Below are 288,358 nucleotides of genomic sequence, written 5' to 3'. Positions count from 1 at the left end.
GCTTTTATAGGCCTCACTTCATATTGCAGACAGTGGATCCCTCAGTATGCATTTCTAGCAAAACCACTCATTCAATTAACAACACAGGAGGCAGCCACATCGACTGTCCTCCCTTGGACTCAGGAACACACACTAGCTTTTGAAAGCTTAAAGAAAGCTCTATGCCAAGCACCTGTTTTAGCAACACCATGTTACAGAAAACATTTTACACTCTTTGTTACAGAACGAGAAGGTACTGCCTTGTCAGTACTCACACAGGAACAAGCAGGATCACACAAACCGTGTGCTTATTTTTCTAGTACATTAGATCCCGTAGCTCAGGCTCTGCCTGCGTGCCTGAAATCAGTGGCAGCGACAGCTTTAGCAATCAGACAAAGCGATGCCATAGTGTTAGGACATCCGTTGACAGTCCAAGTACCTCATGCAGTAGAGGTTCTTGTGAATCGAACGCAAACACAACACTTGACCATAGCAAGACTTACAGGTTACGAATTAACATTGTTTCAGCCACATATAGAAATCAGACGTTGTAACACATTGAATCCTGCCACACTTTTACCTGTAAATGGAACAGACCCACTAGCTCATGATTGTATTGAAGTTATTACAATAACGACGAAACCCAGACAAGACTTGACAGATGTCCCATTGTCAGACCCAGACCTGACGTTGTATGTAGATGGTTCATGTATGAGAACAGGTACAGGAGAGTTAGTGGCCGCTTATGCAGTCACAACAGACACTGAAATTATTGAAACCAAGTGTATAAATACCTTGTCCGCTCAAGCAGCAGAGCTCGTCGCACTGACACAGGCCTGTATTCAAGCCACAAATAAAAGAGTCAACATATACACTGATTCACGTGATGCATTCGGAGTTGTACATGACTTCGGCGTGCTGTGGCGAGAGAGAGGTTATTTAACTTCTCACGGTGCCCACATTCAGCACGGACCCCTCATTCATGCCTTATTAGATGCAATACATCTACCCACTGCAATATCAATTATGAAATGCAAAGCTCATACGAAAATTACTGATATCATTTCTCAAGGCAATGATCTAGCTGACAGAACAGCTAAACAGACGGCTCAAACTCAAACATCCGACATGACAAAGACAATAGTCCAGACACCAATACATTGCATGATGGTTAAGGATCCCGCTCTTGATGTAATTGACATACAGACACATGCTACTCCAGACGAAATAAGGAAATGGACTGAATTAGGAGGGATCCAAACGGATCAAGGATGGATGACGAAGGAAAAATCTGTGTGGTTCCTTCCTGATTCAATGGTCCAAGTCATTATTAACACTGTCCATAGTCCAGCGCATCTAGGAGAGAAAGCTATGCTAGACAGCATTCAACATATTTGGTTCAACAAGCATTTACGAGCAGCAGTGAAACAAAAAGTTCGTACCTGTATGATCTGTTGTCAGTTTAACCCAGGTAAAAGCATCCCCGTAGAGCAGGGTGGATTTCAGCCTCCTGATCACCCTTTTGAAGCCCTTCAGATGGATTATATCCAGATGGAACGATGTCGAGGATTCAAATATGTTCTCGTAGTTGTCTGTGCTCTTTCCCGTTGGACCGAAGCGTACCCAGTATCAGATTACACTGCTCCGACCACTGCCAAGCAGCTAGTTCGAGAATTCTTCCCACGGTACGGTTTACCACGTGTTGTCTATTCAGATAACGGCCAGCCGTTCTCATCCGAACTAATGAAACACGTTTCACTTCTGCTAGGATATCAGTGGAAGTTTCATTGTGTCCGACACCCCGAGGCAGCAGGTCTCGTGGAACGACATAATCAAACTTTGAAAATCAGATTGTCCAAAATATGCAGGGAGAAAGGTGTCGACTGGGTAGTAGCATTACCAGTTGCACTCTTTTACATGAGAATGGTAGCACACTCTCGAACAGGGCTATCCCCGTATGAGGTGATCTTTGGCAGACCACCAAATATGTGGGGGACGCCTATACCACGTAAAATAACTGATATTGACTGTAATATGCTGACAGATTATTTGGCTTCCTTGATGTCTGCACTACAATCTTGTCGTTCACAGGTAGCTGCAGCTTTTCCTGACAACACTGAGGTGAAACCCCATGACGTAATTCCGGGGGATCTCGTTTTAGTGAGGAACTTTGATCGAAAGACTCAGCTGGATCCTAGGTGGAGGTCGCCGCAATTGGTCTTGCTCACCACAAGGACAGCCGTGAAGATCGAAGGCAGGAAAGGCTGGGTACATTCAAGTCATATCAAGAAATTTTATGGACTACCATCGGATATAAAAACTACACCTCGCGTGTCTTCACCCATTGACTCAAAACTTCCTTTTGTTGAAACCAGTAGTCACGAACAATATAAACTAAAACTCAGATCTAACCGGTCGGGAAATTTGATTGTTTAAGTCCTCTCCAAGGTGAAGCGGTTGAATTTGTCCCTGACATGTATCCCTTAGATCTGAATAGAGAAAACACCCGAAAAATGTTGAAACGACATGCATACTGTAAATCACTGCGTAGTCATTGCACAGTGACGTTATTAATTTTGTTTTTCTTAAGTCTTTTAATAATTACTGCAAGTATATTGTTACACATATATTATCCTATTTCTAGACATGTTTATAATGTTACTGCTGAACATTCTTTTAGTGAATTACCTCCGCATGAGTTGTCTTATAGATTTGCGCTGCGCAACAACACTTTTATTAGTATGTTACATCATTCCCATCAGGTTAGCAATGCTACAAATTGTTGGATATGTGGCCGACTCCCTCCCTATCAGAACTATAAAGGAATTCTACCTCTTTTTCCATACCCGTTCACACACAACGGCTCCTGTGGAGCATGGTTTAGCTTAATTAATTCCTTAGATTCAAATTCTGCAGTTTATCAAGACAACTGGGTATGGGGAAATCTGAACTTAGTTTTACTTAAAGTCTGCCACCCCAACAAGGAGGGACTTCCCAAAAGAACAGGAACTGATCTAGAAAATGAAGTATATGGATTAGGTAACTTTACGCTTAATCTTATGATCCTAAATATCGAATCCGAAGCTACTCCAATTTTGCCCGCCATGTCAGTATTTCCAGTAAAAGGTGAATTATGTGTAAGAAAGAATGGTTCCATAAATATGGGCCATAGTAGATGCACCACTGTAATAGAATTCAGTGATCAAGGCAAGTCGACATTTAGAGCTTCCCGCCATTCCTATTTTATATGTGGTCAGACGGCATATGTACGTTTGCCTCTAGATTGGGATGGTACCTGCTACATTGGATTCCTTTTGCCACCTGTTTTTCTAGCTCCTCCTGATTATCACAGAAATACTCATTTAGTACACAATAGAGAAAGGAGAGATCTCCCAATAGTCGATTACACTGAAACAGCATGGGAAAAATACACAGATTTCAATAAAGGTCTCTTTCCCTATATAGGTACCGTTACTAATAGTAAGCTGATACGTAGATTAACTAGAACCCTTGAAGCAGTAGTGAACGAAACTATTTCCGCCTTAGGCAATTTAACAGAAGAGCAGTCTGCTATGCGGATTGTTGTGCTTCAAAATCGTCTTGTCCTTGACGTCATCCTGGCCGATAGGGGGGAGCTTGTAGGGTCATCGGATCAAGCTGTTGCATTTTCATACCAGAAAATTCGCCATCTGTATATAAAGCTATAACCCGCCTTCATAAGATTGTGAGCCAGATACACCAGAATCCAGGCACCTGGACTTGGTCCGGTTGGTTTTGGAGCGTGTTATCAGCCTGGGGATGGAGAGTTCTATCCTTCCTAGGTATTGGCCTTCTCATACTATTCAGTTGCTGCTTATGCCTGCAATGTGGACCAGCGATTTGTGGTCTGTGTGCCACATCGTGTATTCCACATCAAGATTTTCGTTCAAAATCCCGGAAGAAGAAAGAAGAACAAATGATGCTATATGAACAGATCAATGGATTAATGAAGATTGATATCTCTTGACGGGCAAGTAGGGGACAAGGAGGGAATGTGGAAATATGGATTTTTCTGGTCAGTTATGTCCCCTATCTTGGACCCCAACGGTTCTATGTGCATGTTACAAGTACATGTATGTTCCCTCCAGTTCCAGTTATGAAGACGCAAATACATGTGCGTCCACCGTTAACATGTCCTCTTTTAGATCCGCCATGAATGGGCCGGATATTCCATTCCTAATTACGAAAGGCCACCGCCTTTATATGGTTCACTTATGCCATTTTACAGTCCAGGCAAGTAGGCCCTGATTCTGTCATCAAGCTTTTCTTGCTTTCTATCTCTGAAGCTCCAGTCCGAGCCTGCATCTGTGACCATGAACTTTGTCTCATCCTCTGCGCGGCTCACGATGCCTGACATCAGCTTGCTGCCTGCCAAGAACTGTATTTCACCTTCGAAATTATCTGCTCCGCTCCCTGCCCAATGCATTCCTGTCTAGTAGTTTAAGTAAACATTCTGCCAGCTACCGAGCAAAAGCCCGGCTTCTCTGTCTTTATGCAAGTAATTCATAGCCCTGTTACTGTGGAAGATTCCTGCCCTCGCATCTAGTGTAGACACTTAGACGCTTGTACACGCACTAACAGTCAGTATAGTCAGTATAGAATAAGATTCTACTCCAAGAAGGCCTCTCTTTTGGATAACATAGTTCTTTAAACATAGGATGTTAGATATGATTTGGGATTAGGTTGACTTGACCCTCCAGACATCTGTCGCCACATGTAGAGCTAAATGTCAAGTCCCCTTCACCCCCTAGCTGCACGTCAATCACACGTCATGCTGCTGCGCGCGCATCTCTGCCAAGTATTTCTGCTGACATTGCGAAATTCTTTCATGGAACCACCCCATTATGACATCATACCTGATGACGTTCCTTTGTTACGCCCAATCACGCCCATTTTCAGCTACGCATGTAAAATGTTATCTTTGCTATCAATTGTTACGCCTCTCGCATTTGCTTCACTGTAATGCCTATTGTATAAAAGTGATTAATTATCAATAATGTATGTACTTCACTTCCTGAACCTCCGTGGTGATGGAACCTGGAGGCCACGATTCCGAATCGTACATTGGAATAAAGCCCATTCCGAACCTCTAATACCACGGATTCTGCCTCTTATTTATTGAGCTATTTTTATTATGTTCTGTATCAAATTAAGTCCCGGTAATTAAATTATTTACCACACCGGAAGCGATCCGTCTCCACCATTCAAAGGAGACCTGGCCCAGGAAGTGCTCTCTCGGAGCGGAGCAGGAGGAGTAAGCCGAAGGACGACAGGAGCGGAGCAGAGACACGAGGAGCGGAACGACAGCGAACCGGACCAGGTCGGGAACGAGAGCGAGACCGAACCAGAGGATCCGCAGGAGTTCTGGAGCGAAGACTGGTGGCGTCCCCCGGAGGAGGCTGTGGAGCGGCCGCAACTCTGGAGAGTTGCGGCGAGGCCGGTGAGTGACGAAACTCCAGGGGAAAGACCGACAGGGAACAGGGCGGAGGGAGGAAACTGAGCAGAGGGAGGGTGGAATCGGGTAGGGGCGGAACCCAGGGCACTATCAGTTTATTCTTCCGTGCACCGTTTTGTCCTATACATCCTCACTGGTTATCCTGAGCACAGAGTGCGTGTCCGGCAACCCTAAACCTCGGGGAAACCCTCCTCAACCCGTGTAAATATCTTGACACACCTTTCACCCCCCCCTCCTTGTGTTTTAGTTCATCACGGTTATTCGTTAGACAGCCAGGAGGTTCTCAAACCCCTTACTTTCCGATCCTATCCTCCACGATATAACTGAGGAACGCTGTTCCAGGTAGCGGGGACAACCCGACTAAGAAACACGGGTGAGGTGACGGGTAGAATAATACCTATTCCTAATTGAATGACCCTGACACTGACGGCCCACTGTTTCTTCGTTACATGAGCCTTCGGGAAGAACCAACCACGGCCGAAGAAGCAAGGCAGACGCCCTTGAGGTCCAGCTCAGAGGAAGAAGACGACGACCAGTGTCATCCCAGTACCTCGTCGCGGATAGGACCCGATACCTTCCCAACGGCCACAGCAAAGAGTGACCTACCTGACAATAAAACATTCGCATTTGGAAAATATATTCAGCCTCCGCGTCTGTATATCCGACCCGCCCTCCCACAACGACCTCCTACAGGAGGGGGTGGAACATAACCTACCTTGTTGGTTGTTATTTCTGAAATTCCTTTGGCCTCGACCTCTGAAGCCACGACCTCTCTGTGGGTAAAATTGGGGCTTGTAGTCCTGTGTATTGGAGTTGAAGGAACCTCTGGAGCCTTGGTTGGGATATGAACGGCCAGAAGAGCGACCCCTTCCTCTGCTGGCCCGTCCAAAAACCCGAGGTGAAAACACTTTTTTAATCGATTGCTGAGCTTTATCTAAAGAGGCGAAAGTAGAAACAAACCTACTGAGGTCCTTTATCAAGGAATCACCAAAACGGAGACCATTTGCTTTAATGCCAGGGTCCTGAGAAGCTAAATTGGCCAATTTGGGATCAAGTTTAATTAGCAGACATTTGCGCCGTTCGTGGGTGATCGCAGCATTACCCAAGAGACAAAAGGCTCGTTGGACCCAAAGTGAGATGACATCTGCAGACAACTCTGAACCTTCAAGGCGAGCAGATTCAGCCAAATCAAAAATGCGAGCCAAAGGACCCACCGTGTCAAGTAATTTATCCTGGCAGGTAGACCAGACCTTGTCCACACCTTTGCCGAATTTGGAAAAGAAGTTGAGTAAGGGTTGATCAATAACCACGACGATGGCGATTTTCTCAGTCATAGTGGGTTTTGGACATTCAGATTTCAACCTGGCCCTAGTAGTGGCGTCCAAAGGAAGATGTAGCCTGGCGGAGATATAGTCGCCCACATGTGAGGCAGGAAACCACTCAGTGGAATTCGGGTGACGAATGAAAGCAGGGTCAAACATGGGAACCCCTTCGGAATCTAAAACGGGCTAAAAACTGAAATAATCTATTTTGGATTTCTTAGCAGGAGGGGAGGGGGGGTCATAAACGTCAAATAAATCATCTGCACCATCCATATCGTCATCAGTGTCCAAAATGGTGGAAATAACCAACTTCTTGGGAACCTCTGAATGCTTCACTTTTTGATTAGCGCTTACCCTCAGAGCTCAATAACCTCTCCTTAGCAGGAGGCCTGGGAGGCACCAAGTCCTCAATCACATGCGAGGGAACCTCGCTGGTCAGGCGTGACGCAGTATTGGCAACAGGCGCAGAAGCAGAGGAAACCACCTTTTTCTTTCTGCTATCCCCCGCAGAATGGGCCAGTGCTTTGGACAATAAGCTTAACATGGAATTCTCCATGCCTTTTGAAAAACGCCTCATGGACGTTTCCACCGCAGACTCCACAGAAGAGTTGATAAATTTGTTCAGGTCATTCTTGAAAGACTCGCCTTCCCCCTGTAGCTGGTCTGAGCCAGGCGAACTATCTAATTCCATGCTGCACAAGTACCAGCTAAACCCAAGTGAGGGAAGAGTTAACCGAAACAAGGGGCAGAACCACCACAATGACACTCCCCCGCAGGGCGTGACTAGCAAGCAGGAAGGAGAACTCCGGTGAAGCCGAGCAAGCTATCTGAAGCTTCAAAGCCGGCCCCAGAGCGTGAAAGAAAGGCGCGCTTGTTACAGGCACAGCGGGAATAACCCCCGCGGGAGACCAGACAAAAGCCTACACGGCAGGAACCACGCTGAGGCAACACGCTCCAAAGGACAACAGCGGCATGAAAAAACCAAAGCGCATACAGCGGGGACCACGCTGAGAGGGAACGCGCTCGAGAGGAGAGCAGCGGGAGGCACTGCGCAGCGGTAAATACCAAAGAGACCGTGCGCGGGGGTAGGAAGGAAAGCTGCAGCCGCGAAGGCATTACAGGGAAAGCAGAAAGCTCCGCATATGTGTGCCAATGTATAAATTAAAAGCCAATATTAAATAAACAAGAAAAACAATCAATTATGCAAATAACAACAGAGCAACGAAGATAGGCTACTTATCTGACTGCGAGAAGCAAGAAAAGAGGAAGCACCGCAGTCAGTAGTGACGTTATCTAAGCTGATATGCTCTGATTGGTTATGAGATTTCGTTTTTTATTGTGTTCCCATTGGCCAGTTGTTTTCTGGGCCCCTGGGAACTGTAGTTTTTCACGTATCTTGACTGCTGTTAAAATTAAAGCAAGATAAGAAAGCATGATAGGAGCCTCCGGTCTTGCTATAAAATTGTCTTTTTGAAATTACGTTCTTGTGCTGAGGTTATGTGTTGTGTGAATTAGTGGTGTTTATACTTAGATGTTGAGCAATTGAAGTTGTTATCGAACTTGAAGTAGTCCAAGGAAAAACAAGTAAAAAGTGAGTTGATAGTTGAAATTGTGATGATATTAGTCTGCTAAGGTTTGTGGTGCAGATGTGTGAGGTACCATAGACTGCACAATTGAGATAGGGACTATAACAATTTGTTGTAATTGTAGTAATATTGATTGGTGTTAGTGGAATCTATTGCACAAAGGGAGAGGTATATGAGTCAAGGGTGATCTCCTTATGTTTGAGATTTTGTGTGCGTGTGTGTGCCCGCATGTGTGTGTGTCTAGATTCGGAAGGTGTTAAAACCTTATTTCTGATTGTTTCTTGTGTAAGTGGTTTTCTTTGAATTCTTAAGTGGAGCAGACAAATGTTATTTGTTTAGTGTGCTTGCTTAGAGTTGTGGAAGGAGGAATCAACAGTGCAGCGAATACAAACCATAGGTAATTTATTAAGCATTCAGAATGGGTCTCCATCCAACGAGCACCATGGAGTTACTCAAGGAAAGGAGCACACTTGAACAATGGCTACATGGGTTTTTATAGGGAAGATCACAAACAAGGAACGCCCAGAGGTAAATAGAACTTTGGAAAGAACACACAAATGAGCTAAGGCAAGAATCTGACAGCTTCGGTGTCTTGTGCAATTTCTACGTTTTAAGGCTGAATAACAAAATGTGCTATTCTGAGTAGACTTTACTTAAGGATTAACTATTGCCTGAAAACCTTCGAGCAAGCTGACTCTGCATGTTTACGCAGCCTACAATGTCTCAACTTTAGCTTTGTGACCTAATGTTTATGCAGGTAGCGTCAGGGACAGCATCAGGCTGAAAACAGATCAAAGGTGAGTATGAATGAAGCACAGCTAAATTAAGAAAATGAGAGATTCAGAATTTAAAGTTTCACAGTCTTTACTTTTCAGCTGTGCTGAATCCATAAGGAAGGTACATATATCAATTTTCATTATTTCATCAATTTCAAGTTGTACCATCATCTCTCTACTTAATTCATGAACATTAATTGGGGAAGGCTTGATACTGTTACAGGTAGCTATATAAGCTGTACATGTCATAGGGGCATGCTGAATGCAGCTACAGCAAGTGAGAAAGATGGCTCCTATAATCACTATTCCCTTTAATTATGTCCAGCCCCAAGCAGAAACAATACCTCAAAACCATTCTGACCAAATCCATGTTCCTTTTTCCTGGTGTAATTCTGCAGTTATTTGATGAAGCTTTTGTGTGGCACAATTAACATTAAGGGCGTTTTATGTATTTGACAGTGTGAATCCTTAAGAGAGGACAAGGTGAAGTGATAATGGTCAGATGCGGTAGAAGTAGGGGGCACTGGGCTATGAACAGGGTAATATGTTTTAAGCCTCAAAAATAGACCCAAAGAAAAATCCCAATACTAACAATAGAAAACATACAAATATCCCTATTTTTCCTCTTTCTAATCCAAAACTGTCGGCTTTTAGCGGGGGCATTCGGGGCAAGTACTTCTATTATAATAGGTCAAAAACACCTTCCTAAAGGGCCTTAATGACCAACAACTCTACCTATTTCAACGTATTCTATATACAAATACCTATTTCAGAAGAACACCTAACACTATTCCCTATACTGATCTTTTATATCCAACCTGTATGTTTCTTAACCTTCCTTCCTCTTACTGTAGTATTTGTTGTTTGATTGCCAAGGTAACAAAGAGTAGCGTAACGATCAGCCAGAAACAGAGCAATGTAGTCTCAATTCTCCCGAAATTTCCTCACTACACTATCAGAGAGCATTAAGTCCCAAGTGTCTTTTGCTTCAAAGCCTCACTGGCAAGCTTATGTACTGGTCCGGACGTTGGCGGTCTTGACCACCAGCATGGGTTACCATCTCTCCAGAGATAGTTTCTTCAATCAAAGTCTATAGTTCTTTTCGGCCCTTGGCCACACTTTGTATCAGGGCTGAACAATGTCAGGATGTTCAAACAGAATCTGTTCATCTGGATCAGGCATGATGGCAGCAAGTTATTATTCCAATGACACCACTTTACCATGTTTGAAAAGATCAGCATCTTCAAAAGGCACTTGCTGAGAGATCTGATCATATTCAGGTATTCCTCTTGTTATCCACTGATCATATGGCAAAGGGAGTGGCGCTTACTTTCTCCACATCACTGGCATGGAGCTGGTGTCTGTGCCCTGTGCGCTTAACAGCAGTCTGGGTGGTGAAGAAAACTTGCACTGGCCTCTGAAACTGTTGGGTAAAGACACCGTCTCTAGGCCTCAGCTTGTGACCTGGCCCTTTAAGACTGGGAGAGAGACTGGCCTTCACCTGTGAATGGATCAAATGCAGATCTTTAGTCAACACAGTAATCAACAAGAATGGTAAATTCAATGTCAGATTGTCCTTGATCTTGGTACACCCTATACATTTGCTGACCTCCCCATAACCACCTCAACTGGTTGCAAGACCTTCAAAGGGCAGATCTGGGGCTGCAAAATATCCTGTTGAAACGGGGTACCTTTTCCTGTGCTATAAGTATGGCAGATCATGCACTTCTTGACATAGAACTCTGCCACCCTGGGAATCAGATTATTGAACCATACATGATCTGACATGGCCACTATTCCTTTAGCACTGATATGGGCTGAACTGTGGGCCATGGTAACAATAACATTCACATAATAATTTGGAAGCATTCATCTTTGCTTTCCTGACAGATCTATCCAACATCCTGTTGCATCCTGGCACCTATATTTTTTACATTGTTCCTTCTGTTCCTCCGTAGCTTCTTCCTGTACTTCCCTAATGAAAACTAGAGTTTGATTAAACATAGTCACTTCTGGTGTCCATCTAACTGTCCCTACAATATACATTAAACTATACTCTAAATAGGCTGATCGTTTAGCTGTTTCATTGGCAAAAGTAATTCCCTGTATTACCTCATCTATAATTTTCTTGTGGACAAAATATTTAACAATAGCAGCTCTTTTTGGTAACATGAAGGTATCCAGTATCTTTACTTATTAATTCCCCATACTGTATCTTATCACCATGCAAAATAAAATAAAACCTCTTTTTTTTCTCTTCAAAGTCATCCGAATGAGGGGGCATCTCCAAAGGTATATATATTGATATTTACAGTCAAATCTTTACTTATTTCACAAGCTCTAGTCAAAGCTGTCAGCTTCACAGATTGAGTTGACATTTGTTGTATTTTACATAACTCAACCACAGATTTCAAGGGAGTAACTATATAAGCCGTTGTACTAGAGCCATCAGGTAGTTTGTAACATGCACCATCCACGGACAGTTCCCCTGGTGGATCAGATATAGGGGTATCTGTCAGGTCTACCCGTCCCTTAGTCTCCGTCTCAGTAATAAAATATGCAATCATGCTTCTCATCTTGTTGGGACTCCAAGAGGGGTAGTACAGTGGGTGGATTCAAAATGTTACAGCATTTCAGAGTGATATTTTGGAGCAAAAAGTATCAACTCATACCCTGTTAATATCGCACTGGTCAGGTGCTGGGTCTGAATAATTTTTTAGATATCCACTAAATGTGGTACTATAACTGTTCAAATTGTGATCTTAAATATACATTTCAGATTGCTTTATCGCAGTGGGGTCCAATGTGGAGGAGAAATATGCACATGACCTATTCCTTCTTACATGGGACCGTGCCAAGTTGCAACCATATTTTACATGCAAAAATTTGTAATAATCAAGTTTTACCTAAAGCAGGAGCATTACAGAAAGCATTTCTAAATTGCAAAAAGACAGCTTCACACTGATTAGTCCAAAGAAAACGGCATGCATACGTGCTTTAATGTTAAGGCAAGCAGGGGGTTTGCAATTTATGAAAAATTTGGTAATAAATGCATATATATTAGATTGAGTCAGTGGTTTCTGCAAGTTCTGCACCAATTATATCCTATGTTGGTGTATCGTCTCACCCACACTTTGACACGAGAGACCTAAATAGGTAATCTTCCGTTGATAATACTGTTATTGAAAAAGAGATACTTTATGTCCCAAGGATACTAAGTGATGCAATAATTTCACTGTAACTTGTTTCAAACCTTCTGCTGTATTGCTATGTCTCCGAGTAGCTTACCAGTGTATGGTCCAACGTGTATTTTAAAACATAAAACTCAGGCATTCAAAACAACATCTCTTTTATATTTTCACAACTCATAAACTGATGCCTACAGAGAAAATAGGTAACATTTTAAAAATGTGTTTAAAACTATTATTTCAGTTGGAGATGTTTGTTACTCATATTTATACCTTGGTGCAAGGGGTATTGTAGCTATGGTTTGCATGCACTACACATGCAGCTCTTCAGTTTAAATTGTCAAAGCCTTGCTTTTTTTTTTCATTACTGCTGAAAACCCTGCCTAATGCACCAATGTGATCACTGCTGATACTCTTGGATGGGGTGCTCATTTTACATTACTAGTAACTTTTGTCACAGAAAATGTTGGAGACCCTTGTACTAACATTCAGGTGTTGTGAAAATAGGGCTTTGAACGGGGATGTCAGAAAATCCCATAGGTGTATTAACTTTACCTGAGAAACAACAGGATATTGAGGGACTACCATCTTGTTACTTTTCTCTCAAATCAATCACAAATTGATAAACTTTTATCCTGCATTTCGTCTCCCCTTTTAAGGACAAGATGAATAGGACTATTACATACATTAGATGAAACTTCCTCAAAGCGAGTAAAGAAATCAGGGACGTCCTCTCCCTGTTTCTGTTTACAAGCAGGAAGGAGAGCCCAATCTATTTTCTAAGCTGGGACCCTCGTTTTTATATAAGTAAGTATGTTACCATGGCAGATCCAGAATGAGCTGACTAGGTTTCTGACCAAGTTTCCTATCTCTATCAGCTGCTATAATGGCAGTCCGATCTCCTCCCAAATCAACAGCATGATCCTGTTTCCAGGTAAGTCGCCACATATCTGGTGGCAGGATCATACCAAAAAAAAAATATCGATATCCGCCAAAGTCATGATACAGGAATCAATGGCTGCCTATACATGATCATAAAATCCCCTAGGATTTTTCCTTATGTCTGGTAAGGAGGCTTTTAAAGTAAGTACATCCATCCTTTTCCAGGGCGTATATATCCAATTGTATAAAAAATGGGCTCTAGCATTAGGACTATTTGGGTCATCATTACCCTCATTCCCTCTTCCAGGAATGAACTGTGGTGCAGCTTCCCTCATAGGTCTTTATTCAAGGAGAGGAAGAGAGTTCATTACATTATCCAATTATCATTGCAATAGCATTATTAATTCTATCTACAGGGAAAGCCCCTATCTGACACTGTCTATTAATTGCTCTAACATCATCCGGGCCATTTCGCCCTTTAGTCATCTCCCATTGAACCATAAGTTGACGAGAGAGCTTATTTATAAGACAAATAAGCTCACCTTCAGAAAAATCCTGAATCTGGTTTATTATGTCTTCTACTTCTATTTCTAAATCACTTAACCAATTTAATACCATCAATCTTATCGCATCCAGACGAAACTGAGGTACAGTAGAGTGAAGAACTGTTAGAACAGATGCAGAAAGTACAGAATCATTAGACATTTGAAGTGCAGTGGCCTGTGGTGAAGGTGCAGAGGCTTGGGATGGGGGTGCAGTGGCTTGGGTTGGGGGTGCAGTGGCCTGAGTTGGAAAGGGTAAAGAGTGCACCAGTACTGGTTGAAAAATAAGGGGCTGAACAACCGCAGGCAAAGGTTGTGGAACCGGGGGTACAAGGGGAACAACATTCAATGGTGCAGGGGGAAGAGGTGTTAAAGGTACATATGGGAGTGGGGGTCGTTCTATCAACAACCTATCAATATCTGAATACACATCTTCTTGGTGGACCTGAACTGCTACAGTTGGTCTAACTATATATTCCTTAGATATTAATAATCTATGCTCACAATCTAAACATTACTTTTTCTCCTGAACTTCCTTATCCTTCAATTCCTTATACTTCTGATGCTCTATTTTCCTTTCCTGTTTCCTTTGTACCTCCTCTGCCTTGAGCTGCCGCTCCCTCACTTCTTTTCTCCACATACGCAACCTGTCAAACATAGCTGGCCTAACTTTCTTTAAAAACAATTGATTCTCTAAATTCTCAAGTTTGTGAGGGTCCGTGGTTCCCTCTAATGGCCATTGTAACTGGGGATCCCCTTTTGTATATTTGTTCCAAAATGCATTCATACATGATGGAACAAATACCATATTTGATGTACATCTCAAAATTTGGCATTCCTTCTGGTGGCGCCGGCTAACTTGCTTCCAAAATGCTCTGCTTATCGCAGCAGCAACAACAAAACTTCCACAGAGTGCTAATCACAGGCATATTATATAAGATTTTAAAAAAAACTTATAAACAGAGAGAAATAAAAAATATTCACACATTACCTGTAAGAAAAATTGTTAGCAAAAACAAATAGCAAGTTCCAAAACAGAGTCTAAGTTTCAAAATACCAAACTGATCCTAGGTTTCAAAATTCCAAACAGATTCCGAATGGAGTACCAATTCTTAACGGATTACCAAACAAATACCAAGTCAAGACGAATATCAAGTCAAGCAAATACCAAACAAATCCTAACCAAATGAATAAATGAACCGGTTCAATACAGATTTACCTCATGCGTAGTCTTCGCCTCCCACCTGTCGATCCTCCCTGATCCAAAGAAAATCACCAACCGAAGGCCCCAGTCAAGGCTAGCAGCCACCAGGAAGATCAGAGTTGGAGAGCAGAAAAATCACCTTGGACCACGAGCAACACTAATCTCATCAGGTGGGGCGCTTCCTCAGCGAAGTTCGTCTTACCGACCTGATCTCCTGCCCTGGTGCGACTGCAAGCGCTTGATGGAGCCTCACGTTGGGCGCCAATTTGTGGAGCAGATTAATTAATAACCTGCTGGTGCAGGGATCACCACTTTGCCACAGGTTCTTATCAAGGAAGGAGGAATCAACAGTGGAGCGAAGTACAAACCATAGGTAATTTATTAAGCATTCAGAATGAATCTCCATCCAACGAGCACCATGGAGTTACTCAAGGAAAGGAGCACACTTGAACAATGGCTACATGGGTTTTTATAGGGAAGATCACAAACAAGGAACGCCCAGAGGTAAATAGAACTTTGGAAAGAACACACAAATGAGCTAAGGCAAGAATTTGACAGCTTCGGTGTCTTGTGCAATTTCTACATTTTAAGGCTGAACAACAAAATGTGCTATTCTGAATAGAATTTACTTAAGGAATAACTATTGCCTGAAAACCTTCGAGCAAGCTGACTACAATGTTTCAACTTTAGCTTTGTGACCTAATGTTTATGCAGGTAGCGTCAGGGACAGAATCAGGCTGAAAACAGATCAAAGGTGAGTATGAATGTAGCACAGCTAAATTAAGAAAATGAGAGATTCATATTTTAAGGTTTCACACAATGGTCACGTTCTGAAACTCCAAGGGATGCATGTACTTGTGCACCCTCAACTGTGGTTATGATCAAGTATGATGAGATGATTACCTTTATCAAAGGAAAATTTCTAGTGAGATACATTGATTGGTTAAAGATCAATAGAACCACAGAAGAAGCTAAATAATCAGTGCATGCTTATTATGGAGTGATTATTATAGCTCTTTAAAAAGCAAAGCGGACAACAAAATCCGGAAAAGGGAGATATGGGGAGATTTGTGTCACAGTTCGTTCTTGTACTGTGACCAGAGATTAGTATGCATATATGACATAATGTGATTTGTTGGCAAACAAAGCCTTTAGATGAGATCCTGAGGTATGCAAAGCACTGTAGTGATAAGCAGGAAATGAAGCAGAAGACACTTAAGGAGAAGTCTATGCTTGCACAAACAAAACTGGCTCAAAATGATTTCAACATCAATCGCGTGGTGGAAATGTTGGTGGAATGCAAGGTGTTGGTTTTCAAATTGGAGGTCAAATTGCGCAGGGTGGAATAGGTGTTTCACAAGGTAGAAGTAGAGGTGTTTTGGTTGATTCACATTCAGGAATAGACATTGCAACGTTGAAGAAATCAACTCCTGGTCATTATTGTAACGGTCTCGGGCATTGGAAGAGAGAGGGTAGACAGAATTCAAATCGAGTGAGTGGTGATGGGCAAACGCAAAATGTTCCAGTTCTGGTTTCAAAACAATGAATGCAGATGCCAATGCAATCACAAGTTCCTATGATGCAGGTCCCACAGGCTCCAATGGCCCAACAGAATATGGGTAATCCCAGATTCAGTAAGGATCAAGTATTGAGGGTAATTACAAATCTATTCCAAAAACAGAACCCATTTCAACAGTTCCTCATCTTGAAGAACGAAATTTTAGATTCTGACAATTCCAATAATGGTGTCGGGTGGAGAAAGATAGCGTACTTTGCACAGACTTAGAGGTAGACCAAAGTGGACCATTTGTAGAAGGAGAGGTTAATAGCCAGCATGTGTAATTTCTTATTGACACAGGAGCTACCCGTTCCACTGTTAGAATAGCAGAGGTCCCAGGCCTAACCCTCTCGGGAAAGAAGATCCAAGTTGTAGGTATCGCAAATAAACAAATAACTAATCCTGTTTCAAATAAAGTGCCTGTAAAAATAGGTTCTTTTGAGGAGGATCACCAGTTTGTAGTGTGCAATGAAATTGCGATTCTCCTATTAACATGACTAGAGAATCTGGATTTCATTAAAGACACGGGGGCTAACATTATGCATATCACTTTTAATGCGTCTCCAAGCAGCCGCATACATCATAAAGCAAGTGTTCCATATAGAACGTCAAGGATAAACAAAAGGCATAAGACCACAACATTAAGCCTCTTTTAAATGGCGTAAAACAGTATAAGTTCCACTAAAAAACTTGAATCTTTAAGGTGTGGAAACGAAGTAAACTTCCTTAAAGAGATGCAAACATCTTGATAAAACATCAGGGAAGGCAGGAAACCGAGGATGATGAAGGAGAAGTAGTCCGAGTCTTGAAGTTATGAGAGATTATCTGAAAAAAATAGAAAGTAAATACTGATAAAATAAATGATAAATTAGGTAGGCAAGCAAAGCGATTAAGACAAGCGTAAAGGTGAAAAAACATAAATCAGATTTCATGTCAATAAAGGTATATAACATTTCAATTCAGACAAAATAGATATGTTATACTGAAGATGTGAGATTAAATGGGAAAGAGGAGGGAGGGATAATGTTAGCCTCTGTGTTTTTAATGAAATTCAGATTCTCTAGTCATGTTAATAGGAGAATCGCAATTTCCTTACAAGACCGGAGGCTACCATTATGCATGTTGGTAGCTTTGTAAGACTACGTTGGACATATGAGGAATTGGTTTGCAATAATGCTGAGCAAATGTTCTAGCATTCGACCAGTCAGCAGCCTTAAGGATATCGTCCAAATTACCTCCGGACCAGAAAGATTTACTGGCCATTGCATCTCTGATAGAGTGAGCTTTGAATATATTTAGATCAATACCTGCTAGGTTCATAACAATTTTAACCCACCTAGAAATAGAACTAGAGGAGATGGCTCTGTGAGGTTTAATAAAGGAGATGAGTAATTGAGTAACACCTGAAGGGCGAAGAGAATTCATTCTACAATCGTATTCTTTCATACAATCAACCATGCAGATTTTAGGGCAAGAATCAAAACGAGGGTAAAAGATGGAATCGGACATAGTCTTTGTTCTTTTAAAGATATCAAAATTGACTCCGAACATGTTGTATGATCAATTAGATATTTCAAGAGCTTTAACATCAGAGACTCTACGACAGGAAATTAAGCAAAGTAAGGTAGCGAGTTTGATAGAAAGGCTTTTATTGTTCAGAAGGGTATTAATAGGCCAGATTGAAAAAAGATTAAGAATTAAGTTGACATCCCATAGAGATTGATATCTAGGTCTAGGGGATCTCCTGAGTCTGATGCTTTTGAGAACTCTGCAGATAATTGCATTTTTACCAATTGTCTTACCATTAACGAGGGAATGTCCTGCAGAGATGGCGGATCTATAACAATTAATAGATCTATAACTAAGACTTTGTTCGAATTGTTCTACGAGAAAATTAATTATGTCAACAATAGGTGCTTCAACGGGATCCAGATTCCTTTCCAAGTACCAACGAACCCATGATTTCAAAATGATGTTATACCGGTAGTGTGTGCTGGGAGCCCAAGACTCCCCGAGGAGAGTTGAAACTGTTGACGAAAGTCTTGAGAGATCATTGGATCTCCTGACACTCGCCAGGCAAGAAGGGCCAGCTTCCCTGTTCGAACCATGGGGTGAAGATGACCGTCTATGTCTGTAAGAAGATCCACTAGGGAAGGAATTAGAAATGGAAGGTCGAAAGTCATTTCCAAGGCAGTTGGAAACCAAGCCTGAGAAGGCCAAAAAGGAGTGATTAAGACGATCGAGCATCAATGTTGTCTGACTTTCTGAAGGACCCTCTGGATCATTGAAAAGGGGGGAAAGGCGTAACCGTTGGTGCCTTGCCAAGGTTGAAGGAAGGCATTCACTGCCAGAGCACCCGGGTCTGGCATCCAACTGTAGTAATTCTGGATTTGGAAAGTCAACCTGCTGGCAAAGAGGTCTATTCCCAGAGGACCCCATAAGTTGTTGAGAGAATTGAATACAGAGACGTTGAGTTTCCAATCGCTGTAGTCTAAGAGGAACCTTGAGTTCCAATCTGCGGATACATTTGTTTTTCCTGGGAGATATTCGGCTCTTAGAGATATTTTGTGTTCCAAACAGAACATCCAAAGTTTCTTGGCTAGATTGGAGAGGTCTGTAGATTTGGTTCCACCTAGACGATTTATATAGGCAACTGCGGAAATGTTGTCCATCTTTAGAATGATGGATCTGCCCTGAATGGATTGTTTGAAACTCATCAAGGCATAGAGGCCAGCCGTCAATTCCAACAAATGTATTTGGTGTGAGGATTCTTGCAGAGACCAGAGTCCGCCAGTGTTCTGGCCTTGGAAGCAAGCCCCCCAGCCATGAAGGCTGGCATCTGATTCTAAAACAAATTCTGGAGTTGATCCAAGAATTGCTTTGCCATTCCATGCCTCTAGGTTGTCTAACCACCAGTTCAGTTCTAGTCTTGCTTCTTGGTCTAGTGAGATGAGGTCGCCGTACCAGAGGCCCAATTGGAGGGCTCTGGCTTTTACTCTCTGAAGGGCACGATAATTTAAGGGGCCTGGAAAGATAGCTTGTATAGAAGAAGAAAGGAGACCTAGTAACCTGGCTAATTCCCTTAACGGAAACTTTTGAAGTTTTAGAATGTGTCTTATCTCTTTCTTGATTTTTGATATTTTCTTTGGTGGGAGCAGAAGGAGGCATTTTATGGTATCTACGGTAAAACCCAAGAATTCCAGTTTTCTGGAAGGAGAGAGAATTGACTTTTCTTTGTTTATGATGAATCCCAGGTTTTCTAATAGGTCCATTACAGTTTTCAGGTCTTGAAGGATTTGAGAGTGGTCTTGAGATAGGATGAGGATATCGTCTAGATATAGTATCATGCGAATACCTTTTTCTCTTAGGAATGAAGCGATTGATCTCATTACCTTGGTGAAACACCAAGGGGCTGAAGAGAGACCGAAAGGGAGTGCTTTGAATTGGAAGAGATGGTTTTTCCATAAGAATTGAAGGAAGGGTTGGTGAACTTTGGCCATAGGGATGGTAAAGTAAGCGTCCTTCAGATCTAATTTTACGAGCCAATCTCTCTCTAGGAGTAAGTCTCTGAGGAGGTGAATACCCTCCATTTTGAGATGTCTGTAAACAAGGTACTTGTTAAGGTGCCTTAGATTTATGACGGGTCTCCAACCTTTCTCTTTTTTTTTTACAAGAGGGTGCTTATAAATCTTAACGTCTCTAGAGGGACTTCTACTATAGCGCCCTTCTGAAGCATGGTGGAGATTTCCTCCTCTATTATCTTTTCCTGATCTAGGGTAAGATTCATCTCTCTTGGGAAAGAAGACTGGTAAGGAGTTTCGGTAAAGTCTATCATAAACCCTCTCACAGTATTTAAAACCCATGGGTCTTGGGTTATTAATTTCCAATTGTTGAAGAAAAGTTTGAGTCTGCCTCCTACTTTGGGGAAAGGGGAGGAGGAGGAGAGGTAGGGGTTGTACTCACTTTGAGTGTTGTTGTCGTTGAGAGCACCGCAGGATCTGAAGTTTCTGGAACAAAATCCTCTTCCTCTTTGTGGAAAGAATTGAGGTGTATTTGAGGGGAGGAATCTCCTTCCGCCATATCCTCTTCCTCTAGGGTAGGGCCTGCGGTTGAAGCGGCCGGAAGACAGGCCCCGTCTACCGGCCCTTCCGAAAAGGTTATTTGATTTAAAAACTCTTTTCATATTCTGGTGGGCTTTATCTAAAGCCATAAAGGTCGAGACATATTTTCCTAATGTTTTGATCATGTCTTCGCCAAAGAGCAAGCCCTTGAGGTTGATGGAAGGTTCTTTGTCGGCTAAGTCACTTAATTTTGGGCTAATTTTGGTGAGGACTACTCTTCTCCCCTCTGAGTTGAGGCTGGCATTAGCATTACCTAAAAGAACGAGAGCTCTCTGGCTAAGTCCTCTAATTATTTCAGTGTTTAGTGGGGTGCCATTAATGTGGCTATCTTCAGTAATGTCAATAATTCTTGCGAGGGGGGCCTAGGATATCTAGGACTCTATCTTGACATCCTTTAAGGGATCTCTCCATACCTTTTCTTGGGTCTCTTCCGAGCTTGAAGAGGTACTTGATGAGTTCTGGGTCAAGGTTTGGAGTTTGGCAGGTTTTATCTCCGATGGAAGGTCTGGAGCATTCGGCTCTTAATAGGTTCCTAGAATCCCTGTCTAGAGGGTTCCTTAGCCATTTGTTAATAAATTTGCTCACATGGTCCTGCGGGATCCATTCTGAGCTCCTTGGATGTTTAATATTAAGAGGAGAGAACATTTCTTGCCCTAAGGGGTCTAGAATGGTGTCTTTAAAAGAGTGAGAGAGATCTTCATCGAGGGAGTTAAACTCGAGATCGTCTTCGTCGAGATCTAAGATATATTCGTCAGGAGAATCAGAGGCATCGTCAATATCAAAACCATCATCATTTTCATTGAGGTCGTCATTCTGATATTTTGTGCCGCAGGGGACACCCAGATATTTTGTGCCACTGAGGACACCTTTATGCGTTGTGCCGCTAAGGACACCTTTCTTTGTTGTGCCGCTAGGGACACCCAAGGTATTTGAGGTGCGGTGACCTCCCATGTAGGTAGAGGTACTAGGACCTCCAGTGCTCTTGGGGATAAAATCTAAATTCTTACTTTTTTTAAGTCTCTTTCCCCTTGTATGAGAGAGATCTTCTTTGAGTTTATGTTGATCTAGAGTAATATCGTCCTCTTCACATTGGAGCGATCTTTTAGAAGTCATTACTCTAGAAAGAGTTTCCAACATACAGGATCTCATTTCCTCGTGGATGATGTTTTTAAATGCCTCATTATTTATGTTGGGGGTAGGTGCGCTAGCCTCTGCTTCATCTGAATCAAGGTCAGACATGTTAAACGATTAAAATTAAAGGAAATAAAATGTTCTCCCCCTTTTTTTTGTTTTATAATATAATATAAAGGTTTAAATAAAATGTTCTCCCTCCCTCCCTCTCTTTTTTTATATTATAAAGTAAAGGTTTGGTAATAGAATAATTATTTTCCAATGAATTAAGATGGATGGGCTTTAGGATGCAGTTTTTGCTAAAAAATCTATTTTCCTGGTCTTTAGGAAGCGTTTGTATAACTGTCAGCTGATCCTAGCCTCCGGAGATCAAAAATGCGCTCGAGCGCGATCACCGGAGGCTGTTGTTGCAGTGGTTGCCAGGAGACGGGTAATACGTAAATGCGAACACCTTGTAGGCCGTGGTTATGAGGAAAAGTATCGAGGAATGTTCCTTGGCAACACCGTGACGTTAGCGGTGCGTTGCCAAGGTTCATTTCTCATACCATCATCGCACCGAAGCGTCTTTTGGAGAAAATATCCAAAGGGGTGCATGGGAGCGATAAAACTATAACGATCGGACTGTCGATAACCCCGTTGCCTGAGGGGAAGAGCGGGCAAGAGAAAGCTTTTAAAAGTGAGCTTTAACTACTTATTTAACGAAACGAGATGAACAAGGGGCAAAAACGTAGTGGGAGAACGCGTACCTCCGTAAATTGGAAGCCGCGGTGACATGAAGGGGAAGGAGTGTGGGGGGGGGGGGTAAAGCGCCCAAAGAATGCAGGAAAATATTGATAATTATATCATTAGGTGAATAAGGAAAGTAATGGAAGCACATGAGCAATATTAGATCACTAAGGTAAATAATGAGAAGTCAAATAAAGTAATGAAAGCACATGAACAATATCAAACATGAGAAGTAAGGAAAGGAACTTATCTGCCTGGAGCCGCATTTAAAAGAAGCTTAATGTTGTGGTCTCATGCCTTTTGTTTATCCTTGACGTTCTATATGGAACACTTGCTTTATGATATATGCGGCTGCTTGGAGACGCATTAAAACTGATATGCATAATGGTAGCCTCCGGTCTTGTAATGAAATTCCTATAAATATGTTAGGAAGAGATCTTTTGTGCAAGTTAAATTGCACTATTTACTGTACACCGGATGGTGTTGAATTTCAAACGCACGATGAAGAAGTGAAATTTAAAATGGCCAGACAAGGAACAACTGTAGCATTGTATCCTGCGAGAAAGGTAAAGGATTTACCTCCCTGTTTGAGAGATACTGTAAAGATGGGAAATGTGATTTCTCAGGGAAAGACATTGGACTAATCAAAGGTGTAGAACCAATTTGAATAACAAAAAAACCAAATGTAGTTTTTCTGAGAATACAACCTTATAATCTAACACCAGATACAATGGCTGGAATAATGTAAGTGATTGAAAATATGTTAAAACAAGGGATCTTGAAAAAATTGTTGGAAGTCCTTGCAGTTTGTCTATCATAGGTCTACAAAAGCCCAATGGGAAATATAGGATTGTACAGGATCTCTGAAAAATGAACAACATGGTTGTCCCATATTGTCCCATGGTACCGAATTCAGCAACAATTCTATTTCAGATTCCCTGCACTGCAGAGTGGTTTACAGTTGTGGATCTCTGTCAGGCCTTCTTCTCTATTCTGTTGCATGCAGACTGTCAATTCCAATTCACATTTGTGTTTAGAGATGGAGTTTTGGCATGGTGCCGAGTTCCTCAACGGTATACAGAAAGTCCTTCAATCTTTAATCAGATCTTGAAAAATAATCTTGAGACTCTGCAGATGCCTTGCAATGTAGTTCTTGTACTGTACATTGATGACCTGCTTGTGGCATCAAGTAAACAAGAAGGCTGTAGACAGGACACAATTGCTCTTTTAAGCCATCTAGCTGAGAACGGACTCAATGTGTCACAGAGCAAATTGCAATACTGTAAAAAAGAAAGGACAACTAATTGAGAAGGGAATGGGAAAGGTATCACAGGAGAGAACAGAGACAATTCTGAAGAAGAGTCCACCCAAAACTCAGGGAGAGGTCAGAATGTTCCTGGGAATGGTTGTATACTGTAACAGTGGATACCCAACTTTTTCCTAGTGGCGAAGCCTTTACTGAGGCTGAGGCATAAAGATGTGCGCGATCTTCTTCCATGGGATAACGTTTGCTTGAAAGCTTTACTAGAGCAGAGATAAAGTCTCTGCCTTGCCCCGGTGCTAAGAATGCTTGATTATAGTAAGATGATCACATTGTTTTGCCATGAGAGGAAGGGCTGTGCTCTTACAGTGCTTACTCAGAAGATTTTCGAAGACCTGTGGCATATTTTTCAATGTTTTCAACAACGTTTGATCCTGTTGCCACTGCCCAGATGGTTCAAGGGATTGCGGCAGTTGGTGTTAGTAGTGAGAGATGTGAGATCATAGTGATGGGAACCCTCTTAGAGTCATGGCCCCTCAGTCTGTTGAAATCGTACTGACCGGTACAAAAACGCAATATTTAACAAACGGCTGACTTACAAAGTATGAAAAACAAAAAATTGCTGCAGAGAATGTTATTTTAAATAGTTTCAGGCACCCAATCCAGCTACATCATTACCACTGCCTGAGCATTAAATTGATGGGGATAAAATTGAACATGACTGCCAAGATGTTATGGATTTATGCACTAAGACAAGACCAGACATTAAAGATGAACCTCTCAATGATCACGACTATGTAATCTTTGTGGATGGCTCATGCTTAAGAGACAATGAATTAACTTTGAGAGCAGCTTATACAGTCTGCACAATTCAAGAAGGATTGGAAGCCTCCTGGCTTTGAGGTGTTACCTCAGCACAAGTGGCGGAATTAAATTCCCCTGCAAAAGCTTGTTGTCTTTCTGCTCAATTGAGAGTGGCTATATAGTTACAGATAATCTTTGCAGTTACCCTGCGAGATTGCAGTAGTTAAATTTGCAGCTCACAGAAGTGGCAATGATTATGTCACTGTTGGAAATCGATACACTGATATAGTTGCACTGTATTGTGCACTTGTAGCATGCACACTTAACAGAGAATATGGTAATGAGTATGAGGAGGACACTACCTTTTTGATGTTGTTGTCTGTAGCCCATTCTTGGAAAGAAATCAAAAGACTACAGGAAAGCATTTCAGAGGCAGAACAGCAAGGGTGGATAAGAGCAGGATGTGTTACAAATGCAAATGGCATTTGAGTTTCAGCAGATGGGATACCAGTGTTGCCAGACAGTCTGTTGTTCCCCATGACATGACATTTTCATCATCCTGCACACATTGGAATGGATGTAATGATTAGGCTGTCTAGACAGAATTGGTTCAATCTCAGATTGAGAGTTTTAGCTGAAGTGCCATGCCATAGGTGCATTACATGTCAGCTGATGACTGTAGGAAGGAGAACCCCCATACCACTTAACAATATTAGAAGATCAGGAGGACCCTTTTACATGATGCAGTTGGTTTCTATCGAAATACCTGTTTGCAATGGACTTAGATATGTCCTGGTATAGTGTCTCCTGATGGGTGGAAGCCTCCCCAATGCAGAGGAATGACAGCCTCACTGTAGCTGAGCAGAGATTCCATTGTAGTTATCGTCTTGAGGCTTCAGGGATAGTCGAGCAGTTAAACAGAACATTGAAGTCTTTATTAACCAAAGTCTGTGCTTCACTGAACTGGCCAGATGCTTTACTATTAGTTTTGATGAGTCTTCGAAGCCCTACTGACAGGGGAACAGTATTATCACCCATGAAATCGTCAAGGGTCACGCTATGAAATTGCCTGCTGTACCTGCAAATGCACTTGTAAGCATCTTAGATGACATGATACTCTATTACTGCAAAGGATTTGCTGATGTGGTGCATTCTGTTTATCATCAGGTTGGAGCTGTCACTGCCATTCCACATCAGGAGCAGTGTCACGACCTTAACCCATTTAAAGTAATATGTGTGGAAATCCTGCCTGGAGCCAAGATGGAAAGGCCCCTACTAGGTCATCTTGATCACAAACAATGCTTTTAAATGTACCAGGATACCAAATTGGGTGAAAGCCTCGCACACTCAGTAAGTAAGATGCCCGTATGAAAAAATAGTGCTCTTTGAGATAAATCTCTCACCGGTGCAAGGTCCAGAAATCTCGCCAAGTTGTGTGCAAAAACTCACTAAAAAGAAAGAAACAAGAGCTGAGAATAAAGGATCTGTTGAAGCATCACAAGAGCAATCAAATGCTCCAACAAAGGAACAAGTGTGAGAAGAGAAATACCCCTATGCTGATTGGAATGGCCAAATCGTAGGAGGCAATTGAGATCAAGTGTGTCAGTTGAACAAATGCCACAAACCATCTTTGAAGACACAGAATCTAATGGTATAAGGGAAATGGAAGCTCAACAGACACCAAGGAGATCCATGAGAGCAAGAGTACCTTGTTGAAGGTATTCTGCACCTGGATGGACTTACCAAGCAGAGAATGTGCCAAATGGGTCAGTTCAAAATCCTAATGAACTGAGATCAGAGACATTTGAACCTCAATGATATGCCACACTGAGAAACAGCATTGAATAAATAAGATTTCTGAAACAAATATTACAATCAAAGAACTTGAAAAACGCCATTTAGTGAATAAAAAAATGGAGTCAATTGAGACAAATGAAGGACTGTGTTTAAAACCGCAAAATGAAAGACTTAAATAAATTAAACTGACAATAACCAATTAGCAGGGGGAAAAAAAAGAATGAAGAAGAATTCCCTAGAGCCAGGGTTGCAGTAGAAGAGTAGGGATAACACATCAAGAAGAAGAAGATGATGTAGGGCTAGGGATGTGGCATGAAGATTTTTGTATATAAGCTGAATAAAATAACTGCAAGTGATCATTAAAGATAAGCACTGTTGCACAAGTAGAAGTTGACGCAGAATATTGAATTTGCCTGCTGCTATATTCTACTAAGGTCTGACTGTAGACAAACCTATGTATCCTTACCAAAGATAAGTGTAGCGTAGTAATTATTTTCACACTAATATTTATTATGTTAGCTATTATAATCCCTTTAGTTGGAATGAGGTTTACATCAGAAATAGAAACACTTAGGACTACACCTCCATCGCCTTCACACAGAATGGATGAGACTAAATGAAAGGCTTAATTTGTAGATTATTCAAAAGAAGAGTTTTAGACTGACGTTTATACTAGATTAATTCAGGAATACACTCAAGCTTTAAATACTAAAGACTTCTTTGTATGCGCACACTTACCTTCTTCAGCTGCAGAAGAAGTGACATATCATCAGATCCCATTGTCATATGGAATTATATGTAGTATTTTGCTTAGTTTATTTTATACAACAACGAAATGAAACGAGCTTGCTACAATACCAACAAGTTGTCATAAGTGTCTTTCACTCATGTGGTAGACAAACCAGTAGGTTTTTTAAAAGAACTCTCACTCACCAACCTGGTTGGTAGCATGCTTCATCATTGGGCTCTCAACATAAATGCCTCGTCCATCTAAGGTGTGCTACGACGCCTAATTACAGGGGAGCTGTATTTTGTGTGTGACGTAGTAAATTTGTGAATGCATATAAAACTCCCTCAAGGGAATCTGTTCCTTAGGGAATTTTTATCGTGGACTCCTTGAGTAGGGTTAAAAACAGTGCTTGGGATGTGCCGTGAGAAAATAATGGTCTCTCACATTCTAGTTTGGATCATGTTAGGTCAACATGTTTCAGCCATCAGTATGAGTCACAGTGGCTTCCTTCAGGACAAAGCTAACTACCCAGAATTTCCTAGTCAGTAAATCAGTAAATGAATGCACGCTAAGACATGCGTAAATTGTGACTAACGATTTTCCCCAATATTTTATTCTTTTTTTATTGAACTCAATTAGAGCAACAGAATCTTGCGAGAGTCCTGCAAAATATGATAGTAGCAGGGATTCACGGGGTGGTGCAGTAAGGGTGTTCGGTAATCCTTCAGAATCTCTGAAATCCACACAATGCACCTTTCATTTGTTCTAAAACTATTCTCAGCATTTTGTTTCAGGGAACACATGAAGCGTTCCACCTCTCATTGGCTTGGGGCCACCTAGGTGTAATTATTTGATGCTTCAGAACAAGTGATTGTAAATATTCCGGAAAGTCACTTCCTTGAAATGGGGGACCATTTACTTGACTTCAGTTTGAAAGACAGTCCAAAGGCCATCAGCACTTTCTTCATTTTGGGGTTAACCACGTCAAATGGTGCATAGCCAACAATTTTAACCATGGGATATCTTGTTGAAGAGTCCCGTAAAACAAACGAAAAGAAGTGTCCAAAACTCTTGAATGGTTTCTTGAATGGTTTTCTTTCAGGGTTCAGTGCAACCTCCAGTGCCCCCCTGAACAATACCTTGGACCCTAGCACATGTTTATTTACAAATTAAGCACTGTCTTGTCAGTGTTCTAGAAAACTCTTCCACCGCCCCTTTCTCACTGCTATGATTGTTAGTTGTGCTCATACATCACTATCAGTTGCAGTTTTGATGTCATTCAGACTCATGGCCTTCAGACAGAAGCCCAGCTGTCACCAGCTTTCAGTTCCTCCAAATTGTCCACTTGGTTTTAGCTTTGTGCCAGTGCCTTGATCAATAATCAACTGAATTCTTGATGCCAGACCTGTAATATAGTTTATTACTGTACCTTTGTAATTGTAGAGCCCACTCTTCTGAGTATGAGGTGACATTAAATGGCAACCTTTGTTGCATGGAAACAAATGCTTTGTGGTCAGGCACCACCCAGAGCCCATGCCTATGTACTTGTAGGTGAACACAGAGGCATTCCCACTTGATAGTAACTGCCTCCTTCTCAATATACATCTTGTTTCTCTATTGGTAAGTTTACGGCTTGCAAGATTGGGAATTGATTGTTCCTGCAAAAGTACAGCCCTAGCCCATAGGGGCTAGCATCTACCAGGTACATGTTTTTATTTGAGCTACAATATTTCATGACTGCATCTTGAGGCTTGGTGTCATTTGTGTTTTTGAAACGTGCATGATTTGTCAGCTTTTGATACATTATATAGAAGCTCTGCTATGGTTGGCAGGTTTGGAAATTAATTCCCGTAGGATATGGCTATTCCCAAAAATCTGCAGACCTCACTCACATTTTGCAGATGTCTTTTACTTTCTGTGGGTCTAGCTCAATCCACGGAATAGAATAGAATAGAATTACAGTTCATCTTGTAGAAACACTACTTCTTCTGGAGGGTGAGCACAGTCATATAAGTCAAACCAGTGCTTCTATGACAGTATTTTGGAATATTTTGAATCCAGACGAGCTGCCAAAGCTTTATATCTCCCTAGACCCCTCATGGAAAATGTTGTTATAATGTTATAAATCTACTAGGCTCCTCAATCTGTAGCTGGTACTATACTGATTTGAGATCTAGTTATGAGAACCCCTTGATGGGAGCGAGGAGTTGCACCATCTTGATTTATTGATTTGGAATATGCATATTAGACGGTGCCTAATTGCTTAAGGTTAATGATCCTTATTATCAGAGGGATGTATGACATAGATCCTGAGGCTTTTTCAATCATGCCTTGATCTTCACGCTTCTTCAACTCTGCCTTAACTTGGGGTTTTAAGTGGAATTACATTTTTCTCTGTTGTAGAATGATAGGATCAGTATGAAGCTTGTCTTATCTTGTTTTGAGATAGCCAAAACAAATGGTGAAATTTCAGCAGTATATCATCAGTTTTGCAGATGTTCATTCTTCCTGTAAATTGAATGGGTGCTAATTTTTCAGCCATACTCCAGCTGAAAAGCATCCCTGTGCCCACTTCTGTCAGACAGATTTGTCAGACATGCTTTTTATTTCATGGACTTTGCTTGTAATGTGCCGGCCAATAGGAGAGGGTCCAAGCCTCTCCCATTGGCCGGTCTAGATTTCTGGTTAGATCAAGTCTGGGATCTCGGTTTCAGCTGCAGAAACTGTCGCTTGTCCATGATCTTAACACATACTGTGTTGATGATAATAGTTACATGAAGTCCTTGGTGTGTCTCTTTGTATTTGGGTCGGGAACACCTTTGATTCACTGTTTAATCCACTAATGATATTAAAAAATACCTCTTCCTTATCGTATACATCCTGAGGAGCATGGACACCACGAGTTATCTTTGCCCATTCTTCTACTTCTGTGACTATTGAGTACACTTTTTGAGGCAGTAGGGATAGTAATATTTGTGGGTGACCAGGTTCAATTCCCCAGCACACATGTGCAAAATGGTTGTATCTGATACATGCTGGTTATTTTGTTCCTTTAGATGTGCAGTGAACTTTTGGGAGCATTACATTTCCTGCCTACAGTGTTGAAAATGCACCAAAGGGGCAGTTGGGCTGTGTTGAGGGGCTGAGATGCCTGTTAGTCTCACACTCAAGAGATCCCAGGGCAGACCTGGAGAACGGCGTCAGCAGCGCCATGAGTCCTGACCCTGCTGTCCTTGACACAGAGGACCTGGCATGGCTCAGGGAGCGGGTGTGGGGCTGCAGGCCCAGCGGCAGGAGGACAATGAACCTTGGGCAGACGGGGTCTGGAGAAGGTTGTCCAAAAGGCGGCTGGAGCATCGGCATTCTCCGGAGAGTGACCATGCTACGCTATGCTACCACAGGCCCGAGACCCTCTTTTATGGGTCTCCATTGAAGGAAGCTTCCTGGAATGTCTGCATTTCATTTACTGTTATGATGCCTCTCCCTCTAGCTCTGGGAACCCGATGCTCCAGGCCATGGTCAAATCCTGGTCCCGTGGTCAGCTACTGCTGTTGGTGGCCGCCCACCTCCATGAACAAGCACCCCTGTGGGGTAACACTGGCCTCGGCACCAGTGGTGAGATACTCAACTAAGGAGTATGGCAGGCAGCTGGGATCCTTATCTTCAATCAGGCTTTGGCAATCCCACTGCTGCTGACTCTACCCATGGCTTCACAGATTCTCCGACCTTATCTCGCTGCAAGAGCCGACTGTTCCATAAGGTACTGGAAACAGCTAAAAACGATGTCCTCCGGCACTGGGGATCCCCCCCACATGATAAATGGCATAAGCCTCATATGAACAAGTCATTTATAATCTACAAGACAATGCAGTGACTTTCCTTCGCACCTGGGCACTATTTCTCCAATGAGCTGGAGGCTGAATGCCCTACATTAGCTGTATGACTGGTGGTCCTGTCGGGTCATCAGGGTTTCTCAAGCTTTTCTTGGACCATAGAGGTCTTAATGGACCTTAGACCATAAAGGTCATCTTTGAGACCCTGTTTTTAGTAATGCATGCAATTTAAAACCCAATACTCCATGGCCAATGACTTGGACAGATCACTATAATTTCAGGGATTGGTTCATTGTTAGAGCCTTTGTCTACTTTCGTTGATTACTTTCGTTGATTTCTTTCTCAAACCAATGGTTAAAACAATGCCCACGTATCTACAAGATACGAAAGATGTTTTGAGGCTACTATCTGAAACACCGTTTAATCCAGAACTGGACTATATGTAGGCTGTCCGGAATTCGGTTTAAACCGAATCTGACTGACAGTACCATACCGACTGAAAATCAGCTGACCCGGTTTAAACCGAGTGTCACTGATTTTCAGAGTTGACGGGGGACAGGAGCTGTTGTGGACTGCCGTCTCTCTGACTGCGGCCGCACCCGAGTACTTCACAGGTCTTTAAAAAGACCATTTAGATAACGAGGCTTTGTTGTTCTTTCGCCCCTTCTCAGAGCCCTTGTGGGTGGGGCTGAGCGCAGAAAGGCTCTTCATTGCCAGGTTTATGCAGTGTGACCAGATTGAGTCCTGCCCCCAAGTAGCGGTGTGTATATATCCAGAGGCAATACAAATCCTTGACGCATTTTTTTTCCAAGTGTATTTTGGCATCTTTCCGCGCAGGTTAGAAATCGCCTAGAGTTGTTGTACCCCTCCCAGAAATTCTAAAAGGGCTGTATTTAAGCCGTCGCTCCAGGTGGAGTGCTCCTAAACTCATTTTTGGGGCCGAGACTTTTTTCATCCACAGGCTTTGATCCAGAGCGAGAGAGTGAAATGCAGAAAACTGAGAAATAAGCAATTAGAATAATGCGAGAAGAGTGACCAAGAGAGAAAGCAGTGTTGAAAAGCACCTATTACCGTGAGATCAATAGACAGGAAGTGTATGGAGGTGGCAGAAATACACATGACGTGTAAGCAAAACTAGGCAGGCTTGGTATTCAGCAACCCTGCCTTTCGGAAATAGCTCAAAAGAAACCATTCTGACTCGATGTAGTAACAATAGTTGTTATAATGTTAATTAACAAATGTAAGGAAGAATCCGGTCAGAAAGGAAGGAGGCATAACAGGGGCCAGCGAAGGGGGCTGCTGTAAATATAGACTACCCCTGCTACCGACACTGACTGAGGCGCCATGATGGAGGCTCAGCTGAGGCGCGCTGGGCCGGACACGCAGCACCTCAACATAGAGTGACTCACACTGAATCACCGGGTCACATGATTGTGTCAGTGGCAGTCATGGGTGAGATCCGTGGGGCAACAATGCAATGGGGAACTTAACTGAGGGACGAGAGGGTGCAGAGCCCCTTGTGGCAGGACGCAGAGAGAAAGTGTATGGGGTGGAGAGAGCAGGAGACTAGCACTTAGTTATCAAGACTCACAAAGGGGGCAGCTCAGGAGGGGAATGTGCGTGAGAAAGAGCTACTCATGTCCTAAATATTTATCACTTAGGCTGCTCCGTAAACATTCTGGATAATTATACTTAGACATGCCAACACTCCCGATTCAGGCGGGAGACTACCGATTTCATGGCTAGTCTCCCGCCTCCCGATTCCTGCAAGCAAAACCCGATTCCTCGGGTTTCAGCTGTCAGGGCTTGGTAATGTGTAACGTGCTAATTCTTCCAGCAATAGTCAGAATTGCGATGCAGGAGGTCTAGAAGATGTGAAAAACCAACAAAGCCTCATTAACAAGTGAATGGTCTGTGAAGTACTGCAAGGGGGGGGGGGGGGCGGCGGCTGTGTGTGTGCCCGAAGCTGTTTCAGCCCGGGCTGAGGGGGGGGGGGGTGTATGCACTGACCGCAACCTGCCAGGCCAGTGCAAATTCTTGCATCCCCCTCTTTCTCTGCCTGCCATTGCGCTCCATGCTTCTGAAAGTTGATAAAAAAAACACGTGAATTTGCTTTCAAATGTCCGATCCTGCAGCAGCCACTTCCAAAGTCCATACATGACAGAAACCCGATTGAAGGCCCCATTCTCCCGATTATTTATTTATTATTTTTTTTTAAATCTCCGACTTTGCTTTTCTGAAATGATGGCATGTATGCTTAAATACAACCAGGTCAGTTTAATTGTGTTCATTAGCTTGGAACTAACTTGATAAACTGTGAAAAACATTTTCTTTTTCACTTCGTAATTGTTACAGGTTAGCCACAACTTTCTAAAAACACGTTTCTGAATATATTCCCATATTTAGAGACCATTCGACTGCATCTACATATACTATTGACGCAGAATAGATGGCACCTCTCAAAATAACGTGAGCGTTTCGAATTGCTGTATCTGGTTGTAAAATGGCGAGTCCACATTTTCCTGCCTGGATCTAAAGTAAAAGTGTGTGGTGAATAAAAGACGCCAACAATTCATCTGGTGCACCACAGATTCTTTGGCAGCAAAAAAGCGCTATCTCCCAACCGAAAGGCCCATTTATTTCTGAAACCTTGTCAGGCTACTGCAAATTATGAAATCAACCAGGGTTGTAAACAAACAATTATGAAAGAGTAAATTCAGAGTAGAGGTGACTCAACGCAAAACATTAGAAAACATAGTGAGCGCTTTCGAATGCTGACTGGCGCCACGCATTCTGACGTTCAGTGGGGACTGTAAACAGTACTTAATATGTAAAGTATTATTACGTAAAAGCGCCCACAGTATTTATTAGGCGCTCACTGCTGGGGATACCGAATTCTTGATGATGCAGCATGACTCTTTCTTCCACCTCTCTACACTTCCCATCTCTTTATTTATACCCACGTAGGTTCCCTTTTAATCTCTTCTTTCACCATATCCTACTGTGGAGAAGTGTGGCTCAATGATTAGAGCGGCAGACCCTGATGCAGAGGTCTAGCCTGGGACCAGGGTTCAATTCCCCACCTCGGCGGGTCTTGGGCTCAAAAATTCCATGGACCTGATAATTCTCGCCTCGGTGCCATTCCAATCATGGAGTCCCACTCTGCAACTCTGGGCAATAGCTTGCTTAATCTCCACAACGGCCCCCACAACGCTAAGGATGCCTGGCCTCCACCTTGGGGGTGCCCAGGAGTGGACGCCTCACAGGCAAAGCCAGGATGGGTTCCACAGCGGTATTCGTACAAGCGCCTTGAGACCCTTGCGGGTGAGTAGTGCGCTATACAAGTATCAATTTACATGTCTTTGTATTCCCCATTTGCCCATTCTCTCTTTGGATGAAGATCCTATTATAATAAATACGTCCAGAACCGCCGATGCCCACCACCTCCAGCCACTGGCGCAAATCAAGCTAAGTGCTCAGGCCTTGCACTGGGGCACGAAGAATGTTAAGCGGGCACTGCGCCTCGTACAGTAGATATTTTGCAGTACTAATACAAACAGATATTAATGGATTGTATGTCCTACAACAAATAAAACCCGCTGCGTTTGTTCCAGTCAGTGCCCATGCCATGCACTGGATAGGGTATGGAAAACATCCCAAAGACCCGGCAAGCACGAGAAGGCGCGTCACCCCGGAGGCAAATTAATACTGGAAGTCTCAGAGTGAAGGCTGCAGCAGCGGGAGGAGGCTTCGATCTCGGAGTGAACCCGGTGCACACTCAAAGCAGGGCCAGTTTCAGCGAGCCCAGTGTATGCACTTACTCCAATGTTTGTATGAATGGAGTTAGAATAGTAAATTACAACCCCTCTCTTATAAATGCACTTTCCTAAATGTTTCTTAGAATAGAGTTGTATGCACTTTCCACAGTGGTTGTTAAACTGGAGTTAAAATAATGTATTTGATTCCGACACACCCAGTTTGCTATACTTTCTCCAATGTTATTTAGACTACAGTTATAACATCAAATCTTAACCCCACCCCATGTATGCGCTTTTCCCAATGCTTGTTAGCCAGGAGTTAAAATAGTACATTTGACTCCCCCCCCCCACCCCCCAATCTATGCACTATCCTCAATATTTGTTGGGCTCTGTCCTCACTGAAATGTACACATTTTTCCCAATGCCTGTTAGATCAGATTTAGAACAGTAAATCTGCCTTCCCCCACTCAAAATAATGCATATCTCTTCCTCAGTGTTTGTAGGGCTGTGGCTAGAGTAGTGTATTTGAGTTGTTTTTGTTTCTTTCTTTTTTTATTGTTTTCATTTGGAGTTTGGTCACTATTTTTTCTTCCACCTTTATTTTACATAAGATATTTTCAGAAAAATAAAAAGTCTGCATTTTATACTGTGTAATTTTATAAACTATATTAATTGCGTGTTTCTTTAATTATTTCCCACTTTGTAGCATTTCGTTTAGTTTAAAAATCTTTATTCGATCTGTTTACAAATAGATCATAAAAGCAAAGTTTCATCATATCAAACAAATATTGTAAAAAGCCATAAAACGGTTTAAAACCATAAATGAGTTTAAGTGCCCCTTACAATTTTCGAAGACAGCGCACCCATCAACTTTCTTTTTCTCATGCAAGCTCACAGAAATGATGCTACCGAGAAGCAGACATTCTTAAAATAGGGAGGATAAGCGTTTCTCTTTCACTCTGGTAGAATTTACAAAACAGTACCAGGTGTAAATCAGACTGGGGCAAAGAGTTGTCACAGGGACATAGACCCAGGTGAGCATGCTTGAACTTCCTCTCTGGAAACCCAAGCATCAAGGGAATGAAGTTCAAGCGGAAGCTCAACAAAGTAAATCTATGCTGGACTATAGTGATGTGTGAGAGGTAAGAATAATCTTCCCCAGATCTTGGCGGGACAAGGGCGTAAGCAGTGAGTGCTATTTGATGGCGATTCTTTTTCCTTCGAACAAGACTGGCCCTCTGCATATATAGCTTAATTATTTTCTGTTTAGGGACCTTTCTACAAGAGGCAGGATCTCTGAACAAATCTTCCTGCCCAATAGCAGTTAGTTCTACTTCTATGTATCTGAGCCATTCAATCCTGCTACGACCCTCCAGTTTCAGGCAGTCACCAATTATATGCTGGGTTAGGTTAACCGTCGACCTTCGCCAAATAGAGAGCCACTGCAGGATCGGCGCCAGTCTAATAGAGCCAGACAAATAGGGAAGCCCCTTCCATTCTCTGCAGTTGTTCAATGTGGGCCATCCCCCAGACTCCCACCCCGTAGGTTGCTGCCGCCTTTGTTTTAGCTTGGTAAATGTTTTTAATCGTGTCCACGGGGCTGGCTCCCAGCTTCTTAATAAAACCTTTTATAGCTTGTAGGCTTCTTTCCACACCCAGGGCTCTTGCTGCCACCTTTCTCTACTGTCTCATCACCAAGCCTAATTTTTTAAGCTCTTACCACTTACTTTTTCATCTCTTTCTCTCAGGGCCCCTGTACTTTCATTAGCTCAAAGTGTCCGCCTTTCTGCCAGTAAATTCAAATGATTCTTATTGACATTACCAGTTATACCAATGTTGCCAAACTCAACACATGACGCGTTTAAACTGACTTCACAGCGATACTGATACACAGTTTCGGTTTTGAGAGAAAAGTATAACTCTATGCCCCCACATATTGTGTCCATGATAAATTCAGCATGAATTATTTTTGTAGCTAGGTTAAATTTCATCCCTAATCACGACTTGTAAAAATGTATTTGGACCTCATATACACTGTATGTACACTGTCTATATCACATGCATCAATGAAGAAAGCAAGCAATAATAAAAGCAACGCGTTCCATAAACACCGGTAAAACACCGTTTCAGTTGTTTTTTATGGGGCGAAAATGAGTAACCACTGAAAAGCACTGTTTTTTTGAGGTTTTGAAATCACTGGAAAACACTGAAAAAACACCACCAGAATTCACCAAAAATAGAAACTGAAAACAGGAAAGCCTAACTATATGATATCATTTGGTATCGAATCATTATATACGTCCATCCCTCAGCAAGAAACTCTTGATGCTATTCGAGGGCTACTTGAATGTACGACTGATAACAGAGAAATGCTGACCCCCACATTGTTTATTCTAGAGTGTGCCCGTATAGCAATGACTGAGAACTTTTTTAAATTTGAAGAAGATATCTACCTTCAAATCTCGGGTACGTCAATGGGCAGCATTTTTGCTCCGTCGCTAGCGAACCTGTACGTACACCTGTTTGAGCAAGATCATGTTCTTGCCCATACGAACCCATTTAGAGACCAGATATTGCTATGGAAACGATACATAGATGATATCCTTGTTATCTTTAGAGGTACGATCTTGGATATCACAGCTTTTCATGAATGGCTCAACCAGCAGAACGCCTATCTCAGATTCACAGTAGAGTTCAGCAGGGAGAATCTGCCTTTTTTAGACATCGCCATATACCCCTGTGAAGGGTATTTGGAAAGTGACTTATACAAAAAGCCTATGGCCAGGAACTCACTTCTATCTTTTACTAGCCATCACCCGAAAGCTCTACGAGAAAATCTGCCAGTGGGCCAGTTTCTTCGTATACGGAGGAACTGTTCTGAACAACAAAGTTTCCAGAGACATGCAAAAAATCTATCAAGAGACTTGAGAGATCGAGGCTACCCCCAACAGCTGGTAAAGAAAGCCTGGAAAAGAGCCTCCAATAACAACCGAGAGGCTCTTTTGGAACCACCCACTCACAAACCCCCATTGGGTAGACTCACCTTTGTTCATACTTTCAGCACCTTAACCAACCAGGTGCAAAAGACTATACGCAAACATTGGCGTATTTTAAACATAGGATCAGAGTCCCTTCCTCCTCCACTTTTTTCTTTTAAAAGAGGTACCAGCATACGTGACAGCCTGGTACATACCAGACCTAAGAGCGTAACAACTACACCAACCAATACCTTGTGGAACCTACCACCAGTGCAAGGTCACTTCCCCTGTGGCTCTTGCTCAGTATGCCCGCAGACTCAACACACCAAGTATGTGGACATAGGGACAACGAGACCATGGGTTTTGAATAAACACACTTACTGCAACTCAGACAAGGTCATCTACATTATCACTTGTCCGTGTCACCTGCATTACGTAGGGATGACTACACGTAAAATAAAGCTGCGGATCAGTGAACATAAAAGCACCATTAGGTGCAAAAAGCAGTCCACTAGACTAACAAATCATTTTCTTGATTTCAAACACAAAGCTGAAGATCTGAAATGGCTAGTGCTTGAACAACCCTACATTCCTTCTCACATAAGTGATATCACGCGCTTTCTTTTCAAGAAGGAACAAAGATGGGTTTATAAACTAAAAAGTGACACACAGGGATTGAATGACGAGATACCCTGGGCAGCACTTTAAGTCTCTTGTAGTATAAACATTTTTTGGGACGTATCTTAATGTCAGCACCAAAGAGAAGGTATTTTGTACAGGTACACAAAAAATCAGTTAGTTCATTAATAAACAACTTAGAACTGACTAGGACTATCATTTTAATAAAAATCGAGGGGTCCTCTTTGTAATATCCGGGTTGTTCTAGAGCCAGGCTTATAAGGCAATGACAGACGGACTATAACTCCCAGGATGCCTTAGTATGGTATGGTCCTAATAATTGCTTTTTGTGTATATAGGTGTTTACAATAGCTTATAAGTACCTGGCGTTTATCGCGTGCCTCAAGTCGTTTATGAAAAGGGACTTACGTTTTGACCTGTGTGAAAAGCGTTTCCCAATTTATTAGCGACAACAACTACAAGTAACAACTACAACTCCCATGACGCTTTGATACCGGCGCGCTATGTTGATGCGTAAGGTTGGCGCCAAGAAACCGGCTTATTTAAACCATCAACATATACATACCGCCGCCTCCCCTTCCGGCTCGATTAGAAGACCGGGGTACCGACGGACAGGTCAGTCTACCAAGTAGCTCTAAAAACAGGTATTCTGGACCGGGCGCTCTCTATGTATGGACGCGGTGCTAATTCTACATTTGACGTCAACACCAGACGGTGTAAGAGTCAGTGAAGGTCTTGCTATCGTATATTTAACAACGAGCTCTTAATTGATAACAGCTAGTAGAGCCCTTGTGAATAAGTGAATATTGAACCATGGGGATACCCCTAGAAGAGTAAACCATTGCTCGATATCATTAATACTAGCTTTTGAACTTTCGCAATTGACGGTCTATTCCGTCGTTTTTTACTACGTGTGGCGATTATTAACAAAAGGGGCAGTCACTTGGGGCTGCATCATGACTATTTTCCTTTGTTTTGAGGTCGGACAAAAGGTGTGTTTTTGTTCATTAGGATGTAACCTACATACACGTGTGATTTGTTGTAACAAACTCTATACCCGTTTGTGTTTATTCAGAGCGGGGCCTCATTTTCCCAGAGCAGATGCCTGGTGAGGAGGAGAGTACGCCCGTACTGTGACGGGTAAGCTTATTGATGTTTTGGAGGAGTTATTTTTAATGTGCATTGCGAATTGCATTATCATGCTAAAAGTTGAGAAAATACCCTATAAACATAGTGATTATCAATGAAGCAGGTGATTGTACTATGACTGGCATCTACTGTCTTTTTATTTTTTACTTTTAGGAAATGGATGGACACTCCTGAAATAACCAGTAAAGAGTGTTGAATGGTTAAGTCCACAACCAAAGTAGGTTGTATATCTTCCATTTATTGTGTTTTTTTCACGTTGATGTTTTTTCACAATTGGGTTAATACACATTATTACATAGCAGTAGCAAATACTCCTAGGTCCTGACGAAAGCCGGATTTCCACATAATCCATAGGCTGAAACATGTAGACCTTTTTTCCAACTGGACGTGAGCAGTTATTTTTTCAAAGCAGCTCTTGCACTGGTGTTATATCATCACTCATCAGAACCATTAAAGCTTCATATCTGTTTCAGTAGATGATTTTAATATTCACATTTTTTCACTGCACTGCTTTCTCTCACCACCACTAACGATTACACCACATCTTTGTTTACTACGGTAGATACTATATCCTGAACCGTGAGTATGAGTCTAGTTGCCCGTTAAGCTGTTGCCTTGTTCAATCTTGATGGCACAACAAGGGCCACTGGATCCCAGATGATGTGGGTGGCTACCCAGGTGGCTGATGGGATTCATTTCCACTAGTAGTGGTACTCACGTGCTTCTTGATTTTTCTCCTGATTTTTCTCCAATTTTTCTCCAAGTTTGACCAAAGGTTTGTATTTTGTAGCTATAGTAAGCTGTATATACATACAATGACAGTAAACATTATTCTGGTGTACATTGTTTGCTCCATTAATATCCACATATGTTCTTGCAGTTATTGGACCCCTGTGGCTGTTGTTGCCGGATTTTATGGGTATTTTCACTATGATGGCCTCAGTGTTTCCACTTTCCTGATATTTAGCTCTTCCCTGACCACCATTTTTGTAAGTATGATGTACATTTTCACATCCATTTCATTCGACAATTTATGATCTCACCTTAGGGTGAGAATGTAATTGAGGCTTATTCTACATTCTCTAAGGATCAGTCTGTGCCGCATTAATGATCGGCATCCCTGTACTACCTGAGCACGGGCGCCCTGCACCCGTACATTTATGAGTATGTATGTAGTATTCATATAGTGCAAACCGAGCTAAAAGACAACGGAGTACTGTTGTCATAATCCACGAACCTTGTACTCAGGATCCCACAGGAGTGATGCCCTCTTTCGTACCTCACTGTACCTCACTGCATCAACCACCAGCCCTACACAGTAGGAATATATGTACCAATACTGAAAACTGAGAAAGAAGAAAGGGATACAAGAGAAAACAGATGCTGGATAGCACGCTCGGACTCATCTGCTGGGCACTGATGTCTGCAGGTCAAGATGGCTATCTGCAGGCCAGTGGGGGCTGCCACAAGCAAAAAGTATAGGGGGGCAGGAAGGGAGCGCAGGAGGGGTAGCGCTGGGATAGTTTAATAATAACTTTTAAAAAGGAAGACTTACCTGAAGCTGCCAGCTGCCTCCTGCATCGCGCCTCAGTGTTCTTCTTCTAGGTCGCATCACAGACTCCCTGTGCAGTCCCCGTGCTGCTCTCATGCTTTGAGAGCAGCGCAGGGATTGGCCTGAGCAGGCTGCTTGGACGCTCCGATCATGACAGGGAGTCTGTGCTGTTTCTCCAACCTGGCTGTTCATTACAACCGGGTTGGAAAAACCTAAGTGTGCGTGTATGTTTAGCCAGCCTGAGATGGTTGGCCAAAAACACATGCGCACTTAGAACTTAACCATCCGGTCCTTCTCCTCCCTCCCATGGCCCGGGCCCCGCCCCTCCCTATGTACCCTAGCTCAGGCAGCAGGTGACAAATAAAAAGATGATGGAGTATTGTTTATTTTTCACCTGCTGTCTCTGAGCCAGTGGGCGACGCCCCTCCGCCATTGTGGAGGAGCAGCCCCTGCTGCAGGCAAATGGATATCTTTAGTAATCTTTTGTTTAGAGCATGACTTCTGACCTAGTTGTAGAGTTGATATTCCTTAGGAGTCTATGTGTAACCCACTCTGTTTTCATGAAGCAAATGTGGTACTTACGAAAATGTAGCTTAACAAGATAGAGTTGAACGGTGCATATCCACATGGTTTGAATATGGACTGTCTAAGGATGATACAGTTATTTTCTATCTGTTCTGTGTGCACATCTGAAAAGTAATTAACAGTCATTGGTACTCTGTGGTTCCTAGCACCAGCAACATGTGTACTCATTGATAAACATCTCTTATGGTAAACAACCTTTACAACGCAACTTTTACAACGCACTACCATTACAACGGGATTTTTAGAACGCAAGTGGATTTACAACGCATGCTTTTACAACGCCTGCTTTTACAACGCAAGTACCTTTACAACGCAAGTACCTTTACAACGCAAGTATTTATTTTTCAATGTTATTTTATGTTATGTTATTTTCTTTAAAATAATTATATATATTATTAAATTATATTTCTGATTATATTTATTGAATAAAAAATGGTTAAAATTAGTCAAGTTGTTTTATTAATATTTAAAAATAATAAATGGTAAAAATACTCAAGTATTGACAAATAATACTTTAGAATTAATATTTTAAAAAATAGTAATAATAATGAGAGGTAAATTGAAAGTGTTATTATTGAAACAAATAGTTTTAAAAGTGAGCAAATATATAAAAAGGAATGTTTTAAAACTCAGGTATTAAATATTGTTAAATAGATTTTTTAAATAAATATATTGAAGAAACAAACAAATTTAGAAATTAATACTCTAGTATTTTTATATTACAATTAAATTTAAAAAATGGAGTGTAAAGGTAATAATTTAATACTTAGGTAAAAATAATATTAATTTACAAAAGAAATTATACTCTAGTTTAATTATATTACAATATAATTTCATACTTAGGTATTAAAATTAATATTAAAAAAATCATAAATAAAGAATACTTTAAAAAAAATGTATTTAAATGTATAAAAATATAAATGTAAAATATATATATATTTTTAAAATAATTATTAGTTGCAAAATAAATTTAAACTATTATTCATAAAAAAGGTCCCACGCTTTTGCATTGCTTTCTATGGGATATATTGTCCTTCATTTATTTCCATATATGAAGCTGTTTCTCCCGCGGAACTGAAAAGGAAGGTGTTAAAAAAGAAGAAAGGGGATCTTTTGCAAGGAAATGGAGTAAGCATCCAGGTAAGGATAAAATTACGTAATTTTACAAGTATTAAAATACAATTAAGATAAATAGATTAAATAAATACATTAATAAAAACATAGTACACATAGTTTCGTAAATTATTTTTTTTTATTGAAAAATATAGAAAAAATGCATTCTTTTTTAAAAATATTTTCACATATTTACATTTTTTTTAAAGTAATATATTATTTAATTAAATAACAAAAGTAATAATATAAAAAAATAGTCCGTTAACAATCTTTGCAGCTTCAGATGACATAAGCACGTAAACGTGAACGTAAGCGGCCATTTTGAAGAGCAATGATGGAGGAAGCAGCAGGAAGCTGATCTACGTCCAGGTAGGAAACAATTTAAACTTTATTTATACATGTTAAGTTAAAAAAGGATACATATATTGTAAAGAAAGGGTAAGGAGAGGTTGATGTTAAATAATGTAAAGTAAAACAGATAAAAAAAGCATGTAGCTGATCGTGTAATTAGAGTATGCCTATGTCGGGTCAGAAAAAGTTATCGTCAAAAGTTATTTGTGTTTACAATTGGTTTCCAAATAAAGATTAATTATTAAAAGATAAATGTTTTATACAACTTATTTGTTTAAGAAAAGCTGTATTGAAAAAAAAAACTAATGTTGGCGTTGTTTTTTTAAAGTACTATGGCACATATAGGTGCCGATCACGATCCGGTAAAAAATATCCCCGTGCGACTCGTATCCGGTCTTTTTACCGTACGAATCGTACAAGTGCCGTACGAACTGGCAATCACGATTCGCATGGTAAAAAGTCCATACGAACCGCATTGGGAATCATTCCCCACACGTCCTCGGGTCGGAAAATGTGTCCGACACGTCCTCGTACGATTTACCGTACAAACGTGAAAGGTGAAGTCCGACCGAGGAATCACGATCCATCCCGTGCGTCCGAGGTTACAACCGGATGGAAAAATCACTGTCCGCACCGAACTCCCATAGCAACCATGGAGACGTGCCCGCATACGCGCCGACCCCCCCCAGCCCCCGTAGGTACGCGCCGACCCCCCCAGCCCCCGTAGGTACGCGCCGACCCCCCCCCAGCCCCCGTAGGTACGCGCCGACCCCCCCCCAGCCCCCGTAGGTACGCGCCGAACCCCCCTGTATGTACACCCGTGTACGTGTCGAACCCCCCCGTGTACGTTCGAGTCGAACCCCCGTGTACGTTCGAGTCGTACCCCCCGTGTACGTTCGAGTCGAACCCCCCCGTGTACGTTCGAGTCGTACCCCCCGTGTACGTTCGAGTCGAACCCCCCGTGCTGGGGGTACGCACCGTACATACACGGGTGGGGGTACGACTCGAACGTACACGGGGGGGTTCGACTCGAACGTACACGGGGGTACGACTCGAACGTACACGGGGGGTACGACTCGAACATACACGGGGGGGTTCGACTCGAACGTACACGGGGAGGTTCGACTCGAACGTACACGGGGGGTTCGACTCGAACGTACACGGGGGGTACGACTCGAACGTACACGGGGGGGTTCGACTCGAACGTACACGGGGGGTACGACTCGAACGTACACGGGGGTTCGACTCGAACGTACACGGGGGTTCGACTCGAACGTACACGGGGGCGGGGGGGGGTCGGCGCGTACGTACGGGGGCTGGGGGGGGTCGGCGCGTACCTACGGGGGCTGGGGGGGGTACGGTGCGTACCGGGCCACCTACTCTGGTCGATTCGCGCCGTACTTCGCTTTTGCGGCACTTTTTGGGTGCCGTGAAAATATTGCCGTCCGGACTGCTGTCGGTTCGAATCGTAATTCCTGGGTCGTGAAACGCTGCCTGAAAGCGTCCCGACGTCACGTCGCAGCATTCCCGGATCACATTCGTATGTATATTTTCGTCGGTCGGTGTTTTTTACGATTCGTACGGAAATGGTGTTTCCGTGCGAATTGTAATTCCATGTTTGTAAAGTTTTACGACCGGGTACGAGTCGGACGGGGAAAACGCTCCGACCGACGGTTCGTACCCGGTTTTTACCGGATCGTAATCGGCACCATAGTGACAGTATGGTTTGGTAGGAGGTAGTAATTGTTGAATTTTGAATTGGTTGGTCAGAAGAAATACGATTTTATTTCTTGTGGAAAAAGGAAAATAGCACAGGTTGAAATTGGGAGAATAGGTTTTCGTAGGAGGTAGATTTGGATCTATTGTTAAATAATAGAAGTACATTTCTGCATTAATTCGGCACGAAAAAACATGGTAATTTAAAGAAGGCAACAAAAGGAAGGCTGACCCAACGTATATTTGTGAAAAATGTTTTGGAAAAATGTTATTGCCAATTGTAATTACTGTTTCATAAAATTTAGGGCAAAGCAGGAAAGTAAGGTGAAGAAGTTATTTAGAAGTTTAGAATGTTAGCAACATTTTCAAGGTAGTCTAGAGCCACACACAACGAAAACTGTTGCATAATACCCAAAAGTCTCTCAGACATTTCCTTTGTTTTTTGTGTAACTCATGGGTTTAGACTACCAGTTAATGTTTGTGAAAGTCTCATTTCTTGAAAACTTTGCTCCTTCTTCAAAGTTTCCAAAAAAGAGTAGAAATTAGGGTGTGGTTGGCCAATTGTGTGGTTGAAGGAGTTATGCCATCCCTCAATGGCATTATTTGTTTTTGCTTCTCCCTCTAAACAGCTTGTGTAACAGTTACACCACTCCACATGGAAACGTGGCTTCCTCCTGCGACCCGATCTGCTTAGGTGCCCAATCCATGTGTCTTCAAAATAATTCAGGATGGGTGCCAATTTTTCTTCATTTACATTGTAATAATCTGATTCTGTAATGGCAGTGTAGTATTCGTCTACACTTACGGGAGGAACAAAACAAAGAGCTGTTAATTTTTTTAACTCAAATTGAAGTTTGCTATCTGTTGAGTACTCTGCAACCAGGGATGTTTTCTGTAACTTACGCCAGAATGCCTGGGAAAAATGGAAAAAACAGCCCTGAATTTGTGTATCTGTGTACGTTTTACTGATCACATTGAGCATGCTCAATTCAAAATCGACAATTATTTTCCTAGGACTTTTGGATGTTTTATTTTTAATAACTGATAAAAGTTCAGTGTAGGTTGCAGTAGTCTTATCAGGAAGCAAACTATAGACTAAGGGGATCACATTATGGTTAATTTTAGTGTGTATAGTGTAAATTTGGGTGAAAGGATGGGGTGTACTTTTAAACGTTCCATCCATCATCCAAATTTCACTATTTTCTAATCTAACAAGGTTGCGGGGTGTACTAAAAATTTAAATACGTTTTTGAGGGTTTTTGTTGTCAAGGAGAAGGAAAGGTTCATCAGCAAAAGAAATAGTAAGTTCAGGTGGAATAATAATGTCAGAAAAGGTATGAGGTGTTGTGGTTTGTGTGTTACTTGCCTGCTATTGTCTTTGTATAATTCGCCTCAAATTAGGAATTATAGGCATATTACTAGCAACATGACTGGGGAGATGCTGTGCAACCTCTCTTAAAATGGATCCAGTAGAATCATTGGAGGTGCTTGCAAGTTCTTTCATTTCATTTAAGGTTTCCCTTACATCAATCTCCATTGCAGAGGCAGAGTGGTTATGATCTGTTGTCTTAATAATTATATTATCAAGGGTAACCGCTCTTCCACTGCAATGGGATGAGTAGTATTGCACACACCTCCAATGATTTCTTGGGAAACTTATCCTTTCTTTACAATATGGTGCCAATTACGATCCGGTAAAAAATGTCCCCGTACGACTCGTATCCGGTCTTTTTACCGTACGAATCGTACAAGTGCCGTACGAACTGGCAATCACGATTCGCATGGTAAAAAGTCCATACGAACCGCACTGGGAATCATTCCCCACACGTCCTCGGGTCGGAAAAAGTGTCCAACACGTCCTCGGACGATTTACCTTACAAACGTGAAAAGCCAAGTCCGACCGAGGAATCACGATCCATCCCGTGCGTCCGAGCTTACAACCGTATGGAAAAAACACCGTCCGCACCGAACTCCTATAGCAACCATGGAGACATGTGCCCGCATACGCGCCCAACACTCCCCCCAGCCCCCGTACGTCCGACACGTACCCCCCGTGTATGTATACCCCCACCCGTCTAGGTACACCCCAGTACGTTCGAGTCGTACCCCCACCCCTGTACGTGTCGTACCACCGTCTATGTACACCCCAGTACGTTCGAGTCCTACCCCCACCCCTGTACGTGTCGCACCACCGTGTACCTACACCCCAGTACGTTCCAGTCGTACCCCCACCCCAGTACGTGTCGTACCACCGTCTATGTACACCCCAGTACGTTCCAGTCGTACCCCCACCCCTGTACGTGTCATACCCCCGTGTACCTACACCCCAGTACGTTCCAGTCGTACCCCCACCCCAGTACGTGTCGTACCACCGTCTATGTACACCCCAGTACGTTTGAGTCCTACCCCCACCCCAGTACGTGTCGTACCACCGTCTATGTACACCCCAGTACGTTCCAGTCGTACCCCCACCCCTGTACGTGTCATACCCCCGTGTACCTACACCCCAGTACGTTCCAGTCGTACCCCCACCCCAGTACGTGTCGTACCACCGTCTATGTACACCCCAGTACGTTCGAGTCCTACCCCCACCCCAGTACGTGTCGTACCACCGTCTATGTACACCCCAGTACGTTCCAGTCGTACCCCCACCCCTGTATGTGTCATACCCCCGTGTACCTACACCCCAGTACGTTCCAGTCATACCCCCACCCCAGTACGTGTTGTACCACCATCTATGTACACCCCAGTACGTTCGAGTCCTACCCCCACCCCTGTACGTGTCATACCCCCGTGTAGCTACACCCCAGTACGTTCGAGTCCTACCCCCACCCCAGTACGTGTCGTACCACCGTCTATGTACACCCCAGTATGTTCCAGTCGTACCCCCACCCCTCTACGTGTCATACCCCCGTGTACCTACACCCCAGTACGTTCGAGTCCTACCCCCACCCCAGTACGTGTCGTACCACCGTCTATGTACACCCCAGTACGTTCCAGTCGTACCCCCACCCCTGTACGTGTCATACCCCCGTGTACCTACACCCCAGTACGTTCCAGTCGTACCCCCACCCCAGTACGTTTCGTACCACCGTCTATGTACACCCCAGTACGTTCCAGTCGTACCCCCACCCCTGTACGTGTCATACCCCCGTGTACCTACACCCCAGTACGTTCTAGTCGTACCCCCACCCCAGTACGTGTCGTACCACCGTCTATGTACACCCCAGTACGTTCCAGTCGTACCCCCACCCCTGTACGTGTCATACCCCCGTGTACCTACACCCCAGTACGTTCCAGTCGTACCCCCACCCCAGTACGTGTCGTACCACTGTCTATGTACACCCCAGTATGTTCCAATCGTACCCCCACCTCAGTACGTGTCGTACCACCATCTATGTACACCCCAGTACGTTTGAGTCCTACCCCCACCCCAGTACGTGTCGTACCACCGTCTATGTACACCCCAGTACGTTCCAGTCGTACCCCCACCCCTGTACGTGTCATACCCCCGTGTACCTACACCCCAGTAAGTTCCAGTCGTACCCCCACCCCAGTACGTGTCGTACCACCGTCTATGTACACCCCAGTACGTTCGAGTCCTACCCCCACCCCTGTACGTGTCGCACCACCGTGTACCCAGTACGTTCCAGTCGTACCCCCACCCCAGTACGTGTCGTACCACCGTCTATGTACACCCCAGTACGTTCCAGTCGTACCCCCACCCCAGTACGTGTCGTACCACCGTCTATGTACACCCCAGTACGTTCCAGTCGTACCCCCACCCCAGTACGTGTCGTACCACCGTCTATGTACACCCCAGTACGTTCCGGTCCTACCCCCAACACAACCTCCTAAGTACGGAGCGCACCCCAGGCCCCAACATCACAACCGCATGTACGAGTCGTACCAACCCACACACAAGGACAGCACCGTACAACCAAATGGCCCATCTACACACCGTACACACGCTCAAAACGCACGTACACAACCAGGACAAAACAAAACAACACAAGAAGACACTATTCGAATGGCACAAAGCCACTAAACATGGCCAACAAACACTACAAATACACCTTCACTGACCTGCAACTGCCAAAGACAAACAGAGGGCCAAAACACCACCACTACTTATAACACACCCACCCAAAATTCAAACACTGCCACACCCACCCATGGACCAATAAAAAGGGCCCACACACACAAACCATGAGCCTTTGCAACAGACTCACTGCTGCCAGACACCACAGAACCATACAACAAGCTACACCACACCTTACACTTGCACACCTTCACACAACCACCCTCACAAACACCCCCTCATCACATTCACACACACACACACACACACACACACACACAACCATCCACACACCCCCCCCAACATCCACACACCCCCCCCCCACCATCCCCACCCACACCCCTCACCATGCCCGCTAGCAAGAATCCAAAGTTCAGTAACCGAGAGTTGGAGGTCCTTGTTGATCAAATCCTCAGAGTCGAGCCACAGATCTTTGGAACATTGGTCAGAAACACCAGCCTAGCAGCAAAAACAGCCATGTGGCAGACCATCGTCGATGCTGTGAATGCTGTTGCGGACACCAGAAGGACCAGGCAGGAATGCCAGAACAGGTGGTACGATCTGCGGAGGAGGGTCAGAGCCAAGAGGCAGGAGGAACACGACCAGGCCAACGCCACCGGAGGAGGGCCCTCCCGCAGACCCGTACAGTACCATCCCTGGGAGGAGAGGGTGATGGCCATACTGCCGGTGGAGGCAGTCGAAGGATTAGAAGGACTCCGAGACCCGGGTGAGTACACAAACAACGCACCTCACATGGGGGGAACGCCATCCACAACCAAAATCACTAACAGGCACGCAACCACCACAAGCCATCGCATTACTCAACCACACTCCATGAGCACGCACATGCCACTGCTGCCACCATGCCCCATGCACCCAGCTGGACAATGTCAAGTCACAGAAGACAACAACACATGACACGGTAACCCGGATGGCGGGAGGCTGGGCCCCAAAAATCACATAGTGCGACTCCGAAGCAGACAACAATGCACTCTGCCCATATGGCCTAGGTCACAGCCAGACAAACAGTGTGTCCCAACACAGGAATGACTTGCCAGCAAATGGCGGACGCCTTGCATCAACACATGGGGGTGAAGGCACTGTTTTGCACATGACAGCAGCTAATGAACAGCCAACATTGTGAAAGAGTGGCAGCACACACCACCACAGCAGCAGCGCACAGACACACATCACACCCAATGGGTGCCTGGAGATCAGAAACAAACTCACATCAACAAGCCAAGGGCCACTCAAAGATCTGCTAACAGTGTGTGCCCAGGAAGCTGGGCTGAGGTGACAGAGGGTGACACACAGAGGGAGGGAGAGGGGGACAGAGAGGGAGGGAGACACAGGGAGACGGACAGAGGGAGGAGGCTGACACACAGAGGGAGGGAGAGGGTGACAGAGAGGGAGGGAGAGGGGGACAGAGAGGGAGGGAGAGGGGGACAGAGAGGGAGGGAGACACAGGGAGAGCAAATCAGCCGTGTGGTGTGTGGGAATGTCTGCTCGTCAGCAGGTAGACTGCGTGCATGTAGCCAAGGGTGGCACGTGCCAGAACCCCCCCTCTTCTCCATGGCAAAACACAGGGCCATGTCACAACCTGTGCACGAGCACAATGACAGCTACCTGCATCACATAAGTGTGTGGAACAACTCCATGTGCACATGTACAGTGCTACACGGAAGGCGCCAATGCATGGCTCGCAACACCTGCCCACTTCACTGCTGACTGCAGTCACACTTGACGCAGCAAGTAAGACTGTGCCACACATAGTTAAAGGGGCCAAAGTGGTGCCCAAGGGACACACCCATGCACAAGTACACTGTGAGTGGAATGCAAGACAGATCCTAATTCCAAGAGGAAATGTGCCAACTTTGGCAATGATGAAACATGGATGTTGCATGGACCAAAATTAACATTGTCTCTCTCACACACAGGTCAACGTCGTGGTGCACCCCCCAACACTGGGGGGGAACACTCACAGGACCCGGATCTGCAGGAGCCCGATCCCACCGGCAGCGACCACTCTCACCACTCTGTGGACGACCCCGACCCCGACCTGGCCCCTCTGGTGTCCAACCGCCTGCAGCACCTGCGTCAGGTACAACTGTGCCAACCACCACCCCCACTCCTGCCACATCCCAGGAGACACCCAGGATCCCTGCCCCAACACCACAATGCAGCCAGGCTGGCCAGGAGGGACACGGTGTCCCGGGCACCCAGGAGGAGGCAGGCGACAACGCCAATGCCACCCCTCAGGGGTCCCGGAGACCCGATGTGCCCACAAGGGCAGGCCAGGCGCAAGTGGGCAGGGGTGGTGGGAGTGGAGGACGGCGGAGGCACGAGCCTGACCAGTTGGCTGGGGATCCGGTATTTTCCCATGTCCGTAACATCCTGGACTCATACCGGCAGGACACCACGGGCATGGCCCAGGTTGTGTCCACCCTCAATGAGATCAAGGGGAGCCTCGATGAGATAAAGACCCAGCAGGCCCAGCAACATGCGGAGCTACATGCCTGTCTACTGGTACACCAACGGAGGATGGAGGACAGACAGGCTGAGCAAGTGACGGCATTCCAGGGGATTCACGCTACACTCCGTCGGATGGCCGACCCTCCCTGTGCCAGAAGGCGGAGAACATCACCACCCACAGGGAGGGATCAGGAGGAGGAGGAGGAGGAAACATCCGACGGAGCATCCCAGATGTCGTCACGGCCTGCTGCTGAGGTTCCCCGCAGGAGGCCGGGTCGTCCACGGAAAGGACCGTGAGGGTCGGCGCTACATCACCATCTCCCAGGACACCTGGCCTGGCACCTGGCCCACTGGAGCAACAGCATCACAGCATCAAGAGACATTCTCTGCCACATGGCCCTGCTGGTCACTGGCTGACCAATGTTGACAAAGACTGTGGCATGGACTCTGAGGACATCCAATGGCAAGGACACCAACTCCCCTACTGAACTTTGGATTCCAAATTCCCGGAAAGACACTCACTTTGTTGTCCCCCCCCCCCCCCAATAATAAATCACACTATGAAGAGTAGATGCCTGCTGGTAGCATTATTACCTAACATGTGTCTTGTAAAGTCAAAACATGCCTGAGTCATCTTTTGTCTTCAACCACCCACACCCTGGGGCCTGAGTCTGGCACAGGACACATGGGTCACAGTGTATTAGGCAAGACAGACATGGAGCACCATACACACCCGTGATGGGCCCAACCAGCTGAGGGGGTTACCGAACAACCGTGCTGACACACACATTGAGTACAGCAACAGTCATGCGCAGAGGTCAGGGATCCAGTCCAGTGTCCTGGGGGGCACCCAGGTATGTGTAGACAGGTGGCAGAAACATGTCCTGCAAGCTTGAGTCCGGTGGATGCAGAGAATGGGGGCCTGGCCAACGTTGGAGGCATGGGGATGGCACATGTCACAATACCCACACAGTCATGGACATCATGCCCAATACACAGTCTCAGCCCACACACACACACAGCTTGCATCTTGCCACTCGACACATTGACACATAGCCACAATCAGGGAATACCATGCCAGACAAGCAGGATGCACCGTGCCAACACACCAGCATTGACTGAGAAGAGGCACCTTGGAGGCATAGGGACACCTCTATTAGTCATGTATTCGGGATTGCAGAGGCAACTCGAAGTACACATGAACACATCATGTGGAGTAACATGTGGGTCCAACACTGGCACCCCCCTTCAGCAGCACACATGCGTGTTCGCCATGGAACTGGCACACAAGCGTCGGCTAACAGCTAAATACCCACAGCTGCACACGGAGAGCCTGCCATACACCATAGATCCGCGGATGTCGAAGTCCCACACCATGTCAAGCCAATGCCAACCGAATGTGTCCGAGGGCAGTGTCACACACATTGATGCCATCGTCACAATCCCCTATCCCATCACTGATGACTGTCAACCAGGCAGACCATCTATTCAGGTGTACACAGCTGCATGTCGTGTCCCATGGGGATGCGACATGGCTGCAGAGGAACCAAACACCGACAGGGGCAGTGTGCACACATCGTGAACAACTGCCACACCCAATACACCCCAGATGCATCCCTTACCCCATGGAGACTTCCAAACGTGTCCGTGCCTGTAACGCTGAGTCAGCCCACGATGTCATGTCCATGAGGAATAGCAGTGCCACAACAATGCAACCAGCAGACGGCATGCGCAGGTACCTGGGGAAGAGAGACACACAAGAAGTCAGCCACAAAAAGCACAGCCACTTGCATGTGCATTTACTCGACACATGTATGGATGACAACATGCTAGGTCACAATTATGACTGAGGAAGTACAACCATCACTGGCACCATCACTCCAGTGACACACCCACACACACCTCTGACTCACGTGCCATACATGCAGGTGGAGACACACATCACAACGCATGCCACACGGGGACCAATGCGTGCACACTCAGACACTGGTACTCACCACTATGCAAAGAAGTCGCGTATGAGCCGAGTCCGGATGTCTTCTTGCGGCTCCACATCCTCCACATCACTAGCCCCATTGCCAAGCCCTTCGTCCTCCACGGGTGGATGGTCCTCGTCATGTTGATTCAGGATGAGTGGCACTGCTCTTTCAACTGCCATGTTGTGCAGCATGCAGCAGACCATGAAGATCTTGCAGACCTTCGCCGGGGCATATGGGAGTGCGCCGCCGGTCTTGTGGAGGCACCTGAATCGGCTCTTCAGCATGCCAAACGTCCTCTCTATCACTCGCCTTGTCCGGCCATGGGCGGTGTTGTAGCGGATCTGGGCCGGCGTGATGGGGTTGCGGAGAGGTGTGAGCAGCCAAGGCATGTTGGGATAGCCAGCGTCCCCTACATGGAAAGCACATGGTCATCGTTAGAAGTGGTGAAGCGGTAGTGCTGGTAGGCTATACTGAATACAGGACAGACAGACTGTACCCACCAACAACACATGCTCGTTCGTTGCGCAGCTGCATCATCATATCAGGCATCCCGCTACGCCTCATGATGTAGGCATCGTGTGCTGATCCTGGAAAACGAGCACAGACATGTGAAATCACCATGTTGGACAGACACACCACAAGGGCATTGATGGAGTGGTAGTGCTTCCGATTGCGGTATGCCACCTCCCGTGCGTGTGGTGGTACCAAAGCTACATGTGTCCCATCTATGGACCCAATGACATGGGGCATCCCTCCCAGGGCATAGAATCCACGCTTGACCTCAGTCATCTGTTCAGGGGTTGGGAACTTGATGAAGTCATCCAGGTGAATCAACATGGCCTCTAAGAAATCATGCAGCACACCACTGAACGTGCTCTGGGACATGCCACCAACATGAGCTATGGTATTTTGAAAGGTACCCGTGGCAAGAAAATGTAGGGCAGCCATTACCTTCAGCTGGGGTGTCAGTGCCGTGGGATACCTGTGCTGCGGTTGTAGGTGTGGTGCCAGTCTCGCCGTCAACTCCAGAATCAACGGTTGGGTGAAGCGGTAGAGCCGGATGCTGTCATTCTCCTGCATGGCAGCCAAGTCTGGAATTCTTCGGGCAAGAGGCGGCGCTCTGCAGTAATTTGGAAGTGACAACGAAGAGTGAGTGCACTACGACAACAACTCATGTGTACTGAGCACATGTTAATCTGGCAATACACACATGCTACATAGGGAGTCAGGTATGTGCTACATGGCCAGGACACGTATGGATGCAAGGTGACACTCCTTCAAAGACCCAGCTACACACGGAGATTGAGAACCTCCCCATGCCACGCCATGGGAATAGCTGTGTCCCAGTGCAAGTGAACAGCCAGACGCAACACAGGAGTGACATACGCCCACACATCAGCAGCAGTAGGATGCCGATTGCAGAGATTGGTAGCGGAACACTGGAGCCACAGGTCACATGACATTACACTAGGCCCGCCCACACACCTTGCCATGAAGGTGCACATGTCATGACTCACCACACATACCTTGTGAGGATGCTGACATGTCCTTGTCACGCTACTCCGTGTCCCATGCATACATGTGCACCTCACATCCGATACCACATGTGGCATGGTGTGCGGAACAGTGTGCAATGACAATCTACACACAGACACATGTTGGTTGCTGCAACGGCTGCAGCTTTTGAGGGTGCTCCAACATCAACCTGATGGGAAGCCCCCACACATACATGACATAGTCACATTGTGCACCGTGGGTAGTGACAAGTCAGGTGTCATAACCCCTGTACCGGGCATCAGGGGACACTTCCGTGTGTTGGTGTCCGTGCCATGCCAGTGACGCTCACCCCAAGTGCGCAGTACGACATGCACACATGTCAAAGGAGTCAAGGGCATGCCTGGCACACATCGCACCATCACACAGTACAGCTGTACACATCTCATCATACATCTGGTGCCTTCTCGACTCAGGAGTAATGTTCCACATCACAGGCCTTTCACACCTGTGCCCCACACATGTAGTGATGCACAGACGATGCCTCGATGTCAATTAATGGACAAGTATGTCCATCCATGGACAAGTATGTCCGCCCTATCCCTACCTGTGTGCCGCCTGTCACCACTGTGATGTGTGAATACCGCTGTACTGCTGCAAAGAGGGCCTGTGTACGTTCCCATATCACTATGGGAGTGCTGCCGTATGTGTACCCATCGTGATGGCGAGCGTACAGGCATGTGTACAGCCCGTACCACTACGAGTACGCATACGCGAGGCCACCCATACTGATAGGGAGCGTACAGGCGTGTGTACGCTCCCTATCAGTATGGGTGGGCTCGCGTATGCGTACTCGTAGTGATAGGGAGCGTACAGGCGTGTGTACGGCCCGTACCACTACGAGTACGCATACGCGAGGCCACCCATACTGATAGGGAGCGTACAGGTGTGTGTACGCTCCCTATCAGTATGGGTGGCCTCGCGTATGCGTACTCGTAGTGATAGGGAGCGTACAGGCGTGTGTACGGCCCGTACCACTACGAGTACGCATACGCGAGGCCACCCATACTGATAGTGAACGTAGTCACGCGTGTACGGGCCGTTGCAATGCATTTGGGGTGCCCTAGGGCCCCGGAACGCACCGTACCTGTGTGTGGAGCTCAAAATTACATAGGGGACACATGAGGGACAAGTATTAAGGCCTACATGCATGCTGGTTGTCATGGAGACCAACTTCAAAATTCGAATTTCTTCTGGAAGGTGAACAGCAGAAGTCAGTTGGAATAAAAATACTTTGTTGCAATGTGTTTGTGGAGCTGACATCATGCAGGAGAATGAAACCGATAGAGTACACACAGACTGCTAGGTTTGAAGGGATTGGTGGAAACATAGGATGCAAATGTGAGTGACCAATCACTCTGTACTCCTGTGCATGAGACAGGGCAGAAAGGCACATATAAGCCAGCCTGGTCCCATGAGGGAGTACTTGCCTGCACATCTTTGAATTCATCGACCCAGCTGCTGCTACTGATTCCCTGGAACCATGTCAAGGGCTGTGGAGAGGTCACAGCCATTCACCCTGGAGGAGAACATGGCATTGCTGGATGTGATCCTCCCACAGTACCCCATGCTGTATGGGCGACCAGGGTATCAGGTGAGTGCATAGGCCACTGGCACAGACTGTCCCTATGTTGTGACTGTGACTTCTGGCATTGTGTCCTGGTGTGACACACATGCCATGTACTGTTGGGGGGGTCCCAGGGGGGGGGGGATGCCTGATGTCTCCCAGCAGTGCCCTGAGACAGGAGGGGTGGGTACAGTGTGCTCCCAGCAGTGCCCTGAGACAGGAGGGGTGTGTGCCTATCACTACCAGCAGTGCCCTGAGACAGGAGGGGTGGGTACAGAGTGCTCCCAGCAGTGCCCTGAGACAGGAGGGGTGTGTGCCTATCACTAACAGCAGTGCCCTGAGACAGGAGGGGTGGGTACAGAGTGCTCCCAGCAGTGCCCTGAGACAGGAGGGGTGTGTGCCTATCAATACCAGCAGTGCCCTGAGACAGGAGGGGTGGGTACAGAGTGCTCCCAGCAGTGCCCTGAGACAGGAGGGGTGTGTGCCTATCACTAACAGCAGTGCCCTGAGACAGGAGGGGTGGGTACAGAGTGCTCCCAGCAGTGCCCTGAGACAGGAGGGGTGGGTACAGTGTGCTCCCAGCAGTGCCCTGAGACAGGAGGGGTGTGTGCCTATCACTACCAGCAGTGCCCTGAGACAGGAGGGGTGGGTGTGATGCACAGTGTGAGCCTTGATCATTGATTGTGACATTGCCATCATTCCACCTGTGTACCCACTATGGCACGTACTGCTTTTTCCCTCACCAGAGGATCATGTCCCTATGACAAAGGTGCAATGCGTTGGCTGCATGACATGCCTTGTTGTTACCAGCTAATTTGTTATCAAATGTCTCTCTGTGACATGTGGCTGGTGTATTGATGTGGTGTCACTTGTTCTTCCTCACAGGTAGGCGCCACTGCCAAGGAGCAGATCTGGCTGACCGCCGTCAGTGCCGTGAGGGGTGTGGATGGTCGGAGGCGGAGCCTGTCCCAGGTGAGGAAACGCTGGCAGGATATCCGGTGCTGGACGCGGAGGATTGCACGGGTCCTGCTGGAGGACTCACCTGAGAGCCACAAGAACCGCGGCCGCTGCCGTCTGAGCCACCTCCACAGGCGTGTGCTGCCGGTGGTCTTTCCAGACTTGGATAGGCGCTTACAGGCGAAGCAGCAGCCGGAAGGGGGTAGGTACATGTGTGTTTGTTGTGTGTCACCGGCATTTGTAAGGGCACAGTAGCATGAATTCACTGCCAGGGTTTAAAGGTGCTGTGCAGATCCATTTTGCCCCAGTATAGCGCTGCGCCCCTGCCACCCTTCCCCTCCTTGCAATGTGTTCCCTGGTCTGTGTGTAGTCACTCCTTCACAAGGTAATGTAGGCTGGCGCTTTGTCCACGAGAACTATGCCTGTAGCATCATGTGTGGGGGTGGTGTGTAACAGGTTTTGGGACCTTGGCTGTGCCCTGTCAAGTTCACTGCATGTGGGTTCCATGTCAGTTGGCACTGATGCTGACTCCAGACATGGGAGTTGGTCTCTCATGTGTCATGCCTTACAGCGCGCATGTCCTATGTAGTGGCCTGTGACATGATGTGCATGAGTGTGCGATACTACTGTCCCCTGGGGCACCTTTTCATCGGTGTTGTATGTGTCATCATAAACGTGGACACTCTCAGTGTCTACAGCGTAGGTTGTGCTATGTGCCATTGTCCCCTGGCACCATGTATATAGACGTGCTATTTTGTACAGGTGTCCACTGTGCAGCCTGACCTGAATGTCCTTCTTCATACTCACAGTTGCTAGTGCCTGTGTGTCTTGTTATACTCATCTGAGGATGGGCACTAGTACCTCATTATTTGTACAGGCGCACCTTGGCTGTTTGGCGTCCAATCTTGCATTTTGCCTGCCCCTGTGTTTATCACCCAGACTATGAGATGTTGGTGCCACCTGTGTCTCAACTATTTGCCTCGTGTAGGGGGTGGTTGGGGCGGGCAAAGCCTATATGTCAAATCCAGATTTCTACTTGCTGGGTCTGGGCAGTGTGTGATGTTTGTCTGGACACACACGCAAGGTGCAGTGACCGAGTCATGTTGTGCATGTTTTCAGCATTACCTATGCAGCATGTGTCTCAAGTTCATGGATATGGTCCCTGGTCATCGGTATTTTCGCCAACGCTGTGTGGTGCAGATGCAGTGCTGGATTGTCCCCAGGGCCTGGGTGCTATGTCAGACTCCGTTTCCTGTCTTTAGCTATTGTCTCATGCTCTCCATGGTATTTCAGTGGCATGGTGGCTCAACCAACTGTGTGTTTCATGCCCTACATCGGTACCTTGTTTAGTAGATGTTAGGGATCTTCCTTTTCAGGCTATGCAATGTTACCTATGTAGATTGGACTCATGTGACAGATGTGTACAGGTGTCTGATTAATTTCTGTCTCTCCACCCTGCCCACAGCATCGTCGGGGGACACAGAGGGAGACATGGACACAGACCAGGCGGAGGGACCGAGCACCAGTGCCAGCCGTGACATCGGGGCTGGCACATCGAGTGGGACAGAGGCGGAGGATAGTGCGGCCGAGGACCTGTCGACTGGCACATCAGAATACGAAGCTGACAGGTCCGAGGAGGATGTCTCCGAGTGGGCGGAGGCTGCACCAGCAGCTGACAGCGGAACAACACCTCGCACCGCCCCCTCAGTTCCCATCAGCCGCCTCCCACTTGCTCGTGTCCCTTCCCAGCGTGCCCGGTCACCGCATGTCTCCTTCATGCCAGGCACCGCACCCCCTGCCCCTGTCTCCACTGCTGCCGCCAATGCTGAGTCTGTGGACATCCAGCGGCAACTGCAGGTTGGTCAGGCTGCGATCCTTAATGTCCTCCATGCCCACCGGCAAACCCTCAACAACATCGAGGCATACTTGGAGGGCATTCATTCATCGCAGGCTGACCAACGCAACTTGCTGAGGTCCATAGACTCCACACTGACTGCAGCAGTGGGTCTCCTGCAGCGCGACCTCCCCCCACCTACCTTTGCCCCATCCACACTTCCCACTCCCATGCCTGTCCCACGTACACCCAGACGTCGGCATGCACCCACATCAACAGACACAGGCACCACACCAGCAGGGAAGGTCCACCGCACTCCTCCTGACACGCACACACAGGGTGAGGTAGGCACACCCACTGGGTCGGGGGGCAAACGTGTGACACGCAGCCATAGTGGGAGTCCGCATTCCACCCAGTCCACTCCCTCCAAATCCCCTCCCCTCAGCTCTCCTGGCCACATCTCCCCCAAGGACTCCTTCATGGCCGCTCTGTCCCTGAGCCCCACAGTGACACCACCCCGCAAGCGGTCAAGGAAGTCCTCGGTCAGGGTGGTTGATTCTCCCCCCCTGTCTACACCCTCCCCCGGTGGCGCTGCGACCCATCCCTCTGACCCCCCCCTCCTTGGGGCCTGTGGATCCTTCGGGTGCAGGGGAATCCCTGGAGGACCTTGCAAAGGTGTGTAGTGCCATCCTGGCCTCCGCCTTTGGCCCTGCCCCACCCCCTGTGGTGGAGTCCTCCATCCCTGCACCCACAACGCCTCCCCTTTGCCCTGATGTCCCTGCGGTGCCTGTTGCTTCCCCCCCCCCCTGATGCCCTCACCCCTGTGGAAGACGATGGCATGTAACTGTGCAGGCAAGGTAGGGGACACGCATCCCACTGTGTCCCCCATCCAGCTGAGACTCATTGACTGCCCTATGGGCTTTGTGAATATTGAACTGCCTGCGATCCACGGACATTGTGCTCATGCTGAATAAAGCTTAATTTTCTTTTCATTATAACACTACTGCTATGCTGGTATTGGTGTTGGTGGGGCTGCTACATGGTTTTGGGTGGTGTTTATGTGTTGGGTGTGTGGGATATGTAGTAGTGTGCTGCTCATTGGGGGGACCCTGGGATCTGTGTGCCATCACAAGGTGTTAGCTAACTTTCTTTGTTCATGTAAGCAGTTACTGCATGGTGCAATTGTCCCAGGGTGTATTCCTTCCTCTGTGTACCCTGATATCTTCCCTGCAGGGTGTTCCCAATGTTTAGCGCAGAGCTGTGTCTACATGAGCTGTGTGTGTGACGGAGCCCTTCTACTTTGGCCATGCATGCAGGGCCATGTCTCCACCTGCAACATTCGTGGCATCCTTGGTGATCACTGTACTTGTGTGTGGAGTCTGTTGACATGAGTTCATGGGGACATGTTCCCTTGTAGGCAGTATGCATGTGGGTACTTCCAGCCTCACACACATGTGTTGCACACCTCCTGTCTCTGGGCACTGCTGGGAGTGATAGGCGCACACCCCTCCTGTCTCTGGGCACTGCTGGGAGGACTCTGCACACACCCCTGCTGCGTCTGGGCACTGCTGGGAGGACTCTGCACACACACCTCCTGTCTCAGGGCACTGCTGGGAGTGATAGGCACACACCCCTTCTGTCTCAGGGCACTGCTGGGAGGACTCCACACCCACCCCTCCTGTCTCAGGGCACTGCTGGGAGGACTCTGCACACACACCTCCTATTTCTGGATATGTACGCTTGGAACATACACGGTGGGGGTACGCTCCATGCATTCGAGGTGAGGGTACGGGTCGTACTTACACTGTTGGGGTGGGGGTACGGTACGTACATACGCGGTTGGGGTGGGGGTATGCTCCATGCATACGCGGGTGAGGGTACGGGTCGTACTTACACTGTTGGGGTGGGGGTACGCTCCATGCATACGAGGGTGAGGGTACGGGTCGTACTTACACTGTTGGGGTGGGGGTACGCTCCATGCATACGAGGGTGAGGGTACGGGTCGTACTTACACTGTTGGGGTGGGGGTACGGTACGTACATACGCGGTTGGGGTGGGGGTACGCTCCATGCATACGAGGGTGAGGGTACGGGTCGTACTTACACTGTTGGGGTGGGGGTACGCTCCATGCATACGAGGGTGAGGGTACGGGTCGTACTTACACTGTTGGGGTGGGGGTACGGTACGTACATACGCTGTTGGGGTGGGGGTACGCTCCATGCATACGTGGGTGAGGGTACGGGTCGTACTTACACTGTTGGGGTGGGGGTACGGTACGTACATATGCGGTTGGGGTGGGGGTACGCTCCATGCATACGAGGGTGAGGGTACGGGTCGTACTTACACTGTTGGGGTGGGGGTACGCTCCATGCATACGAGGGTGAGGGTACGGGTCGTACTTACACTGTTGGGGTGGGGGTACGGTACGTACATACGCGGTTGGGGTGGGGGTACGCTCCATGCATACGAGGGTGAGGGTACGGGTCGTACTTACACTGTTGGGGTGGGGGTACGCTCCATGCATACGAGGGTGAGGGTACGGGTCGTACTTACACTGTTGGGGTGGGGGTACGGTACGTACATACGCGGTTGGGGTGGGGGTACGCTCCATGCATATGAGAGTGAGGGTACGGGTCGTACTTACACTGTTGGGGTGGGGGTACACTCCATGCATACGAGGGTGAGGGTACGGGTCGTACTTACACTGTTGGGGTGGGGGTATGCTCCATGCATACGCGGGTGAGGGTACGGGTCGTACTTACACTGTTGGGGTGGGGGTACGCTCCATGCATACGAGGGTGAGGGTACGGGTCGTACTTACACTGTTGGGGTGGGGGTACGCTCCATGCATACGAGGGTGAGGGTACGGGTCGTACTTACACTGTTGGGGTGGGGGTACGGTACGTACATACGCGGTTGGGGTGGGGGTACGCTCCATGCATACGCGGGTGAGGGTACGGGTCGTACTTACACTGTTGGGGTGGGGGTACGCTCCATGCATACGAGGGTGAGGGTACGGGTCGTACTTACACTGTTGGGGTGGGGGTACGCTCCATGCATACGCGGGTGAGGGTACGGGTCGTACTTACACTGTTGGGGTGGGGGTACGCTCCATGCATACGAGGGTGAGGGTACGAGTCGTACTTACACTGGTGGGTGGGTGTACGTTCCATGCATAGGGGGGGTGGGGGTAGGGTCCGTACATCTCCGTCCCCACGCTATGTGATGCTTGTGCGGGCCGTACCCAGGCCTTTGCCACGTGGGTACGATCCGTCCCGCCATTGTTGGGGTGACGTGGGTGTGGGCGTGGTACGTCTCGTACCCACGCTCTTGAGGCGTGGGTACGGGACGTACCGGTCTGGTTGTGTTGCCGGTTCGCGTGGTGACGGACTTCCGTTGTGGCGGTCGCTGGCTTAGCTGGACACGCCCCCACCCCCTCGTAGTGACCAGGGCATGGGTGTCAGGTATGTCCTGGGCATGTGTGGTGTGTGACTTTGGTGGGGGTTTTGTGGCCTGCCCTGGTCCTGTCACCCCCACCCCCCCCACTTTCCCCCCTCCCTTAGTTGTTCTGACCTTCTGCGGCATCTGCGTCGGAACCTGTAGAGGAGGTGGACTGCTATGAGGGCCGGGATGACACGTAGGTTCGGGTCCATGTCTGTCCGTCGCGTACGGGTCCTCCTTGTTTGCGTCGTCCTGTGTGTCCGTCGCGTACTGGTCCTCCTTGATCGCGGAGTCCTGTCTGTCCGTCGCGTACTGGTGGTCCTTGTTCGCGTCGTCCTGATTTCCCTGCAGTTTTTGGCAGCCGGAAAATTATTACCGTGCGGGATGACGTCGGTGCGAATCGTGATTCCTGGTTCGTGAATGGCAGGCTGCGCTCGTCCCGACGTCAGGTCGGCCCTTTCCCGGATCGCATTGGTAGGTTTATTTTGTTCGGTCGGGCTTTTTTACGAATCGTACGGAAATGGTGTTCCGTGCGAATCGTAATTCCTTGTTTGTAAATTTTGACGACCGGGTACGCGTCGGACGGAGAATTTGCTCCGTCTGACGGTTCGTACCCGGTTTTTACCGGATCGTAATCGGCACCTTTATGTATCCAGCATGCTTCAGTAATCTGTTTCCTTTTCTGGATTTTATGTAGGAAGCTGTTTCCTGAGTAGACATTGGTGCCGATTACGATCCTGTAAAAACCGGGTACGAACCGTCGGACGGAGCATATTCTCCGTCCGATGCGTACCCGGTCGTAACAATATACAAACATGGAATTACGATTCGCACGGAAACTCAATATCCGTACGAATCGTCCAAAACCCCGACCGACGAAAATAAACATACAAATGCGATCCGGGAAAGCGCCGACCTGACGTCGGGACGCACGCAGCCTGCCATTCACGACCCAGGAATTACGATTCGCACTGACGTCATCCCGCACGGACAATATTTTCCGGCTGCCAAAAACTGCCGGGAAATCAGTACGACGCGAACAAGGAGTACCTGTACGCGACGGACAGACATGGACCCGAACCTACGGGTCATCCCGGCCCTCATAGCAGTCGACCTCCTCTACAGGTTACGACGCAGACGCCGCAGAAGGTCAGAACAACTAAGGGAGGGGGGAAAGGAGGGGGGGCAGGACCAGGGGCAGGCCACAAAACCCCCACCAAAGTCACACAGCACACATGCCCTGGACATACCTGACCCCCAGGCCCTGGTCACTACGAGGGGGTCCAGCAAAGCCAGCGTCCGCCACAACGGAAGTGCCTGACGAAGCGAACCGGCAACACAACAATACAGGTACGTCCCGTACCCACGCCTTAAGAGCGTGGGTACGAGTCGTACCACGCCCACACCTACGTCACTCCAACAATGGCGGGACGGCTGTACCCACGTGGCAAAGGCCTGGGTACGGCCCGCACAAGCATTCCATAGCGTGAGTACGGATATGTACGGACCGTACCCCCACCCGCGTATGCATGGAGTGTACCCCCCACCCCAACCGTGTATGTACGACCCGTACCCCCACCCCCCTATGCATGGAGCGTACCCCCACCCCAACCGTGTATGTACGTACCGTACCCCCACCCCAACAGTGTAAGTACGACCCGTACCCCCACCCGCGTATGCATGGAGCGTACCCCCACCCCAACCGTGTATGTACGACCCGTACCCCCACCCCAACAGTGTAAGTACGACCCGTACCCTCACCCGCGTATGTATGGAGCGTACCCCCATCCCAACCGTGTATGTACGACCCGTACCCTCACCCACGGACGTATGGAGCGTACCCCCACCCCAACAGTGTAAATACGACCCGTACCCTCACCCGCGTACGTATGGAGCGTACCCCCACCCCAACAGTGTAAGTACGACCCGTACCCTCACCTGCGTACGTATGGAGCGTACCCCCCACCCCAACAGTGTAAGTACGACCCGTACCCCCACCCGCGTATGCATGGAGCGTACCCCCACCCCAACCGTGTATGTACGACAAGTACCCCCACCTCGTATGCATGGAGCGTACCCCAACCCCAACAGTGTAAGTACGACCTGTACACCACCCGCGTACGTATGGAGCGTACTCCCACCCCAACAGTGTAAGTACGACCCGTACCCCACCCGCGTACGTATGGAGCGTACTCCCACCCCAACAGTGTAAGTACGACCCGTACCCCCATGGAGCGAACCCACACACGTGTATGTTCTAAGCGTACATATTGTTAAATAGGAGGGGTGTGTGCAGAGTCCTCCCAGCAGTGCCCAGACACAGGAGGGGTGTGTGCAGAGTCCTCCCAGCAGTGCCCAGACACAGGAGGGGTGTGTGCAGAGTCCTCCCAGCAGTGCCCAGAGACAGGAGGGGTGGGTGCAGAGTCCTCCCAGCAGTGCCCAGACACAGGAGGGGTGTGTGCCTATCACTCCAGCAGTGCCCAGAGACAGGAGGGGTGTGTGCAGAGTCCTCCCAGCAGTGCCCAGAGACAGGAGGGGTGTGTGCCTATCACTCCCAGCAGTGCCCAGACACAGGAGGGGTGGGTGCAGAGTCCTCCCAGCAGTGCCCAGACACAGGAGGGGTGTGTGCAGAGTCCTCCCAGCAGTGCCCAGACACAGGAGGGGTGTGTGCCTATCACTCCCAGCAGTGCCCAGAGACAGGAGGGGTGTGTGCCTATCACTCCCAGCAGTGCCCAGAGACAGGAGGGGTGGGTGCAGAGTCCTCCCAGCAGTGCCCAGAGACAGGAGGGGTGTGTGCCTATCACTCCCAGCAGTGCCCAAAGATAGGAGGGGTGGGTGCAGAGTCCTCCCAGCAGTGCCCAGAGACAGGAGGGGTGTGTGCAGAGTCCTCCCAGCAGTGCCCAGACACAGGAGGGGTGTGTGCAAAGTCCTCCCAGCAGTGCCCAGACACAGGAGGGGTGGGTGCCTAACACTCCCAGCAGTGCCCAGACACAGGAGGGGTGGGTGCCTAACACTCCCAGCAGTGCCCAGACACAGGAGGGGTGTGTGCAGAGTCCTCCCAGCAGTGCCCAGACACAGGAGGGGTGGGTGCAGAGTCCTCCCAGCAGTGCCCAGACACAGGAGGGGTGTGTGCCTATCACTCCCAGCAGTGCCCAGAGACAGGAGGGGTGTGTGCAGAGTCCTCCCAGCAGTGCCCAGAGACAGGAGGGGTGTGTGCCTATCACTCCCAGCAGTGCCCAGAGACAGGAGGGGTGGGTGCAGAGTCCTCCCACCACTGCCCAGACACAGGAGGGGTGGGTGCAGAGTCCTCCCAGCAGTGCCCAGACACAGGAGGGGTGTGTGCCTAACACTCACAGCAGTGCTCAGACACATGAGGGGTGGGTGCAGAGTCCTCCCAGCAGTGCCCAGACACAGGAGGGGTGTGTGCAGAGTCCTCCCAGCAGTGCCCAGACACAGGAGGGGTGTGTGCCTATCACTCCCAGCAGTGCCCAGAGACAGGAGGGGTGTGTGCCTATCACTCCCAGCAGTGCCCAGAGACAGGAGGGGTGGGTGCAGAGTCCTCCCAGCAGTGCCCAGAGACAGGAGGGGTGTGTGCCTATCACTCCCAGCAGTGCCCAGAGATAGGAGGGGTGGGTGCAGAGTCCTCCCAGCAGTGCCCAGAGACAGGAGGGGTGTGTGCAGAGTCCTCCCAGCAGTGCCCAGACACATTAGGGGTGTGTGCAGAGTCCTCCCAGCAGTGCCCAGACACAGGAGGGGTGGGTGCCTAACACTCACAGCAGTGCCCAGACACAGGAGGGGTGTGTGCAGAGTTCTCCCAGCAGTGCCCAGACACAGGAGGGGTGGGTGCCTAACACTCCCAGCAGTGCCCAGACACAGGAGGGGTGGTTGCCTAACACTCCCAGCAGTGCCCAACACTCCCAGCAGTGCCCAGACACAGGAGGGGTGGGTGCCTAACACTCCCAGCAGTGCCCAGACACAGGAGGGGTGGGTGCCTAACACTCCCAGCAGTGCCCAGACACAGGAGGGGTGTGTGCAGAGTCCTCCCAGCAGTGCCCAGACACAGGAGGGGTGGGTGCCTAACACTCCCAGCAGTGCCCAGAGACAGGAGGGGTGGGTGCAGAGTCCTCCCAGCAGTGCCCAGACACAGGAGGGGTGGGTGCAGAGTCCTCCCAGCAGTGCCCAGACACAGGAGGGGTGGGTGCCTAACACTCACAGCAGTGCCCATGGAACGCAAAGGGTGGAGTAGCCACAGAGACCATGCCCACAAATTTCAGTCAGGTGCACAAAGACCCTGCAGTACATGTACCACATGTGTGCGAGGCTGGGAGTATACGCATGCATAGCGCAGAAAAGAAAACATGTCCACATGAAGTCATGTCAATAGTCCACGTACACAAGTACAATGACTACCAAGGATGCCACGAATGATGCAGGTGGAGACATTGCTCAGCATGCATGTGCAAAGTTGAAGGAGTCCGTCACACACCCAGCTAATGTACACACAGCTCAGCGCTAAATATTGGGAACACCCTGCAGGGAAGATGTCAGGGTACACAGAGGAAGGAATACACCTTTGGACAATTTCACCATGCAGCAACTGCTTACATGAACAGAGAAACCTAGCTAACACCGTGTGATGGCACCCAGATCCCAGGGTCCCCCCTATGACCAGCACACTACAAAATTTCCCACACACCCAAAACCATGTAGCAGCCCCACCAACAGCAATACCAGCAAAGCAGTAGTGTTCCAAGGGGAAAAAAATAAATTGCTTTATTCAGCATGAACCAAAAAATCTTGTTTGTAGGAAGTTCAATATTTACAAAGCCCATAGGGCAGTCCAGAAGTCACAGCTGGATGGGGGACACAGTGGGATGCGTGTCCCCTAGCTTGCCTGCACAGTTAGATTCCGTCGTCTTCCACAGGGGTGAGGGCATCATGTGGGGGGAAGAACCAGGCACCGCAGGGACAGGAGGGCGAAGGGTAGGCGTCGTGGGTGCAGGGATGGAGGACTCCACCACAGGGGGTGGGGCAGGGCCAAAGGCGGAGGCCAGGATCTCGCTGCACACCTTAGCAAGGTCCTCCAGGGAATCCCCTGCACCCGAAGGAACCACAGGCCCCAAGGAGGGGGGGGGGGGTCAGAGGGATGGGTCGCAGCGCCACTGGGGGAGGGTGTAGACAGGGGGGGGGACTCAACCACCCTGACCGGGGACTCCCTTGACCGCTTGCGGGGTGGTGTCACTGTGGGGCTCAGGGACAGAGCGGCCATGAAGGAGTCTTTGTGTGATATGTGGCCAGGAGAGCTGAGGGGAGGGGATTTGGAGGGAGTGGATTTGGTGGAATGCGGACTCCCACTCTGGCTGCGTGTCTTACGTTTGCCCCCCGACCCAATGGGTGTGCCTACTTCACCCTGTGTGTGCGTGCCAGGAGGTGTGCGGGTGACCTTCCCTGCTGGTGTGGTGCCTGTGTCCGTCGTGGTGTGTGCATGCTGACGTCTGGGTGTACGTGGGACAGGCATGGGAGTGGGAGGTGTGGATGGGGCAGGGGTAGGGGGTTGGACGTAGCGCTGCAGGAGACCCACTGCTGCAGTCAGTGTCGAGTCTATCGACCTCAGCAAGCTGCGTTGGTCAGCCTGCGATGAGTGAATGCCCTCCAAGTATGCCTCCATGTTGTTGAGGACCTGGCTGTGGCCATGGAGGACATTAAGGATCGCAGCCTGACCAATCTGCAACTGCCGCTGGATGTCCACAGACTCGGCATTGGCGGCAGCAGTGGAGACAGGGGCAGGGGGTGCGGTGCCTGGCAGGAAGGAGACATGTGGTGACTGGGCACGTTGGGAAGGGACACGAGCAAGTGGGAGGTGGCTGATGGCAATGGAGGGGGCGGGGTGCGATGTTGTGCCGCTGTCAGCTGGTGGTGCAGCCTCCGCCCACTCGGAGAGATCATCCTCGGACCCGTCGGCTTCATATTTGGTGGTGCCAGTGGACAGGTCCTCGGCCTCACTCTCCTCCGCCTCTGTACCACTCAATGTGCCAGCCACGATGTCAACGCTGGCACTGGTGCTCGGTCCCTCCGCTCCGTCTGTGCTCATGTCTCCCTCCGTGTCCCCCGACGATGCTGTGGGCAAGGTGAAGAGACAGCAATTAATCACACACCTGTATACATATGTCACATGAGTCCAATCTACATAGGTTACAGTGCATAGCCTGAAAAGAAAGATCAGTAACATCTACAAAACAAGGTACAGATGTAGGGCATGCAACACACAGTTGGTTGTCCCACCATGCCAATGAAAATCCATGGAGAGCATGACACAATAGAAAATGACATGAAATGGAGTTTGACATAGGAGCCAGGCCCTGGGGACAATCCAGCACTGCATCTGCACCACACAGCGTTGCCGACAATAGGGATGAGGAGGGACCAAATCCATGAGCTTGAGGCACATGCTGCATAGGTAATACTGAAAACATGCCCAACATGACTGGCTCACTGCACCTTGAGTGTATGTCCAGCCAAACATCACACACTGGCCAGAACTAGCAAGGAGATTTCAGGTTTTGACATGTTGGCTTGCCCCGCACCAACCACCCCCTACATGAGACAATTTGTTGAGACACAGGTGGCACTTACATCTCTTAGTCTGGGTGAAATACACAGGGGATGCATAAATGCAAGATTGGACGCCAAATACCCGAGGTGCGCCTGTCCAAATAATCATATACAAATGGCCAGCATCAGATGATTGTAACAAGACACACAGGCACTGGCCACTGTGACTATGAACAAGGAAAATCAGGTCAGGCTGTACAGTGGACACTTGTACTACATTTCACGTCAATATACATGGTGCCAGGGGACAATGGCACAGAGCACAACCTATGCTGTAGACACTGAGAGTGTCCACGTTTTGTGATGACACACATGACACCTAGGAAAATATGACCCAGGGGACAGTAGTGGCAACACAGCTCCATGGTCCTGAATGGGAATGACTGCAACACACGCCACCATCCCTGCACTATGCGTATCGCACACTCATGCACATCATGTCACAGGCCACAACATAGGACATGCGCACTGTAAGGCATGACACTTGTGAGACTAACACCCATGTCTGGACTCTGCATCAGTGCCAACTGACTTGGAACCCACATGTACTGAACTGGACAGGGCACAGGCAAGGTCCCAAAACCTGTTACACACCACCCCCACACATGATGCTACAGGCATAGTTCACGTGGAGAAAGTGCCAGCCTAGATAACCTTGTGAAGGAGTGACTACACACAGACCAGGGAACACATTGCAAGGAGGGGAAGGGAGGCAGGAGAGCACAGCTATACAGTGGGTAACTGGATCTGCACAGCACCTTTAAACCCTGGCAGTGTATCCATGCAACTGTGCACTTACAAATGCTGGTGAAACACAACAAGCACACATGTACCTACCCCCTTCCTGCTGCTGCATCTCCTGTAAGCGCCTCTCCAAGTCTGGAAAGACCACCGGCAGCACACGCTTGTGGATGTGGCTCAGTCGGCGGCGCCCGCGGTTCTTATGGCTCTCAGGTGAGTCCCCCAGCAGGACCCGTGCGATCCTCCGCGTCCAGCACCGGATATCCTGCCAGCGTTTCCACACCTGGGACAGGCGCCGCTTCCGACCATCCGCACTCCTCACGGCGCTGACGGCGGTCAGCCATATCTGCTCCTTGGCAGAGGCGCCTACCTGTGAGGATGAACAAGTGACACTACATCAATACACCTGGCACATGTCACAGAGACACATATTAGAACACATTTGCTGTTTACAACAAGGCATAGTATGCATCCAACGCATTGCACCTTTGTCATAGGGACATCATCCTCTGGGGAAGGGCAAAAGCAGTACGTGCCATTGAAAGGACACAGGTGGAATGAGGGCAACTACACAATCAATGATCCAGGCTCACACTGTGCATCACAAGCTACACCAGGATAATGTGCAGCACCTCTAAGCAGTCACATGCCACAGGCCACTGACGCTACCGCAGCAGAGTACACAGACACACACAGGCACAGGACATTTACCTGCCATTGCCAAATGCAGCGACAAACCTCACTCTGCACATGTGCCACTAGACTGGGGGGGGCTCACAGGTGTGGGGCTGGCTCTGCACGTCAGACACACAGCACTGCTCCCTGCTCACATCACATGGCCAGGGTATATCCATCCCTCATGCAGCTGGGGTGCTACACTCCACATATGCACCCACCCACATGACAGGGGACTTACACACACACCGATGTCCACGGTACGAACACATCATGTGGACACTCTCAGCACAGGTACACAGAACTAACACACATCTGTGGGTACAGTCACCTGTCACACTGGGCTGACCACATAATCACATGAGGACTGTAGAGGCAACATTCCCAGGAGGATAAGACAGGCAGAATGTGGCATGCACCATGCAGTGATTGTCACAGTAAACACGATGCAAGTGAGGACGGCAGACATGCACCACTGCATGCTCTGGCTGGGAGACATCAGGCATTCCCCCCCCTGGGACCCCCCCTACAGTACATAGCATGTGTGAGACACCTGGACACAATGCCAGAAGTCACAGTCACAAAAAAGGGACACAGTCTGTGCTAGTGGACTCTGCACTCACCTGATACCCTGATCGCCCATACAGCATGGGGTACTGTCACATCCAGCAAAGCCATGTTCTCCTCCAGGGTGAAGGGCTGTGACCTCTCCACAGACCTTGACATGGTTCCAGGGAATCAGTAGCAGCAGCTGGGTCGTGGAATCCAGAGATGTGCAGGCAAGTGCTCCCTCGTGGGACCTGGCTGCCTTATATCTGCCTTGCTGGCCTGTTTCATGCACAGAAGTACAGAGTGATTGGTCACTCACATTTGCATCCTATGTTTCCTCCAATCCCTTCAAACCTAGCACAGTCAGTGGGTTCTTATTGTGTTTTTTTCTTCAGCATGATGTCAACCCCACAAACACATTGCAACAAAGTAGATTCATTCCAACTGACTTCTGCTGTGCACCTTCCAGAACAAATTCAAACTTTAAACTTGGTCTCCATGACAACCAGCATGCATGTAGGCCTTAATACTTGTCCCTCATGTGTCCCCTATGTAATTTTGAGCTTCACACACAGGTACGGTGCGTTCCGGGGCCCTAGGGCACCCCAAATGCATAGCAACGGCCCGTATAGGCGTGTGTACGGGCCGTACCACTATGAGTACGCATACGCAAGAACACCCATAGTGGTATGGACCGTACACGCGTACGTACGTTCACTATCACTATGGGTGTCCTCGCGTATGCGTACTCGTAGTGGTACGGCCCGTACACACGCCTGTACGTTCACTATCACTATGGGTGTCCTCGCGTATGCGTACTCGTAGTGGTACGGCCCGTACACACGCCTGTACGTTCACTATCACTATGGGTGTCCTCGCGTATGCGTACTCGTAGTGGTACGGCCCGTACACACGCCTGTACGCTCACTATCACTATGGGTGTCCTCGTGTATGCGTACTCGTAGTGGTACGGCCCGTGCACACGCCTGTACGCTCACTATCACTATGGGTGTCCTCGCGTATGCGTACTCGTAGTGGTACGGCCCGTACACACGCCTGTACGCTCACTATCACTATGAGTACGCATACGCGAGTACACCCATAGTGATAGTGAACGTACGCACGCATGTACGGTCCGTACCACTATGGGTGTCCTCGCGTATGCGTACTCGTAGTGGTACGGCCCGTACACACGCCTGTACGCTCACTATCACTATGAGTACGCATACGCGAGTACACCCATAGTGATAGTGAACGTACGCACGCATGTACGGTCCGTACCACTATGGTTGTGCTCGCGTATGCGTACTCATGGTGGTACGGACCGTACACACGCCTGTACGCTCACTATCACTATGGGTACGCATACGGCAGCACTCCCATAGTGATAGTGAACGTACGCACGCGTGTATGGTCCGTACCACTATGGGTGTGCTCGCGTATGCGTACTCATGGTGGTACGGACCGTACACATGCCTGTACGCTCACTATCACTATGGGTACGCATACGGCAGCACTCCCATAGTGATAGTGAACGTACGCACGCGTGTACGGTCTGTACCACTATGGGTGTGCTCGCGTATGCGTACTCATGGTGGTACGGACCGTACACATGCCTGTACGCTCACTATCACTATGAGTACGCATACGCGAGTACACCCATAGTGATAGTGAACGTACGCACGCGTGTACGGTCCGTACCACTATGGGTGTGCTCACGTATGCGTACTCATGGTGGTACGGACCGTACACACGCCTGTACGCTCACTATCACTATGGGTGTCCTCGCGTATGCGTACTCGTAGTGGTACGGCCCGTACACATGCCTGTACGCTCACTATCACTATGGGTGTCCTCGCGTATGCGTACTCGTAGTGGTAAGGCCCGTACACATGCCTGTACGTTCACTATCACTATGGGTGTCCTCGCGTATGCGTACTCGTAGTGGTACGGCCCGTACACACGCCTGTATGCTCACTATCACTATGAGTACGCATACGCGAGTACACCCATAGTGATAGTGAACGTACGCACGCGTGTACGGTCCGTACCACTATGGGTGTGCTCGCGTATGCGTACTCATGGTGGTACGGACCGTACACACGCCTGTACGCTCACTATCACTATGGGTACGCATACGGCAGCACTCCCATAGTGATAGTGAACGTACGCACGCATGTACGGTCTGTACCACTATGGGTGTGCTCGTGTATGCGTACTCATGGTGGTACGGACCGTACACACGCCTGTACGCTCACTATCACTATGGGTACGCATACGGCAGCACTCCCATAGTGATAGTGAACGTACGCACGCGTGTACGGTCCGAACCACTATGGGTGTGCTCGCGTATGCGTACTCATGGTGGTACGGACCGTACACACGCCTGTACGCTCACTATCACTATGGGTACGCATACGGCAGCACTCCCATAGTGATAGTGAACGTACGCACGCGTGTACGGTCCGTACCACTATGGGTGTGCTCGCGTATGCGTACTCATGGTGGTACGGACCGTACACACGCCTGTACGCTCACTATCACTATGAGTACGCATACGCGAGTACACCCATAGTGATAGTGAACGTACGCACGCATGTACGGTCCGTACCACTATGGGTGTGCTCGCGTATGCGTACTCATGGTGGTACGGACCGTACACACGCCTGTACGCTCACTATCACTATGGGTACGCATACGGCAGCACTCCCATAGTGATAGTGAACGTACGCACGTGTGTACGGTCCGTACCACTATGGGTGTGCTCGCGTATGCGTACCCATAGTGATAGTGAGCGTACACACGCCTGTACGCTCACCATCACTATGGGTACACATACGGCAGCACTCCCATAGTGATACGGGAACGTACACAGACCCTCTTAGCAAAAGTACGGTGGTTTTCACACATCACAGTGGTGACACGCAGCACACAGGAAGGAATAGGGCTGACATACTTGTCCATGGATGGACATCAAGGCATTGTCTGGCCAGTACTACATGTGTGGGGCACAGGTGTGAAAGGCTGTGATGTGGCACATTACTCCTGAGTCGAGAAGGCACCAGATGTATGATGAGATGTGTACACATGTAATGTGTGACGGTGCAATGTGTGCCAGGCATGCCCTTGACTCCTTTGACATGTGTGCATGTCGTACTGCACACTTGGGATGAGCGTCACTGGCATGGCACGGACACCAACACACGGAAGTGTCCCCTGAGGCCAGGTACAGGGGTTACCACACCTGACATGTCACTACCCACGGTGCACGATGTGACTATGTCATGTATGTGTGGGGGATTTGCATTAGCTTGATGTTGGAGCTCCCTCAAAAGCTGCAGCTGTTGCAGCAACCAACATGTGTCTGTGTGTAGATTGACATTGCACACTGTTCCGCACACCATGCCACATGTGGTATCGGATGTGAGGTGCGTATGTATGCATGGGACACGGAGTAGCGTAACAAGGACATGTCTGCATCCTCTCTATGAATGTGTGGTGAGTCATCACATGTACACCTTAATGGCAAGGTGTGTGGGCTGTCATAGTGTAATGTCATGTGACCTGTGGCTCTAGTGTTCCGCTACCAGTCTCTGAAATCGACATCCTACTTCTGCTGATGTGTGGATGTATGTCACTCCTGTCTTGCGTCTGGCTGTTCACTTACACTGGGACACAGCTAATCCCATGCCATGGCATGTGGAGGTTCACAATCTCCGTGTGTAGCTGGGTCTTGGTAGGAGTATCACCTGGCAGCCATACGTATCCAGGGCATGTGGCACATACCTGACTCCGTATGTAGCATATGTGTATAGACAGATTAATATGTGCTCAGTACAAATAAATTGTTGTTGTGGTGCACTCACTCTTCCCCGACCAATTCCGGACTTGGCTGCCATGCGGGAGAATGACTGTATCCGGTGCTACCGCTTCCCCCAACGGTTGATTCTGGAGTTGACGGCGAGACTGGCACCACACCTGCAACCGCTGCACAGGTATCCTACGGCACTGACACCCAAGCTGAAGGTAATGGCAGCCCTACATTTTCTATCCACGGGTACCTTTAAAAATACCATAGCTCATGTTGGTGGCATGTCCCAGAGCATGTTCTGCCGTGTGCTGCATGATTTCTTAGAGGCCATGTTGATTCACCTGAATGACTTCATCCATTTCCCAACCCCTGAAATGTTGACTGGGGTCAAGCGTGGATTCTATGCCCTGGGAGGGATGCCCCATGTCATTGGGTCCATAGATGGGACACATGTGGCTTTGGTACCACCACAGGCACAGGAGGTAGCGTACAGGAATCGCAAGCACTACCACTCCATCAATGCCCTTGTGGTGTGTCTGTCCAACATGGTGATTTCACATGTCTGTGCTCGTTTTCCAGGATCAGCACACGATGCCTACAACATGAGGCGTAGCAGGGTGCCTGAAATGATGACGCAGCTGCGCAACGAACGAGCATGTGTTGTTGGTGGGTACAGTCTGTCTGTCCTGTATTTTGCGTAGACTTCCAGCACGACCGCTTCTCCTGTCCTACTTATGTCCATGTGCTTTCCATGTAGGGGACGCTGGCTATCCCAACATGCCATGGCTGATCACACCTCTCCGCAACCCCATCACGCCGGCCCAGCTCCGCTACAACACCGCCCATGGCCGGACAAGGCGAGTGATAGAGAGGACGTTTGGCCTCCTGAAGAGCCGATTCCGATGCCTCCACAAGACCGGCGGCGCCCTCCCATATGTCCCGGCGAAGGTCTGCAAAATCTTCATGGTCTGCTGCATGCTGCACAAAATGGCAGTTGAGAAAGCTGTGCCACTCATCCTGGATCAAGATGACCAGGACCATCCACCCGTGGAGGACGAAGGGCTTGGCAATGGGGCTAGTGATGTGGAGGATGTGGAGCCGCAAGAGGACATCCGGACTCGGCTCATACGCGACTTCTTTGCTTAGTGGTGAGTACCAGTGTCTGAGTGTGCACGCATTGGTCCCCGTGTGGCATGTGTTGGGATGTGTGTCTCCATCTGCATGTATGGCACGTGAGTCAGAGGTGTGTGTGGATGTGTCACTGGAGTGATGGTGCCAGTGATGAGTGTATTTCCCCAGTCATAATTGTGACCTAGCATGTTGTCATCCATACATGTGTCGAGTACATGCACATGCAAGTGGCTGTGCTTTTTGTGGCTGACTTCTTGTGTGTCTCTCTTCCCCAGGTACTTGCGCATGCCGTCTGCTGCTTGCATTGTTGTGGCACTGCTATTCCTCATGGACACGTCATCGTGTGCTGACTCAGCGTTACACGCACGGACAAGTTTGGAAGTCTCCTTAGGGTAAGGGATGCATCAGGGGTGTATTGGGTGTGGCAGTAGTTCACGATGTATGCACACTGCCCCTGTCGATGTTTGTTTCCTCTGCAGACATGTTGCATCACCATGGTACACATGACATGCAGATGGGTACACCTGAATAGATGGTCAGACTTTTTGACAGTCATCAGTGATGGGATTGTGGAATGTGATGATGGCATCAATGTGTGTAACACTGCCCTCGGACACATACGGTTTTCATTGGCTTGACATGGTGTGGGACTTCCACATCAGCGGATCAACGGTGTATGGCAGGCTCTCCGTGAGCAGCAGGGGGTGTTTAGCTGTTAGCCGACACTTGTGTGCCAGTTCCATGGATATCACGCATTTCTGGTGCAGAAGGGGGGTGCCAGTGTTGGACCCACATGTTACTCCACATGACCCGTTCATGTGTACTCCGACTTGCCTCTGCAATCCCAAATACATGACTAATAAAGGTGTCCCTATGCCTCCAAGGTGCCTCTTCTCCGTCAATGCTGGTGTGTTGCCACGGTGCATCCGGCATGTCTGGCATGGTTTTCCGTGATAGTGGCTATGTGTCTATGTGTAGAGTAGCAAGATGCAAGCTGTTTGTGTGGGATTAGACCGTTTATTGTGCATGATGTCCATGACTGTGTGGGTATTGTGACATGTGCCATCCCCATGCATCCAACGTTGGCCAGGCCACCATTCTCTGCATCCACCTGACTCAAGCTTGCAGGACATGGTTCTGCCACCTGTGTACACATACCTGGGTGCCCCCCAGGACACTCGACATGATCCCTGACCTCTGCGCATGACTGTTGCTGTACTCAATATGTCTGTCTGCACGGTTGTGCGGCCACCCCCTCAGCTGGTTGGGCCCATCACGGGTGTGTATGGTGCTACATGTCTGTCTTGCCTAATACACTGTGACCCGTGTGTCCTGTGCCAGACTCAGGCCCCAGGGTGTGGATGGTTGAAGTCAAATGAGAACTCAGGCATGTTTAGACTTTACAAGACACATGTAAGGTAATAATGCAACCAGCAGGCATCTTCTCTTCATGGTGTGACTTTTTATTTTAGTGGGGGGGGGGTTGTTGATATGAGGGGCTTTCCGGGTGTGTGGAATCCAAAGTTCACTAGGGGAGTTGGTGTCCTTGCCATTAGAAATCCTCAGAGTCCATGCCACAGTCTTTGTCAACATTGGTCAGACAGTGACCAGCAAGGCCATGTGGCAGAGAATGTCTTTTGATGCTGTGCTGCTGTTGCTCCAGTGGGCCAGGTGCCAGGCCAGGTGTCCTGGGAGATGGTGCTGTAGCGCCGATCCTCACGGTCTTTTACGTGGACGACCCGCCCTCCTGCGGGGACCCTCAGAAGCAGGCCGTGACGATGTTTGGGATGCTCCATCGGATGTTTCCTCCTCCTCCTCCTGATCCCTCCCTGTGGGTGGTGATGTTCTACGCCTTCTGGCACAGGGAGAGTTGCCCATGTTGTCGGCCATCCGACGGAGTGTACTGTGAATTCCCGTGAACACCGTCACGAGCTCAGCCTGTCTGTCCTCCATCCTCCGTTGGTGTTGCAGTAGACAGGCATGTTGCTCCGCATGTTGCTGGGCCTGCTGGGTCTTGATCCCCTCGAGGATGGACACAACCTGGGCCATGCCCGTGGTGTCCTGCCGGTATGTGTCCAGGATGTTTCGGACATGGGAATATACCGGTTCCCCAGCCAACTGGTCAGGCTGGCGCCTCCGCCGTCCTCCACTCCCACCACCCCTGCCCACTTGCACCTGGCCTGCCCTTGTGGGCACATCGGGTCTCCGGGACCCCTGAGGGGTGGCATTGGCGTTGTCGCCTGCCTCCTCCTGGGTGCCCGGGACACCGTGTCCCTCCTGGCCAGCCTGGCTGCTTTGTGGTGGTGGGGCAGGGATCCTGGGTGTCTCCTGGGATGTGGCAGGAGTGGGGGTGGTGGTTGGCCCCGTTGTACCTGACGCAGGTGCTGCAGGTCGTTGTACACCAGAGGGGCCAGGTTGGTCGGGGTCGGGTTGGTCCACAGAGTGGTGAGAGTCGTCGCTGCCGGTGGCTCCTTCATCCCGCCGAGCCGGGTCCTGTGAGTCTTCCCCCCCAGTGTTGGGGGGTGATCCACGACGTTGACCTGTGTGTGAGAGAGACAATGTTAATTTTGTTCCATGCAACATCCATGTTTCATTAGTTTCAAAGTTGGAACATTTCCTCTGGGAAATTGGATATGTCTTGCATTCCACTCACAGTGCACTTGTGCATGGGTATGTCCCTTGTGCACAGCTTTGGCGACTTTACCTATGTGTGGCACAGTCTTACTTGCTGCATCAAGTGTGACTGCAGTCAGCAGTGGAGTGGGCAGGTGTGGCGAGCCGTGCATTGGCACCTTCCGTGTAGCACTGTACGTGGGCACATTGTTGGATCCGGCCTCGTGGCGTGGTCCTGTTCCCCCTCGCCAAGCCGCATGAGGTCCCCTGCACCTCGGGGCTCCTCCATTTTGGATTGTACGTAACTCTGCGCGCCAGCCTACGTGACCCCGCTCAACCCGGCCTCGGCCCCAGCAAGCCCCGACATCCAGGCACCACCAACTGGCCAGGGGTACCACGTGAACACTTCCCCACTCCCGGCGGAGGGCAGTATCGATGGGACCCCCAACCATCCTCCCACACCTAGGTGCGATCGCCCCACAGCTCTCCTGGGCCTGGCGCCTCTCTCGCTGGGCGTCTGGCCTCTCCCAGCCCGGCCTCTCCGCCCCCCCGGGCGCAAGGGTCCGGACATCAAAGGGCTCCAGACCTATATCTGGAGCGACCCTGCAACAGGACAGGAGTTGTATCCCAGAGTCGAGAGCCCTGCTGATTAAATCGCGGCCGACCCACGGAGAAGAACTCTTGCTTGAAACTCTACCACGAGCCCTGCTGACTGCGTCGCGGCGCCACCTTATTGAGGTCACGAAGCCTCACGGAACATCGGAGCCCTGCTGACGCTGTCGCGGCCCAACCTCGCTGAACCCTCCCTCGGAGCCCTGCTGACGTCGTCGCGGCTCGAGCTGAACCAAGGCACCGTAAGAGCCCTGCTGACCTGGTCGCGGCTCGACCTCCCCGGACTGAAAATCAGAGCCCTGCTGACGCCGTCGCGGCTCGACCCCTCCGAGATCCGGAGGCCCTCCAGCGTGGGGATAAGAACTGGGCCCCAGGTACCCTCGTACCCAGCTGCTGCTAAAGACTGTCCCGCTACCCCGTCCCTACCAAAGACTTTGAGACTCTTGTGGATCCCTCGATCCCCCCCTTGTAAATATTGATAATCGTAACTTCATAAGTACTGATAAAGAACTGCTCGTCTTGCTGAATCCCCGTGAGTCCTGTGTGGTGGTATTACTGTGCTAGTACGTTATAGGAGAAGGACCTCTCCCCAGAGGCTTCTCAGCAGCGCTCGGCTACTTCGTGCAGTGTGGGGGCTCCTCTGGGTGGTCTCTCCAACCCCCCGAGGCCCGCCTTCCAACATTTGGTGGCCAGCGACGGGATCCGAGCCAAACGCAGTTCGTACAAGCAAGTAACCCACTCTCTATCCATCCAGACGAACTGAGACCATGAGCAACCAGGAAACCACCGCGACCATGGAGTTCCAACCAGAACGGTTGGAAGAGTATACTCACAAAGAGTTAAAACAGTGCTGCAAAGACAAGGGCATTGCAACCACCGGCCTAGGTACCAAGGAAGAGATGCAGAAAGCCCTGAGAACCTGGATAGAGTCCGAGGCGGACCCCTCCCAGAACGAAGGGCCCCTGCCCCTAAATGCAGCCACACCACCCGCACCGACCCCGGCAAACGGAGGGAGAGACAGCCTGGGAACCGGCCTCTCCGTGGAGGAAATACAAGAGCGGGAGAAGGTCCGGACCCACGAACTAGAGCTTGCACGACTCCGGCTGGACGGCGAACTCCGGCTGGCCGAAAAGAAAATGGCCCTAGAACAGCTACGGCTGCAGGAAGAGATAGAAGAGCAAAAGCGGCATCGGAAATTGGAAGAAAAAAGGTTGACCCTTGAACACGAGCGGGGCCTCAAAGAACTCGAACTCAAGGCCCAGAAGGGGGAGACCGGCACCCCCAGTAATAGAGACGCTCCACCCCCCGCCGAAGCCAAGGTGCATATCCCCAAAGATGTCGTCAAAGAATACTATAAAAACGACGACATCCAGCAGTGGTTCAAGGCGTACGAGGTGGCCATGACCTCCCATCGGGTGCCCCGGAAGGATTGGGTTGCTGGCCTTTGGGGGCGGTTCCTTAGCGAGGGCCGAGACACCCTGCTCCAGCTACCAGAAGAGGTGGTGACCTCCTACGACCATATGAAGGAGGCCCTGCTCACCCGCTACGGACTAACCGCGGAAATGTACCGCCAGCGTTTCAGAGACTGCAAAAAAATCCCCGGTACCACGTGGGTAGAATATGTGGACTTCTTCAGCAGGGCCCTAGAAGGATGGATCAAGGGTAGCAAGGTCACCACCTATGGGCAGCTGGTCGACCTCATTATTTGGGAACACCTCTCCAACACTTGCTTCATGGAGCTAAGACAACACCTCCTCGACAGCAAACTGACCGAACCGCGGAAGCTCGCCGCCGAGGCCGACCGATGGGTCAACATCCGAGTCCCCCGGAACTTGATGGGGGAGTACCAGAGAAACACCACCGGACCTCCCCGCCAGCGCGGCGGAGGAGGAGGGTCGAACCGGAATCGGGACATCCCCGCCGGGCCACCCCGAAGTCCGCCTCGAGGGCCGCCTCAGCAACACCTCTCCCCGAGCCTGGCCCGAAGAGGGACGGCTCCAGCCCGGACCGGACCCCAGCCCTCGATAACCTGCTACGGCTGCCAACAAACCGGACACTATGCCAGCGACCCGGCCTGCCCCATGAACCGAAGAAGCGGGGCCGGCGGTGTAGGAGAGGAGGGTCTGCTTTCTATGTTCACCCCCACTTTTTGCTTTTGCTTTACTGGTTTTCGACTTAGATGTGGCTGTGGGCCTGCTAATCAGACCCACAGCCCTGCAGTTCTCTCTCTAAATTAATACTATGTACTTTAGGTGCATAACCCATTTGGATAGGATCACCTTATTGGCCCCTGTACAGTGTACCCTAGGTACCCAGGGCATAGGTGTACCCTAGGCCTACCAGGGGCTGCAGCATGTATTATGCCACCCCTGGCCTGGCCTTCCATTCTGACACAACTGGCTGATCACTCAGCTGGGGCAAGGTCGTGTAATCACCCCTTGCTTAGGTGTAGTATTCCTATACCTAACTTACATATAGACACATGTGTACCTATCAGTCACTCCTATGGCAGGCCTTAACAATCCTGGAGGCAGAGTGCTTGGTAACATGTGAGATGGTGCTCTAGCATGAGCTGAGCCTGTCTGCAGCTTTCGGAACCATAGCTGTTCTATGATATAGCCTACCATATACTCTTAAAGTGCCTTATAATCTTAGACGGTTATGGTAACTATGGTTTAGCTTTATCGAAACATGTCGTGTAAGGTGTCTAACACTGTGGAATAATACCCCCATGCCATTTCTGGACATGAGGATATTATTCCCCCCTTCTAGAGGGAAAGACATGTTAAAATCATACTTCACTGTTAGCCTCTGACCAAAGCCTCAGCATCACAAAATGGATGCTGCTGCCACGACACAAGTCTGACCTCCTGCAGCTGGGAGTGATCCCAGCCAGGGAGGCCTGGACAATAGGTTTCCTGCTTGGGGAGGTGCTAGCACCTCCCCAGACAGCCTTTAGTGTATTGGGGCAGGGTGGGCTGAAAGGAATGAGACATGCCTGGGGCACACAAGGTGTTCCTTGCATAGTCCAGTTCAAACCGGCGCTGGGGCACTCCAGCCCCAGCTCTGGCGCGAAACTGGACAAAGGGAAGTGGGTGTAACCACCCCCTCCCAGGTCCCACCCATAAGGCGTGACCTAGCAGGTATCCCAGCCCCCCAGATTAGTATAAGAGTGGGAGTTGGGCCTCAAGACTTTAGATTATCCTGAACCTGCAAACTTGAACAGAAACTCTGGACCTTCGACATTCGACGAAAGAAGAAGACTGAAGAATCTCCCTTGTAGCCAAGGAGTGGCTACCCTGTGCAAACAGGCACCATCAAGAGACTACCCTTTGCTTTGCCCACGTTCTACGAGGAACCGACTGCAGAGCCCGACCAGAGCCTTGACTTCCAGACTTCTCCGACCCTAATCCACATCCACAGCAAAGCTGAGATCCGTGGAGGCGACGAGCGACGTGGGACCGGCTACCTGGGAAAAGTGGCTAGTAACTTAAAGCGCAGCTTCTGAGGCACCCTCGAAGTTGTGCACCGGGGATTGAGAAGCCCCAACCCCAAGCACCATCTGCACCGAAGATCAGCCCCCCACACTCCACGAGTCCTGCGTGGGGCCCTTCTGCATTTTCCTGCTTGCTGCGTCTGTCCGGTTGCTTGCCCGCTGGCTAGTGGCCTTTGCGACGACGCACCCTGAAATCTTCTGCGCTGGTTTGGCTCCTCCAGACTGGCTCCCGCTTCTCTGCAAAGAAGAAGCACCCCAGACCTTCCTGGTCTGCACCAGAAGCAAGTCCTCCGTTCTTCGTGGGTTCCGCTTGCCAAGGCTTGGTGAGTCCTAGTCCAACTTCGATGCCGCCGACAGCAAGAGCCTTCGTGGGACAGCTCGCCTCCTGGTCCTGGTCGTCCTCGACGCTTCCTGGTCCTCCTGGCTGCAGCGACAAGCTTCACCTCCACCTGCAATCTTCACGACATCGCCTGGTTCCTTCCTGGTTCCACGTGGTCACTGGCTAGTGACCTTGACTCTGTCCCTTCTGCTTGCAGGTTTCCTCTCTTCTTGATCCCAGCCTTGGGATCCACCGGACACTCTTCAATGACTGCCTGTCAGCATCTTTCTTCAGGCATCCATAGGAGTCGACGACGAAAACCGACGCATCTTCACCCCTATGCACCCGCAGCCTGTGGGCTAGGTAACTTGGGTACTCCGGTGCTCATCAGGATAGTGACTATCCTAGTGTCTAGTTTTCAAGTCTCAACTTCCTAGCTACTCCGGAAGTGTCCTAAATCTACCGTTTTCTAAACTGTACTATTGCTATTGACTTTTACGCATTACGCGTGAGTGTTTCCACTCTGCACACGAATCCCGTGGGCCTCCCACTTCCTAACTAACGCTAGTGTAGTGTAGCCCCAGCGATTCCCTAGGCCTAGGCCTATTCTATTTCCGTGACAGTGGTTCTTATACCACTTACTTAGTATATGGTTTGCGTGGCCCCTAGGGCCTAACTGTATTACTTACCTGTGTGACTTAATGTATGCTAAAATAAGACTGTGTTGTACTTACATCTAATCTCATAAAGAGTGCTGAGGGTTTGACTAGAATAAATACACTTTATTTTATATATATATCTGTTGTGGTGTGCTTTCATTTGGTATTCAAGGGATTATATATGGTATCACAGCTGGCTTCACATGCCATTCAGAGTTTAGCCTAAGACTGCTCTTGTCCATGCTACCACTAGGATCGCTGGTCTATAAGGTTGACTTTACAACCAATCACCATAAGGGTATTTGGACTGATATAAGGTGTACACTAGAACTAGTGACATCAAACATCAGGCCAACTTCTCACATTGGTGAGCAGCGGTTGGGATCTGAGCTTGCTGTTGTAATACCATTGTAATCTTGAGATACTAAATTGAAAGATCACACAGATATTGTCTAGGTACATATAACATAGATTATAATACTTAAGTCCTACTGGACTTAGTAGTTGTAGGTTGAAGGGAGTAACACACCCTGACTACAACTACTAGAGAGGTTTAGTAGAAACAACTAGTGTAGGTAGGTGCACACACCACACCCTCACTAGATCATGTCTCTGAGAGGAGATCAAGTAGATGCTCTCTCAGGAGGATCAGGTCTGCAAAAGACCCCCTCTAGATATGATACCTTAACATTCCAGGAGATGAGACACTTGTGTACCTCCAGAGGAATAAAACAGGGTGCAAACCCTACCCTCCTTCGGTTAAGACAACTCCTAGAGGAGTATGATACTCTTAGGGCATCTCAGGCAGGTACCCTAGGTACAGAGGAGGGTCTACCCACCACAGAGGAGTCAGATGGGACTTCAGATGAAGAGGTAGACAGCCAGGGCCAAGTAGGAAGACTTAGCCAGGCTAACCTAAGCTTACATGGGAGTTTGCATGGGGTCCCCCCATACAGACCCCCAAGTAGGCTTACACAGAGAAGCAGGAGGGACAGATCCCCTTCAAGGGAATCCATCCACTCCCATGTCTCTAACATCTCTAATGCTTCCTCTCACAGGGGAATGACTTCCCCTGAGAGAAAGGAGCATGAAGCCAGAATGAGGGAAGCTAATCTGAGGATTCAGAGGGAAGAACTTGGCCTTGCCAAGGAGAAGCTTGCTCTGGCTAGAGAGCAAAAGTTAAGTGGGTCAGAACCCACTGGTGGCAGCAATATCCCTAAGGATAGAGACAGGCACTATGATAATAGAAACCTGAGCAAGATTGTCCCTCCCTACAAGTGTGGGGATGACATCCACAAATGGATAACTGCTTTGGAGAGAGCTTGCAAAGTACAGCAGGTACCCCAAAGTCAGTGGGCAGCTATCTTGTGGCTCTCCTTCTCTGAGAAAGGTAGAGACAAGCTCCTCACAGTTAGTGATGAGGATGCAGATAATTACACTGTCCTGAAGAGTGCTCTGATTGATGGGTTTGGCCTAACCACTGAACAATACAGGTTGTTGTTCAGGGATACCCAGAAGACACAGACTCAGGACTGGACTGACTTTGTAGATGGTGCCACTAAGGCTCTGGAAGGCTGGCTAATGGGAAGTAAGGTTAAGGACTATACAGGATTGTATAATTTGATCATGAGAGAGCAAATACTTAACAACTGTCAAAACCAGCTATTGCATCAACACCTGATTGATTCTGATCTGACTTCTCCCCAAGAATTGGGAAAAAAGGCAGATAGATGGGTCAGGACTAGAGTTAAGCAGAAAAACCAGAACCAGGGCGGTGATCAGAAAAAGGCAGACCAGAAGGGTAATGAGCAGAAACAAAAAGACCAGAAGTCTTCACCAGGCCCCCAAAAGGCTCAGGGGGAGGGTGGTCCCAAAAAGGATAAAAAGAAAGATGGCCAAAAGAAACCATGGTGCAACTATTGTAAGTCCAACTCACATTGGTTTAGTGAGTGCACCAAAAAGGATAAGCCCCCAGCCACCATTGCCCCTAAGGCAACTGTACCCCCTAGTTCAGCTGTAAGTGGTGGTTCCCAGCAAAAGGGTGTAGTAGGGTTAACCCTGGGAACTGAGGAGGATTCTGGCCTAGTCAGAGTACCTACTCAGGCTGTTCTGATCTGTGATGGGGACTTAGCTTTGTCCTCTACTGTAGGCCCCAGTAACCTGGGCAAGTACAGACAGACTCCTTTTATCAACCAAAGAATGGCTCAGGCCTACAGGGACACTGGAGCTAGTGTCACAATGGTGACACCTGCTTTTGTGGACCCTGGACAGATCATACTAGGTGAGAATTACCTAGTGACCAACGCTAGCAATGCCACTACCTCCCATAGTGTGGCTATTGTTAACTTCTCCTGGGGAGGGGTAACTGGCCTCAAGAAAGTTGTTGTTAGTTCAGACCTTCCTGTAGAGTGTTTACTGGGCAATGATCTTGAAACTTCAGTTTGGTCTGAAGTGGAGTATAGGACCCATGCAGAAATGCTGGGGATAGATGCACATGTCCTTGCGGTGACCAGGTCACAGGCCAAAAAGTGCACCACTGAACAAGTGCTGGATCCTGAAACTATGGACCAGTCACAACCCAAGAGAAAGAGCAGTAGGGTTAAGGCTGTGCCTTCCCCCCTGCCTCAGGTGGTGGATCAGCCCTCCCAGGAGGATGATTCTGAGAGCCCTGAAGGAACTGTCCTAGAAGAACTTGAACCTGATCAGGTTGAGTTTCTTGGGACAGGGGGACCTTCAAGGGCAGATCTGAGGCAGGCTCAATTAGACTGCCCCTCTCTTGAACCCCTCAGACAGCTGGCTGCTGCTGAGGCTGCAGGGAATGCTCAAGGTACCCATAGAGTGCATTGGGATGAAGGGCTACTGTATTAAGAGGCTAGAGACCCCAAGCCTGGTGCATCCAGGAGGTTGGTCATGCCACTGAAGTTCAGAGGCTTCCTTCTTACCTTGGCCCATGATATTCCCCTTGCAGGACATCTAGGCCAGAACAAGACTTGGGACAGGCTTGTCCCTCACTTTCACTGGCCCCATATGTCAGAAGATACTAAGGAGTTGTGTCGCTCCTGTGTCACCTGCCAAGCCAGTGGCAAATCAGGTGGCACCACAAAGGCCCCCCTCATACCACTACCTGTGGTGGGGGTCCCCTTTGAAAGAGTGGGCATAGATATTGTAGGACCAATGGACCCACAAACAGCATCTGGGCACAGATTCATACTGGTGATAGTGGACCATGCCACCAGGTACCCAGAAGCAATTCCCCTGAGGACCACAACAGCTCCTGTTGTGGCAAGGGCCCTGCTTGGAGTATTCTCCAGAGTGGGCTTTCCAAAGGAGGTCATTTCTGACAGAGGTGCCAACTTCATGTCAGGATACTTGACTGCAATGTGGAAGGAGTGTGGTGTTAACTACAAGTTCACCACATCCTATCACCCACAGTGCAATGGGCTTGTTGAGAGATTCAACAAGACCCTAAAGGGAATGATAAAAGGATTACCAGACAAGCTTAGGCGAAGATGGGACATCCTTTTACCCTGCCTTCTGTTTGTTTACAGAGAGGTCCCACAAAAGGGGGTTGGCTACAGCCCTTTTGAGCTTTTGTTTGGGCATCCTGTAAGGGGACCCCTGTGTTTGGTGAAGGAAGGATGGGAGAGACCTCTCAGACAACCCAAACTAGACATAGTGGATTATGTACTTGGTCTCCGCTCCAGGATGGCAGAGTATATGAAGAAGGCTTCTAAAAACCTTGAGGCAAGCCAAGAACTCCAAAAAGCTTGGCATGACCAAAAGGCTGTACTGACTGTTTACCAGCCAGGACAGAAAGTGTGGGTGTTGGAGCCAGTGGCCCCAGCAGCACTCCAAGACAAATGGTCTGGACCCCACACTATTGTTGAGAAAAAGGGAGAAGTCACCTACTTGGTGGACCTTGGGACTCCCAGAAGCCCCCACAGGGTGCTTCATGTCAACAGATTGAAGGCATATGTCGACAGGGCAGACATGGGGCTACTCATGGCTACATATGAGGGGCAGGAGGAAGAGAGTGACCCTCTCCCAGACCTGTTGACTCAGAACCCTGATGATGGCTCAGTTGATGGTGTGGTCTTTTCTGACAGCCTCACTGTCCATCAGCAACAGGACTGCAGACAGGTTCTGCAATCCTACAGACATATGTTCTCTCTGACCCCAAGTCAGACAAACTGGTGCACCCATGAGGTGGACACTGGTGACAGTCTGCCTGTGAAGAGTAAAATCTACAGGCAACCTGACCATGTCAGGGACTGCATAAAAGTTGAGGTACAAAAGATGTTGGAGCTGGGAGTCATTGAACCTTCAGAGAGCCCTTGGGCTAGTCCTGTAGTTCTTGTGCCAAAACCTCACACCCAAGATGGTAAGAGAGAGATGAGGTTTTGCGTGGATTACAGAGGTCTCAATGCTGTCACTAGGACAGATGCCCACCCAATACCTAGGGCAGATGAGCTCATTGACAGACTGGCAGCTGCTAAGTTTTTGAGCACATTTGACCTGACAGCAGGCTACTGGCAAATCAGACTAGCTGAGAGTGCAAAGGCCAAAACTGCTTTCTCGACCCCAGGAGGACATTATCAATTTGTGGTAATGCCCTTTGGTTTGAAGAATGCACCTGCCACTTTCCAAAGGTTGGTGAATCAAGTCCTTACTGGGTTGGATGATTATTGTGCAGCTTATCTTGATGATATTGCTGTCTTTAGCTCCACCTGGGAGGATCACCTGGTCCACCTGAGGAATGTTTTAGAGGCCCTGCAAAAGGCAGGCCTCGCTATCAAGGCCACTAAGTGCCAGATAGGGCAGAGCAAGGTTGTATACCTGGGCCACCTAGTTGGTGGGAGTCAGGTTCAACCACTGGAGAGCAAGATCCAGACCATAAAGGACTGGGCTCCTCCAACTACCCAGACTCAGGTCAGAGCTTTCTTGGGCCTGACTGGGTACTACAGAAAGTTTGTTAAGAACTATGGGTCCATAGTGACACCACTTAATGACTTGACCTCCAAGAAGATGCCAAAGAAAGTTCAGTGGACAGTAAGCTGTCAAAAAGCATTTGATGACCTGAAGCAGGCCATGTGCAGTGCACCTATTCTGAAAAGTCCAGACTACTCCAAAGAGTTCATTGTCCAGACAGATGCTTCTGAGTTAGGTGTGGGAGCTGTTCTTTCACAACTGAATGTAGATGGTCAAGACCAGCCCATTGCTTTTATAAGTAGAAGGCTGACCCCTAGAGAGAAACGTTGGTCAGCTATTGAGAGGGAGGCCTTTGCTGTGGTTTGGGCCCTGAAGAAGCTGAGGCCATACTTGTTTGGCACTCACTTCAAGATTCAGACAGACCATAAGCCCCTCTTGTGGCTAAATCAGATGAAGGGTGAAAATCCCAAACTTCTTAGGTGGTCCATTTCCCTACAGGGGATGGACTTCACAGTGGAACATAGACCTGGGACTGACCATGCCAATGCAGATGGACTCTCCAGATATTTCCACTTAGAACATGAAGACTCAACTGGTCAAGGTTAGTTTAATGTCCCTAAGTTTGGGGGGGGTTGTGTAGGAGAGTAGGGTCTGCTTTCTATGTTCACCCCCACTTTTTGCTTTTGCTTTACTGGTCTTCGACTTAGATGTGGCTGTGGGCCTGCTAATCAGACCCACAGCCCTGCTGTTCTCTCTCTAAATTAATACTATGTACTTTAGGTGCATAACCCATTTGGGTAGGATCACCTTATTGGCCCCTGTACAGTGTACCCTAGGTACCCAGGGCATAGGTGTACCCTAGGCCTACCAGGGGCTGCAGCATGTATTATGCCACCCCTGGCCTGGCCTTCCATTCTGACACAACTGGCTGATCACTCAGCTGGAGCAAGGTCGTGTAATCACCCCTTGCTTAGGTGTAGTATTCCTATACCTAACTTACATGTAGACACATGTGTACCTATCAGTCACTCCTATGGCAGGCCTTAACAATCCTGGAGGCAGAGTGCTTGGTAACATGTGAGATGGTGCTCTAGCATGAGCTGAGCCTGTCTGCAGCTTTCGGAACCAAGTCCTTATAGCTGTTCTATGATATAGCCTACCATATACTCTTAAAGTGCCTTATAATCTTAGACGGTTATGGTAACTATGGTTTGGCTTTATCGAAACATGTCGTGTAAGGTGTCTAACACTGTGGAATAATACCCCCATGCCATTTCTGGACATGAGGATATTATTCCCCCCTTCTAGAGGGAAAGACATGTTAAAATCATACTTCACTGTTAGCCTCTGACCAAAGCCTCAGCATCACAAAATGGATGCTGCTGCCACGACACAAGTCTGACCTCCTGCAGCTGGGAGTGATCCCAGCCAGGGAGGCCTGGACAATAGGTTTCCTGCTTGGGGAGGTGCTAGCACCTCCCCAGACAGCCTTTAGTGTATTGGGGCAGGGTGGGCTGCAAGGAATGAGACATGCCTGGGGCACACAAGGTGTTCCTTGCATAGTCCAGTTCAAACCGGCGCTGGGGCACTCCAGCCCCAGCTCTGGGCGCGAAACTGGACAAAGGGAAGTGGGTGTAACCACCCCCTCCCAGGTCCCACCCATAAGGCGTGACCTAGCAGGTATCCCAGCCCCCCAGATTAGTATAAGAGTGGGAGTTGGGCCTCAAGACTTTAGATTATCCTGAACCTGCAAACTTGAACAGAAACTCTGGACCTTCGACATTCGACGAAAGAAGAAGACTGAAGAATCTCCCTTGTAGCCAAGGAGTGGCTACCCTGTGCAAACAGGCACCATCAAGAGACTACCCTTTGCTTTGCCCACGTTCTACGAGGAACCGACTGCAGAGCCCGACCAGAGCCTTGACTTCCAGACTTCTCCGACCCTGATCCACATCCACAGCAAAGCTGAGATCCGTGGAGGCGACGAGCGACGAGCGACGTGGGACCGGCTACCTGGGAAAAGTGGCTAGTAACTTAAAGCGCAGCTTCTGAGGCACCCTCGAAGTTGTGCACCGGGGATTGAGAAGCCCCAACCCCAAGCACCATCTGCACCGAAGATCAGCCCCCCACACTCCACGAGTCCTGCGTGGGGCCCTTCTGCATTTTCCTGCTTGCCGCGTCTGTCCGGTTGCTTGCCCGCTGGCTAGTGGCCTTTGCGACGACGCACCCTGAAATCTTCTGCACTGGTTTGGCTCCTCCAGACTGGCTCCCGCTTCTATGCAAAGAAGAAGCACCCCAGACCTTCCTGGTCTGCACCAGAAGCAAGTCCTCCGTTCTTCGTGGGTTCCGCTTGCCAAGGCTTGGTGAGTCCTAGTCCAACTTCGACGCTGCCGACAGCAAGAGCCTTCGTGGGACAGCTCGCCTCCTGGTCCTGGTCGTCCTCGATGCTTCCTGGTCCTCCTGGCTGCAGCAACAAGCTTCACCTCCACCTGCAATCTTCACGACATCGCCTGGTTCCTTCCTGGTTCCACGTGGTCACTGGCTAGTGACCTTGACTCTGTCCCTTCTGCTTGCAGGTTTCCTCTCTTCTTGATCCCAGCCTTGGGATCCACAGGACACTCTTCACTGACTGCCTGTCAGCATCTTTCTTCAGGCATCCATAGGAGTCGACGACGAAAACCGACGCATCTTCACCCCTATGCACCCGCAGCCTGTGGGCTAGGTAACTTGGGTACTCCGGTGCTCATCAGGATAGTGACTATCCTAGTGTCTAGTTTTCAAGTCTCAACTTCCTAGCTACTCCGGAAGTGTCCTAAATCTACCGTTTTCTAAACTGTACTATTGCTATTGACTTTTACGCATTACGCGTGAGTGTTTCCACTCTGCACACGAATCCCGTGGGCCTCCCACTTCCTAACTAACGCTAGTGTAGTGTAGCCCCAGCGATTCCCTAGGCCTAGGCCTATTCTATTTCCGTGACAGTGGTTCTTATACCACTTACTTAGTATATGGTTTGCGTGGCCCCTAGGGCCTAACTGTATTACTTACCTGTGTGACTTAATGTATGCTTAAATAAGACTGTGTTGTACTTACCTCTAATCTCATAAAGAGTGCTGAGGGTTTGACTAGAATAAATACACTTTATTTTATATATATATCTGTTGTGGTGTCCTTTCATTTGGTATTCAAGGGATTATATATGGTATCACAGCTGGCTTCACATGCCATTCAGAGTTTAGCCTAAGACTGCTCTTGTCCATGCTACCACTAGGATAGCTGGTCTATAAGGTTGACTTTACAACCAATCACCATAAGGGTATTTGGACTGATATAAGGTGTACACTAGAACTAGTGACATCATACATCAGGCCAACTTCTCACAGGCGGGCCCCCGCCCCGAGAGCTGGCGGCTGCCGCCCTAGGGGCAGGGGAGGAAGAACCCCTCGACAGAGGAACCACTCAGTGGGAACCGGCAGCCATGTCCCTGGTCTGCCTGGGCAGCCGAGAAATGGTGCCCCGAGCACCCATCCCGAGCAACACCCAGAAGTACCAGCAGTGGGTCACTATCAATGGACAACGGGCCGAGGCCCTCCGTGACACCGGAGCCAGTGTCACCGCTGTCCGCTGCCACCTGGTGACCCCCGAACAGATCCTGCCCAATGTACTATGCCCCGTCCGGAGCGGCCGACAACAGCGAAAGCATGTGCCAGATGGACCAGGTCCCCTTCGAATGGGGAGGGGTGACGGGCCTACTAAAGGTGACTGTCCGCGAAGACGCCCCGGTGGACTGCCTCCTGGGGAACGACCTCGAGAGTTCTCCCTGGGCTCAGGTGGAGCGGCGAGAGCAGCTCCGGATGATGGGGCTACCCGAATGGGCCTGCGCCACTACCCGGTCCATGGCCACCCAGGCTCCACGCTCTCCCATAGCATCCGACCCCACCAGGCCCGAGGGGCCCGCGCCACCACCCGCCTCCAGCGAGGGAGAAGCGGACGCTGATACCGGATCCACCGAACGAAATCGCCTCTCTCGAAACGCTCCCAGCGCTTGCCCAATGGTGCCACGACGGGGGTCCCACCCGAGAGCAGTTCCATCAGGAACAGGAGACCTGCCCCACCCTCGAAGGGGTCCGACAGCAGGCGTCCTCGCAGGCCAACGGTGACCAGACCGGAACGCACTGGGTCTATTGGGCAGAGGGCCTACTGTACAGCGAACAGAAGATTGCGGAACTGGGGGCCAGTCGCGTGCTGGTGGTCCCACTCCGATTCCGGGAGTTCCTCCTTAACCTAGCGCATGATGTGCCCCTCGCCGGGCACCTGGGGCAAGACAAAACCTACAGCCGCCTGGTGACCCACTTCTACTGGCCCCGGATGCGGAGAGACGTGGACAACCACTGCCGGTCCTGCCCGACCTGCCAAGCCAGCGGGAAGGCGGGAGGGCGGGTCAAAGCCCCCCTCCAGCCCTTTCCAACGGTCAACACCCCGTTCGAACGGGTCGGGATAGACATTGTAGGGCCCCTGGAGCCCCGGACCGCCCTGGGTCACCGCTTCATCCTGGTCCTCGTGGACCACGCAACCAGGTACCCTGAGGCTATCCCGCTTCGGACTGTGACGGCCCCCGTGGTGGGCCGGGGCCTAATGGGGATCTTCTCAAGAGTGGGATTCCCCCAAGAAGTGGTGAGCGACCGGGGTACGAACTTCATCTCTAAATACATGCGGTCCCTGTGGCAGCAGTGCGGGGTCACGTACAAATTCACCACCCCATACCACCCTCAGGGGAACGGACTGGTCGAGCGGTTCAACAGGACCTTAAAGGGAATGATCCAGGGCCTGGAAGAGCCCCTAAGGCGGAGATGGGATGTCCTGCTGCCGTGCCTCCTGTTTGCCTATCGGGAGGTCCCGCAGAAGTCCCTGGGGTTCAGCCCTTTCGAACTGTTGTATGGGCATCCGGTCCGCGGACCCCTCAGCCTGGTCAAGGAGGGCTGGGAGACGAAGCCCCAAGACGCCCCTCCCGACGTCTACCGATACCTCCTGACCCTACGAAACCAGACCCGCAGGTTCCGAGCCCTGGCCGAAGCCAACCTCGAGGCCAGCCAGGAGGACATGAAGCGATGGTATGATCGGAACGCCTCTACCATTGAGTTTGAGCCAGGCCAGCAAGTCTGGGTCATGGCCCCGGTTGACCCCTGTGCCCTCCAGGACAAATGGACTGGGCCCTTCAAAGTGGTGGAGAAGAAGAGCCCCGTCACCTACCTAATCGACCTAGAGTCCCCCCGGAACCCCCTCCGGGTCCTACATGCTAACCGGCTCAAACCCCACTTTGCCCGGACCGAACTGATCCTGCTACTGGCAACCGACGATGGGGCGAAGACGACTCCGAGCCCCTACCCGACCTCCTGCGGATCAGCGACCGCGATGGGTCCATCGAAGGCGTCCAACTCGCCTCCTCCCTGACCCCGGAACAGCGCCACGACTGTCAGCAGCTGTTGCAGCCCTTTGCAGCCCTCTTCTCCCTCACTCCGGGGGTGACCCCATGGTGCGTCCACGACGTCGACACTGGGGACAGTCCCCCATGTGCGACACCGAGCCTACAGAGTACCCAACCGGGTGCGGGCCTGCATCCAGGGCGAGGTGGCAAAGATGCTGGCCCTCGAGGTCATCGAGCCCTCTGACAGCCCGTGGGCCAGTCCCGTTGTCCTGGTGCCGAAGGCCGCCGCCCCAGGCACTCCCCCGGAGCTACGATTTTGCATGGACTACCGGGGTCTGAATGCTGTTACCAAGACCGATGCCCATCCCCTTCCCCGGGCCGACGAGCTCATCGACCGTTTAGGAGCAGCCTGCTACCTGAGTACTTTTGACCTCACCGCCGGATACTGGCAGATCCAGCTCACCCCCGGCGCCCGAGAGAGATCCGCTTTCTCCACCCCTGATGGGCACTACCACTTTCGGGTGATGCCCTTCGGCATGAAGAACGCCCCGGCCACCTTCCAGAGACTGGTGAACAAGGTTCTGGCCGGGCTAGAGACCTTCAGCGCGGCTTATTTGGATGACATTGCCGTGTACAGCAACCACTGGGCTGAGCACCTGGGGCACCTCAAGGCAGTCCTGGCCGCCCTCCAAAGGGCCGGGCTCACGATCAAGGCCAGCAAGTGCCAGATAGGTCAAGGATCGGTGACCTATCTGGGCCATCAGGTGGGGAGCGGTCAGGTAGCTCCCCTCCAACCAAAAGTTGATGCCATCCAGGCCTGGGAACCCCCCGCCACCCAGACAGCTGTCCGGGCCTTCCTGGGCCTCACCGGGTACTACCGGCGATTCATCAAAGACTATGGGAGCATTGTTGGCCCCCTCACAGAGCTCACGTCCAAAAAGCAGCCCAAGAAGGTGCACTGGACACCCCGCTGCCAGTCGGTCCTTCGAGACTCTCAAGACGGCGATGTGCACTGCCCCCGTGCTACAGGCCCCTGACTACAGCAAGGAGTTCGTTGTGCAGACGGACGCCTCCGAATATGGAATTGGGGCCGTCCTGTCCCAGGCAGACGCGGAGGGACTCGACAGACCCGTGGCCTTCATCAGCCGACGGCTATTGCCCCGGGAACAGCGGTGGAGCACCATCGAGCGAGAGGCCTTCGCTGTCGTGTGGGCCCTCAAGAAGCTCCGGCCCTATCTCTTCGGCACCCACTTCCGGGTTCAAACCGACCACCGGCCCTTGCGGTGGTTAATGCAGATGAGAGGCGAGAACCCCAAGCTGCTGCGGTGGTCCATCTCGCTGCAAGGGATGGACTTTTCCGTCGAACACCGGCCCGGCAATGACCACGCCAACGCCGACGGCCTATCCCGCTTCTTCCGCCTCGACGAGGAGAATCCCCAAGGAGATGGGTGACTCTCCCTGCCGGCCTCGTGGCGTGGTCCTGTTCCCCCTCGCCAAGCCGCACGAGGTCCCCTGCACCTCGGGGCTCCTCCATTTTGGATTGTACGGAACTCTGCGTGCCAGCCTACGTGACCCCGCTCAACCCGGCCTCGGCCCCAGCAAGCCCCGACATCCAGGCACCACCAACTGGCCAGGGGGTACCACGTGAACACTTCCCCACTCCCGGCGGAGGGCAGTATCGATGGGACCCCCAACCATCCTCCCACACCTAGGTGCGATCGCCCCACAGCTCTCCTGGGCCTGGCGCCTCTCCCGCTGGGCGTCTGGCCTCTCCCAGCCCGGCCTCTCCGCCCCCCTGGGCGCAAGGGTCCGGACATCAAAGGGCTCCAGACCTATATCTGGAGCGACCCTGCAACAGGACAGGAGTTGTATCCCAGAGTCGAGAGCCCTGCTGATTGAATCGCGGCCGACCCACAGAGAAGAACTCTTGCTTGAAACTCTACCACGAGCCCTGCTGACTGCGTCGCAGCTCCACCTTATTGAGGTCACGAAGCCTCACGGAACATCGGAGCCCTGCTGACGCTGTCGCGGCCCAACCTCGCTGAACCCTCCCTCGGAGCCCTGCTGACGTCGTCGCGGCTCGAGCTGAACCAAGGCACCGTAAGAGCCCTGCTGACCTGGTTGCAGCTCGACCTCCCCGGACTGAACACCAGAGCCCTGCTGACGCCGTCGCGGCTCGACCCCTCCGAGATCCGGAGGCCCTCCAGCGTGGGGATAAGAACTGGGCCCCAGGTACCCTCGTACCCAGCTGCTGCTAAAGACTGTCCCGCTACCCCGTCCCTACCAAAGACTTTGAGACTCTTGTGGATCCCTCGATCCCCCCCTTGTAAATATTGATAATCGTAACTTCATAAGTACTGATAAAGAACTGCTCGTCTTGCTGAATCCCCGTGAGTCCTGTGTGGTGGTATTACTGTGCTAGTACGTTATAGGAGAAGGACCTCTCCCCAGAGGCTTCTCAGCAGCGCTCGGCTACTTCGTGCAGTGTGGGGGCTCCTCTGGGTGGTCTCTCCGACCCCCGAGGCCCGCTTTTCCAACACACTTGAAGTTGTTCCACACACTTATATGATGCAGGTAGCTGTCGTTGTGCTCGTGCACAGGTTGTGACATGGCCCTGTGTTTTGCCATGGAGGAGAGGGGGGGTGCTGGCACTGGCCACCGTTGTCTACATGCACGCAGTCCACCTGCTGACGAGCAGACATTCCCACACACCACAAGGCTGATTTGCTCTCCCTGTGTCTCCCTCCCTCTCTGTCCCCCTCTCCCTCCCTCTGTGTGTCGGCCTCCTCCCTCTGTCCGTCTCCCTGTGTCTCCCTCCCTCTCTGTCCCCCTCTCCCTCCCTCTGTGTGTCGGCCTCCTCCCTCTGTCCGTCTTCCTGTGTCTCCCTCCCTCTCTGTCCCCCTCTCCCTCCCTCTGTGTGTCGGCCTCCTCCCTCTGTCCGTCTTCCTGTGTCTCCCTCCCTCTCTGTCCCCCTCTCCCCCCCTCTGTGTGTCAGCCTCCTCCCTCTGTCTGCCTCCCTGTGTCTCCCTCCCTCTCTGTCCCCCTCTTCCTCCCTCTGTGTGTCACCCTCTGTCACCTCAGCCCAGCTTACTGTGCACACACTGTTAGCATATCTTTGAATGGCCCTTGGATTGTTGACGTGAGTTTGTTTCTGATCTCCAGGCACCCATTGGGTGTAGTGTCTGTGTCTGCACTGCTGCTGTGGTGGTGTGTGCTGCCACTCTTTCACAGTGTTGGCTGTTCATTAGCTGCTGTCATGTGCAAGAACGTGCCGTCACCCCCATGTGTTGATGCAAGGCGTCCGCCATTTGCTGGCAAGTCATTCCTGTGTTGGGACACACTGTTTGTCTGGCTGTGACCTAGGCCATATGGGCAGGGGGCATTGTTGTCTGCTTCTGAGTTGCACTATGTGATTTTTGGGGCCCACCCTCCCGCCATCCGGCTTACCGTGTCATGTGTTGGTGTCTTCTGTGGCCTGTGACTTGACATTGTCCAGCTGGGGGCATGGTTGCGCCAGTGGCATGTGCGTGTTCATGGAGTGTGGTTGAGTCATGCGATAGCTTGGGGTGGTTGCGTGCCTGTTTGTGAGTTTGGTTGTGGATGACGTTCCCCCCATGTGAGGTGAGTTGTTTGTCTACTCACCCGGGTCTCGGAGTCCTTCTAATCCGTCCACTGCCTCCACCGGCAGTATGGCCATCACCCTCTCCTCCCAGGGATGGTAGTGTACGGGTCTGCGGGACGGCCCTCCTCCAGTGACGTTGGCCTGGTTGTGTTCATCCGTCATCTTGGCTCGGACCCTCCTCCGCAGATCGTACCACCTGGCTTGGCATTCCTGCTTGTTCCTTCTGGTGTCCGCAACAGCATTCTCAGCATCGACGATGGTCTGCCACATGGCTGTTTTTGCTGAAGTGCTGGTCTGTCTGACCAATGTTCCAAAGAGGTGTGGCTCGACTCTGAGGATTTCATCGACAAGGACCTCCAACTCTCGGCTAGTGAACTTTGGATTCTTGTTAGTGGGCATGGTGAGGGGTGTGGGTGTGGATGGTGGGGGGAGTGTGTGAATGTGATGAGGGGGTGTTTGTGAAGGTGTGTGTGTGAAGGTGTGCAAGTGTAAGGTGTGGTAAAGCTTCTAGTATGGTGCTGTAGGTTGTCTGTGGGGTCTGGCAGCAGTGAGTCTGTTGCAAAGGCTCATGGTTTGTGTGTGTGGGCCCTTTTTATTGGTCCATTGGTGGGTGTGGCTGTGTTTGAACTTTGGGTGGGTGTGTTATAAGGAGTGGTTGTGTTTTGGGCCTCTGTTTGTTTTTGGCAGTTGCAGGTCAGTGAATGTGTTGTTTTAGTGGTTGTTGGACATGTTTTGTTGCTTTGTGCCATTCGGATGGTGTATTCTTGTGTCGTTTTGGTTTGTCCTGGTTGTGTACGTGCGTTTTTTGCGTGTGTACGGTGTGTACATGGGCCATTTTGTTGTACAGTGCTGTCCTTGTGTGTTGCTTGGTACGACTCGTACATGCGGTTGTGATGTTGGGGCCTGGGGTGCGCTCCGTACTTAGAATGTTGTGGTGGGGGTACGCTCCATGCATACGTGGGTGGGGGTACGACTCTAACGTACACGGGTGTAGATACACGGGGTTACGACACGAACGTAGAGGGGGGGTAGGACACGTACACGGCTGTACATACAGGGGGGGGTACGACACGTACACAGGTGTACATACACGGGGGGTTATGACACGTACATGGGTGTACATACACGGGGGGTACGACACGTACACGGGTGTACATACACGGGGGTACGACACGTACACGGGTGTACATACACGGGGGTACGACACGTACACGGGTGTACATACAGGGGGGATACGACACGTACACGGGTGTACATACACGGGGGTACGACACGTACAAGGGTGTACATACACGGGGGTACGACACGTACACGGGTGTACATACACGGGGGGTACGACACGTACACGGGTGTACATACACGGGGGGGACGACACGTACACGGGTGTACATACACGGGGGTACGACACGTACACGGGTGTACATACACGGGGGTACAACACGTACACGGGTGTACATACACGGGGGGGGTACGACACGTACACGGGTGTACATACACGGGGGGTACGACACGTACACGGGTGTACATACACGGGGGGTACGACACGTACACGGGTGTACATACACGGGGGGGTACGACACGTACACGGGTGTACATACACGGGGGGTACGACACGTACATGGGTGTACATACACGGAGGGGTACGACACGTACACGGGTGTACATACACGGGGGGTACGACACGTACACGGGTGTACATACACGGGGGGGACGACACGTACACGGGTGTACATACACGGGGGTACGACACGTACACGGGTGTACATACAGGGGGGTATGACACGTACACGGGTGTACATACACGGGGGGGTACGACACGTACACGGTGTACATACACGGGGGGTACGACACGTACACGGCTGTCCATACCCGGGGGGACGACACGAACGTACACGGGTGTAAATACGGGGGGGTATGACATGAACGTACACGGGGGGTACGACACGTACACGGGTGTACATACACGGGTGGGGGTGTACATACATGGGGGGTACGACTCGAACGTACGGGGGCTGGGGGGAGTGTTGGGCGCGTATGCGGGCACATGTCTCCATGGTTGCTATGGGAGTTCGGTGCGGACGGTGTTTTTTCCATACGGTTGTAACATCGGACGCACGGGATGGATCGTGATTCCGCGGTCGGACTTCACTTTTCACATTTGTACGGTAAATCGTCCGAGGACGTGTCGGACACATTTTCCGACCCGAGGACGTGTGGGGAATTATTCCGAATGCGATTCGTATGGTCTTTTTCCCATGCGAATCGTAATTGGCAGTTTGTACGGCACTTGTACGAATCGTACGGTAAAAAGACCGGATACGAGTCGTACGGGGAAACTTTTTACCGGATCGTGATCGGCACCATTATCTGTGAAGAAAATATGTTTGATTTTACTATGTGGAATAAAAAGAAAAATAACAAAGATCAATATCCTACATTATCCATTATGCTGCACTTTCTGGGAGTTAGAACAGTAAATTCTGCATTTACACTATCCTCCACTTTCCCTAATGTTCTACCTCCTTGGAGCTACAATAGTAAATTCAGCCACTACACTATCCAACACTTTCCCTATTGCTTTACCTTCCTGCAGTTAGAATAGTAATTGTTACCCCTACACCATCCCACACTTTCACTACTGCTACACCTTCCTGGAGTTACAATAGAAATTGTTACCCCTACAGTATCCCACACATTCAGTACTGCTGCACCTACCTGGAGTTAGAATAGTAATTGTTACCTCTACAGTATCCCACATTTTCACTACTGCTGCACCTTCCTGGAGTTAGAATAATAATTGATACCCCAACACTATCCCACACATTCTCTACTGCTGCACCTTCCTGGAGTTAGAATAGTAATTGTTACCCCTACAGTATCCCACACTTTCAATACTGCTGCATCTTTCTGGAGTAACAATAGTAATTGTTACCTCTACACCATCCCACACTTTCCCTACTGTTCCACCTTCCTGGAGTTAGAATAGAAATTTTTACCCCTACACCATCCCACACTTTCCCTACTGGTGCACCTTCCTGGAGTTAGAATATTAATTGTTACCCCTACACTATCCCACACATTTCCTACTGGTGCATTTTACTGGATGGTTTCCTACTTTGGAGTGTTAATTTAAATTACCTTTTGATTTAGGTGTTTTCTTCTTGGTTTGGTTTTCGTCTGGTTTCTCGATTTTTGCTGGTCTTTTTTGTTGTCTGGTCTTGTGGGATTCAACGTGTGCTTTGGTTTTCAGAAGATTTATGTGAGTATCTGAAAAAATCAGAAATGATAAAGTAATGGTAATGGTATTGTTTATTGCAATGTATGTAATACAATAAAAAATGTATACATTTTATGTGCATAAGTGACATTTAATTTTATTTTAACTTATTACTATACTACACTTTTGCTACTGCTGCACCAACTTGGAGTTAGAATAGTAATTGTTACCCCTACACCATCCCACACTTTCCCTACTGTTGCACCTTCCTGGAGTTAGAATAGTAATTTTTACCCCTACACCATCCCACACTTTCCCTACTGGTGCACCTTCCTGGAGTTAGAATAGTAATTGTTACCCCTACACTATCCCACACATTACCTACTGCTGCACTTTACTGGAGGTAGAATAGTCATTGGTTCCCTGTACACCATCCAACACTTTCCGTGCTGCTGCACATATATGGAGTTAGAATAGTAATTGATACCTGTATACCATCCTACACATTTTCTAGTGCTGCAGCAACCTGGAGTTAGAAGAGTTATTGTTATCTCGACAATATGCCACACTTTCTGTATTGTTGCAGCTTTCTTGAATATGTTTTTTAAAGTTTTGCCAATTGAATGCTTTTCTACTTTGGAGTTTTCATTTCAATTACCTTTTGATTTAGGTGTTTTATTCTTGGTCTGGTTTTAGTCTGGTTTCTCGAATTTTGCTGGTCTTTTTGGATTCAAAGTGTGCTTTGGTTTTGAGAAGATTTATGTGAGTATCTGAAAAAATGAGAAAGTAATGCAAATGCTATTTTTTATTGCAGTGTTTGTGATACAGTAAAAAATGTAATCATTTTATGTGCATAAGTGACATTTTACTTTATTGAAATTTTTTACTATACTACATTTGTGCTACTGCTGCACCAACTTGGAGTTAGAATAGTAATTGTTACCTCTACACCAGCCTACACTTTCCCTACTGCTGCATCTTCCTGGAGTTAGAATACCAATTGTTGCCCCTACAGTATCCCACACTTTCACTACTGCTGCACCTTCTGGAGTTAGAATAGTAATTGTTACCCCTACACTATGCCACACATTCCCTACTGCTGCACCTTACTGGAGGTAGAATAGTAATTGGTTCACTGTACACCATCCAACACTTTCTCTGCTGCTGCACATATATGGAGTTAGAATAGTAATTGATACCTGTATACCATCCTACACATTTTCAACTGCTGCAGCAACCTGGAGTTAGAAGAGTTATTGTTATCTCGACAAGATGCCACACTTTCTGTATTGTTGCAGCTTTCTTGAATATGTTTTTTTAAGTTTTGCCAATTGAATGCTTTCCTACTTTGGAGTGTTCATTTCAATTACCTTTTGATTTAGGTGTTTTCTTCTTGGTCTGGTTTTAGTCTGGTTTCTCGATTTTTGATGGTCTTTTTTGTTGTTTGGTCTTGTGGGATTCAACTTTGGATTTGGTGTTGAGAATATTTATGTGAGTATCTGGAAAAAAGAGAAAGTAATGGAAATGCTATTATTTATTGTAATGTTTGTGATACAGTAAAATATGTTAACATTTCTGTGGATAAGTGATAGTTTACTTTATTGTACATAAATACTATACTACAATTTTCCTACTGATGCACCAATTTGGAGTTAGAATAGTAGTTTCTAACCCTACACCATCACACACTTTCCCTACTGCTGCATCTTTCTGGAGTTAGAATACTAATTGTTACCCCTACAGTATCCCACAGATTTACTACTGCTGCATCTTCCAGGAGTTGGAAAAGTAATTGTTACCCCTACACCATCCCACACTTTCCCTACTGCTGCACCTTACTAGAGGTAGAATAGTAATTGGTTCACTCTACACCATCCAACACTTTCCCTGCTGCTGCACATATATGGAGTTAGAATAGTTATTGATACCTGTATACCAGCCTACACTTTTTCTACTGGTGCAGCAACCTGGAGTTAGAATAGTAATTGTTTCCCCTACACCATCCCACACTTTCCAAACTGCTGCATCTTCCTGGAGTTAGAATAGTAATTATTACCTCTACAGTATCCCACACATTCACTACTGCTCCACCTTCCTGGAGTTAGTATAGTAATTGTTAACCGTACACCATCCTACATTTTCCCTAATGTTGCACCTTTCTGGAGTTAAAATCGTAATTGATAGCTCTACAACATCCCACATTTTCTCTGCTGCTGCACGTTTATGACGTTATCTGAATTATTTTAACCTCTACACTTTCTTACACTTTCACATTCCTTTTTGCATTCATGAAGACAGCAAAAAAATACAGTTATTTAATGTTTAAAATATTTACCTTCTTTCTAAATCGACTTTTGAATATTCAAAGATGATATTTGTTTTTTTGATTTCGTTATTGAATTTCTGTGTGAAAAAAAGATTAAATATGTGTGGATTAGAAAAAGTTTTTTCGTGTTACTAATTTAGAATACTGTTTACAAAAATTTAGGAAAATACCTTCGATTTATTCTTGATGAGTATTGTGGCTCATTTTGCAAAACCCTATTTTTTGAAGTAGTCGTTTTCGTCACAGTTTATAGAAGTTATCTTTTAGAAAAAAATAAATCTTTTTGTGATGTTTGAAAAATAATATATATTATAATTTAATTCACAATCCTTTTCTAAAATAAACAATTTACTTTATAACGTAGTAATGTTAAAATAAACTATAGTAATAGGTTGGGGCTTATTTTTTATTTAAAAATGCAAACTCAAACTTATTAGGTGCAGCGTTTTAAATGTTTCAAGTAAACATTTCTGTCATTCGTTTTAGAAACTTACTTGTATTTCGGCAAATATTCCTTCTTAAATGGAGTCGGGTCTTATCTCGGTGAAGAGGTCAGAGGTTCAGCTTTTGGCGTCTGCGCACTCTGGGAGTTGATAATCAACTGATTTTAAAATGGTGTGTTGGTTGTATTTATACGTTTTAGTAAGTGTCATAATTAATTTGAAGAAATACAGCGTTGGTTATATTTTTTAATAATCTTTTATTTACTGTGGAAACGTATAATTAAAAATAGCATGTTAAGAGGTGTTGTTTTCAATTTTTTGATCCGTTTTGGCATCCATTTTGCAAGTAGTGTTGTGGTATTAATTTCATGGAAAGTGTTGTAGGACAATTTGGGAACTACAATGTTTAAAATGGCGACTATGTGTATGACATTCTTTTTTTTTACGAATACTTATTTAGTGAATTAGTAATATTTTGAAAGTATATTATATTTAATAAATGGTTGCGTGTCTAAGTTGTTCAAAATTGAAAATAAGTGAGTATTTTTGTAATACTCGAGTATTAATTTTAATACTCGAGTATTAATTTTAATAAATGCTTTGCATTTCATTACATTAACGTTCCGTTTTTCTCTATCTTTTAAAACACTTCCCCACCCAAAAACCCCTAATTTCCCTGCATCCCGTGCCAGGTTTTATTTTACAAAATAAAAAAAAATAAAAAAAACACTATATTTATGCGTTGTAAAGGTATGCGTTATATTTAAATTCGTTGTAATAGCACTTTACAACTAATAACACTATATCGCGTTGTAACAGTATTCGTTGTAACAACACGCGTTGTAAAGGTATTTGCGTTGTAAAAAATGCGTTGTAAAGGCATGCGTTGTAATAGTATGCGTTGTAACGTCATACATCCATCTCTTATACCTTGAAAAAAATCCTAAATATTACGAGTAATTAAAGTTCTTTGTGTGATAATTCTTCCCATTCCTTCACAAGAATAGAATCCCCACATGCATGTGAACACTTTTTCTCACATGTTGAATCAATAATCCAATTTTTAAAATAGTTCTACGTTCACTTTTCTTCCCAGTTATCTTGATTTCTGAATACTTCTCAGAAATACAAATGTATGTTCTCCAATGGTCTCTTGTGACACTACCAGGAGCGTTAGTTTGCCTGATGTGCATCATAGCCTAGTGTGTTCTCCACAGGTACGCCAAAGCTCAAACCCTCCTGCCAACCTTTCCTTCCTTGAAATAGTCTCAGCACAAGGGGGTTTGGATTATTACATCTCCACACCTCCAGAGTCCTAAAAGGTAAGCAATCATCCTGTCAGTTACACGGGGTCCAAGGAAAAGACACAGTCAACATGTAAGTGGAGGGAAGCTGATTGTTAAGAGTAAAAGTGGAAGTGTACTGGTTCATGTATTTTTTAAAGAGGTGTGTCTCAGGTCTTTACTAAATTGGGGAAAGGCTGAGGAGGTCCTGTGGATACAGGGATCTTGTTCCAGATCCAGGGTGAATAGCAGAAGGACTGTAGCCTGATTGTATCTTGCTTTGGGTGTGCAGAGAATGAATGGTTACCGAATGAGATTTAGCATTTATTGCATGTGTAACTAAGCTTACCAATTCCCAACAGAACCATTTTTTGCCTTTATCACAAATGCCCAGGTTCTGAGGGTTACTGGGTTACCCCATTATCTTTATTGGGTGTGCAGAGAGTCACCAGAAATGGTGATTATATAAGTCAGATGCCCCGGGGGGCGGTTGTGATGGCCTTTTAACTGATACAGCTGGTTTTCAAGATGGGGCGGGTTGGCAACAGCCAGTAGAGTTCCATCAGGTTGGGGTGATTTGATCACGTCTTCAGACCCGTGATGAGGCATGCTTGTGCATGTAGAATGCACTTAAGGGAGATGTCAGAACCCCTTTTACAGGGCCATGGGGCACGCAGGAGCTACTGGACCCAACTGTGGGAGTTATGGCCTTTTACGCCTGATGTCCCTGGGCCCGACATACTATGGGTCCTGAGTGACTGGGACAAGTACTACCACCTCAGCACCTGATTCTCATTGGTAGTGCTGGGCTACCAGTCCAAGGCTATTCAAAACATGACTAACAACCCCAATGAATGAATGCCCAGCCAAGTAATTGCTTTTATGAAAAAAGTAGTATTTATATATGAACACAAAGCGAAATACAGTACACACCAAATAATATACACAGACTTTGGAAGGCCAGCACTCCAGCATTGTCCAGATACGTCCTTGAGTCGCTCTCCCTTATATAAAGGTGATAGCTATGATACTTTCAAGGGAGGCAGTCACTCCAGTTAGGCCCTGCTAGAAAGTACAAGTCTTAGAAGTTTCACAATGGCTTCTTAAAAAGCCATATTGTCGCAGAGCAGTAGCACTTGTAGACTTGTAGAGCTCGGCAAGCTCTGGATCATGAACAGGGACCTCTGTATGACAGCCTCTTTGGGTCAAAACTCTGCACAGGGTGACAGCCTTCTTCCTTGTTACAGATCGGTATCGCGACAACAGCCCTTCTCTTCACGAGGCCCTTCCCTGGAATATGGAGGCCGCGAACAGCTCACTGCGGGTAATGGCTCCTTCGGGTCCTAATACTGCACGTGGGATGGGCCACTTCACTGCATCACTGAACTAGGACAAAGGCTGTCACGTTCACCACGGCTCCCAACTGGCAATGGGGGTTGTGACAGCACACATAAGGCGATGGCCCTTTTGGGTCGCAACATTACACAGGCAATGGCCTGCTTCATCACCGCAGCACTGTACCAGGGCGATGGCCTTAATCTTCCCCACAATCCCCTCCTGACAATGGGGAAGGGTGACCAGATGTCCCGGTTTTCCCCAGACAGTCTCGGTTTTTGGAGCAGTGTCCCGACACTTGGCTCCAAATTAAAGAAATGTCCTGTATTTTTTCACAGTGCTCGGGTTAAACAGAGAAATGTCCTGGTTTTTAAATAGTTTCTCCCTGCGCCTGCTTACTTTACACAGGTGCTGAGACGGGTCTCTATTGGGCTCTCCATTTTTGCCCCAGGGTGAACAAAAAAATCTTCCTGCTGCAACAGTACCACCCTTCATAGCCTTTGAAGAGACGTGTTATAGTTCTTTCGCAGTCTCATCATTCCAGAACTGAATAATTTTCAATGTTATGTACAACAAAGCCAAAGTTGTTGCTTATTTAGCTTATGCAGCTAACAGTAGACAGAGCTAATAGACCTGGCATGTTGTAGGTGTATTGTTACTTGTTGTATTATTTACCTGGATGCAATGATGGAAGCAGGAAATTTTACGGGCGGAACACATGCTAAGCACAGATTTTTTAGCTTATGTGTTTTAAGCCACGCCCCTTAATTACATTGGCCACGCCCTTTTGAGCGAACCTCCATTTTTTTCATCCCACTTTTAGCCTGGGTACTTCTGTGATGTCACCTGGTCTTTGTAGAGCACTGAATGAAACTTCAGCGCTCTCCCTTGTTTGGGAGAGCTGGGAGGGCACAGGGTGCATGAGTGGTTGAAGAGAATGTGGGGGGAAGCGTCCGGTGTCGTGCGCAAGTGGTGACATGGTCAAGTTACTGCAGCCTCCAAGCCTTCTCAGGTAGTATTTGTACTACATCTGAAGGCTCTGTGTGACGTGGAAGCAGTGAGACGTCTGTGGGTGCAGTTGTCTCTTGGGACATGGTTTGGTGAGATACACAGGGCCAGAGGCGAGCTCTGCTTGCTGTGACCTACAACATGTCCGTGCTGTTGCACCCTTCTCCGCACTATTCAGGCCACTCACCTTGGAGGAAGCTGGGCGATGGACGGTTCTACCAGATGACCAGAAAAGCTAGCTTACAATTGGACAGTAACTGTCCCCTGAAGAAAGGCACTCCCCAAAAAGTACTTAGGGAAATGTTTTTAAGCACTATGTCATGGGTTTTATCACAGCAAAGAATGGATGCATACACAACGCCTAGAGGTGTTTTTAAAGCTGCTCAACAGGAGACACTTATGTACGACAGCAGCGTGCACAGAGCAGACATCACCAGTAACAAACTGCATCTATTTTCGAGTTAGCTTTGTACTGAGAAATGCCACAGTCCCCTTTCCCCCCATCTAGAAGGCACAGACAGGCCTATAGTCACAGCCCAACCTGCACCTCAGAGGTACAGACAGGCCTTCTCTCAGCCATCCCCTCATCTTTGAGGCACAGACAGGCCTGCTCTCATCCCTCCCCCTCATCTCAGAGACACAGACAGACCTACCTCCTCAGCCCTTCCCACACCATAGTGCCATTTGTCTCCCTTTCTCTTCCTTCTTCCTCTTCCCCTTCACGGCTTCTGGCATGGGGCAAACTTTTTTGCCATTTTTGCAAGTAAGGAATTTTGAGGCCATTCTTGGCATTGGTAAAGTGAAAACTCCATTGCTGTCTGTGTCACATATCTGATTTTTCGCCTATAATCTTCATCTTTGTCTGTGGAGGCGGCTGTCATTGTAGTCCTTTTCTATGTCTATGACAGCTGTCAAATAGTTCTACTTTTATGTCGAAGGTTACTGCAAACGGCAGTCCTACTTCTATGTCTATGACCTGTCCCGGTTTTTTGTTTTGAGAATCTGATCACCCTAAATGGGGTAATATGTAAAAAAAGGAGGAACAGGGGGCTATTTAGGACAGGTCCAGCATACTTAGCCCAGGCATGAATCTAAACGTACAGAGGTATGCTGTTCCTATAAAGGCTGTCAAAGATTGTAGAAAAGTATGAGTCAGGAGGAGATTCCTCCTTTAGGAAAGAGACCCTCACACATCCGGCAGACTAGCTGTCATATATCGTCAGCAGGTGACCCCGTGAATACTGGATGCATACAACCCAGATTATCATATAAGAATCATGTTGGATAACCCTGAGTGACCTATCGCAGTAAACAGAATCCAGCTGTAACAGTGTGCTGACGTCTTTTAGAAACCGGATTCCACTTTGTCCGTCTAATTTGGCTTACTATCGCCCTGATTCAGCAAATGGAACGTGGTCCATCCAATAAACTCTTTGATCACTGCACTATTCAGTGTTTTTCCAGCGCCTTCTCGCTGACGCCAGAGGCCCGGTATACTAGGGCGTAATAATTCTACATTTCTAAGTAACCACTTATTAGGGTGCTGTAACAGTGGTAAGTATTAGTTGCTACCACTACCAATAAGTGTGTGAACTTTCTGGTCCTGAAGAATTGCGGCCAACTTGACCGATGCAAGAAACATGTTGACCACTATTCACTAGAGCGTAAATCAGACACCCTCACTGGAAGTTTACGCATGCTATTGTTTTTAATTAAGAGTGGGACCTTCCTTATTAAAATTTGCTATTTAGGATCTCCACTACTTATTTTTAATACACTTAGTCTCACACGCACATCACAATAGGGCCCTCACTTGCACTCACCAACCGGCAAAAAATGGAATAAAGATCTCCACTAAAAGGCGCCTCTGAGGTCGCCGATCGGGGATTGCAGCGCCGCCCCGATTCGGAGCAGACCTGATGATGATACCTGACATCTGGGCCACCTGCTGACGATATATGACAGCTAGTCTGCCGGATGTGTGAGGGTCTCTTTCCTAAAGGAGGAATCTCCTCCTGACTCATACTTTTCTACAATCTTTGACAGCCTTTATAGGAACAGCATACCTCTGTACGTTTAGATTCACCCTAAATGGGGGTCATTACAATAGCACTTGGGTGGATGGCCCGATTGGTGCAATGGTCCTCAACGCGTACCCAGAACCGCACACCTTTTTTCAGCAATCCACTCATCAGGATCACAACTGAATCTTACTCCTTCTCCTCGCTGGTCTTGGCATAACCCTTCTCAGATTAAATACCCTGCATTTTCTGTTAGCCTTCTCTGTTCAAGGCACCTGCTTTGAACAACTTTCTATCTGCCCTTGAGGCCTAGTGCAGCATCAAAGCACAAGTCACTTTTTGTTTTTCTGCAGTTTTTACACATATCCCCATAAGCGATCCTTAGTACCCTGTCTACGTGTTGCTAAGATTAGACATTACCATGCTGCTCTTCTCTGTTTTCAACAAATAGCACTGCCTGAAGTATGTTTTTGGGTTTTAAAATTTATTGGAGCCGCTTTAAGCATTCGGAAATGATATGGCTCATGACAGTTTTCCTATGAACTTTGATGATCTAATATTCCAGTGGATTGTTTGTCATGTTGTCAGTAATTATGTTCAAAACGATGAGTTGAAGTGCACTCCTTTTCATCTTTGTTTCATCAGTTAGATTATTTGATGCGTGCATCCCGGTAACGTGGTCTGCCCTACGGCCAAGTGGGTAAAGATCCGATTATTTGGGAACGTATTATCGCTCCCATGCCAGAAGCACAGCTCCATCATTGCATCGCAAAAATTATACCACAATGACTTCCATTAAATCATTTTATTCAAGTTATTCCAGTCTTTTAGTTTGATGTTCCTTCCGGGGTTGAGTGCAAGGAGGAAAGGGGAGTTGTAGCGCTGGGAGGTTCCTGGCGCTGGCCGTGGTCGGGTCGCAGACAGGTGCAGACGGGCTTGCATTTGGCCGACAGACAACGCACCAGGAAAGCCACCTGGTTCACCGACGACCCCCAAGAATACAGACGCACCTGCTGCCGTCTTGAGAAGAACTGGAGAAACAGCAAAACGCAAGAAGACCGCACCACCTACAAAAACACCACGGCGGAATACCACCAACTCATCAGATTCAACAAAATGACCTTCATCCAAAACAAGATCCTCGCCAACGCCGGCAACTCCAAGTAACTCTTCAATGTCATCCAGGAATTCACCAAGCCGACCCAGCGAAACCACGGACATCACCCCTTCCCAGGACCTCTGCGACAAGCTCGGATCCTACTTCCATCTGAAAATCAAGGCACTTTACGACAACTTCAATGACCAGACGCCCCACTTCGAAACCACGTCCTGCTCCAGCAATGCCATCCAGCCCCCCATCTCCTCCTGGACCCCAGTCACCACACAAGACACCACTTTGATCATGAAAGACATCCACTTAGGTGCCTCCATGGACTCCTGCCCCCCCCGCACATCTTCCACAGAACCGCCACTGCCATCGCTCCCCAACTACAACACACCATCAACACCACCTTCAAGACCGGCATCTTTCCCGATGATTGGAAGCGCGCAGAAGTCAGATCCCTGCTCAAGAAGCCCTCAGCAGACCCCACCGACCTCAAGAACTAACGATCCATCTCCCTCCTCCCCTTCACAGCCAAAGTCACCGAAAAGACCGTCAATGCACAATTAACCAAATTCATAGAAGAAAACTCCATCATCGACCCCTCCCAATCCGAATTCCGCAGCAACCACAGCACCTAAACCGCTCTACTTGACGCCACAGGCGACATGCGCACCCTCCTCGACAAAGGACACACCACAGCCCTGATCCTACTCGACCTCTCTGCAACGTTCAACACCGTCTCTTACCGCACACTCACCGCAAGACTACACGACGCCGGCATACAAGGAACGGCCCTCGACTGGATCCGCTCGTTCCTCACAGCAGACCCCAAAGAATCAGACTACCACCTTTCCTCTCCAAACCCACAGAATTCAACTGTGGAGTGCCCCAAGGATCATCGCTCAGTCCCACGCTCTTCAACATCTACATGGCCCCCCTCGCCGCCATCGCCAGACAGCACGGACTCTGCATAGTATCCTACGCCGACGACACCCATCTTATCCTCTCCCTCACCAAGGATCCAATCTCCACCAGACTCAACTTCCTGTAAGGAATGAAGGATGTCGCATCCTGGATGAGCAGAAACTGCCTGAAGCTCAACTCGGAGAAGACAGAAGTCCTCGTCATCGGACCCTTCCCCTCGACATGGGACAACACCTGGAAGTCCATATACGTGTTAATCTTGAGACAAATTTCTCTTCGAATACCGATCCATTTGACCATCTCGGGCTTTTTTAGGCATCTATCTTAACCACAGCGCATGATTGGCGGAATAAACTGCTTACCATATCCCCTGATGAGATTACGCTTATGCGCAGCCTCTATTCTGGAAACAGATTACCTTTTCCATTGGTTTACGCTGATATATGGCAGGCTCTTCGATCGTCCCTGGAGTATACTACATACACTGTGGAACTGTTGTAGTTTGAACTTGGTAAAAGTACACGACCCTTAGGTGTGTTTGTCCCACACTACATTTTTATCTTCGCCCTGATGAAGGTGTAGCCCCAGCTGGGGCTTGACACCGAAACGCACGTTGGCGCTTCTTAGATCACTGGGTAGCTGAAATGTTACTACCCACATCTTGTGGATGTCAACCATCAAACTGCTATTTAATCATCCTATGGCAGCCCTACGATCCTAATGTGTTTTTATTTATGTGAAACAAATCTATATTTTACATGTTTTTGTTATAATGATGATGTCAATGTGGAATATGTGTCAGTATGATTGCGGTTTGTGAATGAGATGTGGGGGACCGAGCTATTTCTCTTTTGTGAATCTTGAAAAGTTTTGTTTATCAATTCAAGTAAAAAAGTTTGATCACACTAAAGAAATTAATAAAGTTGAGTGTGATTCAAAGACATTGCTGTTTATTTGAAGTTTGTCCTGGTCTGCCCACGGTGTGTGGTTTCTTATCCCCGGACCCTTTACAGGGTCTTCTTGAATGATCTTGGCAGGTAGCTTTCCTTATTGGCAACACCTGGTGGCCTACAGCTAGGCCTGGGCTAAATTTCCGTTCCGCTCACGGAAATTGCGATAATTTTACATTTTCGCGTTCCGCGGAGAGCGCGAAAATGTCAAAATTTCCGCATTCCGCAGCTTAGCGATAATTTGTTTCTAGCTCGCGCTGTAAAATAATACATTCTCGCGCGTGCGCGATCGCCTTACCTGAATCCCCGCGTTCGCCGACAAGTTTTCCCGATCCGGTCGCGTTCTCCACAAGATGTTGGTTTGTTGGTAGCCATTTGCGCTGGCTCGCGACAGTTCGCGCCCTCAGTAATGTCATTGGTCGCGCGATCATGCACCGCGAGAAGAGTGAAAACAAGATGGCCGCGCCCGCGAGCAACCGCATGGGTAAGATGGCGAGCCGCGACCATGCAGAATATACCGCGAACGGGCGGGAAAAAAACTTCCGCACCTTCATGATATTTCCGCGTGTTTGCGGAGATTAGTAACATTTTCGCGATAATTTGCGAAAGTCACTTTCACAAATTCCGCCCACCCCTACCTACAGCCCTCGCCAGTCCTCCCACACCCACGAACCATGCCCGAAACCTCGGCATCGTACTCAACTTCTCCCTCTCCATGACACAACAGGTCAACACCTTCGCCTCCAGCTGTTTCAACACCCTCCGAATCCTCCGAAAGACTTTCAAGTGGATCCCCCCCTTCTGAATCAAGGAAGGCCGTCACCCACAAACTCATAACCAGTAGCCTGGACTATGGAAACTTCCTCTACTCTGGGATCAACAAGTCTCTGCTCCGCAAGCTCCAAACCATACTGAACACCGCAGCCAGATTCGTCATCGGCATTCCTCAACATGAATGCACCACCCAACACCTACGGAACCTCCAATGGCTCCCCGTTAAGAAGAGAGTCACTTTCAAGATACTCACCCACGCCTACAGATGCCTCCACAACACCAGACCCCAATACCTCAACAAGAGAATCTCCTTCCACGTACCTAAGAGAAACCTCTGATTTGCTGACCTCACCCTCGCCGAAACCCCCGCATCCGCAGAGCCAGAACAGGTGGATGAACCTTCTCCTACATTGCAGCCAAGACATGGAACAAGCAATGCTCAACGTCAGACGCGCCCCCTCCCTGAAAATCTTCAGGAAGATGCTCCAGACCTGGCTTTTCGACTGATAGGCAGCGACTCACCTCCCCTAGCGCCTTGAGACCCTCACGGGTGAGTTGCGTGCTTACAATTCCCCTGATTGATTGATTGAAACAACCAAAATGCCTTGTCCGTGTTGTAAATAACAGACTATCTTTGCTATTAGGCTGCCTACTACAGGTATGCAGTTCGATGTGACATAAAGAGAAAAAAGACTTGACAGTTCTTTGAAGCCTTTCGACCCCGCTCCCTCTATGCCCAACCCCGCTCCCACAGTGTCACCCAGATAAGGGTCACTCACCGTCCCTGCTGCAACTCTCCCGTGTTGCGGCGGCACTTGCACATCTCCTAGGGGGCTCACCAGTATTCACGTCACTCTTCGGACATTTCTTCTTCGTCTCCGGAGCCTTTCAATGGTTCCGGACTCCCACCCATTTCCCTTTGTGAATGTCTGTAAAACAATTTTTAGAGCAGGCATTGGTCCCACGGACTACTGCCTGCTCTTAAAAAATGAAAAGAAGACTTTTCATTTTTCGTTTTGTAAAGCATCTTGTTTTTCTTTAAGGAAAACGGGCTGCTTTGCAAAAAAAAAAAGATTGCTTTATTTAAAAGCAATCACGGACATGCTGGTCCTCTGATCTCAGCAGACCACCATCCCTGTGATTTTTGAAATTCCTAGGGGGACGCAAATTGCGACCTACCTCATTAATATTCATGAGGAAGGTGATTTGCAACCCCTAGGAATCGCAAAAGGTGTACTATACACCTTCATACATTGCATTTTGTGATTCCCTAATTTCAAATCCTTGTGATTCCCAATTACGGAATCGCAAAATGCTATCTTGATACATCTGGCCCTTAGTGCTTTAGGGATAGAGGTCGCGCTGCACTGTGGTAGGAGAGTAGAATCCGTACCCCTCTCGTGGCAATGGCGCTACTTTAGGCAGTGACGCTCACCTTGAGATGGCCCATATCGACGGGGGCAGCCCTGAGCCTGGGGCCACGTCCTCTGTATCTTGCGCACCGCCTTTGCAATGCTGAAAGCCTACGGGTTCCTCCAGGCCATCTGTGGTGAGTCGGGAAGGGCCGTCCTGTGCTGGGCCGGCATCACAATGCCTTGAGGGCCACGGCCATCCTTGTCGTTACAGGCCCACTCCGAGATTCAGCAGGCGGGGCGCAGTCGTACCACCCCAGCCTCGTACTGCTCAGTAAGATGACTTGAGCTGAAGGAGGAGAGGGAGTGGGATATCCCACTCGTCCCAAAGTCTGGGGGGTTTCGAAGCTGCCCCTGATAGTGCAGAGGGTGCAGTGGGTAATGGTGTCTGCCGTAGTGTGCCCTACTGCTCCACAGCATGGGTGAGCGCCGTCCACTGTAGTTCGTGGCTCACTATGGTAGTGTCGGCCCAGTTTGAATCCTGCCGAGAAGAGCCGCTGTATGCCTTCCTCAGGCATCTGGTCCTTCACAGCATATTCCGCTGTCCTCCTGCCGCTTTGGTCTAAGGGTCATGGCATGAATAAGGCTCTCTGAAATCCCCAGCAGCCGTCCGGGGCCCTCCGTGACACAGAGCTCCGTAATCAAGCGTCCATCTTCGTCTGTGGCCAGACCACACCTGTTAATCTTGAAATTGGGCATATGATGCTTTTTTAGTGATCTTGCTGATGAAGGGTAGATGAGTGATGGGTTTCTTTTGGAGTGGGGTGATCTATCCTGTCTTGCAAGCTTCAGGAAAGATACCTTGAGTAAGGTAGGTGTTAACAATGGTGAGTAAGGATGAGGTAGCTTTTCCGGAGAGGTCTTGGATGAAGGATGTGATCTTGCTGATGAAGGGTAGATGAGTGATGGGTTTCTTCTGGAGTGGGATGATCTATCCTGTCTTGCGAGCTTTGGGAAAAATACCTTAAGTAAGAGAGGTGTTAACGTTGGTGAGTAAGGATTAGAAAGCTCTTTCGGAGAGGTCCTTCATGAAGGATGATGCTAAGACATTGTCTTCAAAGGTGGTGGCTTTGAGGCAGTTTAAGATGTTAGTGAGGTCTTTGAGAGACAAGTATGAAGGATGACTACTGTGGGATGCAGCGGTAATGGGTGCTTGTCAGACGAGAAGTAGGTTTGGTGTTGTCAATGTGCTGTTGGATCTTCTTCATTCGAGAGTTGGGGATAGCAATGCACTTGTCCAAGGAGTATGGGAGAGGACAGACAGGCAGGGGTTCGATGAAGTGCTTTATTATTTTGCAGAGCGTTCCTCTCTTTTAGCATCTGGATTGATGGTGTTGGTATAGTGCTTGACTTTGGCATATGTATCTATGTGTTATATCGATGGACTTCAGTAGCATAAGGTTGTTGGGAGCTCTGTTTTTCTTCTATTTTCTTTCCTGTCTGCAGATAGAACATTTATTGTTGACAATGGCTTTGAAGTGGCAGTGTGATAAAGATTTTAGGTTTTACATTTTTGTTCTAGTTGGAGCATATATGTTCACATGGTTTTCCAGAACCAGAAATACTCTGTAATAATTTACAAGGGTCTTGACGTGAGATTTGGAAGTGACAGGGCGAGAGATGAGTTTGAGCTTTACATTGCCTTTGGAAAGGTCTATGAAGGATCTGAATGTTTGTTGTTCACTTTTGGATTGACCTGAATGTGTTACATGGATTCTGAGCAGAGTGGTTGTGATGGGGAGATGGTCAGTCCAGTCTAGAGAAATAGTAGTTTGTGATGTCTCCTCATGAATCACTAAAAATGCAGACGTTTCACCTATGTATGCCAGTTTCCCAGAGCAGCTAACTTACTGTTTGTAGGGAGAGGATTGGCTACAGAACTGCAGTCTTCCCTAGTAGGTGCTTCTTTACCCATGTTCCTGCCTTCTTGACTTGACCCGTCCCCTCAATGCAGGATCAATTGTAGTAGTCCATGTAGTCTTTTGGAGCCACTATGTGCTGCAACCACTTCGGTTGAATTGTCAACCCCCTTTTGCCATGGAGCTTAGTGCCTTGAGGTACCAAATGGAATTGTCACCAGGTGCTGAAACAATGTTAGTGTATTTCGATGTATTGATCAGGGTCGGTGACACCTTAACCAAATCATCTAGTCATCACTCCTCTGACATTAACTTTGGGCAGCGTTAGCGGTGGCACAGGTCCACCTTTCAGAAATTGATGGGCAGAATCACGCTGAACCTCCTACGCCGCACTCACATCATACCACAACTGAAGGAGTTCCACTGGCTCCCCATTCAAAAATAAGCACTATTTAGATTCCTCACTCACACTGTCCAATATTATGTAGTGCCCTTACATTGGACCTGCATACTTCAACAATGGCATCTTCTTACACAAACCTTTCAGACACATCCACTCATCCGGACTCCTACTTGCAAAAGTCCTAGGCGTAGGGAAAACCAGATCTGGCGGTCAAACCTACATCTCTCTTAAAGCTGGTACGCAGAAAAGCCTCCTCCTCACTTCTTGAATTTTGCGAGAAGCTGAAGACCTAGATTTTTGATTAGTCCCACTAGGCCCTAGGTGTGGCTAGACTCACACTTGTTTATCGTCAGGATACCCTCCCGGTTGATAGTGTGCTCTACAAATCAGCATAGCATAACATGTTGGTGCATCACCATGGTTGGCCCCACATTACAGCTATTGTCCGACTTTGAATGAAGACATGCCTGGATCTGATGTAAAGGCAGTGAGCAGCTCCTGCAGGCCAAAGCTCTCACGCACACACATATATCCCACTTTCTGAGATATAAGATATACAGGAGGCGAAAGGAAAGGAGTGAAAAAGAGAGGAGTACATAATTGAGGGAACAGGAGGGAAATGAAGGAGAGATGGTGTGAAAAGGAGTGGGGAAGAAAGAGGAGAAAAGGGGAAAGGAAGTAAAGGAGGGATGTGGGGAAGTTGAGTGGAGGAATGAATAGATAGCAAAGGAAAAAGGCTGAAACAAGTGTGGACGTAGAAAAGGGAAGTTTCGGTGAAAATGGCACTTTACAGAGAAGCAGATAGGTTGAAAGAATAGGGAATAGAAGGGAAAGGGTAGGAAGTGGATAAAGAGATGCGGCAGCAGAGGAAAGAAGGGGTTGCAGAAAGAAAAATGGTATGGTAGAAGGTGAAGTGAAAGTTGGGGAAAGACAATGTAGAGAAGGTAAATGAAGAAGGGGAGGAAAGAGAAAGCAGGAATGAAATGACTAGAAGACAAGGAAAATCAGAGGAGAGATGCAGAACAAAAGACAAAAAATGAGTGCGGGAGAGGAAGGGTAGAAACGGAATGAGCAGAAGAGGGCAGGTAACTAAGGGTAGGAAATGGAAGGAGTTAGGAATTCAGAAAGAAGGGCTACAGAGATGGGGATAATGTGATGGAGTTAATATGTGAGAAAAAAGGGAAGATAAATGGGACACCGGGCTTTAGTGGGCGTACAACTTAGCAATATGAGGAGGACAGCCAGTGAGAAAGCAATTAGTCTCAATGACCTCTGGTTGTCATGGGGCGGTACCAGAATCAGTAGTCAGGTCAGGAACAGAGTTCCGGCTTAGGGTAGTAGATGCAAGGCTACCCAGGCTGGTACGCCTGCAAAGGTGCATGGTCTGCTGCATTATTTAAAAACTTAGCATGCTTGGTGAGAAGTGCTGGAGCCATCTCCTTGTGCAAGACCTCTGCCTAGACCTGTAGTGGGGACTCGTTGTCTCACTCCTTGCAGGTTGTACTCTGCTGAGTGTTGCGTTGTGTTGTATTAAACCTTCTTCAAATGACAGATTGATGCTTACAGCCCACTTACAGTCTCCTGGTTCAAAACAGCAGATTCACTTTTGATTTTTTAGTATGATAGTGTTAGAATTGGCAACTTTTGGCATGTTTCCCCTGAGTTTTCTGGTTTTTGACCTCCCGGTTCTGACTCTGTTTGTGCTGGCTTAGTGTTTCTGCACACTTTTCTCACTGCTAATCAGTGGTAAAGTGCAAGTGCTCCTGTGGTAAAATGTGTTATGGATTGGTGTTTCCAGGATTGGCCTGTTTGAATTATGTGTCAGTCCCTAGTAAAGTGCACTGCGTGTGCCAGGGCCTGTGAATCAAATGCCGTTGGTGGGCTGCAGCATGGGATTGTGCCACCCACACGAACGGCCTGTAAAAGGTAACTCAGACCCGCCATTGCGGAGTCTGCGTGCAGTTTGTAACTGCCATGTCGACTTGGCCAGTGCACACACTTGTCAGTCCCTCACCTTCCCTTTTCTTACATATCAGCCACCCCTAGGTAGGCCCAAGGTACCCCTGTGGGACGGGTGCAGTGTATGTGAAACGTTTGACATACCCTGGTGTGTGTGGCATGTCCGGTTAGTGAACTACGGCCAATTTAATTTTTTGCTATTGCAAGCCTACCTGTTCCCCCTAGGACAGAATGGGGAGTTTGTTTATAAAATCTTATAAAATAACTGGCCCAGGGAATTAGGTAGGAAAATAGAGATTAGTATGCCTAAACTTAGAATCTAAAGATGCATCTTTTAGTGAAGGTGATTTTTACATTCTGTGTTTGAAAATACCACTTTCAGAATGTTGGTATTTTCTTGCTCAATCGTCCCGTGTGCCTCTGCTGGAATGTGGATTGCCTGTCTGTGTTTTGGAAGACAAAAGGCTGGGGAGCAGGAGTGGCTCCAGGTAGTCTAGGTAGGTCAGGAAAGGGCTGAATAGACCTGGGCTGCAATTGGGGAAGGGGGAGGAGATTTCCTTGCACCTCAAAGGGCCTGGTCTCCCTCTGACCATGCCGTCTCCTCCTCCTGCCAGGAAGTCACACCAGAGAAGGAAGAACTGGTTCTGGCTGGGCACAGACACTCTCTGCCTAAGAGATCAAAGGATTTGGGGATATAAATACTGGGGTCCAGACCCCTGAACTTTAGAACTCTTTTGGACCAAGAAGACTGCCAAGAAGAAGGGCTGGAGAAGCTGTGAGGAGGAACTACCACTTTGCTGTGTGCTTTGCTGTGTTGGCCTGCAGTGGCTGCTTCGGTCTTGGGCAGTGAAAGGACTGGACTGAACTTTCTGCAATCTTCTTTTGTGAGTTTCTCCAAGGGCTTGAGGTAGAGATTGCCCCCTGTTCAAGAAGTATCAGGAACAGCAAAGACTTCAAGCTCTTCTGCCCTCAGCACTGGGGACTTTGTGTTATTTGCTGCAACAGAGGAAAATGCAACCTGACGCCATCTACGACGCCACTGCGGACTCCGTGTCCTGAAGGCACCGCAGAGGGCACCACTGCAACGCTGCACTGCGACCATTATGTCTCACCGACCATGCCTGCTGACGCCGCCACCGAGCCGCTGCTCGCACCGCCACCTGTGGACACTGCACTCCACCCGCCTCGCTTCACGACGACACCTCGGTATCCCCGACGCCTCCACTCCATGCCGAAATCTACGCCGCTGCTTGCACCGTTGTTCGAGGGCACTGCACGTAAAGTTATACGACGCACCACCCTCATCCCGCACCGCAGCCTTGGCCTACCGACGCCGGCACCATCAACTCCAGTTCGTCAGCCAACAACAGCGCTTCAGCCACGACGACACCGCTGCTTGCACCGTGACCTGCCAGCACCGCTGTGGAAATTTGCTTTTTAATGAGCACACCGGTGCATGGTTCACCCTTCTCTTTGTCCACAGGTCCTTAGACATATAAAATAGAGATTGGCACTGGAATTCAAATAACAAGTTAATTAATCACTCCTGAGTGGGACTACGTCCACACATCACTCTCAAGTGCTGCCTGAGGTAGTACATAGAATACAGAGACCATGGTGCTTATATAAACCCTTGTTGCAGAGTAAGCATGTAGTTACAAATAGAAGATGCAAGCATGCACAGGAATAACTACCGACAAACATGGGCAGATGGAAGATCACTTAGTCAGAAAAGTGGGAGGGGGAGCAGAACTGCTTACAGCAGCCAAACAACAGTTGACAGTTACATTTTTAGCCAGGTGCATTCTAGCAGCTACAGGCCTTTAGCACATACATTGCTTTGGCTCAGTACAGCAGGAGTTAACTAAAATAGATGACACAAGCAGAATAGAAGAGCAAGCAGCAGTGAAGACAGAAGAATTACATAGCTAACAAAATGGATGCTACAAACAAGATGGCTTCAGCTTATGCTAACAGAAATTATTTTCGATTTCCACAGACGACCCTTTTAGCATTGGCTGAAGACATCTCTATGATTTTGAAGGAGCATAGAAGATATCATGTACATCTATTCTCATGAGTTCATTAATTTCCTGGTCCATTGCTAGGCGGGCATTTACATTCCTGACATTTTGTTTAGCTGGTATACATGAGGTACAGGTAGAAATACATAGGGAACAAAGCATTGGGCCGCATTGAATACATAGGCAACAAGTGAAAAGAATAGCAACAAATATACATAGGGCTGACAGTAGTTTCCAGCCCCTTACAGCAAACATATTCCATGGCCATCCAGTCAAAGTCTATGTCCCTGAATCCTGATGGATTTCAGTGGCTATTTTGTGCATTTTGGAGATTGCTTCAAAAACTGAAGGGGCGTGGTCAAGAATGTACACACAACAGCTGCTCCCAATGATGCGGCATGCTCCACCACGGTCGGCCAGGATGACGTCAAGAACCATCCTATTTTTGAGCGCCACATTTTTTTCCATTTGTAGTTCTTACATGATATTTCCAAGTGCCATGACTGTCTGATTGGTTACAGCCTCTACAACACGTGTCAAGCGCCTTATCTTTCTGCTGTTTAAGGCCGCACCAACAAAGAAGAATAGTCCCAAATTAAAGTCAATGTACTGCTGCAGTGCAGTATCAGTTTGATCCACCTCATTGTGATTTATTGTCCTCTTGAATCGGCCCCTAGAAATGTCATTATACAGTTTATAGTCTTTATGATGGGATGCAGGTGCCAAATACACAGGTGGAAGTAAAACGGACACAAAGCAGCTTCCAGACCACCCAATAGGCAGGTGGTGATAACCTTTACTTCCACAATTGAAATAGGTGTTATGTGAGGACAAAAAACTACTATTGTTTATTCCAGTAATGTTCAATGTTATAGTACAGTCACTTTTTCCCACAGGGATACTGCCAATACTGCTCACACAGAGATCCGCTCGAGCTCTTGTAACAGCAATAACTGAAGGCCCATTTCCCTTAGTTGTTCGAGTGCTAGGGAAAACATAGCACGCAGACTAATTTCCTCGACGATACTTCCTCCATTCCCCATACAGTTCTCTTAGCTTGTGGATCTCCTTCGTCATCAGGGTAACAAGCTTTATTTAACTGAGCGTTTAGTCTTCCTACATCAGCATAGGTAATATTAGCAACTTCAGAAGCCCACATCAATGCAAACCAGGCGCTACAGGAACCGTTATGTAAAAACGGCAAGGGAATAAAAGGCGTTCCTCCCTTTTTCTGATGAGCTGGCATCATTCCACATACCCAGCAGTTGGTAATGTTCGTAGCATTGTGGGTATGGTGCAACATCTGAATGAAAGTGTTATTGAGGTAGGACATTCTATGTTTCTGCTCATGATAAGGAGGAGTGAAGTAGTGGTGTTCAATGGGGACAGGAGTGGTAGCAGTCAGGAGATTTCGGACAGGAGCTACTTCCTCTACAATCCATGTTATTATTGCAACAATAACAACAGTCGAAGTGAGTCCAATGATGAACATACTCTTTCGATCACAGACTCTTGCAGCAGTTTGTTTCTTTTCCTTAGGCATGTTCATCTCGTGTCAGATGACAAAACAGATGGTGCCCTAAGGTCCTGGGCAGACGTTGGTTGCTTCACTGAGATTGAGACGAGTAGTCACTAAAAGGTTAACCCCCTTTGTAACTCAGGCTTTCACTACCCAGGACAGTGGCTCAAACAGTCTTTTTTAGCAACAAAGTGTCTTTCTTCCTGGGTTGCAGCTGATATCAAGATGTACCAGGGATCGTGTGGTCTGGTAAGACTTCCTCAGGTCCTTCAGGTGACACAGCTTGTCCTTTCTCGGTGACCAGAAGATCGCGATGATCTGCCAACTCAGCTGGGCTCACTAGATCTTGCAACACTTTTCGACAGTGTGTCGCGTGGACCCAGTTCTTCCGGTTCGCCACACGAACTGCAGTCCTGGTAGCCAGCAGCACCTGCTCAGGGCCACGATACCTCGGTGCTAGGGAGCTGGCTCTCTGGAAGGACAAAGTCACCACAGCGCAAGTAGTGGCCCTCACCTTGCGTCCTGTCTGGAAGAGTCTCCCAAACCTGTTGATAAATAGAAGACAAACTGTCAGTCAACTGAGACAAATAGTCATTCATCAATACATTAATTACATCATGTATAGGGCGTGGCTTAGGAATCCCCCAAATATTCATTGGCCTTCCAAAAACCACCTCATACGGTGTGAGGCCAGATCGTGTATATGGTATTGATCTAATAGATAGCAATGCTAAAGGTAGTGCATCATGCCATTTCAAAGATGTGGAAGCCTGTATTTTGGGCAACTTCAATTTGAGGGTAGACTTGTTACGTTCCACTAGTCCTGCTGATTGTGGGTGAAAAGCAGCATGAAACTTCTGCTTAGTTCCCAACCCTTTCATGAGGTAATCAACAACTTGCCCAATGAAATGGGGTCCGTTGGCACTCCACAAAACTCGACAAATGCCGAATCGGGGAAAGAACCCTTTTAGGAGCACCTTTGCTGTAGTAAGAGCTGTATTATCTTTCGTAGCGTATGCCTCCACCCATTTACTAAAGGCACGAACCACTACCAGAACATATTTCAGATTATTACAGCGTTCAAGCTGGATATAATCCATTTGCAGGACCTCAAAAGGTGCAATAGGTATTGCAAACCCTCCTGTTGGAGTTTGTGTTCCCTCTCCAGGATTTTACTGAAGACAGATCAGACAGGACTGGACTAGTTTCTTAGCCATACCGACAATCTCTGGATGATCCCAAACTTGCATAAGTTGCTTTGCTGTTGAGGATGCTCCAACATGTGCCGGCCCATGTGCCATGTGAATCAGAGGATGTAAATAGGCTGCGGGTAACTTTCATTTTGTAATTTCTTTATTCTTCCAACAGCCCTCATCATCCAATGCTCCCTCCTTAGACCATTGGTCTAATTCTTTAACAGAAGCAGATTGTTGCATGTCCAGGACCTCTTGCCTGGCATCATGCCAGCGTTCAGCCTGTGATTTGATTACATACATAAATGTGGTACTTCGCTGAATTGCGCTGCATTGCGGTCTCTCGAGCTGCACTTTCCCACAATTCCCCATCAACACTAGAAAGAGATCAACACAGCCCTTTGTTTGTTCTTCAGTAAGGGATATACAGTCATGTAACTCCTGAGACTGAGTAGCTGGAAGTGGCAATAATGTAGCAGGACTCAGAGTCAAACATCTTTTCAACGTGATATGAGGGGCCAAAAGTGTCAGTCCATATCCTGTCAAAAGGGCACTAGTCAGTTGCTGTGTTTTTGTTTGATTTAGCAAGGCATTGACTGAATGAGGTACTAACACAAACAATCTATGTGACAAGACTCTTTCCTCGCTCTGTAGTATGGACACAGCTGCTGCCACCACCGCTCGAAAACAACCAGGCAGCGTGCGGGCAACTGGATCAAGGACTGCTGAGTAATATGCACAAGGACAGTGTTTATCTCCGTGTGTCTGTGTTAAAACCAAGAGGGCACAACCTTTCTTCTTGTGTACATAGAGTGTGAAGGTCTTAGTGTAGTCTGGAGTTGCTAATACTGGTGCAGAACAAAGAGCTTGACGTAGCTGTTGGAAAGCATTCTGGCATTCAGTAGTCCATGGGAGAGGCATTGGATTGTCTTTAATCAAGAGGGCCAACAAGGGTTTAACAATGTACGAGAAACTAGGGATTCTCTGCCTACAGAAGGAAGTAAGGCCAATCAATGCACAGATGTTCTTCTGAATACGGGGCACAGGAGTGTCTAAAATGGTCTGAATGAGGTCTGGTGTGAGTGCTCGTCCCTCCTTAGACAGGAGGTGACCTAAATAGGTAACCTGCTGTCTACAAAATTGCAACTTCTTACAAGAGACTTTGTGAGAATGAGAGGAAAGGAATGACAATAAGGAAAGCGATCCTTCTTTACACTGGTCAGGGGTATCAGCAGCCAGCAAGATGTCATCGACATATTGAATAAGAGCCACCCCTTTCGGGACAGGAAAGGAATCAAGCTGCCTTTTCAATGCCTGACTATAAATGTTAGGATTCTCTGTATACCCCTGTGGAGCTCTACAGAATCTGAATGATCTATTATTCAAAGTGAAGCCGAACAAATAACGGCTGTCAGGATGAATAGGTATTGAAAAAAATGCATTTTTCAAATCAATTGCACTAAATGTAGTGGCAGTAGGAGGAACCATAGTAAGAAGTGTCGTGATGTCAGAGACTACCTGATATTGGGGCACTACGATTTTGTTAACCTCTCCTAAATCAATAATGAATCTGTAAATCTTAGTATCAGTGTCTCTTTTCAAAATAGGAAGAATAGGGCTATTACAAATGTTATAAGGGACTTCTTCCACAACCCCCACCTTGATCAAATCCTGAACAATGTGCGTCAATGCTTCTTTGCCTTCCTGAGATATTTTATATTGGGGCAGTCGAGGCAATGAAGCAGCTTCCTTCACTTGAATATGTACTGGTGGACTAACCATTTGTCCCACATCAGTATCTGATGTAGCCCATAAAGAACTAGGTAACAATGCCAGAGCGATATCCTCTTTAATGAGACAAGACCTCCCAACCATTGGATGGTTATCATTTAAAATAACACGCTCACTTTCTGGGGAACAACGTATTGTAGAACGAAAATGTTTGAGCATATCGATACCCACGATGTTATCTGGCGTGGTAGGGGAAAGCAAAAATGGGCATGCTGCAGTGAATTTGTCAAGACTAAATGCAAGTGGATGTGACAGTGGGCTAGATGTAAGTGTCCCATCGAATCCTATCAATGTTATCATTGCACCAGACAGGGGAGCCCTAGGAACCAATTTTTTAGACATAGCACTACGAGTAGCTCCTGTATCAAGCAGAAACCAATCAGTAGAGCCCAAGACATTAGCATCAACATACGGACCTTTCTGATCTACTGGGACCTCAACCGGTTCTTTACTCCATCCTAGGCATTCCTATGCATAATCAGAATCCCCAGGACCATCAGCCGAATAATCTGACATTTGATATTGATTCCGTCTGTCAAAAGTATTCGAATATTTTGGCCCGTGCTCAACTGCCTCAAACTGAGGACTATTTCCTATTCCTCCCTATTTCCTGAATTCCCTGGGCGTCCTCTCATATTTCCTCTACCCCGTTGATACTGCTGGCCTCGCAAAAGGGGGCACTCAGAACGCCAATGTCCAATCTCTTTACATGTAGCACACTGATCAGAAGACAAAGTTGCTCAAGGAAAAGGGGGTACACAAGGGCGATACATCGCACGTCCACCTCTTCCACCACCTCTAAATGGTGGACCACAGACTTGAGCCAACATAACTTTTGTTTTTAAATCCTTAACCTTCTTATCCTCCTTGCCTTTTGCTTCCAATTCCTGACGCTCATATTACTGGGCCATAGTCAAAAGGGAGACGGGGGGAGACGTGGTCCATGAACTCTCGCTGGCCTTTAGATGACTAGCTATTTCTAGCAACATGTTAGCGACAAATTTGTTGACAAACAGATGCTTACCTGTGTCATCTGTCAATGACTGCCCACTAAAGTCATGAAATGTCTCTTCAAATCATGTAAAGAAATCAGAGACTGACTCATCCGCTTTCTTGTTTACAAGACGCTAACGTTGTCCAATCTATTTTTTTAGGGGGTATGAGAGTTTTTAACTTAGTCACAATAGCTTTGGGAAGATCTAATATATCCTGTTGTGGTTTCTGCGCAGGCTCTCTAGCCACATCTATTTCTTCTAAATGCACCCAAGTATCACCATATGCTACATTATCATTAGGGCTCCCGGTTTTCCGTTTAAACGGATTTATACACATAAATACAGGCGGAAAACATTTTTTCCTTTGTCTGTATTTATAAATAGACACGGAAAAATACTGAAAAACCGGCGATGTGTCAATCCGTGTCTGAGGTTCACGGGGGCTGCAGGAAGAAATTTTAAACCAGTGTCAGATTCCTCTGCACACTATTCTTCCGTCTAAATCACCCTAAGCACTCCCCCTGCTGAGTGAGACTGATTTGTTTCCAGGGAGCCTCTACCGCCCTGACAGCAGGAGGCCAGGAGCGCTTATCAGCCTTTTTGAATGCACACTGTCGGCTGTTTAGGCTGGAATTAGCTGGCTCTTTCTCTACTCGGTGCCTGTGTGGATCGCTAGAAAGGAAAAGGAGGAAGCACCATGGGTTAGTGGGGAGGGGGCCCCAGGACACTCTAAAATCACAGCGTGGGCATTGGCCATCAAGTGTCTGGCATAGTGATGTCGTAGTAAAGTAAAGGACACTAAGGAAACTTGACACTAAGGAAACTTTCAACCTGGACAATTCGCAAAATCGAGTGCAGGGAGCACGGAGCGATACCAGGAGGGCAAAGGTCATTATCACCGAGTCAGGGCTGGCTTTAGGGCGGTGCGACCGGTGCCATCGCACCGGGTGCTGACTTCCTGGGGGCGCCGTGCTTGAAAGTTTACTATGCTTTTGAAGCACCTGCTGCAGCGTTTCTTTCCCTCGGCAATTACCAGGCCTCACATAAATGTCACAATAACTCCTGTGATTAATTATCGTCCTGCAGAGAGATCAGCAGTTTGCATAGTTGAGGTTTTGACTTAGGTGAAGTTAGTGCGGAGGGTTAATATGCCTACTGCAAAGAACGTGTACCAAGTAGATTACAGAGTGCGTATGATGTAAACAGATCAGCAGATTACTGCTTTCAAAAGAGGCATCCTTTTGTTACTTGCAATTTATAACTTAAAGTCCTAATATAGAATAGTAAACTATTAACTTTCATCTCAGAACTGCATACACACTGCAAAGCATACATTATTAGAACGTTGATTAATGTTGCAAAAAGGGTTAGTTTGGCTAGAAATCGATTCTTAGTATTAAAGAGAACTCCCAACTATGCTGTTTCTTTTTCGACTCTGCGTTTATGCTTCTCCACACCAAGCACTCTTAAACTATACTGCCTACCAGTATGGATGACAAGTGACTCCTACACTTTTAGTCCTTTGTCGTATGTAACATTTCCTATACACTGATTTACACACGTATGATTGATTGTCTCTGTGCAATGTGTGTGTGATGCAAAGTGCTCGGACACCCTACACTGGTATGAGTGGCGCTATATAACTAATTCAATGCATCTGAGAGAGTGTGGTTATGGAGACTTCGTCACTGTTAAAGGGTGCTAATGAGAGAATCTTTGGTGGAGGTGGTCATTGGGGGGCGCCAACAAACATTGTCGCACAGGGCGCCACCAGCACTAAAGCCGGCCCTGCCTCGAGTGACTGTGCCAACATTCATAACGCAGGGTGCTGTCCCGACCCACTCAAAAATTGTTTAAGCAGTAGGGTTTATCTGCAACACCTCTCTAGCATCACCACAAAAAAAGAAAGTCTGGCTTGGAGTCCTACACAGTGTCGTTCTTCTACTGGAGTTCTTAATAACTTCAAACTGTTGCCAATAAGGGACAGCTTAAAGGCATAGGCAAGTAGGGCTCCCTCATTTGGTTAAGCCCCTTAGACTGGGCCTTCACGGGCAGCACTTTTATTTATCTTGAAGTGAGCAACCAGGCCCAAATCTCGGCGTCTGCTCACCATCCTGTGATCCTGGGCAAATAACTTGATTTACCGGTGCCTGTAGAAATTAGAGTGATCTTGTGTAATCAGACTCGCGCTCATGTCAAGCGCTTCAATGCCTCTGGTGCATACTATACAAAACAGGCAAAAATGCACAACAATGTAAAACAAAAACGTTATTTTCATTGAGAAAAAAACCCTCCCCAAGCAAAACGCAACCATTCAAGATGAACATGATAAACATGAAGAAATGGGAGGAATTAAAGTACAATTTGAGTCTTGGTGTTTACTTACCCATCCCGTGATTCTGGGCAAATCACTTAAAGTGAAATGCCGGCTCATGTAACGGGTACAAGCAGCAAGAGGCCACTTGCACGTTGTTCCCTGGACTACTTTTGCTATGAAGTGAAGGGTGTTAACAGTTGATAAAGTTGTAGATCAGAAGTCCTAACCGGGGTTAAGCTGTACAGACCATATGGATAACTAGGACTTAGGGACTCCCTCAGTCTGTACTCTGAATAGTTTGTACTAATGTCCGGAGACCAGACGGCATAAAGGAAAAAAACAACCAGAAAGAGCCTCAATGTCGTCAAAGTCTCTTGAAATACACATGTTCTTGTCCTACAATGGCAAAGATTTCAAGTGGATGTATTATGTTTACTTAATTTGATATATATATATATATATATATATATATATATATATATATATATATCTATAAAAACCGAGTTCAAGTGTGTATTGTCTAATTAAATAAATGTGGAAAAATACTAGCTGTAGCGTCTTCTTTTGCTTGCAACACAAATAAATGTGGATAAATACAGAAAAATTGACCAAAATATAAATATGGATAAATACAGACGGAAATGTTAAAAAAATAAATACCATAAAACCGGGAGCCCTAATTATCATCTACCTTCCGAATTGATCTCCACATATCAGGGGGCAAAATAAGTCCAATAAATATATTCATATCTGGCAAAGTCACAGTGCAGGAGCTAATGGCTCCTTCCACTTCTTCATAAAAAGCGGCTGGGTTTTTACGTGGGTCGGGCAAAGCAGCCTTATGAGCCATAACGTCTGCTCTACTCCAAGGAGTATAAACCCAATTATAAACAAAATATCCTTTTGCATCATCTGAATCTTTATCGGCACTTGTTCCCGCACCCTTCGGAGGAACAAAGGCGCAGCTTCACGCATTGATTTCACAGTAACTATAGTATCATTAGGATCTTTATCTGTCCCTGTAACTTCTTCTTTTTGCACTGGGGTCTGAACTGTTTGTGCGGTTTTAACTTTACCAGCTGATTTTTGCTCCGCTTTTAAACATTGTGTATCATGTCGTAATTTAACCACTCGCCTAATTAAATCAGGTATATCTGAAAAAAAGAAAGTTCCATCACTTAATTGTTTATAATCAGAATTTTCTGAAATGTTTCTAAAATTAAGTATTACTTCCCAAGTGAACTTCTCTGCAAAATATAACTGCTCTAAATCCTCCCACTGCTGAACCATCGCTACAAGATCTGAGGCAGAAGTAATCCCACAGGCTTCTTTGCGAGCAGCGGATCTGATAGTGGCTTTTTCGTTAACAGTCAAAATAGAGCGAGTCTTCCGCCCATCTTGCTCATCTATGTCTTTACAGTCTGAAGAAAGATCTTCTTCTTCAGAAAGATCATCCTCAGGGGCAGAGGGAAATTTAGACGGGGCGGAGGTTGATCTAACAAGATGGAATCATCCTGAGGTTTATTACGTATGGGATAAATGGGGCACCTAACAGCGTACTGGCCAGTTACCTCTAATCGACGCTCCCTTTCCTCTTTTTCTTTTATTGCATTCATCTCCATATTTTTTAATTCTAACGCTTTTTGATTAACGTTTTACGCCGTTCTTTTGTTGCTATAGCTTCTTCTTTCCTCACTCTGTCTTGCACTTCTTTCTCCCACATTCGTACATAATCAAACATATCTTGTCGGCTCTTATGCTTAAACAAACACTGCTCTACATACTGAATCTTTTTTAAATCAAATGATCCATTCACTGGCCATCGTAGATCAGGATCCTTTTTCGTATATATTTATTCCACAGTGTACTATACATTATGGAAGAAATACCATATTTAATGTACATATGCCTTTTAGGTGTCCCCTCTGGGGGAGCTGGCTCACTTCTTTCTAAATCCATTTTGGTACCACCAAGACAGCAACACAACCTACAGAGTGTGCTTGGAACAGGCATGCTACCAAGTTTTTGTAAAGTATTACGTCTACAAAATATTCAAAAGTAGAGAAAAATCTCCACATTACCTGCCTTTATCTTTTGCAAAGGATAAATCAAACAAACAAAACCAGAATCTTGGCCAAGCAAATCAAGAGTGCCACTTCAGTGACCTTACCAAACAAAAATCTCCAACTTCCAACTGCCAAGCTCTTGGTTGACCTAATGGTCACTGCAAAAAAAAAAGAACGCCAAAGGATACCTCAGTCGGAACCGGCCAACACCTGGAGGATCAAATCGAGAAAACCGGAAAAATCACTTCGGCTGCAAAGACAAGGGTCTCCTCATGCAGGATGTCTCCTCAGCAAAATTCCGCTCTCCCGTCAAGACCACTCCTTTGGACGGCCGCATCTCCGATGAGGACCCACTTGTCGGGCGCCTACTGTGGAAATGTGCTTTGTAATGAGCACACAGGTGCAGGGTTCACCCTTATCTTTGTCCACGGGTCCTTAGACCAACAAAATAGAGATTGGCACTGAAGCTGGAATTTAAATAACAAGTTTATTAATCACTCATGAGTGAGACTACGTCCACACAGCACTCTCAAGTGCTGCTTGAGGTAGTACACAGAATACAGAGACCATGGTGCTATACACCCTTTGTTGCAGAGTAAGCATGTAGTTACAAATAGGAGGTGCAAGCATACACAGGAATAACTACCGACAAACATGGGCAGATGGAAGATCAATTAGTAAGCAAAGTGGGAGGGGGAACATAACTGCTTACAGCTGCCAAACAGCAGTTGACAGTTTTGGCTCAGTACAGAAGGAGTTAACTAAAATAGATGACACAAGCAGAATAGAAGAGCAAGCAGCAGTGAAGACGGAAGAATTACATAGCTAACATAATGGATGCCACAAACAAGATGGCTTCAGCTTATGCTAACAGAAATTATTTTCGATTTCCACACCGCGACGAGCACCGCCTTCACCTCGCACCGCGACCCTGGTCTCACCGACGATGCCATCTGATGCCGCCACCGAGCTGCTGCTCGCACCGCGACCTGAGAGCACTGCACGCCTCACCGCTGCACTTCGCACCGCAGCACCCGACACCTGCCGACACCAGCGCTCCTGACTTCAACAGAGGGGAGTTTGACCTGAAACGCGTGTTACTTGAAGGGCCCGACGACTCCTGCACCGACCTCCAGAACGGACGCCTGCGGACATCGTGATTTCGGAAGCTCAACGAGATGTCGCAGACGCCCTGCATTTCTAAAAGGTACTGTTTGCGGGTCTTCTCGACATCGTAGGTGGCCTGCGACGCCGCGGTCAGCCAGAACTGTTTGGATCTGTTTGCTTACGACGCCGTGATAGTCCCGGGCGGAGCTATCGACATCAAGGAACTATTTTTCAAGCATATTTTGATAATTGAAGATTTTTAAGTACTGTATTGTGGATTTTTATCGTTTCTGGTCTTGTCTTAAATATATACAAATATTGGATATTTTTCTAAACTGGTTTGGGTGTCCTTTTGTAGTGCTTACACTGTATTACTGTTGGTTATGTGCAAATGCTTTACACACTGCCTTTAAGATAAGCCTGACTGCTCGTGCCAAGCTACCAAGGGGGTGAGCAGTGGTTATTTTAGGAGTGTAACTCCCTTATCCTGACTAGAGTGGTGGTTTCTGCCCGTCTTTGGCACATGCCCTAGCTGACCAAAAATCCAATTTCTAACATTGGTGGTCAGCAGTGAGGATAGGAATTGCGTTTGCACTTGATTTACTACCATATCGCAGATCATTTTACGTACCACATACTGGTTCTTTTACTTTTTGGCCTATTTTTGATCTTGCCAGTTTGAACTTGCTACTTCATCATGCCTGAATCAAGAGCATCATCTGTTGCATCCCTGGAAATTGCCTTTGAGGAGGATAGGTTGGAATCCTACAATGTTAGGGAATTGAAATCAATTTGCAAAAACCTAAAAGTCCAAGTCAGAGGCCTCACTAGGAAGGAGGAGCTACAAAAGGCACTGAGGGCCTGGGTAGCAGCCAGACATGCCAATGAGCAGTTCGGTGATCTTAGTGGAGAGGCGGATGAGCATAATCCTAGGGTAGATGTGCTTTTGGGAGGGGGGGACCCTCCAGGCCAGGCAGCAGGGTCCTGTCCTCAGAGGAGCTGGAGGACAGGCGGGAAGCAAGGAAGTTCGTTTTGGAGAAACTCAGGATAGAAAGTGAAAGGGAAGAAAAAAGAATAGCCATGGAGGAAAGGAAGATGATCTTAGATCATGAGCGAAGTCTTAAGGAGCTGGAGCTATGGAATAGAGCCAGCTCCGATGGTGGCAGCAACTTGTCAAGACAGGCAGACAGAACTGTGCACATCCCTAAGAATGTAGGCAAGGAATTCAAGAAGAGGGATGACAGACAAAGGTGGTTTCAGGGTTACGAGGCAGCGATACACATGAATGGGGTCCCTGAAGAGAATTGGGTTGCAGGATTGTGGCCTCTGTTTCCAGAAGAGGCAAGGGATACTTTAGTAGCTTTGGGTAAGGGGTATAACCTCACCTCTGCTGACATGAAGGAGGCACTTCTCACTAGATATGGTCACACTCCTGAAAAATACAGGGATCAGTTCAGGTCCAGTAAAAAGTCTGAAGGCAACACTTGGTTGGAATGTGTAGATATGTTTTACAGGTTGCTGGATGGCTGGGTGAAGGGCAGTAATGTGACAGATTTTCAGGGGCTCAACAATTTGATTGCATGGGAGCACTTGTCTAGTCTATGTTTTGCAGATCTGCGCCAGCACCTAGTCGATTGTAAGCTGACTGACCCCAGGAAGCTTGCTATGGAGGCGGACCGCTGGGTGAGTACTCGCGTACACAAGAAAGCATTTGGGGGAGACTCAGCTAAAGGTGGGCAGGGTCCCCTGCAGAAAAGTGGGGGGGACAAGGGTAAAACACAAGAGTTCTCTAAAGGGCCCCAAACTAACACCCAGGGTAAAGGTTCCCATCCCCCCAGAGATAAGAAGCAAAGGGTCTCTTCAGGAAAGCCTGCTGAGACCGGCCCCCACACGTGTTTTTCATGTGACCAGGTGGGCCACATGGAGGGGGACCCCAAGTGCCCTAAGGAGGCACAGCCACCCACCGGTGGGCAGTCCAAGGTGTTGGCTAGTGTAGCGCTTGGGGAGGAAGAGTACCCACAGGAGGGTGGGGATCCAGCAGAAATTACCCATGTCTCACTAGGGAACAGTGAGATGGTCCCATCAATGGGAAAAGGGTAGAGGCTCTCAGAGATACTGGAGCCAGTGTGACCTCAGTCCGGTCTCACCTGGTCTCTGAGAAGCAGGTAGTCCCCGGGGCATTCCACCAAGTAATTGCCGTGGACAATTCAGAGCACCAGTGTCTGGTGGCGCAGGTTCCCTTTGAGTGGGGAGGGGGGGTCTCAGGTCCCTTGAGGGTGGTTGTGAGCCCTTCCATGCCTGTAGATGGTCTGCTAGGTAACGACCTGGAGCAGTCCTTATTGAAGGATGTTGAGCTCAGGTCTCACTTGGGGATGCTTGGGTTGCCAGAGTGGGCATGCGTGTCCACTCGGTCAATGGTGGCCAGAGAGGGTGATCAAGAGGACTTGGAGCCTGAAACAGTGGCCCAAGTGCCAACCAAGAGAAAGGGCAAGGGGCGCGGGAAACCGGCCCCTGATGTTCCCTAGGACCGGGAGAGGTGGACCTCGAGGGGGATGCCCCGGTGCCTACAGGGGAGCAGGTATCCGAACGGGGGACATCTCGGAGCTGACCCATTGGCAGCAAGAAGGGGGTCCCACCAGGGAGAAATTCTGCAAGGAGCAGAAAGAGTGACCTTCTCTGGAGGGTCTGCGGCGGCAGGCTTCAGACCAGGCAGCTGGTGATCAGTCCGGATCACATCGGATCTACTGGGAGAATGATCTCCTGTATAGTGAGCCTAAGGTCGCTGAGCCTGGGTCAGCCCATGTGCTGGTGGTACCCCAGCGTTTCAAGACCTTCCTACTGGGTCTGGCTCATGACGTGCCTTTGGCAGGACATTTGGGGCAGGACAAGACCTTTGACAGGCTTGTCACCCACTTCTTCTGGCCCCAAATGCAAAGGCAGTCAGATGGACATTGCAGGTCTTGCCAAACTTGCCAGGCAAGTGGTAAGAGCGGGAGGAAGGTCAAAGCTCCTCTCCAGCCTTTTCCAGTCATTGGAACACCATTTGAAAGGGTAGGGATGGACATTGTGGGGCCACTGGATCCCAAGACAGCAATGGACAACAGGTACATCCTGGTCTTGGTGGACCATGCCACCCGGTACCCAGAGGCAATCCCTCTCAGAACAACGATGGCGCCAGTGGTTGGCCAGGCATTAATGGGGATCTTTTCCCGAGTGGGGTTCCCCAGAGACTTGGTTTCAGACAGAGGAACCAATTTCATATCCAAGTATATGACATCCCTGTGGAAGGAGTGTGGTGTAACCTACAAGTTCACCACCCCTTACCACCCACAAGGTAACGGTCTGTAGGAGAGATTCAACCAGACCTTGAAGGGCATGATTAAGGGTCTAACTGAACCCATGAGGCTTAAATGGGACAACCTCTTACCATCCCTTATCTTTGCATACAGGGAGGTGCCACCAAAGTCTCTTGGGTCAGTCCCTTTGAGCTTCTGTATGGTCACCCTGTGAGAGGACCTCTGAGTTTGTGAAGGAAGGCTGAGAGGCACCGGTGACAGCCCTCCTGTGATGCACAAGATTTACAGGTTGACTGACAGGGTCAAGGCACGCATCAAAGAGGAGGTCTCTAAGATGTTGGTGTTAGGGATGATCGAGCCTTCCAGCAGTCCTTGACCAGCCCTGTGGTCTTGGTTCCAAAGGCCGCTGCACCCGGTGCCACTCCAGAACTGCGGTTTTGCGTGGACTACCGAGGGCTCAATGCCGTCACCAGGACTGACGCACACTCCATCCCCAGAGCTGATTAGCTCATTGATCGGTTGGGAGCTGCCAAGTTCCTCAGCACGTTCGATTTAAGGTCTGGGTACTGGCAGATTGCCCTAACCGAGGGGGCCAAGGAGAGGTCAGCATTCTCAACCGCTGAAGGACATTACCAGTTCCGGGTTAAGCCCTTTGGGATGAAGAATGCCCCTGCCACCTTTCAGAGGTTGGTCAACCAGGTGTTGGATAGACTGGAGGATTTCAGTGCCCCCTACCTGGATGACATTGCAGTGTTCGGTTCCAGCTGGGCAGAGTACTTGTAGCACCTCGGTGAACTGCTGAGAGCTCTGCAAAGGGCAGGCCTCATGATCAAGGCCAGCAAGTGCTAGACCGGGCAGGGTTCTGTGGTGTACTTGGGACACCAGGTAGGAAGCGGCCAGGTGGCGCCCCTACGACCCAAGATCGAAACCATCCTGGCTTGGGAGCCCCCCAAGACCCAGACAGAGGTGAGAGCCTTCTTAGGTCTCATTGGGTACTACAGGAGGTTTGTTAAGGGCTATGGCACAATTGTTGCCCTCTTGACAGAGCTGACTTCCAGGAAGCAGCCCAAGAAGGTGATCTGGACTGAGTCCTGCCAGAAGGCTTTTGATGCCCTGAAGGCCACCATGTGCACGGCACCCGTCCTCAAGGCACCCGACTTCTCCAAGGAATTCGTCGTGCAGACTGACGCTTCAGAGCAAGGTGTGGGAGCGGTGCTCTCACAACTGAACGAAGAGAGCCTAGACCAGCCTGTAGTCTTCTTTAGCAGGAGACTACTCCCCAGGGAACAGAGGTGGAGTGCCATCGAAAGGGAGGCTTTCACTGTTGTCTGGGCACTGAAGAAGCTGAGGCCCTACCTGTTGGGGACTCACTTCCGGGTTCAGACAGACCACAGGTCCCTCAGATGGTTAATGCAAATGAGGGGTGAGAATCCAAAACTGCTGAGGTGGTCCATCTCCCTACAGGGAATGGACTTTACGGTGGAACACCGTCCTGGCACAGAGCACGCCAATGCAGATGGTCTGTCCAGGTTCTTCCGCCTTAGGGAAGAGAACTCCCTGGAGGGTGGGTAGTTCTCCTTACTTTCAGCTGGAGAGGACATGTGTTAGACTTGGTATCTTTTGGCATGTTTCCCCTGAGTTTTTTGCTTTCTGACCTCCCGGTTCTGACTCTGTTTGTGCTGGCTTAGTGTTTCTGCGCACTTTTCTCACTGCTAATCAGTGGTAAAGTGCAAGTGCTCCTGTGGTAAAATGTGTTATGGATTGGTGTTTCCATGATTGGCCTGTTTGATTTATGTGTCAGTCCCTAGTAAAGTGCACTGCGTGTGCCAGGGCCTGTGAATCAAATGCCGTTAGTGGGCTGCAGCACGGGATTGCGCCATCCACACGAACAGCCCATAAAAGGTAACTCAGACCCGCCGTTGCCCTGGTGTGTGTGGCATGTCCTGAAAATGAACTACGGCCAATTTAATTTTTCACTATTGCAAGGCTAGCTGTTCCCCCTAGGACAGAATGGGGAGTTTGTTTATAACATCTTATAAACATAACTGGCCCGGGGAATTTGGTGGGAAAAAAAAGTTTAGTATGCCTGAACTCAGAATCTAAAGATGCATCTTTTAGTGAAGGTGATTTTTACATTCTGTGTTTGAAAATACCACTTTCAGAAAGTAGGTGTTTTCTTGCTCAGTCATCCCGTGTGCCTCTGCTGGAATGTGGATTCCCTGTCTGGGTTTTGGATGACAGAAGGCTGGGGAGCAGGAGTGGCTCCAGATAGTCTAGGTGGGTCAGGAAAGGGCTGAATAGTCCTGGGCTACAATTGGGGAAGGGGGAGGAGATTTCCTTGCACCTCAAAGAGCCTGGTTTGCCTCTGACCTTGCCGTCTCCACCTCCTGCCAGGATGTTACACCAGAGAAGGCAGAACTGGTTCTGGCTGGGCACAGACACTCTCTGCCTAGGAGATCAAAGGATTTTGGGATATAAATACTGAGGCCCAGACCCCTGAACTTTAGAACTCTTTTGGACCAAGAAGACTGCCAAGAAGAAGGGCTGGAGAAGCTGTGTGGAGGAACTACCACTTTGCTGTGTGCTTTGCTGTGTTGGCCTGCAGTGGCTGCTTCTGTCTTGGGCAGTGAAAGGGCTGGACTGAACTTTCTGCAATCTACTTTTGTGATTTTCTCCAAGGGCTTGAGGTAGAGCTTGCACCCCGTTCAAGAAGTCTCAAGAACAGCAAAGACTTCAAGCTCTTCTGCCCTCAGCACTGGGGACTGTGTGTTTTGTGCTGCAAGGAAAAAGCAGCCCGACGCCGCTGCTGACTCCGTGTCCTGAAGGCACCGCAGAGGGCACCGCCACAATGCCGCACGGCAACCCTGGTCTCACCGATGACGGCAGCTGATACCGCCACCGAGCCGCTGCTCGCACCACGACCTGTGGGCACCGCATTCCGCCCGCCTTGCTTCACGACTACACCTTGGTATCCCCGATAACGACGCTCCAAGCCAAAATCTACGACGCTGCTTGCACCGTGGTTCGAGGGCACCGCTTGTAAAGTTACACGACGCACCGCCCTCATCCCACATCGCAGCCTTGGCCTACCGGCGCCGGCACCATCGACTCCAGTTCATCAGCCGACGACAGCGCTTCAGCCACACTGACGCCGCTGCTTGCACAGTGACGAGCACCCCCTTCACCTCGCACCGCGACCCTGGTCTCACCGACGGTGCCATCTGACGCCGCCACCGAGCCGCTGATCGTACCGCAACCTGAGGGCACCGCACACCACACCGCTGCACTTCGCACCGCAGCACCTGACGCCTGCCGACGTCATCGCTCCTGACTTTAACAGAGGGGAGTTCGACCTGCAGCACGTGTGATTTGAAGGGCCCGACGACTCCTGCACTGACCTCCGGAACGGACGCCGTGCTTTTGGAAGCTCAACGAGAGGTCGCCGACGCCATGCATTTCTAAAAGGTACAGTTTGCGGGTCTTCCTGACATCGTAGCTGGCCCGCGACCCCGCGGTCAGCTAGAACTGTTTGGATTTGTTTGCTTACGATGCCGTGATAGTCCCGGGCGGAGCAATCGACATCAAGGAACTATTTTTCAAGCATATTTTGATAATTGAAGATTTTTAAGTACTGTATTGTGGATTTTTATTGTTTCTGGTTTTGTCTTAAATATATAAAAATACTGGATATTTTTCTAAACTGATGTGGGTGTCATTTTGTAGTGCTTACACTGTATTACTGTTGGTTCTGTGCAAATGCTTTACACATTGCCTTTAAGATAAGCCTGACTGCTTGTGCCAAGCTACCAAGGGGGTGAGCAGGGGTTATTTTAGGAGTGTAACTCTCTTATCCTGACTAGAGTGGTGGTTTATGCCCGACTTTGGCACATGCCCTAGCCAACCAAAAATCTAATTCCTAACATATAGTTGCTTTCATTGATGTTGTAGAATTCAGCATCATAGTTTCATTTTTTGTCCCTCACGCTCTGACTAGGTACTCTGGCAATCAATGCTGCCATGCTGAGAAGTGCTTGCAAAGTACTAAACGCTGTTTAAAAGTGCTAAAAAGTACTTCCAAATCCCTGCTGAAAAGTGTACTTTAGCACAATCAAGTACTTGAAAAGTATTGTAGCTCTATTGATAAAAGGTCCTTCTTAGAAGCATACTGCAGTGAAGCAAGGAAGTGCTGGGCAGCTCTGTTGAGAAGTGCTGAATATGGTAGCCTGCTGCAAAGCATTTATATGCGGCCCTGCTTTGAAATGCTAAAGTAGACAAAAGGTGATGGATGGAATACTTGAATCTCAGCCACTGATAATTATTTGGGGTCGCATCCCAGTCCATCATTATTTTGCACACGAGGTTACCTCAGTTTAGACCAAGCCATATGTAAATCGGTCTTTAGTCTGCTCGAATGGCAGCAGTCCAGCCCGAACTGCCATGCCAGGTCTTTCCTGAACAGAACACAAGTAAACTAGGATCGGTTTCACCCCTATTGGGGCCAGGTATAGCTTGACACAGAGTGCACAGGACGCATGGATGAATATTGATGGGTAGGGATGTGGCCCTGAGTGATTACAATTGGCTGAGATTTATTTAAGCATTCCATCCATCACTTTTTTGTATGCTACTACTTTGAAATGCTGGCCCTCCTAAGTGGTGGTAAAGTACTACCACTGATAGGAGCTTTCAAGTACCATAGCACTTCAGATAAGTGTTGGTTGGGTAATATAACACTGCTGAGAAGTAGTGGTAGAGCACTGCATCCCTTAAAGGAATTTCTGGGTAGCACTGCTGAGACGTACTGGTAGAGTCTGTTGAAGTGGAACCTCCTACCCCACTAATTAGAACTGTACCTCATAATCATATCTCATAATTTACCTCAGGAATTTCTACTTCAGGTTGATCTTGCATAAAAGGGCACCTCACCAAATATCAGTTATGCACAGTATCATGAATAAGTAATTAAGACCACTCAATAACTGAGTTATAGATCAGGGAAAACGTTTAAGGGTTTTATTACAGAAATCTAAAAATCAAGCGATACAGAATAAATGATGCCATGAAGGCTCAAATGCAGAGTTACTACAAGTAGTCAAAATCAGAAATTATTCTAAGTTTCAAGTAAGCAGCAAAATCAAGAAACGGTCGGACACCATCCCCAATGGACAAAAATAAAAATCTGGCTCACCCCCAGAATCAATGGGACCTCATACACAATTCTTGCTTAGAAAATTAGCTAAACGCACAGATTCAGCATGGAATGTCATGTATAATTTTTTTTAGCAAATCCAAGTAATTCATGTCAACAGCATTATATGTTAGCGCTATTCCATATTCTAAGAAAATATCTCTGTCACCTAGAGATGATACAATCAAAATATGCACCCTTAAACAAAAGTGATTCATAAATGAATATGATTTAACTGGGCTTTGGAAACACAGCTGCTGGGAGAGAAGATTTGCAGAGAAACCTTATTGGGGGGGCAACACAGGAGTGAAAACAGAGACAACAGCAGCATCCATTTCATCCCATATTAAGTTTTTTTAAGACATCTTTTTATTGATCATTTTTATTTACATTAGCATTGTCATTCGACAAAGATCCCGTAAACAACAAAAGAATCTTAAAAGCTGTAAATGCGGGGGCGTGGCCAGGTGAGCCATCATGGCGGACGCGATTTAGAATGCTCCGGCTCGCCGTGCCACAATATCCGTAAACATCCGCTACATTCCCCAGTGCAGTGGGACCGAGAGATCCCTGGATCACAGGTAATGAAACCTGAAAAAAATTCCATTGTCTGCAGGATGGAGGTGGCTGCCAGACAGGTGCTTCGGCTTTGCGGGTGACTGGACCGACCTCAAGAATACCGGAGCTCTGCTCTACGATTGGCCTGTACTCGGCGGGGGCCGAGGATCACGACCCTGTGGTGGGCCTGACTCCTATGGGCTGGTGGCGAGCCTAGTGCGGCGGCTGCTTGAGAGAGTGGAAGAGGAGCAGTGACCCGAACTAGCGGGCGGTATTGGGCCTTTGGATCGGCGAGGCCTAGGGGCTGTATGAGGGCCTCGTGGGCCTTGGACTCCTTGCTGACTATACCGCCCGTGGGACGGTGGTGCTTCCTGGCAGGGCCGCCTCCCATTTACTGCTGCTGGCCGGGGGCGGCTGGCCTCCCGGCGGTCATTGTCCAGAGGGAGCTAGAGGTAGGCCTGCGGTGCGGGACGGCCTTTAATGGTGTATGGGCTCCCCCTGCTGATCCACTGGGGGGCCCCCACTCCTCATTGCGGCCTACCTGGTACGGGAATACCTGTGATCCCCTACTGTGCAGGACTGGGCAGGGGAGACCGCTCCGGTGACCACATACCAGCGACAGCCCGGGGGGACTGCCGCGGCTGCAGATTTACCCTACAGAGGATGAAGCGGGGGCAAGTAGACAAAGAGCAGAGGCGCGAGTGGGACGCTGGCGGCTGGTTGTCTTGTTAGCTAGATCTTCTTATAGGGTCTGCTTGTGGACAGCCTTTGAGTGGCAGAAGCGGCTGTGCTAGGCTCGGTGCGGCTTGCTGCTCGGGGTGGGCCGGTTACATCAGTGTCCTGCTTTGCATTGAGGAACCCTCATCGGTGTGCGACTGCTGGGTGGAGACTGGGCTGTGACTGTGGTGCCTCTCCTCTGACAATATGACAAAGGGAGAAAATGCCGGCCCCATCCAAGAAACAGAGCACTCTCAACCAATACACCAGTGTCATTGCTGGGGCAACTGGTGTGGCGGATGGTGGGGATTCTATTCCAGATAATGCTGTGCTGCTGGCGGTGATCACGAAGTCCCATGACATGATGGAAGCAAAAATTGGTGCAGTGGGCACAGAGGTCTCATTTCTTCGACAGGACCTCCGGAAAGCAGTGGAACGTATCACAGAGGATGAGACCAGAGTGTCGGTCATAGACGACACAGTAACATCACTCTAACAAAAGGTCAATCGCCTCCGAGTGGTGACTCCAGAACTTGCCACGCGGTTGGAGGATGCAGAGGGCCGCTCTAGGTGAAATAACATAAGTTTCGTAGGATTTACAGAAGGCTGTGAGGGAGCCTCAATGGAGGGGTTCCTGACGCGATGGCTACGCTCACTCATGCCAGAGGGTCGCCCTCTTCTTGACTAGTCGTGGAGCGGGCCCATAGAGTGCTTAAGAAGAAGCCCCCTCCTGGGGAGCGACCCCGTCCTATCATTGCAAAGCTGCTGAATTATATGGACAGGGACGCTGTGCTACAATTTGCTCAGGCTCACAAAGATAAGCTAGTCCATGACTCACAGGCTATCATGATTTTCCCCAACTACGCAAGGCTCATCCAACAACAACGTCAGTCATCTGCAGCAGCCAAGCGCAGACTCTGGGAACTTAACATTCAATACATGCTGCTATACCCGGCCCGGAAGCGAGTGATTTATAAATTGAAATCCTTATTTTTCAATACCTCGGACGAGATCTTTAAGTGGAATGATGAGACCGAACAGCTTAAGCCACATACACCACCTCCACTGGAATCTGACTCTTCCCAGAGCCATAGGCAGATCCTCCCGAAGAAGTCCACGTCAAAACGGCGATACAACTCAAGATCTAACTGTTGCTCCCAGACACAAAGGGATGATTCATAAAGAAAATGACCTGCTGCCCCAGAGACAGATACATCGTCCCAGAATTGTTACCTTTACATGGGTTTCACCTAGTTCAATTACAGGGGCTATCCGGCACGGTCGGCCTCCACGAACTTCATCTTCACGCCCTAAAGAAAAATGTTCAAAGGTGTTGGGTGGTTGGACACCATTGGCGTGAGGTCCTTCTGGTCCCCTGTTGGGGCCTGGGAGGTACTCGCACCGCGACAGATAATTAATTTTCACTGAGGTCTTGAGGGGGGGTTAAGGGAGGTTTCTACTTAGATAGGATAGGTTTGTCACTGTTAAAGCACAGGCACAAGGACCCAACTGATCCCACACACTCGACCCACACAGGGCACCCTCCCTAATTACTAGATGACTATAAACTCATTCAGTGATCGCTCCGGGGGGAAACCGTATCATGACTTGGAATGTACGGGGGTAGTGGACAAAATTAAGCATGGGGCGGTTCTGAAACAAGCCAAGCGACTTGAAATTGATGTGTTCTTCCTCACAGATCCAGGCTTCACAGGCCACGGATTCTGCAAATTCTCCGAGTATTTGGGGAAACATCCGGTCTATGTACTAATCCGACCAAATCAGTGCTGTTTCCGGTATGTGGATACCAGGGGAAAGGGACTTGGGCGTCCCACCTGCAGCATGCTTTGCAACACTTCCAATATCTCGGCATATATATATTGCCAAATCAGGCACTATCCTGGACTCCTAATATAAACCCCTTTTTACCAAGACTTTGAGGTGAGTTGACGACCTAGGCCTCTCTACACCTATCTTTGCATGATTGGTCTGCAATTTTCAAAATGGTCTCACTACTGCGGATATTATATCGACTTCAGAATTATCCCTATGATCTTCCACAATCATGGTTCCAACAGGTCAATGCCACCCTTAACAGCGTCCTGTGGGGGGGGGGGGTGTGGCTGTAAGGGTCGCCCTTCGGACATGCACACAGTCCATCTACTGTGGCGGGATTGTGCGGCGGATATATTTGCCTACTACTCGGTCTCTCACCTACTCAATATAAACGAATGGTGGTACAACCCCAAAACAGGCCACACATTTGCGGTGGAGAGACGTGTGATAGATAACCAAACCATGCTAGACCTATTATAACGTCAGACTAGGTCACCTGCCCCCAGCAATGAAGGTGGTCATCCAATTATGGAGACGTACAGTCCGGCAGAAGGGCTGGTAGGGACGGCTGACACAGATGACCCCACTATGGCAGGGAACCTATATTCGGCAGGTGGTTGTGTTTTCTGGGTTCCGGCTTGGGATCTCATAGGACTATCCACGCTAGGCGGCATAATGAAAGGGACTGTGCTTAAATCATTTCAGCAGCTACAGGAGGAATATCACCTCCATTGCAGTCAGATTTATAAATACCCACAGCTTAGACATTCACTGACAACACACACCAAAGCGCTAACTGCCCTTCTGGAATTTAACTCGCTCGAAAGACGATTACTAATGGGAGATCTAGGCGCCCATAAGATCTGTCAAATTTACCAAACCCTAGTTACACATAATCGCACCACATTGGGGGAGTTACAAAAGACATGGGAGGGCGACATTACATCCCTTATGGATGATGACTGGACAGAGGCTCTGGCGAGCCCTCGAGGTGCCACCATTGTTTCATTCAGTTTAAATACGTACATCGTGCCTATTATACTAGGTACCGTCTCTGGTGCATTGGGGTGATATCATCTCCCACGTGCCTAAGGTGTGGTGGGGAGACCGGGACCTTCTTTCACACTGTATGAAGCTGTGGAGCCCTCCAACCGTTTTGGCGAAAGATAACCTCGTGCCTGGCAAAGGTGTTGTCCAGGCAACTTCTCTTTGAGCCCAAATTAATGCTCCTCCACAGTACAGATTGGATTGGAGGAAATAGGTATAAACAGCACCTCTTATTTCTAGGGCTCATGCTGGCCAAACGGGATAGTGCCCAACACTGGAAGAGTCCGCTCCGCCTTCGGTGGGAGGGCGGAAGGATGCTGTAGACAGATGTATGGGATTGGAGCTGGCAGTATATCAGGTGTGGGGCTGTCCACAGAAGCACAGTAAAATATGGAAACAGTGGGCAGAATACAGGGGTATAGACATGCCTTCCGTAGATTCCCAGAATCCCTCGTTGAACAGGAAATGCAGTCATATAGTCATGATCACACCTAGAACTTGTAGTTTTTATAATACCAATGCTACACTTCAACATTTTTGGTGGGACAGGAGGCGGTGGGGGGATACCTGGCCTCTGCCTAGGTTATTCACTGGTTCTTTTTGGGTCTCGCCTGAGACAGCGCTTTAGCGCTGCTCTCGCGAGAGCTTTTGTAAATGGGGGATCTGGAAGTGCAAACGAGTGCTTTCAGGCCTCCAAATACAGTGCATGTGCGCCAGGCGCGCGCACCATTTAGCAGCCTGAAAGCACTCGTTTGCTTTCACTTTCGCGGGCCGCACGGCCGCTTTGATGTGATCGCGATCCCCATTTGCCACCCCCTCCCTTATCCCACTTCCTGCTTGTATTTCCATTTCTATAGTTCATCGTTCTCTACTTAACTTCTCGCCGCCAGTTTCTTCCTGAGCACCTTTCCCGTCCCCTGTTCCCCGCATCACTTCTTTCTTTCATTCGCTCCTCTTTTCTCCTTTCCTTTCTTCTCCCCGCGGCTCTTCCTTCTTTCCTCTTCTCTCATTTCCTTTATTCTCCCGCTTCTCTTTTCCTTCTTTCTCCGCGCATCTCTTCCTTCTCTCCACTTATCTACAGCTCTCCCTCCCCTTTACATATCTTGGTCATGAAGCTAATATATCGTGTGGGGGAAGGGAGGGTGATGCAGAAGCTGGGCAACGGATACAAAACGTGCTTGCAGGGTCTAGTTTCTCGCCAGCCACCATTTTCCCAGCCTTCTCCGACTGAGTGCCAAGCATGAAAGGAAGCCGCCAACTTTAAGAGCAAGTGCAAATAATTGAGATACTTTTAAAAGTTGATAATGTGCTTGCATCATGGAGTGTTTAATGCTGAGTTAGAAAGCCGCTCAGCGTTTGAAGTGCCGGGTTGCTTTATTTCTGAATTGCAAGGTGGTTAACCTCCTGTTGTATCGTAATTGCATAATGTCCCATTGTTTGTTGAATCTCTGCGTGGCATTTTATTAATTGGTAACTCCAGTGCCTGGGACGCCAGTTGATTCCTCGCCTCATAATTTAATTTCAGTGCATCACGTGAAGTGCGGCACATTATCACATCTGTGGATGAAGACGGCAAAATGTTCGCCACGAGAGATGAGATGGCATCGTAAAAAATACAATTTCCTGTTCTCTTGCTGGTGGATAAAAATGCACATTTTGGATGGGAATATGGAGATGTTTTGTTTCCTTTATCGCTGCTGTCAAGAATTCAGTGAATCCACTTATACAGGCCTCTTGCACAATAATGGTGAAGGCAGGTAGTAAACAGTGGAAAAGTAAAAGTATGCTGTAATCTAACATAATGTGTGTGAATACCTGTGCACTCCGAACGGGTGCTAAATTTCCCCTGTAGCTAAAGGTGCGTTTGTCATCAAATAATACATGCAGAGATGTTTTCCTGGCTCCTCTCACTGTAATCCACCTGGTCGTGAATATGGATGTATCATATGTGATTGGATAGGGAAAGGCTCGGCACACCGCAACATTTTGTCTATCTTACTGCTTTATCAAAGGGCATAAAGTGCGAACGCGATCACTTTCACACAGTGCGTGTGCGCCGGGCGCGCGCACCATTAGGCAGCCTGCGTGTACATTTCGCGGGCGCTTTGATGTTCTCAGTGAGCCGCGCGGCCACTGCGAACATCAAAGCGCCCGCGAAATGTACACGCCATTTGCCACCCCCTCCCTTATCCCACTTCCTGCTTGTTTTCCACTGGAGCATTACGTTACACTTTGCTCTGAAGTCTTGGTGACTTTACTGGATGAAAACTACTGCCTATACATTTTCCCCTACAAAACAGAAAACGCTGCATCCACCATCCCCTGCTTTGCAGCAAATCCTCCTTGTTTTTTCCATGCCTAGAGACCCGATACAGGAGGGATACACCCGATTTTTTACGCCAAACGTGTCTATTTTGGTGTCTACATTGCTTCTGATTCGATACAAATCAATGAAAAAAATACATTCTCCCGATTATCGTTTTTTTAAGGCTCCCAGCTTTTCCTCTTCCAAAATGCTGGCACGTACGTGGTTTCATTCCTTGCTCGTTCAGTGTTTCCACCACTCAGTGACATGGCCGAACAGGAGGTGATTACATATACGTAAAACAAAGTGAAATGACTAAAGTCACACACATCCTTTGCTTACGTTAGGCCAGTGTGCGCTGTTTTGTTTTATGTTAATTAGATGCTTTTTATTTCTGTGCATGTGCAGTTTCAGTGAGAGGTTTTTTCCGTCGCTTTTTGATTTGTTCCATCCAAATAGAAAGCAGAACATGACAGAGCAAGAATTACATGGAATTGTATGTTTCTTTGGAAGGACTGAATTTTGTGATCCAACTGAGCGTGTTCTTGAACTTTGTATTCTGCTGTCACAGCGGGTGACTGGCAGACAGTTTTTCCAACGTTTCTAATTAAAAAAAACATTTGCAATGCAACAGGTCTCACATTTCTGCGAGTTTGAGCTATTGGCATTGTAAATGACAATGCCTTTCATTTATGTTTTGGTTTTTTGAAACATAAATAAAACGCATTATCATTTACAATGCCAATAGCTTAAACTCGCGTAAATGTGAGACCTATTGCATTGCAAATGCTTATTGTTATAAGTCTGCAATATTGATACTCCATGATGCTGTACTGTATCTTGTTGCTGATGTATGGGCCACTCCGGCCATGCTGTACCATTAATAAAACCCAAATAAAATGTGTTTAAAAAAAGAAAAGAAAAGCTGTAAATGCTCAGTTTTCACATAAGTGCAAGACCAATCAGCTGTGCCAGGTTTGGATCCCCTCCCCTCTCCTCCCGCCCTATAATGGTATATCACATTCTGCATCATTTTCCTGTTGTCATGGATATACCAGGGTTCTCGTGGATGTACCAGGGTTCTGAACAAACGTCATGCGATCTCCCTCTCTAATATGCATTTTTTTACCAAAATGTGGCACAATTAAATGATGCTATTAAACACACTTTTAAACCTTATATTAAACTCATTTTAACTGGAATCATGTAAATTCGGCATTTGCTACTTGGATCTGACATAAACGTAATTAATCCTTATTATTATTTGTCACACAAAAATATGAACTTTTAAAAAACTCTAACAAGTTGAACAGTCTGTTAAGAAGTACTGGTCAATGCTGCAGTCTGTATTGAAGTGCTTATAAAGTAAATATAATTCATGAGAACTGCCGGCATAGTGCAGTAAAGTAAATGTAAAGTACTGCAGCTGATCTGTGCAGCTGCTAATGTATCAATTGCTAGCTTACAAATGCTGGTAACATATTTCAGCTCTGCTGAGAACTGTGTCTGAAGTATAATAGCCTTGATAAAAGGTGCTAATAGGGTACTGCAGGCAGGCAGAGAGGTACTGCTTTGTGCAATAGATAAGGGCTGCATAATGCAATACCCTATTCAAATCTGCAACAGATTAATAGTGAGTCCAAAAGACTTGAGCTGAATTTTGGAAGATGGTTACCCTCTCTCAATCCACGAGCTGCTTACTGGCACTTGGTGCCATACTGAGCAATCTACTCGGTTGGTATATGGTATGTTTAATCAATGATGCAATAGAAGTGGTGTTGCCTGAGAGATACCTCTGCTATCTAATATGTCTGATTGTCAAATTTGTGCAACCTGAGACATATCGCTATCAAGCCTGAGCTTGTAATTAGTGACTCACATGAAGCAGTGTGTATTGTCTGTGCTTCTTGAGGGATTGTTGTTCTGTGAATGGCCTGAAAATGTATATTCTTTATCACCTTAGAGATGGCCATGCTTTCTTTGTCAGTCCAAAGTTTGTGAGTTCTTTGTTGTTATTTGTGAGGATAGCTATGATGCCTGCACCTATAAGTTCTTAGATAGCTGAGAGTTAAATTTGCTTTGTAAGGCCAGAGTCTGTGAGTTTTTTGTCATATTGTGGATAGCGCTGCTTTGTGGAGCTTGAGCCTGTGTGTTCTTTCTTAACCAGAGGTATAGTTTTGAATTAGGAGATTGAGCTTGTTACGTGAGAGATAGTTTACCTTGTAATGGCCCCTGAGGCATAGCTCTGATATGTGAGATTTGGACCTGCATGTATTTGTCACCTCGAGCACTGGACAGTTTTATGAGTCCTGAGCCTGTAAGTTCTTTGAACCCAGAGGGACATTTCTTCCAAGGATTGTACGAACAGCCTTCTAAACCTTTCATCTGCAGAAGCAGAAATGAGACTCTAACGGACAGCATGAAGAAACCTAGGGGCATATGTATCAAATACTGTTATTGCGATTCTCAAATAGGGATTTTTAGAGATTCGCTATTCGAGAATCGCAAAACGGGATGTAATAAAAAATTCGTAAATATTTTGCGATTCCTTGGCATTCCTTAATTGCGACTTGCAAATTGCGAATCGCAATTAAGGAATACCTTCCCATTCATTCCTATGGGCCTAGATGCCCATAGGAATGAATGGGAAGAAATTCGGAATTTGCGAGTACCCATTAGGTACTCGCAAATTGCGAATTCAATTTTAAGGAAGCAAGGGTGTCATAAGGACACCCTGTTGCACCCCTGAAATGAGCATGTGTGCACATGAAGTTGGTGGTAATTTGCAAATTCTTAAGGAGAAATCGCACAATTAAGATGCTTTCTACATCGCATTTAAGGAATTGCAATTTGAGATTCCTTAAATGCAATCACAAAATAGAGAATCGCAAATTTTGCGATTCTCTAATTTGCGATGCCCTTTTGGGATGATACATCCCAAAAGGCCTTTTCCCGTTTGCAAAAGGGCCGATTCTGAGAATCAGCCCGTTTGCGAATGGGAAAAGGGCTTGATACATATGCCCCCAAGTGACAGAAAAGGCCTTGGCACCAGTGTTTTCTGCTTTTTTTTTTAACTTTATTTTTCATTTTTACATCTTACAAATACAAAAGCAAATTGGCATTGACACAGCATATAGAGGCATACCCTTGATATTATTAATGGTACGTAGCACAGGTGGTAGCATCGGGGAAGAAAGGCACAATGGGGAACAATATTCATTTATAAGCGTATTACAGTGAAGAAGGAGCATGGGGCATGCCACTAACTTTCAGTGTGTAGATTATCAGGGTGGGTCCTCTCGCTCTTCAGTAAGGTTAGGCCCACCATCTACATCTGACCCACTTCCCCCGCTGTCAGTTGTAGCCTGAGAGGAGGGCTCCCCTCCGCCAACCCAGAAGTACACATTTCGCACCAAACCATTAGGGCAGCTTTTAGCTTCTCATCCCTTCAGGTGAGTTTCATATGGGCTTCTTCTGCTAGGGACCACTCTCGAACATCTTTAAGCCAGATAGGCACTTCCGGGCCCTTCTGCCCCATCCAAGTTATAGCTATCCTGCGCCTTGCGAGCACTAGCATTAATTGTAGGACCTTATATGGGAGTTTCTTTTTCTTGGGCTTCCGGACAGATGCAAGTAAACAACTCAAGGGTTCCAGGGATACCGGGGTTAGGTAGGTGCGATGCAAGAAATTAAAATGCGTCAGTTTGAATCTGGCATTACAGTGCGTGTGAGGAAGCCTATGTGTGCCCATTGTTTTTCCTCCAGCTGGACGGCGAGATCTTTCTCCCAGGCAGCCCGAGATGGTGGCACCAGGGGGGTAGAATCCCGTTTCATAGCTTTATAGAGGAGAGAAATTAATTTGCGACCTCTACCACACGTGAGTAGGATATCTAGAGTTTGTGTCGGTGGTGGAATGTCCGGGTACTGTGGCCAGGTGTTCTTCACCACATTCCCCAATAGTGCAGGAACTGGCCCTGTCCGAGGCCAAAATACTCATCCGCCTGTTCGTAAGTGATGAAAGTCTCGTTGGGAAAGAGGTCAGAAAGAACTTCGCATCCACCCTCCCTCCAAGGTTGAAAGGACATGTATCTTCCCATGTCTAGAAAGGGGGCTAATATCCAGATCGAAAGCTCACTGTGAAAGGGCGCTTTCCGTAAGCCTTTCTCGACAAATCGCTGCCATATACCAGCTGTATGTCGTACTATGTAGGGAAGAGATGTCTCCGACCCCCTGCCCTGCATCAGTGCCTCCTGCAGTGTCTGGGTATTCAACCTGCCGAAGAGAAGGCGTTTCTCCCAGTTGTCCGCGTCTGTCAGCCAACATGCCACAGGCTGTAATTGGGCCGCGTAGTAATATAAATCGAACCGTGGAACTTCCAGTCCGCCCTCCTCATAGCTGCGTATAATAGTGTTGAGAGCTACCCTACTGCGCCGACCCACCCAGAGGAGGGACGTGAGTAGCATATTCCGGGCTTTGAAGACTTGCGACGGTAATGGGCATAGTGAGTGCTGGAGGACGTAGAGTGTCCTAGGAAGCATCACCATCTTAGAGATGGCCAGCCTGCCCATCAATGGGAGGGGAAGAGTGTTCCAAAATGTCACCGACTGCCACAGAGATGTAATGATGCAGTCTACATTCCAGGCCAGCGCCTGTGCGTCCGTTGGGGCCACCTGTATCCCTAGGTAAGGAAACCTACCTGTTCCCAGCACAGCCCAGGTCGGGGAGCTCCCCCAGGGGTACCGAGGCCAGTCCCACTAACGGAAAGATCAGGGACTTACCACGGTTGAGTTGCAATCCAGAGACCTCTCCAAACCTGTCTAACTGGCGCAGCAATACCGGCAGTGCGTCCAGGGAAAAAAACAAATAAAACAGGGCATCGTCGGCATATAAAGAGATAACATGACTCGTGTCACCCACTCTAATTCCCCATCGTTCCATTTCAGCCCTGATCCGGACCGCGAAGGGCTCTATAGCCAGGGCTAAAAGCAAAGGTGAAAGGGGACACCCCTGACAAGGGCCCCTTCCCAATCGCCAGTCTTCTGATCGCGCGCCCCCAAGTTTTACCCTTGCGCCGTATACATAATGCGAATCCTGCGACAAAATTTGGGACCCAGCCCCACAGCGCATAGGACATCGAGAAGGTAACCCCAATCTACCGTGTCGAACGCCCTGGCGAGGTCAATGGATACCAAGACCAACTGATCCTCCCGATCGCGTACCTGATGCATGACGTGGTTGAGCCGGCGCAGATTCATAGCCGTGTTTCGTCCCGGTATGAACCCACATTGGTCCTCAGGACCAAGTGAGGTATGTACGGCGCCAATGGAGTAGCCAAGAGCTTGCATAAGATTTTAACATCTGTGTTAATCATAGTAATTGGTCGATATGATGAGCGCTCATGAACATCTCCTCCCGGTTTCGGAATCATACATATTTCCCCCTGTGTCATACTTGGTGGGAGAACTCCATGTTCAAATGCCTCGAGGTAGACCTGTAACAGGAGGCGGGGAAGTGTATCCGTAAATGATTGATAAAACTCAGGAGGGAACCCGTCACTACCTGGGGATTTGGCTCGTGGTAGGTGCTGCAGAGTGGATTGTACCTCCCCCAGTGTTAGGGGTTCGTCGAGCTCCTTCCATGGCGATTTAGGGATAGACGCTAGGGTCAGGTCATGAAGGTAAGGGAGATAGGCTACCTCGCTGATTGCGGGGTCCGCAGCATACACTGTCTACAGATGGGATTTTAGGACTCGCAGTAGCCCCACTTCTGAGTGGACCAGGCCTCCCGTGGGGCAGGGCTTGTTCCAGCTGGAGAATCCAGGCCAAAAGACAGCTCGATTTATCCCCTTCCCTATTAAGGCGCTGTCTGTAACGTGGGAGGGTGTATTTGTCGAGCCTGCCGCAAATGTCATGGATGCGTTCCCGGATGCCATGTTCCCTATCCCTCCCCTCTGCGTCAGGGGTCTCGCAAGTCTGTACTTTTAAGAGGCGTTGTTCCTCCTCCTGTAGCTCTCGTTGGAGCTGATTCCGAACCCCGCATGTGAGACTCATGCAGGCCCCTCTCACCACCGCTTTCAGGGCAGTTATGGCAGTTTCTAGGTGATGCTTCCCCACTGGATCCTCGATTACCTCTGCCGGCAGCCTTCAAGTCCGTGGGTGGCAAACCGGGCCCCCCAGTCAACCACACATGCTACAGGGGAGTGATCAGAGAGGAATTGCGCTTGATGAGTCACCTCGAAGGACATAGCCGTGTCTGGGTTTGTAATTAAGAACCTGTCTAAGCGACTGTGCGTGTTATGAGTGGGTGATAAAACAAGTATACACTTTCTGAGTTGGGTGTCTCTGGCGCCATATATCCTGTGCCCTTATGTTTCCCATAACCTCTCGGAGTTTCATCGTCATCCTCAGTTTCATGCCTGTGCGGGGTTGGAACCTTTCACGGTCGGGGTCCAGGTCACAATTAAAGTCCCCCATCAAGAGAAGTGGGACTTCCAATTCTGATACCAGAACCTGCGTTGTCTATGTTAGGGGCGTAGGTATTCATTATTGCAACATCTCTACCATCTAGCTTAGCTCTAAGGAGCAGATATCTCCTATGGATGTCAGCTTCTACGTATTGGAGGGCAAATGGGGTCCCCGGGGCCACCCATACAAGGACTCCCCTGGCATAGGTTGAGAGTGAAGAGTGGAAGACCGGACTACGCCATTTCTCCGCCAACCTCTGAGCCCCTTTGTCAGTAAGGTGCTTTTCTTGGAGGCATGCTATCGAGACCTGATGTCTGCGGAAAAAGGACAATACTCTGTATCTCTTGGTGCACGTGCCCAGCCCCCTCACATTCCAGCTTAAAAATGTAAACCCCATGGATGGTAAAATAACCAAACTTCATGGGTTCCCCACCCTGTGTAGCTACATAGACCCTGCGCCCCAGATGCTGTTCATACAATGCCTAAGAAAGAAAACCAAAAATAACCCCCTAAGAACACCCACCCCCTCCCACGAGCAATATACTGACAACTATACATGCAGAAATGCCCTTCCCATGCTGGTGCCAGGACGTGCACAGCTGCCCCATTAGCCCAACCGGGCGCAAAACTACCTTACAAAAAAAAATAAGGGAAAAAAAACCCTAGGTCTAACTCCCGACTCAGACCAGCCGCCTCATGGCATATGTCAATGTTCCGAACTGCCCACGTTTAACCATGTGGAACAATAGGGCCAGATTGTTTGGCAGCGCCCACGAGGTGCATACGACATCTACTCATATACACATTCCTGCTCGAGGTCCCCCCAAAAAAGAGAAGAAGGGAGGTCACCCAGAGATACTATCACAACAAGCATTTCTCCAAAGTCCCTGTGGGTCAATAATCACTAGGCCCTTAATATCTGGCCCCCTCTACCACAGCAATATGAGTAAAGAAAAAAGGATATCGTCTTCAGGACGGATTTGTAGTTGGTGTAGGCGGGTCCATGATAGTTCCTGGAACCACATGGGTGGTTGGCGGGAGAGTTTCTGGTACCAGTCCCACTTCAGGAGTATCTATCACAGTCCGTGAGGGAGAGTCGACAGAGTCCGAAGATTCCACACGTAGGGCACCGTCGTCCCCTACCGTGATCCGCTGTTCCTCCACCTGGTCGTCACCCGCAGATCGATTCCTGTGCCTGGTCTTGCGATTCCTCGGATGCCTGGACCCCCAAGTGTTCCGGGATCCCCTTTGTTCGCGCTGAGGGAGGGCCTCTCCCCTGATCTCGAGCCACTCCCGCACTTCCTCCGGAGAGTCAAAGAAATTAGCCTTTCCCTGGGATATCACCTTAAGCTTTGCGGGGTACAATAACATGTACTGCAGGTGGAGTTCACGTAGCTTCTGCTTGATGCCAAGAAAAGATTTCCTCTGTTCCTGGACCTGGCGGGTATAGCCCGGATAGATGGATACTTTGGCGTTGTCAAAGGTGAGGTCTTTCGCTTCTCTCGCAGCTTTCTGACTACAGTCTCTGTCCCAATAGTTTAGGATTTTGGCAATGAGGGCCCTAGGAGGAGCCCCCGGTGGCGGCGATGAGACCAGCACCCTGTGGGCTCTCTCTACCACAAAGACTTCGGACAGACCAGTGGGGTATAGCTTAGCGCGTATCCAGTCCTACAGGAATCGCTTCGCATTACCCTGTTCCGAGCATTCCAGGATACCCAGGACCCTGATGTCGCTTCGACGGGCCCTGCCTTTCGCTTCCTCCGCTCGACGTTCCAACGCTCCAGTAGTATGGGTGAGCTGAGAGACCTGTTGCTTCAGGGAGGCCACTTCCCCCTGCAGCTGAACGATGTCCCCCTCCGCCGTTAAGACCTTATCCGCCACTTTCCGCAAATCCACCCGCAATAGGTTCACGTCAATGGGGACTGTCTCTATTTGTTTTTCCAGGGCGGTGCGGGACCCCTGTATCATCTCTAGGAGCTCAGCTCTAGACGTCTCCTCGGAGGTGTCACCCTCTCCGTCCAGGCTCGACTGACGAGTGATGCGTTGCGTGGGGATACATTGTGTGTTATACCATGTGATGGTGTTGGAGTCGCGGGGTATCTTGTCATACCCATGATGCAGGCAACAGAGGATCACTCAGGAGTCCGCAAGCGCTTCAACCACCGAGCTCAGTCTCACTTCATGGGGCTACAGGCACCAGGTGCACGTCCCTCCTGCAGGTGTCACAGAAAGTGCGGGGGACCAGGCCGGGGTCCAGAGGCCCGCCGTCCCCACCCAGCGTATTAGGAGATCTCAGTCCGTCATGCACCAGAACAGGGCCGATTAGGTGGTCCAACAGCAATCCCAGGGCCGCTCACCTCAATATGGCCGCCGGTCCGGTGGCTGCAGGGTGATTATTCGGGCTCCTCACTCGCCAGGAAGGGCATCTGCAGTACTGGTGCAGTGCAGTGGGCTGGTCTAGCGGTGGAGCATGTGCATTGGACCAGGACCAAGATGCTGAACTTGACTAAGGAGTGGTATGTTCAGGGGACCTGTGTGGGGTCATCGACTCTGATGTTGAAATTGGTGAAAATAGGGTCTAGGAGGTCTCTGGCGACGTGGGTAGGCCTATTTACTTGTTGGGTGTGGCCCAGGATTCTAAGGTGTTCAATGAGTTCTCTTGAGTTGGAGTCAGCATGCTTATCCAGGTGAAAGTCCAGGTGTCCAAGTAGGATGAAATTGCTGGCCTTGACGACGAGTGGTCCAACGATATGTGTGATGGTGTCAGTAAAGTTGGTGTGCAGTCATGGTGGTGTGTAGCTGAGAGTGCTACTTAGGGTGAAGTTGTATGTAACATGGAGCTTCAACGACTGGTGTTCCATGTTGGAGAATGGCGTGTTGTAGATGTGGTGCAGCTGATGTGGTTCTTGTGGATGATGAAGCCTCTGGGCTTGTGAAGTCTGCTTTGCCTGGCAATCTTGTTGCTGGGGATATGGGTGTGACGATGTCTGGTGCTGATGCAGGGTTTCGCCAGATTTCTGTGAGAAAAACTAAATATGGGGGATTGTTGTGCAGCACGTTCAAGATCTCTTTGGTGTGTTTTTTGAGTAATCTGGTGTTGAGGAGCACGGGTGCAAGTATGGAGTTTTGTAGGTGGTTGCAGGACTGTATGCATGGGTGCAAGTATGGAGTGTTGTAGGTGGCAGGACTGTATGAGTGTGACGGTGGGGTATTGGGTGCTGTTGGTGCGACGAGTGTTGGGTGTGGAAAAGTGCATGAAAACATGCACTAAAGGCAAGAGAAAGGTGTTGTGTGATGCTGCGAGGCAGCAGTGTGTGAACTGGCAGTCGGGGTTGAGGGTCGTAGCATGGTAGCGACGGGAGGACCAGAGTTCCTGGCGCTAGGCACGGTCCAGGTGCAGAAGGGCTTGCCGTTTTGTATGACCTGTTTCTCCTATGTTTGGACATTTACCTTTGCAGAATTTTATAATATATGGGTTTAAGTTTTAGTTTCTAGTTATTATTTAGGCTGTACTGTCCAGATTGGTCCAGGCCTTTCCTCTGTGACCATTCTATTCCATTCTGCAATTTTTGCCCCTTCATTTGTGAGCAATTGTCGATGGTGATTTTCATCGATTACTACCTTGAGGCTGTCTCTTTAACATTCTTTGGTACTCTTTGAGACCTTTTATAGTATTTTTTCTTTTTTGAATTGTGTCTGGTTCTTTTGTCATTCGTTTTGTATTTACTCCTGTTTTACGTTTTTTTCTGAGCGCGACATGTTCTTCCTTATCTTATTTTTCTATTTCTTATGTGTTACTACGTCTTTAAATCAGGCGGATCGGGCCTTTAACACACCCCCGATTGACGGTTATTTAAATAGCCTGATTAGAGCGGGCTTTTTCTCGCAAGCGATCGCTTCTCCAGGACGCCGCTTTTGAGACGTCGGTTGATCTGTTCAGACGCTCGTTGACTATAGAAGGTATTGCTGTTCTCTCTGGTCTTTCTACTTTCGTTTAAAGTTATTTACTTGCCTTGAACGCATTTTATTTTTTGCGCTCTGTTTACTTTTCAACGATGTTATCGTCTCTTTGTTTGTCTGTTTTTTCAGCTAATCCCGAGCTTATTGCTGCTCCGTCTGGGATACTAATCATTTGGCGATTCTCCTTTCTCTAATTCTAATCATTTGGCGTTTCTGCTCTTTTTGGGTCGGGCATCGACATTAGGTGAGTTTAGTAACTTCTGCCTTATACAAGCTAGACTATGGAAATACGTTGGTCTAAACAGTTGCATTTAATAGGTTGATTCTTTCTCTCTTTCTCTCCTCCTTTATCTCTCCCTGCATTAGCTTTGAGCCTGCTGGAGGGGTGTATCCTCGTCTCTCCCTCCCCGCAAAGATCGAATCCTGGCGCTTTGACTTCGCTCTGTCCACTAACTTTGAAGATTTTGTGTATCCGTACTTATTTTAGGTACACTTTTTTTAGCGACATAATCGCAATATGATACATTGTGGCCTATATGCATATATTTTTTTCACTGTTTTTTCATTCATTATTTTTTGTTTGATTAGTATGGCATCCTTTGGTCGCGTTGAAGCTTCGTTTTAGAAACTATTACGCTGAACAATTTCTCTTCTATTGATACAGGTAATTTAGGGGTTGAGCCCAGAACTAGATTTGACTATTACTTTTTTGTCATATGGAGATTCACTCTTTTTCTTGTTTGTCTATATTTCCGTGCTTTTTCTTCATTTCTTTTTATTCTTTTGTTATCTCTTGACATTACTCCCTTTGGTCTCTGGTGCACACGATTAACCACCTGATTTTAATGTAATAACGTGTATCCGTCTCATTTATGTAGCTAAGTGACACTCTGTGGAAATAGTACATATGAATTTGTTTCGTTTGTTTGATATAGGTTTGCATTTATGCATATATGTTACTTCCTTCTTCTGTGTTCCAGGTCCCGATTTGATTTGTGCGGTTCTGTTTCGCCCTGAAGAAGGTGGTACTCCGTCATCTGGAGTTGTCTCACCGAAACGCGCGTCGGCGTTTTGCACAGGGCCCCACCCTCTCGTTTCTCTTTACCGGATTTAAGACCAAGAAAAACTGTTTTCCTCAGAAACCCTTGATTCCACCAAGGCCTATATACTCATTTGTGTTTTTGAGCATTTTTCCTGTTGTGAAGACCTTTTGAGGGTTGGGACCCCTTTAGTGCCATTTATTTTGCACTAGCATGAACAGTACATTTGTGTGAATTTGGATGAATGTGTGTTTTGGTTGTGAATGAATGTATGTGCGATTAATTTCTTTTTCTTCTTTTTCTTAGTGGGAACCTGTTTTCTCCAATCTCTGTTGCACTAAATTCTTCTAATGTGTAAAACGTGTATATATGAAACATCATAATTAGTGAAATAAAAATTTGTACTAATCATAAAGTGAAGTGGTTGTATATATATGTATGCATACATCTTCTATGTTCATTTCTTCTTGAGTGTCTCTAGCTTGCATTTTAAAAAAATTAATTGATACATTGTACTTTTTTCATATAAAGGGTAGAGTTTATTTCTCTTTGCACTGAACTGGTTTCCTCCCCTGAGTCTCTACCTTTATATTTTAAATTTAGGGGGCCCCCTTTGTTCATTGGCTCGCTTGCCGTTTTGTATAAACAGCGAGCCGCATCCTATTATATCAACTCATATGAAAATTAGAGGGGCCTGTGCCAACGAATTGCTCGGTAGATGTGGACTGTCTCGTACCATCTGCAAGAATGTTCAGGAGTATCATAGTGTTTTTTAGGCCATATCAGACCGCTACAATCCACAAAAGCTAGGTGCTTTTCGAAACGAACTCCTTGAAAAGACTTCCAAGGACTGTGAAAAACTTTCGAGGGATGATTTACTTAAACCGAAACATGTCACAAAAAACGTGAAACCAAACACAATCAGGTTTCTAACAGACTATCACAATGGACATCACTCTATCAGAAAGATTCTAAAAAGACACTGGCATCTCCTGACTTCTAACCCATCCCTAACCAATACGATGGAGGAATTTCCTCAAATGGGTTTTAGGAGAGCCAAGAATCTTAAACAAATTCTGTGTAAATCGGAATTTAAGGATAAAAGGACCAAAATGAAGACCAATTTCTTGACCAGACCGGGCGGCTTCTACATCTGCCATGATTGCAACGCTTGCAAATTGGGAGCAAACAAACAAATGGAATACAGACATGACCCGAACATCACCATCCGCATCACAGATTGGATCACCTGTACATCCACATATGTAATCTCACTAATAATCTTTGGTTAATTTTTACTTTAACTTATACTCAATTGTGACTAATCATCAGAATCATATTCCATCTGATTGCACTTCAATTCAAATAAGAACCTTGGGTGGAGTTTGAAGTTGGCCATGATAAGATGGTGATGGTATTGGAACAACCCGTGCACAGTCCGTTTTTAATGTTTGTTTTTCTATGGCGTGTTCTTACGTAGAGTGCGTCCCCCTACGCTGTATTCTGATTTCGTTTAAAAACTTGCCGCGTCTTACTGGCAATGTTTGCTAGTCAGTTATCATGCTGTCGGAGCTACCGCAATACGTAAGTATATAATCGCGTCGGCTATTATGCTATTCTTGTAAGAGTTTTATACATTTCTTGATTAGTACGCATATCGCTTTTGGTGAAGTTCAACAAAGTTCCCGTGAATTACGGACATTCTTGTATGTTTGTCATCAGGTTGGCGCTTTGTATCTTACCGTGTGTCTTAACTACAGGTGTACCTTAAACTGGAGGGTTAGGATGCTGTTGCAATTCTAGTGATCTAGCAACGAGGATTTGGATATAATGGTCACTATTGGGCTAGCTGTTACAAATAGCGTTTCGTTGGTCTCTTTTTCACAGATTGGGACTTTAACTACACGGAAAATCTGAAATTTATACTAAAAGAACCTATTAATCCTTGCGACAATATCGCTCTTGATGCTATGACTCCACGTGAATACGGATGTGACCTTTGAACTTATTCTGGTGAGAGACTCGCTATTTTCCTTGATGTCAGGCTTTTTTGTCTGCTTTTTAACTTAGTTAGCATAAGGAATTGATTAAAGATTATATGTGAGGCATGTGACAACTTAATGTCTTTACGCAGTCCTGTCCCTTTGCTTCATTTATGGATGCCTTTGATGACAACTTACCTTGATATTCCGCTGACTTATCTAATATGCACGTTTGTGTTTTATCAAGAAATATGGTATAAATATTAAATTTTTTCGTTTTACGAATACTTCTTTCTCCTGTATAGTAATGTGCCAGTTCACATTATAGTCAACAATTGTCCATTTCCTCTTTATTTGGTTTAGCGGACTTGGATACACATGCTTTTGATTTTTCTGCGCGAATTGGACTACTTTTTTCAGGCTATTCTGCTGCTGCTCTTGTAAGAACTAACACATCACGTTGATCTTTAGGGGAGATTACCAATATAAATTCTTTATTATGGATCAGTTATTGATATGGAGATTATCTAGGTTTGAATCTATAAACTATGGCTTTGGGTTTATACGTTCTACGATTTTTGGTGCTACATATATTGTTTGTGTTTTCATTCTCATTTTCTGGTCTCTCTGTATTTCTGCTTCTTTCTTCTCAATCTTTCAGCTGTTCTCCTTTTTCTTATTATATATTTTATATATTCTTTACCAAAAACATTTTTCTGAACTTTTCGTGTATCTTAACCTCTCAAAACTTTGGGTGGTTTACTCTAGTTTGCCCTGTTGTTCTTTGCTGACTATAACAAGCATTACTCGGATTGGAAGTTCCCTTTACTTTTAAGTCTCGAAATCATTTTACAAACTAAATAAATTACTGAAAGATTTATATATATTTTTTTTATTAATAAAACAAATATATGTGATGTTTGTGTTGTAATCATGTTATATATGTTTTTTGCAATCATGTTATATGTATTTTTGCATTTCCTGTTTTTGGCTTTGGTCTCTATGTATCTGTTATTATTGATAATACTAGTGTTGGTCAAATCTGTACCCATGGGTTTGTACTCTTGTTTTTGTATTTGTGATTGTCTATTTATTATCGTTTGTCGTATCACAATTTGTGTCCTTTTATGTTATTCTCACAGCCCTGAAGAAGTTCCTTGGCAAAGGGACGAAACGCGTTGGCTGTTTGCCGTCTATGTTTACTTATTTGGAATAAATTGGAAATATGAATGGACATCAAGTATGGTTTACATGACTCTTATGTTGAGTGCACCTTCCTTTTGTTGATATACATCCACATATGTAATCTATATAATAATTTGCCCCTGCAACAAAATCTACATAGGGAGCACAATCAGGGTACTCAAAAGCAGGATCATGGGGCACTATCGAAATATCAACAAGGATGAGGTGGGACCACCGTTAACAGAACACTTTCAAGAATTTCACCCATACAGAAAGACCTTCAAATTCTTTGGACTGGAGATTGTTAAATCTAGTTCCAGAGGAGGAAACCGGGAACTCACCATGAGACGCAGAGAGAGTGAATACATCATACGCCTGAGTGCCACAACCCTGGGACTCAACAAATATCAAGAAATGCATTATTGGTTGTACTAATCAAGTGACACACTAGATACTGATCTTGCCCCTTTTGAAACTTACTCATATGTCAACCATGATTTCATAATCTTTCCATTTTCTTCTTGCACCTCTTTTTTGTACATTTTAATCACAGTTGGTGACGGGTCTACCATGAACTTCACTACCCCTCTATGCCACCTTTTAATCTTACAGATTCCATGATGCTTACTATGACCCTCGCAACGGATCCAGGACCATGACACGTATGATTACTACCCCCTTATTCTAAATGGTTTCCCTTGCGTTTCCTTCAGACCAAGAGTACACATATCCTATGACCTACCTTTTCTGTAACACCACCCATTCACGCCGTATTTACACTTGTATCTTGAATCGAATCGTTTGGTTTCGGTTATTCCTACCACTCATTTTAGTCTTCCGCATTTACATGGATTAACCTAACCACCTTTTCCCTTATTCTTCCCATTTTTCTCTTTCTTTTTTACATTATATATATATAAAAAAAGATTTCCCCTTTCCTTTCTTTCCTTCTCTTTCTTCCAGCATCATGCCATTTTAAAATCCCTCGCTTTCTGCAACCATCAATAGTAACTTTTCAGTGGCATTCACTCTCTAAAGCATGCCCTCTTCCTTTTTTGCTTGTGCTGACTCTGATGTCAGGTCATAATTAACGGCGCCTGACGAAACTCATTTTGTTCCGTGACTGCAGAGACTAAATCAACTTCCTTTCCTGAGGTAAGAAAGATCCTTTTCCCCTTTAGAGAGCTTTTGTCCTAATCCCACACGCCTCTCCCAGCACCTTCTTGGCCTTCCTTTATTTAATGTCAGCATCCTGAAATCTCTCCGGTATGCTTTTAACCGGCAATAGCCAACTTGTATCTTCAATTTTGTTTATGCCTCCTAGGCCAAGTAAGCACGACCTCTGTCTGCCCTTTGCCTCATGACCTGTCAAGCCATTGCTCCTTTCACGAGTGCTCCCACGTCGTCCTCGTTCATATTCTTAATGCTATGAGCACTTGTTCCAATTTAATTTAACTTTATCTCCGTGGCCAGTTTTCCACCGTTAATCTTGCTCTGATAGGCACAATGCTCTATTTTTGTTCTCTCTTTGGATTTGTAATAAATTGCATCCTGGTTTCCCCCTATTCTCAGTAATTTCGTATCCTTAACCTCAACCACCCACAGTGTCCCTCTCTTTCCATTTTCTCAATTTTAGAAACATGAAGATTACTCCTGCTTATAACCAAGCTTCGGTAAGCAACCGTCCTATCTCACATATTTCCTACATTCTCTCTGCCTATTTCTTTTTCCAACTTCTTCTAACTTTCTCTAATTTTCTCATTTGCATGTTTTATGTTTCAAATGTTTAAACTAAAATTACTACATGAGACAATGTTTATATCTTTCTATGAAAATGCCTCCCAGCTGACGTACCTGCACATATATACATATGCATACAATGATTAATCCTCCTTGATAAATAGAATCTGTATATATATTCCTATTATGCGGACGCCTTTGCAACTGTACCCGTTTACCTTTGTTGGCTCTATGCACATGGTCTCATTGTGATTACCACATTTTTTTTTCTTTTTACTTAAAATGTCCATATCGCTTTGTAATTGTAAAAGCTTACTTCTGGTTGCCTGATACTCGTGATTATTACGCGGACGCCTTTGCCACTGTACCCGTTTACCTTTGTTGGCTCTATGCACATGGTCTCATTGTGATTACCACATTTTTTCCTTTTACTTAAAATGTCTATATCGCTTTATTATTGTAACAGTTTACTTCTGGTTGCTTTATACTCTTGAATATTACAGATTACCCTCTGTTACTATATATTCATCTAACACATCTATGTTAACTTCTCCCTCCCCATCCCCTCACTATCCCTTTTCATATTTTGTTTCTATCTCTCTCGTCCTTCACTTTTCCATTTCTCTCCCACCCTGCCCCGCCCCCTCCCGCCTTCACCCTACATACTTGGCTTCCATCACGTCACTCTGACTTTTAATGACTAATCGTCCACTGATAACTATCCTATGACCTCTTATTCTGTGACCTCCGCACTTTCTATATCTCCTATGATACTGTCATCACCCTTAATTGCCTTCCATTCTAACTTTCAACTGTTTAGCCTTGAAAAAGCCCACGCTCAATGGACCACTAGGGTGAAACACGTGTCGGCTATCTTTCAATAGTCTGTTTCTCATCTTCACAAAAAAAGTCTAATAAAAGCCAAGCACGAATAACATAAGAAGATGTTTGATGATTTATCCAGCCTCATTTTGACATATTAAGAGGGCACAATCCTCCATCCCTCTATATATCGCTTTTCGAAACGTATTCTACAAGAAAACGGATGCCTTGACCTACTAGTTATAAAGTGTTACACGTGATATCTAAATGTTACTCTAACAAAAGAACACTAAAAAACGATGAAATGTCATGCATGGCCAAACTAGTAACTTGTTGTCTACGGATGGGTATTTAAAGTTGGACTTTATGGAAAATAAAACAAACGCTGGGACCCAAAGCATGAAATGAAATAAAAAGTTAATCGCGCGGGTTGCGCCTCAAAAATAAAATCCTAGCGAGATCTGTGCTGGAAGTAAAGCCTGCGTAGCAGAAGGGGACCACAGCACCGTACAGCCACTTCGAGGGTGCTACATCTGCCCCTTCAACCTGTTCCAAAATGGCGACTCTAATGATTTCCTTTTGACTTATTCCGGGATAGACTGGGATTTACACCGGATGTAGAATTTCGGGGTATTTCCGGGTTGTGGGCGGGTCCGGAAGTGCAGTAGCGGGTGCAGGGCGGGGCTGTTACCGTTTCACTTCTCCGGATACAGAGCTTAGAACAGAAGCTGCAGTCATGGGAACCCGAGACGACGAGTATGACTACCTTTTCAAAGGCAAGTGGGGGTACTGGTGGGGACAACCAGGTCTACACGTATGGTTATATTCTCCTAAAGAAGGTGTGAATGATAGTGTAAATAGGGTGGGAGATTGCATAGAAGAAAGGTATTGGCTATTATTCTGACTAAGGGTAGGTCGGATGGGTCTGTTTGGCTGATGAGTATAATAACCTGTTCGAAGGGGTGGGGGTGAAAATGGCAGTCTGTCACTGGGCGCCCAAAGCAACTACTGTTACAGTCGCTTCAGATGGTGCAACGTCTTACTGTAATGACTGACGTTTTAGAGTCGCTGAAGTGAAAAGGCAGCTACCCGCGATTTGTGCACCTATTCAACCAGGTAGGAGGAAATTAGGTACTGTAATAACGAGTTCTTGCAATAATTTAGAGGTACTGGAGATGTCCCTCTTTTTCGGTACAAAGAAAATGTCTTTAGTGCCCATTTGGTGTGGTGGGCGATAGGCTCTTGGCCCAAGTATATATTCTTCGGGTCTGTTGGAAGTTTCTGCTATTAAAATTAGGTACTTTCTTGATAAAAAAAAAGCTTAATGTATCACCGTGTGATAGTTGAGGAAAAAGGATCTGGGACGTGGTGAGTGAAGCTTATTCACGACCTGCTCTGCCTATACAGCCCTCACCTGTCTCCTCCAAAGTAACAACCTTCAACTTTTCGTTAGGGAAGGTAAGCGCTATATAAAAGCAAATTAAACCTCCCATGTCCTGGTGACGTTTTAAATAGAGCCCCGTTGTGTGAACGAATCGGCCCTAAGCTTAAAAACTCTTCTGTGAAGACTTTACAGCTCATCGCGTCAATGTGCCTAGTCATTGTGTGATGAAGTGTGAAAGTTGACACGTTGCTTGTGTATAGTTCTAGATTGGTAGCTGTTACTTGGTATTTGTTTTGTATCCAGGAACTCTTAAGTGACAGCTCCCCACCTAAAATATGAACGCCCTCTTTAATTATTTTTAGCCGACCCCTGCTTTTGGGAAATATTAGTATACGTTTAGTTTACTACTTATGCGTTTCTAAGATTGCATGTTTTGACAATACACCATGAATTTTGGTGCCAGAATCACACAATATATTAAGTGGCTGTGGCCTTCAGTGTGACAATCGAGTGACCTTACTCATTGTATAAATTTCCTAATGTGAATATTTGAAAAATTGAATGGAATGTGCAAAAGGAATGCCACTGACTCCCTCTTATCCCTAAGCCGGTTTGGTGCAGCGGCAGGCTTTGCTTCCTCGTTTTATATGTTAGAGCCCTAACTGTCACTGAAGTTCAGACTGAAAAGGATAGTGTAGGGCTTATTAACTTTAGGAGGCGGGCCCGGGTGTTTCTCTCTGAGGCAGCAACACTTTACCTTTTGGTTGAAGGGGAGTGTCTCCAGCGTGTTTGGGTTGGATATTGGACTAAACTGCCACCCGCAACAGCGGAAGATGGTTCTGAGAAGGCTCATCAGACTCAGTCTAGGGCCGGGCGACCAGTGACAAATTGCAAATACTTTAAAATTGTACAATGCAGCGCGCCGCCTCCTCTCATTTCCTCGCGTGTCACTGGAAATTAACAAGGCTGTGGCGTAACACTTGTCCCCGTTTTGCGAGATGGGGGCGAGCTCCAGGGGGCCTCTTGACTGGGTCCATGTACTTTGCAGGTCCCCCTCAAGTTTCGTTGCGCCACTGGTGATGGAGGACAGGGTCACAAGTTAAGTCTGTCTTGTATGAGGATACAGGTATCAGTTTGAGCGACTGAAGTTGTCATTATCTCCCTATCCACAAAGTGATCGAGCACAGTCAGGATCGGGCTTGTATTTGGGCAAAACTGCATGGACTGAGAGGCAGAAGCTTATTAATGGAAGGTGGCATGCACAACACTGCCTTTCCTTCACCCTAGTTCCTTTACATTCCTCGCTCCCTCCTCCAAATACCACAAAAGTAAGTCGCACGTATTCCCGGAGGTGTTTTGGCGCTGTTTCAATTTGCCAAGATCTGACAACTAATTCTAGTTGGGTCCTAAAGTCCTTAGTTAAAAAGCCTTTCAGAGCATTCGTAAAGGGCCAGAGGTCCGAAATATACATGATATGTGCTGGAAGGGTATTGCTTTTTTTTTGTGTAAAAAAACTGAGAAGGACCCCTTATATCAAAGGAATAGGGTACTATACAGTCATTTTAACAAAAGTGTTTCCTTTGGAAAGAACTCTAAGGCTAATACTGTTCACTATATGTCCAACTAGACACTAAGCTCACACTCATTCAAGCTAACATCGCTCATGGAGGTAACAGTATAACTACATGCCCAAAACCATCACTTGTAAGTCGACAAAAATTGTTTCATAAAAATGTATCACTTTATTCATCATTTTTATCCAGGTGTATCTCTAAAATAAAAAGGGAGTCATAAGCTTTATAATATATTTGTAATCAATACTTCTGTTTGATTAGAACATCATTGCCATAATAAAAACAGCAATTGCATACAATTTCATATTAAAAACATGTAACACATTAAAAAGGGAGAGTACAAACAACAGACAAAAGAACTGTCATTAATTGGCCCACATCCGTGATTATTGATTTTAGGGCTGAGACCCGATACCATGTAAATAATAAGTACTCAAAGGTCCCAGTCTCTTCACAGATTGTGTTCCTTTAGTTTACTTATGCTAATGCCTCCCTTTTTTTATAAAAGATACACCCGGATAAAATTGATGAATAAAGTGATATATTTTTATGAAACAATTTTTGTCGACTTACACGTGATGGAGTGTAGTTATACTGTTCCCTCCATGATCGATGTTAGCTTGAATGAGTGTGAGATTGGTGTCTAGTTGGACATATAGTGAACAGTATTAGCCTTAGAGTTCTTTCCAAAGTAAACACTTTTTTGTTAAAATGACTGGAATGGTATTTTATAGCTTAGTCATTTAATACTAAGCTTCTTCCTCCCCAATAAGTAGGTCTAAAATTGGGAACAATAATGTTTTTTGCGCTGATAGAGCCCAGGTGTCTAGTAAGGCGGTGCCGTTTTTAGGTCGAGCCTAGTGGCAGCGTGCATGTGCTACTTGCTCTGCGAGGCATGTAGTAGTCGAGTATGCTGTGGAAGGAAGCCTTGCCTTCTCTCCGCCCATATTTTTGTTTGGTTGGTGATGAGGCTTGTGAGTCCCTCCTTGTTACCGCGCTGTCGCCATTTCCTACCTCCCATGAGGACTGGATCTTTTACTGGTGGCGTTACACTGTCTTCTTCATAAGTCGGTAAGCGCTATTTTTTTTTTTTTGCAGCGCGGTCCGCTTTCACTTTAGCAGCCACGCCTGTTTATTTAATTAATTTGCCGAGCGGGCCGAAAGGGAGCGTTTCTACTCACTAATCTAACAAGCGTTTGCAATACAATAGGTCTCGCATTTACGCAAGTTTTAGCTATTGACATTGCAAATAACAATGCCTTTTATTTTTGTTTTTAAAAGATAAATAAAAGGCATTGTCATTTACAATGCCAATAGCTAAAACTCTCGTAAATGGGAGACCTATTGCAAATGCTTGTTATCGTTTTTTTGCAGGTACTCTGGGCCTGTGCTATAGAGTGCTTTATGGGTGATGCACACAGCCTTTAAAGTAATTTTCTGACTGACAGACAGCCATTGGAGCTTGTGTAATGCTTATCTGGCCGTCTAGTATTTAGGAATACCTTGTGCAAGCGTGCTGCAGTGTTCTGGAGGACCTGGAGTTTACTTAAGAATTGATGTTGAATGTTCAGGTACACGCAATTACAGAAGTCCAGTTTGGACAAGACTATGGCTGTCACAACCGTTTTCCATAAAGTCTGTGGAAGGTAGGGGATAATTTTTTCACAGTTTTGATAGTGTAGAATGCAGAGGAAATATGTCCTTTACGTGGTCGCCATGTGTAAATTTACTGTCTACTTGAAATCCCAGATTCTTTACTTTCTTTGCCGGTACTGGAATATTACCAAGTTCTTGAGACCACCAGTTAGGGTACCAGAAGGAGGTGTCTTTGACAAAGAGGACTACTTAAGGTTTTCCTGAGTTTAGCTTAAGGCAGTTTTTTACTCATCCATTCACTGACTACCAACATACAGGTGCTAAATATATTATTGGTGTTCTCAGTGTTACTGGCTAATGAGATAACAACCTGGGTGTCCTCTGCATATGATATCAGAGAGAAACCAAAGGATTTGCTCAGACTGGCCAGTGATGTAACATACAAGCTAAATAACGTAGGGGATCAGTGAAGACCCCTGCAGGACTCAACAAGGCAGGGAGAAAGTGTCCGATTCAAAATCCCCGGACGACACTTTTTTGCCTCTCCCTAAAAAAACGAGCGTAAATGGGCTAACGCTTTCCCTTTCATTCCTATCTCAGCAAGGCAATCAATCACCACATTGTGGCTGGCCGTATCGAATTCCGCTGACAGATCAAGAAGGATAAGTGTTGCTTTCCCCCCCTCTATTGAGGGTAGCTCTAATCTCTTCAGTGGCTATGATAAAAATGGTTTCTGTGCTGTGACCGCTTCTAAACCTAAATTGGGTAGGGTCAAGGAGTTGATTATTGTGTATAAAAGTAGACAGGTGTTTCATTTAATTTTTCCAAGATTTTAGCAGGTAGCGGAATCCTTAAGATGGGGGCGTTAATTATGTGGGTCCTGCAGGTTTAAGTTGTTTTTTTTTATTAGAGGAAGGATTGATATTTTCCATTGTATAGGGAAGTGACCGGTAGTGAACTTGGTACTAAAAATTGCCAGTTGGTCTGCATTAATACCAGTGGCTATTTTAACAACGGATGTGTGGGGACAAGGGTCTCTAGGGTAACCTGATTTAGAGGAGTTTATTAGCATGGCTTCCTGCTCATTTTTAAGAGGAGATCATTTTGTAAATATTGCAGTCTCTGGTATAGGGCGAGCTGAGATATTGTCTTTTAACTCAGACTTTCTGTAGATCTTATTAAAAATCACTCCCACTTTGTTTAGAAAAAAGTTAGTCAATGTATTACCATAGGACTGACTGTTTTCAGTTAAATTCGTACAGGGAGCGTTAGAGAGTTTATGAACTGTCAAAAACAGCTCTTTTGTTGGATATTTGGCCAAGTCTGATTTTTTTAGGTCTCGCCTGACCCAGTGCGTGCGCTGATCTGGCGAGACTTTAAGTAAGGGCATCAAAAAATGCTACCGCCGGCCACAGCTTGTAGTGCATGTGCGCGGGCACGTGCTTGAGCAGAGGCGACATATGGCGTGATTACTGCTGCGCGTGCACCACTCGCGCACATGTACTGCAAGCTGTGGCCGGCGGTAGCATTTTTCCCCCGCAATCAATTTCACTTTGGCCCCGCGGTTCACGTTGGTGGCACATGGCAGTCATTTCTCGAAGCGGGCGCTTGCTTTTTTTCCTGTTTATTCTATGTAGTAATGGCAGCACCAGTGCTTTAGCTTAAGCATCTTAGGCTAAAGTCGGGTGCTGAGATTGCTTCAAAAGTAAAGAAATAGTCAATTCTTTACTTTTGAAGCAATCTCGGCACTCGACTTTAGCTTAAGATGTTTAAGCTAAAGCACGGGTGCCGCCATTACTACAGAGCAGTAATCAACAGAAACAAGCATTGGCATAGCCAATAGGTCTTGCTTTTGGGACCTTTTTAAGTATTTAGTTATGCAACTGTTGCATGGCTAAACGCTTATAAGGTCCCAAAGGTGAGACCTCTTGGCTATGCCAATGCTTGTTTTTCTAGTGTAGTAATGCGATTTTTGTCTAACTCTATTACTGCCTTGTTTTCAGGGAGATACTGTTGATATATTTCCCTCTGTGTTGCTAGAGTTCATTCTCCATTTGCGTTGTTGTCTCCTATGTTTTTTGTTTCTGAATTACAAGTCTGTCTGAGAATCATGGTGCGGACGGTTTCCCTCTGATTCCCAGCTACCAGGGCGGAGACTGTTGAGCTGAGCCAATTAGAATAACTAGCAATTAGTTCTTTTAAGTCACCAGTTTTAAGTGGCTTATATTCAGATAGAAGCTCGTTAAATTGATCAGTCTGAATTTTGTTCCATGACCTGCACGCTTGAAGCGTTTGGGGACCTCAAGTCCTGGTGTTTTTTTGGGCCTATTTTATTTTGAATTATATCACGCTGTGGTCTGATTATGCTAGCGGTAGAATGTTAAGGATAGTTAGTGGGGGCATTGAACCTTTGGGTGAGACCAAAGCAAGACATCGTCTCCGTAAGTAACTCCATGTTTTTTTTCTCATTTAGGTCTTCAAATGGAAGTTAAAATTCCCCAAAATTGAATATTCTGGGTGGCATAGGCAAATATCTAAAAGGGCAGTAGCCTCCTGCAAAAACGTATTTCTAGGATCTGGTGGGCAATAAATTAACATTCCCTTACTAGTCTGGGTGTTGATTTCAATATTAAATGCGAGAGCCTCGCATTCTAAAAATGGGTCTGGTTGCAAGGTAGTTTGCATGTAGGTGCAAAAGAAAATGGATACGCCACCACCTCTATTCTGCAGCCTTTCTAATCTGTGAGTATCCAGGGGGTAGCTGAGACCAGGTCATAACCTGAGCTTGGGTCTGCCCGTGTTTCAGTTAAAAAGGTACTGTCTAGATTCTGGCCTTTGAGAAAATCAGCAAATTCCGGTTCATGCTTTGAGAGATTTCGCATTAACCAGCATACAGGTAGTAACATTGGAAATACTGTGTGGATGGGTATCCAAGTAGAGTAGTGGTGGCTGCTTATTTGGGGCTTTTCTAGTTGGTAGTTGCAACTGTGGCAGGGCAAATTATTAGTGTTGGTGAAGGCATTAAGGTCAGTTTTAGTACAGCCCATGTCTTTTGTTACCTGTAGCATTCAATGCTAGAAGTGACTCTTGTATGTACTCAGAGAACCCATAAAGTAAGGTTCAACGCACTGGTTATGGAAAGGGGATGGGATGAAGTGTGGAATTAGGTAAAGCAGTCTGTTGACATTTTTTTTTTAAATTTTTTTTTTACTACCACAAAAAAATTGACAGCAGTGACAAATTTCACAGTAAAACTCTTCTGGCTTACGTACTTGGTCATAAAGAGGCTGCTTAAAAAAATATTTTTACAAGGTAAAGGCACATGTTGCAGAGCTCTTTGTGTGCCCACCAATTTTCAGGTGATCAGAACAACAGTAAGACAACTTTGGTAATGCTGGTCAAGCTGGACTATTCCCATTGGAGCTGGGTCAAGACTGATTTACATGTGTCTGGGTCCAAACTGAGGTGGCATGATGGGGAAAAATAACGATGGCCTGAGATGCTTCCCAAGTAATTAACAGAGGCTGAGATTAATTTAAGCATTTCATCTATCACTTCTTTGCATACTTTAATGCTGGCCTATTTATAGTTTTGACTTGTAAAGTAGCATATCGGGGTCATGTGCCTGCTGCAAAGCACATAATATAACATGCAGGTCACAGATTTATATTTTAGGCAGATAGATAAGTGGCCATCTGCTTTTACCATAGAGATCCTTTTGTTACTTGCAGTTCATAAGTTGCAGTCCTTCTAATATAACAAAGTCCGCTATGAACCGGTACCGAGGAGATGCATGCAAACTGCACGGCATGGTTTCAGAACCTCATTTTTTTTTTTCTCCATCTGCTGTTATTTTAAGGTTGCCAAAACTATTCTTTGGAAGCCTGATTAGCACAGACAATCTCAAACACTGCATTACTTTTTAAATCCTGACTTTGCGTTTTCCCCTGACCATGCAGTCTTAACATAATGCCTACCAGTACGGGCAATATGCAACTCCTAAACTTTGTAAACCTTATTGTAGTATGTAACATTTTCTGCACAATGATTTACACATTTGTATGATTTATTGTCTCTGTATAATTTTTGTGTGAGGTAAAGCACTCGTCATCCTACATTGGAAAGGGAAGCGCTATAAAATAAATACAACAAATAAATTAAGTGCTATTTAAATCAGCATTTGTGTAATTACTTATACAGACGGCTAAATCAGATATTTTTACAATGCATGCATAAAACTTACATATAGGAATTGAACAAAGTCAAAAACGTACATCAAAATAACAGTTACTCTTAAATACTTATGAAGCAATAACAAGCTGTGTGCCTTTTTGCTCCTCCATTGCATTGGCACAGGTGCTCCAGATAGCTCTCAACAAAGATGATACTCAAACAAACGAAGGGCTGATGGCCTTTTAAATGATACAATAGTAGTCCCTAGGTAAAAAAGGTAACACAAAATGCTAAACATCTGCAAATCAAAATGATGTTTTCTCTATTTAATTACCCATCCATGAATGTAATTCCCAAACCAAGTACTGCAGTGTGCAGTGGACAAAGTGACATGAATGGAGTAAGAGAAGTGCTCGTGCAAAGGAGTAATACGCGTGACCAGGAAGTACACTGTGTCACAATTGCATTTGCAGTGAGAAAGCCCATACAATATACAATGTCGATATTTGGAAGCGTGCATGCTGCATTTTGGGAGAGACAGAGCGGCAATAGAATTATTGCGATCGTGATGTATTATTTTGCATTTCGAGTTACGCTTTCTGTCTTGGGACCACTGTTTAATAATAATTAACCCAGCCCCCTTAAATAAATAGGGTCTTCCTTGTTTCTTCAAAATAGGCCCTTTAAATGAGGCCTTTGTTTTGGGCCCAGCTTAGCTTGAAAGCCTCATCATTGCCTTAAGGTTGCTGCCCCGAATGGAAAGCAGGTAACCTGCTGTTCAGTGTTGGTAAATTACACTGTGGTAAATGTATGTTTCACTGGGGCCAGCAGGATCTGGGATGCAGCTGAATTCTCCTTCCCTGCCCCCCAAAGTCATTTCCAGCACTGACCTGGCCATCTGGTGCTCTGCTGAACCTTCCCTGAACCATCCTGCCTGCAGAATATGTGGTCCTCTAAAATAAGGACAAGCTGGTACCCTTCTGGTAGGTGCTCTATCAGAGCCACGAACATCAAAGAGAAAGTGACTGATACCTGGAACTTCAGGGAGGGTGCCCACTGCAATACCAGAATATCGGTCACATTCTCCTGAATCTGTTGGATATGGCAGTCAACCACTCCTCCACGTCTAGTTCAGTGTTTTGATTACTCTGATCTAATAGCAAAGCCCCCTTTTCATTGATACGAGTTAAAAGTGAGCGACATTAAATCAAATTTCACTGCTCTTACGCAAGTTAGGAGTAACTGAATTTTAAATCCTTGTAATGTTAAACGCCAAAAACATCTGTATGGAAAACAATATGTGACTATGGGTATACTGGACAGTGAGTAATGGGCTATTCAATTATGCCATGACATCTGCAGCCCTCGGTACTATGACGAGAATCAAAACTGAATAGGACTAACTGCACAAAGGGGAGCAAGAGAGCAGCCGCATGTCTCACTGACAAGCAATATCTGTCTTTATTTGACTGGGACAATGGAAAATGACTATCTATTAAAAGGAGGATGTTAAGTAGGAGAGAGCATTTATGCTAGAGGCACACAACATTCAAGAATGCCTTCAAATCCTGTTTTTTGAGCCTACAGCTTCAACAACATTCTAGGCAACCTAGTCAATAACCTCTGAACATTTATTCTGGACAATATACCCTTATACCAAGTAAAAACTACAACCTGAAGCATTTCTAGTGAGCCCTCTATAGTATGGAAATTTGTATGTTTGAAATTATGTATGTTGTATTTTTAAAAAGTTTCATGTCTAATTGCTAACTTCCAATACTTAACTAAAATGCAGTTTTGTAGTGTGTGTGTGTGTGTAAAATATATATATATATATATATATATATATATATATATATATATATATAATCATCACACACACCACTTTGACTTTGATGTGCTGAACATTTCTTTTTGGAATGTTATGACATCAACACTGAGCATAAAAAAGACTGAGGCCTTTGTTTAGAGTTATGTTTGAGATGCTGGGAAGGGCATCTGTGTACTTGGGAACCAAAATAACTAATAGGGCTATCTAATTAGTGATGAATGCGGGCTATCTGTATTCTATCAGCGAATAGGGCAAATTGTCAATCAGATTACTCTTTTTTTGTTTGTGCTGGGTGAAGTGTGGGGAGACAGTGTGTGATGTCTTCACCACTATCATGATAACATCAGTTTCTTCCTATATGAAGGTTCATGAGAGGGGCTACCTGCACGTAACGGCCAATAAATCAATCAGGGGTTTATATAGCGCCCCACTCACTCGCAAGGGTCTCAAGGCGCTGAGGATTGTAGGGGAAGCGGCTCCGGATCAGTCGAAAAGCAAGGTCTTGAGGTCCTTCCTGAATGTGTGCAGCGTCGGGGAGCGTCTGATGTTCACAGGTAGCTCGTCCAGGTCTTGGGTGTGATGTAGGAGAAGACTCTTCCTCCCGTTTAATTTCAGCGGATGCCGGGGACCTCTGCCAGGGCGAGGTCGGCGGAGCGGAGGTTTCTCTTGGGTACGTGAAAGGAAACTCTCATTGAGGTATTTGGGTCAGATGTTGTTGAGGGCTTTGTAGGCGTGGGTGAGGAGTTTGAAAGTGACCCTCTTCTCGACGGGGAGCTAGTGGAGGCCGTGTAGGTGTTGGGTCATGTGCTCGTGCCGCGGAGTCCCGAGGTCGAGTCTGGCTGCGGCGTTCTGGATGGTTTGGAGTCTGTGTAGAAGAGTTCTGTTGATTCTGGCGTAGAGGGCGTTGCCGTAGTAAAGTCTTCTGGTTATGAGTGCGTGGGTGACGGTCCTTCTGCAGTCGGAGGGGATCCATTTGAAGGTCTTACGGAGGAATGCTAAGGCAGTTGAAACTGGTGGAGGCGACGGCATTGATCTGCTGGTTCATGGAGAGGGAGGAGTCGAGGATGATGCCGAGGTTCTGGGTGCGGTCTGTGGGGGTGGGTGGGCTCCCAAGGGCAGACGGCCACCAGGTGTTGTCCCAGGCGGTGGTGCACGGTCCGTGGATGAGGGTCTCTGTCTTCTCTGAGTTGAGCTTCAAACAGCTGCCTTTCATCCAGGCTGCCACATTCTTCCTTCCTGGAAGTGGAGTCGTGTCTTCGGGATTCTTCGTGAGTGAGAGGATGAGCTGTGTCGTCGCCGTAGGATACAATGCTGAGCCCATGCTGTCTGATGATGGCGGCGTGGGGGGGCATATAGATGTTGAAGAGCATGGGACTGAGAGATGATCCCTGTGGTATTCCACAGTTTATTTCCGTGGGTTCGGAGAGGAAGGGTGGGAGTCGAATCCTCTGGGTTCTACCGTAGAGGAAGGATTGGATCCAGTCGAGGGCGGCTCCTTGTATCCCCACGTCGTGAAGTCTGGCTGTGAGCGTGCGATGTGAAACTGTGTCGCAGGCAGCACGTCAAACATATACTGACTGGTGTGTCTGTCTGTCTGTCTCTTTTTCACAATCCCCAATCCAGAGCAGAGGAGTACCTGTGCCAGGACTCTGCTGTGATGCAGATAATTCTGCAACCGTTGCTGCCATCACAGAGCACCATCTGCTGTTGTTATCCCTGAGTTTTGGCAATGCAACAAGTTCCATCTGTATTGCTCTTCAGTGGTTAAAGGTACAGTTTTGGATATCAGTGCACATAAAATGTCATCTCCTAAGTGTGCATTGATGAAATATCTTGAAATACAAGACATAGTTTACACAACTCATACCTTCCTTTAGTCTGTGCTCTGTCATGCACTTTGGTTAAAGCCCATTCTGAACTTATGGGAAATTTGGTCCGAGAAACCTAAAGACTCCAATGCCTCCTTGTCTTTAGAGTTGTTTCAGAAATCCCAAAAACCAGGGTTGAGTTCTGGCTACTCCGTGGAAAGATTTAAACAACTCTTAATAAGTGGTGGGTAATGGGCTTGTAAGTTTTTTCTGAGAGTGCCTCTCTCGTGGCACTGTAATGTAACAGATAGTTGTTTCTGTGTTTTATTTGTCCGTGAGTGCTTTCTTTGCCAAGTCATTCAATAAGCTTGGATCTGATACTTTATCATGAGTTTAATGTCTTTGAGTGTAATCTGTCCTAGTGTTAAAACTGATCAGTTCTCCTTGGGTGCTGTTTCCATTTTACAGTTCCCAATAAATGCACACTGCTTACTGTTTCTCAAAGGCAATGAAGACCTTGACAGATCCTGTCTTTTGAACCTTTGCCTATTCGTCCAACCTTTTCATAGAAAATAGTTACAATACTTTGGTAAACCATATTGCAACTGTTGTTATTGTAGCCTCACGGACATATCTACTTTCTAATCCACTTAGTTATAAGCCTTCCATTTCAAGAAAACTGATCAGCAAGAGATTTATTTTAAATGGAGTTAAGAGAAAATAAAGGATAAAGATTCACGTAGAGCTTTTGTTCAGTTTTCATAAGAAGTTATTTTCCATGCACAAGTTTATGAGCTAAAAATCTAAAAGTGGGCATTGAATTTATTTGGGAGTTGTGTAATGCACTACGTGTAGCTTTCTGGTTATGTTGCGGTGCAAGAGGGGGATGGAACATCTGTCCACTCTGATGAAAAAGTAAGAGAACAATGTATCCAAACACTTAGGGTAAGTGCCCATAGGTGGTGATATGATCTTAGATCTAATTCTCCCTTTTTGTTCCTTGTTGATTTGGTTGTGATATTTGTTTCATGCATTCAAATTTCTATTGAAAGTTGAATTGTCTTCATGACTGAAAACAGGATGGCTTGTGAAGGTATTAATTGCTCTGATTATTCCATACATCACAACCACTTCCTCAGTCAGTGGTAGTTAAACCATACCATACAATCCACTGACGTCTTAATCCTATGGCCACAATTTAAAATAATTTGATTTCCTAATTGCAAACTTGGCAACCCTTGATTGTCAGCGAATGGGTTTTCCAATACCCTAAAAGGAGTTGCTGCTACACTGAGGCAAAGAGAAAACCCACTCCTATCCCAAAATACGTTGGACTGGACCATTGTAAACCTGTTATTGACACAATTTGTTCTGGTTTTAGATAAGCTTGTAGCACTGCTGTGGCCAGATACTCAGTTGATCTTTGTATGGTTCATTCAGTGAACTATATCGTGACCTCCCTGTGACCATGACCACAGTGTGCTACTCCCATGATTAATAAGTTATATTCTCAGATTTTTTCCCTTAGATTATATTTGCCTATTTTCTGATGTGGCCTTTAACCTGTAACTTATCATCCTGGGTCTCTGGGTGCCAAACACACTCCTTTGTCACTCATCATAGTAAACATTTACATGTTGCTTTGTTACAGATTGTTAAATCTTGTTGCTTTTTATATGGCTCTTTAATAGGTAGTTTTAAGGATAAATCGCATTATTACCTGGCTCAGGAAGGTGTGAGCTTTCATTGAAAAGGCCATTGTTATGTTACTTATAACTTTGGCGATGTTTGACGAATCTGTGCAAAACCTTCGTCAGATAGTGAAACTAAGTTTTGGTATGTTAAGTCTGTTTGGTGGTATATGTCGTAAAATGGTGTTGCTGCCCAGTTGGTTCTCATGAAGGATGGCACAGCAGTAAGACAGCATATCGACAATTGAGATGCACATTGTCACAGACTTTAACATGCATTGCAAAGCCAATAGGTCTGGCCTTGGCAGACTTGTGTAATAGTTCTATTTTTATAAAAAATAAATGGGAAAATCATGCAGCCACTTTAGCAGGGCTGTCGTATGTTTGCATTATCTCTATCTCTCTATCTCTCTATCTCTCTATCTCTCTATCTCTTTCTCCTGAAAGTCTTGGGGGGGGGGGGGGGACTTTGCAGTTAAAGTACATAAATATCTATAGCCGCACACCCTAAGGTGCGCGAGCGTAATTCTGATTGGTGGTTACATGTCAGTCAACGTTCGAATCGGTCGAAATCAGGAAGTGTCGGCTGCCATTTTGTTTGTTTTGAGTGCGAGAGTGAAAAAGGAAGGTGGCGAACGTGAAAAGGGGGCAGGGTAGAGAGTTCCTGACCCCCTAGCCTTGGTCAGGGGGTCCCCGAAGGACCCAGAAGGCAGAAAAAAACATTTACTTTTTTTTTTTAAATCGCGGGTTGCGCGCACGGTGAACCCCCTCCCCCCCCCCCACCCAAAATGTTTAATGCGTCGTTTATTGTAAAATAGATATATAAAAAAATATAAAAATAAATACATAACTTGGCATTTAAAAAAAAAAACGTACAAATTCACTGAAAAAACCATAGGTTTCACACACGTTATAGTTAGGAATTAGCATTTAAAAAACCTTGCAAATTCACTTAAAAAACCATAGGTTTCACATATGTTAGCGTTATCTGAACTAACTATAACGGGGAATTTCATTGGTTTTTTACGAGTGAAATGTCCACCTAACTATACCATGTGTGAAACCTATGGTCTTTTTAAGTGAATATATATATATATATATATATATATATATATATATATATATATATATATATATATACACTTGTATATCTGTCACTGGTGATGTTTTATTAAATAACACACTTTTTAGTTGTGCATACATGTTATTATTATTTGTGAAGAGAATTTGTTTTTTCCTTCCTAACTAGGCTGTCAAGTTGCATTTAGCTACAAGTTATGTTGTCTCTTAAACACTTTATAACAGTTTTAAATTGAAGACATAAAATGTATCACCATCTAACATGGCACCCAAAGTCTAGGCAAAATAAAAATCTATTTTTTAAAGTTAATATATATATAAATAAAAAATTGGAACTAGTTTTACCACTGACGACAAAGGAACTGCATTTACGTGGATGTGAACAATGTGCACAGGGTTTGTGTAGTTACTTAGAGTTAAGGTAGTGCTTTAAATAGATGGGTACAGTCCGGTACTGAATACTTGCACTATCTGTGTAATTTTTAAATCTTTTGAAAAACAGTCTGGCATGACAGCTAAAGCTCTCTCAAATGCCAGACCTAAAACGTGAGCATTGTGCTGAGGCCTTGATCTGTGTACTGCTAGTCCTATATCAGTGAGATATTATGAGAAACAATATGCAAACAGGCTGCCTGAGCTACTGAGTGGCCAATTTGTATCATTCAATCATTTTCATCACAAAAAATAGAAAATAAAGATAAAAATTGCTAGCATAGAAAATCCTGTATGATTGATGAGTCGGTGAGAAAATATTGCACGTAAAATGTCACTGACGTTTCTAATGTTCATAATATTTATGCACCAATCAAACAGCATTTATATAGTGCTGCTAATCGCCCGAAAAGGTATCCAGGCGCTGAGAGCCGCACTGCGTGGGTGGAATGAGTTGAACAGCCAAGTCTTGAGTCCCTTCCTGAAGGGAGGGGGAGGTTGTTCCAGGACTTTGTGGCGAGGTAGAAGCGTCCTCCACTGTTTGCGCGGCTGAAGGGCGATGTGAGCGAGGAAGAGGGAGACTGAGCGCAGGGGTCAGGAGGGCTGGTGAAAGCTCAGGTGGTGGTTGATGTTTGCTGGTCCATGATTGTTAAGGGCTTTGTAGGCATGGGTCCACATCTTGAATTGCCATCTCTTGTGGATGGGGAGTCAGTGCATTTTCTTGAATGGTCTGGTGATGTGGGTCGGATTGGGGAGGTCGAGAATGAGTCCTGTCCGCTGAGTTCTGTATGGTCTACAGTCTCTTCAAGAATTGTGTGATGATTCCGGCTTAGAGCAGCTAGTTACGACAGCTTGAGCGATGCTACGTCATAATGCATCCTAGTACACAAGGTTACGATTGAACATAGATGCCCTATTCGAATATTGCCTTGTAAACAAGCTCATTCATATGGGTCCGGCAAATTGCTTTCCAGCGCTTAATGTGATCTGAGAGGTTGTGGGTTCTACTCAAATTGAACTTGCGACATTGTTGTATAAGATGAGAAGGATTGCTATGCCAAAGCTTATTCTAAGGCATGGGAGTTCTAAGTGATGTTGTAGGGACTGCTATCTGAAGGCTCTGTGCTTACTGGAGATGCTGCCACCTCATGGCCTAATGTCATTGAAAGGCAGCTTCTCACTTTGGTGATCCGTTCCTAGGGATGTTTTGAGGTAGCGAGATGGCACCCCAAGGCTTAGTATGGCCAGCCAAAGACTGCAGTCTATAGCTCATGGTGCATAAGAGACTGATGTCCAAGGTTGAGTGCAGGTAGGAAAGATCTCTTGTCCCCAAATGGATGGCCGAGATTTGCTGTACGAGGCCTAGCATGGATGGCAGAGACGGTACAGTGGGAGAGATCACTGTCCAGGGCTGAATATTTGGCAAGAGGGTTCAAGGTTGGTGGGGAAGTGGAATTGCATACTCGCCTATCCTTTAGTCGTCTTTGTCAGCTGCCTCATCAGAGCTCCGTTGGATGGGGTGTTTATTTAGGTTTGAGACTTTGGTAACCCAACAACAAGGTTACCATCACTCAATAAGTACCCTGTGTATTTCCTATGTTCAAATGCCTTGGGCTTTACTCGTGTTTACAAGAATCGATGAAGCTCAGGTTTCTCCAAAATACATGTTGATCTGGCAAGAAAGAGACAGCTGTGTAGATGTTTGAATGTGTGCTTACCCTAAACACAATTAAATGTAAATATAGTACGAAAACTATCTTCTCTCGTGTAATAGAAACAAAGCCGATCTATGGTCCTAATTCCCCACCTCTACCTTGTGTAGCTGTCTATCTGATTTCACTCCAGTTATAGGCACAGGCAGATACTGCGGACAATCACATTTCTGAGAAGGAGCAACCCTTCCCTACTTTAAACTAACCTCACTAAAAATATGCATGTTTTTTTTTTTTTGCACAGTCTGCTTGTGTTGATTCTGGCATGTATGTACTCAGTGTATGCAACATTTGAGGATTGAATGATTTGTTCAAACACGTAAACACTATGACGGGTACATTGCTCATCGTGTCTGTTTTTGGGAGGATTTTTTACACCCAACACCGGATGGCTTTAACTCAGCCCTTTTTAGGTCTCGCCTGGCGGCTCTCGCCATGCGAGTGCCTTTTGCGATCGATTCTCTGAAAGCTTAACATGCACGCGTAGGGATGGACAAAAAAGGCTGCTCTCGCCATTCATCCAAATCTAAGAACATGCGCGTGTACATACGGACAGTGGACAGTCCGCCTCCATCTTGTGCCAAGCTTTCCATTGTCATGGCAACTAAGCTTCTTTGTCACGCTGCCTTGTTTTTATAGTGCGAACTTCACCCGAAGGTATCGGGTATCAGCTTTCCATTGTCATGGCAACTAAGCTTCTTATCGGAAGCTTTGTCACGCTGCCTTGTTTTTATAGCGCGAACTTCACCCGAAGGTATCTGGTACCAGACCGATTTACATGAACACCAGTTGCGCTACAGAAGGACACATATTCTATTTTGCCTTCCTCTTTGAAGTCTGTTTGTAATTTAGTATACAGGTAGCGGTACATGAGCCTATCTCCTCACTATACTAGGTTTAAAAGAAAGGCAGCCCTACCCTGATGCCTTAAATGTCAAACACACAACAGCCCCATCCTGCACCACAGCCACCTCGGCATGTTTCCACTGCAGCTGGCCGTGCTCTAAAGTGCTTCCCTGTCCAACAAGCGTGCCTACTAAGACCCAAACTTAAGAAGTGCCTTTACATAAATCACAATAGTCAGGGGCTCCGCTTACCCCCTTTCCCATCAACCCACGGGGTCCTGTGCTTGCTGAGCTCTCAACACCAGCAAAACCTCAACATACACCTCAGACATAATTCGTTAAGACCAGTCCCCTTAATGGTGATCTTAAGAAGCAGCACTCGTTGCTTTGCAAAAAGCTGACCTACCCGCCCAACGACAAAACTGCACGCCAGGCACTGCAGGGTCCGTAGCAAGCAGAAAACTCAGCAAGCCCCACTTTTGCTCTTCAACCATTTTGTTTGCAATTAGCCATATGCGACTCTTCGTATATACGTTTTAGGCGCACGATGGGCAAAGTTGAACAACGTCCTTAAATTACTGCAGCTCTTCAGGGGTCGACAGGAACTGATGAGCAGACCTCTGTTCCTAGCATATGTTTCGCACATAAAAGCTCCTGGTACCTTTGTCTGCAGCTCGTAGTAGGACTGCTTTATCAAACCCTGCCACAGACCACTTGGTAACCTCCTTGCTGCCCTTCCAGCTTGTATGGCTGACAGTCATAATACTTTCTCTTGTGTGCTAGATGAAGATTTCCTACATCTCGCATGACTCTGCACCTGCTTTTTGGTGTAAGGTCATTAAGACTGTGGACTATTAATAAGTCCCCCATTGATCATGATCCTACAGTATGCTTATTGGGACTATTGAAAACCATTCCCACAAGCATGAGAAGATTCGCTGCAATTCTTGCACTGCAATGCGTGGCACGGATTACCAGTCACTTGTGTGCAACTATCTAATCCTGTTGTAAAAGCAAGTTTGCTCTAGGATCAGGCCTACAAAATCATTAAAATGTTACTAGACCGGTGGGTCTAGTAACTTGAATAATCTACTCGACCTAACTGTAATGTACTTCACCCGTAAACTGGTCTCAAATTGTGTGATCCTAGGCAAATATTTTATTTTACAGAGCCACCTTTTTCTTAATACATTTGAGAGTACATTCAACTATGAGAGTTCATTAAAATGTTACTAGACCGGTGGGTCTAGTAACTTGAATAATCTACTCGACCTAACTGTAATGTACTTCACCCGTAAACTGGTCTCAAATTGTGTGATCCTAGGCAAATATTTTATTTTACAGAGCCACCTTTTTCTTAATACATTTGAGAGTACATTCAACTATGAGAGTTCAACATTTCTGCTGTACAAAAAACCCTCTTTGTTTGATTAAATAGACAAAATGTTTATAGTAAGAATCTTCCATCCCCAACTTGCCGCTTAGTTCATTAATAACATTGCCATCAGTGCAGGGCCATGAATGTTTCTCAATTCGTTTAAAACTCACTTTTAATAAATATGGGGCCATATATAGAGAATTTAGGGATTGTGAGTTCCCAATTGCGATTCTTTACGACTTTGGCTGTGTGCATGATGGGGAGTGCCCCACCTGAAATTGCATTGACTGCATTGCCAAGTACAAGGGGAGATGCCCCAGCGGTGTCTCAATCTCAATGAAATGTACCTGTTATTGCAGTTGTAGTTGAAAAGACTCCAAAAGGGAGAACTATTGATGTTGGTCTTATGAAAACTGAATTTGTAGAAATGCTACAAGGGACAATTGAGCCATATAGATTGTCATACATTGTTGATGAAAGTGGTAGGTAATTAAACAAGCATTGGCATAGCCAATAGGTCTCGCTTTTGTATTTAGTTATGCAGCGCAATATCCTTGGTGCAACAACATCAGCTGTTGCATGGCTAAACACTTAGAAGGTCCCAAAGGTGAAACCTATTGGCTATGCCAATACTTGTTTTGGTTGTAATCGATCTTTTCTCTTTTAGAATCGTTTTTCCAGTCCGTGTTTTCTGATACTGACGAGTTGTGTTGACTTTTGCTTGTGAAGACAGTGCTTTTTGGAGCAATCGCACAAGCACTGTTAAGGATCTAAAATAAACTGCAAGGTTTTTGGCTGGCTCAGTAGAACAGTATGCTTATTCCCTAGCATAACCGACTGTTTAGGTTCTAAATAGGAGGTGCTGGCCAGAGCTACCCCAGTAGGTTTACTTGCAGTGACAACAGGAAGCAAATTCGACTCCCTGTAAACTTGGACTAAAAATAAGTGTCATCTGCAAACTCTAGTGACCGGCACTGAAAGCTACAAACATCTGCATGAACCAAACCATATTTTCTTGAATTCTTTGGATGTTGTTTTAACCTATTTAGAATTGGAGGAGTTAATGTTTTTAGACCATGTCTTTCTTACGAAGTATGTGCATCTGTTGGTGCATGTTGTGGTTAGGCTACTCTAATTATTGGTCCTGCTAATACAAACAATTACAATATTGTAAAGTGTTACTGTCTAAACTGGTTGTAATTGGCATTCTCAGCAGATTCTTAGAGCTTTCCAAAAAAGCAGAACAAAGCCTTTACAATATTGCTGACATTTTTTGTCAATGTTTGTCTTACTACAGTTCTTTTTTTAATAAAGTCCATCACCACAGATTTGCCAACCATTGGTACTGTAATCACTGTTATAAAGAAACTGATGAAGCAAGGGATTTTAACATGAAATCCCATAGGAAATGTTAAAGTAAAAGTTTTTTTAATAGTTTTTAAGAAGTAATGTAAATATGTATTGTTGAAATATAAATTTTATTGAATTATTTTGATGCCCTAGTTTGAATTTATAAATGAACTTAGTATTTTTAGTAAAAGGTGGCTAAAGTATGTAATTAAGTCTCTACATTACTTTAAATAAATATTAATTCATAATACACTTTGTTTAGGTGGGAATGTTTTAAATTTAAAAAAGATTTTTAGCTACCTGCTCTAGCAACTAAAATATTTTATTAAACTTAAGTTTTACTCTTATTGAAGGGTTTTGGTTTCACTTTGCCACTTATGTTGTCATCGGGTTAAAAGGTAATGTGACATCACTTCCTGTCACACAATCCGGGCCAAGGTTATGTGATGACACTTGCAATGTCACCAAGGCGTCAAAAGGCATGTGATGTCACTTAAGCTACCCCTGACATTTTGGTGATTCGATGTCTGTGTATGGGCACTGCAAATATGTTAAATATGGCAAATGTCTTACCAAGTGTCCCTGAAGGCAGCAGTGCACATACGATGAGTGCCATCTCACTGTAAGGCAGTCCACTAATGTGGCTGACTTGATCCCATGTGCTGTGTCCTGTGGCTGGCGGCATGCAAATGTGATGACTGTTCCAGCAGTTAAGTCAATAAAGAGAACCCGTCAAAACCCCTATATGAATTTATTTTGTAATAAATGATGCTGCAAATAAAAGCATGTCTCCACTAATCCCAGAGGCGGCACCCATTTGTTTTGCCGAGTTGTTCATTCGGCTTCTTGTGTAGGCTCTTGGTGGTACCGGCTGCAGCACTGTGTACATTGTAGACTGAAAACTAGCATGGTTGGCCTTAATATCGTTGTTTGTTTGGGACACCTCAGCCAGCGGCGGCCGCCATCTTGGAGCGGACTCGCACGCTCAGGGCTGATTGGAGAGCCTATTTAAAGTCGCTCCCTCACGCGCAGCGTGACGCGCAGGTGGACGCCTTCGCTTAGCCTGAGTCGTGCCGGAGTCCTGCCCGTCTGCGCCCGTCAGCGTCCCGGAGGCGACGGGGCGGCGGGGGAAGCTGGTCCGGTGACACACTGGCTGAGATGATCTGTTATACCTCTGCGAGGTTGCGGGATTTGCGGGGCCTCTCTAGCTCCTGCCGTTCCGTTTTCCCGGGGCGATTTAAGGGTAAACGCCGTTGTCCGTGTTGTGGCTGGACGCCTTTCTGGACCCATGTTAATGTTCCTCGCCCTGCAACGGCTGGCGCACAGCATCTTTGTTTGCTGTTGAATACAAGGTCGGTAGGCTGCCATGCCCTGCATATTTACGATCTCCTTGTTAGGGAAAATCCCCTTTGCCTGCTACTTACCGAAACCTGGTTGGGAGAGGCTTCCAATCCGGATGTCTTCTCAGCCATTCCTCCGGCGTACAATATCTTCCGGCAGGATAGAGTGAAGGGTAGAGGCGGGGGAGTGGCGGTAGTGGTGAAAAAGAGCGTTTCCTGCTCAGTTCTTCCTCTTAATTCCATCGGGAGCGCTGAGTCGCTCGCCTTCACGCTCTCTGTCCCCGGGCCAGGCCCTGAAGGGGTTGTTGGTCTACAGGCCACCAGGCCCTTTGGGTTCCTTCCTGGAAGATCTGCAGACAGCTGTCTCTGAGTTGGTGCTGACCTCACAGCACTGCGTCATGGCTGGTGATTTCAACCTCCACCTTGACGTAGCGGATGACTCGGATGCGGTCAAACTGTTGGATATTACATCTCCACTGGGATTGTTACCGTTCGTGTCGGGGCCAACCCATGAGAAGGGGCATACCCTGGATCAGGTGTTTTCATCTGTCCCTCTTACGGAGGTTGACACCCTGCCGGTGCTCTGGTCCGATCACAGGCTGATCAGATTTTCGGTGCTGGAGAGTGCGCGGCCGGATAACAGTGCCTCAGTCTTGTCTAGACCGACCTCGAGAGCGCTGCACAGAGTGACACCTGACATGCTGGAACAGGCGCTTCTGGATCACCCATGCCATCTTTCGGGCGATCTGGATAGCGACACTGAGGCTCTGCAGCGGTGGCTCATTGATAGGCTGGACGATCTGGCCCCCAAGGTAGCCCTCCGATCCACGGTGGCACGGCAATCTGCACCATGGTTTACGGAGGCTCTTCGTGTGGCTCGCAGCCAATGTAAGGTGGCCGAGAGGGCCTGGCGACGTTTGTATGATGGGGAGGCTAAACTCGCCTACAAGGCGGTGGTGAAGGCCTACCATCGGGACATTCTGGGAGCTAAGAGGGACTATTTGGCTAGGAGGATCGAGGCTTCCGCGAACTCCTGTAAGGAGATCTTCACCATTGTGAAGGAGTTCACGACCCCTAGTTCCCAATCGCCCCCTCTAGTTTCTTCAGATACGTGGGCAGGTGATCTGGCTGGCTTCTTCACTAATAAGATCAAGGCGATTCAGGCCTCCTTTGTGGAAGGACCGGAGGATGGAAGCGGCGTCACCGGGGCTGGGTGCGGATTTCCGCACACACCGACGGCGGTGCTGTCTGATTTTCCTGCTGTTTCCAGCGATGTGTCCAGGCAGCTGTTGGCCAATTTGAAATCTGGCTCGCCACTTGACCCCTGCCCCGCCAAATTTTTGGCTGGGATGGCGGAGGTGGTGAATCCGCTGGTTAATCCCATCCTCAACGCCTCGCTGAGGGAGGGGAGGGTCCCCAGCTCTTGGAAGAGAGCGATGGTGATCCCCCTCCTAAAGAAACCGGGTCTCGACGTCGAGGTTCTGGCCAATTATAGGCCAATTTCACTTCTTCCGGCCCTCACGAAGATCACGGAAAAACACGTCCACGGTGTCCTGTCGCGCTTTCTGGAAGCTAACGATCTGCTCCATCCATCTCAATCCGGTTTCCGTCCTAATTTTAGTACGGAAACGGCATTGCTAGAGGTCACTGAGATCATCAGGGAGACTCTTGATGTCGGCGGGAGGGCGATGCTGGTCATGTTAGATCTATCGGCGGCCTTCGACACCGTCCCCCCACAGGGCGCTCTTAGCGAGGCTTTATGACATCGGCCTTAGGGGGACGGCGCTCAGGTGGTTTACATCCTTCCTTGAAGGCCGCCGCTAGACGGTCTGGGTTTCCCAGAGCTCTGCCGAGATGCCGCCATTGGGAGTTGGGGTTCCACAGGGATCTGTGTTGAGCCCCACGTTGTTTAACATCTTTATGTCCCCTTTGGCGGCCTTGGTGGAAGCATATGGGGCCCAGATCATCTCTTACGCCGACGACACGCAACTCCTCTTCACATGCGGGAAAGACCAGGAGTTTGATGGAGGGAGAATTCGGGACTGTCTTACATTGGTCTTTGACTGGTTCCAACGGAACAGTCTAAGGGCCAACTCGAGCAAGTCCGAGGTTCTGTTTTTTGGTTGCGGTGTCGATCCGGAGTGGCAGCATTGGTGGCCGTCCGACATGAGCCCTCCTGCACAGTCTTCCTTGGTGGCTGAAAACCTGGGTGTCAAGCTGGACAACCAGCTATCGCTGCGAACACACATTCTGGGTCTGGCTGGCACCTGTTATGGAATTTTGAAAATGCTCCGTAAATTCCTGCCCCTGCTGTCTGAGGAGCACAGGCGTATTACTGTGCAGGCTCTTGTCGGTTCGAGGCTTGATTATGCTAATGCCCTCTTCCTTGGCCTCCCTGATTACCTAGTTCAGCGCCTACAGGTGGTACAGAACTCTGCCGCCCGGGCTATCTTTGGCCTGCGTAGACGAGCCCGAGCTTCCGGGCTGCTTCAGGCGCTACATTGGCTGCCTGTCCGGAAGCGGATCCAGTTTAAATCCCTGACTCTGATGCACAAAGCCCTGTTTGGATCAGGGGCTGGATACCTGCGGCGGAGACTAGCCTTCTATCGACCAGTCCGCTCCTTGCGCTCGGAATCCCTTTACAAAGCGGTGGTCCCTCGGGTGAGGAAGGCCCGCACGGGAGGGCGCTCTTTCAGCTGCAAAGCCCCACAGCTGTGGAACTCGCTTCCTCTTTCGCTGCGCAGCACTGTCAATTTGTTCCAGTTCAGGAAGAGCCTGAAGACCTGGCTTTTTAATCTTTAGGCTGTTCTTATTGCTTCAGTTTCAGTTCTTTTTCTCATTTTTTTGCTGTGTTGTGTTATTTTTATTCTGAGATGCAGGTGGAAAGCGCCGGGACACTCTTTTCGAGTAGCCGTGCGCTATAAAAGAACGCTATAACATAACATAACATATCGTCTTCGTTCTTGCAGAAAGTTGTAGGAAGGGCGTTCTATTTGAACTCCATTTTATATGATGTTGTGGGGGGGGGGGGGGGGATAGTATGACTAGCCAGCAAATAGTCTGCTGACAGAATGTTATACAGAGGATTTAAGCAGCTGGCAAGAAAAAAAAAAGCCATCATACGAGCCTTAAAGTAGTTACGTGACTTTAAAGGTCCCTGAGAATGTCGACATGGTTTGAATGGGTGAATCACGGCACCCGCGCTTTACTTTTAAAATTAAAAGTAAAGCAATAGATGTTTTTTTTCTATTTCTTTACTATTGCAGCAATCACGGCACCGGTGCTTTACTCCTGATTAAAGGTAAAGCACCGGTGCCACGATTGCTGCAAAAGTAAATAAATAGATGTTTTTTCTTTTTATTTACTTTTGCTACAATCGCGGCACCTGCGCTTTACTTTAATTCTAAAAGTAAAGCGCGGGTGCCGCGATTATGCGAAAGTGAAACAAAACAAGCACGCAAAGGAAACGAGCACTGGCCGCGCGGCCGTGAAAGTGAGACGGCCGCGCGGCCAGTGATCGTGATCAACGGAGGAAAGACAGATGGCGGTTGTGCACGCAAGCTTTAGTCCACCAAAAGCCTGTGGCAGCACTTTGAAAACCCACCTACTACATGTCTTGCAACACATACGCTGGCTCAGGCAAGACCTAAAAAGCAGCACGATGTGCAAATGAAGCATGTGATAAATTAGATAAATAAGCTGATGAATTGTGAGGTTGACATCAGTACAATGACAAATGTGGGAATATCCAAATGGATTTGACTCATGACGAAACAAAGTAAGTGGGTTTAATGACTTCAAGAGCTCATATTAAAGATTTAATTCAGAAGACTAGGGAATGGAGTGACTGGGAGAAATACTGAGAGAGATGTAAGCTGTAGGGACCAGCTAGTGATTCAGAAGTAGGATCAGAAAATGTTCTGGAGTTTCCCTTAAGAGAAGCACACAGGGGAAATTTAGTACATGTTCCATGAACGAAAGCTGGACCTGAAAGGTGGTACAAGTAGCTTCATGGGTTGACATTGATTTTACAAATGCTGTGGGTTGATTTGAATTTATTTGAGATTGTAATCCCCAGTGACTTGTGATCTGAATGTTAAGTTGCCATAACTTGGCTAACTGAAGAACCAGCTGGCAGTGCTCTGAATAATGCTTCCTCTGAAGCGGTAGCTAATAAATATACACAGGTAATTGAAAATTTCGAAAAAAAAGATGCTGGAAAAGGATATCCAGTGTGCAAAAATGTTGAGTGTGTCACAGGAACGTAAAGAATCAGTGCATGCCTATTATGAGATGCTCATGCAGATTTTTAAGAAAAAAAGCAGAGTTGATGATTGTGGGAAATATGGCTTTAGTTGTTTCATTTCTGCCGTGTGTATGGGTTTGCATCCAGAACTGAGTAATCGCATACAGCAAAGTAAAATGTTCTGGCAGCTAGAGCATTGATGACATTTTGACGCTGATTACATTCAGTAGTGATTGGTTTGATGTGAAACAGAAGAGAATCAAGGAGAAATTGATGGTTGCCCAGGCTAAGAAAATTGAGGAATGCCCAAAATCAGTTGAGTTTATACATGGGTCATGGTCAATCTTTAAATGCTGGAGTGAGTGGAATGACTCAAAAGCAAGGTGTGAGAATATGAGATGGGTTAATGCTACTATATAAGATGGATGAAGAGAATGGCGATCAACAATTCTGGAATTAATGTAAATATTTACATATCGAAGAGAAGCAGTACTTGTCACCTCTGTGGTAAAATTGCAGTATTAGATGTATACAGTGTATTAAATCTGGTCATTTTCTTGTTATCCTGTTTCTTGCCATTCTTACTACTTAAAGAATGTTATTTATTAAGGAACTTGGTTTGCTGGCACCTCTCCTTTTAAGGTTTTGACATTATCCAGATAAGCTGTTACGGTAAAAATAACTGGATTTCTCTATTTAAAAGTGAGAAATAAATGTACATTTTGTTGTGCTTATGTTATTTCACATCTGTTACTGATTGGAAGTGCAAGATATACCTGTACCCTAGATTTCAATATCACATCAGAAGGCTTCAAAGCTCCTTGTGACAGGTGATAAAGTCCATAATATTAGCAAATACATGATTGAACTATACCATAGCGGGTTAATATACCAGTATCAAACAGCATTGTGAAGACTGAATATCCTAGGTCTGGTCCCAGCAGGGCCAACCCAAGTTTTCATATTTTTTATCAAGGTAAAAAGAATAACTGCCATTAGTATTTATTGTCAGGAGTTGTTTTGGTCCAAGGTCTCCAATCTTTTCTGTAACCAGAGCTACTAAAGTGAAGAAAAGTATTGTCCTGAGCTACTAATATTATTAGTGTTGTAATAGTGACCACATTGTACAAGATTACATTAGTGCTTGTATATGGCCAATGATCACATTAGTGCATCTGGCAGTAATCTGCAAAATACTTTTTCAATTTGGAATGTTTTTACAAGGGTAACACATTAGCCATAGCTGCACTAAGAATGTTTCTCCAATTCCACATAATTTATGCCTCAAATATCAGCTTTACATATAAAATATTTATTTGTAAAGTGCATGTTTACCATATAGGGTATCTTAGCATTGAAATAATATATGATTTCTGGTTAACCAACTGAATGGTTCATCTCTAATACACACTTTTGAATTTTGGTATGCATATATTCATTCAACAGTGCAAGGTTTCTCATTTAGTAGGCTGAGTTGCACACAGGAGAGCTACTTGCAGGTAGCTGGAGAGCTACCAGTAGCTCACAAGCTACTTGTTTGAGAAGCCTGGTTTAGGTATTGCTATTTAGGTGTATGTTTATTGTAGCATGGGTAGCTTATTTAACCTTCTAAATTCCTTAAAACTTCATAAGTCGTTTTGGAAAAGCAAAAGCTTCAAGTCTGTTGTATTTGTGCAAACAAGAACTCATTATAATCATGAAGACTTTGAAGATGGTGTTTTTCCTTCCCTTTAGGCCGCACTCTTTATTTTGTAGTTTATCCGATTAAGTCTTGGTTTCAAAATGATTAGGTAGTGATGCTCTAGGAAACTTTGAGAGTGGATCATCTGGAAACATCTTCCCATATCTTTATTTTTTTCCGAGGGAAAATAGAGTGACCGTTGAAGGGCCTGGATACAGGTGTGATGAAATGCTTGGTGCTTTTCTTTTAGAAAAAAGTATAGATGTAATATTTATAAATGGCGTGGGTAACTCTTAGCCGTATGATCTGAAAAATATCATCCAGATATGTATTTACATCTGATAAATACTTTTACCTCTGTTCCCTCCACAAAAGTTGGGTTGTGAGCCTTTTTCATGGTTGCAATAGTCAGATGACAATCGCAGGCCTTTAAGCTGAGTATCTGTGTTGTCTTTTGTCATGTGCCCTGTACCAACAGATGAACCCGAAAGCCATCAAACAGATGGAGGCCAAGTGTTTTATGGCTCGGGTCAGAGATCACCAACCTTGTAGGCGCCGTAGGCCGCGTGTCAAATCCATGTCGGACTTCTTCCGCTTCTCTCTGTTGTCAGTCCTCCAGGGAGAGGAGGAAGAGATGTCAGAAAAAATAAGAGACATTCTGATTCTTGTAGGGGTGGTTATTTCCCTTCACCCATCCATCTCCCTACCTCCTTCCTCCACTCCTCTCTCCATCTCCTTCCTCCCATGATCCAGGGTCGGTGAAAATCAATTTCCAGCACTGTTGTCTCCAGCAGTACTCTTGACAGCTCCCATGCTGGTCTACCTTGAGTTGCCAGCTTCAGCAGCCGACCCAACCATGGTCGTACAGGCAATGTTGGAGGTTTTCAGTCATGCTGTGAACCCCTCTGAAGCACAATTAGGCCCCATGGGTCCTTACAGGACCCCTCTCGGGTTCTTGCCAGCTGGATGCCTTTGCATTGAACATTCCCCTGGCACTATTAAATTCTCCTCCTGCACCATATCGCAGTTACTCGTTTCAGCACAGTTTTAGCCTCTTATGCCTGATCCGGAGATTCCACTGGCCCTCGTAAAGCACCAGCGAAGAGCGGCTCTACATCTGCTTGAAGAAGAGCAGTGTAGAGAGGGTTGTGCAGGTGGTCACCTTCATAATGTTTGGAACAGACTCCGATCTTTGCTCTCAAACGCTCACAAGACAGATGACGGATGTCCCTCAGCACCACTCCTTGGTTCTGGTCCAGGCATATGACTAGACATAGATCTAGTGCTACCTAAATTGACCTGCATCCTTGCCCTGCCCCAGCGGAGTTGGCACCCTGCTATACAGTCCACGAGTGCTGCAGAGGTTGTGAAGCCCCCCCCCTTACCTCAGTGGAGTTTAGGTTTAAATCTTTTTTTATTATAGTAAACAGAGTATCTACAACGACATCAGCAGCTATCGCCTAAAACCCTGCGGGCTGGCGAGGCACTGCACAATTGTTTTAATACACGACACTTCCCGGCCAGATCCCGGTGAGTGGACCATCCCTAAACACAGCATGTCGCCTACAACCCCTCGGGGCCGGCCGCGTAGCGAACTAAGGGGAACGGAATGACCCCCGGGTCCACTGAAGGGCGACGCTAGACATCTATCCCCTAGGCGTAACCCAATCTACATGTATTATGCAGAGCAACACCAGAGGATATTCGCCGAATAAGGGGTGTCTCCACCTAAAGGATAGGCCTCCGCCCCGGGCGCTAGGCCCTACCTTTAAAACTCGCCCGATAGGGCATCAATCTGTCACAATACTCAGTAACGAGGGAAACATTTCCTGTCTCCAAACTAAAAACAACCACCCCCCCCCCCCCTAACCCTCAGTGGAGTTTAGACTTAATATTTTGACTAAAGCTCTTCAGTCAGCCACAAGTTCTTCAGAGCCGCCGCTATAATTCAATGAGGCCATAAGGGAGGCTTGGGCAAAGCAGACTATATCTCCTGCTGTCAGCAGAAAGACAGCACAGAGCAATTTCATGGGATACAGCATTCCTCCTGGTGCACCCTTCACAGATGTTCTCTAACATTAAGATGAATACAAGGTATTTCCCTACCATTTCTCCAGACAGGGAGTTGAAAAGATTGGAGGAAGTAGATTAAGGTGGTTTTAGCAGGCATTTTAGCTTAGCATTTCCTCAACTGCATGCCTGCTGGCAAGTTATGCTTGTGCTCTGTGGGACAGGACTGCCATAGTTTGTGCTTAATCTGCATAACCACTTTTCAGATCATTCCACTCAGTTGGTCTGGGATGGACAGGGCGCCACTAAGCATATCATTAAGGCTGGTCTGGATACTATAGGCTCCATGGCCAGGTTGATGGATCTTCTTTGATGCTCTGCCGTCATTCTGACTATACAAGTGTGCTCAAAATACTCTCAAGGATATGTCCTTTGATGAAGAATGGCTCTTTGGAGGCAAACCAGATGCTGCATTAGAACGGTTTAAGGCTGGAAGAGAAGCAGCTAGCCCTCTTCCAAGGATTTTTATCCCTTTTGAAAATGCAAGTGGTTTTCAAAGGGTTTGTGTCTAGGCGGACAGTATGATCAGGCGAATTCCATTGTCACTGCAGCGTCTTATCTGTGGTAGGGTACCCCTTGATCCAGACTTTTCAGTCTCTATACATACTGAAAGGTGGTCTGCTTAGGACCAGGCTGGCACCGCAGGCCATATCAAATATTTGCATCACTTGGCCCACTGGCCACTCTCGGCTGCTACTACTTGATCTGGACACTTGTCTTTTATGTCAGACAGGTACACGCATCAGTACAAGATGACTAGGAAGGAAACTCCCTTTAGTGACTGGAATGTAGTTCATCCTGCTTTTTCAGTCACAAAGTGTTCATTATCAGGCAGCTCTTCACCTGCAGGGCGGAACTCAAGAAAACAAATGAAATACTTCGGCCTCACCCCATAGGCTGTACTATATCCGAGCCCTGGATGATGCTTGCTCTGGTGCTTACTTAGCTCCAGATAGTTCACAAAACAACGGTTATGAGAGTGAGCAGCAGGAACACACCATGGACATGTTGACTGTCCCACCCACACATGTAAAATGAGACCGGCTTTCTGGCATTTAAGAAATTAGAAACACAGCCAGTTGGTTTACTAAGTAATTCTTTAGTTACCTCCTAATTGCAGGGCGTGGGTGAGCAGAGAAGGTTAGACACATTGCACAATATAGGCCCAGTGATTAAATAGTAATTGTGGAACCTGGCGTATCCTTATTTCCCAAAACTGAGGAGGCTAGAAAATGACATATCTAGTACTAGTGAAGGGGAAAAAACATTTGTTTTTCTGTTTAAAATTGTTTGTTTCTTTTGTTTACTGCTTAGCGGCACTGAACGATTGAGAAAAGTATCACGATTCCCTTCCCATAGTATGATCTCATATTGTTTCTTTTATACCTCATGTAGCTTAGCTCAGTGACTTAATTGTGGACTTTTGAGGTATGCGGTTTCGACCAGCAAGCTTGGCTCAGGGTTTCATCCTCTAAAGGTCAATAAAATGGGTACCAGTTTCAAGTTGCTCATAATAATTGTATATTAAAATGTAAAGCACCATAGCCAAAATGTAATACCCATGACCATAACAACTGCTATGATGACTTTGCACTCCTCACTGTGCTGAGCATTGATGCTGATACCCCAGCTGTACCTTACTGTGTTCGCTAAGGAATGACTAGAAAGGTAACCAGAACAAGTATTTGCCCAGTCCTCAAGTATTGGAGCACTCACACTTCTGGATCTTAATACAAACCGGTACCTCTCTGGAACATAGTGATGAAACTTTACGTAGCAATCATTCACTGTATACGATATTTCTGAGTAAACACATTTCGCTTACCCAAATCACATTGCCTGTTTTTACTACATAGTTTATGTGCAATTCCTTTGCCTCTCACTTTCCACCCACCTTCAAGGAAATCACTTCTTAAGCAAAGGTGAGTAGGTCCTTTATGTAAAGTGACTAGTTTGTGTTGTCACCATTTTTAGGTCAAACCTACCAGCCCGCACAATTTGTCTGGTTGTGAACACCTATTGTGGCCTTACCAAGAACTTACAGGGCCTTAACGCCCACTTGTTTACCATTGGTTGGCTTTTTCATTTACATTTGCTTACTTATTTGATTGGTTTCCTTGTCCATCTTGTGTTTTCCCCTCCTCTAGAACATAGTATCTTTATGATCCTCTTGAGTGGCTGACGTGTGTCCTTTAACTGGTCACGTTCAGGGAGCTACTTTTCTTTGACTAAGTACTCCATCATAGTCCATATGTTGTCCAGCTCTGTACCTCTTGAATTTTTCTTCCTTTCCCACCCCTAAAAAAAAAAAAATACCCTTCTCTTGGGTGCCCCTGTGTTTGCGCTCCCTCTAATGGCTGCCCTTTCTTTTGTGTACTTCTTCCCTGCATTCTGTACTGGTGCTTCATGTGTCTCCATTGTGTGCTTATGCCCTCCTCCAGTTGCTATGTACCTCGTGCTTCTCCTCCCCCCTGTTGTTCTCACCTTCCACCCGCTCCTCCAGTGGCCCACACATATATACCGACCCACCCACCCCTGACTTTATATAGGCGCATGTGTAATGGTGCACAAAACACACAGACCCTGACTTCTGCATTGTAGTTGACTAACTATTTGAGCACCGTTTTTGGTGGGAACACAAATGTGGCAATGTAACCATCTTCAAAATGTTATGGTCTTGTTGAACAGACCTTACATGCGATGGCAGACCAAAAAAACACATGAAGGCCAATTGCTTATTGGTGCTAGCTCAAAGACCACTCTCTCTGTCCTACGTCTTACACATACTTTTGTAAAGTATTGGTAACCTCCGGTCTCCCAGGTAGCAAAAACCTAAAAAAAAAAAGAGAATTGTCATTGTGTCAGGTTAGTGGGGTGATGGTTTGTATTACCCTCTTCTCTCGTTGTTCAGATCAGTCCAGGCTGCACATTTTATCTTGTGTTCCTCTAAACTGAACGCATTGTAGGGCAGGATCAGGGAATTCAAGTGGGGTGGCTATGGCAGGGGTGTGGCACTGTATAAGGACTCTACTTGTTTAAGGGACAAAATTGTACAGAAATCTGCTTGTCCTGCAAAGAAATCTACTTGCCTTCTCTCTATACTAAAAATATAGGATGGACAGGCAAAAGCGTAAATTGGATTTTTAGACAGTGCTTTTTATGTATGAAAATGCTTGATACATTGAAGCTGCCATTTGGGCGAACAGTGCCAACCAAGAGGTTGTGTGCAATTCTATCCATTAAAAAAAAAAAACCCACACACAATCATGTGTTTCATGGTGTTTTTCAATGAGTTACAAATATATTAATATACTGCACATAATAGTCTGTTATAATCTTGATACATCTGTGGCTTGTTTAAGGACCGCTCACACACTTAGTTTGGCATTGTTGAAGGTATTAAAGTTGCATACGCTTCTTTTCTGGATGAGAAATTGCTTGTGTTTGAGCTTGTTTAATTACCTGATAGTCTGCACACCATAAAGTCATTCGGAATTTTAAACAAACCTGCATGAACTCTTAACACTGAGGCTTTGGCTTCTCTTATAACGAGGGCAAAAGCTTATTGTATCCGTAATTTGTTTCATAAATGGAGTCAAGTTCCACTGGCCCATCACCATTTCTGGTCCACACAACTCAATATAACGAAGCGATTTTAATACTTGTGAATCAAACATTTCTGGTTAATTGTGCAGCAGGATCCAACTTGCCCAGTCTCCAGCATCCAGTTCCTTAGAGGACGGTTGTAGTGCCCACCAGATTGCTTTCCCCTCTCCTTCAGCCTCGGTGTGATCAGTGATTGTCTTGGTTCGCCAGTGGAAGCAGAGACCATTGGGGCCAGCTCTGCTCTTCCTCCAACAACCACTGGCAGAAACCTGGCAGATGGTGTGAGATTCGTCGTATGATGTATGGTACCATCAGAAACCATAGCAGCGCCGCATCGGGTATTCCCACTTGTTTATAATTCTGCCCCGTAATTGTGATCTTGCTGTTCCGGACGGTGAAACCTTAGGCTATAAGGTGAGAGTCTGGCGTGATTTCAATGGTGTGAGACCGCCGGCGCCGCAGTGGTTCGGCGCACTTGCTAGAGACGAGCAGTTCCGGGCTGGCGCTAAAGTGCGCTTGGCTCTAATTAACCCGATTAACCTTCTTGCCTCCGTGTGAGCCTCGAACTCATTATCCTGCCCGCAGACTGTGAACACCCTTTAATTAAAACGCGCGGTCGTCCGACATTGCATAGTTGCAGACCTCGTATGAAGTGGATTTTAATGGCTCGACCGATTGCCTTTGCAGCATTGTAGTAGTATGTTTTTTGTCTTCTGGGTTCCCTTATGCGCACTGCTTTTAGGGGTTTCACGGGACTCGCTTCATACTGCTCTGCGCTCGGTGAAAACGAGGTACAGAAGCAATCTGTTGAATCTTGCTGACCTTGTAAGTCCGAAGACCCAAGCTGCAGCTAAATGTATTGCAGGTCTGTTGTGCCCCTTCCGAAAATCATGCCCACTCACTGTAAAGTGCTTTCTTTTACGTAGTTTTGAAACTTCTTTTCAAACCTTTGTTACAACCCTTTCCTCCCTTTTCTGCCCAGCTCTAACGCGTCTTGTCTCGCGATTTAATTGGCTGCACCCTTATGTTTTTTTTGCTCTAGTCCATGGTCTAGACGTGCCTGTCACTCTGCCATAGTCTGTATTTCGGCGAAACATTTTTATGTTATGACACATTGTGATTCGTGACGCTTCGTAGTGTCTCTGCTGTTCTGTATATATTGCCTTTGGTACCTGTTCTCTGATTGCTGCGCAGTTTCCTCTCTGAATAAGGTTCTTGCCTGTTTCACATCATCGAGGGGTTGACGCCGATCTGCACTACCGTAATTGCGCCTGAGGGCCTTCCGCTTCCTTATCTGTACTCTGCAGCTATTCTCGGGTTAGGCTGCAGCAGCGTGGTCCGCCTGCGTGTCTGCGTCCAGGCTACCACGAGCCTCCCCCTCCTGCCGTTCGCAGAGTGGCCCGTGCTGCCACTTGTAGTCGCCTTTTACTATTTTCTTCGTTTTTGACCTGCTGCCATCTTTAGCCAGTGAACAGCTGCGCTTCCGCGTATAACGAGTTGATTTTTTTCCCAGGATGAGTACGTTTGGAAGGGTTGCATCCACAGTTACATACGGACAAACGTCTTGGCAAATAGTTCTTTTTGCCATCTTGTATTTTTCCTTTAACTAGGAGAGGGTTGCTAGGGCGCGGTTTACAGGTGTTGGATAAATACGAACCATGGGTAATGCAGAAGAATATTTGTTCTCCTAGCAAAGACTACAAACAATGTGCATACTCCTTAGGCCCTTGCACCAGTCATCTACTGTCTGATTTCCTCTGTAAATAGAATATTATTGCAAAGCAGACCATAACTGTTACTAGATTTGTACTGAGGATAAACAATGCTCTTACTTCGACTTCCTTTTGGATCACATTGTGGCACTTTATGCTGCTCCTCTCAGCTTACCTGAGCTGATTTAAAATATCAGGTTCATGAACTGATATAATAATAATTTTGTTTTTTAGCCCTTTAACCTCCGCTTCTGCGATTTGCAGGGCACGTCTGTCTTTAGTATTTGGCACTCATCCTGTAACCAAATGAACACTCCAGCCATTCTCAACTAACAAAGCGGGCTAACCCCTAAGTTCGTGCTAGATTAGTGCGATATGGGTTCTCAGTAAGGAGGATATTTATTTTCTTAATCTCCCCATAAGTAGTGCATTTGTGCATATTAAATGTGTACAATTAATCTTAAATCCATGTCTTTATGTGCCCCGTTTTGCTATCCTCCATAGTAAATTAGCAATTTGCATAACTAGTCCAGCTGGCTGGTTAATACAAGTCCACACAGTGTTGTACACCATCTCTTTACGTTTCAACTTGGTTTGTAACCACGTATGTGTGTTTAGATCCCGCCTACAGCCAGCTTGTAGGGGCCTGTTGTCAAGACATATTGTTGATAATACCAAGATTTAGAGTGGGCTTTGGGTCTGCCCATTGATTAGCATTCAGTGGCTTTCTTTTCTATTTCATTTGCTTGCTTCTCATTCAGTGACTTTCCTTACTCCTTTTATTCTCCTAGGATATGGCTTCTTTACCATTCCTTTGATTGGATGACTTGTATCCTTCCCCTGCTCCCTATCAGAAAACTTTTTCTGCACTACATGGAAATTCATGTTTTCATGGTCTCCATGTTGTTCACCCCTCTCCCCAGCTCCTCCGTTGCTTCCACCATCCCCCCTCTGTCCCATGTTTTTTATATTTTTAATAGTCTCCCACCCAGCTTGTTCGCTCTTTCCTTTTTTTTTAAATTTTTTTTTTTTTTTTTTTTTTTAGGATTTACCTACTAGGTCACGCGGGTGGTGTTTGTTGGGAGATTCATTGTTTGCTGACAGTTGCTTAGAGCCTGCCCGTTACTATTAGTTTGCTTTATGGTCACCATAATTTGCTTGCTTGCTTATTCGTTAGCTTATGTGGGCTTTACTTCCTCTTCTTGTTAGTCCCTCTCCTGGAGCTTGTATGCATTAAGTGTATCCGTCCACTGCTCATTTTTCAGGTGCTGCTTTTTAGGTCTCGCCTGGCGTAGGCTGCGCGCATGCGCTGTCTCGCTGGCGAGATTTAATGTTGATGGGTATTTTCTGTAAGGGGCTTTAAGCCCGCCCCTCTTTTCCATTGGCTGGCGTCACTGTTTATAGTAAACGATGGCCAGCCATTGGAACAGAGCTGTGCATGACGTATTTGCTCGGCTTTTTGAACTGTCCCACTTAGACGGGTTCGCCTGAATTACGTTAAGCGCAAAAGGTTTCTTATCTTTATGGGGCCAAACACATGGCCCCGTAAAAACAAGAAACCTTTTATCAGGCGAGAAAGCCGAGCAAATACGTCATGGCAAGCGCTTGCATTTTTTTTACGGTGGAGGGAGGGTCCGGGGCAGCAGCTGCCGCACAGCAAGTCAGAGGTGGCTGTGCGTGTCTTCCTTGCCTTTCCTTCTTTCTGGCTGACCTGCCGCACTTTGCACATCGGATCCCCAAACCTCGTTGTCATCCTGAAGCCAAGGATCGGGGAGCTACAAGTCTGGAACACGGCTTACGGGATCACTGGGGAGGACAGACCTGAAAGACTACTTCACAGGGCAGACTGCCATTGCGCTACCAATACACCTGGCACTGATGGAAGTCTTCAGGGGACCCACCAATATCTTGTTTCTGCCGGTTCCTGTTTCCAGTGTATTTTTTAAAAGGAAAGACAATGGGAACCCCGTGGAAGCAGCAGCTGCCTGTAAAGCGTTGTCGAATTTGTGGTTTGCTTTAACATGGAAACAATCCGCCCTTTGACGTGCTTGGATGTAAGTTTTTGAGTGTTTTCTCAATTACTTTATAATAGCTACTTCCTGTGGGAATTAGTTGTCCGGTGAACACGTGAGGATGCGAATGGATGAATAATTTTACAGCATACGTTATGAGGAGTAGTTGAGATGACGCACGCTCCTGTACGTTTTTTTTTGTTTTTACATTTGACTGCTTCAGTGGATGATTACTATGTCTTGTTTTCTTCCTTTCCGTATTTCTTTTTTTTCTGCTCTCCACCTGCCCCATACCTTCTCTCTCCTCTGCTCATCTCTTCTCCCTCTCTGAATATGTCTTTGCCTCTCCCTGCCTATCCACTTCCCTCCTGCTCTCTCGCCCGCTATCTCTTCTTCTGATCCCGTCTCGCCCTCCTCATGCTGTTCTCCGCCCTCCCTTCTTCTGCTGGTGCAGGGGGGTAGGGGTGACGTTGTGGGGGGACTCGGGGGAGGGGGTCGTGGATTCTTTGTTAAAAGGGGTGAAACATACTCGAAGTGGACTTGTCAGTCTTCAGGGAATCTTTCTTTTCAACCGCGGAACAGGCTTCAGAATAGATGAACTTTTCAACATTACACTGTGAAAAGGAAAGCAGATTTTCAGAGGAAAAAATCGATTTCCAGATGGGTACAATCGTATGAGACTCAGCTGGGCAGCGTCACAAACCGATCCGCCTCGGGCTGCTCCAGGGCTTCCAGGTTTTTAAAATATAAAGTTCTTAATACTGTCAATCAGCCTGCTCTTAGAGATCAGAATTTTGTTCGCTCAGGAGAGTGGAAAATATAAAATGGAAACTAATCTGAGCATGTACGCCTGTTGTGGCCGGCACTGCAGTAAATGACCGCCCGCATACCAATGAACAATCATGGCCGGCCTCCGAGAGGAGCAGCCTGGCCCAAGCCTCTGTCTTCATAAGGGGAACAAGAACCCTGGGCGTGTTTTGGCTTTCTTGGACCTCACCAATGAGGATTGCTTGAGTTCTCATAGCACAGCGAGCTACGGTGCCCACTTCCTGGCACATGGCCCAGGCTGGCTCACTGAGAGGGAGAGAATGCTCGAATTATATTGAATCACTGGTAGCTTCCATCTGTGTGCCCATCCATATCAATATTCAACCATTTGAAAACCTATCCATAATCTATCCGTCCCTCCATCCACCAATCCACTCATCCTGCCCTCCATCCACCCTTTCACTCACTCATCCATCCCTCCATTCATCCTTTCACCTTATCCATCTGTACTCATCCATCTACTCTTCTACTCATCATCCATTCACTCATCCATCCAGCCATCTACCCATTCACCCATCCTTCCACTTACTCCTTCATCTACCCGGTCACTCATCCTTCAACCCATTTACCCTTTCAGTCATCCATCCATCATCCCTTTCTCTCTCTCTCTATCCCCCTTTTATTTAACCATCCATCCTTCCATCCACCTATCCATCTACTCATCCATTGACCATATCACTCCTCTATCCTTTCACTCATCCATCTATCCTTTCACTCATCCATCTATCCTTTCACTCATCCATCTATCCTTTCACTCATCCATCTATCCTTTCACTCATCCATCCACCCTTTCACTCCTTCACTCATCTATCCACCCTTCTGTCCATCTACCTGTGAGGAGGAAGGCCAGGGCACTTAGCACCGGGACCCTGTCTCACACACGAAAGATCTGCGGCAGATCACCGTTCAAAGAATGATCCTATTCTGCTGTGTTTTAGGTGCTTCGGTGACTATCGTACTGGGTACATTTTATGTGTGTTCTCTGCTTTTGTTCATCCTTTTCCACCTCACGACGTTTGCTTTGTTTTCGGTTAGTCTTACAATTGCATTCTCTTTCGGCCTTGCCTTCTCCTCTGATAAAATGTTGAGATCCTGGGCAAATCACTTCACCTCCAAATGCCAGTGGGCATTATTTCATGCAGCCACTGAAATATAAGGCGTTAGAAGCTGCAAGATCATTTCAGAGGAGATGTAAATTGGACAAATCTGCAAATGCATCTTTCTGCTCCCGCGGCCCCGGTGCAAGTTGGTGAGAAGCATAAAAGATGCAAGGGCGACACAATATGACAAGAGCAAGCAGTGCGGCTGATTCCCAATGAGCCGGAAGTTCTTGGCAAGTCCAAAAGCCACCACAAACATTGTAAATCAGAGGGAGCTCGGGGCTACTGTTCTGGGTAACGGGTCACACGTAAAATGGCCCAGTCTCCCCATATGTGTTCTTACTGATGGTGAACTGCGTTGCTGGATTTCTCGAGATGAGAGTATGTACACTGGAACAACTCGCCCGTTTCCGGGTTAACTGCCTCTACACGCAAGCTATGTGGTACCATGAAGACCTTTAGATTTGTTACCTCCTATCACTGCTCTTGTTCAGGTGATTAATCTAAAGAAGACACCCCAATACTTGAGGCTTAAATCACATATGCCTCTTTGGGAATATAAAAACAAGCATTGAAAATGCAATGATTAAGTTAAGCCATTTGCTTTAAGTTAAAGCCATTTGCTTTGCGAATGGTATTGTATAGCAAAACAAATGACTTTAACTTATTGAAAGGCGAGACCTATTGCATTTTAAATGCTTGTTTCTTTTTGTTTAAGTACACCACAAGAATGCATGTTTTACAGCTTTCTCACTCGTGTACTCCCCCGCCACATCTGCAGCACTTATAATGCCCTCCCTGTGCCTGTCTTCTCCCTGCCCCCTCTAGTACATTTGCACTAGCGTGCTTCACCACTGCCCCACATGGATTCCTCACCTGTGTGCTGCTCCCCCAGCTTCACATGGCTCTCTCGTTCGTTTACCTTCCTCCTTCCCTCTTCACGTTGTTCTCTTGTCCGTTTGCTTCCACGTCACCCGCGCCCTCTGTGTTGGTCTCCCCCACCCGCGCCCTCTGTGTTGGTCTCCCCCACCCGCGCCCTCTGTGTTGGTCTCCCCCACCCGCGCCCTCTGTGTTGGTCTCCCCCACCCGCGCCCTCTGTGTTGGTCTCCCCCACCCGCGCCCTCTGTGTTGGTCTCCCCCACCCGCGCCCTCTGTGTTGGTCTCCCCCCAACCGCGCCCTCTGTGTTGGTCTCCCCCCAACCGCGCCCTCTGTGTTGGTCTCCCCCCAACCGCACCCTCTGTGTTGGTCTCCCCCCAACCGCGCCCTCTGTGTTGGTCTCCCCCCACCCGCGCCCTCTGTGTTGGTCTCCCCCCACCCGCGCCCTCTGTTGGTCTCCCCCCACCCGCGCCCTCTGTTGCTCCCCCCCCCACCCGCGCCCTCTGTTGCTCCCCCCCACCCGCGCCCTTCATTTTGCTCCCCCCACCTGCCCCCTCGGGGTTGCTCCCCCCACCTGCTCCCTCGGGGTTGCTTCTGCCCCCTCGGTGTTGCTTCCCCCCCCGCCTGCGCCCTCGGTGTTGCTTCCCCCCCGCCTGCGCCCACGGTGTTGCTTCCCCCATGTTGCTCCCTGCCCCTGGTGTTGCTCCCCCCCCACGCACCCTCCGTGTTGCTTCCTTGACCGACCGCCTGCACCCCGCCATTTTAAAGTGAAATCCGATTAGTAAGAGCCCTTCAAGCTTGCAGATCAGAGCAAAGTTTGCCAGGCACACAGTTATAGCAAAGAGGTATTTGCCTTCTGTCCAATGCAAGATAAAAGGATTACACAATAAGCAGACCAGATGGTGAAAAAACCCATCAGGTTTACTCCATACACTTATTCCATACACCTCAGCCACAGCTTACCCACTGCCAGTTCAGTTATTTATCCTTAGAGACTTTCTTTAACACGTCTAGTAGCTTCCGCTACTTTTTCTTGCTGCTAAAAATAAAAGATTATGCTTTATTTGCCTTTTGAAGGTGCAAGAGCAGTAGTCCAAGTAGTGATGTTTTCCTGATGGTTTTAGGCAATGCACTATAGTTGGGCCTGTCTCGTCTGCAAACTATATCAAATACAGACACTTGCTATATTCCTGATCTGAGCTGCCGCACATCTGTCTGCTCACCCATCAAGTGTGCACCTGCTCACCCATCAAGTGTGCACTGATGTCAATTTGAGAACTGCCTCATTTTCAGATCACTGTTTAGTTCTCTTACGTCGGGACTCTAGGGACAGGATGACGGAGTGCTTTTCAACATGGAACATTGACAGAGAGTGAGAGGCAATTAACACGAGCAAGGTTTATGGTATAGTAATACAGTGTGGGGGGGCATTCAGACTGTTTTCATAAAATGATTGTAGCTCGTGTACGGTTTTCGAAAAATTGCTTTTCTAGCCCTATGTAAACTCTGTTATTGCTTTACTTGCCTGATTTGTGCCAGGAAAGTGTTCCATGTCTTTGGCACGTTACCAAAGCTAGTTTAATGGCGTCTCTCAAAGTCTGAGGCTTCTGTTCTCTGGTTGGAGTAGAGCCTAGCTTCCAAGTGTTCTGTTTCTACTGGAGTAATGGATTTTTTGTAATGGATACTGTTTTGTTCAGGTGGATCGCATGCTAAGCGACGTTGGAGATGTTTTAGATGGGATCTGGTGCTTGTGGCCATCTTTACGACCACACGCAGTTCGTGGCAGGGGTTCTAGTTTTCTTAAACATATTTTTAGCCAGTTCCTACAATATCCTTTATTGCATGGTTCCAAGTTCCAGACTTTTTTTCTTGATAAACTGATTTAATTAGTCTTCCATCCAGAGAAAAAGGAACAGTGTGACACACAATTGCCGCTTCAAGTAGGCTTATGTTTGGCGAATGCAAAACAGTGGCAGAAAATGGGTACAACACATCATTACAATGCAGTAACGACCCTGGAACCCCAGACCCAAAACCATATTTCAAATCTATAGGACCAGCTATTTCCCCCATATGCATCGGTGCTTACGGGGGCAGCTCCCAGCCTCATAAAGAGGCCGCTCCTGCAAAGTGCACCATTCTACCCTTTTCTACCACTGAGGCTGAGTGCGAGGTGTGGGGGAGTTCCACGGAGCTGGAATAGCCCTCTTTGCAACCATAAGAGCGGTTCCCAGAAATGTTTGGTCAGCCCTCGTACCAACCAATCCCTCGAGGACCCCAAGCAAAAGCACCCGGTGGGGGGGGGGGGTAGGGGAACCTACCATCCCAGCACCTGAGAAAGTTCAATAACCGCAGCCGACCAGAACCCCCTGAATGACCGGGCACAACCATACCGTATGGTAAAAATCAGCGGGAGCATTAGCGCACCGGAGACAGGCAGGGTCAAGAAACAGCCCCGCTCGGTGGAGCCAAGCTGGGGAAAGATGGGCACCATACAGGCAGTATGTTTGGATCCGGTGTAGCTCAGAGGAAGTGGTGATTATTCTGGGTGCCATCAATGCATCACACCAGTCATCGTCCTCAAGGGGACCAACCATGTTTCCCACCAAGCCCTAAGGTGGTCCAGGTTACCAACAGTGTTCATTTCCAAAGTTTGATATATTTTGGAGATGACTCCCTTGCCCAAGTTACCCATTAACAATTTAGCCTCCAGCGGGTTAAACTCTGGAAGTGATGTTTCCTGGTCGAAATGTGATTGGAGTGCATGCCTCAACTAGAGCTACTTATAGGGCGTATGTAGTTTGAAGCTCCTGGTAGGAGTGCACATGGGTCCCCGACCACACGTATCCCAGCCGTGAGACCCCAATGAGGTCCCATCACCCAGAACCCTGTAGTGATGCCACCTCCCTCAACCAAGTGCCATGCCAAAGAGGTGTTTGCTGTGCGAGTTTGGTATCTCAGTGAATGTGTTGTAGAGCAGCCCTCCATGCCTGTACTACCAACTTGGTCACTAAAGGCATGGAATTTGGAACGTATGACCCGTACAACATAGATAGGATTCAGGGGAACCCCAGCAGGGCCAGTTCCAGGCGATAGGCCGGGTCCGACCACCCCTCATTGAATCAGAATGGATGACCAACAAGTGTGATGCTAAGTAATAAAGGTATAAATTCGACATGCGCAGGCCACCGTCATAGGGTACCCGCTGGCAGTGAACGAATGCTAGGCATGCCCTCTAACTCTGCCATAGAAAGGATGTTGCAACGCTATCCAGGTCCGCGGGATAAATAGTGGCAAATTTTGAAAGACCTAAAGAAAACTGGGGAGGACCATCATTTTATAAAGGGCAATACGTCCCATCAAATTTAGCTGAAGGGGTCGCCATTTGTTCAAGTCAGCCCTGGCCCTCCGATTGAGGGGCGAGCAAAGCAAACACACGGAGATGATGGCTGGAGTGCTGGGACTTTTCAGACATTCACCCCCAATCTCAGATCTGGGTTGAATCCATCATCATTCTTTAGCTCACTTTGCCACCTCAGTTCAGACCCAGCTATATGCAAATCATTCTTAACCCTGTGCCTCATGGGAACAGTCCAGCTCCAGATTAAGGGGCCAAGCTCGGGGTGCAGTGAAACCCAAATGCCCAGGTATTTGAAAATTAGACTCGTGGGTATGGTGTCTTGGCAGTCCATGCTATTCCAAGAGGGGCCCAAAGATACCAGTACAGACTTAACCGGCTCTATCTTGAGTTCCAATGTATCCCCAAAACATTGTAAAAGATAAAGACGGCGAGGCCTGCTCTGTGCTGGATTCGCCAAGTAAAGCAGGACTTCTTCCGCATACAAAGCAATGTGTCCTTCATGGCCCGTAGTCCATAACCGACTTGTCGTCCATTTCTAGCCAGTATTCCGCGATTCAACATGAATGAGACGCGGTAGGGGGCTCGATCACCAACGTGAAAAGGAGCAGGGATGGGGGACAGCCCTGCCTCTTTCCTCGATTTATGGAGAAAGTGTGTGAGATGACCTTGTTAATCTGATCCCATGCCCTTGGATTAGAGTTTAGTGCACGAACCATGCCCCTGAAATGAGGCCCAAACCTAGCCTGCACAAACACCATTTGGAGATAGTCCCAGTCTCTTAGGGGTAAGGCGAGAATCTGTTGTAAGAGATGGTGGGCCAGGGTCACATGTAAGCGCCTGAGACAGTGTTGTGTGCCACGAGTCTGCATGAAACTGCATTGATCAGGGTGTACCAATGCAGGCAGAACTCTCTTGAGCCGGGCTCCTAACAAATGCAAAATTCTGTACTCCCATCCCCCCCCCCCCGTTAATCAAATAAATCAGGCAATAAAGCAGGAAGTAGATGGGGGCGGGGGGGGGCTGTGTCTTGGGGATAACCACTATCTTGGCAGTGTCTGTCTGAGGGGAATTTCCCGCCTCCTCGTACAGGGCAAGGAGGTAAAGGCCCAGACTGTCCCAGTAAGTCTGGTAGTACTCTGCGGGGAACCCATCAGGGTCCTGAGTTTTCCCAGGTTTGATTTTAGACAGGTCTTCCTCCAGTTTCTCCAACGAGAGGGGTTTGTCTAGCGCTTCAATTTCGGTCTGTGGAAGACGAGTAAGGGAACATCAGAGAGAAATTGAGTGACTCAAGTCTGATTCCCATCCGAGGGAACCACGTAGAGGCAGTGATAATAGCAAGCAGAGACCTGTGTTATCTGAGAGAGAGAGTGAAGGAAAAGCACTATGCTCATCTGTGATCTCCGGTATGATCCTGTTTATGTGATGATGATATGCCAGCTAATAAAGTAATTTCCCACTTTGTCCCCCCCCCCACCCATAAAACCAAGCCGCTGTGGCCTGCCTCAGATGCTTGGCCCCTTCCAGTGAGAGGAGGTGAATGTTCTCTTAGATCGGGACCACGTGTCTGTAGGATCTATCGTCAAACTCAATCTAGTATTCTAAACCGAGGGCATGTGCCTCCAATTGGGTAATGCACAGGGAAGGTGCATGTTCCTGCACATGGATTCTCCCTTTCGCACAGACACACAGTGTAGCTTTGCTAGCAGCCCAGAGAGTACCCTCTTCTGCAACTGATCCCTCATTGTTCTGAAAGTAGGCTTGTTGTTTGTCTTTTAGGGCATGTACAAACTCCTTAGTCTGTATCTGAAAGTGGCTAATATTACGACAGTCTGGTGCCAGGAAGAAAATTAGGTCTATATGGGAGTTAGAGTGGTGTACGACCAAGGTACGTGTGTTTTTACGGACTGGTAAATGCCATGCCCTCCACGCATCGCAGGGCCGTAGCCCAGTCAGTGTCTGTGGACACCAGTACGCCGCGAGCCAGAAGGGGTGGGGGGTCCAGTTGCGTCTGACGCAGGGACAGTGACCATGTTAGTCTTTCCCTCTTCCCCCCTATTTCCGTCAATCCTTGCTGTAGGTCTAGGATGTTCTTAGCAAGGTTCTAAAAAAAATACAGCGTGAGCTGCAGGAGGGGCATAAACACTCACTATATTAACTGTTTGTCCTTGGAGTTACCCTGTGATAGCGAGAAAGCAGCCCTGTGGGTCACTGGTTTCCCTGGTGACTGCCAGGGGAAAGAAGCGCCACAACATAACGGCCACGCCCCTAGGGCCCCAAGGGCATCCTGGGTGGAAGACCTTGTTGTATCCTGTGTGTGCCTGGAAGGGGCAGGGATTCCCCTTAACATGAGTCTCCTGGAGCAGAAGGACCAGCGGGTGAAGCATAGATCAGGACAACAGTGCGCTTTGCCTGGTTTAAGAGGCCATTAACATTCCAAGATAGCAAGTGGAAGAACACCATTGGGGAGGGGGTTAAAGGAAGACCCCAGCGCCACTAGATGTGGTAGTCTTGTAGTTATGTGAGCAGGGAGGGGCCAACGGACCGAGTATGTGTAAATGCCAAAGATCTGAGTGCATTGCGCTATAAGGGGGTGTGGAGTGTGCGTGTGTCCCTGAATAAAATACAATGAAGAAGGCAACCTTAAGGCAGGTCATGAAAAACAGTGGAAACAATAACCCAATTAAAGAACCCCATCTTTCGCCCCACCCCATACATCTGCCTTCGAGCATCTGTCGCCCTAACAAGAACACTGAAGAGTAGATTTAATGACATTTAACAGGGGGGTCGTGTTCATTTAGATCCCTTCAAGAACGGGTATCTACTTGCCATCAAGAAGTAAAGGTCGCATACAATAAAGAACGTGGGCGAGCACATCAAACCCAATACATTAACATCACAGGTTACCCATTATGTCGAAGCAAGGTTGAGACCGACCTGCATTTGTTATAAGGGGCCTTATTTATGACTCCCCAGACCAGGATCGAATTCTTTTACTAAACAAGAATAGCCAGAAGTTTTTTTATGATGCCCAAAAACTGTTTAAAGACTCGCTCAGATTGATTGTACTTCGTGGAAGTCCTCAGACCAGTTTCTGCAACTGTGCTCCCGGTCGAAGTGTTTGTTTAAACCACTGTTCCTGTTTTGTAAAACGCATTGCCTTGTGTCTTTCAAGGTACATTCATATTCAAACAACACCACTCTATTTGGTAATCATTTAAAACAAATACACTATTGCTACATTGTGCCACACTCTCCACAAAGTGGAGAACATGGCCAGATGTCTGTCATGAGTTGCATGGCCACATGTCTGCTGTGCCCTGATTGGCTATGTGTTCCCAACTTCATGAGGCTTCTGACTTAATGGTGTTTTGGGAATGCGTGTACCTCTATAGCCATGTGTGCTTTATTTGGGCCTATTTCACTGGACCATAGTGGTATCACTACGCTTATCTTGGGGGTGGACCTGAGTTTCCTGTTCTCATATTTATTTGCTGGCTACGTGCCGTCCCACTGGTGTCAATTAGAATCCTCAGGTCGATGTTGCAGAGCCTGCCTGGCCACGTATGTCTGAGTCGGGGTTGATGGAGAGTTCATGACGGGCGAGTTTAATAGTGATGTGATTTTGCTCGTATATGCGAGTGTATAAAAACAAAAAAATCTTTTTTTATCTTAAATGAGAGTTGCAGGGATTGTCTGCGGTTTTGCTGGAGCTGCCCAGGGGGAATCTTGTGGATTGGTTTGGCCAACTTGTGGATAAACCTGCATTTGACAGGAAGGATTAATTCCAAGGGTGTTGTCTGCTTAATATTGTATGGATTAGTTATGACCACCAGATTTTCCTCAAGAGCTTGGTTTGAGCTTAAGTATTCAAATGGCTTCCTTCAATATCACAGTTGGAAATGAAAGGTTTATGCAGCTGTGTCAGCAACTTATGTCCTGGGATTTCAAGTGCCGTACTGTCTCCCGATTGCTGAGATGAAGATTTTTAAGGTTTGCTACTTTAGGCCGAAACTTAAGACTGCTGTTTTTTTGTGTGAAATATTAGCACAGTGAACTCTCATAGTGCTGTTGTAGAGTGATTGGAGGACCAGAGAGGAAAACGGGTACTCGCACATAAAGAGGACGCTGTCTCCCATACAAGGTTTCAAAATGAACAGCTACCTTAAAGCAAGAATCTTCTTGAATAAAAATGAGACTCCCATTGGTGGCTCTGCAGGTAGCCCGGGAAGCTGCTTGCATAACTTGTGTGAAGCTTGAGGAATGTAGGCTGGAACTAGCGTGATGCTTGTTGGCTGTGTACTGATCACTACCTTGATCATACCAATGTGAGTGAAATGTTCAGCGTCAAGCAAACTGTAACATACACCAATACAATCTAATCCTAGCCAATCCCAGGCAATTGTACCTTCTTTCAGATGGAGGATGTGAAGATGGCCGTAAGCACCATGCAACTGTGACTGCAAACACACCAAGCTAGTCTTAGCGTGTGGGCGAGCGCCAACCCCTCGTAGGAAGGTCTCAAGCCCTGTGGCCCCCCAGAAGCAATGAAGTGCAGGCCCGCCTCACTCCCCTTACCACCGATGACCCGTGTGTCCTCAGCCCGTTGCTGTGCTCTGCGCCCGTGATTTGTTGTCTGCCACCGGAAAGAAACACGAGTCAAGCTCCCTACGAGAACCAATATTAATAGCCTGGAAAACACTTTGTGAAATCAATCCCAGTGCCTGGAATAAACTTGCAGCAACCAAAACCCTTATCCAGACCCACAATTCACACCAATCTCATTAAATTACTTCAAAACCGGGTTTAAACTGTTTAACACCAGCCCTTTCTACTTGGTCTCCCCTCCAGCAGCTGCCCTGCTCTAGCAGCTGCCCTGCTGGGTCCTGCTTCGCCCCCACCCTGGGAAAAATGAAATGAGCAATGATCGGGAGAAATCAATTAAAACCGGCTTCAAACAATTTAAAATTCAAGCATTTTTCTATTTGGTCGCCCCTCCAGTAGCTGCCCTGCTGTATCCTGCTTCGCCCCCCACCAGGGAAAAGCAACCTGGCCCAACGCGTGAAACAGACAAAAAAAACCCTGCAGCCTATCTCGCCGCTCGACCGGCACCAGCCACCCCTCCACACCTTACCGATCTGCTTGTACGCACTCGACGCTCTCCCCGGTCACAACCACGAAGGCGGGGAGACACCTGAATGGCAGGGACACACGCTGCCTGAAGCGCTCCGTGAAGATTATCCAGCTTCGATCGCCAAAAACCGGCTTCACTGAACCTCTCTGCTTCCTCCGTTCACTCCTTGCATGAACAGAACGCCCGCAGCCAGATTCCTGAAAGTGGCTCGACACCTTTTTTCCGCCGCAATCCTTCACGAAAAGGCTCGACTCCCTTCTCCTTGCTACAAAGCTGCTTCCCGATCACAGACCCAGTCGACCTCCAGAAACGATCCTCGACCTGAAAAACAAAATAAAAATTAGCACGCCCTGAGCGTGGGGCACACAGGAGATGCGGGGAGCGAGCCAGGGGCAAGAGGGCGCCCAGCTCGCTCCCCGTGCCTTTTAAAGTGCAGCTGCACCAGGGGTCGCCAGCCCAGCCGGCCCGCCCCCCGACTGACACGCCCCCCCTGCCCCGGAAGCTGAAAAGCTGCTTCCGGGTCACGGGGGAGGCATCAGCCTATCGAAGGTGGGGGTGCGCCGCGCGCGTCATCGACCCGCGACGCACCCCCAGCACCGAGAGGCCGGGGGAGGGCGGGGCGCCGCACCGCCATGTGGGCGGGAGGGCCGAGCGGCCCCCCCTTTACAGAAGCAGCAGTGTGACTTTGTGTGCAGGACCTACTTAGCAGGGCTCGGTGTGTAGCTTGTGCGTGGCTTTACGTCTGTGCACAGTGTGTGGGTGTACAAACTGATTTGATTAAGAAGATGTGTGCAAGATAATTAAGCATTGTGAAGGGTGCGTCCCACATTGCTCATTGTGTTCAGAGGGTGTCAAGATTGATTAACTTAGGAAGTCGGTAAAAAATGATGACAGCCTAACTCTCATGTACCTCATTTTTCAGTAACTGAACATGGTAGGATGTCTAGTGCTAGTTAGTAGAAGCTTATGAAAATAAAAGTGCATGGAGCTCGCTGGCAAGGAAGCAAGATAATCTCATTTTCAATTTTCGCACAAGTGTTATCAGCTAGTTGAATTTGAAACTTCAAATTTTTCTTGAATATGGTTGTAACATTTTGTTTAAAACTTTGTGAAACTAGACAGTTTATCTCCCCTTTTTTAATGTCTGCGTCATCCTTTTCATGGTTTTCTCCATCTTCTCCTCCATATTTCTTTTTTTTGAGTTCCTGGATATGCAGTTGTTTTAGCTCTCGATGAAACCTAAAACCCCTCGTATCACCTCTTCACATTTGTTACTGTCACCTCATCTTCTCGCCTCTCGTATGTTTCTCTACAGTGAAATCACAAGCATACGAGCACTGTATTAAAATTTAAAACAATGAGAAGTTTAATCCCTGTTCCTATTGATCAGATTGAACGAATATGGTGCTGTCTCTCGTTCTGTTTGTCGAGTGGAGAATGGATTGATTCCGGTTCTTGTGCAAGCCAAAACATTTGAACTACTCGTACGGCTTATCCATTTGGAAGTATTTTATGTGAAAGATTTTGGAAAAGGTTCCAGACTATCGAGATACATCTTGGTTATTGGCCATCAAATTCATGGTGCAACGTAACAGTCCTGAAGATGGTCTTGTGGATTTTGTAGACCGTTAAAGAGACCGACCGAAACGTCGATGCAATTACACCTTTTTGTTTTGATTTATGTCTGTTGATGCACAATGAAATAAATATAAATAATTAATTGATCTCAATGTATGGTTTCTTTTATGCACTGCCCATACTTTAGTTTCCAAACAAAAGGTGTTTGCTACTACTGTTTATTACATATACTGAGTTAGTAGTACAATTGTTGCCGTACATGATATAATGGATGTATTTATTTCCCATGTTTTTTTTACAAAATTGATTAAATCAAACGTATATAAAATATAAACTCTTGAAAATTCCCTGATTGATGAATATTTTGTTCACATATGTGACTATTGAAAAAAAAATTAAGTTATAGATGAATGATTCCTCAAGGTACACTTTTTGTCTTTTGTTATTGATTATACCCAGTTCCTTGGGGACTATTTGGTTGCCCTATTTGTGTAATAGATTGTAAGCGCAGACGTTGTCTGCAAGGGCCCTTTTTATTAAAAGTGGTTTGTTGTGGTATTTGTATCTGTCTGCATATGACTTTTTGAGTGTTTAATGTTTATTGATTTGTTATTATCATTGTATTGTTTGTCCAATATTACCAATGTCAGAACAGGAAACTCACATATACAGATGAGTATATTGCAAAAATAGCCACTATTCAATATTAGGTCCCCAAACTAGTAACATAAGCATTAATACACAACAAGATACAACATGCAATAATTTAGAAAGACTATATATGACAAACTAACAAGAACATAATTATACGCCAAGTTTCTTATTGACTGTTTGAATAATAACATCATTCCAGTAGGGTTACAAGTGCGTAATATCCCTATCATTTTTGTAGATGACGAGGACTTCAAAACAGAATTTAGCTTCATTTCAAATAAATGCTCACGTAGCTGGATGGTCCTCAGTATCGAGACTGCTTTGAGACATATTAAGAAACTTAAAAGTGAGATTGCAGAATTAGAAAAACAAATACTAGAGGATCCTGCAACAAGAAATTAGAAACCACAATAGCTGATTTCCTAAGAAACCGCATTCTTAAAAAGACTGAAAAGTTGCAAAAAGACATAAACAATTATAGTAGAGAACGCACTTACCCCTATCTAAAGAAAGATTTCTTTCAACAGAATCCAAATCAGACTAATTGGATTCCTAAACATACCACTTTTTCAGACACAGCATCTTCAAGCTCTGACGAAAATAATAGCCGAGGTAGTACTCCAAACTGTAGATACGGAAGAGCGCATAACCCTTCTTTTTTGTATTGAGAGGCCAACTACCACAGAGGGGTCGGGCTCGTAATACGAGGAGAGGTTGGTTCAGGAACCAGTACACTCCGGGATTCCGCCAAACCAGGAACAGTTATTACGAATGGTAAATCCGACCATTGATGAAAATATACCAACAATGGCTAATCAAAATAATTCAACTATGGAAATAGTGCCCATCTTCAATTTGTCAACACATAAATTAAGCTCAAAAGAGACTGAGCTTTTGAGCAATGGCTTATCATTTGTTCCAACCAGTAGAAATGACGCATTCACTATTCAAGTGGAAATGTACACATTTTTTAGAACATTATGGTTAAAATATTTTTTCAGTAAGACCCCTTTGACAACACAGAATAACGCTACTGGCTTACGTTGTTCTTCTACATTCTGTCCGGCTTCTAACATTATACCCAAGTAATTGATTAATTTTGAAAATGTTGTTTTAACCAAAGTCGAACAAATGTTCCAATAAAGAAAATACATTAAATACAATTTCTCTAAGGATCAACATCTGACCTTGAAAGCCCTTGCCAGCTGGGATGATATAATTGTCAAACCGGCACACAAGGGTGGCAGCATCATTATACAGAATAAGATCGATTATGATGCTGAGGTACGCAGACGTTGTCTCTTGTTACAGGGTCACAGGTCCTTTCTCTTTAAGTTCTTTTGCTGTATGTTAATTATTCTCTATCCGTGTCTTTATCCAGGTCCTTGGTATGATGTCTGCCTTTTTCTAGTTTTAAGTTCTGTTTAAAGCTAGTAGATGGCAAAGGAGTAACAATATCTAATTTGTTTCTTTCAGTTGTCCTCATTGGAGACTCAGGAGTGGGAAAAAGTAACCTTCTCTCACGGTTCACCCGGAATGAGTTTAACCTGGAGAGCAAAAGCACTATTGGGGTGGAGTTTGCCACACGGAGCATCCAGGTGGATGGAAAGACGATAAAAGCCCAGATCTGGGATACCGCAGGGCAGGAGCGATATCGTGCTATAACATCTGCGTAAGTAAAACCGGAGCTGAACTTACAGCTACTGCGATCGTAAAGTGCACTCTCATTAATGTGAGATTTCAATTTCTTGTAGTTGTAGCAGTGCAGAATGGATATTAGAGCATAAGGTGCATAATTCTAGACCTTTCCAAGTGTCTTGTTAAGATGTAAAATATTTTTCTTAAAAATGACTGATAATGACATTTTGAGAATCTGCTCTGCTTGGGCCTGGCAACAACATACAGAAGACGCTTTCAAGAGGCCAAAAGGCCTGCAGCACAGTTAGTAACCTTATAATGAGTACTTTTAAAAAAAAATCTTAAAGTATTAAAGTTGGAAATCTTCACTTTAGACTGTGTTTCACAGTGCCCATCCCTCTTGGCAAAATGGTTGAGAAGCACTCCATGACCACACAGGTCTTCCCTTTCCTTTTATGCACCCCAGGAAGTTATTATAGGACAGTAGTATTCCTTCATGTTGTAGTTGCAGCCATGTAAGAAAGCAATGATCTAGAATGTGATGATATCTAACATTCCTCTGGTTGCCATGGAGCTACCCTCCTGGTCAGTTGGACTGCGGGTTGGCTGGAAGACAGATTGCTCTATAATAAAGAGATCTGTTTTATAATCTGATAAGTCTCACCTATTTCATTTTGGTGGGAAGCGCTTCCAGCAGACACCAGATCAGTGGAGGTGACACAAAAAGCCCTGAGGAAGATTTAGTAATTATAATGGTGAGCTCAACAAGTTTGGTTCTGTCTGTGGAAGTAAAGGATACAATCAGAGAAACTGTTGAGTGTAGAGGGAGATTCAAGGGATGGAGTTGAGGCCTAACACCACGTTTTTGATCAAAAAAGAGTCAGTAGACCATATCCATAAGGTCGATCTGGGGTCTATGTTTGCAATAGTTCCTGAAGATTTGTGGGAGAGAACTTACGAAGGGGGTTAAATTAGAATAATATAAAAGCTACAGGGTTTCAAGGTAGTGCCATCGAGGGTTTAGGGTTTATATGAGATGACATTTTTAGAGACAGAGCTAAAGTCTATGGGGCTAAAACAGGGCCTCCTATATTAGGTTAGGTACACTTGTACGACTTACCCATCATTAGAAATACAAGGGCTAAGGATCGTGCAATGATGGTTGAATACACTGATGTTGAAGGATTTGTGTGGTGATTCTAAAGACTTATTTGAAGGAAAGTTGGGAGCATTGAAGGATTATGTTCATAAGATTGTGTTATATGAAGGGGCCCAGTCGGTGAGACAAAGAGCAAGGACTGAACCATTGCTTTTCAGACAAGAAGTGAAAGATATATGTTGCAGGAAATGTTGTGAGAAGGATAGGGCCTGTTGAGCCAGCTCCATAGATTTCACCAACGGTCATCACGAAGAAAGTAATGGCAGGTTGAGATTTGGTGTTGACCTTCAGACAACAGAAAATATTGTAGTTGATAGTTTCCCTTTAACATCCATATCATATCCTCTATATTGAGCAAAGGACCCAAAATATTTTTCCAAATTAGAACTTATGAGTGCGTTTGATCAAATAAAACGCACTCTGAATCAATATCACTTACCGCATTCCTAATATCAAAAGTTGTGTTTGAGTTTAATTGCCTCCCATTTGGCCTTGCCTGTGCCATTAGCATATTCTAATGCATGATGGCAGGTATCTTCAAAGATCAGTGTTGGGTTCTTTCTAGATGACATTCTGGTCTTTGGAAAGATGGTCAAAGAACACAATCTGACATTAAAACCAGTATTGAATAAATTGGGGTAGGTCTATATTGATGTACAGAAAGGATAATTATCATTTTCTTCTGAAAGAAGAGTATATGGGTTATACTATCTGTGCTCAGGGTGTGAGGGCAAAAATATGACTTGGTGAAAGCAATAGAGGATACCCCTGAATCACAGGATAATGGTGAACTTAAGTTGTTCAGAGAATTAGTAGAATACTGCATAACATTTGTGAATGGATTTGCAGACAGAACCACCAAGGGTATTGTTAAAGAAGGGAAAATAATTTGTCTGGAAGCATGAACAAGAATGAGGGCTTGAAATTGTTACTAAAGATATTGTTAACACTAAATGTTTGACTGTGTGTGTTCTCAAACAAGTATCACTGTAAAAGTGTGTGTTGTAGGAATATGGCTAGTGCTTGCCCAGGCATAAGGAGGAGTGGAAAGGACTGTAGCCTTTGCTCTTTGGTCGTTGGTGTCAGAAAGGAATTATTCTGTCATCAAGAAAGCAGCTCTAGCAGTTGCATGTGCAATGGAGTACATCAGATGTATGTTTGGGGAGTGAATGTGACACTGTAGACTGTTCATAACCAATTGCTTAGTTTTGCAACCTAGTGGTGCGTTAAATGTCTCAGCTACTCAAGCCACATTGGCATCAGGGCAATTAAGATTAATGTATAAATTAGAATATATACCAAGTTAGAACAACAATCAAGTATATTGCTTATCTCGTTTACCTTTACCAGGGCTGTTGAAATTAGTGATTCTGAAGAAGTGGTTGCAAGTGTACATGATGTGGTTTTGGGTTGCAAGGGGTCTAACACCCGAGGAATGGATAGCTCAACAAGTTCAAGATAAGGTCCTTGACGAGGTGAGAGGATTGTTATAGAAGAGGAGTGAAAGTTGTGTTAGTTTTGCAGCCAGGCCTTTCTGTAAGATTTTGAACGCATTAGCTGTTGTAGGAGATGGCGAGCCTATGCGAAGAAGGAAAAACTCATACCACCAGTTTCCTTGCAGAAAAGAGGATGTGATATTTAGGACAAACATTAACTTTCAAACGTGTTAAAACTTCTGATGGCTGAAAATGGACTACAAGGAAGTTGTGCTTTTCTGTATTGTATGTAAGGAGGTGAAGAAGACACTGAAAGTTGGTGTTGGAACCATACAGACCATAAAGGAAAGACGCTAGTGAGCCTTGCGTGTGGGTGGGTCCTGTTATTAGATTGTTGAATTGCCCGCCATAAAATTTGAATTTTGCTGTGACGGTGAATGTAGACATGAAAAAAGGACCGAGGTTGACTTTGTTATTGAAATAACCACGACTGTGACAAATTCCTCTGCAAGGTTTTTACAAGTGAGTGGGTACCGGCCTATTTAGTGACTGACAATGGTACACAATTGACCTCAGATGAAATTAAAGCTTTCCTGAAGCAAACCGAGTAAAGCATCCTAAAACATTTGTGTATAATCCAGAGTCCAACGGCATTGTAGAAAGCGCAATCAGTTGGTAAAGGGAATTATTGAAGTGGCTCTCAAGATCAAGTTGGATGTGGAAAGATCTGTGTTGGAAGCAGATGGATGAAGTGTTTGGTTGTGAGTACAACAAAAAATCATTAAGGCGCAAATGATAGAGGAGAGTTGGGTAGAGGAGTAGTAAAGTGAGGTTGGTCCTGGTGTCTCGAGGTTCAGAGGTCCTTATCAAGTTGTTACAGTCAGATGAAACTGTGGTATCATTGGATCGACAGTCGAACAGAAGAAAGGTTATTCTTTATCAAAAGAATACTGTATGTGTTTGGAGCCAGTGAGGGCAAGTGAGGATCAGGGGTGTAGTGGGGCGATGTTCAAGACTGATGTGGCATGTTTGTAGGGTTTGAGAATTAGAGGAGAGTCTGATGGAGCTGGTCATATAGGTGGTCTAAGTTGTGGCCCAATGGGAGACTTGTGAGACCAGGGAGAGTTAAATCACTGAGGACATAGCGAGTGTCTGTTGATGATTTTTACTTGAAGTCATCATGTGGTCAAGTTGTACTGCGATTTTGATATGACTAGATCTTTTAGCTTTATAAAATGTACCATTTAGGCTTACTCATCCTAGTTAGCATGGCTTATACCGGCCCAAAGTCATCCTGGTGGCTCCGGCTTCAGAACAGAGTTTGGTATCCAGAGTTACTAGGCTTGAGCATCTGTCCTTCGATCAGGCTACCCCTCCGGGAGGATGTTCTGTCGCAACAACAGGGCAGGGTTCTACACCCTAGCCTTCGCAATCTCCACTTTCATCCTTGGAGAATGAGAGGTGACAGTTGAACGCGTTTGATCTACCTCCTGAGGCTGGTGCTCACTTGAGATGTACTCTGATCGAACTGCTTCACAGCTGCCTCTTATGGTGACTTACTAGACTGTGTTCCTCATTGCCTCGGCATGGGCTTGTGAGTGAGCTTTAGACTGTGTTAATACACTATATTCCACCTTCTTCCCAGACAAACTGGTTCTGTGGACTTTGCCATCTTTTCTGCTAAAAGTTGTGACGCCGATCCATGTCGGTCAAACCATCACCGTGCTGGCATTCTGTGCTCCACCTCACCCCTTTAGGGAGGAGGGGAGACTCCATTGTTTGGATCCCAAGAGAGCATTGAGCTTCTACATAGATTGTACCAAAGAACACTAGGTGGGCGCTTAGCTCTTTTTGGGGTTGGCTGGTGCGAGAAAAGGCAAAGTGGTGCTGAAGGGAACCATCTCCCACTAGATCGTGCTCTGCATTAACATCTGCTGTGCATTGGCTAAAAAGCAGCCTGTGGAAGGACTGCGAATTTACTAGGCCATGTTGATACCACTGCATTAACACACGGCCTAGATACATGCCAGGCAGCTACTTTGGTGTCCTTCCATACGTTCACAAAGCACTACTGTCTGGACAGCCAGATCCACCAGGAGGAGCATTTAGCCTGCTCAGTCCTGCAGGACTCCCCTCCAATATCTTTTCAAAGGGCCAGAAATCTGCTGCTAGAAGTCTCTATCAGAAGAGAAAGTTACTTCCCTTGGGTAATTTGGTTTCCGGTAAAGACTCTGTCTAGCTGCAGATTCCTTTCTGACCCACTTTTCCTCCCATTCTGTGATTTAACTCTATCCATTAAAAAGATCCCCAGTCTAGGAATCGGAATGCCACTCATGATCAATTCAATCTTGGGGCTTTGCGTCTGGATGCGCGGACAGACGCAAAATCAACTGACATCAGTGTGCAGGTGTGGCTCCTACTTGGGCCCCGCAAGTCCTTTCCGGGCGGGTCGGTGTCGGTTTGGAGCCACATGGTCTTACCTGATAGTGCACCGAGGCACTGCTGAAAGGTTTCCTAAACCAGTTTAACGCCCGGAAAATACTCCGTGAGGAAGCTAGTTAGTCTCTAGCAGAACAAGCATTGGCATAGCCAATAGGTCTCGCCTTTGGGACTTTATAAGTATTTATTTATGCAGCACAATATCCTTGGTGCAACAACATCAACTGTTGCATTGCTAAACACTTATAAGGTCCAAAAGGCGAGACCTATTGGCTATGCCAATGCTTGTTTGCATTGTAAGGGCGCAGGGCACCATTTACTGGCACTTGTGAGTTCCACAGACAGAAGGGTGTGAGGGAGCAGTGCAGATATTGAGAGGATCACAATTCATTAATCCGGTGCGGGTAAATTCTTGCGCGGGCAGGGCCGCGTCGGCCAACGGACGTGCGCAGCACTACGGAGGTAGTGCTCGCGACTGCCATTGGCCGACGGGCACATCGAAAGGGTTAAAATGCATGATGGCCAACATCAAGAGGCATGTGGGGGCACCCTGCACAGTTTAAGATTGTTGCAGTTACATGTTCACTAGGGGGGGGGGTTCATAGTAGAAAGGACACAAGGGCATAGTGCCTAAATGACACTTATTTAACAGAGCGAGAAAAACTAGGTCTTCAGAGCTTTCCTGACGTTTAGAAGAAATAATTGTTACTGCAAAGATAGAGTAAGCAAGGTCAAATCTGAGGCAGTTGCCCCCGAAAACGCTCTGCCACTAATTGCAGAATGGAGAAACTGATGTACTGACAGAAGGAAAACATCCATAGACCACAAGCAAATGCTGGGTTTATAGCAAGACAGCAAACTGACAAAGGTGTGTAACAAGCATTAAAGTGTTTAATGTACTAGGTAGAGAGATGTCAACAACCCTCTGTCCTCACCGGCAGACAGTGGAAAGAGGTTAGGGCACGAGAGACATAAGTGAGAGCGCATGCAATGTGTGCGCTGTTGAAGTCGAGATCTAACAATGAGTCGCTAATCTGTATACGTAAATTAAAAAGTAAACTATTAAGCAGTGAGTTCCATATGCATAAATAAATGTGACCCGTGATGCTCAGAATCCCAAACTCCTAAAAGCTTCAAGCCCTATATGAATAAAGAGTGACCCGTTCAGAAGCCAGTTTAGCGGGTTTTCACAGTGCGGAACTTTGCATTGGGTCCGGGCTCGGGTCTGTCGGGGGGAAGCTGTGGGGGCCGAGACCTAGGAGGAGCTGTATTGTGTGTGCCGAGGATATAGCCGCTGCCCAAAGCGACAGGAAGTCTTCTAGCACAAGCCAAGTGCCAACATTTAAGAAGAGGAAAGTGGGAGACATAAAAAATAAACTAGCGGGAGCAGCGGCGAGCGGCCCATGTGCGCGCGCTGTAAGGGTGCCCGCGAGCGATGCGCTTAATGAGCCATGACGACGGAGCATCCCGCAAGTGGGGTGCGCACGAGAGCGAGCACCAGGCCATATGTTTGATATTATCGCACCCGTGTCTGGGTATGATCATTCAAAACATATGGCGCCCATGCGGGTAACCGCAAGCAATAGGCCACACACGCATGAGCGTGTGGTGAGCTTTTGAAAGCCCCTTACTAGAAGTCTCACCAGAGCAACGCATGTGCGCTGCTATAGGCTCGACCTAAAAAGTGCTTCTGAAGGTAAGTAACTTGTTTGGCTGGTGTTTTTTTAGCTATTCACACATTGGTATATAATAACCAAATTGTGGGATGGGTAAGGTTAGAGTGGACATCCATAGTAAGAGAATGAAGTGTACTTTCTACAAATACTCCTATTTTCCTTGCAGGTACTATCGTGGTGCTGTTGGGGCACTTCTTGTATACGATATCGCGAAGCACCTCACTTATGAAAATGTTGCACGGTGGTTGAAGGAACTTCGGGACCATGCAGACAGCAACATCGTCATTATGCTGGTGGGCAACAAAAGTGACCTGCGTCACTTGCGAGCAGTGCCTACTGATGAGGCCAGAGCTTTTGCTGGTGGGTAAAAGTGTTAAAAAGATTTTTTTTTTTTTAAAGTGAAAATTAATTAACTTTGACGCTAGTTTCAAAATAGCATGTGTGTGCTTTTCTGTGGCTTACATTGGATATAGATCATAACTCGTACCCAACCCCTACTGTTGGAGCACTTAAACTGTCTACATATATTCACCCACTCCCTTTTCAGCCAGTCTGCCACCTTCTCTCCCTCACCTCCTTTACTAACACAATCAGAAATACTAATAGAACTCGGAACAATTTGTTTTTCCCTGACCTAAATAGTAGCATTCCCTATGCGGTCATTATGAGTACTCGTATAGAAGTCTTCCATAGCATTTTGCCTGCTTTCATCCTGTTTTTAATATGATACACTGATTCAATTCTCACTCTGCACCTCAAACATCACTCTCATCCTGTTCATGGAGCTTCATATTCAGCTCGACCAGTGTACCCATTGACCGTTCAGTTGCTGTTGGTGTCCGATGACAGCAGCGCAATCCTTCTAATAGATCACCTTTTCCCTTTCAGTCAAGGCACTGAGGAGTGCCATAGATTATTAAATGTATGGCAAGGTTTGGCATGTCCTGTCATATGTACTGGTCATAAACCCACACTATCAGCATTTTTTTTAGGACTTTATAGGGGGTAGGTTAAGTTACTGGAAAATGTTCAAAAGTGAGTTTGCTGTTAGTTAAAGGCATATATTATATTAAATATCCTTTTGCCTTCACAGAAAAGAATGGTCTGTCTTTCATAGAGACATCTGCGCTGGATTCCACTAATGTAGAAGCTGCTTTCCAGACTATCCTCACAGGTGAGACTCAGGAAAAAGTTGAAGTTTTGTGAGATGCCTGGGACGTTTTTAAAAGGCCAACTGTGATATGTAGTTTGCGTGCATTATAACATGTGACTCGTTAGCCTAATGTTTCTTTATAATGTGATGAATAACATTCTTTCTACCCCATAGGTCCCAAAGTGATTTCTTCACGCGAGTGTAGTAAAAAATGCCAGGGGTGAACATATTGATCCTGGGGAAAGGGTCGAATGACAAGAGTGCCATGTGGTTGGTTTTGATGAATAACATGCATATGATAATGATGAACTGTCATGTTCAATGTATTTGCTCTCCAAAGTTCGTTTTTTGACTTCATATGGTTGACTCTATCTCTGACAAACTTCATACAAGTTAACATTAACATGTGTATTTATAAAGCGCATGTTCACCCTTGAGTAGATCACTTGTATTGAAAGCTATTGAGTTTAAATGAGTGGCTTGGAGTATTGATTGAATAGACCTGTGATAGGGGATGTAGCAGAGCATTTTTCACAGGTTAGGAACAGGAGGAAGAAGAGTGTGTCAGTGAACATTGAGCACAGGTTTTGGGGGTGGGGGAGAGACCATTTTAAGAGTGCCTTTTAAGGAGGTTGCAATTCTCCGCTGTCTTGAGATCTGAGTGGATGAGTACTGCCTTTCCCTTTTTGGACTCCCAACGTGATACTAACTCCACCCAGATGCGAAGAGACTGAACTAACCTCATGGAAGGAAAGAGATGGAATTCACTGCCAAGAGAAACTGTTGTGAAATGTTATTTCGGCTGCTTGGGCTTGGTGATTGTTGATTTACCATGTGGTACTTTATATCCGATTTACATGATTATAACAGGATAGCATAAATGTGTTTGTAGCTCGTGTGGGTGGAGGTACACATGTTATGCATGCTCCTGCCATCTAGCGTTGAACTCTGATGTTTTCAACTTGTTTTAGTCATGCGGTCTAGTGTCTCCTCCCTTAGTAGATAATGCTCATGGCCAGTGGCTCCATTGTTGTATTGTTTTTTTCACCATTGGGTTTGGACGTGTACCTATCAAGCTCAACGCTTGGCACCTAATAGCACTTACTTCTGGGCTCACCCCATACCGTAGAAGAACCTTACCCATCATCTCCACTGCTCCATCTATGAGAATGCCAGATGCAAATTCTGCCTCTCCCCTGAACCCTATGAGACAACGTACCCGGTCTGCCTCATTTTCCTTTAAAAGCAGACCCTTCAGTGTCTTCCAGGGAAAGGACATTGACATGCTTAGTTGCTTTAGAATTACCACCTTCTCCAAAGCATTGGAGACATAAAGACGGGGCACCAGCCCCTTCACTTCTCAACCTCCTCCTGCCACACCATCGCCATACTTTCCACTTCCTCCAGCATCCTGTGAGGAGGGCAGCCTTCCTGGCAAAACCTTCCTCCCCTGATAACACTACCCCATACCATGAGGTTATACATAGTGTAGCTACTTTTCATAAAGTTGATTGGCACGTCATCCAGGAAGACCGACTTACTGGTCAGAACATTCCCCTGTGGAGTATAGGCAGCAAGGGCAAGAGCATCTCAAATGCCACCATTCAATGCACTCTAGATGCAGTCGACAAAGCTGCCATGGGTTGTTAATACCAGTATCCTGGTCACTCATCATGACTGACTCAGTGTCCGGCATTAAGCCAGAAGTACTACAGCATCTGCTGAACCTGTTTGACGGTGCACACCTCTTGTTACCGCATGTTGACCAGATGCTTGAAAAGCTCAAGCAAGACGCAGACGCAGCCAAAGCGATCTATGACCTTATTCCTTTCACTCCTACAGGGTCCTTTCGAGGTTACAGTAAAGGGGAGGCTGTAAGATCACTTTCCCAGACTCTCCTGCTTCCTACCAGAGGCAACAACTGCAGTACCACCAGCAACTAACATGGAGATATTCTAGAGGGGGCTACTGAGGTAAAAACACCAGAGGTAGGGACAAAGGAGGCTCAGCTAAAGGAGCCGCCACCTCCAAGCAGGCACTTCCTTCTACTAGGCAATAGAACTAGGGCCATTGCAGCATCGCAGCAAGGTGGTGTACTCCCTGTCCTTTCTAATCCCAAAAAAGAACTGGTCTCTTAGGTCCATACTCTTCCTTATGTCCTCTCACATTTCCACATGACCATTCTGCAGGATGTCATTCCTCTGCTGTAGCACAATTACTTTGTGACTGCTCTTGATCTGAAGGATGCTTACTTGTGCATACTCATCCACCCTACTGGCTGTGTTTCATGGTAAGTGGTCTACATTATCAGTTCAATGTATTGCCATCAGGGTCACCACTACTAAGCGTGCAATCAAGCTACAGTGTCTCGCTCATACACAAGCCACCATATCACTCCTCCACAGTTTGGTCTTCACTATAAATTCCGTCAAGTCCCACCCTCAGCCCCTTCATATTCAGCCCATTCTTGGCATTGTACTTTATTCAGTCACCGGCAAGGTTACCCCAGTCAGGCACTGGTGCAAGCATTCCAGCATTATACGTTCTGTCAGCCATTAACCGTTATGCACCTTCTCTGAATGATGGCCTCATGCATAGCTATAGTTCTCAATGCCAGACTTACATGCATAAGCTGCAGTTATGCCTGTCAGCACAATGCTCACAAGCAGAGGGTCAATGGGAGGATCTAGTGTTTGATGAGGGACAACACCCATCGTTCTCTGCAGTGGTAGAACAGAAGCAATCTGTTGCAGGGCTGGCCCTTCATAGACCTGGTTCCACAGGTGACCATCAGACACCTCACTCTTATGGTGGGGAGCGCATCTCCAGCAACTGACCGTTCAGGGCACATGATCGCTGCAACAAAAGGGCCCAACTTCAATTAATCTCGAGCTACTGGCCATCTAGCTAGCTCTCAAGGATTTGTTTCACCAGGTTCAGCGCAAAGTAGTTTTGATAAAGACAGACATCATGACCGCCATATGTTATCTCCAAAAACAAGACAGCACACGCTCATTGCAGCTGTCCGACGAGCACAAAGCATTTGGCATTGGGCTGTTCTCCTTCGAATACACCTTATGGAGGAGTACTTTGTGGGAGTGGACTACGATTTTGCAGACCTGCTCAGCAGAAAGCGGCAAGTCCACGAATGGGAACTCTACCCACTGTTCCTACTCATGCCATTGGGAAGGTTCCCGATAGCGACCTCTTCTCCACCACGCAAAATGCCAAAGCTTCCCCTCAAGGTTCCCACACCTGGAGTCCACGAGCAATGCTCTATGGATTGATTAGTTAGGGATATTTGCCTGTGCTTTTCCTCCTCTTCCATTCCTTTCATATGTGGTCAAAGCTTCGGCAAACCTCCCTCATTCTCGTCCTGGAAGGTCACGTGGGCCAGACAACCATAGATCTCGGCTCTTCTCGAAATGTCAGTGGTCCCCCTCGAAAAGCTCCTTAATAGTCCTGTCCTCCTCATGCAGAACCAAGGCACAATCGATCGGACACCCCAACCCTGTTGCAACTCTATATAGTGATGTGGCTCCTGATGTCCCAGAGTTTGGCTAGCTTCACCTCCTCCCAAAGTGCATGTCTATCCTTAAAGAAGCATGCAGACCCACGATGCAGGCTTACTATGCTGCTAAATGGAAAAGGTGGGTCCACATCTGCATTTCTAAGCACATAGACTCGCTTAAACCTACAGTTCAAGATACTGTCTGCTGCCGCCTTCATTTACAGCAATTGGATCTAGCTTACACTTCTATATGCCTCCACTTAGTCGCTGTTGCCGCCTAAATGCAGAATAGATAACTCTTCTTTATTCAAAATCCCTATCTTCAAGGTCTTCATGGAAGGACTCAAGCAAGCTATTCTGTCTGGAACCTTAATATTGTTTTTACCAGACTTATGGACGCTCCTTTTTAACCGCTACATTTGTGCCCTTTTCTGCAAGGCTGGTTACTATTACATCTTGAAGCTGTATTAGTGAATTGCAGGCCCTCACCCTTGTTGAGCCTTTTTTTCAAGTTCATAAGAATAAGGTAGTCCTCGGAGACAATCCTAAATTACATCCTGAAGTGTTATTCCCCTATCCATGTCAACCAAACCATTGCGCTCCCGGTCTTTTTCCACACAACCAGACTTTGTGGCAGAGAGAGCCTTTCACATTTTTGATGCCAAACGTGCCCTTATGTATTACATCAGTAGGACCAAGCCCTTTCGCAAAACTCCGCAATTTCTTTTGTTGCATTCGCCAAACCAGACAAAGGACACGTTCTATTGAAGTTGTGCATAGTTGGATGGTCAAATGTATCCAAACTTACTACATTAAGATCTAAAAGAAATGTGTCTGCCCCACCCAGACTACATTCCACTTTTAAAAAAAGAGCCATCATGGCTTTCCTTGGAAATATACCCAAACCTGCCATTAGTAAGGTAGATACATGGTCCACTCCACACACTTTTACCAAGCACTACTCTGTGGATGTCTTAGCACGCCAACATGCAATAATTGGTTTAGCTGTGTCTAGAACTCTTTCAGTTTTATGCAAAAGCCACTGGCTAACCACCTCTTGGGAGAGTGCTGCTTTCCAGTCTGTGCAGAGCATGTGCATCTACAGCCACATGTGCTACGAATGGAATGTTCTTTATCCTCTAAGCATCTATTTGTAGCGTGTAGTTATGTAGATTCATATTCGCCCACCCACCCTCTCTCGGAACCTTGGGTTGTTGTATTTGTATATTCTTTCAACTAAACTCTTTGTATGTAACTTCTCGCATGGTCTCTACACTTTCCTATCCAACTCTCCATCTTTATGATAACCTGCTGTGCAGAAAACAATCTAACAATGTAGCCTGTGCCCATGCGCTTTATCAACTAATAGAGGAATCACTATTCCTTGTAAATCTAAGACTTCTTTCAAGTTGCAAATGTCACAAGGTGGTAGGAGCATGCATAGCATTCGAATTGTTCTATACGCTACGAACAGATGCTTACAGGGTAAGTAGCATTTTTTTTTTTTTACGGAGATTTAAATAGCTCGGACTTGACCCGAAGGTATCGAGTATCCGAGCGCTTTACATAGCACCAGTTGCGTTACATGAGGACAGATTCATTTTTGTTAGGCACGGGGAGATTAAGTGATTTGCCCAGAATCACAGGATGTTCAGCGTCATTGCCAAGACTCGAACCCAGTTCCCTAGATTCGAGGTCGACCGCCGTAGCTGTTAGGCCAACTCCTTCTATCAATGCTTTGTTGCTAGAAATCAATATAACTTCTGTCGCCGTGGGCCAACCCAAATAATGTGCAATTGTAAAACATACACGCACACGTGTGCATGTACTTTCACATACAAGTGCACAATTAATTCTTTTGACTGAAGCCCGTTTCTGATCCAGGAGGCTCATATATTTTTGTACTTTTCTGGATAACTTGCATTGGTTAAATGAAATATTGCCCTTTACAGAATATATGTCTGTGCAGAACCAATAATGTTGGTTGCTTAAAAGGTTTTCAGAATTATTCCTGACAAGAACCATAAATGCTCAGAAACATGGTAAAGGTCTTTGGGTGTAAGGTGGGCCATTCAGGCATGACTGGAAAGTGAGGAGTGATCCCAGATGGTGCTTACGGATACATTTTAGGGTCTTTTGTTATCTTTTTCTTTAGATACGTGCTGAAATATGCCGGACCTGGAGCAGTGTTGCTTCATGGAGAAAATGAAAGGAGAAAGGGATTTTGGGACACTAGTTGACGAGATTAGTTTGTCCGGTGGCTCTCAGTGGACAGTTGGTTCCATGACTCATCTTCATGCAAAAGGGTTTTTACCCTCACGACTGCGTAGCCTACAAACTAATTGGTTTCCCTTAGACCATAAGAAGCGTCCTTAAAGTAAGAGAGAACTGGGAGTATCAATATCCACAGAAGGACAGAGGTTGCAAGTAGCTCTCACCCAATCCTGATAATCCTAGTCAACAGTTGGAAATCTGCCATTCACTTAACAATTAAGCAATGCTTACACTTTATATTGCTGCGCTCACCCTTCTTCTACACACTTTAAAAAATGCACCCAGGCTACATACACCCTGGGGGAAAATCCCTAGACCCCTCATGTTTAAAAAAAAAAAAAAAATTGGTATGTATTTGTTTTATTTTGGCATGCTGACGCTAAAATGTGTCAAAAACCATGAACAGATTAGTAATAGTGAATTGAGTAAAATGTGCGTATTTGAATGTCTGTTAAGGTTAAAAATAATGTTGGCATGTGATCCTTTCTTAGAAGTAAATCATGCAGAGCATTATTTATTTTGAGGGGTGTGGGGACAAGTGATTTCTGTGATTATGGTAGCATCTCAAATAGAATATTGTGCAAATAAGCTGTATGAAGACCAGAAATCGGATAAGCAATGTTACTTCAATTTAACATACCAGAAAAGACCAACAAGAATAAAGCTTCCAAGAATGTAAGGTAAAAACAAGGAAAATTATACATACAGTGCAGTATGTAGAAGCCCTTGCGAAAGGATCACCTCTTAAACATATGCTCTAGTTGTGATTAGCAGGGTGTAGACAGTCACAATGATTTACTAGGCCAATACATTTCTCAAGCTATCGGAAATTTCCATTGCAAGGAGGCTGTAGCCCGTTTGGGTTCTTGGCAAAAATAAGGAAGGTGTTAACAAGCATTGGCAAGGACAATAAGTCTTGCCTATGCCCGACCTATTGACTTTGTCAATGTCTTTAACCATGATGTGCAGCAGTGTGGCTTCTGTGCAACATGCCTAAAAGTTAGAAAAAAAGCTCTATAAAGCAGCCAGCACTGGCCATGTTGTAGCGTTTTTTTTTTCCTGGTGGGCGGGACATCAGCAACGTGTTAGGGTGCAGAGGAAGATTGGGCAAGCAACACAGAGTGGGATGGGGGTGAGACCACAGGGCAGCTAACAACAAGTAGGAGGCAAGCAAACATGTACACTCTTATGGAGTGATCTAAAAGAAAAAGTACCTCCAAAAGCTCGAGCAGTGGAAGAAAGCACTGGGTACAGAAGCAGTAGTTAGGCCATAGTCCTGCGGAGGGACAAACTCATGAAAAAGAAGTGAAGCCTGCAAGTGCTGACCAAAAAGGAGTTCGCAAATGAGTGAGAATGAAGCCAACCAACGATGAGCATTGGGCAGGCTGTAAGCCGCCCTGCAAGTAAACAAAACGTCTTGCAAGAAACAGTGCATGCGATGTCTTGGGCAATACCTCATTAAAAAAAACGTGTTCAGTCATGCAACAAGTTCCCAGGAAATAAAGTAACTACTAAATACCTTTTAAGAAGATTCACAGGACATGTGCAGCCAGCGTGACCTATGAGAAAAGCAAGGTCAAACAAAGCTTCATAATATTTTTGAAGGTGGGACAGTGGCTAGAGTGGGTTAGCTGTAATGCCAGTCTCCTAGGATTAATGAAGTCGAACTTTTTGTTGGTGAGTTTGATAACTTTGTAATGGGTGGGATTGACACAGTGACCGTGTTCAATATGTTCTATATCTGCTGTTTATCTCTCATTTTCAAAGAAACGAGTCGACGTTCTAGCAGTTGAAAGCGCAGATGTTGACTACATCTTAACAAAGGGTTCAGGATTCATTCTGCTTGGGGCACATATATGTAGATCACTTTTAAATAAGTGGGTTAACCTTAATTCAGTCTGCTTGATTGAAAGGCACTAAATCCCTGAACAGGTCTCCACAACATGTTACATCTCCAGTGAGTCTGTCCTCCTTCCCACCGAAAGTGCGGTGCTCACACTCTGCTGCAGCCTTCGGCTGCACAAAGTCTCTTAAGTGAAGTTTGCCTTTGTCTGTCACCTCCATCCCAGTCCTTCTTCTGATGCCAGTGGAGGAGTGCGTCTGTCGCTTTTGTTGCTGGGAGAGGTCTGCACAGTTGGGGGAGACTTGGTTTGATAACGGCTGACCTGCTGTTCCCAAGTCACCTTGCTTATCTCTGCTTTCATTAACTCACGAGGATAGCGGCTTCTGTTCTAATAATGCCAGTGTTTATCTTCATCCTCTTATTATCTTAAGCAAATGTACACTGACTGAATAGTGTGTGTGCGCGCGCGCACTGTAACAGTGACCTCTGAAAGCCTTTGCTTGGTTCTCACCTGCTCTTAAAACACACCGCTTCAAAACTGCACCACGGGGACACTAGTGACGTTTCAATAACTTGCTTGCGAAGGTTACCGGAATGCAGGCTGTGACTGTTCAATTTGCAACATATTTGAAGAAAAGCATTCTTTTGAAATAGCTTTGTAGCCCAGATACACTACTGTTTGTTGCGGGTTCGAGGGCTCAGGAGTCTAAAGCCTTACTCAAGTGTGGGAGCCTTTAGTTAGGATTAATATATATTTTTTTATCACAACTAGGATGACATGCATCTTTTACCTCCACCTATATATACTCCTAGTATTTCTGCTCGTGCACTAATTCCACTTCTGCTCGATCTTCATTCCAGTGGTGCATGATCATTAAATTACTATTCAGGAGATGTGTTCACCTTGGACTATGATTCTGGTGGTGCGGCAATCTCTGGCTCTCATTCTGGTGTATCCACCTTGAGCTGTAATTCCTGAGGTTTGTCCCCCTCTGTGTGCCATTACAGAGATGCTGTCATTTTGGTTACGCCCCCGTCTGTGGGTGTCATTCCGACCTCAGGCTGTCTTGTGGTGGTGTTGCTGTTGTTCCAGTGATACGTTTGGAATTATCAGCCATTCCAATGGTACTTGCACCTTGTGCTTTCAATATGATGGCACTTTCATCATTTTTTTTTTGGTGGTACTTGCACCTCAAACTTCAATTCCAGTGTATTTTCACCGCAAGTTCTCATGTTGTTGCTCCCACCTCTGGTTCTCAATCTCTGTAGTTTCTCTTTTCGGGTTGCAGGTAGTCTTTCTCGGTATGTATTATCTGTGGGCTTTGTCAACAAAGGCTCTCATTCCAGTCTTGATTCCATCTCGAGCTCTAACTGTTGGGAATGGCACCTCATGATAAAATCCTATTAGAACCCCGTGCTTTTATGGTGATAGTGCTTACACTTTAATGTTTATTATTGTACGTTCATCTTGTATTTTCATTCTGCTATTGCTGATGTCTGTCTGTTACACTCACAATATCTCAGCAGTGTCCCCTTCCTTTTAAATTTTGGCATCAGTTTTTTAGGTCTCGCAGACCTAGCGCTGGAGAGCTCTGGCTCCTCGCGGGCCTATTGTGATCAATACACTTTCAGAAGGGGACTTGAAGCCCCGCCCCTTATTTTCATTGGCTTGCGTCCTAGCTTAGGCTAAACGCTGGCCTTCTATTGCAAAGGAGGCTTTTTTGTCCCTCCCTGTTACCGCGCTCTCCACTTTTGGCCCCACCCGGATTGGATGCTTTACGTGGGGCGTGACACATTCTCCTTCATTAGTCAAGACGCGCTATATTTTCTTCAGTGCAGCGCGAGACGAGGTCTCAACATGCGCCGACAGAACCGATCTCGGCGCTCTCCTGTGGCTAATTGTTTCATTCTGCTTTGTCAATGGGGACAGCTTGTTTTATAAAGCGCATACAGCGGCCGTGCAACTTTATTATCGCGCGCGCCGCCAAAATGCTTTTCTTTTAAAATGTATGTTTTTATGAAGTGCAGCACGCCAAGCTTTGTATTCATGGCGGCTGCACACTTGCCTCCCTCTTCGGCATAGATGTTCAAAGACTGAAACGCAGTAGCACCGCGTGTGCCTGCACAGCAGGGAATTTATATGCTGCATATTGTAGCCTACATCTGTAAGCATGTTCTGTAACTGCTCACTGAGTGATTTTCCTTGCGTGTCACAATAAACAAGCATCCAGACTTAAAGCAAACAGATGAACGTGAATCAAATCTGTGCTTTTTTCTACACTTGCGGACTTGGGTCTGATTGACTGGACTTCGCCCTGAAGCAATGTCAGCGGTGCCGTTTGTGACCGAGAGCCTCCCGGCCTGTATCTTCCGCATGACGCCACCATCTTGTCCCGAGCGGTGCTTTAACCACAGTTGTCAATCCTAACTGTGCCGTTGTTCACTCGCATTGACTTGGGACGCATCTCTCTTGTAGCTCTCATTAAGTTTGCCGCCGGTGTCCTGGCTGAAGCAGGGCGGCTGAATGGGAATAAAGAGTGTGGTGCTTGTTTAGGTAGAGGCGAATGTTATTCCCACTCTTCCACCCTCAGCAGTGCAGGTTGCTAGACTTTTTTAAATTGCACTCGGCATCTGCTTAAGATCAGTGTGGGTGTGGGTGCTTACGTGTTCACGGGGTGTGGTGGTTCCCTTAGAGGTGTTTTCGTGTCCTGAACTCAACCAGCTCCCATGGCTTCAGGCTTACACCTTATACATACAGACAATCCGCCACTCAAAGTTGACCCTTCTCCAAAGCTCAGGCTCCCCTCCTCCCTTTCATTACTTCAACTTCAGAGCTCTAATGCCGCCTTCACATCCAAACGGGCGTATCTTGGCGAGTAAAATTGGGGAGCATGTGAGCCTGAGATTTCCTAACACTCACCATTGCATACCCAAATAAGGTCTAATTTCCTATCTTTATCTTCGGAGCTTGTGTGAGAACACCGTTCAACAAATTTGTTTTGCGCAAGAAACCGGACTTGACCAAAGCACAAAATAAATTTTTAACATTACGCATCAATGCTGCCTATTATTTGCTGCGATCGCTACAAAAGAAATAAAAAATAATTATGGCAGGTGCACAACTTTTATTTTCTATTGAGTGACCTTTGTAACAATGGCGGCTTGCCGCCCTTTAGCTTTAAACATCTAAAGCCAAAGCGTGGCATGCCGTCATTGCTTCAAAAGTCTATAAATAGAAAAACAAAGGCAGGCGGAATGTGCATTGTTTTCCGTTAATGTTCTTTTATTGCAATCACGGCATGCATCGCTTTCCTTTACACACATTAAGCTAAAGCGCGGCGTGCCGTGATTGCTACAAAAGTAAATAAATAGAAATAAAATATGTCGGCCGCAAACTTTCTTTCTATTTAGTAACTTTTATAGCAAGCCAATGGCAACACACCACGCTTTAGCGTTTAACATCAAAAGCTAAGGCGCGGCGTGCCGCGATTGCTACAAGAGTCACTAAATTTCAAAACAAATGCGAGACCTATTGCATTGCAAATGCTTGTATTTTTTTTTTTTTTTTAGTAATTTTTGCACCTCAATCTTTATTTTATTTTGTATTACATTTGTGACTAACAATTAATTCAAAGTTTCAATGAGAGTGGCTCATTACTAAAAATGAGAACCGGTTATAAACACTTGCGCAGTAATATCGCTAATCCCAATGGTATCTGTATCATTGCAGACAAGAGAGGTAGCCACTATCGCACATAAGTTAATAGGTAATATTTACCGACCGTATTTACATGTGATTTCTGTCATTTAACTCGATTTTGGCCTTCTTGATAATAGCATGCTAAATGTGTACATATACGAACATGATCAATCTCATGTTTAATTCTCATTTGTTTGTAGCAGAAAAGTGATTTAAAAGTAGGCATGGGTGTAGTTAGCGGAGTTTTGCTACGCGGAACTCCGCGAAGTTACAGTAAATCTCCACAAAGTTCAGCAAGTGGCGGAGTGCAGTGCGAACTGCAGTTTTTGCTGGTATCCCTGCCACTCAAATAGAAATTCTACCCGAGTGGCACCTCGCGAACTAACCGATCGCGAGCGGGGAAAATCTCCGCTGCACATCGCAAAGCGGAGTTTTATGCACTCAGTTCGTGCAGAAAACTCCACGAACTGAGTGAAGTTCACCGCCCAGGTCTAATTAAAGATGACATTAACATTTACATATGGCAGCATAGCTTGTGGATACCTTTTTAAAACACTATACTTTCTATGGGGGGGGGGGGGGGGGCGACACTAATTGAAATCTGTTTAATCCGTTTTAGTCTGTTTACAATAAAGTGTACGGAACGATGTGATGCATAATGTGTAAAATATACTAGTAATAATTTCATCTTGACGATCAGTTATGTTTCCAGGATAGCAAGGTATGAGTACCATTGTATGGTGCTTAGAAGTAAATGTAAAAAAAAAAATAGTACCTGGTAAAATTTAGAATTTATAAAAGTAGCGTATACTAGAGTAGTACAGGTTCTTAAAGGAATGTAAGTCCTGCAATAATGTAGTTGTAGGAAATAGCATCTCTCAGAATTTAAGCCAAACAGTGAAAAAAATAGTGTCCCAATACTTGCTATTTCCCCACAGTACTTCAGTAACCGACCTCTTCAAGTCATTCGGAGGCAATAACTCCCAAACTCTTTAGAAAAGATGTGCAAAATATTAAAGTGTAAACCCATCTGCTCCTTCCCACTCCTTTCCTTCTCCACACATACATAGTGATATTCTACAAACCTCCTTTCATTTTGTTTTCTCCTTCAGTTTAAACATCACCCCATCGTTGCATAACATAACTTCGAAAATCTTTATTTCGGTACTAGGCCATAATGGCGGACCCGGGCGCAGCTGTCCAAGACTGGGCTAGGCCACCTCTCGATCATCTGTGTTTTGCAGTAAGCTTGCGCTTGTTTTTGAGCCCAGGATTTGATTTGGGAGTGTGACGCCTCTCAGTAAAACCTTCTTGCTCAAAGTGACCTCCCATTGCCTGGAGACATATGGCCGAAAGGCAATCCCCCCCCCGTATCAGAGACTTATCTATTTAGGATTAGACATGTATTTTTCTTTCTGTTGAATGACTGGCTATTTCAGAGAAGGGCCCTTGTTTTTAGTTTGGACCTTTACACATTGTACAGTCTGTGTGTTTCTTGGCCACTTTTTGATAATAGATGTATCTGAATAAGTAATGCTATTTTAATCTTGCTGAGCAGGCAACAGTTGTCATCACTTAACCCATTCCTTCATCAGCAAATTTAGGACGGGTATAATACTCTGACTTATGTGGGTGTATGCACTTTATGTAGAGGTTTTTGCCTTAGCAAGTTACCTCGATAGAGTTGATTGGAGTGGGTGGAGGTGGAGACATCAGTTATAAAGGGCACCTAACGTACCCTCCTAACACTAGCACTGGTGCACTTGGCTTATAATTTCACACCAATTCACAATATATCGGGCAGGTACACCGTAACTGCAGTGATTAGGTAGCGAAGATGGGCAAGAGGAAAAATACAGAGACTGCCGCAGCTGTTGTACCCCCAGCTAAAATTAAGTCTCTAGAGCGGATTCTCCACAGGGCTACAGGGGTGAATAGTACGGAGATGGAGCTCACTGAGCACCGACTGTCTTTAAAGTCTGGAGACCTCATGGGTCTGGGAGGGGATCCTGATCTATTGCCCCATTGTGCTGACCATGGCATAACATAACTATACTTGTCGCATACTGACTGCGCTTCTGTTTACGACTCATCTGTCAGGAGACCCTGCTCCAAGCACTAGGCTTGAAGATCCCAAGTCACTAAGACTTTGTGTTGCCCTCTCCTATATGTGTGATGCATTGATAATGGAAAACTGTTTCAAACTGCAACCTGATGTCTTGTGTGGGGTTTTGTGTTCCTGACATGATATTTTACTTTTGTCTAGAGCCTCTAGTGTAGGGTTGAGGGGTGGCACAGAAGCAGCCTTGTGCCAGCTGGGATCCTAGTCATCAGTCCAGTTATCTCGAATGCCCTGTAAAAGTGCTCTAGGGGGTCTTTGTTAAGCCTGGGTACCAATACTTGGTTAACACAATCTAGAACTGCTCTAGGATTTACCAACCCGGTCACCATTGGGTGTACTTGAGACAACAGTTCACTCACTCAGAGTACACTAATCATTAAAGTACATTGGCTGCTGTCTTAGAACAAGACTGGGATGTATACACACTGCAGTAGAAACTGCTGGTCTTGTATACGAGGCAACTCCTGTCATGTCAGAATTATATTCAATTCAAATACAAAGAGAACAACCTCTAGGACCGCATTCTACGCACGGTTTTACATTTCCACAGGAAATTTCGCTGTTATGTTTGTCTGTTTATTGTCGGAAGCAGATCTTTTTTTTCCTTTTGCATGAACAGTAGACGATGACGTGCCGGTTTTGGATAAGGGGGGCCATACTTTGCCCAGACTCTGCCTTTGGGTTTGATCCACCTCCACCTCCCCACCCCTCCACCCCTCCACTGTTCCCCCTCAAGAACGGCCTCAGCTGAGGTGCAGTGCATTGTGGAGCGACGGGTAAATATGCGTGGATTGGAGGCGAGCGAATGAAGGAGTATCCCACTCGAGGTGTGACCTGCAGGGCTCCTACGTGGTCTGAGCTCTGATTGCAGAATTACTTTCTGCAACAAAGGGCTGTGCATCACACCTGCCCTGGATCCCTTGTTTCTAGGGACACTGGTCTACTGTGCCACCGTTCTGCTGATGAAGTGGAAAACCTTGCAGGGAATGCAAAGAATGTGGTTGTCATGTAGTTTTAGATGCAACGGTTATGCAAATAGTTAATTGATGTTTAAGGTACACTCCTATGCAGTAAAGTTCCCTAATCTTTGCCCTAAAACTGAATACCTTATCCTAGCTTGCGCCCCTATTCCCATTACTAAGCTTACGATTTACTCAGACCTGATAATAAACTCACCCTGATCGTAGTACACATTTTATTCTATAGCATAACCGTAACACACCTTATCCTAACCAAAGCAAACACCCCTTAATCCTTTCTATAACTCTGAACTTCACCCTCCTCGCCGTTCCCCTAGTAAACCCCCATGCCTTCTAATATTTGTCAGCCGTCTCATGTTTTTCTCTTTCAGTTTTTTTTCATATCCATGGTTTGCCTACCTTAAGTTCTGAATTTGTATGTGAACTACTCATTCTTGTGGCCTACTTGCTGTATCTGGAATTGTTTTAAATTGAATTCAGTGAAGCTTCCAAAGAGCTGAAGGAAAATCAAGCACATCAGTTAAACATGGAGCATTGTTTTAGTATAGGACCTGTGTATCTGATCGAAGTTCCTGGTTCAGAATTTGTAGGATTTAGAAAAGCCTCCTGCCTGCCTCTTATTATTCACACACTATATGTGTCAGATACCCTACGAGTATGTTATTATGTCAACACAGCAACATATTAAGCAGAGCCCCTCCTATTTCCAGGTCCACTAACTTGTGTGGCAGTGGAATAACAAATTATCGAACGGGGTTAAATTATGCAGCAAGAACATGCAATGTGTGCAGCTTAATTTGGCACATTCTGTGGGAGTGCCACTTGCCATTTTGTCTTTTACAAATATTAACAAGCATTTGCAATGCAATAGGTCTCGCATTTATACGAGTTTGAGCTATTGACATTGCAAATAACAATGCCTTTTATTTTTGTTTTCGTTATTAAAACATAAATATGAAAACAAAACTAAAAGCCATTGTCATTGACAATGCCAATACCTCAAACGCGTAAATGCGAGACCTATTGCATTGCAAATGCTTGTTTTAATTAGACATCAGGTTTGCAGGATAATTTATTAAGAAATACACGCTAAATGTAATTTTCTAGTGCTAGCTATTGCATGCATCATGTACTGATTTGTGGTACAATGAATGAGGGTGTCAGTTTGATGCAGTGGGCCGTCTGCCAGCCCACAGGGGCAGCAGAAGTCCCGTCTCCTCCCGAACTATGAAAGGATGTAGTTCCCTACTCCTAATGGCAGTTATGAGGACTTTTTTCTTCCTGCACGGCAGGAACATTCTCATCATAAATGAAATGCTGACAAGGATGTGCATGTATGAAACACAAAACGTGCGTACGTGTGTAACAGGGAACTTCCTCGATGTTCTTCAGGGACTTTGGGCCACATGTACCAAGATACTGCTTGCAAAAAGTCTGACTGGACTTTTTGTGACCAGCATCTAATTTAGGAAACCAACCTATGTACTAATAGGTTGGTTCACAAAATAAGGATTCAGAGTAAATTGCAAAACAACTAATCACTAATGAATAAGAACTATGCAGGTCGCACATTGTGATCACTGCAAATGACCCATGCAGAGATCGTGTCTTATAAGGGATAGTACACTCCCATCCTGGAGTTTGTATCTCGAATATGAAAAGTTTTTTTTGTTTTCTTAAAGTAGTCTGAGTTCCTTTAGGAAAACTGGGTGTCCAGTCCATGTGCACTCTTTGGCTTCCTTGTTCACTTACAATACCCAAGAATCAACATGGGTATTGCAGGGGCATATCTGCTGATGCAGATATGTCCTCACAGGGGATATAGTGCACCCTTCCATAGGGATAAGGCCTACTAGAGGGGTGGCTTACCTACACCCCAGGCAGGGTGTGCGGGCATGGCACACAGGTATGTGTGCCATGTTGACTCTTCGGTTTTGTCTGTACCAAGGTACGAAGTGTGCAACGGCAGACTGCAGGACCTTGGTGAGGGGACACTCAGGGTCCCTCTTCAGTGTCAATGCCCAAGGTACCAGGGGTACCATCTACTAGGGACTTACAAGGGCACTGAAGTTGTGCCAATCCTGGTACGGTTCTTAGGGAAAGAACACTGGTACTGGGAACCTGGTTAGCAGAGGCCCAATACACCTCCGTCAAAGTTGCACCAAAAACCAGGCAAAAAGTGTGTTGGGGGTTACTGCAACAGACACCCAGTTTCCTACAATTTTTAAAAAGACTCAATGAGCTTTAGTGGTAGACCCCTAAACCATTGTCTGCTTCCCCCGAAGCTGCCATTCTAATGGAACTTTTCCCTTTTGCGAATCAGTTAACACCCCAGTTTGGGAGTCAGTTATTTGTCTCTAGTTTGAGACTAGAATTCAAGTTATAAAACATTCATACATATGAGACTGAATCACAATTTCCAAGGGGCGCCTTAAACACGCCCTTTCCAAATCATGATGCAGTATCTATTTCTAAACCCATTATATGAGTTGGTAAACCTTGGGTCAGTACATAGTAAAATCTTTTTAACCTTTGCAAACCTTCTGATTTTGCAAATCAGAGCGTTTGCACCGTTAAAAGGTTTTGTACTGCTGGTTCTTTGTTTTCTTTTTTCTGCTGGTGTCCTCTAAGACCCACATGGTGGTCCCAGACAGAAAATAAGAATGTCGGAATGTTGGAATTAGGGAAGGCCTTCAGACATTCAGACACTAATAGCCATGTAGTTGATGGACCTCCGCTGCTCCTCATGGGAACACCCCATCCTGAACTGCCAGGAGAGGGCCCCTCCAGAAGGGACCACAAGCACCCTCACAGGTTTCAGCATAATTAGGCCTTATCAGGGAGGTACAGGTTGGATACTATTGCATAGGGAGCAAGGAATCCATCTCTAGGTATACCCATGTCCAAGTAGGGTGTTGCTTAATACACACAAAAGTTAATGGGAGAAAAGCTTTTAAAACGTTTAACCACTGAATATCGCTCTGGGTAGCATTCCAGCCTATTGTTTTTTTCCTGTCTGTGCCATGTGACCTAATCTATACCTTACTAACGATGTCCAACTAAGCTGAAACTAGTTTCAGGTTGCTTTTGGTCTCTTGTGGCTGGGGAATCACCTGGCAGTTTACAATGGACTGTTCCAATGAGGAGTAGTGCCAGGACTGATTTGCATAAAGCAGGTCTATGTCGAAAGTGGCACAATTTGTGAAAAAGGATGGGTTGGTTTGCTACCCTGAGTGATTGACAGTGAGTATGTGTTTTGACTTTTTAAATGTTTTGGCACTGGTAAATACATTACACACATTTCTTCAAGTTATTACTCTCAGCTCCAGTGACAGAGCTACAAGAGGCTGAACACAGATTTATTTATTGAACTTGTGTGCTGGAGCTTTACCAGATTTGTGTTTTATTCCATGGGAAGGACTCCTATCCTCCCCAGCCCATGTATTTTCTAACACTAAACAATATCCAATACTGTGGTCAAAATTCGCACATCTGTGAAGTGGGAGATAGAAATCAATTAGGATTTAAATTGTAGCACCCTGTACAATAACCATCCCTGCCTTACCTTTTGAGTCCACGTGGTAATTTCAACACTGAGGCAACGGTACAGCTGCAGATGACCGGTTCCATATTATCCAGACGTCCCTGGTGGTTCAGACGCCCTCTGCCTGACTTAAATCCAGGGACTTTAATCAAAACAGAAATCGCTATCTCCATTGCATATACACAGATCGACTGACAGACAGAAGACAGATGTTAGGGAGCTTGGAGTAAGCTGAATTGGCAGTTAGATAAATAGAGACGGATCGACTGACTGGATGCAGGAAGTATAAACAGACAGACACACCGCTACGAAGAAACTGATGAAAATATAGAATGACAAGTAAATAATTAAAAATAAAAGCACAAGACAATGCAGTCGATAGCACAGACACACGGCCACATAGTATATTTCTAAATCAGTCAAAATGCAAACACTGCGGCTTCCAGGAGGTAAACTAAGCTGCGCCTGTCAGGTGAGATTCTCCCAATGCAAGATGCAGGCAGGGAAGATGACGTGACCTAATGTCCAGGAAGGTGCTGATTTCGGGACCTGGGGATCAAGGTTGGGATCCAGGTTCGAATCCTGGTGTTGCCTCGCCATCTTGTGATTCTGGGCGGATCACTTAAAACGATGGTGCCTAAAGTTTTTTATTTTATTTTTAAGCAGACCTCATGTAATGTAAATCTGGTCCTCATGTAAAGCGTTTTAATTGATTTGGTCCAAGTTCGCTCGATTTAAAACTGCATAAATAAACACAGTAATAAAAGCATTATGCAGACTCATAGGTTTCAGGGATTGAAGAGAGCAAGTCCTGGCTGAGCGAAGGAGAACTCAAGGCCGGCAGGTTGGGGAAGACGGTATTGAGCACACAGGGGGGTAGATGGGACGATAAGTCATATGAGGTTGGCTCAAGTGTCAGGGTTTAAAGTCTGCAATGCAGAGACTAGAGACAAGGGAAGCTGGGGGCTCTCCAGCCTCGGACTGAGCACCCGCGGCCGCGATAACAAAAGCATTAACATACACAAGTGAAAATGATCGAGATTACGCGTGCTACGGAGGAAAGACACATGGCGCTGTGCGCGTTCACGTGCACTGAAGCTTTAGGCCACGGCAGCACTTTGAAAAGCCTGTATACAAAATGTCTCGGCCAGAACAGCGCAAGCGCTGGATCAGGCGAGACCTAAAAATGCGTGGAATAAGTGTTAATAGTGCCAGTTGTATACAAAAAGTGATCGGTGGAAAGCTTGAATTACTCTCAGCCACTGGTCATTAGTTTTGGGCCACATCCAGTCCATCATTTTGCACACCCTGCGACCTAATTTTAGACCCAGCCATATGCAAATTAGCATTGACTCCGTTCCAGTAGGAGCAGTCCCTCCTAAACTGACAGGCCATGTTCTTCATGAACTGGAACAAAAGCAAACCAAGACCGGTTTTGCCCTTATTGGGGCTCAGCAGTCGGATATCACTTGGTACTAATGTATACAAAAAACCCAAACCTTGTTATTTACATTAGTACTAGCTGAACAACAGACTACAGAAATCACCAACTGAAAAAATATACCTTTTTATAGTGTCTGCCTCTGTGGCTCAAACCTATCAAGTTGCTAAAAATGCCTGTAACAGTTACTTTTTATTTTGAAATCTGCAAATTAAGGAGCAAATTGTAGTTTAAGTGGCAAATGCAATAAATCCATAATTACACAGGGTATACTGCAGCAGCAGAATCTCCCCTATGGATGGAGATCCCAATCTAATAATGTGAAGACCATAATCCCCACCTTTGTGAAGAACACAAAAAAAAAGTGGTTATATTACCAACTTACACTCTGTCTTCCGGGGACGTTGGATAGGGAATATGCCTCATTTTCATGCATTTTGTCACCCCGCATGCAATTACAACGTGGTTGTTACAACGACCGCATTGTAACAACGCATACAATTACCTCGCAAGTCGGAACGACGACTTGCGGAGGGGGGCGCTGTATGTTGGAATAGTATAATTTACTATTCCAAATCCAGTCTGTGCGGACTGTAGGGAAGGTGTTGGATTTTAAATCCAACACCTTCTCCCCCCTTCGCAAGTCGTTTCGACTAGCGGGGTAATGGTATGCATGGTTACAGCGCGGTCATTGTAATTGCATGCGGGGTGAGGGCTTCGTTGGGATGGCTGTTCTTCTTGGTGATGGCTGTTCTTCTTGGCTTGGTATAGGTGAATCAGCCAAGATCCTGCCTTCAGAAAATATCCTGAGAAGTTTGTCCTCGTTCTCCAAGGAGCCCATTCCTTATTAGAGGAGGGTCACTAGTTCTTGAACTACAACCTACACATGGGGAGTGTAAGTTGGTAATATAACCAAATTTATTTGCTGTTCACCTCAGTGTGAACACAGTGATCCCCCACCTCTGTTAGGTTTGGAACTCGATCCCTAAAGAAGATTAGGTACAGTTCTATAGGTCCTGATGAAATTCTGTTTATTATTAGGGACAGAAGAGGCATGAAACATGTCGAACATGAATTCCAGTTAAATTAACTTGGCGTGTATCTTTGTACCCAAGAATGGCTACTTTGTAGAAGAGACTAGGAACATTATTTCCTGAGATTTCACACTTTAAAATGTTTAACCTTTACTTAGATCTTCTATCCCCAATTAAAAGACCTAGAAGTATCTATAATCAAATTGAATTCACCCTAACATCCAATCTTCCAACTTTGTTGCTGGTACTCACCAATACACTCAGACCTCTTCTGGCGAGTAATAAGATCTTGGGCAAATACTTCGAGGGGCACGTTGGACATTGCTGCACCAGCCCAACGAGGAGCAAGGACCAATGATGAAGCATGCCACCTTTGGTGGGTGAGGGTTATGCTCTTATGAGCAGACGCTTCAAATGACTGGTTGGGTTCTTGGTATTTAATAGATTACCATGAACCAATATTGTAACATTATACTCTATTGATTTTCTTCTACCAGACAGGAGAACGTATACTAGACTGCAAAAATCTCCGTGTCCTCCATTGATTAAGATACAAACCTGACTGCATATTGGCGAGACACTCAGCCAGTGCCAAACATCTAATTTAGTGATGGGGGAAAAAACCTTCAATTACGGAGTAGTGAGAGTAGATCTGTAAGCTAGACCTCTTTTTTTCTGTGCCAACTCCCCTTGTGCCGCATACAAAACCAGTACAAAGGTTAGGATACCCCAGACTATATTTTAAAGTGCTGCACTAGGCTTGGCACACAGCAGGTTTGGACACTGTATGTTTAAATGACATGTACACTTCAGAATCACACGTTTAAGCTGCCTTCCCCATATATGAAGCACTGTGTATTATTATGTTTCTTTTCTTTTTACAGCATACATCCTCCAACTGCTTGCTATCTCAGAAAGCCTTCACCCACTATACTCCTGAAACCCTGCATGAAACTTTTACCTAGACCTACTTCATCTTGATACCACTTCTTTCTTTTTCCAGTGTGACCCTCTTATTACCTTCCATCCTCTGCATGCCTTCTATTTGAGTATATCCTCATCTGTCTCATGCCTGTGTGCCTTAATCCTTCCTATTGTAATTCTGCAATTGGCTGATACCTCCATTTCATAGTTCACATCTCCTCTTTAATACCCTATTCCTGTAACCTAACATAACCTAATCTCCTCCAACCTATCTTTGTCACCAATCATTCACCAGAAACAATATAACCCCCATTAATGATCACATCTAACTGGTATTATCTGTCGCTAAATAACTGGAGTAAACTCGTGCATTTTTTTTTCTTGAGCACATGACTAATCTCAACCACTAGATTAACTGCTTGAGTTCTTGACTAGCATGCTACTCGCCATAAATCGCTTCAACGCCTCATTAGGTTGTAGTAAGGACAATATAAATGTTATTAGAATATGTAATGAGTGGAAGATTTCTGTATTTTATGATGAACTTGAAGGGATGTCCAGTGTCTTATCTTGATGATCTGTTTCCTAATTGTTTCATGCAAGAGAGCTTGACATTGTGCAGGCTGATTTCCTTCTAGATGATACAAGGAGCTACTTGCTTTTTGAGAGATATATTATTTTTCTTTACTGTAACGTACACTGAGTGTCATTTAGCAAAAACTTTTTAAATGGGATTAATGGTGGTTGGCAAACACTTAGACTGGTTATTGGGCCTCAGTTTATTGGAGTTTAAATTGTATTACACCTTGCAGATATTCTTCCAGGCTTCTATTTACATCTTCATTTGCCACCTCCAATTCAACCCTATCATTTCTTCTTACTAGATGTTTTTGTTGCTTTAGCTTGCCTCAAAAATATATATTTCGGCTCTTCAACCTCTCCGACTTTCATTGTCTCTGCCTGATTGTGTGCCATGTTCCCCATAAATGCCTCCACAACTTTATCCATCTGTTGAAATTTCCTTATTGGTTACCACCAGTTTTTTTTTTTAATTCCGATGACATATTCGTGAGAAGAGCTCTCATTTAATTTCCACCAATAAGTGAAGGAAATTGCTCTTTTGAGCAGTGGCTGCAGTTTCATCTACAAAGGCAAGTAGGTTTAAATCAGGGGAACAAACCTTTGCTCACCTAAGGTACCTCGGTCTGAACGAAAAGGAAAGCCTTGGTGTAAATGAATATAAATGTAGCCCTTAAGAAACTAGCATTACGTTATATACCAAGGTCAAATTAGTTTTAATGTCCACCACCAACTTAAGTAAAATAGTACATTTGAATAAGAATAAGAAAAAAATAAGACCAACAGCGAGCCAAAAACATTGTTTTTTTCTATACTCTATGGTTAAAAAATACATTGAAAGTTCATGAAAAACCTCAGCGGCAAAAAAAGTAAATGAGTAGAAAGTGTCGGCAATTAAAATTAATGCAAAGAAAGAAGTAACATTAAAAAAGAGGGGAATTAAGCAGTCAAAAATACTCTAAAAGAAAAATAAGACATCATTAAAATCACTATGAAAACAAAATGTGGAAATAGTAAAAATTGACACCAATGAAAATAAATGGTAAATGTCATCTTAAAAAATGAATGATACTCAAAAATTAACGGCAACAATTTAAAATAACAGCTAACAAATAAATGGACAAAGCAAAGATGAGAACAGCTAAATGTAGTAATTAAAAATATTTAGCCACTCTCCTCCATTGTGTCTTTTAAACAAATCTTTTATTGCCATTTTAACAAAAATGAGTATAAGAATCAAACAGTGCGCTGCTAAATTCACCAGCTCTGTCAAATTCAAAGCATCAATCCTATCTGTCCCTGTTCTCCCCTCTCTCTCCCTTTGTTGACTTTTGAGTGCTCTTGATCAGGTAAAAGGTAGCAATTTTTACCCCCTGAAGTGTTTTACAAACCTCTATCAGAGCCAACCTTGAGGGTCCAGGTATTCATTTAACTACTGAAAGAGGGCTTCTTACCACGCAAATGGAAACTGCAACCCAGTTTAGACTCCAGGAAGTCAGATTATTTCCATTTCCTCTCCATGAGCTCCCGATCACTGGTGTTCGGATGATGTAAAGATTTCCAATCATCCCATTTAAAATGTTAAAGTTGTATGAGTTTTTTTTTTTTTTTTTTTTTAACTGGTCTGGATGTCCGATTCCTCTGCTGCAGATTTAAAAGTTTCATGTTTGAAATCTAACCTATTGAAAAGAAACGGTGTTCATCTCAATCGTTTTCCCCATATCTTTAGGACCGTTCTCCAGTAACCTGCCCTCTTTGAGGAAATGTTACAGGGTGGTTCTACCATAAAAAACTTTGCAAGTAAACTTAGTTTCAGTGTTTTTGCCTTTCAGTGTTTTTGGGCATTAGTTCAGGAGATTGCAATCCCGTCATAAGTATTTTCCAGCAGATGAATTCAGGCGCAAACTCAGAGCACCTCCTCAGTTCTCTCCCGCCACAGGGGAAAGCTAGTCTAGTGCACCTGCTTCGTCAAAACATGAGCCGCGAGCATGTAGTGTCAAAAAAGCCACTGAATCAGGAAAACGAAACAAAATATTGTTCGTCACAAAACACCTACTCTTCTACACTGTGAGGTTAGTAAAGCACTGTGGGATTCGATTTTCAGCACTCACGGCCCAAATACAACTCTAGAAACATTTGCACTAGGCAAAATGCTTCCTAAGAATTTCCTCATTTAGATAATCTCCGCTAACATGCCCGCTTTATCTCCCGAAGAAGGAAAATATCTGAATGTCTTCTCCAAGTGTCAGCCATCTTTCTTGTGAAGCCCCTTGGTTGGACGTGTGGAGCCAACAGGTCTTGCTGACTTAAAATATTTCTTTAGCACCATTTGCCAGCAGGATGTTTCTTCGCATAAACTGATGAGCTTCGTTTCCTACGAAGACAATCTATTGGATTTACATCTCACTGGAGAAAAATAGGTGTTCTAAATAGCTGCTCTTGTGTTCTTAATTCTACCAACCAGGAGGTGCGGAATACCTGAATCATCCCTTTTGTTTCCCTTACGTTTCTCTTGTGTTTTCATTGCTTGTGCACTCAGCTGTCTGTTATGGATGTGCTTTTAAGAGTCATTGATCTTTTGATAACAATTTGGCCCCCAGTTTTCTCCCTGCCGTCTTGTAATCTGCTGAATGATCTATCTATACGCTTTCTTTGCGAGAAGTGCGCACACACCCTGCGGTTTTTAGCAATGCTGCCTCTGGATGAACTGAGGTTTGCCAGTCTTGTCGTGATCACTTTGTTTGCCTACCATATGGAAAGTTACAAATTGTCAAGTTCCATTGATGACAAACTTTAAAACCTCATGTTTTTTAAAACGTGAATGGCAAATGAGCTAATAAAAGCATGTCTTTGGATCTCCGCTTGGCGACGCTTCTCTTTGGAATCGTTTTGAAGTCTTAACCTTTTTCCACTGGGCATTAGCCCGGGTAAATGTAAAGGCACTTGTATATTGAATGATGGGTTTTTCAAACGCATGTTCCGTGGCGTAGATTCATCCGTGAACTAGCAGTAGGTCGAAATTCACCACGTGTGTGCCTCGAGTGAATTGGGATCTTGCGCATCCATTACCCCCCCCCCCCCCCCCCCCACTCCCCTCCAGCCTTCCAAAAGCCGAAAAGAGCTTTTTCGTACCTTCAATATGTTTTAGAAAATTAAAGAGACGGATTTTGTAAGGGTTAGTGCTGTTTTGTTTGCCTTCTAAATCTATAAATCTATGTAAACGGAACTTCTCGTCTGCCGAACTCTCTTTTCCCCTTCTTTTTAAAACCGTTAATACATAGCTCATCACTCCAAAGGATTTGGCAGTTTCTCTTCAAAGAAAAGCCATACACGACTGTAAGGTCCATCATTTACAGCTGACTTCGTTGGCGCTTTGCATCGTGTAAGTGGATAGCATATCAATACTTTCTGTAAAGGATTCTCATTGATTTTGTTTTCTTTTAGTTGGCGATTTTGCAGCATCAGCAAGCCACTAATTAACGTGCTTTGAATAAGTCTGCCCTCTAGTGGCTAGATCCAGAATACACTTCTTTTGACAAACCGCCTGTGGATGTTTACAGAAGCAACTTCTCTGTCTGAGTCTACTCCTGATGCCGTCTTCAGTCCGCTCCTTTTCATATTTTATTGTGTGAAGTTACCAAATCGACACCACCGCACTTTTTCAGTATCTATGTCGCATTACTAAGGTATACTCCGGTCACTTGTTCGGGGTCAACGGCACATTGTACGTTTTTTATTCATTAGTTTTCTCTGAAGTGCTTGAGAGGTTAGAAGGATAGAATTTGTGTTAACCGGTGGTGCCCATAATGTGGAATATTGGTGAGGTGGGCACACAAACATGCACACTCTACTACACACGCACACATACAGCCATCCATCCACCCACCTGTACACTCACTCCCACCCATCCATTTACATGTGTGCACATGCAGCTGCCATTCAAAGGCACATACCAATGCGCACACATTCACAACACCCCTGCACAAATACACAAACATTCATACATAGACACAATATTTGTTTTTAAACTTACCGCGCTGGCGGGGATCTTGGTCGGTTCCTGAAGACTTCAGGGAAGAGAAAACAGGAGATTCTGCTTCCTTCTCTCGTTTACTGTACTTGTCAAGAGCCAGCCAATGAGAGGAGGGCCTTCTGTTACTCGTCACAGAGTGGGATTGGGGGGGGGGGGGGATGTCAGGGAGTTGCTGACCCTCACCCCCTTTTGTCACTGATGGACAGTCGGACCTGGGAACTCCAGGGTTTAAAACTGAAGAGGCCAGGTCCGAGTCTAATGCTGACGTGCCCCCTGGTCATGAGGGGGAGGACCTTAAAGCGCTTTCTGGACTGAAGAGAACATGCCCACAGGTCTGTAAAAGCTTCACGCTGGTAAGTTTCGGCTCAGGCAGCTAGGCGCATGCTCATTTAGCACATGTACAGTGCCTGAATACCTGACCTGAACACAAAGAGTGTCTGTCAGGCTGACTTTTGCTCAGTCTGACAGACACTTTGTGTGTTGGAAACGGGTCCTTAATGATGGAGCCTCCTGGTTGTAACCCACCACTACTAATCCACAGCAGAGCTTCCATCATCAGTACCACCAGCTTCTGTCTATAAGGTTCGGCATCATGGGCTATGGCCTCGAGTGAGCGGTTTCATTTGACCAGATTATTTAAAATATGAAAGTTCACTAGCATTGTGTGTAGTCCACTCAATCATTGTGACGAAAGTAGGTAAATGAGGATTAGTACATAGCTAGAATTACATTAAAATGCCCTTTAGGCATACTGTGCCATTTTGTATCTGCCACAGCAGCGCCTCCACTCCTCAGATTTTAACATTTAGGAGAGTTTGTACTTCATCACCAATGGTCTTTCCCGCTTCCCCCACACCCCCTGTGGTACTCCGGACAATGCTTTACAATTGCTGATATAAGCCAGGGTTTGTGGTTTACCTCCGATGTCTGGGGAAAATAGCCAAACATACTACATGGAATCGCCCTCTTACCAACCTTCAGAAAGAGGGGAAAAAACATTATTTTTTTTAAAATAACTTTTTATTAACAACAAAATATGCAGCATTACATTGGTCATGACACATGTATAGCACCGACATAGACGGAATACCGGTTGGGTATATGAGAGAGTGAGCACTGCATTAATGACAGCCAGGTCAAAGTCACCCCCAATCACGGCACATTATAGAGGTGTTTCTCGACCCCGGTAAGGTACAAGGGAACCCCCCACCCATCATCTCGGCTAGGTTGCTCCAGGCGCTCAGGATGATTCCCCAACTCCCAAACTGTCTAGTATGGCCTGTCTTTCTCGTCGGAGTTTTATTGTGGGAGAAATGCAGATGTCCCCCCGATATTTATTCCATCGTCCCCATTTGTGATCCCACTTTGCTGGGCAGCCTCGACCCTTATAGACTGTTTTCTCTGCCACCATCGAGAAATCCATATCTTTGGCTCATGCGCGCAGCGGTGGAACAGCGGCCACACCCCACTTCTGAGCAATATTCCTTTTAGCTGTGACCCAGCCCAACGCCGCCCACTCCTGCTCCGTTTGGGTGAGGTCGGTATCATCCCACCTATTGAGCAGGCATAGCTGAGGGGAGGGGGTAATCGCCTTACCAATGGCTCGCGCCATCTGCCGCGTGACCTCCACCCAATATTGGTGTACTGGGGGGCAGGCCCACAATATATGTATAAATGTGCCAACTTGATGACAGTTCCGCAGACAGTATTCATCAGGACGCCTTCCTATTTTGCACAGCAAAGGTGCATCGAAGTACACCCGGTGCAGCACTTTGAGTTGCACCAGCCGGAGTCGCATTGGTATCGCCACCTCCCGAGGGGAGGCCAATGCATCTCTCTAGTCTTCGTCAGATAGGTCACCTACATCTGATTCCCATCCGGCCCGAATGTTCTGCATTGAGTCAGTGCGATTGTTAATTAACTTTTTGTACGTTAAGGAGATAGCCCTGCGGTCCATTGGATCCAGCAGCAGTCTGTCCTCCAAAGGCGAGTAATTCGGAAGGGAGGAATCCGCGGGCAAGGCGCGGTCGATAGCATGGCTGATTTGTAGATAGCGAAAGTGCTCTGAGGGAGCCAGCTGGTACTTGAGTTGTAGCTCTGCGAATGTCGCCAATTTACCCTTACCCCAGACGTCCCCCACCTTAGAGATGCCAATAAGATCCCACCTATCGAAACCCGCGCAGGTGCTCAGCCGGCCCAGACAGTCAGGTTCCCAGAGCGGGGTGGCCTTCGTCAGCCTTCCGCACCACCCCATGCGCCTCTGGAGCTTATGCCAGACCTCGACCGATCGGGCAGTCAGGCCAAGATTCTTCGGGTTGCAGTATAACGCCCGGTTGTACCCTCCCTTCCCCATGAGCCAACGGTCCATTCGAAAGCTGGGGTCGTCATACGACCCGAACACCCACTGGTTAATCGCAGTCAATTGCGTCGCTTGATAATAAAGGCGTAGATCCGGAAATCCAATCCCGCCGTCATACCAGCCCATGGTCAATTTTTTCATCGCGATACGCGGTGCACCAGCCTCCCACAACAGCCCACGCAATGTCGCATCGATCTTTAGGAAATAGGACTCAGGGATCGGTATGGATGTGTTTTGAAGGGCATAGAGGAAACTGGGGAGAGCTAGCATTTTGAAAAGGGCCGCCCTTCCCAGGAGGGTAAGGGGCAGTGTTTTCCAGTGAATCACATCCGATTTGAGCCGCCGCAATGGGCCCCCCAAATTACGCTCGTGGAATAGTGCCGAATCCATTGTTATGAAAATGCCCAGATATTGAAAACCCTGTAGTGCTACCGGTATATTATATCCCCTAGGGCTAAGCGGCGGGTCACCCCAGAGGGGATACATCTGGCATTTGGACCAAATATGTGAAAAATGTGTAGCGCGCGACGAATCGAGCGTGCAGGGGAGGCCAGGTACAACAGAATATCGTCCGCATATAAAGATATGCGGTCTTCGTGATCCTCTGTCCATTTAAGGCCCCTGATTTCGGGGTCACTCCGGATCCAGACCGCGAGCGGCTCCAGCGCCAAGGCAAAGAGGAGCGGCGACAGGGGGCAGCCCTGCCGCGTGCCCCTTCCGAGGGAAAAGGATGACGAACGGTGGTTGTTGACCGAGACATGGGCCGTGGGCAAGGTATACAATAATCGAATCCACCCTATCATCCGGGGACCCAACCCGATACGGACCAGGACAGCGAAAAGGTAATCCCACGCCACCGTATCAAACGCCATCCTCTCATCGAGTGCAAGTAACACCTCCTCTCGAGTGTTTCCGCCCGCCCCAGGACCCCATGAACTCTACGCAGATTACGCGCGGTATTGCGGCCAGGCTTAAAACCGGACTGATCCGGGTGGATCAGGGCCGCTAGATATGGAAGTAAACGGTTGGCCAGAAGCTTAGCCAGGATTTTGGCCTCCACGGCGATCAAGGAAATGGGTCTGTACGATGCGCACTCATCTGCTGGCTTGCCAGGAAAAAACATTATTAGTGCACTTCTGTAAGTGGTGTTTGATGTTTACTATATTTGCAGAATCTGGAAAAAATGGGAAATATCGGCTGCTATTTTCAGAAGCGATGCAATTTGTGGGTGAAATAGTTGACATGAAATATATATATATATATATATATATATATATATATATATATATATATATATATATATATATATATATATATATATATATTCACTGAAAAAACCATAGGTTTCACACATGTTATAGTTAGCTGTACATTTCACTCGTAAAAAACCAATGAAATTCCCCCGTTATAGTTAGTGCAGGCAACAATAACTCACGCGACCGCAATCCTCTGCTGATGCTAATACTGTATTTAGACACTTATTTGCCCATGTCTTCTTCCATTAAATTTTAGCTATACATATATTACAAATATATTTTTTTCATAAAGACACATATGTCATCAGCAGAAGATTGCGGTCGCGTGAGTTATAGTTGCCTGCACTAACTATAACGGGGGAATTTCATTGGTTTTTTACGAGTGAAATGTACAGCTAACTATAACATGTGTGAAACCTATGGTTTTTTCAGTGAATTTGCAAGGTTTTTTAAATGCTAATTCCTAACTATAACGTGTGTGAAACCTATGGTTTTTTCAGTGAATTTGTACGGTTTTTTAAATGCTAAGTTACTTTACGCCATTCGTGGCGTGCGCGCCCAGTTAACGCAGTTCGTTCCGTGCGCGCACAGTGAGCACGCGGTGCTCTTTGCGCACCGCGCGCCCACTTTACGGAGTTAGTGCCGTGCACGCACGGTGGTCACGCGGTGCGCTGCGCGCACCGCGTGCCCACGTTATGCGGGATGGGCCATGTACGCACGATGCGCTTCGCGCACCGTGCGCACATTTGTTAATTTCATAGCTCTTATATGCCATGCACAAATGGTGCCCTTCGGGCACCATTTGCACACGGGGTGGGGAGAATGTGGATAATTTTTTTTGTAAAAATTTTTTACCGTACACGTACGGTAAGCGTAAACGGCGATTTTCCGAAAAAAAATAATTTTTTTTTTTGGGCTTGGGGGTTGTTTTGCTGCCCAACTCAGAGAGCGAGAGAGAAAATGGCGGCCGCCGCTTCCTGGTTTCGACCGATTCGAATGTTTACTAAGATCTAAGAGCCAATCAAAATCGCGCTCGCGCACGCCACCGTACGCGTACGGTAAGCTTACGGTAAGCGCACCGTAAGCGCACCGTAAGCTGCCACAGATATATATATTGATTTAAAGGCTATTTTCTCAGAATCTACTGAACAGATTTACACCAAACCTACAAAAGGCACTTCCTTGACCTGAGGACTACCTCTCTGCCAAATTTCAAGTAATTCTGTTCAGCCGTTCGGGCTGTAGCTGTGTCTAAAGGTCCTATGGAAAAATGCATGGGAAAAACGCGTTTTGGGACCCCCCTTTTATCTCAGCCCCCGCTTGACGAATCCCCCCGAGACTTTCAGGGTAGGAGCAGAGCGTAGCGCCCCACCTATTTTGAAAAATTCGCGAGGATTCGTCGACCGGCGCCAAAGTTATTCAAAATAGAATGTTGCGGATTTCCTATGGAAACGTGGTCCTAACTATAACTACCTACTGGCGACCGCCAGTAGGTAATATATATATATATATATATATATATATATATATATATATATATATTACCTACTGGCGGTCGCCAGTAGATAGTTATAGGTAGGACCGTGTTTCCATAGGAAATCCGCAACATTCTATTTGGAATAACTTTGGCGCCGGTCGACGAATCCTCGCGAAATTTTCAAAACTAATGGGGCGCTACGCTCCGCTCCTACCCTGAAAGTCTCGGGGGGGATTCGTCAAGCGGGGGCTGAGAAAAAAGGGGGGTCCCAAAATGCGTTTTCCCCATGCATTTTTCCATAGGACCTTTAGACACAGCTACAGCCCGAACGGCTGAACAGAATTACTTGAAATTTGTCAGAGAGGTAGTCCTCAGGTCAAGGATGTGCCTTTTGTAGGTCTGGTGTAAATCTGTTCAGTAGGTCCTGAGAAAATAGCATTTAAATCAATATATATATCTGTAAGCGCGCTCCGTGCGCTTACCGTAAGCTTACCGTACGCGTACGGTGCCGTGCGCGAGCTCAATTCTGATTGGTGGTTATATGACTGTAAACATTCGAATCGGTCGAAATCAGGAAGTGTCGGCCGCCATTTTCTGTCTCTCGCACTGAGAAACAAAGGTGGGGAACGTGAAACGGGGGCAACGAAGAGAGTTGCAGACCCCCTAGTGTTTGTCAGGGGGTCCAAGAAGGACCCAAAAGTATGAAAAATAAATGTAATCATTTTTAAAAAAAATCAAGGGGTACGCGTACGGTAAGCTTACCGTACGCGCACGGCAAAAAAAATAAAAAAATAAAGAAGTAACAATCACATTTATTAAATAAATTAAAGGACCCAAAAGGGAGAAAAAAACAAATGTTACTGCTTAAACGGCGAGGTGCGCACGGCATGGACTGCGCAACGTGGGCGCTCGGTGCGCAAAGCGCACCGAGCGCCCACAGCGCGCGCATATGTGTGCATAGTGAAAAACCAGAAAAAAAAATAAATACATAACTTGGCATTTAAAAAACCGTACAAATTCACTGAAAAAACCATAGGTTTCACACACGTTGTAGTTAGGAATTATCATTTACAAAACCTTGCAAATTCACTTAAAAAACCATAGGTTTCACACATGTTATAGTTAGCTGTACATTTCACTCGTAAAAAACCAATGAAATTCCACGTTATAGTTAGATCAGGTAACTATAACTTGCGCGACCGCAATCCACAATGTGTAATTTCAGATGTCATCATTGATGTCATGAGTGATGTCACTGACCATGTCATGAGTGATGTACTATGTGACGTCATCAGCAGTTTATTGTGGGCACGCAAGTTATAGTTACCTGATCTAACTACAACGTGGAATTTCATTGGTTTTTTACGAGTGAAATGTACAGCTAACTATAACATGTGTGAAACCTATGGTTTTTTAAGTGAATATATATATATAAAAGGAGGTGGGAATAGCATGGAAGCCTTGTTTGCTGGTCATTCACGCTGCAGTTGCCTATGATTAAGGGCGTCAGGCCCGAAACGCGTCAGGTGTGGTTTGCCAATGGACCTTCCCTGCTTTGACCGGCTTGCTGCGAGTGCGTCCCGCAATGTGGTGAACCCTTTTCTTCCAAATATTGCGGCCCTACCTGGTCGTGGGACGTCACCACCGCTTAACTGAGCGGGTCCGCTGCTGTCTTTCAGTTACAGTGGCATTCGGAGCAGCGAGTGACTGTACTTATGGGGGAAAAGTTCACGAGGTGAAACCTTGAAATTTTAGAACTTTGTCAGTGCGAGAGACCGGCAGCCCACTTGGGCATCATGTAAAGACTTCCATTCCCAGAATGCTTTGCTATCTTGCTCACTTGATTGATATGCAAATAAAAGGAGGTGGGAATAGCATGGAAGCCTTGTTTGCTGGTCATTCACGCTGCAGTTGCCTATGATTAAGGGCGTCAGGCCCGAAACGCGTCAGGTGTGGTTTGCCAATGGACCTTCCCTGCTTTGACCGGCTTGCTGCGAGTGCGTCCCGCAATGTGGTGAACCCTTTTCTTCCAAATATTGCGGCCCTACCTGGTCGTGGGACGTCACCACCGCTTAACTGAGCGGGTCCGCTGCTGTCTTTCAGTTACAGTGGCATTCGGAGCAGCGAGTGACTGTACTTATGGGGGAAAAGTTCACGAGGTGAAACCTTGAAATTTTAGAACTTTGTCAGTGCGAGAGACCGGCAGCCCACTTGGGCATCATGTAAAGACTTCCATTCCCAGAATGCTTTGCTATCTTGCTCACTTGATTGATATGCAAATAAAAGGAGGTGGGAATAGCATGGAAGCCTTGTTTGCTGGTCATTCACGCTGCAGTTGCCTATGATTAAGGGCGTCAGGCCCGAAACGCGTCAGGTGTGGTTTGCCAATGGACCTTCCCTGCTTTGACCGGCTTGCTGCGAGTGCGTCCCGCAATGTGGTGAACCCTTTTCTTCCAAATATTGCGGCCCTACCTGGTCGTGGGACGTCACCACCGCTTAACTGAGCGGGTCCGCTGCTGTCTTTCAGTTACAGTGGCATTCGGAGCAGCGAGTGACTGTACTTATGGGGGAAAAGTTCACGAGGTGAAACCTTGAAATTTTAGAACTTTGTCAGTGCGAGAGACCGGCAGCCCACTTGGGCATCATGTAAAGACTTCCATTCCCAGAATGCTTTGCTATCTTGCTCACTTGATTGATATGCAAATAAAAGGAGGTGGGAATAGCATGGAAGCCTTGTTTGCTGGTCATTCACGCTGCAGTTGCCTATGATTAAGGGCGTCAGGCCCGAAACGTGTCAGGTGTGGTTTGCCAATGGACCTTCCCTGCTTTGACCGGCTTGCTGCGAGTGCGTCCCGCAATGTGGTGAACCCTTTTCTTCCAAATATTGCGGCCCTACCTGGTCGTGGGACGTCACCACCGCTTAACTGAGCGGGTCCGCTGCTGTCTTTCAGTTACAGTGGCATTCGGAGCAGCGAGTGACTGTACTTATGGGGGAAAAGTTCACGAGGTGAAACCTTGAAATTTTAGAACTTTGTCAGTGCGAGAGACCGGCAGCCCACTTGGGCATCATGTAAAGACTTCCATTCCCAGAATGCTTTGCTATCTTGCTCACTTGATTGATATGCAAATAAAAGGAGGTGGGAATAGCATGGAAGCCTTGTTTGCTGGTCATTCACGCTGCAGTTGCCTATGATTAAGGGCGTCAGGCCCGAAACGCGTCAGGTGTGGTTTGCCAATGGACCTTCCCTGCTTTGACCGGCTTGCTGCGAGTGCGTCCCGCAATGTGGTGAACCCTTTTCTTCCAAATATTGCGGCCCTACCTGGTCGTGGGACGTCACCACCGCTTAACTGAGCGGGTCCGCTGCTGTCTTTCAGTTACAGTGGCATTCGGAGCAGCGAGTGACTGTACTTATGGGGGAAAAGTTCACGAGGTGAAACCTTGAAATTTTAGAACTATGTCAGTGCGAGAGACCGGCAGCCCACTTGGGCATCATGTAAAGACTTCCATTCCCAGAATGCTTTGCTATCTTGCTCACTTGATTGATATGCAAATAAAAGGAGGTGGGAATAGCATGGAAGCCTTGTTTGCTGGTCATTCACGCTGCAGTTGCCTATGATTAAGGGCGTCGGGCCCGAAACGCGTCAGGTGTGGTTTGCCAATGGACCTTCCCTGCTTTGACCGGCTTGCTGCGAGTGCGTCCCGCAATGTGGTGAACCCTTTTCTTCCATATATATATATATATATGATTTTTTTTGGGGGGGGGGGGGGATACCTGGACCAATCTTTAAAAATGACCCTTTATAATAACTGATCCATCTATTCATTTATCATGTGATGTGAGTGTGTGTGTATATAATATAAATTTATTACAAAAAAAATTGATGGTTCTGTTTTTATTAAGGGTCATTTTTGTGGATTGGTCCAGGTATTCCCAAACAAAAAATCACAAATGGCTGAAATAACCACTGCTCACTTAAACAGTTTTATTATGCATTGCTCTGTTGTTCCCTCTTCCTAGAGGCACCACTTTGGAGTAATTGATTGTAACAGATGGGCACAGACAGAGAATAAATATTAATGAAGTGCGGAAAAATGGAGAAAGGGAACAAATTATCCGCAGATGCTAAACAGATTAGATAATAAAGGCAATAAGAATTTGTAATGCACAGCCTGAATTAATCAATATATGTATCAAGTTAACAATTGCACAAATGAATTCAATAGTTTGCTATACTGAACGACATGTTTACTGTTTCTAGTACTTACACAAATATGACCAGCAGTATACTCTGCCATGTGGTGGCTGCTTATTAGGAGATCAGGCTTTGCGAAAATATTTAAACTGGGATGTCAAAATAAGATGTATTTAAATTCAGCATGCCTATTCACAAAGGTAAATTCACACATGTAGATTTACTTGCATGTTAACTTACTGCTGCTACTGGTAGTAACTTTAGCTGTTCACCATTTCGAAGTTTTAATTTATTACTTATTACAAGGTGCAGGCTTACTCATAACGAGGTGGAGCCTGCTAAAATCGGATTTACCAGTGTAAAGTTTCTACTAGTAACCTTTCACACATAAGCGGAGATCTGCCTTGGTACAGTATGGGGAAAAATATCAGCGTTTTTTCATTTTTAACAAGATATTAAAATATTTTATTCTAAATAAACATGTAAATTAACTTAAAAGAATTGAAATGGAATTAAAGTATCATCACATTAACTCAATTAAATGATATGCTTAATAAATGCAATATATTGATTTGATTTTATATCTTATTTTTTAACTCACTGTCATTTTTATACCTAATGATTATTTAGTAAATGCTATTGTTTAATTTACATTTTGTATGAAAACTTTGAAGTTTTATTAAATTGTTTAAACATATTTTAATATCTAATACATTGAAGCAACTTTTAATGCTACATAGGTGTGTGCGTGTATGTGTGTGTATGTGTTTATATATATATATATATATATATATATATATATATTTCTGTGAAAAAACAAAGGTTGCAGGGACTTTATAGTTAGGCTAACATTTGACTCGTAAAAGAGACCCAGAGAAATTCAGCAGTTAGCTGAGGTAATTATAACTCTCACCCCCGCAATGCACTGCTTTTGACCTCACATACTACATGACATGGTCAGTGACATCTCAAATGATATCACTGATGACATCATCTAGTGATTTTGAGTGTTTTCTAAAAGTTGCTGAGTTTTAAACATATATACTAAGGTAAGTGGTTGTGGGAGTTTCTATATGGGTGAGTGAGTGGGTATGTGAAAGACTGGGTGTATAAGTGAGTATCTGTGTGGGTGAGTGAGTTGGTGTATAACCCAGTGTAGTGTTGAAGGAGGATGAATGAGTGGCTGTATGGGTAGGGGTGTGTCAGTGGCTGTAAATAGTGACTGAGTGCATGAGTGTATGAATGTGTGACTGAGCAGGTACATAATTGTCTATGGGTTCAGTGACACTGAATAGAAGTGACTATATGGGTGCATGAGTGTGTCTAAGTGGGTGTATGTGTGAGTGTATGGGTGAGTGAATTGGTGTGAGTGTATTTGTATGGGTGTGTGAGTGGCTGCATCAGTGAGTGTGACAGGTTGTATGGGAAAGTATGTACTTGTCTCTGACTATATAGATGACGGAGTAGATGTGTTGGTATATCTGAGTAAGTGAGTGGGTGTGTAACTGTATGGGTGAGTGAGTTGGATATGTGAGTGACTGGATGAGTGAGTATTTGTATAGGTTACTGAGTAAACAAATGGCTGTATGAGTGGGTGCGTATCTGTATACATGTATGACGATGTGTCAGTGGCTGTATTGCTTAGTGAAGTAGTTGGTTGCATGAGTGTCTGTATATGGGATTTAGTGATTGCGTTAGTGGCTGTATGGGTGAGTTAATGCCTGAGTGGCTCTGAGGTGTGTGTTTTTTGTGTGTTTTTGTGTGTGTGTGCTTTTGTGTGTGTGTGCTTTTGTGTGTGTGTGCTTTTGTGTGTGTGGTTTTTTGTGTGTGTGGTTTTTTGTGTGTGTGGTTTATTGTGTGTGTGGTTTTTTGTGTGTTTCTCATTTGCAGTGAGCCAGGAGGCACGTGTATAGAGGAGAAAGGGAGCGGTGCCTCTGGCGACTTGCCGGTCCTACAGGTTTTGTGTTTTTTTTGTTTTGTTGTTGTTGTATTTTGTACAGAAGGGGTCTGTGAGGTTCCCCCCCCCCCCTTCCCGGGCCAATTTTTACCCCTGGGACCCCGACCTCAATTATGGGTGCCCTGGCCCTATCCAGGACACCCACTGCCATTGATGGGGGCCGCGGGGGAAGCCTGAAGGCCTGCTAACATGCATCTCCATGTGTAAAAGCAGTTGTGCTCTGCTTTGAGCAAGCAAGAGCAAAATGCTCTCCCTTGCCCAAAGCTGAGTACAGTTTGCTGTGGCTTGGCGGGAGCAGTAAAACTCCTGCCAAGTCATAGCAAACAGCTATGCCCCAGGACTGGGCACCCTGGGACATAGCAGAAGCCGGCCCTGGGGGGGGGGGGGGGTCCACAGGGCCATCTTTGGTTCCAGGAGAAGGGCCGTACGCCCCCCCCCTCCCCCCTGCATAGTTTACACTGGGGAGGTGGTGGTCCTCGGTGCACAGGGGTGCACCTCCCACATATTTAAATATTAGTTCCCCGTGAGGTGGCGATCCTCCGGGGTTTACAAAATCCTAGGAGGGGGCCCCCCTTTCCATAAGCCTGCTTGCTCCCGGGATTTGGCCCGCCTGGGGGGCTTCCTGAAAAAGACGCCTTTTATTTTGATTTGTTTCTATTTTGCCATGAGTACACCTGCGAATTCACAACAAAATTTGAATAAAGAATAAATGCTTTCAACTCCGAGCAACGTCTCATTTGCTGAAGCCAACAAAACGTTGCAATAATCCAAGCAGCTAATCACCGGGGCCTGGACCATCGTTTTCCTTGCTGAAAGGAGACTGAAGAGAAAGGCTCTCCTCAATAAGCGCATGATATGGAAACAGGAACCTGAAATTGACATCACCTGCTCTTTCATGGCAAGAGGTTGGTCAAGGCGGAGCAATCCCGAGTTCTGCCGGCCACCAGTCAGCAGTCCATAGTTATTGGGCCTTGCCAAATAGGAAATTACAAGCTGTTTTTCATCTGCATATGATATTATCTTGAAGCCAAAGGCTCTTACAATCTTGACGAGTGGAGCAACATATGTTGAAGAGCAGAGGGCTAAAACAAGAGCCCTAGGGCACCCCCCTTGTCCAGCGACATTGTGCGAGATTTAAAAGAGCCTAATATCATGGTTTGGGTTCGGTTGGACAAGAAATCGCCAATCCAATTTAGCGCTGTCCCATGAACGCCAATGTCTTGTAGCCTATAGAGTAATTTGGGATGGGACACTATCGAAAGTGACCTACAAGTCGAGCAATACTAGCATAGATGGTATATTGGCACCTAGAGCACCTCTGATATGGTCGGTGACTGCTACCAAGACCGTCTCAGTGCTGTGAGACGGTCTGAAACCCGATTGTGATGGGTCTAGGATGTTAACCTCAAGGTACTCTAAAAGTTGTTTAAATAATCCTTCCAAGAGCTTACCCAATAAAGGAAGCAATGTGATTGGATGATAACTAGAGAGGTTGGAAGGTGCAAGATTATCCCTAGGCCCCCTTCCATGTGGCAGGGATGTTTCCAGTGTTAACTGAAAGATTAAATATCGAATGCATGGCAGGGGCCAACTGATAGGCGGGAGCAACGGAGATCTTGGGGGGACAAATATGTAAAGGAGATTCTGATTTTGCTGAAGCAAGTGCCACCTGAAGTTCCTCCAAGAAAAACTCCTTGAACTTTCCAAAGTTTGGAACCCCCTGGGTGGGGGAGGTAAGGAAAACCTAGTCTCCTCAGGATGGTAGTGGAAATTCTGATATATTTTGTTTACTTTTTCTTCAAAGTGATTAGCCAGAGAATCGCAAAGAGGCTGGGATGACTGGATGTCTAGAGTACATGCTCTAGGATTCTTTAAAGTCATTTAGGACTCTGAATAACGTTTTCAACAGGTTTTTTGCCAGGGAAATTTGATCCGAGATGAATAGTTTCCGAGCAGCCTTCATGTTGTGGTGGTAGCATGTAAGTGCTGCTCTGTACATCTCCCTGTCGCAGGTATTATTAGAGCACCTCCACTTTTTCTCATTTTTTACATGATGATTTCTCCGTTCTAAGAGCCAACGTATACCATGGGGCATGGGTACCATGTGTGGGATTATGATGCCTTTGGCCCTTGGTGTCAAGAAGCATGACACCAAGGGCCATTTTGGTGTGTGGGGGGTATTTAAACAAACAGTGTGCGTCCAACCACTGTCGGATACACACCTTCCTCTACCCATGATATCTGACCCCAGCCCCCCCCACCTCCCCCGAGGTGGATTCCTTCGTTTTGTAACTGATTCTATGTGGAGGACGTATCCACCTCCAATGCCCATGTATGGCGTTACCTCTGCATGCCCCAATCTTGTTATTTATAGCAGTGTCTATAATAGACATTTTAATGGTGTTTTTGAAAAAAAAATGGCAATACCTCCCCCTATCCTGCGCTATTTAGTGAAAGGGACGTCATTATAGGTGAGGAGGAGGCTGGGGTCAACCAGGTTTCCTTAAATAAACCTACTTCAGGACACCTTGCAGAGAGCACGTCCCTGAGTTCTGTCGTATGTTTAGGTAAGATGATATGCAGAATGGTCTAACAATGACTATCTTATCTCAATTTTCAGCTGTTAACTCAATGTATCTTTCAGTGAAGTGCCTTCTTTGATTCATGCTTTTGAATATTGCAAGCTCTACTTCAGTGTTTTTGCGTAAGATTAACTTGCTAATGTATGTTTTACATAATTGATAGCATTACTGGATCTCCTTACTTCTAGTGTTCATAATAGAATAGCAGCAAAGTTATCTTCGACCAGTCCGGTCTGGCAAATGGACTCATTCAGGTGTGTGCTGCCTGCATTGTAGAAATAATTCACTTGACATAAATGTTTTGTTCTGAAATCTTCCCCACTCTGTCCCTTTGCAGAAATTTACCGTATTGTCTCCCAGAAGCAGATGTCGGATCGGCGAGAGAATGACATGTCTCCAAGCAACAACGTGGTTCCAATCCACGTGCCGCCTACCACGGAGAACAAACCAAAGATGCAGTGTTGTCAAAATATTTAAGATGCCCCAGCCACCCTCCTCGGAGGTGCTGCCTAGTCCTCTTTCAGACGATTTGGAATGCTCTTGCTGAGCCCGTTCCTTCCGGGCTGGATGCCTTTTGTTTGTTCTCCCTGTCTTGGGTTTTTACATGTTTCAAATTCTTATGATTTTAAAAAACAAAGTTCTCCACTGGCTCAGTAAGATTTCTTACCGCCACTCTCAGGGGAGGAAAGTCTTTAACGCCTATGGGGCTGATCCGTTATGGGTGAATTCACAATAGTGCAGTACATAATTTTTCTCGCTTAACTGCTATAAGATTATGTAATGTTTGCTACACACTTGAAAATATGCTGCTCTGCAAGCACATCAATACAGGAAACAAAATGCTGTTGCACTGCGATGACTTGGTTGATTGTAGTTTTATAGTGGCCGGTGCCACCAATGATTGCCTTATGGTACTGGGAACTGTGAAAAAGAAAAGCAAGTTAAATTGCAGGAAGATGAGAAAAGCCATTGCAAAACAAAACTGACTGCTAGATATTTGGGTCACTCTCTAGAATGACAATTTTGAGTTGTTCTTAAAAGCAGAATGGTTTTACATGTCTCATAGTCCTAGGTACAGTAGAAGTCCTCCTTGAAAGTAGTTCCTGTCCTCCACATCAGTCTGGGGATGGCCACTGAACCAAACCACAAACCCTGATTCTCGGGAGTTTGGAGGATTGTTATTTGTATTTGTAGCAAGTAGGCCATACAAATACTTAAAAATACCCGGGGTTTAGTTATGAGGTCAAGATGGACTGCTTCTTTGTACATGAGACTTGTATAGATACCACTTCAACATTTTGCTGATGAAATGGCCATTATACTACTATTGTCATCCTCGTTATGAATTAAGACTACAGGATGGGAAAGATTCTCACAGTTGAACTAAATTTGGTATTATGAAAGATTCAAGTCAATAAGCCCCTACCCTGGATTTTTAGTATTACTTTCAAAGGCAAATGAAAGTTTTTACAGTGTGTGGAATATTGATCTCGAAGGTCTGTGTGCAGAGATCTGGAAATTGGCACTTCAAAAGTAAATTTTCTTAGACTGTGGAATGTGCTCATGAGTGATCTTGCTACTCAATATTCACGTTGTTGCCTTGCGCATGCGCATTTAAGAAAGTTGCAAAGCTGGATCTCTGTGTAACGTTGCAGGATACGATCACTAACCGGGATATAACACTGGAAAAAATGCTACTAAGTCGCTACTAAATCTATAAAAGTATTGTTAGTGTTAAATAATTACCCCTCTTCAATTTCTTTAATTAAGTAATCCCCATAGCAATACTGCAAGAAAGATGCAGGTGGCATTCCGCTCGCAGTAAACATTTACTTCCTAATTTCGCCAAATACCTTGTTCATAGTACTAAACCTTTAAGGATTGCTGCATGCAGTGCCAGGAATATGGTAAGTGGGCAAAGTTGCAGTGTTACAAGAGCTTCTGCTACACAAAAATTATTTCTACAACACAAGTGTGAAAACTATGTAGGCTGTGTGTTTTGGCAAAGAAGAGACCTAAAGTGCGATGTGTGCTCACCCAGAAATTCCTCTCTCCTCAAGTACAGTTCAAAGGTAGTACCACTCAATGAGGTGTGTGGTGTGTTAAGGACTTCAGCCATGTGGATGACCCTTCAAAATTATATATATATATATATATATATATACACCTTATTTAAACCAGTTTTTATTGCTTTATCACAAATAAATCCAATCACAACCCTCCCTGCACCCTTGTACGACGTGCAAGGCACTTTTGTTTTGTAATGTGTCATGTCTCTTCTTTTGATAAAGCGTTCTGCTCCCTGTCTGTGCTTGCAATCATCATGTTTGGCAAACTAGATGAGTGTACTGCAGGCCTCTTGTCTTCTGGAATTGAAAGATGAGAATAGAGCTGGGGGATGGTGATATGACATGGCAGAGGGAATAATCATTTCACACTAACCGAACAACATTCATTCTCCTCAATTTCTGGGGAGCAACATTTTTTTCTTTTTCTTTTTTTCATTTTAAATTGTTGGTGGAAACTCATGGGAATTCTTAGATATTTTCTGTTTATTAGCCATCCTATTTCCACGTGTTCGTTCACTCACTTCTGCGTTCTGCTGTCTTCTCTCCCCCATGATGCTCTATGTACTCCTGGATGCATATGGACCTGAATTTTTTTTTTTTTTCTTCTTCTAAATTTGGCAGTGGATTTTTCGCTTATCCTGTATCTTTTTCTGTTTCTTCCAACTGATTTGAAAGAATTTGTGAGTTTACAGACTATTTCCGATGCATTTTCTCTTAGTAGCCTTGCAGACTTGCAGTCAGATATTCTTCGCTGGCATCAATATCCCTGCCAAGAAAATTGCTTTTTCCATAACATTTAGATTCTGTTGCGTGTTCCACAGTACTCGTGTTAAATTTCCTTTTTTTTATGCCCGTTTTTGAACCACTATCTGAATTTCTATCCACCATTTGCACCCCCCACACCCAGGCTTGCTATGTCATCCAGGTATCTTTATTTTGCTATCCCTGTTATTTTGTTAAACTCTTATGGAGAGAGGGTGTACCATGACAATGCTGCCAAAGAGGCCTACTACATATTTTTCTGCTGGTTAGACATGACCCAAACACCTATGTGTAGAACATTGGATGATACTTGAATAGCAAAATGCTTACATTTTCCATCATCAATGTTCATAAGAATTTATTGTGTCCTAGTTTCCCCATGCTTGAATTGTTGGTGCCTCTGCCATATGTGCATGTGGACTTGTGGGCTAGTTGCTCTTTTTAGGTGAGCATATTTGTTTAATGGATGTAGTTACAGGTTCTTGGGTGTTGGTGTACGTTGTTCATAGTCTTGCATTTTTCCCATTTGGGAAGGGTGAAGATGGGGGCAAGCAGACCGGTGGTGTGTCCGTGGAAGGGTGAGGGGAGGTGCTTGTGTGTGTTTTGGGGTTTGGGTTAAAGGCTTCCTTGAAATTAGTATAGTATTCCACTATGTCCATCAGTATTAGTGTATGCGTTGTCTGAAATCCTTTGGGGTTTTTTTGTGAGGAAGTTTATGCATTTTTCTCTTGGCACTCCGGGGTGTTCTATTGTTTCTGCATGTGTTTTGATGGGGAATTCCAAGAGGCCCATAGATCTAAGTTGGGTTATTTCAAGATGTCCATGGATATCAGAATGAGTTGTTTCTAGATGCCTCTCGATCACAGCATTTATTCCAAGATGCCTCTGCATATGTTGCTTGAGATGTTTACAGAGGTGACATATAATTGTTTCCAGATAAACATTAGGAAGTCCATGAGTATCAATCGGTGTTGAGTGCTTCTACATAAGTTTGAAATGTAAAAGGCTTTTTCTGGTTTTGCTTTGAGTGGATATTATTGGACCAAACCCTCTTCTACATGTCTTGTATAGTTGTATAGATGCCAAAGTATATCTGCAAACGTCACAGTTGTTTGGCAGTTTAAAGTGACCAACTTTTGCTATAGTTGATCAATTGTAGGCCTGATTTGGTAGCTTCTATGAAACATTCCTTTGTGTTTACTAAAGTGTGCAAGCTTATAGAGGATAGAAAATGTCCTTGTACGTACCTATATGTTAGCGCACGTATGCCATTTGAAAAGGACTTCTCAGGCAGCACTGTGTTAGTAGGTTGTTCCAGGAACGTAAGTTCCATGATTCATGAGAGAAACTGAATTATCAAACTCTAACATAGCAGTAAACCAAGAAAGCTGTAGGGAAAATTGACGTGGTAGTCTACCAGTGTGCTCATCCTGCAGTTTATCTGTCTTTTACTTCTCTGCTCTCTTTCATGCATTAAACTTCATTCGTTGTCCACCCTACAACGCCCCACTATACATTTTAGGACGATTAATTTTTACAAATCCATTCCACACATAGAGCATGAAAAATGGTGGCATTCCCCTCTGCCCTTCTGTCTACATAGCAAGGGATTTTGTGGTGCTGCCATTGCAGCTGGCCTGGAATGTATTCATGTATGGCCTTATCCTCTGTCCCTTTGCCCACCCTACTGCCTGGCGGTGCTGATGAAGTGTCGAGGCACACAGAGGGCATTGCGCTTGTCATCGACTATGTTTGTTACCATTCCTTTTCTTCATGTTTGTTCTCTTCTGAAGATGCTGTTTGATCTTTGTAAATGACTACTTTGTATTTTATGCATGTGATGTATTTTAATTTGTTATGTTTTTAGATTGATTTTGGTGCATATGGTCACAGTAACTGATTAAAATGATTTCAGGGGCCTACCTTTGTTGTCCATCCATTTCTTTTGATGAATGGTATACGCAGCTCATAAATCTTCACTTTATCTACAACTTTGCAGCACTTCTGGAATCGAAGATATTTTAAAAACAAGAGTGACCTAATGATTGTAAGAACATTTCGACGAATGGTCACAGTGGTTAAAACTGATTTAAATTTAGCAAAGAACAAAATTACTTGTTTAGGTTGGAATTACACATGGCGAGCAGTACTCTGTGGGATTAACTGTTTTGATGGCACAGGAGAGGGATGTTGGGGATTACCATATCTGATTACCTCAGGTTTCAAACATTGTGACCAGGTAGTGCAAAGAGACAGGATTTTTGTTGTGACTGGGGAGTGGGGTTGATTACCAACAGACAAAATTGGTACCACCATGTAACTCATTGGCAAAGCCTCGCCAAGTTTACTGTGCCCCTTTCTGAAAATCTCACCTAAAGTATTGTGTCCAGTTCTCAGAGGCCAAGTGTTTACAATAATCACAATTGATAGAATTGAGAGTGGACTCTCTTTGATGGAAGGGATGGGAAAAGGGGGACTATAACAGATATTTTGATACCCAAGATAATACATTATGTAGACAAAGTAAAAATGCCCAAGTTGAAGTGCTTATCAAGAACAAATAGTAATACAGTTAACCTTGTTTGGAGATGTTCAGGTGTCGAGAAGAACTTACCTTATGCAGAAAAATTGCTACATGCAAAGAAATGTCTTCAGGAAAGAGTGATGAGGGCACAGTTCCACTGGATGGGCCTTGCAATTATCATGTTCCTAGAAAACCTCTGCTACATTGAAGGATCATAAAGGATGCCAATGTTATCTTTCCCTTCTCCGCTAAGCCTGTTCATGTTCTTGGTCTTGAAGTAAGAGTAAACCTTCAATATCTGGGCAAACAGGTACATTTTTGGTAAAAGGAAAACCAGAATCAAAGATCTGTAATAGGTGCTAGGCTAGAGCTGTGCAAGAATGCTCCCAAGTGTGTTATAGCCCTATCCGAAAGAGACACCTTGGGGATAGATTCCTTACCTTAGAATAATCCCCAGGCGTCAGACTGGATCTGGAAAGTTTTGCTAGCAGTACCCCTGCGCGCCAGTAGGTGGCGTCGTGCGGCACCGCGTCCGTCGCTCGTGTCGTAAGTGCCCAGATGACGTCGCGGAGACTACTTGGGCACCACTCATGCACGCTAATGTCAGTTCTTTCTTTTTCCACGCCAGCAAGCGCAGATCCAGTTAGAGCACGTACCTTAGTCACTTTTTGACTACACTTTTGCGACTTTTTGTCTCCCTTTTTCTCCTTGGTGCACGTAGGAATGCCTGGATTGCAGTGTTGTGGGGCCAGCCGTCGCAATATATCGGTGGCGGACCTCCCCGGTGTTTCCCTCTACTGCCTGGAGACAAACCACGACTCCCGATCCTGCCGGAAATGTTGAGCCATGGCCCGAAGGCCTTGAGGGAGTGGTGCCGGAAGCTGCTGGAGGTCCGGCATTCGTCCCAACGCCGTTCCAGGTCCAGGGACCGTTCCCAGGAACGCTCGCGGGGCCACAGTCGTTGCTCCAAGTCTTCGCCCTCGGATTCCGGTAAGCGATGACATAAAAAGAAGTCAAATAAGTGTGTTTGCTCCGAAGTCCCCCTCGTCGGTCCTCGGATGCGGACGAGGGGGATAGGGGTTCTGCCCCTGTGGCTCCTTTGGAGCCTGGGTGTCCCGCGGCCTTCCCGCTTTACCCGGGTCCGTCGGCGAGTCCCGAACAGATGCAAGAATTTCTTGCCACCATGGACCTCCTTTTTAGGCCTCTGGCTCCCGCCGGCGTGCCTTCGGGCCCCGCGGTCCCGTGTCCAGATCCTGTTGGGCAGTTGGTGCCGCCGCCGGATCCAGCTTCGGCACCACAGGATCCTGTGCTGTTGGCTCCGCCCCCGGCGCCACGAGGTCCAGCACTGCCGGCTCCGGCCCCAGCGCCACCTTCGGCTCCGCCTCTGGCGCCGCAGTGGGTGCCGTTTGTCCCACCCTTGCCCCGGTTCCAGGACCATTTCGTTCCTACCTGGGATCCGCATTGGGAGGCGGCCCCGGCCGGCGCCATTCACGGCGCCGTATGTTCTTTCTCCTGCTCCAGCTCTGCCGCCGCGGTCTGTTCCCCTGCAATGGAGGTGGAGGATGACTGGGAGGGGTCCGAGGACCCTCTGGCCCGTCAGTGTGACTTTGAGCAGGACTGGGTGGACGACTTGGAGGACGCCGGTGACCTCGATGTCTTTTCTGACCCGGGGTTTGCTTCTCTCCCACCTACCATGGAGGAGGGTGCTTCCTACACGATGGTGCTCCGTTGGGCTGTTGAGGTCCTCAACCTCTATCTTCCTACGGTGGCCCTCAAAACTAATCTCCTCACGGAGGTGCTCCAGACGGTGTCTATTTCGTCGGAGCCCCTGCTTCCCTTCAACGACGCCCTCACCGATGTCTTGTTGGTTACTTGGTCGAGGCTGGCCACAGGGGCCCCCTGTGGCTAAGAATGTCGCCAGGCGTCACTGCCTGGTTTCTGACCACTCATCCCACGCCTGAGAGTCTGGTCATCCAGGCCTCGACATTGCAGAGTGCGTTTCCCACGGCTCCGCCGGATAAGGACTCTAAGAAGCTGGAACAGTTCTGTAAGCGATTGTTCTCTTCGGCCAGCTTGGGGCTGTGGTCGTTGAACACCGCCTTCTTATTGGGCCGCTATTGCCACACGGTGTGGGTTACGGTTGCTCAGGTGTTGCCATAGTGTCCTGAGGAGGTCCATGCTGTGCTTTCCCAGGCGGTTTGCTTAGGGTAAGGATGCGGCTAAGTTCGCCATTCGGTGTGGTTTGGACACCGCTGACTCGTTGGGCAGGGCGATTTCTAAGACTGTGGCGCTGCATCGCCTCGCCTGGTTGCAATCTACTGGGTTCTCGCTTGACATCCAGAGCTCGCTCATGGACATGACCTTTGATGGCACTCGCTTGTTTGGCGATCAGGCTGACAGTGCACTTAAGGACTCGCGGGCCACGGCCAAGTCCTTGAGTCTTTCCGCAAAAAGCCCGGCCACTCATGGGTTTCGTTCCTTTCGTGGCCACGGCAGAGGCACCCAAGCACGTTCATTAGGCAAGCCTGTGCAGAACCAGCCTCAGCATGGTCGCGGACGTGGTTTTCGCAGGGGCGGGTCTGGGAATCAGCGTGGGGGTCAGTCCCCCTCCGCCCCCGCTGCTTCTACCTCCAAACCTTCCTAATCCAAGCTTTCGGGAGCACCCCACGCCGGTGGGTGGCAGGATCTCCCACCACCTCCCCATACTGGCACGATATCACATCGGTCAAGTGGGTGTTGTAGATCATCCGCAGCGGTTACTCTCTCCCCTTTCAGTCCTCCCCTCCAGCCCTGCCACCTCGGTGCCACCGCATGTCGGGGAATCACTTGGAGGAAGTCACGGCAGGAAGTCACGGTCCTCTTGGCTAAGGGGGCCATCGAGTACGTTCCTGGGCCGGAAGTAGGGAGTGGTTGTTATTCCCACAACTTTCTGGTCCCCCAGAAGGACCAAGGGGGCAAAGAGAAGTTGAAAATGCTGCCCTGGAGACTGGATGGTAGCATTGGACTTGCAGGACGCATATTTTCACATTCCTGTCCTGCTGGCCCACCGGCATTACCTGCGGTTCACGGTAGGCCAGGACCATTTTCAGTTTGCCGTGCTCCCCTTCGGCCTTACCAGCGCCCCTCGGGTGTTCACGAAAGTGATGGTGGTGGTCGCGGCTCATCTGCACAGGTCAGGGGTGCCAGTCTTCCCTTACCTCGACAACTGGTTGTTGAAGGCGGGCTCGCCCCAGGCAGTCGTCAACCACCTTCAGACTACGGCCGACCTGCATTTGCTGGGGTTCTCCATCAACCTGCCGAAGTCGCACCTGAGTCCCCCACAGAAGCTCCCCTTCATCGGAGCGGTTCTGGATTCAACACTGTTTCGGGTTTATCCTCCCGAGCAGCGAGTCCGGGATATTCAGGCTGTGATTCCGATCTTTCAGCCTCTGTCCCGGGTTTCAGTCAGGATGACCCTCCGACTTTTGAGCCTGATGGCCTCCTGCCTCCTGCTGGTGACACATGCCAGGTGGCATATGCGGGCTCTGCAGTGGTACTTGAAGTTCCAGTGGGCGCAGCATCAGGGCAACCTGTCCAATCATGTCCAGATCTCGGAGTGCACTGCACAGCAGTTGCAGTGGTGGCTCACGTATCGCGATTGGGTCAATGGCAGATCCCTCTCCCTTCCCCAACCGGAGCACAGAGTGGTGACGGATGCGTCCCTCCTGGGATGGGGAGGCCACTTGGGAGAGGCGGAGATCAGAGGCCTCTGGTCTCCAGCGGACTTCCGCCTCCATATCAATCTGTTGGAGCTTCAGGCGATCCGACTTGCACTGAAGGCATTCCTTCCCTCTGTCCGGGGAAGTGTGGTGCAGGTGTTCACGGACAACACCACATCTATGTGGTATTGCAACAAACAGGGCGGGGTGGGGTCCTGGACCCTATGTCAGGAGGCTCTGCGCCTCTGGACATAGCTGTAACATCAAGGCATCACCTTGGAGGTTCAACACCTGGCAGGTTCTCTGAACGCCAGGGTGGACGAACTCAGCCGCCGGTGCTTGATGGATCACGAATGGCGTCTGAACTCTGACGTGGTGCAAGGTCTCTTTCAGCAGTGGGGAGAGCCTTGGTTAGATCTATTCGCCACCGGTGAGAATGCGCAATGTCATCAGTTCTGCGCGTTGGAATTTCCAAGGCGGCACTCGCTAGGCGACGCGAGTGGAGTTGCGACCTATTGTACACCTTTCCGCCTATACCACTTCTGCCCAGAGTGCTAAAGAAGATTCGGCGCAACCGGGCCCAAGTTATCCTTGTGGCTCCGGATTGGGCACGGAGATACTGGTATCCCGAGCTAATCAGCATGGCGATCGATCCCCCGATCCGACTGCCTCTTCGGGAGGATCTTCTGTCGCAGCAGCAGGGTACGGTCCTCCACCCGAACCTGTCCAGTCTCCACCTCCATGCGTGGAGATTGAGCGTCGACAGTTGACCGCTTTTGATCTTCCTCCCGAAGTCTGTGATGTAATTCTGGCAGCCTGGCGTCCCTCCACTAAAACTGTATACACCTGCAGATGGAACAAGTTTGTTGCATGGTGCACAGCTGAGACTGTGGATCCCCTTTCTGCCCCTCTTTCCAAAGTCCTTCTGTTCCTTCTTTCTTTGGCCGGGCAGGGCTCTGCTCTGGGCACTATCAAAGGTTATCTTTCGGCCATCTCCACCTTTTTACGGCTTCCAGATCAGCCTTCTCTTTTCAAGTCCACGTTTGTTAACCGTTTCCTGAAAGGCATTACGCACACCTTTCCTCTCGTGCTGTTCATAATGCCTCAGTGGGACTTAAACCTTGCCTTGTCTTGACATATCTGATGTGCGCTCCCTTCGGGCCCCTTCATACCTGTCCTTTGCGTCTTCTCACTCTCAAGACGGCTTTCCTGGTAGCTATCACCTCTGTCAGAAGAGTGAGCGAGCTCCAGGCTCTTTCTTCCAAACCTCCTTTCCTTTCTGTTCATCCGGACAAGGTGGTTTTATGGACCCGTCCTTTCTTGCCAAAGGTTGTCACGCCCTTCCACATAGGGCAGACCATCATTTTGCCCACCTTCTCCTCCGCATCCTTCAAGGGAGGAGGAGAAGCTCCACCGTCTAGACCCAAAATGGGCGCTCGCATTCTATCTGAAGCGTACACAGCAGTTCCGGGTGGATGACCAGCTCTTTGTTGGCTACATGGGCGCCAAAAAAGGTTGGGCTGTGCACAAACGGACCATCTCGTGGTGGGTCGTTCTGTGCGTCAAAGCATGTTACTCCTTGGCTAAGAAGAAGCTTCCTTTGGGGCTGCGTGCCCATTCGACCAGGGAAACGGCAGCCACTACTGCCTTGGGACGCGGTGTAACCTTGCAGAACATTTGTCAGGCAGCTACGTGGGCCTCGCTGCACACGTTTACTAAGCATTACTGCCTTGACAGTCTGGTCCGGAGAGACGGCTTCTATGGCTGTTCTGTTCTCCATAACTTCCTGGTGTAATCTTGTTCACAGACCCACCACGGGGTTGGTATTGCTGGGGTATCTATTCTAAGGTAATGAATCTATCACGAACGTGTCTTTCAGATGCACAAGTTACCACTTGTGTAACAATATATCTGTAAGAGACATTAGTTAGTGATAGATTCCTTACTGCCCCACCCATTCTCCCTGTTCTGCGTACTGATTTCTAGGGTTAAGGTCATCCCCTTTTCAGGGCCCTAGTTTCATGGCACCAGTGGTCAGTTTCTTGCATGGATCTGCGTTCCTGGCGCGGAATGTCGTGTACAGAACTGACGTCAGCGCGCATGGGTGGCGCCTAAGTCTCTGTGACGTCATCTCGGCGTTTACGACGCCAGTGACTGATGCGGAGCCGCACAACGCCACCTACTGACGCACAGGGGTACTGCTAGCAAAACTTTCCAGGTCCAGTCTGATGCCTGGGGATTATTTTAAGGTAAGGAATCTATCACTAACTAATGTCTCTTACAGATATATCGTGTAGAAAAGTGGCTCTGTATATACTGTTCCGAAATAGGTACAGTGTGCACAGTCCCCAGAGGTTTGGCAGAGGCTAAAGTTAGATATAACCTTACTCTCTAAAGTGGTAGCTTGGTCGAGCAGTAAGGCAGTATCAGAGGACCGTGTAAAGCTTTTGTTGCACACACTCAGTCAGCAAATGGTCTCACACACTCAATAACTGAACTCTAGGCCAATGGTTTTTGTATAAAAATAGGTAGTTTTATTTTAGAACCAACAATAGGTATCAAAATATACTTTCTCAGATTGAGATACCATAGTACTTTTCTATAGGCAATAGGCTTTTGAAAATAATAGTTACAGTGGTTGCAATAGGCAACACAATTTCGAACACAATAATACATTGAGCTCAATGGGAATTTCAAGTTAAATGCAATTAGTTACTTTAAGGATTACTTTTCTAACTCCAGGACTGGATCCTAGATTCAGTCCTGGGACAGTTCCTCGAAACAGGTGAGTAAATAAGTTTTAGTTACTGTTGTGATTTTTAAGCAATATTTTGGTATTTTAAAAGTTGACACTTGGAAACTTTTTCTAATAGAATCACCAGTGTTATCCTATGGGAGGAAATTCACTTAGCAGGCAAGTGGGGTTATTGTTACTTTTTCTAGTTCAGTGTTGGACTCTGGATCCAGCACTAGTGTACCACCTGTAAGCAGTTGAGAGAATGCATTTAGGTTATACGGGCGATTTTTAACGAATATTTGTAAGTTTGCAAAATCGACAGAAGAAATTTCACAGAAAAACAGTCAATGGTTTCCTATGAAAGAAAATTCAAGTTACAGGTAAAGTAGGTTCTAGTTACTTTTGTATTCCAGTGCTGGGCTCCTAGGTTCAGCACTGGGACATCTCTCTAAAACAGGTAAGTAATTACGTTTTCACAGTTGGTGCGATTTTTAAAGAATATTTGTAGTTTGCAAAAATCAACAAGAAATTTCACAGAAAAACAGTCAATGATTTCCTGTGGAAGAAAAGCGAGTTAGCGGTAAGTATGGTTGTAATTACTTTTCAGGGTCCGTGCTGGGCACCAAGATCCAGCACTGGGATCTCTCCTGATAGCAGGTGAGTATTTTCGTTACCCGGTTGATTTTAGATGAATATTTTAAAGATTAGAGACTCCACACTTAATTTTCAAGTGGAACCAGTCAATGCTACTCTATGGAAGAAAAGTGAGTTCTCGGCTTTTGGTTAAGTACTTGACCGGCAGAGTTAAGGTTCTGGGCATAGACTCCGGGGTCTCCCAGGGTCAGGTAAGTACAGTTGTTACACCCTCAGGGGCACAGGGGCAGCTGGGTGCAGAGTGAGTTAGGCCCAATGTTATCCTATGGGAGGCAGGGGGCCTGTGGTTGGTGGCTGCTGGCTAGCAGGCCACACAGCTGTGGAAGCTAGGGACGCTAGGTGGCGCGCTAGCGAATGGACGCCTTCTTGTAAGGCTCCCGCTGTCCGGCGCCGTTACTCCGGTCATTAATCCTGTTAGCGGGCACACCTGGGTGCCGTCGGTGCCCTCAAGGGTCCAGGAAGCTGCCGAGAGTGTGCGGACGGGAGCGGAAGCTCCTAGCGGCTGGGACATCGCAGCGCGAGACACTGCAAGTTGCGGCGGCGGTGACGCTGGAAACTGCTGGGCGCGGACCTCGGATCAGGCTGCCAGGCGAGGCCGCGGCTGGCGACGGGGCAGAAGGCCGCGAACGGCGGAGACGAATCGGCAGGGCCCCCGACCCTGTGGAGACCCGGAGGGCTTGCAGGAGCACACCGGACGTCCAGGGAGCCTGGTGAGAGTGAACAGAGGCGACTCCCCCCCCCCCCCCCCCCACCCCCACCCCCCCCCCCCTGTCCCCCGAAGATAGAGTGCCCGCATCTGGCCTCGGGCTGCTGGTGTTGGGGGAAGGCCCTCTGAGGCCGGAATATTTTCGGAAGCGGGGACAGCGGGGACATCGACCCCCTCCCCCCCCCCCTGGCCGCCGGGAGGGCATTGCAACGCAGCGTATTGGACGCAGCAGAGACACTCTTGAATGGACACTGGGCCTTGCGGAGGGACGGCAGCGTGGTGATAGGTGTCACTGCTGTGGGCAGGCTGGCCCCCCGGACCTGTGGAATACGGCTGGCTCCCCCTGATTGTGTGGTTGTGAAGCTGGTACACACGTGGCCTGCAACGCGCAAGGGACACTGGTGCAGCGGCGGGGGCGACTCGCCCAAGGCCGGATCGCGGGGCAGCGGGGCCTGAGCTGGTGGTGTGGAAAACCCCTACCTCCGTGCCCACGATGGGCAAAACGGATGCCAGGCAGCCCAAACTCACGTTTGCGGCGGGCAAAAAAGTGATAGCGCCTGAAGAGAAGTCGCATCCCCCGGACGAGACGGCGGAAACATCGGGAAGTGCGGTGGATGCGGCGCTGAATTTGCAAGCAGTACTTTCCGAGGTGCGCCAAGGTTTCGCGACCATCGCGGATAAGGTGGACCGACTCTCGTCGCGCATGGATGCGGTAGTGCATAAGGTGGATGCGCACGAGGGTCGCTTGAAGGAGGCGGAACAACGCATATCGGACTCGGAGGATGTGGTCACCCAACACACGACGCAGCTCTCCAGAATGGATAACCTCCTACGTGTCATCGCGGCTAAAAATGAGGATTTGGAAGCGAGGAGTAGGCGAAACAACGTACGCATAGTAGGTATCCCGGTAACGACCAACGTGGGTAAAATGGAGGAGTACGTTGAGAAGATGTTGGTGGCGGCGATGGGATCAGAGATATTCTCTACACACTTCATAGTGGAGCGGGCGCATCGGGCCCTGGGACCCAGACCGAAGCCGGGGGCGACGCCTCGGCCAATTATAGCCCGGATGCTGAATTACCGGGACGCGGCCTTAAGGGCGGCGCGAAGTGTGCGGACATTGTCATATGAGGGCAATTCCTTCACGCTGTACCCGGACTTCACCCCACTGGTCCAGGAGGAACGGAGGAAATTCCTTGCAGTCAAAAATAAACTGCGCAACCAGCAAATAGACTATGCTTTGCTCTACCCCGCACGGCTGCGGGTCACGCACCAAGGGAGACAAATTCTTTACCAACCCGCAGCAGGTGGAGGATTTTCTCAAGCAGATCAAACGGACTCGGAGGCTGGACGCAGGGGCGGATGAGGACCTGGCCCCTGGTCAGGAGCGGCTGGCTGAGGGGGAACAGTGAGTGGCCTGTACTGTGTATACATATTGACTCATCGGTAAGCGTGGGGCGCTGCTCCAGAGCTGTCATACGAACTTAATGTTGATGGACTTTGAAAAGATCTACGGGTGGGCATAGAAGAGGGGGTGGACGGGGGGAATAGGGTACTAAAAGCTGTTTCCGTGGTCCCTAGGATGGGGGGTCCCTCGTAGTATGCGATGCAGAACTGTATTTCTGTGGCAGGTAAAGGGACATTATTGGGGGTCGACGGTATTCCACTGGTTGTCTCCGATTATAGCGCCGGACACCCCCTCCTGGCTGCCGGGCTGGGCTACATGTGCTGTGGCTCGGGCGGGCTGTCATGCGAGGGGTCATAGTGGTGCTGCCTAGATACGTTACCCGATGGGAAGTACCCTAGCACATGTTTTTGAAGTTGAGGGGTGTGTTAGCCCTAGTTATTGGGGGACGTATGGGAGGGATGGGGAGGGAACGCTGCTGGCAGGTTGGGGGTTGCTACAGTGGGAGGGGGGGGGGGTACCAGGGTAGGAATGTATGTTTGTATGATTGGCAATGGCGAACTAAGAGTAATGCAAATCATTGGTATGGTGTCGGTCGGTTGTGGAAGGCGAAAACGCTGGGAATGTACAGTGCGGACGCTGCGGGGGTCCCTGTGGCCTCATTGGCGGGATGTAGCTGGGGTACTGAGTGGTATGGCGGGTCCCCCTGGGCGGGCGATGCGGATGGGATGGGGTGGCGGGCTGGATCATGCATGGCTGAACGGAGATGACAGAACAAAGTCATAGCTCTAGACTAACGGTTATGTCCTGGAATGTTCGTGGGCTGAATGATGCGAGAAAATGTCGTAAGGTGGTGGCCTATTTGGACCAGCATCAAGTGCAGGTCGCCCTGTTGCAGGAAACGCATCTTGGCCCCAGGGCTACTTACACCTTTGCGAATAGGTGGGCGGCAGTGCGATGTTTCTCCTCATATTCTGCATATGCCAGAGGTACGGTGATTCTGATTAGAAAAACGGTGCCGTTTGTACGCCTGGGTGAACGAGTGGATGAGGAGGGGAGATTTGTATTGTTATGGGGCAGACTGGGAACTGACACGATTACGATTGTCAATTGTTATGGGCCTAATGTGGACTCGCCTGTGTTTTACACCAAATTGTGGGGTGAAATACTGAATATTGGATCCATGCATGTCATTTGGGGTGGGGATTTTAACATCACATTGTCGCCTGGGCTGGATAGATCGGATGGTAGTCCCCAATATAACAGACACGCGAGAGATGCGGAGGTGGGTATAATGGTGGAAGGTGACCTAATAGATAGTTGGAGGTTTGCGCATGCTGGAGTCCGTGAGGGAACGCACTTCACGGTGTACGCTAACACTTGGGCTAGACTCGACTACTGCTTGTTGTCCCGTGGACTGGCGGTTGATTTGGGCAGGGTGGTGCATTTGCCGCGGTCCTACTCGGACCATTGTCCGGTGCTGGTGCAGGTGGCTGTCCCGGGATACGGTAGAGCGCCGCCGCGGTGGCGTATGCAACCCACGGCATTATTGGACCCACTGTTTCAGACGGAATTGGGGGAGGAGATAGCGGAATTTTTTCCACGAAATAAGGGGTCGGTGGCCAGTGTTGAGACTATCTGGGAGGCGTTTAAGGTCACGATTCGTGGGTTTTACATCTCCAAGAGCTTTGGAGTTTTGAAGTCGATACGTAGCACTCTTGCCAAGCTGGAGGCCGAACTTAAGGAATTGGAATCTGCCATGGCCCGAGGGCCGATGGGCCCACCCCACAAGGAGTTTAGGGACAAGCTGTCGCAATATGAGAAAGAGGCGGAAAGAGAAGCCAATTTCAGAGGGAAGCACTGGCGGGCCCGCCGATATTGTGAGGGGGAGAGACCGGGGCGAGCGCTGGCGGGCATTACTAGGCCTATGAGGGGCGTCTCACACATATTAGAGATACGCGCACAGAACGGAGCTCTCTACCAAGACACAAGGGGAATATCGCGGCAATTCACTGAGCATTACCAGAGGTTATACACAGCATGTGATGCTGGGGAGGTTCAGTTTGGGGACTTCCTAGACGATATCGCTTTATGCTGGTTGAGTGATGAACACAGGGAGTTTCTGGGGGCTCCGTTTGAGCTTGACGAGATACGGGAAGCGATCATGTCGTTGGGTAATGGCAAGGCGCCCGGGCTGGATGGCTTGCCGGCGGAATTTTATAAATGCTATATTGACATAATGGCTCCGGTGCTTCGAGAGGTCTATGAAGACTCCCTGGAGGCGGGTGTGCTGCCGGGCTCGATGAGAGAGGTGGTGATCACCTCCCTGCTGAAACCTGATAAGGCGGCGGAGGATTGTGATTCCTATAGACCACTGTCCCTCATAAACTGTGATGCCAAGATCCTGGCGAAGGTGCTTGCCACGCGACTCTCATTGTTAATGACTAAAATTGCCCTCCCTGATCAGGCGGGGTTTGTCCCGGGTAGGTCCACCGCTAGTAACTTGCGGACGCTCTTCTCCCTGATCCAAACGATTGCGCCGGAACTGCCTGTCGCGGCAATCTTCCTGGACGCAACTAAGGCGTTCGACTCTGTGGAGTGGAATTATCTATTCGCTATTCTGTACCGGATGGGTTTTCCCAAAATCTTTGTAGCTTGGATAAAACTGCTTTATACTGACCCCACGGCAAGAGTGTTGATCAATGGGGAACTATCGACCCCAATCCCATTAACTAGGGGGACCAGACAAGGGTGCCCGCTGTCCCCACTACTGTTTGCTATAGCAATTGAACCACTGGCGTGTCGTATCCGACAACTCCACAAGCACAGTGCCTTCAAATGCTGTCAAAGGCAGATTGATGTGTCCTTGTATGCGGATGACATAACGCTATATGTGGTGGATCCGCAGAATAATCTGAACTCGCTGCTCCGCGAATTTGTAGTATTTGGGAGAATATCTGGGATCCACATTAACTGGAGGAAGTCACAATTTTTCCCCCTGACGGCGGCGGTCGACCGATATGCCTTGGATTACCCGTTGGAGTGGTGTGACTCGGATCTCCGATATTTGGGGGTTCGAGTCTCGACGGATCGAGGAGAGACCCTGCGCCTGAATTATGGCACAGCCGTAAGCAAACTTGCGGAGGATGTGTCGCGGTGGCTTTCGTTGCCGTTGACCATGGCGGGTAGGGCTTCATTGATTAAAATGGTGGTGCTGCCTCGCTTTTTGTACCTCTTCCAGAACATTCCGTATTACCCAGGTGCGTTCTTTTTCCGAACGCTGCGCTCTGAGTTGCTGCGATTGTTCTGGGCTGGTAAACAGCCCCGCCTGGCCTGGTCGACTATCATCCTCCCATACAGTAAAGGGGGATTTGACGTTCCTGACTTTCAGGTATATTATATGAGCGCGCAAGCCCACTTTGCATATCATTGGATTACCCCTACGCCCTATATGCCGCAGCTGGCGGTCGAGGACTGGGTGGCCCGTCCTCTGCCGTTACAGGGCCTCATTCATGGTCCCGTGACTGCGATCGAGACACCGCTCACCTCCGTGACGTGCACGATTGATGCTTGGCAGCGCATATTGCGCAGACTGAAATCCGGCCTACTGTATGCCCCGCGGTTGCCGTTGGTGTATCACCCGGGCCTCTCTCTGCTGCAAGAAGTGGGGTTCCGCGTGTTGTGTGCTAAGATAAAGATCCGATATTGGGGAGACCTCTTCGAGAGTGGGCAGTTTAAGACGAGGGAACAATTTTTCGCGGGACACCAGCCTAATCCACTGGAGGTCTTTTATTATCTCCGGTTGCGACAGGGGATGGGAATGGTGCTACCGCATTATCCGCAGGAGCCCGATTTGGTGAAGCCGTTGCAGGTTCTGCTCGCTACCATGGATGGTCGGCATTTAGTCTCTCCGTTATATGGCAGTATTCGAGAGAGCACCGGGACTGCAGGTTGTAAGGCACTTCGCGGTTGGACGGTTGAGTTGGGTAGGGTAATTACTGAGGCGCAATGGGCATACTGCTGTGAGCTCACCTCCCGGATTTCCTCAAGCTGCAGATTGCGCATTATCCATTATAAGTTCCTGCAGCGCTGGTATTACACTCCTGTTAGGAAATATCGATTCCGTCTGTCAGATTCTGATCAATGTGAAAGGTGCCGTTCGGAGGGGGCTGATTTTCTGCATCTGGCGTGGTCGTGTGCGGGGGTGGCTGACTACTGGCTGCAGGTCCACACGGCGCTTACGGCCATGGTGGGGGCTGTGGTGGAGCTTGACCCGTTAGTGATGCTGCTGGGCTATACGATGTCGGTGCCTAAGCAGCACCGTAAATTTGTCACAATTGTATTGCTGCTGGCGAAACGACGTGTTGCATGTAGGTGGGGTAGGGGTCGCGCACCAAAGTTTAAGGACTGGTTGGCGGATGTTTTGTACTGTCAGGACCAGAACGTGATATATGCCGAAACGCAGCCATTGAAGAGCAGGGCAAAAGACATATGGGATCCGTTTCGAGCGTATCTAGCGGCGCTGGCAAGCTCCACTGACGGGGACAATTGAGGCTGGAATGAACGTGGTGGTGAAGAGATGAGGGTTGCTGTGGGTGACGTGATGCCCTGCTTGATGGCCCAGAGTGACTGATACTGAGGTGATCCGGGGTGGATTGTGTGGACGTGATGCGCCCCAAGGTGGGGATATATTGTGCAGTGCAGGCTCCCAGGGGGCCTGGGGAGACATTCCATTGCTCTGTGACCTGCGGCTGCCCGAAATTCCATTACACTGACGTACAGAGGGTTATCTGCAAACACGCCGCCGGGCCTCCGGGTTGACGGCAGATTGGCTGTGTAACTGATGGTTGAATTCTCCATGCACTGTCTATTATAGCCGGCCGATGCGGTTGTAGGCGTATATCTGTATGGTTGCCGAAAGTTGAAATAAAGGTTTTTGAAACTTAAAAAAAAAAAAAAAAAAAAAACACAGCTGTGGAACCTGGGCTCCTGGTCACTTGCTCAGGACAAATGGGGAAGTAAGTTAAAGTAGAAGTTGCACTGCCAGGGCCTCTCGGACGGCTGGGTGCAGGGTGCCTTTGAGCCGTCGGGCGCTCAATGGATTGCAATGGAGAAGCTCAAGAACAAAGGATGCAAGCTCGGGGACGAAGATGCTTCAGGTGCGTCCACCACTTTGAGAGGTAAATTGGGTAGTTTGAGGATAGGTAGGTACCCAGGAGTTGGGCACAGGGGGCCGCCGGGTGCAGGGGTGCCTTTTGGTGTCGGGAAATCTTATCCTCTGCTGATTGCGGTTGGCGGGGTCCCTGGTTCTAAGGCTGCAGGCGTTGTCAGGAGCGTCTAGGTGAGTCCTTGGGTGCTGGTTTTGGGGCCTCAGTCGCCAGGGGGACGTCCTCGTGGTTTTTGTCTACTCCAGCACAGGCCAGGCTTGGCAGGTGCAGAGTGTGCAGGGTTCGCGGTGCCTGGCTGATGCCAGGGGTCAGTTACTTGCTTTGAGCAGTACCACTGCTCGTGGGAGTCCTAGTTGCTCAAAGTCACAAGGTAGCCAGGTCCTCCGGGGTTTGTGAGGTTGCTGGCCATTGGAGATGGCGGGGTTTAGCAGGTTCCAAGGTCTACAGGCCGGTAGGGCTGGGGCTAAAGCAGTTGGTGTCTTCCTCTTGTTAGCAGCTGCACTGCGGGTTCTTCTTGCCTTTTGATCTTCTTTGCTGTTTCGGAATCTGGAACTAAGGAAGGAAGGTTCAGGGTGCCCCTAAATACTAAGTTTAGGGGTGTTACAGGTAGGTAAAGGGCAGGGACCAATGGGTCCCTTCCCTGGGGTGGGTACACCCCCTATCCTGCCACTCTCCTGTGGGAGGGGGGCAGAAGCCTAGTCCTGATTGGGCAGGGCTCCCCATCTTCAAGATGGCGAGAGCCCGGAGATGTGCTTCACCTCGCCTCCCCCACCGGACGGGTGGGTTTGGCAGAGGCTGGCATACCCCTTTCCTTCCTTGGGATTTCCGGCCAGTCTTCCTGCCAGAGTGGGGGGCAGAACCGGTAGGGGCCAGTTGCTGAGTACAGCAAATGGCCTGGAGAAGCTCACAAAGGCGGCATGCCTTTGAAGCTTCCCCTGCCCATCCTGGGGGAGGAGACGTAGCACCTCGCCCAGGATGTGCATTGTTGCAGGCCCAGGAGAGCGGATGGCTCTCTACCCAGGGGTCCAGCAACATGTCTGCTGTGTGGCAGCCTAGGCAGCCCCTCAGACAAGACATGGATTGTAGGTTAGGTTCAGGGGCATCTCTAAGGTGCCCTCTGTCGTGCATCTTACAGTAAATCCCACACTGGCATCCGTGTGGGTTTACAGTGCTGAGAAGTTTGATACCAAACTTCTCAGTCTTCAGTGTAGCCATCATGGTGCTGTGGAGTTTGTGTTGACGACCTCCCAGCACCATATACACTTAATGGCAGCACTGCACACTTACAGTGCCCAGGAATAGACCTGGGTACTGTAGGGGCATAGGGCTCATGCACCTGTGCCCACACCACTGGCATAGGGCACCCAGCTAGAGGGGTGACTGAGGTATGCAAGGGCAGTGTGTGTTGTGGGCGTGGCACACAGGGATGTGTGCCATGTCGACTTTGTTTTTTTCTGCACCAAGACACTCAGCCTGCAAAGGCAGTGTATATGTGTCAGGGTACAGGGCCTCTAAGGGTGGCACAATAAGTGCTGCTGCCCTTAGGGGCCTTCTCTGGTCACAAGGCCCTGGGTACCTAAGGTACCATTTACCAGGGGCTGACATGTGACCAGTGATGCCAATTGGGTTTTGGCTGTTGGGCAGTTTTTAGGGAAGGAACACAGGCCCTGGGGACCTGATTGGCAGGAGCCCAGGGCACAACAAGGAACAGGGCATCAGTTATCAGGTAAAAAGTGTGTGGGTGGGTTACTGCAACAGAAAAACACTTCCTTACACATCGGTACACAAGTAGTAACTTGTGCGTCTGTGCCATAATTTCAGCATGTTAAATCTTTTTTTCATATGACCCAGCGGCAGTTGCCACTGGGAAGTTCTAGTTAGGACCACATTGCTATAGGCAAAGCATTTTTTGGTTTGCTAATAACTTTGGTACCATTTGACGAACATTCACAAACGTTTCTACAAAAAAAAAAAAAATTCATCCACCTCAGCTTTTTCCTGGAATGGCTCAATGTTTCGTCAAGTTGTGGCTGAGGTAAAAAAAAAAAAATGGTGACGGAAGGGACGAAAATGTGTTTTTCCCATGCAAATATTTATTATAGAAAAATTGAGCAGCAATCCAACAAAAACGGCTGAATGGAATTACGCCATGTGTGTCTGAAACTAGATTTTTTTCAGAAAGAGTGCGTGATTTGGTGTAAATACATTTAGTAGTTTTTGAATAATTAATGTTCAAGCCAGGCTGTGTGCCAAACTCTGTGCCTTCAGCCGTGCGCTGTAGCGGATTGGATACCCAACCCAACACTGTGCACACCCAAAGACTGTGTAGTGGGGGGGGCAGAGGGGGGTGAGCATACATCAAACACTGGAAATGGCAATAGACCTCTTACTCTGTTTAAAAGGGAAAAAAAACGTTGAAAAAAAATTGCTGCAAAAAACCTAGGTTAAAATGACATTATAGTTGGGTGAAAATTACAGTTAAAACACTGCTTTAAACTAACCAAACTACTGAATTTCATCATTCCTAGTTATCCAAAGTATCTAATTACTCGTGCCCTAAAATATAACTAGCGCCCTCATCATGCACTGCTGATTAAATCACATATTACTCACGAATGACAAGTTTAATGACCTCTACTAACCTCACTGCAACTTCCGAAATGACATAATTGACGATTACACTGCATGGCGAGGGCATGAGTTCTAGTTATTTGACATAACTATAAATGGTGAATTTGATTGATGTCGTCTGTTTGTGACCGTATCTTTTAGCTGTCATTTTCATCAAACTATAGCGTCCCCTTATCCTTTGTTTTTTTCTTCTTCAGTGAATGTATTTTTAGGGCGTGATGTCATCAGAATGGCGCCATTATTTTACTTATTCCTTTCTGTAGTTAAGATCTGCCTATTGAACTTCTTGTTCCTCAGATTGTATGATATTGGCTTGTGTTAAAATAATTGAAATGTAAAATAGACTTTCTCGACTGCTTCATAGCTCTGCCTCACATGCCAGAGGCATTGTCAGTCTTACCATGGCATTAGAATAACTTGACATAGCTAGGTTGTATCCTGGTTTTCCTAAACTCTCGGATATCCAACTCTCCTCCTTTAAAATAGACACGGAGCAGAGGTTTGTATCCGAGTTATATATGTTGAGAGAAGACCATGCCTTGAGTAGAAGGTGGAGGAAACACACAAGACTATATAATTCAGCAAAGAACCTATAGCAGTGCCATTAGACTTGTGGGGAAGGTTTGCTTATATCCATCACTGTATGTAATGAAAGAATCACTGTTTTCCGAAGCTCTGTCTTTTGTAATTTTATAATACATCATCTAGAATCCGTGATTTCTGGCCTCTGCTGCTACATCATCATAGCGCTGTAGCCTGAACTGTTGTTAACAGCACATGCCTGTGCATTAGCTGGGATCCGAACATCTGCAAGGAATTGTTTACTACAAGAGGTGGAATAATGAACTGCGATTGTAGGGCTGGTTAGAATCATCACACTTTTCAACCACCACGGCTCCCACTCTTACGGTCCCTTGTTGGTGCCCTTCCTGCCTTTGAGTTTACCTGCTTTTTGGTTGTTTTTCAGATACCCTGTGCAGCAGATTTTTGGAAATCTTACTGTGCTTGTGGTCCATTTGAGGGTGCCATTCTAACCGTTGGTGATTTACCAGTTCTTTTGTTGCTTTTGAGATTCCTTGTGTAGCAGCCGTCTGGGTATCTTACATTTTCGGCAGTTATTGGGAAATCCCCCAATTTTGCTAGAAGAAAAGAAAATGGTAACTTATTCAAATCCTCTGGAGTGGTCATGGTTGGGAGGACAACTAGTACTGACACCTGATGAAGCAGCGATGACTAATTGGGAACGGACTGGGCAGTGCTTGATTTCTGCCCTGCAAGTCGATTTAAGTCAGAACAGGGTTACTATTGAAACCATAAACGCAGAGAGAAAGGTAGCTCAGTGGACCGAATGGGCTCAGTGGTTGTGTGTTAAGAGTGGAACAAAAGCAAAAAAGAGAAATCTAGGGGTAGAAAACACACTAGAGTAATGGAGTTGATTTTTTTAAAATTCTAAGGTGAAGATGGATACAAACATTTACCATTGCTATCTGAGAAAGGGTGCCCATATTTGTGTGTTGGTTGTCACTGCTGAATTCCTGTTGGATTGATGGAAGGGGCTAATAAAACCTAATTTGCCTACAAGATGGCGCTGACCATGATGCTGTCAAAAAGTGGAACT

General features: G+C 46.7%; 1 protein-coding gene across 1 annotated transcript; it reads left to right on the top strand.

The window, feature by feature from the left end:
• The first annotated feature begins 164,658 nt into the window (after positions 1-164,658).
• On the top strand, positions 164,659-266,341 carry RAB11A (RAB11A, member RAS oncogene family). The gene is made up of 5 exons (XM_085644630.1): positions 164,659-164,801; positions 216,552-216,747; positions 223,590-223,783; positions 224,517-224,597; positions 264,724-266,341. Exons 1-5 carry the CDS (start codon positions 164,762-164,764, stop codon positions 264,861-264,863), a joined length of 651 nt encoding a protein of 216 aa, XP_085500756.1. The 5' UTR covers positions 164,659-164,761; the 3' UTR covers positions 264,864-266,341.
• The last annotated feature ends 22,017 nt before the right edge of the window (positions 266,342-288,358 follow it).

Source organism: Triturus cristatus, chromosome 3_1 (genome assembly GCF_964204655.1).
Source record: "Triturus cristatus chromosome 3_1, aTriCri1.1, whole genome shotgun sequence".
NCBI lineage: Eukaryota > Metazoa > Chordata > Amphibia > Caudata > Salamandridae > Triturus > Triturus cristatus.
Note: the sequence above shows the minus strand (reverse complement) of the source record. Positions and strands in the feature narration are given on the sequence as shown.

Coding starts and splice junctions, on each gene's coding strand:
- RAB11A (XM_085644630.1), top strand. CDS start 164,762: ATGGGAACCCGAGACGACGAGTATGACTACCTTTTCAAAG. Junction 164,802..216,551: donor GTATGACTACCTTTTCAAAG/GCAAGTGGGGGT, acceptor TGTTTCTTTCAG/TTGTCCTCATTGGAGACTCA. Junction 223,784..224,516: donor TGAGGCCAGAGCTTTTGCTG/GTGGGTAAAAGT, acceptor TTGCCTTCACAG/AAAAGAATGGTCTGTCTTTC.